The sequence below is a fragment of the Oncorhynchus mykiss genome, chromosome 7, assembly GCF_013265735.2.
Source record: "Oncorhynchus mykiss isolate Arlee chromosome 7, USDA_OmykA_1.1, whole genome shotgun sequence".
Classification (NCBI taxonomy): domain Eukaryota; kingdom Metazoa; phylum Chordata; class Actinopteri; order Salmoniformes; family Salmonidae; genus Oncorhynchus; species Oncorhynchus mykiss.
This window is the reverse complement of record NC_048571.1, coordinates 51,213,010-51,501,367: the sequence shown is the minus strand read 5'-3', so window position 1 is coordinate 51,501,367 and position 288,358 is coordinate 51,213,010. Positions and strand designations below refer to the sequence as shown.

The 288,358-nt window shown below is 42.9% G+C and overlaps 3 protein-coding genes across 14 annotated transcripts in view; 1 reads left to right on the top strand and 2 right to left on the bottom strand.

The window, feature by feature from the left end:
* The window catches only part of ptprga (protein tyrosine phosphatase receptor type Ga), a 277,448-nt gene extending 225,111 nt beyond the window's left edge, over nt 1-52,337 (top strand). The window contains exons 6-29 of the mRNA XM_036983482.1: nt 4,309-4,375; nt 10,056-10,213; nt 15,236-15,428; nt 24,322-24,506; nt 27,547-27,655; nt 28,001-28,050; nt 28,624-29,398; nt 31,816-31,954; nt 34,858-34,949; nt 39,217-39,308; nt 41,988-42,084; nt 42,300-42,382; nt 42,579-42,713; nt 42,857-42,991; nt 43,159-43,331; nt 44,831-44,966; nt 45,266-45,412; nt 46,454-46,547; nt 46,889-46,965; nt 47,294-47,422; nt 47,915-48,061; nt 48,228-48,370; nt 49,105-49,240; nt 50,314-52,337. Coding sequence (XP_036839377.1) covers nt 4,309-4,375; nt 10,056-10,213; nt 15,236-15,428; nt 24,322-24,506; nt 27,547-27,655; nt 28,001-28,050; nt 28,624-29,398; nt 31,816-31,954; nt 34,858-34,949; nt 39,217-39,308; nt 41,988-42,084; nt 42,300-42,382; nt 42,579-42,713; nt 42,857-42,991; nt 43,159-43,331; nt 44,831-44,966; nt 45,266-45,412; nt 46,454-46,547; nt 46,889-46,965; nt 47,294-47,422; nt 47,915-48,061; nt 48,228-48,370; nt 49,105-49,240; nt 50,314-50,460 — 3,639 coding nt within the window. The 3' untranslated portion in view covers nt 50,461-52,337. The remainder of the gene's footprint in view (nt 1-4,308; nt 4,376-10,055; nt 10,214-15,235; nt 15,429-24,321; nt 24,507-27,546; nt 27,656-28,000; nt 28,051-28,623; nt 29,399-31,815; nt 31,955-34,857; nt 34,950-39,216; nt 39,309-41,987; nt 42,085-42,299; nt 42,383-42,578; nt 42,714-42,856; nt 42,992-43,158; nt 43,332-44,830; nt 44,967-45,265; nt 45,413-46,453; nt 46,548-46,888; nt 46,966-47,293; nt 47,423-47,914; nt 48,062-48,227; nt 48,371-49,104; nt 49,241-50,313) is intronic.
* Nucleotides 52,338-68,302: 15,965 nt separating this feature from the next.
* On the bottom strand, nt 68,303-71,738 carry LOC110527974 (fez family zinc finger protein 2-like). Its single transcript, XM_021609631.2, has 5 exons — nt 71,561-71,738; nt 70,461-71,308; nt 69,913-70,047; nt 69,658-69,790; nt 68,303-68,975 (listed from the first exon to the last, which is right to left on the bottom strand). The coding sequence occupies exons 2-5, from the start codon at nt 71,250-71,252 to the stop codon at nt 68,713-68,715; spliced, it is 1,323 nt and encodes a 440-aa protein (XP_021465306.1). The 5' UTR covers nt 71,253-71,308; nt 71,561-71,738; the 3' UTR covers nt 68,303-68,712.
* An 11,280-nt stretch (nt 71,739-83,018) lies between these two features.
* On the bottom strand, nt 83,019-249,245 carry LOC110528964 (calcium-dependent secretion activator 1). Of its 12 annotated transcripts, XM_036983470.1 has the most exons (33): nt 248,374-249,245; nt 202,265-202,378; nt 200,154-200,486; nt 183,721-183,801; nt 183,147-183,380; nt 178,101-178,222; nt 154,857-154,968; nt 154,500-154,639; nt 152,516-152,582; nt 148,228-148,336; nt 146,388-146,600; nt 138,161-138,297; nt 137,864-138,051; nt 134,603-134,704; nt 134,179-134,242; nt 133,741-133,864; nt 129,032-129,100; nt 127,488-127,535; nt 123,328-123,434; nt 123,030-123,059; nt 122,161-122,169; nt 120,148-120,304; nt 117,740-117,881; nt 111,274-111,417; nt 109,260-109,415; nt 108,753-108,900; nt 108,103-108,117; nt 107,654-107,728; nt 107,473-107,556; nt 107,010-107,042; nt 105,828-105,935; nt 90,798-90,902; nt 83,019-83,727 (listed from the first exon to the last, which is right to left on the bottom strand). In XM_036983470.1, the coding sequence occupies exons 1-33, from the start codon at nt 248,710-248,712 to the stop codon at nt 83,554-83,556; spliced, it is 4,083 nt and encodes a 1,360-aa protein (XP_036839365.1). In that variant the 5' UTR covers nt 248,713-249,245; the 3' UTR covers nt 83,019-83,553. The 12 variants fall into 12 exon arrangements, with proteins under 12 accessions (XP_036839365.1, XP_036839366.1, XP_036839367.1 ...); XM_036983471.1 differs by lacking the exon at nt 108,103-108,117 and having other exon boundaries at nt 248,374-249,244; XM_036983472.1 differs by lacking the exons at nt 108,103-108,117; nt 123,030-123,059 and having other exon boundaries at nt 248,374-249,244.
* Nucleotides 249,246-288,358: the final 39,113 nt, after the last annotated feature.

Genomic DNA, 288,358 nt, shown 5'->3' with positions numbered 1-288,358 from the left:
CTTGGCAGAGGGCTGTCTTAGGTAGGCAGATTTGGCGCATGGCTCTGCTTAAATAAAACCCCAGTGCAGATACAGTCATTCAGAGCTCTCTGTGGTTTGCCATCTGCCAAAAACATGATTTTTTTTAAAGAAAAGAGGTGCAGTGGGAGAGAACTCAAAGGATTGTGGTAGATGTACGATGCCTCACACGGTGAGTGCGAACAGAGGAACAGAGGAAGACAGTGGGTGGTTACGACACATCAAAGTGGGAGTTAACGGAGGTGGCTGAGACCTGGGGCCTCATTTATCGAAGGTGCGTGCGTACCATAAAATACTCTAAACCTTTCGTGCACTATTTTTCCCGCAAAAGCTGGTATTTATCCATTTTGAACTTGACGGTAAAGTGTGCGTATCGTCGCGCAAAACTCAGACCATGCGTTCGTACAACTTCTAGTGGTTGATCAATTGTATTCCAAGCAAATATTGTTATTTGGAAGTGAATTATAAAAATGGTTGGTTAATAAAAACATTATAGCGTACGCCTAATGATAAGACAGATGCATTGGCCGTTGGTGAGGAGTCCATATGGCTGCATGTGTTTCTTTTACTTGTATTAGATAGGCCTAAATCATGATCACATTGCAGGACATGTCTGCTTTGTGACATGTCTGGTTTATTGGTTTATTCCCGCTACACAATCATTATTAGCCTACCATTTATCCATCGCTCATTTAATAGCCAAACATGCTCGAAAGTAAATAGACTGGTAGCCAATTTAAAATATTTGACAGTATGTGCAGGCTACAGTATTGCTGTGTGATAGAATCACAACATCATAGCCTATTTAAACGCAGAGCCAATACCAAGGCAGGAAATAAAAAACTAAATCTATTAAATAACAATTCAGATGTTCCATAGTAGTGTGCTGTAGCATTTACTTTTAAATTGTTCAAATAGACAATCAAACTTACAGAATGTGCTGCAGTGTTGACACTCGCTATAGGTGACATGTATTTTTTGTTTGAAAAAGACCACTGCAAAAGATTCAAACATTCTGCCCACACCTCTACATAAGTGTGATCAAATTTGCCGATGCGCTTTCTTTTAGAAACTGTCATGGCCTCGTTCCAACATCTCCAAATTATACAGCAAATGAGGGCGTTTTTGTTACCATAATAGGTGAATGGAGGTTGTAGGGTTCACGAGCGCCCAAATATAGTATGACTCTGATTTATCAATGAAAACATGCATATACAGTGGGGCAAAAAAGTATTTAGTTAGCCACCAATTGTGCAAGTTCTCCCACTTAAAAAGATGAGAGAGGCCTGTAATTTTTATCATAGGTACACTTCAACTATGACAGACAAAATGAGAAAAAAAATCCAGAAAATCACATTGTAGGATTTGTAATATATTCATTTGCAAATTATGGTGGAAAATAAGTATGTGGTCAATAACAAAAGTTTATCTCAATACTTTGTTATATACCCTTTGTTGGCAATGACAGAGGTCAAACGTTTTCTGTAAGTGTTCACAAGGTTTTCACACACTGTTGCTGGTATTTTGGCCCATTCCGCCATGCAGATCTCCTCTAGAGCAGTGATGTTTTGGGGCTGTTGCTGGGCAACACGGACTTTCAACTCCCTCTAAAGATTTTCTATGGGGTTGAGATCTGGAGACTGGCTAGGCCACTCCAGGACCTTGAAATGCTTCTTACGAAGCCACTCCTTCGTTGCCCGGGCGGTGTGTTTGGCATCATTGTCATGCTGAAAGACCCAGCCATGTTTCATCTTCAATGCCCTTGCTGATGGAAGGAGGTTTTCACTCAAAATCTTACGATACATGGCCCCATTCATTATTTCCTTTACACGGATCAGTTGTCCTGGTCCCTTTGCAGAAAAACAGCCCCAAAGCATGATGTTTCCACCCCCATGCTTCACAGTAGGTATGGTGTTATTTGGATGCAACTCAGCATTCTTTGTCCTCCAAACACGGTGAGTTGAGTTTTTACCAAAAAGTTATATTTTGATTTCATCTGACCATATGACATTCTCCCAATCTTCTTCTGGATCATCCAAATGCTCTCTAGTAAACTTCAGACGGGCCTGGACATGTACTGGCTTAAGCAGGGGGACACGTCGGGCACTGCAGGATTTGTGTCCCTAGCGGCGTAGTGTGTTACTGATGGTAGGCTTTGTTACTTTGGTCCCAGCTCTCTGCAGGTCATTCACTAGGTCCCCCCGTGTGGTTCTGAGATTTTTGCTCACTGTTCTTGTGATCATTTTGACCCCACGGGGTGAGATCTTGCGTGGAGCCCCAGATCGAGGGAGATTATCAGTGGTCTTGTATGTCTTCCATTTCCTAATAATTGCTCCCACAGTTGATTTCTTCAAACCAAGCTGCTTACCTATTGCAGATTCAGTCTTCCCAGCCTGGTGCAGGTCTACAATTTTGTTTCTGGTGTCCTTTGACAGCTCTTTGGTCTTGGCCATAGTGGAGTTTGGAGTGTGACTGTTTGAGGTTGTGGACAGGTGTCTTTTATACTGATAACAAGTTCAAACAGGTGCCATTAATACAGGTAATGAGTGGAGGACAGAGGAGCCTCTTAAAGAAGAAGTTACAGGTCTGTGAGAGACAGAAATCTTGCTTGTTTGTAGGTGACCAAATACTTATTTTCCACCATAATTTGCAAATAAATTCATAAAAAATCCTACAATGTGATTTTCTGGATTTTCTTTTCTCATTTTGTCTGTCATAGTTGAAGTGTACCTATGATGAATATTACAGGCCTCTCTCATCTTTTTAAGTGGGAGAACTTGCACAATTGGTGGCTGACTAAATACTTTCTTGCCCCACTGTATGTATAAATCCTAAGAATTTGTTGTGGAAGCAAATCCAAGTATGCCAGAATTTACTCCGAAATGTGCACATGGTTGAAAAATGAAGACCATGGACTTAGTGGGTCAGTGAAGAACAAAGGAGTGTCTTGGGAGGGTGAGGAAGGAAGGAAGGAAAGAAGGTAGCAGGGAAGGTTGCACCTGTAACTGTTAGGTTAGTCTCTGATGCTATTTACAATGATGTCCTGCAGGAGGGGTCTTCCTCGTCTCTCCATGTGAGGAGAAAAGGAAAGGACACCATTGAAGTGTGTTGAAGCTCAGTGTGGGGCTTTGTCCCAATACTTAAATATGGCTTCCTTTCCTTGTCTCCCCCTGCTGAGTGCCAGGAAAAAGATAGCAATCCTGTTTTTAACACTCCTTTCAACCTTTCTGTGAGATGAAATAATGACGTAGGGTAATGATGTGTATTTTTGCATCTTCCTCCATCTCTCAGTAGTGCTAATCACAGTCATTTTCTCCCTACTTTACCTGCTGCTCTGCTGCTCAAAGACATGGACTATCTGTCACCCCATTTCAGCTGTGTTTTAAAAACATATTCTGAGTGCCTGAGTGTGTGCCTGTTTGGCTAGCTGTATGACCTACATAGTTATAGAGTCCATTGACGTCATGTGTATTGCTCCTCCGGCTCAGGTCAAACAGACTTCTGATTGACTCTGATTGTTCTCACCATACGAGATTGTACTCACTCTACAAGAAATTGACTTACCCCCTCTCTCTCCCCTCTCTATCCTCCCTCTCTCCCCCCTCTCTGTCCTCTCTCTCTCCCTCTCTCTGCCCTCCCACTCTCTCTCTCTCCCACTCTCTCTCTCTCTCTCTCTCTCTCTCTCTCTCTCTCTCTCTCTCTCTCGCTCTTTCTTTCTCTTTCTCTCTCCTCTCTCTCCCCTCTCTATCCTCCCTCCCTCTCTCCCCCCTCTCTATCCTCTCTCTCTCTCCCTCTCTCTCTGCCCTCCCCCCTCTCTCTCCTCTCTCTCCCCTCTCTATCCTCCCTCTCTCCCCCCTCTCTGTCCTCTCTCTCTCCCTCTCTCTGCCCTCCCACTCTCTCTCTCTCCCACTCTCTCTCTCTCTCTCTCTCTCTCTCTCTCTCTCTCTCTCTCTCTCGCTCTTTCTTTCTCTTTCTCTCTCCTCTCTCTCCCCTCTCTATCCTCCCTCCCTCTCTCCCCCCTCTCTATCCTCTCTCTCTCTCCCTCTCTCTCTGCCCTCCCCCCCTCTCTCTCCTCTCTCTCCCCTCTCTATCCTCCCTCCCTCTCTCCCCCCTCTCTATCCTCTCTCTCTCCCTCGCTCTCTGCCCTCCCTTCTCTTTCTGTAACTACTGTTTTCTCTCTTTGTTGGGTGAAAGTATCAGAGGGTGTTGAATCAATGTTAGATTTCAATGTATTAGATATAACCCAGGTTCTAATGTGTCTCCTGCTCCTCTCTCCCCTCTTGTTGTCAGGTGGGACTGAAGGACAACCCAGCAGTGGACCCCATTATCCATGGCCTGAGGGGCGTAGTCCATCATGGTGAGTGACACTTCCATCACCCAATCATTCCAGGAGGGACTATGAATTGACCAGTCATTGACCAACATTTGTTCATTGAGGATAACAACATTATTTTTGCAAGGTTGCATGTAACACCGTAATATCTCATCTCCTTTTCATTCGTGTTTCAGTAATTGGGTAGTCCATTTTTTTTGCAACTGCCTAATTATATTGAACATACCCCGGGTTGCCCCCAGGAGTCCCGACAGACAAAATAAACTATTAGGAATATTAATGTTGGTTCTGCCCACAATTTTTTGCAGATCTGCAAGAGACAATTCAAGCCTTGTCTGGATGAGACCAGAGGGATATGGGTGTGTCCTTGGTGTAGTGATTATAGTTGGGTAATTGTTTGAACTCTGATATGAGATAAAGCTGCTAAATCTGACAGGAATTGTGTTATAAGGGTGAAGGCTTAAGGCACTCGACAGGCTAAGATAAAGACTACTCTGATCTTTGATTCACTGAGCTCTCACTGATGTAGAAGGTCTGTGTAACTTTGAAATACTAATACATTAAGAATTTGTCTTACAGACAGAGCTATATCTGTATCGTAAAACAATGCAGAACTATATTGCAAGATGGTGATGATGATGGTAATGACAGTAATGATGATGATGATACAATCTTCGTTGTCACGTTATTTTTTGTGTAACCAGTGAAAGCCATCATCATCAATATCATAATTATCCTCCCCGTCAATTTCACAATGACAGTCACCATGACAGTCACAATGATAGTCCCGTTGTCTTCGTGTCTTTGATGCCATGTGTTATTGCTGGGGGCTCTGGCGGTGTCCTGTGGTGAGAGGGTGGAGATATGATTGGACGAGAGAGGAGGAGAGAGGGAGTATGACTGGAAACGGGAAATGGGAGGGAACGTGAGGGAGGACAGGACAGAGGGAGTGTGATGATGGCAGTATAAAGGAGGAGAGGAGAAGGGGAGGTAGTGTGAATGGAGAGAACAGAAAAGAAGGGAGTGTGCTGGGGGAAGACAAAAAGGAGGGAGGGAATGTGACGGGAGAAGAGAGGGAGGAAGAGCTAAGGCTGGGAGAGAGGAGGCAGACTGTGGCGTGCCCAGGGCCAGGCAGCGTGACGGGGGGTGAGATATGCACTGTCTTTATCCGAGACAGATATGACCGTGGGGTCCCCCGCCTCCCTCATCTCCCCCTTTCCTCCCCCGCTGACAGGCCTGTCTCTTGCTGTCTCCCAGTTGTGAATGGAGAGATGTATTTTAAGCTCTGCCGCCCCCAGACGGGGAGGGGACAGGCACGGAGGGAGGGAGGGAGCGAGGGAGATTCTCAAGATTTATGGATTTGAATTAAGCATTCTCATACACACACATACTCACAAACTCACACATAAACTTCCAGCACACAAATAGCAAAACACATGCTAAATTCTACACAATTATTCCTTCCAACACAGTGTTTCCCCTATATTCATTTAGCAGCGCCACACCTCCACTGCTAATCGTTGGCGCCACTGAAAAACATAAATACTATTATTATTATTTATTTTTTATTCTGCCGAGACGTTTAATATCACAGGGACAAGTTACAACAAGTTACAACAAGTTACATATCTTCCTCAGATTCTCATCAGATCGTTTCAGTTCCAATGCAACTACACTGAACACAAATAATTATGCAACAATTTCTAAGATTTTACTGAGTTACAGTTCATTAGACCCTAATCTATGGATTTCACATGACTGGGAATACAGATTTGCATCTGTTGGTCACAGATACCTTAAAAAAAAGGTAGGGGCGTGGATCAGAAAATCGGTCAGTATCTGGTGTGACCACCATCTGCCTCATGCAGCGCGACACATCTTCTTCGCATAGAGAAATTAATATTAAATTCTCTGGCAACAGCCCTGGTGGACATTCCTGCAGTCAGCATGCCAATTGTACGCTCCCTCAAAACATGAGACATTTGTGGCATTGTGTTGGTTTCAGGAAGGATCACATAATTCCATCCAGGTCAGTAGGAAGGAACAGCCAATGTATTATACTCTTGAGCACACATTCCAAAACTGCAGGTGGCAGTAAATCCTCAAATTGGCTATAAACCAGTTTAAACAACACACTCCAGGTGGCAGTGTGGACCCTTTCAGTGTGTTTTCCCATCTCATGGAAGTAGTGGAAGAAGAACATTGACTACTTCAAAGTGGAGATGGCCTCAATAGCACTACCCATGCTCACAGACGCCATAATGGGACAGATACTTTGTTGCGTTTTCTAACCATCTCTATAAGCCAACCCTATTAATAGATGAATGTAAAGATTGTCAGCTATGAAACAGTAATGTTACTCTAGATCAATCATCTCTGGGGTTAGTACAGAATTGTCTGGTGATGTCATTGGGTTCAAGAGATAAAATGAAACAAAAGAAGAGAACATCATTTAATTTTCCTATCAGAATGCCCCAGAAGTGACCTTCTCACAGTCGTCCAACAACACCCCCCCCCCCCCCCCCCCCCCCCACCAACCTTTCTCACAATCGTTGCCACCGCTGCTGAAATAAATCCTAACACTGCAACACATCCTATCCCGTTCCCTGGGATCCATCCACACGTAGACGCACAAACAAACACTTGTTAGAAGTGTCAGAGGAAGATTTGTTGTGAGAACGTTGTGAAGCCATCCACTGTTTTCAATGGCTCTGTGTGTTTCCTGTGGCTCAAAGGAAGGCCTTTTAATTGTATTATGAATGTGGCGGCGACGGAGCTCATTCTGCTGCTATTTTAAGCACAGGGCCTGTGGAACAGGAAATCTGTCTGCTCAAGTAATCATCCATTAGGTTACTTAGTCTTAATATTTAATTATACGTCAAGGGCCGGTTCAGAATCTAGGCGCAAAGACACGTCCTCAGGACACATATCAGGAGACGCCTAGTGCTTACAGACACAGTTCTGAGTATCTGTGTGTGTGTGCTTGTGTGAGACCATGCATGTGTATGTGTCTGTGTGTAGTTTACAGCTCAGATATCTCTTGTGCAGGAGTTAGATGTTGCGAGTGGATTTAAGCTGGGGCCAGTCAACACATGCATGTACATTAAATGACGCCCAAGGCTTTGTCCGGCTTTAATCTTACCGGAACGATGAAAATCCTTTGTTCATTCATTTCATTCATTCATTTCCTATTTGAATAAACGCGATGAGTGCAGGAGACTCTGTAAGGTACACTCAGTACAGTGGGTGCCCATCTACACATGCAAATCATAGGCTACATTGGGTGTGTTCTCAGCCCTCTCTCTGCGTGGCCATGCGCGCCTCCAACTCAATCATCACGTTTGCAGACGACACTACAGTGGTAGGCTTGATTACCAACAACGACGAGACGTCCTACAGGTAGGAGGTGAGGGCCCTTGGAGTGTGGTGTCAGGACAATAACCTGTCACTCAATGTCAACAAAACAAAGGAGATGATCGTGGACTTCAGGAAACAGCAGAGGGAGCATCCCCCCATCCACATCGACAGGACATTAGTGGAGAAGGTGGAAAGTTAAGTTCCTCGGCGTACACATCACGGACAAACCGAAATGGTCCACCCACACAGACAGCCTGGTGAAGAAGGTGGTGCAACAGCTCCTCTTCAACCTCAGGAGGCTGAAGGAATTTGGCTTGTCACCTAAAGCACTCACAAACTTTTACAGATGCACAATCTAGAGCATCCTGTCGGGCTGTATCACCGCCTGGTACGGCAGCTGCTCCGCCCACAACCGCAAGCTCTCCAGAGGGTAGTGAGGTCTGCACAACGCATCACTGGGGGCAAACTACCTGCCCTCCAGGACCCCTACATGTCACAGGAAGGCCAAAACGATCATCAAGGACAACAACCACCCGAGCCACTGCCTGTTCACCCCGCTATCATACAGAAGTTTAGGTCAGAACAGGTGCAGCAAAGCTGGGACCGAGAGACTGAAAAACAATCTCCAGGCCATCAGACATCAGCCATCACCAACATAGAGTGACTGCTGCCAACATACAGACTCAATGAAGTAATGGATTTAATAAAGGTATCACTCGTCACTTTAAATAACACCATTTATTAATGTTTACATATCCTACATTACTCATCTCATCTCATGTATATACTGTATTCTATACCATCTACTGCATCTTGCCTATGCCGCATGGCCATCGCTCATCCATGTATTTATATGTACATATTCATCCCTTTACATTTGTGTGTAAAAGGTAGTTGTTGTGAATTTGTTAGATTACTTGTTAGATATTTCTGCACTGTTGGAACTAAAAGCACAAGCATTTCGTTACAGTCGCATTAACATCTGCTAACCATGTGTATGTGACCAATACAATTTGATTTGATTTGAAATATGCCGTAAGCCACAGACTTTTGTCTGTCTGAAGACGTGGGGATTTGAGCTGTGAAAAAGTACTGGGGCATAATATGAAGATTTAGGAGTGATTCAAGTATCTACTAATAAATACATCCCAGCTGTATGATACAGTGGTGTCTTAATGCTGGATATGATGGATGTAAAGGAGAGGGGGGCTGATGAGGTGACATACTGTACTCCCCTAACCCTGTACGTCATTGTATTCTCTTGCATGTACTGTATGTACAGTATATGTACATTGTCCAGTGTTAGCTCAGTGTTAGCTCAGTGAACCGTTCTTTCTCAGTGGTCTCCTGTGACAGCGCTGAAATGAACTCCCCGCTCCTCACTGGCATTACAAGTCCATTAATTCAGCGTCTCACAGTGGCTTTGAAGTCTCCACTGACTCTGCACTCTCCAACCCTGATTGGAAATGAATTTATAAAGGCTGAAATAGCTTAGTGTACAGTAGACTACAGTACAGCATGTGAACCTAGCTAGTGGTACAGCTGTGGTAGAAGCAGTAGTATAGTGCCTTCCCTGCTACTGTGCCTGCTTCTCTCTGTCCTCTATTCTCCAGCAGTGGCTTTAATCCCCCAGCTCTCCCATTCACGTCCAATCTGATGCGGCTTCGTGGTGCGTTGCTACCACGCTAAGCCCCTTTTTCACCCCTGCTCAATAGGATTCCCAGTTTAGTTATGTATTGAAAATGTGGGCCAGGAGGATTCATACAGCCATTTTGTTTTGTTTCCTCTCCACATCTTTGGAGGTTATTTACATTGTTATCTCTATTTTAGAGGGGTTTGGGGGTAGACTCCTCATTGTTGGTCATGAAAAGTTATGGCACAAGAGGTTTGCCTCTCTCTTTATCTCTATCCTAGGCAAAGTGTGGATGCCATCGTTGTCTTTGACTGGTAAGCATTGCCATCACAAAAGGATTTTGGAAGGAAATGGGCGGATTGTCCTCAGTGGGAGTGATCAGCTATAAGAGGGGTATTTTTGTGTCAATCTTGAGTCTTCCATTGGGTTCTGATGTAGCCTGGGACACTGGGGCCAGATTCAGTGGTTACACACAGCAGCTCTGACTCAGGCCTGGTTGAATAATCCTTATGGCAGCCAAACTAGACGACTTACATCAGTACTAGAGGGTTATACCTAAATCCCCATGACCCTGTTTATTCCAATCAAAAAGGATATTTTCTCATTCACAAGCATCGTAGTATAGATATATACTACATGTTTATAGTGTCTGTATGTGATGTGACTGAATGGTCAATACTGATTCCTTGTGTCACTGTGCTTGTTCTCCCACAGAGAAAGAAACCTTCCTGGAGCCCTTTGTTCTGAGGGATCTGTTGCCGTCATCGTTGGGCGGTTACTATCGCTACACAGGCTCTCTCACCACCCCACCCTGCAGCAAGGTGGTAGAGTGGATCGTCTTCAACAGACCTGTGTTCCTCTCCTACAAACAGGTGAGTCACTTCCTTCCTTCCTTTCTCTCTCTCTCTCTCTCTCTCTCTCTCTCTCTCTCTCTCACTCTCTCACACTCTCTCTCTCTCTCTCTCTCTCTCTCTCTCTCTCTCTCTCTCTCTCTCTCACTCTCTCTATTCAATTCAATTCAAGGGCTTTATTGGCATGGGAAACGTGTTAACATTGCCAAAGCAAGTGAGGTAGATAATATATAAAGTGAATATATAAAGTGAAATAAACAATAAAAATGAACAGTAAACATTACACATACAGAAGTTTCAAAACAATAAAGACATTACAAATGTCATATTATATATATACAGTGTTTTAACAATGTACAAATGGTTAAAGGACACAAGATAAAATAAATAAGCATAAATATGGGTTGTATTTACAATGGTGTTTGTTCTTCACTGGTTGCCCTTTTCTCGTGGCAACAGGTCACAAATCTTGCTGCTGTGATGGCACACTGTGGAATTTCATCCAGTAGATATGGGAGTTTATCAAAATTGGATTTGTTTTCGAATTCTTTGTGGATCTGTGTAATCTGAGGGAAATATGTCTCTCTAATATGGTCATACATTGGGCAGGAGGTTAGGAAGTGCAGCTCAGTTTCCACCTCATTTTGTGGGCAGTGAGCACATAGCCTGTCTTCTCTTGAGAGCCATGTCTGCCTACGGCGGCCTTTCTCAATAGCAAGGCTATGCTCACTGAGTCTGTACATAGTCAAAGCTTTCCTTAATTTTGGGTCAGTCACAGTGGTCAGGTATTCTGCCGCTTTGTACTCTCTGTGTAGGGCCAAATCGCTCTCTCTCTCTCTTTCTCTCTCTCTCTCTCTCTCTCTCTCTCTCTCTCTCTCTCTCTCTCTCTCTCTCTCTCTCTCTCTCTCTCTCTCTCTCTCTCTCTCTCTCACACACACACACAACACACTGACTTCTTTCCTCTGACTAATGGCCTCTTTCTTCCGGGGGCTGTAATTTTCTCACATACCTAATGTGTGATGTTTGTATTTGTGACTGGGTTGAGACAAACATGGCTAGTAATGGGATGGTGCAGTTCCTGGCCTCGCTGGGTCCTTCTCTCCTCCCCAACAGTCCAGGGAACATTTGTCAAACTTACATTCTAATGAGGCCAAATGAGTTTACTTAAGAGTGCGGCTGGAAGAAGCCAAATGTGGAAGAAGTATTGGCTTTATATAAGGGGACACAGCAGGAGAGGAAGAGGGAAAGGGAGAGAAATAGATATTGGGAGAATGAAGAGAGGAGAGAAAAAGAGAGATGGCTAGAGATGGAGAGGTAAAGAGAGAAAGAAGCAGAGGAAGAGGAGGAAAAGGACTGTGAGAGAGGGAATGTGTGGGCTGTGGTGTTGAGGGGTGGTCGAGCGTTGCCCCCTGTGAGCGTGCTCGGTGGCAGACCGTGTTTATCTGCCAAAGCTTAGTCAAGGACCAGACAGCTCAAAAGCTGTGGAGGAGAGGTGCTGGCTCTGGGCCCACGCAGAGATAGGTCACTCATACATAAAGCTTTGTACCAATTGAATATCACTAGCTCATATTCCCCTTACACACTGTCTGGCTAAATCACATACTGGCTGGCTAAATCACATACTGGCTGCCTAAATCACATACTGGCTGGCTAAATCACATACTGGCTGCTTCATAGAGCTGCGACATAGAGCTCAGCTGAAGACAAACCACCCATAAGCAACAGCATAACCTACTGCGGAATGCAAAATGGCACACTGGTACATAGGTCTATGCACCCTCAATAGCTAGCAGAAAGGTGGGCGGCCACAGCAGCTGCATGCATAGTACGGCAACAAGACTATCACATACACTTAAAACCTGTTTAAAACCAGCATGACATCCACTGTCTGTATACAGCTAAAAAGGAAACGGTTATTCACACACACAGCCAGAAGAAGATAGACACACCTTCGCTGTTATAACCTACTGTAAAATGAACACAGTTTCTAATCAGGGACATTTACAATATTATGTAGAAGGATCATTTAAAATGAGCAAATGTTATTTTACTCTTGAATACAATGATAAATGGCAGACATGTTTTACAATAGGGTGTTTATGGGAGCTCAAGGTGAATGGTGCTTCTTCACCAGAAGACAGCAGGTGTCTCGTAGCAGAGTAGAGGGGATTTGTCTGTTGTCATCCTCTGAATTAGAAGAGAGCAGAGAGGCAGAGTAGAGAAGATGAAAAGCAGCATGGAGGAACTCTGAGCCTGACCTTTCGGATTATTTGATTTTGCCTGAGATCCAGTCAACAATGAATAATGTTCTGGGATATATATGGAATATACAATGGGGGTTTTCACAGCACCTCTACAGAGCTTCCTGGTATAAGAAGTATTTTTTTAGACTCTCCTGAGAGGCGGAGACCTAGCTAGCTACCCGGATCGACACATCAGAGGTGATGAAGAATCAGGGAGATGTTTGAGTCGTGTTGATGAATAGGACAAGGACTTACAGGGGCTCTATCCATCCAGGCAGCATGTCCTTCCTTCCTGTCACTTTGATCCTTTATCATTACCGTTCCTATCCTCCATCCTCTATCCTCCGGATGTTTACCCCTGACCATTAGTCAATCTTTTTTATTTGATTCAACTCGGCTTTGAAGTCTATTGTTACCACCTTCCTTGTCCTGAGGTTTGAAGAAAACATCATTGGCCAAGATGAAAGAACATGGAAAGAAGACAGTGCCCTCCCTCTCCCCTCTGTCTATGTCTTCATCTCTCTCCCTCTCTCTCTCCCTCCATCTCAGTCTTTTGTTCTTGATCAGTGGTGGAAGTAGGTCATTGGGAGTGACAGATGTAGCTTAAGGGTGGCTTTTAAAGCAGATCGATGCTCAGCTATTCCATAGCGACAGCTCCGCCTAAAATGCTTCCACTTGTAACATCTGGACTGTGTGAGTGTGTGTGTGTGTGTGTGTGTGTGTGTGTGTGTGTGGTGTGTGTGAGTGTGTGCCACGCCAGGCCACTTAACCCTCTGCTCTCCCCATCACAGATGCCTTCCTCACTAGTCACAGAAGTGTGTGTGTGCGTGTGTGTGTGTGTGTGTGTGTGTGTGTGTGTGTGTGTGTGTGTGTGTGTGTGTGTGTGTGTGTGTGTGTGTGTGTGTGTGTGTGTGTGTGTGTGTGTGTGTGTGTGTCTGTGTGTGTGTGTGTGTGTGTGTGTGTGTGCGGCGTCACTCCTGGAAGGATTAGTCTCCAATCGCACTGTGATTTCCACACAAAGACAGAAATCCTCTGGCAGGCCTGGAAGAGATTTCAACCCGAATAAGCTGCTTTTTCAGGAGGGTGTTGCCATATTAGGGATTAGCAGATTCTAGTCTGATTAAGAGATTTGGTGGAGAGCAGCGTATTGCTTCGACACGGCCTGGCTTGAGCCTGTGCTGTCTGTGCCAGGGCTGGAGGTTACTGATGTTTAGCAGATCAGCCATGATGGCCAATGCAGCCTATAGAAGGGCTCAGTCTAAGGGACATAACATGTGGCCTGTTAAAGAATGGAAGATACATTACTATTCTGCTGGAATACATCTTCCCTATAGTGTCAAATGAGAGAAATCTGTGGTGCACACACACACACACACACACACACACACACACACACACACACACACACACACACACACACCCTCCACAGCCACTGAAGGGGGTAGTCATTGAGCTGAGTATTCCCTCGGTCTCCAGTCTCAGTCTGCTTAGTAAACACACACAGAGCCGAGCAGACAGGGAAGTGTTCCAACCCCCTCTCTGTAACCATACCGACTGCTTGTTTATCCCACAACCTCACTCCCACTCCCTGACCAAATCACACACTGAGGAAATGAGACCCTCCCTCCCTACATCTCTCTTTCTCTATCCGCTTTTTTTTTCACTCGAAATCGACTGTGTGTTTTTCACATGATCAGTCTCAGCTCATGTTGTTTCTGTAGCCGTTAGCGTGTCATCATGATGTTGACGGACAGGCTTTGCACTCATCATCTTAAGCAGCTCTTAAACCGCTCGGCAGATTATTGTGATTATTTCCTGGGTCCCTGCTCCTGGTCGGATAGTGGTTATTCTGTGGTGGTGGTTGTTCTTCTCTGGGCTGAGGAGAGGAGAGGAGGGGGACAGCATGTTTTTGTGTTTGCTTCATGAACGCTATTCCCCTGATTAGGCTGGGCTAGCTTGGCCCTTCACGCCTCTTAGACTCTCAGCTAGGAACAAGATTACAGCATTACACATGTATGGGCAAAGGAAAATAGGATCTCACTGGGCATTGGCTGCTTGAAAGATGCCATGAACAAAACAAATCAGCTCATGAATTCAATTTTCCAGTTCACATGATGTCAGAGGTTTCAATATCCTCAACATGCATTATGGTCATTTCTCTCCTCCTTAAGGTGTGTGTTTTTCTGTCTTCCTCTCTCTATCTCTCTCTTTCTCTACCTCTCTCTTTCTCTATCTCTTTCTCTACCTCTCTCTTTCTCTATCTCTCTCTTTCTCTACCGCTCTCTTTCTCTACCGCTCTCTTTCTCTATCTCTTTCTCTACCTCTCTCTTTCTCGATCTCTCTCTTTCTCTATCTCTCTCTTTCTCTACCGCTCTCTTTCTCTATCTCTTTCTCTACCTCTCTCTTTCTCGATCTCTCTCTTTCTCTATCTCTCTCTTTCTCTACCGCTCTCTTTCTCTACCTCTCTCTTTCTCTACCGCTCTCTTTCTCTACCGCTCTCTTTCTCTATCTCTTTCTCTACCTCTCTCTTTCTCGATCTCTCTCTTTCTCTACCTCTCTCTTTCTCTACTGCTCTCTTTCTCTATCTCTTTCTCTTTCTCTACCTCTCTCTTTCTCTACCGCTCTCTTTCTCTACCTCTCTCTTTCTCTACCGCTCTCTTTCTCTATCTCTTTCTCTATCTCTCTCTTTCTCTATCTCTCTCTTTCTCTACCGCTCTCTTTCTCTACCTCTCTCTTTCTCTACCGCTCTCTTTCTCTACCGCTCTCTTTCTCTACCTCTCTCTTTCTTTCTTTATTTTAGCTGGAGGCGTTCTACTCCATCTTTACCACAGAGCAGCAGGACCATGTGAAGTCTGTGGAATACCTGAGGAGCAACTTCCGGCCAATCCAAAGCCTTGACAACCGTGACGTCTTCAAGTCCGCAGTCAGAGATGCCTGGCTACCTGACCTGATGGACAGCCTGGGCAACCCGTACGGAACGGAGGCATCCAAAGGTAAGGCAAGACCACACACATGATTTGATACTGCCCATCGTGGTTACAGTCCAATCCACTTGCTTCTTATTCAAAGTAACACCAAGGTGAATAGCATAAAAGTGTTCATTTTTACACATTTAAGGAGACTTTTGAGTAAAATTGTATTCAAAGATAGGAGCACATTGTTGCTCTCCAGTGAACGCTTGCTCATACCAAAATGTGAATGCCTCAGAATCCCTGAGGTCCAATCCAACATATCCTGACTGTTGGTTTGGGACAAACAAGGAGTGTTTCTTCCCTACCATACGGTACTGGGAGGCCCACGAGTGGCCAGTCTTTTACTGGCTCATTACTGGTTCCAGTACAACATGTCTCCCTACACAGCACGGAGTGTGGTTACCACACTTTGACGTCTCCTGCGACCCTCTCACACAGTCAGCTAGCATCTGTCCGAACTGCATGACCACACCATTCTGGCTGCTTGCCGTCCCCATCGTTTAGTTTAAATGTCAATATAGAAAATGCAGACACACTCATATATTCCCCCAACACACACACAAACACTGTACATGCACCTACGCACATTACTGTAATGTACACAGACAATAAGAAGTGTGTCCTTGAAAGCTGCTGTTGTGCACATTTTCTGGGGGTGCATCCGTCAGGCTGAGGGGAGAAATGAACAGAACAGGAGAGGAGAAGAGAGGAGGGGAGCAGAGTGAAGACAGGCAGACTAACGGTGGGCCTGTAGAGGGACCTGCCATATGCCACCTATTCACTCTACTCCACAGCCCCTGCTGCATTACAGACAATGTGTTTGTGTGTGTGTGTGTGTGTGTGCGTGCGTGTGTGCGTGCGCTTCAGTGCTTCCAAAATTGTACGACACAAGGAAAGCACAATCACAATGTGCTAGCATCATGCTTCCTCAAGGAGCCCAGTAGAAAGGGAACGTTCCAATCCAGCACTCTTCCTCATAGCTCATTGTGTGTCACAACTGACAAATGACACAATTCCATCAAATGAAGACCAGACTGCAGCCTTTCTCTACCTCCAGCTCGATGTGTTGCCGGACCCGTGTGCCTCTCACCTCTGTGAAAGCGATCAGGCTGAAAATGAATTTTGCTCTATGTTTTTAAGTGCGTGTGCGTGTGTGTGTGTGTGTGTGTGTGTGTGTGTGTGTGTGTGTGTGTACATGTGTGCATGTGTGTGCATGTGTGTACATGTGTGTACATGTGTGTACATGTGTGTGTGTGTGTGTGTGTGTGTGCATCCTTTGCTCCATCCCCTCTGCCCTTGAAACACAAAGGGGAATGGTATGCAACAGTGCCTTGCAAATCAAATCAAATTGATTTATAAAGCCCTTCTTACATCAGCTGATAACTCAAAGTGCTGTACAGAAACCCAGCCTAAAACCCCAAACAGCAAGCAATGCAGGTGTAGAAGCACGGTGTCTAGGAAAAACTAGGAAGAAACCTAGAGAGGACCAAGGCTATGAGGGGTGGCCATCTTCTGGCTGTGCCGGGTGGCGATTATAACAGAGCATGGCCAAGATGTTAAAATGTTCATAGATGACCAGCAGGGTCAAATAATAATAATCACAGTGGTTGTCGAGGGTGCAACAGGTCAGGAGTAAATGTCAGTTGGCTTTTGAAAACTATTCCTTGCAAAAGTATTCATTCCCCTTGGCGTTTTTCATATTTTAGACCTGTAATTTACCTGTAACCTGTAATTTAAATGTATTTTTATTTGGATTTCAAGTAATGGACATACACCAAATAGTCCAAATTGGTGAAGTGAAATGAAAAAAATTACTTTCAAATAAAAAATACATTTAGAAAAAGGAAAAGTGCATATGTATTCACCCCCTTTGCTATGAAGCCGCTAAATAAGATCTGGTGCAACCAATTACCTTCAGTCACATAATTAGTTAAATAAAGTCTGTGTGCAATCTAAGTGTCACATGATCTGTCACATGATCTCATTATATATACACTTGAAGTTGGAAGTTTACAAACACCTCAGCCAAATACATTTAAACTCAGTTTTTCACAATTCCTGACATTTAAGTAAACATTCCCTGTCTTAGGCCAGTTAGGATCACCACTTTATTTTAAGAATGTGAAATGTCAGAATAATAGTAGAGAGAATTATTTATTTCAGCTTTTATTTCTTTCATCACATTCCCAGTGGGTCAGAAGTTTACATACACTCAATTAGTATTTGCTTTTTTTGCTTTTAAATTGACCTAACTTGCCAAAACTATAGTTTGTTAACAAGAAATTTGTGGAGTTGTTGAAAAACGAGTTTTAATGACTCCAACCTAAGTGTTTGTAAACTTCTGACTTCAACTGTACACCTGTTCTGAAAGGCCCCAGAGTCTGCAACACCACTAAGCAAGGGGCACCACCAAGCAAGCGGCACCATGAAGACCAAGGAGCTCTCCAAACAGGTCAGGGACAAAGTTGTGGAAAAGTACAGATCAGGGTTAGATTATTAAAAAATGTCAGAAACTTTGAACATCCCACGGCGCACCATTAAATCCATTATTAAAAAATGGAAAGAATATGGCACTACAAAAAACTTGCCAAGAGAGGGCCGCCCACCAAAACTCACGGACCAGGCAATGAAGGCATTAATCAGAGAGGCAACAAAGAGACCAAAGATAACCATCAAGGAAATGCAAAGCTTCACAGTGGAGATTGGAGTATCTGTCCATAGGACCACTTTAAGCCGTACATTCCACAGAGATGGACTTTATGGAAGAGGGGACAGAAAAAAGCCATTGCTTAAAGAAAAAAAATTGCAAACACGTTTGGTGTTCATGTGGGAGACTCCCCAAACATATAGAAGAAGGTACTCCGGTCAGATGAGACTACAATTGAGCTTTTTGGCCATCAATGAAAACTCTATTTCTGGCGCAAACCCAACACCTCTCATCACCCAGAGAACAGCTGTGGGGATGTCATTCATCTGCATTGACTGGGAAACTGATCAGAATTGAAGGAATGGTGGATGGTGCAAATTCTTGAGGGAAACCTGTTTCAGTCTTCCAGAGAATTGAGACTGGGATGGAGGTACACCTTCCAGCAGGACAATGACCCTAAGCATATAGCTAAAGCAACCCTTGAGTGGTTTAAGGGGAACCATTTAAATGTCTTGGAATGGCCTAGTCAAAGCCCAGACCTCAATCCAATTGAGAATCTGTGGTATGACCTAAAGATTGCTGTACACCAACCGAACCCATCCAACTTGAAGGAGCTGGAGCAGTTTTGCCTTAAAGAATGGGCTAGATGTGCCAAGCTTATAGAGACATACCCCAAGATACTGGCAGCTGTAATTGCTGCAATAGGTGGCCCTACAAAGTATTGACTTTGGGGGGGTGAATAGTTACGCACGCTCAAGTTTTCTGTTTTTTTGTCATATTTCTTGTTTGTTTCACAATAAAACATATTTTGCATCTTCAAAGTGGTAGGCATGTTGTGTAAATCAAATGATACAAACCTCCCAAAAAATCAATTTTAATTCCAAGTTGTAAGGCAACAAAATAAGAAACATGCCAAGGGTTGTTAATACTTTCGCAAGCCTCTGTGTGAACTGCTCCAGTGAAGAACTGAGTGACTACTTAGAAGTCTCTGGTCAAGGAGCTATTCTATTCTCTCACCTGGATCCAGCCTGCTGGCCTGTAGAATGGCTGCTAATGTTAAAGGGAAATCAGGAAACATTGCCAGGTCCTGGAGAGCCCAATATCTCAGTAATTATCACAATTAGAATTCATTTAGAATTAATTGATGTGCTCTTCAATAACTCACTAATCCACAGAAAAAAAGCTTAAAAGATTTTCTTTATCATCCATCAAACAATTATTTTTTTCCATTTATGGGCGTGGGAAATTGATTGGCGGCACAGCGAGCTGTGACCCGGAGAGTGATGGGATGGAGGGGTGGATGATAATTGGGATGGAGAGTGTGTGATGGCTGTCGTTCCTTCCAAGAATAGAGGCGTGGAATTGAAGCCTAAGGGGTGAAATGAGCTCCAGTGGCTTTAGCCGGGGTGAATTAACCCAGAACTGATCTGTTCCACAAACACAAGGGTTTGGAGTGGGCTTAGAAGGGGATGGAGGGTCTGGTGTTGGATCTATTCCCAACCCCCCTACAGTAGTTAGGATTTTAAGAGACAACAAGCAAAGGTATGGCAAGCCATGGTTTAATGCAGGTCAGCTGACATAACACACTGAGTTAGTTTTTGAACAGCTTCAATGTGCCTTGGCATAGATTCTACAAGTGTCTGGAGGGATGAGACACCATTCTTTCACGAGAAATTCCATCATTTGGTGTTTGTTGATGTTGGTGGAAAACACTGTCTCAGGCGCCGCTCCAGAATCTCCCATAAGTGTTCAATTTGGTTGAGATCTGGTAACTGAGACACACACACACACACACACACACACACACACACACACACACACACACACACACACACACACAACACACACATACACACATTAAAACCCCTATGCTCATTTGAGACCCCTCTTTCAAAGTAACTGAGATCTCTTCTTCTAGCCATGGTAGCTCATATAATGGGCATCTGAGCATTTTTGTTTCATGATGAGATGTTAAGGGCTTAATAAACTCAGGAACCACACCTGCGTGGAAGTGTCTGCTTTCAGTACACTCTGTATCCCTCATTTACTGACGTGTTTCCTTTATTTTGGCAGTTACCTGTAGCTATTACATAGTTCTGACCCCGCAGGAATGTTCTAATTATTTAGTTGTGTGACATACATCCTGAAGTGAGCTCTTTGAAGTTCCAGTAAGGTAGCTGGCTCTCTCACTGTCCTCTTACTCCTTCAAATTAGCCATTCATCTACCAGCATGGTCAGGTAAGCGCAGGGCCACAGATCACCTTCCGCCTTTAAACTGCTTCTCACATCTCTTAAGAGACCTCCTCTCCTCTTTGGTAGCCAGTATGAAAGAATGATGTTTCCTTTGCCATCACTACCTTTCCCCTGTGTGTGTGTGTGTGTGTGTGTGTGTGTGTGTGTGTGTGTGTGTGTGTGTGTGTGTGTGTGTGTGTGTGTGTGTGTGTGTGTGTGTGTGTGTGTGTGTGTCGGAATTCCTTTACTCTTTACTCTGCCCTTGAAACACAAAGGGGAATGGTATGCTATATCCTGCTCCAGTGAAGAACTGAGTGACTACTTAGAAGTCTCTGGTCAAGGAGCTATTCTATTCTCTCACCTGGATCCAGCCTGCTGGCCTGTAGAATGGCTGCTTATGAAAAAGGGATCAGGAAACATTACCAGGTCCTGGAGAGCCCAATATCGCAGTAATGGTCACAATTAGAATTCATTTAGAATTCATTTAGGTGCTCTGAAATAACTTAGTGTGCACTCTGCTGTACTATTGCTGCCATCTCCCATATATCAGCAGCCAGGTCACACCAGACCACTGCAGTATTATACGTTTGTCCAGGTCCCCAGGATGTCAAGAGATGCCTTCAGTACCATCCACTAGGGTCAACGTGAGCGCCTATTACCACCTAGTAGGCTTGCGGCTTGCTAGGGTGTTGAGGATGGGGATAGAGAAAGTGCTTGAACCGTGAGCTACAGCTCTGAGGATCGCAGGTTCAATCCCAGTGCTAGGTACAGTACTGTGCAAAAGTTTTAGGCAGGTGTGAAAAAATGTTGTAAAGTAAGAATGCTTTCAAAAATACATGCTAATAGAATATATTTATCAATGTACTAAATGCAAAGTGGGTGAACAGAAGAAAAATCTAATTCAAATCCATATTTGGTGTGACCACCCTTTGCCTTCAAAACAGCATCAATTCTTGTAGGTACACTTGCACAAAGTCAGGGATTTTCTAGGCATATAGTCAGGTGTATGAGTAAACCATTATATCATACAGGTGCCAATGATCATCAATTCAGTATGTAGGTTGAAACACAATCATTAACTGAAACAGAAACAGCTGTGTTGGAAGAATAAAACTGGGTGAGGAACAGCCAAACTGGGTGAGGAACAGCCAAACTGGGTGAGGAACCGCCAAACTGGGTGAGGAACAGCCAAACTGGGTGAGGAACGGCCAAACTGGGTGAGGAACAGCCAAACTCAGCTAACAAGGTGAGGTTGCTGAAGACAGTTTACTGTCAAGTCATACACCCTGACAAGACTGAGCCCAGCAACAAGACACAAGGTAGTTATACTGCATCAGCAAGGTCTCTCCCAGGCAGAAATGTCAAGGCAGACGGGCTTTATAGATGTCCAGATGTCCAAGCTCTTTTGAAGAAGAAACGGGCAACGTTGAGGACCGTAGACACAGTGGTCGGCCAAGGAAACTTACTGCAGCAGATTAAAGACACATGCTTACTTCCCTTCGCAATCAGAAGATGTCCAGCAATGCCATCAGCTCAGAATTGTCAGAAAACAGTGGGACCCTAGTACACCCATCTACTGTCCAGAGAAGTCTGATCAGAAGTGGCCTTCATGGAAGATTTGCGGCCAAAAATCCATACCTCCGACTTGGAAAAAAGGCCAAGCGACTCAACTATGCACGAAAACACAGGAACTGGGGTGCAGAAAAATGGCAGCAGCTGCTCTGGACTGATGAGTCAAAAGTTTAAATACTTGGCTGTAGCAGAAGGCAGTTTGTTCGCCGAAGGACTGGAGAGCGGTACACAAATGAGTGTCTGCAGGCAACAGTGAAGCATGGTGGAGGTTCCTTGCAAGTTTTTGGGCTGCATTTCTGCAAATGGAGTTGGGGATTTGTTCAGAATTAATGGTCTCCTCAATGCTGAGAAGTACAGGCAGAAACTTATCCATCATGCAATACCATCAGGGGAGGCATCTGATTGGCCCAAATGTATTCTGCAGCATGACAACGACCCCAAACATACAGTGAAAGTCATTAAGAACTATCTTCAGCGTAAAGAAGAACAAGGAGTCCTGGAAGTGTTTGTATGGTCCCCACAGAGCCCTGATCTCAACATCATTGAGTCTGTCGGGGATTACATGAAGAGAGAGAAGAAACTGAGGCTGCCTAAATCCACAGAAGAACTGTGGTAAGTTCTCCATGATGTTTGGGCCAACCTACCTGCCGAGTTCCTTCAAAACTGTGTGCAAGTGTACCTCGAAGAATTGATGCTGTTTTAAAGCCAAAGGGTGGTCAGACCAAATATTGATTTGATGTAGATTTTTCTTCTGTTCACTCACTTTGCATTTTGTTAATTAATAAATATAACCTATTAACATGTCTATTTTTGAAAGCATTCTTACTTTACAGCATTATTTCACACCTGCTTAACTTTTGCACAGTACTGTATATATTTTAACCCTATCCCAAACCTTAACCCTTACGTTAACCAGTCGGAATGAATCGCTAAATTTAATCGTTCAGTCTTGACATTTACCCCCCCCCACCACCCTCTGGACAAACGTTGAATACTGAAGTGAGATCGTGAGATCTTGTTGCTATCAGAGTGGAGTCATGAGGGGCTATGGGGCCTGGGAGGGATGAAGGAGAGATCCTCTTATGCCATTCATCACAGCGATGCCCCCTTACCTACTGTCCCCTATTCACCTTTCTCTCTTGTCTTTCTATTTCTCTCACTCTCTCTCACACACACACGTGCTGAGTGACAGTGCAGGCTGACCCACCACAGCTGGGTGTTATCTAGAGGACACCATGTGTGTGTGGAGGTCAAACAGGTTCCATTGGCTCAGCCAGCCAGCCAGGCGACAGTACAGGGGGAGAGACTAATCACTTTAATAATGCCAAACCACAGCCGCTATTCATCAGGATATTATTGGATGACCGCATTGCTGCTATTTATGACTAATGAATTTAGTCACACACAACTCATAACAGGCTATTCTCATGAGCCTGCTTTATCATTCCACAATAACAGTGAATGTACTCATACATATCAAGGCTGTTTGTTTAGATAGTATGTTGAATTCATCTTCGGACTATTATTAATAATAAAGCTGATGATAGAAATGTAGGCAGCATTTGGTTCTTTTGTCTAGTCTGTCTTCAATGGGTGGAATGACGTCTGTTCAGGTGAGGGACTTCTGGGAGAAATAAAGCAGCTCTCCGGAAGATTTCCCTGTGAATAAAACAGGGTTTGATTATTGAAGTGATGTTTTCAGCTTTCTGACATGACCAGTAATGAACCCCTCTGTTGTGGAGACTACAGAGCCATGGAGCTGTCTTTGACGCCGTGCAACACCTTGCAGAGCTGAGGACTCGGCACTCTGTTTACTGGTTAAACAGAGACATCTAGTGGCCACATGAGGGAACAACACTGCTTATGAACTGTGATTTATGGAGGCATACATATATATAGGGAATAGGGAGATATAAAACCTAGATGGAAGGCCTGGAGGCACGTATATATGAGCCTGTATTGTTTTAGCCCTAAGACGGATGCTGCTGTCTGGTGGAACAGCTCCATAAGTCACAGAGCTACCTCAAACTCCCCACTCTCACTCTCCTCGGTATCTCTCTCGCTCTCTGTTCATTGCATCTCTCGCTCTTTCATCGATCTCAAGTGCCTACACGTACTGTATGTGTGTGTGAGGGGTGAATATGCATACATATGTGTGTCCATGCGTGTGTGGTGGGTTCTCCTGTCCTCCAGCAGTCCTTTGTCTGACATTCCAGATCGTTGTCGGACCACAGTGTAAGACCCTCTTTCTTTTTCCCTTCTCTTTTGTCTCCCACATCCCCCTACTCCCTCCCTGTACCTGTCTTTCTCACCTCTCTCTCTCTCTCTCTCTCTCTCTCTCTTCCTCAATCTCTCTCTCTCTCTTTCGCTTTCTCTCTCCCTCCCCTCTCTCTCCCTCTCTTCCTCACTCTCTCTCTCTCTCTCTTTCGCTTTCTCTCTCCCTCCCCTCTCTCTCTCTCTCAGTGTGCAGCAGTGCTCCCATCAACATGAAGGTGCAGCATCTGAACCGCACGGCCCTGGTGGTGCGATGGACCCGGCCAGAGTTCACCTACCACCCGCCAATCATCTCCTTCCTCATTTCCTACAGCTGGACCAAACACGATGAGTCCTACGAGGAGACACACGTCACCGACAGCCAAAACAAACTGGTCCGTTTACACTCACACGCGCGCACACATGCACATGCACACAAATGTTACTGACCGTTAACACAAACTGGTCAGTTACTCTATAACACACACACACACTTTCAAGACAGTGAGTGAATGAGTGACACTACATTAACACACCCCAATTACTCTGCCACACACAGTGACAATGCAGAAACTGGTGAGGTAGACTGAAAAATGATGATAAATTGGCTGCGTATTAGACTGCGTGTGGAGACCTACTGTAGTGACACTTTTGGTAGCTTGACCTTGGAACTTGCATTATGAAACACCAATGTAAGGATCAGAGCCGCCCCCAGCCATTTAGCAGCAGCAGCACTGGCATTTTAAACACCCACAGCTCTTTTTCTCTCCTGCCATTGTGTTCCGTTTGGGGGCTGGGATTTAATGAGGAGGGATTCCTGCCTGCTGATAGAGGGAGGGAGAACAAGGGACAGCGGAGGAGAGAACAGAGGAGGGACGTGGTGGTTCTTTTCTTTGAGGGCTGCCCATCATTAACAGAATCTAATCTCCCCATGTACCACAGCCTCTCTTGTCTCAGACATTCTCGCTCCTCTCACCACTCCTTCCTGTTCTCTCACTCTTTTTTATTATTTCTCTCAATCTCCATATATTTCCCTTTTCTCTCTCTCTCTCTCTCTCTCTCTCTCTCTCTCTCTCTCTCTCTCTCTCTCTCTCTCTCTCTCTTTCTCCCTCCATCTCTCCTCCTTTTCTTTTCAGATAGTCATTTCCATGTGTATTCTCTGTCTGTTCCCTGGCCACCACCATTAGGGGGCTCCCGGTACAGCCAGGCTTTATGAAACCTGTCGCTAGAATCCATGGAGAAGCCTACTAAACCACTCCAACCCTGCTCCAGCCCCGCCTTCCTGCCTGCTGCCTGCCGTCGGTCTTTACAGCCCTCTCCACTTGTAATAACCGCCTGGGAACAGGGCAGACACATCCTTAACTGAATTAAACTGTGCGGAACATGCATAAATCAGGGAGGAGGTGGTGGTGGTGAGGGGAGAACAAACGCCATTACTTAATGTAAGATTTAGTTGTGCGGCGAGCCCTCCCTGGCGATCGGACACCAGAGAATGTGAGTTATGATAATAGCCATTCCTCATGCATTTAGCGGTGGATTGGACCTCCATCTCTCCGCCGTGGGGATAGTTCAGGCGTGTGATTTGGAACGCGTACACCATAAAGAGGAAATAGGAAAGGATACATTACGATGTGACGCGTAATTCAGCCCTGTCTCTACCGCCCATATTCAGCCAGAGTGATTTACATTGCGTCCTAATTAGAAAGGGTTTCGGTTGTTTTATGTATTTTTGCTAGTGTTGCCACAATCTTACCACTCAATACTCTGTGGTAAATCCAGTGTTTGTTGTCTACAGAAAGAAGGAAAGGAGAGAGAGAGACCGCGAGAGAGAGGAAGAGAGAGAGAGAGAGAGAGAGAGAGAGAGAGAGAGAGAGAGAGAGAGAGTATATTTTCCCACCACTCTCTAACCTTCATTTTGTGACCTATGCCTTCTGTGCTGTGTTGGGGTCTTGGGGGCAGGCTGTGTTATGTCATCCTTTTAGCCACAACAGAATTCTAGGCTAAGCTGTGTGACCTCTCCGGGAAGGTAGCCAGAAAAGTGTGTGTGTACACAGTTTACTATACTTGTGAGTACCAGAAGTCCACACAAGAATAATAAACCAACTAAAATTTAGAGTAGCGAATACATTTTGCCGGTCCTCACTTGTAAAAAGGCTATTTTAGGCTTAGGGGTTAGAATTAGGGTTAAGGTTACAGGTTAGTGGTTAGGGTTAGGTTTAGGGTAAGGGAAAATAGGATTTTGAACGGGAATCAATTGTTTGTCCCCAAAAAGTCCTCGCAAGTATAGTAAGACATAGCTGTGTGTGTGTGTGTGTGTGTGTGTGTGTGTGTGTGTGTGTGTGTGTGTGTGTGTGTGTGTGTGTGTGTGTGTGTGTGTGTGCATTACTATGTGCTCTTGCCACCCTCCCTAAGTGTAGGAGTACACACCATAGAACTAGAATCTATCTTATTTCTATGGTACATACACTCCTCCAGTATAGCAGACAGCCTTCTAGCTACATGGGTTTAGGGGAAGTGTTCTGCAGACGATTCCACCTCCTGTGTGTGTGAGCACAGATGATTACTATGTGTGTGTGAGCACAGATGATTACTATGTGTGTGTGAGCATGGATGATTACTATGTGTGTGTGAGCATGGATGATTACTATGTGTGTGTGAGCATGGATGATTACTATGTGTGTGTGAGCACAGATGATTACTATGTGTGTGTGAGCACAGATGATTACTATGTGTGTGTGAGCATGGATGATTACTATGTGTGTGTGAGCACAGATGATTACTATGTGTGTGTGAGCACAGATGATTACTATGTGTGTGTGAGCACAGATGATTACTATGTGTGTGTGAGCACAGATGATTACTATGTGTGTGTGAGCATGGATGATTACTATGTGTGTGTGAGCACAGATGATTACTATGTGTGTGTGAGCACAGATGATTACTATGTGTGTGTGAGCACAGATGATTACTATGTGTGTGTGAGCATGGATGATTACTATGTGTGTGTGAGCACGGATGATTACTATGTGTGTGTGAGCATGGATGATTACTATGTGTGTGTGAGCACAGATGATTACTATGTGTGTGTGAGCACAGATGATTACTATGTGTGTGTGAGCACAGATGATTACTATGTGTGTGTGAGCATGGATGATTACTATGTGTGTGTGAGCACAGATGATTACTATGTGTGTGTGAGCACAGATGATTACTATGTGTGTGTGAGCACAGATGATTACTATGTGTGTGTGAGCATGGATCCTCGCTGTGTCAACCACATCCTCCTTTTGTTTCTCTGGATCAAACCGTCTGTGATCCCCGACAAAAACACAGGGACACAATTGATCTTTTAATGCGCCTGTGTCAGTGTGCACATCTAGATGTTTGTGGTGCTCCTGTGTATTGCTGACGGTCCCCTGGTTCTGTGTGTTACAGGAAGCTGTCATCACTCCGGTGTCTCCTGACGTGCTGTACCTGTTCCGGGTGCAGGCTGTGTGTATGAGCGACATGCGCAGTGACTTCAGCCAGAGCATGCTCTTCAGAGGTGATTCTTCCTCATTGTCATCATCCTCCTCATCACCCTCTTTCCTTCAATTTTTCTTTTCACTTTTGTAAAAACAAACTGTATGTATTTCCGTCACTTTGCATCGCTCAGTTTCTATTGATCTCACATCTCTTTGTCTCTTGTTTTGTTCCTTTGTTGTCTTGTTTGGTGATCCAGAGTTGTTTCTGCTCTTCCCCCTCCTCATCACATATCTCTTGTCTGTCTAAATGCCTGTGTTGATTTGTTGCACAGCTAGAATCAATACAGTATTACACTGTCTATTCAGTAGAACATATGTTGTTTTATCATCGGTTAACACGTTTTAATGTTATGGTCTCCTTTCAGCTAACACCACCAGGATATTTGAAGGAACAAGGATAGTGAAAACAGGGATGGTGAGTGTTGAGTGAACACTCTGTAGTACTCCCTCTCTCCAGCAGGGAGCAGCACTGTATCATTATCAAACCTCTGTGCTGGAGAGCATGCATCCACTGTGACTCAGATACTCTCAATTAGCCTACTTGTCAGTCCACAGATGTCAATGAAATCGCAATATTGAGCAGAAAATAGCTTATAATGTTCTTGACTTATTTCTCCTTTCAAATGATGAAACAGTTCTACATTTACATGATTACTGATGGATTAATAAGGCATGTAAATATTCTTCCACCATGGTTCCCCTGCCTGCCTGGTGTGTGTGGATGGTGGGGAGAGAGAGAGAGGCTGTGGTCGCGGTTGGCTGTGCTGCAGTGCAGGGGGCTGTTGTCTCTGCTTCCCAGGGCTACCTCAATTGTGCCACTACCACTCCTGCCCAGGCTCCCGCTGCAGAGTGAAGCCATGGGGGCCGGGAAGAGGAAGTAGGAAGGGATACATAATGTGAGGTGTTGTGTAACTCAGCCATGTCTCTCTCTCTTTTCCCTCCTTCTCTTACCCTCTCATCCCTTTTCGCCTATTGTTTCTTTCTCTAGCCCACCGTCTCTCCGGCCTCTTCAGCTGACATGGCTCCCATCAGCTCCGGCTCCTCCACCTGGACCTCCTCCGGCCTCCCTTTCTCCTTCGTCTCCATGGCGACGGGCATTGGCCCGTCCTCCAGTGGTAGCCAGGCGACGGTGGCGTCCGTGGTGACCAGTACCCTCCTGGCTGGGCTGGGGTTCAGTGGTGGGGTCATCTCCTCCTTCCCTAGCTCTGTGTGGCCGACCAAAGCCCCCGCCTCCAGACAGAATCCCACCACGGCCCCCCCTCGACAGCCCACCACCGAACCTGCAGCCGGCCAGAGTGCTGACGCAGCCAAAGATAACGGAGAGGGAGCTGAGGACAGGGAGAAAGGTGCAAAAAGTGAGGGAGAGGAGGGAGAGAAGGAAGGAGAGGAGGATAAGGAGGAAGATGAGGAGGAGAAAGAAAAGGAGACGAAAGAGAAGAAAGTGACATTGGCGGACAAGGTAGAGAAGCAGACGAACAGCACGGTGGTGAAGGAGCCGCCCACGGCCGCCCCAGCCTCGACTGCTAAAGAGAAAGGAAGAGAAGCAGGGGAGAATAACACCTGCAGCACTACGCCCTCTCGTGCTGTGGAGGACCCGTTGGTGACACACACACAGAGCGCGGTGGAGACAGACACATTGGTGCCCCCTACCATGGAGCCAGGGAATGACCCGGCAGAGTTCCCCGCCCCAGACAACCCCTCCCCAACTCTCAGACCTAGCACAGGAGGGAACAAGAGTCACTGGCCTTTCTCCATACACACAGGTGAGATCACTCATTATAGTAGGTACTTTTCAATTCATCTTGAATCTGAGTAAAATAATGAAAGGGCATCAGGGTTGGATCCGAGACCAAATAGTACTCCCTGTCTCCACGTGGTCTTTTTCCTTTCATCAGTATGGGATTCTTAATAATATGACTATAAAGTGGAAAGGAATATGACAGCCTTGAATTAGACACACCATAGTTCAGTTGGGAGGCTTTTTCATACCCACACATACCCATTTACACCCACATCAACAACTACACACATAGGTTATACTGAATGACATACAGTAGGTGTGGAGTTCAGTAAAGTGAACAATCTGCCCAGGAGAGCTCTCTACATGCTGAGAGACTGTTGTAAGGGCAGTTAAAGCATTTAAACTGCCACTGCAGTTTAAAGATGTGTGTTTGATACATGTTTCTGTAGGATAGGACTCTCCCCTCTCTCTCCTTCCTTCTTTCCCATTCCCTTATCTCTCCCACTCTCTACTTCCTCATCAATCCCACTCTCTACTTCCTCATCTATCCCACTCTCTACTTCCTCATCTATCCCACTCTCTACTTCCTCATCTATCCCACTATCTACTTCCTCATCTATCCCACTCTCTACTTCCTCATCTATCCCACTCTCTACTTCCTCATCTATCCCACTCTCTACTTCCTCATCTATCCCACTCTCTACTTCCTCATCTATCCCACTCTCCACTTCCTCATCTATCCCACTCTCTACTTCCTCATCTCTCCCACTCTCTACTTCCTCATCTATCCCACTCTCTACTTCCTCATCTATCCCACTCTCTACTTCCTCATCTATCCCACTCTCTACTTCCTCATCTATCCCACTCCCAGCTTTCTCACTCTATGTCTTTACCACTCCCTCTCTTTCTCTCCTTCCTTGTATTTCCCTCTATACCTCTGTTTCTCTCTCTTTCGTTGTCTTTCTCACTCTCCCTCTCTCCATCCTTGTTGTTTCCCATTCCTCCTCTCTCTCCTTCCCCTTTTCTCTCCCTCCTCTGTGTTCTCTTTAGGCTGAGTGCTGGCCTACTTTCAGAGCCAGTGACACGAGCTCAGAGCAGAGCCGCAGCTGCAGGGGAAAAAACCCTGTGCTCCATTAACAGCTCCCTGCCTGGCACTAGAGACATGTAGACCATTGGTGTGTGTGTGTGCTTGTGTGTGTTTGTGTGGCATCAATATGCATGTGTGTGCGTGAGCGTATGTAGTGTGTGTGAGCGTTGGAGTGTCAGTGTTGTATGTGTGAGTGTGTGGGTAGAGTCACTAGAGTCATGTAGACCATTGGTGTGTGTGCGTGTGTGTGTATCCTTCAGTACATGTTTGTGACTGGCTGTGTGTGCCCGTGTGTGTCCATGTGCACTTCCGCTGGCGTGTTTTTTCCGGACGACTCGTGTTAGCGTGAGCGGCAGACAGGAGAGAGCAGAGCAGAGGAGAGCACAGCAGCACATCATGGTTCCCCTGCCTGCCTGGTGTGTGTGGATGGTGGGGAGAGAGAGAGAAGCTGTGGTAGCGGCTGGCTGTGCTGCAGTGCAGGGGGCTGTTGTCTCTGCTTCCCAGGGCCACACCTAGTGTGCCACTACCGCTACCGCCCGGGCTCCCGCTGCGGAGTGAAGCCATGGGGGCCGGGAACAGCACCGCAGGAGAACTAGCCCTGGGTAGGTAGGGTAGCAGAGCAGCGTGGAGGGGGGCGTGCTCAGTGGCTTTAGAGCCTCAGGATTGATGGGATATGGTGGAGCATCTGGGTAGTAAGACATCCTGGCTATGTAGCACCAGGCTTATCTACATAAAAAGATGGTGTGTTGATTGTTGATGTTCTAGACATAGCCCATATCAATTCATCTTTGTCATCGTGAACAGTTTTTCCTCCTGTGTGGGCCTATTGGATGTGATCCAGGGTTGTTTCTGTCAGTGTAAAGCTCCAGTCTAGATACAGTAGGTTGAGGGGCTGATGATGTTGATAGATTTTGTCAGGTAATGTGGCTAACTTTAGAATACCTGTCTTTGAAAGGACAGGAATATATCGTCACTGGTAGCATTTCGGTTTGAAGAGAGGCTACTGTTTCTTTGGTGGGCACAGCTCAAGGTTCACAGCACAAGCTTTTTTGGGTATTATGGAATAGTACCACACCAGTCTACATAGCGAGGGGGTTTCTGGGAAAACGTTTGGTCCGATCATGTTGTCAGCACTTTACCAAGGTAAATCGGCCAGCAACGAGTCTTTGGTTGATAAGATGGCAAGCTAATTTTAAGACATCAATGTTTGTGGCTTGTTTTGTACCTTTGTGAAGCTGAGTTAAATTTGTCTTTGACCTCATGCCTTACCTCTCCACTTCCGGATCAGTATTCCTGTATTGTCCAGTAAATGTTGCTGTTATTCTGACTGATTGTGTCTCCCCCTCCTTCAGAGAGGACAAGCTTGTCCAACCTGACCCGGCAGGGTGCCCCCGGGGTGGGCAGGATGGAGTGGATCATCCCCCTGATGGTGGTCTCTGCCCTCACCTTCGTCTGCCTCAGCCTGCTGCTCGCCGTGCTCGTCTACTGGAGGTGGGTACCATAACAAACACTGACACATCACACTCACATAGCTGAATAAAACCTGTCAGGAAGAATGTTTCCCCAGATCGTGTTGATATAGTTTGAAGGAGGGTGAAATGCTACAGACAGCGCTGGTCAACAGACGTTGTGAGATTTGTACACTCCAGTGCTAATTCAAACAGCCCCCAGAGCATTGTCTGTGGTCTCTCAGTGTGTGAGCTGGCTATGGTTCCTGCTCTCCCCTGCTCTCCCCTGAAGCACCAGTGCCCTATAGTAGACCCCTGCTGCCCCCTTCATGGGTTAAAGCCCAGGGGTATGACCGGCCATCTGCTCCCCTTCACAGCTCCACTCTGGAGCAGAACAGCCTCAGCCATGGGGGGGGTCAGGGGTGAGAATACACACACCAAGCAGCCACTGGGAGAAACTGACACAGAGATCTCCCGGTGGGTTTTGCATCTGCCAGGGTAGTGGGGAGCATGGACATTTGAATGTATTTAACAGCAAGCTTGTTTACATACATACACACTCTCCCATCTGCAAATACTGTCACACAAAAAGCATCATCTACATAGCATTGAGGTTATGAGCACTAGTTTTCAGCCAATATCTCCTACTGTAAGATTGATATGATTCTTATGATGCTGAATAGAGCATTGTCTGTCCTCAGGCCTTTATCATCAAAGCTCATCCATCATAGCACTTGAAATAGGCGTTTAATGCCAGCCTGGGTTCAAAGACCATCTCTCCTCTGAGTGAGGGCCGTGACCTTTCTGGTTCTCACCACCCTCGGCTCCGTTAAAGGTCCGCAGCCATGGCCAAATGATTAGCCCCTCGTTGAGACCCAGCAGAGCAGGAGGAAGCTGCCCCTAGGCACTGATCTCAGGTCAGTTTTATGCTTCCACCCTAATGGTTAAGGTTGTAGGATTTCAGGAGGCTAAGCTCATCCTTGATCTGTGCCTGGAGGGCAACATTTACCCGTGGGATTCATAGGGCTCTGGCCTGTAGGGGGCCTCTGAGGAGAACATATGGCAGAGCTCATGGCTGCAGCAGCAAGCTAAGGAGGATTAGGCTGGCTGTTGGGTTAACCTAGCATTTAGACTCAGCTTAGCCTGCCTAGCCTGGTTGAACTAAGCACAGAGTGGGCACTGAGCCTACCTTTGTGCGTCCTGCAGATCAGATGACAGTGTGTGTGTGTGTGTGTGTGTGTGTGTGTGTGTGTGTGTGTGTGTGTGTGTGTGTGTGTGTGTGTGTGTGTGTGTGTGTGTGTGTGCGTCAGAGATAAAGTTCCTGGTATTACAGAGATGTCGTCTGGATGGTGACATCCCCCCAGACACTGGAGGCCCAGGGGATCTGACACAAAAGAATATCGATTCATATACACACACATATACACAGACGAACGGTTGGGGCTTGAGCTCAAGGTCTCCTGGGCAGTCGCAGGTGTCTGAGGCATGAGAGGGGAGTGTTGGGCAATTCTAATCCTATTGTGCAGTGGAGCTCATGGCTCAACCCCCATGTTGCCATGTAACCCCTCCCCCACCAGGACCACATTGGCTGCCTGTGGACAGTAAGCTCGCCAATGAGTAATGACCTGGTAATGACTGGTCTGAGATTAGGTCAACCAACCCTGAGCCTGACTATAAACACACAAGAGAATTACTGGGGAAGGATCCAGGAACTCTTACTAGACAGAGAGAAAGAGAGGCCGCTGCTCTTCCGGCTTGTTTGTGGTCCTGTGTGACTTGGTAGCGCATGGTGCTTGCAACGCCAGGGTTGTAGGTTCGATTCCTAAGGGGGACCCGTATGAAAATGTATGCACTTACTATTACTGTAAGTTTCTCTGGATAAGAGCGTCTGCTAAATGACTCAAATATAAATGTTAGAGCAGAGGGGACAGGGAAGCCCTCCCCTTCTCTCCTCCCATTACTCCTCCTCTCTTCTCCTTCATCCGCTGGTCTGGTTCAGCAGCAGCATGCAGACGCTGCTGGCAAAGACTGTTCTGTCTCTCCTCTTCTTCACTCTCTAGGATGACCCGTTTCTGCAATCTACTCTGCATAAAATACAGGTAGGAATAGGACCATAGACACACACGGACAGTGACTTTACGCTGTATTTGTTATATAGCCTCTGGTTCAAGCTCAGACCTGTGCTCCTCTCTCCTACGAAGATTATTTCTCCCCTTTCCTGTTCTCACCTATATCCTCTTTTTAAGTGGTGTCATTGAGGAAGAAATAAGTAAGCTAGTTTTTCTTTCACTTTGGGGAGTTTAAAGAGAGGAACAGTTTCTTTTTTTGACTGTTTCCATTGTTTCCATAGTGTAGCTGTTATCTCTGTTAGAGCCCTTTGCTGAAGCGTACAGTGCAATATGTTTATGTACAGTTCACTTCCGTGAAGTTGGTACTTAGTCTAGAGCTAGATGTCTTTCCAGACACACCTCCATAAATTGCGTTTCTATGTGTACTTTGCCCTCTTGATCATCGTTTGACGTCAGACATACACTGTACAGTATGCTTAAACTGAAAACAAATGGATTCTCATAGTGTTTTTACGAGTCTTCACTCTGACTGTGTGTGAGGAAAGGGAAAGGGGGATACCTAGTCAGTTGTACAACTGATGCCTTCAACTGAAATGTGTCTTCCGCATTTAACCCAACCTCTTTGAGAGGTGCGGGAGCTGTGAGAGTGTGTGTGTGACTGTGTGTTTACGCTAATGTTCGCCTGCTCCGGAGGAGTTCAAAGTACACCTTGATCCTGTTCCGTGTTTCCATTGCCGTCTGAGTTTACTTTGGGGGGATTGTCATTGTTGATACATTATTCACAGGTCTAACGTGTCACTGATGGTGTGCGTTTCTCTCTCTCTCTCTCTCTCTCTCTCTCTCTCTCTCTCTCTCTCTCTCTCTCTCTCTCTCTCAGGAGGTGTTTCCAGACAGCTCATTTCTACGTGGAAGACAGTAGCTCTCCTAGAGTAGTGCCCAATGAGAGCATCCCTGTCATTCCAATCCCAGGTAAGCACCAATCAGAGCATCCCTTTTTATCCCCATAGTACTCCAGAAATCATGAATGGATGAATGGAATGCTTACCGGCAACAACATGGTGCCCAGCACTGAAGATGACCAAACTTTTGCTTTCTGAATGTGCTCAGTGTAATAGACACTCAGGGTAAAGGGGGAGGAGCCAAGTCCCACATAGTTCTGCTCCTCTCTGGTTTCACTGGAATACTGTAGGCACAAATCATGTACAACCTGTACAGACACCACTCACATACAGTAGAAACACCATATGAGACTGCATGTGACCCATCTCCTCACCTGAGACCACTATTTCAACATCCAGCCACCTCTATGGGCTCTGTTGAAGAGTCAGTGAATAGTTCTTCCAAATATCGTGTTGTTCTTCCAAAGGATCAGTTCGTGATGCATAGTGTGTGATCAATTTTGGACAGACTATTCCTTCAAAATGATGTGATGAGTGTGTACAGGTGTTTGTGTGCACTCACTTGACTTAGCGTTTAAACCGATTGATGAGAGTTCCCTGTCGTCATTGGTTTAGCCCAAATGCACCAAAGGAGGGTGGAAGGGGAGGAGGGTAGAGGAGTGCTGGATCTCTCACTCTCTCACTTTGTCCAGACAGTGGATCAAACCTAAGAGGCATGGAGATTGACCCTCAAAGACCCCTCTTCCATATCTAACATCTCCGCTTATATCCAAGATTTTCCCCCAGCGTCCAAATCCATTTGGACTGACTGACTGCCCTTCACAATGGGCGTTGGCACAGAGAGCTGTGTCCAATGTGCCTATTTAAGCCAATGGCAAAGCACTTCCCAGAACGTGGACAGGGCAGGCTTATAAAATAGGCACCAGAAGAGCACTCTCCTCCTCCTTAAAAGGGTCTTAACTTTGAGAACCTATTTCAGTACTCTACATTCTCCCCCGCAGATTGTAACTCCTCAAGAGCTATCAACAGGTATGTGGCTTTATTAGACTGTAACACAGTGTTTCTAGAATAGCCTAATGTTGTTTGGAGGGTTGTTTGTGGGTTATTTGTGTCTTGATCATGGGTTTTGGAGGACTGAAATAGGCATACTTTTTCTTTAAATGAAGCTAAAGATTACTGGTTAATTCTCTCAGATAAAGCTGTAAATACAGTAGACTGAATCATATTGTGTTTGCCATGACTCAGTGTGTATGGGGCTTCAACAGCCCCAGTGGGTCAACAGTGAGTGGATGGCCATATATGATCATAATGGTTAACCTGCTCCTCACGGCACTAATTGTATCAACTGAAACCCCCCACCACCTCTCTAATCCTCCCTGACATCTCTCGCTCTCTCTCTGGGGGTTTCAACCATGATAAAACGAGTAGCAGAGAAACACACCACATACCTAACTACCAGAGACATACCACACACCCCAGTATTTTACTCCATTGTATTTCCAACCTTCATTTTTCTTATTGTGTCTAATACATTATTACAGGAAGCTGTTTGACATCTTGAACCTCCTTTTATTTCCATATGTTGTGTCTACTGTAAGGATATGATTAGCGGCATCTCTGGCGTGTATGTCAATATCTAATGAGCAGGACACAGAGGGGGGTACAGCATGTCCTATGAAGTACCGTTATCATTTGGGCTAAGATCTAAAAGTATAGGGTGCCATTTCCCTTAAGTTGGCTCTATGAAACATTTGCACTGTGTGTGTGTTTGTGTGTGAGTGTGTGTGTGTGTGTGTGTGTGTGTGTGTGTGTGTGTGTGTGTGTGTGTGTGTGTGTGTGTGTGTGTGTGTGTGTGTGTGTGTGTGTGTGTGTGTGTGTGTGTGTGCGCACATGCCCGCGTATGCGCACATATTTGTGTTTGTGTGCGTGTGTGTAAGTAAGTGTGTGCGTGCATGCATACAGTAGGTGTGTGTGTTCATACACGTGTTTGGGTGTGTGGTTTCCCATTTGGTGCCTGTGGATAAAACATTCGTTCAGCCCTGCTTACCGTATGTCTCACTAAACAAGCGTTTAGAGGGGTTCCCACAGGCACAGTTAGGACAGAACATTCACTAAGATGAGCTCCATCTCCCTCATTACTCTCCACCATCACACTCCCTGGGAAATCTCCCTTTCTCTATTTTTACCCCGTTTTGTGAAGAAGTGGATAAAATAAGGACCAGATTGAGACTGTGAATCATTAATGACTCTGCTTGAGATGAAAGCTGTAAACTTAGTTCACCTATACGAAACATAAGCTGATGGACATTAATAACCCATTATTTAATTTGTCTTGGTGAAGTATTTGTGAAATATTTAACATAGCATAGTGAGTGGAAGAGTAGACGGCGCTGCAATCACTCTCAACTCTCCTTTGTTCATTTTGATGTAGCTTCCTGGTGCTTTCCTGCATGTGTTGCATCACTCTGTATTTTAAGTTTTAGATACAGTTGAAGTCGAAGTTTAACTTGAAGTCCGAAGTTTACACTTATGTTTAAGTCATTAAAACTCGTTTTTCAACCTCTCCACAATTTTTTTGTCTAACAAACTGTAGTTTTGGCACATCGGTTAGGACATCTACTTTGTGCATGACACAAGTAATTTTTCCCAAAATTGTTTACAGACAGATTATTTCACTTATAATTCAATGTATCGCAATTCTAGTGGGTCAGAAGTTTACATACACCAAGTTGACTGTGCCTTTAAACAGCTTGGAAAATGCCAGAAAATGATGTCATGGCTTTAGAAGCTTCTGATAGGCTAATTGACATCATTCGAGTCAATTGTAGGGTACCTGTGTATGTATTTCAAGGCCTACCTTCAAACTCAGTGCCTCTTTCCTTGACATCATGGGAAAATAAAAAGAAATCAGCCAAGACCTCAGAAAAAAAATTGTGGACCTCCACAAGTCTGGTTCATCCTTGGGAGCAATTTCCAGGTACCACGTTCATCTGTAAAAACAATAGTACTCAAGTATAAACACCATGGGACCACGCAGCTGCCATACCGCTCAGGAAGGAGACGTGTTCTGTCTTCTAGAGATGAACGTACTTTGGTGCGAAAAAGTGCAAATCAATCCCACAACAACAGCAAAGGACCTTGTGAAGATGCTGGAGGAGACAGGCACAAAAGTATCTATATCCACAGTAAAACGAGTCCTATATCAACATAACTTGAAAGGCCGCTCAGCAAGGAAGAAGCCATTGCTCCAAAACCACCATAAAAAAGCCAGACTACGGTTTACAACTGCACATGGGGACAAAGATCGTACTTTTTTGGAGAAATGTCCTCTGGTCTGATGAAACAAAAAATAGAACTGTTTGGCCATAATGACCATCGTTATGTTTGGAGGAAAAAGGGGGATGCTTGCAAGCCAAAGAACACCATCCCAACCGTGAAGCACGGGGGTGGCAGCATCATGGGTAGGGGTGCTTTGCTACAGGAGGGGCTGGCATGATGAGGGAGGGAAATATAGATGGCATGATAAGGGAGGGAAATTATGTAGATATATTGAATCAACATCTCAAGACATCAGTCAGGAAGTTGAAGCTTGGTTGCAAATGGGTCTTCCAAATGGACAATGACCCCAAACATAATTCCAAATTTGTGGCAAAGTGGCTAAAGGACAAAGAAGTCAAGGTATTGTAGTGGCCATCACACATCCCTCACCCCAATCCTATAGAGAATTTGTGGGCAGAACTGAAAAAGTGTGTGCAAGCAAGGAGGCCTACAAACCTGACTCAGTTACACCAGCTCTGTCAGGAGGAATTGGTCAAAATTCACTTGTGGAAGGCTACCTGAATCATTTGACCCAAGTTAAAAAGTTTAAAGGCAATGCTACCAAATACTAATTGACTGTATGTAAACTTCTGATCCACTGGGAATGTGATGAAAGAAATAAAAGCTGAAATAAATAATTCTCTCTACTATTGTTCTGACATTTCACATTCTTAAAATAAAGTGGTGATCCTAACTGACCTATGACAGGAATTTTTAATTGTGAAAAACTGAGTTTAAATGTATTTGGCTAAGGTGTATGTAAACTTCTGACTTCAACTGTAGATATGCAATACATATATTCAACAGGTATTACAGGTTACAGAGATTCTAGAGATAGTGTAGAGAGTTTTGGTATAAACATTGTAGTGTACATTAAACCTGTTGATATGTACCTCAGTTCTTCTGCTAAACTTTCCCATTTATTCCTGAGACACAAGTGTGTGCTGAACTCGAACTATATGTGTATGACTGTGTGTTTCTGACTAGTGTCTAATTGTGTGGTATTGTCTCCCTTTCAGATGACATGGAGGCCATCCCTGTCAAGCAGTTCATCAAACATATCTCAGAGCTCTACTCCAACAACCAGCATGGCTTCTCAGAGGACTTTGAGGTAAATAAATGCTCTCTCTGTTGTTTTATAAGCAGTCTGGAGTTATCCAGATGGGTAATAGTTAGTTATCCAGGTGGGTTGGAGTTAGTTAGCCAGGTGGGTTAGTTAGTTAGCCAGGTGGGTTAGAGGTAGAGTTAGCCAGGTGGGTTAGAGGTAGAGTTAGCCAGGTGGGTTAGAGGTAGAGTTAGCCATCTGGGTTAGAGTTAGCCAGGTGACTTGCTATGTTAATGTGTTGTGTTTGTTTTGCTGTGTGACTTAAGGCAGAATGTGTGTCCATAAGTTTGTAGGTGCGTGTGGGCCCGTTTAAGGTTTCCATAGTGCTGCTAATGGTCATGGAGCAGATGATTTGGGAGAGGCCTTTTAGCTCATTTATACGTGTCTCATGACTGGGCGGCTGAGTGAGTGAGTGAGTGAGAGATCAGGCTGGAAACCTCTGTCTGTCACATTACTCACTAAACCAAAAATTACCTTGTGTTATGCTTGGATCAGAGTCAGAAAGCTGAATGCAGGATCAATAATGCTCTGTGCCTGGGTGATAGCCTTTAGGACAGACACAGTCATGTTTCATTCAGAGCACTATAGCCTACCTCTAAAATCTGAGTCAATGGTCCTACAACTTGATTATTTTGAGGGAGATTTTGATCACATGCTAGCAGCTATTTGTGCTTTTAATAGTCTACCTCTCCTAGTTCTATCACTGTGGTTTTAGAAACCATCTCTGCTGCCCTCTTTCTCCCTTCTTTTTCTCTTCTTCTTCTCTTCTTCTCTTCTTCTTCTCTTCTTCTTCTCTTCTTCTCTTCTTCTTCTCTTCTTCTCTTCTTCTTCTCTTCTTCTCTTCTTCTCTTCTTCTTCTCTTCTTCTCTTCTTCTTCTCTTCTTCTTCTCTTCTTCTTCTCTTCTTCTTCTTCTTCTTCTTCTTCTTCTTCTTCTTCTTCTTATTTTTCTTCCCTTACTTTCTCAGCCCTTAGCAAACCACTCAGAATTCCTTAGTGGCCCCCTCCCCAGAAGAAGGTGTGTCTGTTCTGCACTGAGTTTTCTCATGGGGCTAGCAAAACCTCCTCCCCCCACTCCCACCACCATCCCCTTGTTGTCCAGGCCGGTGTGATGGACACTTGGAAAGCTTAAAGGTTTAAGGGGGGGGCCCTCTCCTGGGTGAATGGAGCCCTCCATGGCTCTTTATTTGTCCCCAGGAAGGAGGCAGGAGAAAGGGGGAAGGCAGCGGAGCGAAACCCCTTTGGCTGGAGGGTCTTCGGGCCCTGACAAGTGGCTTTGTCCAGCCGGGCCCCAGGGAGACGTGGATAGGATGAGTAAAGACAGGGGGAGAGACTGGGGAATGGGTTTGGCTGGGCTTGGATAGCTGGGGGGGTGGGGTGGCTGAAATGCACACTGCATACCGATAGAGGTACAGGGAGAGTATAGTAAAACAAATTCAGAAGACGTATCAGCATGTTGGTTACCTGACGTGACTTAGGATTTTGGTGAATATAAATGTGTCCATTTGCATCATGTCTCATAGGACTTGAAAATAACTCTTTGTACCCTTATGCCTTTCACATCATATAGACGGACAGGGTTCTGGGGTTATCTATAACCTTCTTGTCATTCTAATGTCTACATATGTCCAGTGTGGTTGAATTATCCCTGGCGTTGGCTAGAGATCTTCTACTTTGTAGTATCTCATTCTGTAATGCCACCACCCCCATTGGCATACACACTGTAATTGGACCAGTAGGCAGCTGTTTCTGTGTGTGTGTGTGTGTGTGTGTGTGTGTGTGTGTGTGTGTGTGTGTGTGTGTGTGTGTGTGTGTGTGTGTGTGTGTGTGTGTGTGTGTGTGTGTGTGTGTGTGTGTGTGTGTGTGCGTGTGTGTGTGTGTGTGTGTGCATGCCTGTGTGTAATGTACTGTATGTATACATGCCATCTGGTGGTCACATCAACCAGTGGCTTTCCAGTCAGTATGTACCCCGTCTCACTGTCCTCATTATATATATATTATTCTGCCTTTATGAGGGGTCGGAATTCTTCCACTGTGCCCAGAATAAATGAGTATTCATGTTTGTACCATGCAGAGAGAGATATCTATAAAGCTAAAACAAGGTTGTTGATCTGTAAATAACTGAGGAGCTAACGCCAAACTGAGGGCTTTGGTCGACCATAACCTTACGTACAGAAGGCCAGACAACTGTTGTTGGTTTGTAATAAAACATTTCCATATACTGGTTGCTATGATACTGATGGAGCATAATGCTAATGCATTCTCTGGTTTTCTGATGGGATAGAGACACAGATAATATGAGCATATTTGGCATGCTTTCTGACGTGAGTTTAAAGGACGGTTGATACATTTGCTACACGAAGCTTCTCAGTCAGTGGCTCTATGGTTTTACTGGAATTGGAACGAGAGCAGCTGAGGTTTGGGAAGATCGCGTGATGGTTAGCCGAGTGTGTGACACAACTAAAGGGCAGAGAACATGTCAACTTCTGCTTAAGGAGAGAGAGAGAGAGAGAGAGACATCTGCCCTGTGTCTGTCACTGTGTCCACCACATTCTGACAGCGTAAAATTCCGGAGACGTCACCAGAAATGCCTGCATAACTCACAGCGCCGGCATTTATGTCAAAACCTCTCTTTTCACCGCGTTCCAAAATGTCACCCTCTGTGTGTGTCTCTCTCGCTCCCACAGGAGGTGCAGCGATGCACGGTGGACATGAAGATCACGTCGGAGCACTCCAACCATCCAGACAACAAGCACAAGAACAGATACATCAACATCGTGGCCTGTGAGTAGTGCACGCCACACACCACAATACAGGACCGTGACAGCCAGTCACACCACTGCACTGATGCTTTATGTCACACAGTTACAGCTTGTCAGAGTACAGCTGTCATTGTCTAGACTACTGGTGTCTTCAGAACTGTCAGAATATGTAGTGCTAGGAATGTGACACACACACACACACACAAACTTCTAACTGTCCCTGTCTCTCTCCTCCAGACGACCACAGTCGGGTGAAGCTACGGCCTTTAGCTGGGAAGGACTCCAAACACAGCGACTACATCAATGGCAATTATGTTGATGTGAGTGTGTATCTCTTATGGGCCATCTGGTTTGGTCGTGTAAGTGTGTATTTGTGTGAGAGTTAGTTTGTCCACCGCGTATTGCATGCATGCGTGTACAGTGTGTGTAATCGATTGAAGTTCAAAGCAAGGCAGTATCTTTGAATAGTGTTTGTGTTCTGAATGGCCTCGCACCATGTTTCCCTCTGTATGGTAGGGCTATAACAAGCCCAAGGCCTACATCGCGGCTCAGGGCCCTCTCAAGTCCACCTTCGAGGACTTCTGGAGGATGGTGTGGGAACAGAACACTGGTATCATCGTCATGATCACCAACCTGGTGGAGAAAGGGAGAGTATGTGCACTACAAATCAATAGATCTCTTTCCTCTCAGTACTAAAATAGTAATGACTTTTTAGTAACCATGTAATAACATTTTGGTTTCTTTGTGATTCATTGAAACGAGTGGTCCTAACCCTGTGTGTTGTGTCCCTGCAGAGAAAATGTGACCAGTACTGGCCCACAGAGAACAGCGAGGAGTATGGAAACATTGTGGTCACACTAAAGAGCACCAAAGTGCACGCTTGCTACACGCTACGACGCTTCACTGTGCGCAATGCAAAAGTAAAAAAGGTCAGTGACTGTAGTACAGGTCTCCATACTGTTCTCAGGTGATCCTGCTCTACTAGTCTCAGTGTTCTTGAAAAGTGACTCATGTGATATCTACTTCTCATCATGTGGAAGATACTAATCAATGGGACTTCTCTCTATCACCCTCTTCCTCCCTCCCTCTCGCCCAGGGTCAGAAGGGGAATCCTAAGGGACGTCAGAGTGAGAGGACAGTGGTTCAGTACCACTACACCCAGTGGCCTGACATGGGTGTCCCTGAGTACACGCTGCCCGTGCTCACCTTTGTCAGGAGGTCCTCTGCCTCCCAAACCCCAGAGATGGGCCCTATGCTGGTCCACTGCAGGTACTGTGCTGGTCAGGGATTCTTATGGGAAAACAGTATTTAAGAGGAGAAGACTTAATAAGTGTTAGTGAGAAAAATACAAATCTTTTAAACTGCTGTCTAAAATATTAATCAAGCATGAGAGAGAGGAAGAACAAAAAAGGAAAATAAAGGTCATGAGAAATAATGAGCCCAAAAACGTAAGTGGCAATATAAGACAGTTGAATGATTTACTGAAGTTTAGTTTGTTATTTATTTTCACCTCTGAAAACATCTGTTGTGGTGCTAAAGCTCGGTACATAAGTGTTTCAGACAATAAATCCGTATGATTTGGCACGGCTGAGATTAAAAAGCCCTTCACGTGCAGTTATGTGAGTGACGTGGCATAGAGCCATGCTATAATATGTACTGCAGTCTGAAATATACACTATCATTTCCACTTCAGCTACTCTGCACTTCCTTTGTTACCTGAGAGCCAGGGATCCCATCCGTGGTTAGCTAAGTCTGTGTTTAAGGCAGTAATGTGGTGTGCAGGCAGGGAAATGGACTGTAATTGTCCAGTGAAAGTTCCCTCCTCTGAAATGAGAGTAATGGTCTCTAACGTCATACTGTCCTGCGCTGTTAGATAATGGCCCTTCACAGGCCGAGCCCACTGTGTCTACACACTCAACTGTACAGCTCTGCCAGGCACACACACACACACACACACACACACACACACACACACACAAAGGTCCTCATTACTGTGCCTGTGACCTGGGTGGACCCTGTCTCTCACTGTCAGTGCTGGCGACTGGCTTCTCTCCTGCTGAACATGGACTCTATTTATGATTAAAGCCGTCTGCTTCCTCTCCTCTCATTAACTCACACTATAGTGTATGCACAGGACCCTGACATGAAGAGAGGGAGGTCAACCTAGGAGGTAGAGATAGGCCTGTTAGGGATCAGACTGTTCAGGCCTGTCTTATAGGAGTTTGTACTGTATGACATCTCCAATAGTTTTTTTTATTTATAAAAAAAATGAAAAAAGGATTTAATTAGGCAAGTAGTTCTTATTTACAATGATGGCCTACTCTGGCCAAACCTGGACGATGCTGGGCCAATTGTGCGCCACCTTATGGGACTTCCAATCACGGCCGGATGTGATACAGCCTGAATTCGAACCAGGGACCGTAGTGACGCCTCTTGCACTGAGATGCAGTGCCTTAGACCACTGCGCCACTCGGGAGCAGCTCTACCCAGCTCCTGACCTTGACTGTCACTGTGTCTGATGGTTTATAACCATGAACCTCATTCATCAGCAACTGGTTTAGATCTGGAGAACCAGCTGACTAGACACTGGCCAGCCAATGACATGAATCGATCAATTAAGAACCAGCTAGAAGAGAACATTGCTGTAGTAGACATGGACTGGTATTGAAGACAGCTGAGTTATTAATTGGTCTGCTGCTGTCATTTACATTTTTGTCCATGTTCCTGAAGGGCTCTATTCCAATGTGTGTGTTCCTATGTGTGTGCAGTGCGGGTGTTGGCCGGACGGGGACCTACATCGTCATAGACAGCATGCTGCAGCAGATCAAGGACAAAAGCACAGTCAATGTCCTGGGCTTCCTCAAACACATCCGGACCCAGCGCAACTACCTGGTACAAACAGAGGTGGGTCCAGTGTGTGTGTGTGTGTGTGTGTGTGTGTGTGTGTGTGTTAACACCCTTCTATACTCACTATGTGACATTCTGTTCACTTCAGCATCTGTTTGAAAGCAAATTATGTCTTTCTTATCTGTCTTATGCAGCTGTGTTTTAATCTGTCCATCTCCAGGCATGCATCACATAGCCACTGTTGTCCAGGACCAAAGGACCATAGCCATTGTCATAATTTCTTTACAGAGAGATGTACTGGCACTGTCTGCATGTCTGACTTGGTGTTGCTTCTCTCCATCTTGCTTGGCCTATAGGAGCAGTATATCTTCATTCATGATGTGTTGATTGAGGCCATCATGGGGAAGGAGACAGAGGTGTTGTCCAGCCAGCTGCACAGCTATGTCAACAGTATCCTTACACCTGGGGTGGGCGGCAAGACTCGGCTGGAGAAACAGTTTAAGGTCTGATCAGCTCCTTCTCAGTCTTACTGAACCCTAGATCTCGTTCTCTCTCTGCCTATCATGCTCCTTCTCTCTCAAACAGGTTTTCTCTGAATCTATCTTTTTCTGCCTGCATATATCTCGCTCTCTGTCTCTCTTTCTCTCTCTGTACCCCTCTCTCTCTCTCCGTACCTCTCGTTTTCTATCGTACTCTCTGTCTCCCTCTATTCTCTCTCTGTACCCCCCTCTCTCTCTCCGTACCTCTCGTTTTCTATCGTACTCTCTGTCTCCCTCTATTCTCTCACTTCCCTCTCCATCATTCCCTTGTTTTCCCAGTGCAGGGATCTCAGGGTGTCATGTCTGTCTCCTTAAAGATGTCTCTCAGCATCACAAAGTCTTGATTGATCTCTGTCTGGGCCCACTGCTGGAGACGTAAATGTAATTAGAATGGAAATACATTTAGGGGAAGAGTACTTCTCTTCCCCGGGTGCCCTCTTTGACTAATGCTACTCACTGCACTTGTTGCCAGGGCAATGTGAGGGGGGGGTCCAGGTTGTCGCCTGGTTTGACGACAGGCTCAGATCGTAATTGGCTCTCATTATTCTCCTCCATGGTGTGATTTGATTGGGCCCAGGGTCAGGCGAGATTGAGCGTGCTCTTGCACAACAATGGCAGCCATTGTGATATTACTGCAATTAGCCTCAAGGCTGGATTTGAAGTTAATCATTTTTTGGAGAAAATATTTATTTGTTTTTTAGATGCCAAAAATGTCAAGTCCTATGTTAATTTCTGCTCTCCAAAGAATTAGCAGTGTTTGTAATTGCGTCATTTGGCAGGAGTGTTAAGATGAAAACACATTTTTTTCCTTCAGCTGAATTTGATCTGAGTAAATATTTACTAGAATGTTTAGCATTGAAGAAAATTTTAATTGGAATTTCAGTGTACTTGAATTGACTGGAGTTGACCCCAACCCTGACTGTATCATTGTTATCTAACCCCCCCCCCTTTCATCAATCTCTCTATCCCTCTTTCTTGCCCTCTCACCTCCTCTCTTGTTTGCAGTTGGTGACTCAGTGTAACGCCAGGTTTGTGGAGTGCTTCAGTGCTCAGAAGGAGTGTAACAAAGAGAAGAACCGCAACTCTTCGGTGGTACCCTGTAAGTCAAATACTCAACTTGTTTGACTATACGATCCATGCACCACCTGACGGCCATATTCACCTATTGCACTGGCTCCAGGCTAGACTGCTGCTTTCCAGTATCCTGTTTCTGATTACCCTAGTCTCTATTCATGGTCAGGAAGTCATTCATCTACAGTAATTAGTCACATAACTGGTTGTGTATGGTCCGTGCTCGTACTATAGTTATTTTAAGTGAGTATGCTGTGGCTGCTTTTCATAGAAATCACTCACTCGCTTTGTAAACCAATAAGAACATGATTGCTGCATAGCTCTATGATCACTGTGCCCTGATTGGTTCTCTCTGTGTCTCTATGGCAGCGGAGCGAGCGAGGGTGGGGTTGGCACCTTTGCCCGGTATGAAAGGCACAGATTACATTAACGCATCTTACATAATGGTGAGTACCACCTCCTGTTCCTCCACTGTCAATCATTCACTGTCCCTCAGGCACACTCCTGGCTGGACCAACTGAACAAGGAATATAAATATTTTTATATAAAATCCATTTGTCTCATAGACATTGATTGCTGTCAACTGAGAGGAATGGACTTGTTGTCTTTTGTTGACTTTTTTGAATACTAAATGTAGACTGCTAGCTGTAAGGTGTTTTAAGCCTTGGTAGGCTGCTGCTGTGGCAGGTTTCGCCTGAGGCACACTGGCTTGTTTTCCTCTTAACCACAACACAACCCTTGCTTGAACCCTTGACCTCTGTTGTGACACCACAGGGCTACTACAGGAGCAATGAGTTCATCATTACCCAGCATCCTCTGCCCCACACCACTAAAGACTTCTGGCGGATGATCTGGGACCACAACGCACAGATCATTGTCATGCTGCCGGACAACCAGGGGCTGGTGGGTCTCACACACACGTACGCACACGCACGCACGCACACACACACAAACACACGCACACAGACTAAAGGTAAAACAGTTCAGATATCAGCCTAATCTTTGGTCTATTAAAAAGCATTGTCTTTTCCAGCCTTGGCCCAGTGTTCACACAGTAAGTCACTCATTTTGGGATGAGAAGCATTGAGATGAGGACTGGAAGTGACAGCAGCTGTATCAGTCACTCCAGTCAGCCATATGTCTCTCTAATAAACTCTCTGTGATTTCACACACTGATTGGGGGCACCTCTGCACTCATATTCCCGCCCCTTTAACAGTTTGTTTCGTTTTGGACTTAATGCTTTGCTCAGAATAAACTCTCAGTGATTCTACTTAACTGAAATGTCTCACTCAACACATCCGTGTTTTTCTATTTTTGTCTCAACCCCACTTTCCCTCTCCTCCCTTTTCCTTTTCATACTAATCCCCCCTTTTGATTTGGCTGTGTGTCTTTAGGCGGAGGATGAGTTTGTGTACTGGCCGAGTCGAGAGGAGGCCATGAACTGTGAAGCCTTCACTGTCACACTTATCAGCAAAGACAGACTATGCCTTTCTAACGAGGAGCAGATCATCATCCACGACTTCATCCTGGAGGCCACACAGGTACGGTGTGGTGTGTGGGTGTGTGGGTGTTTATGGACCTACCTCTGTGTGTATGACTGTCTTTTCCTCCATGAGTGTGTGTGTGTGTGTGTGGGTGGGGGCGTCTTTGTATGTACACCTACATACACTAACCTATCCCTTCCTCTCTTTCTGTTGCTCTCCCCAGGATGACTATGTGTTGGAGGTGCGTCACTTCCAGTGCCCTAAGTGGCCCAACCCTGACGCTCCCATCAGCAGCACCTTTGAGCTCATCAATGTCATCAAGGAGGAGGCTATGACCAGAGACGGACCCACCATAGTACACGACGAGTGAGTGTGTCACATCCTATTCCTAATGACAGAGAGAACACTCATCTCTGCTTTTAAGCGAACTGAATACTGTATACTGTAAACTGTTTCAACAGAACATTTTGTTATTCCCACACACACCCACCCACACTTTCACATCTACAGCATACCTGGTAAGCATAGCCATTGAATGACTTCTAATGAGTCCCACCCCCAGGTACACTGATACGCCATCCAATTAGAAATAATGAACGTCGCTTAATATTGACAGACATGAGCGGCGACGAACAACACTCCCAACGACGAGACATGCAGCTTTAGTCATGTTTATTCATTAGGATAATGAAGATTGCTTGTCTCATCCCAGAGAAAAAAGGGACTAATTGAGTATTTCAGTTCTGTAACGTTACTATGGTACCCCCCCCCCCCCCTAAGAGGTTTTGGATAGACGGCTGTAGTAATTATCTGCATATTCATTAGCTGGTTAGACATGGTTGTTAGGCTGTGTATCTCCAGTGCACTTGACAAAGCTGTTAATAAAAGCAGCAACCTTTTCATTGTGAGCGTCCCTCTTTCTCTAAGGGGCTGAACTCCTCTTGCCGTCTCACATGGAATAAATTTGCTGCAGTGTTCCTTAAGTCTCCAGTCTGACGTTCAGTTCCTCTCTGGGCCCTATGCTTCTATGTGAACGTGTGTCTCTGTCCTGTTTAAAGGCGTATCAAGTTAACCCTGTGTGTTCCTCTCCTGTCCCCCAGGTTCGGAGCAGTGTCAGCGGGCATGCTTTGTGCCCTCACCACCCTGTCCCAGCAGCTGGAGAGTGAGAGTGCCGTGGGCGTCTATCAGGTGGCCAAAATGATCAACCTCATGAGGCCTGGAGTATTCACAGATATAGTAAGTAGACTAGTAGCATGGTTATGAAATGGAAGCGATTAAATGCACTAAATTACCAAAAGTATGTGGACACCTGCTTGTCGAACATCGCATTCCAAAATCAATGGCATTAATATGGAGTTGGTCTCCACTTTCCTGCTATAACAGCCTCCACTCTTCTGGGAAAGCATTGCTGCAGGGACTTGCTTCCATTCATCCACAAGAGCATTAGTGAGGTAGGGCACTGATTTTGGACGATTAGGTCTGGCTCATGAATTGGCGAACCAATTCATCCCAAAGGTATTCGATGGGGTTTAGGTCCTGACAAACTATTTCTGTATGGACCTTGCTTTGTGCACGGGGGCATTGTCATGCTGAAACAGGAAAGGGCCTTCCCCAAACTGTTACCACAAAGTTGGAAGCACAGAATCGTCTAGAATGTCATTGTATGCTGTAGCGTTAAGATTTCCCTTCACTGGAACTAAGGGACCTAGCCCGAATCATGAAAAACAGCCCCAGACCATTATTCCGCCTCCACCAAACATTTTTATTTTACCAGGCAAGTCAGTTAAGAACAAATTCGTATTTACAGTAACGGCCTACCCCAGCCAAACCCTCCCCTAACCAGGAGGACGCAGGGCAAATTGTGCACTGCCCTATGGGACTCCCGAACATGGCCAGTTGTGATACAGCCCGGGATCGAACCAGGGTCTATAGTGACACCTCTAGCACTGAGATGACACTATTGGCATTATGCATTCGGGCAGTTAGCATCCACCAAACCCAGATTCGTCCTTTGCACTGCCAGATGGTGAAGCGTGATTCCTCACTCCAAATAATGCGTTTCCACTGCTCCAGAGTCCAATGGCGGCGAGCTTTACACCACTCCAGCCGACACTTGGCATTGAGCATGGTGATCTTAGGCTTGTGTGCGGCTTCTCGGCTATGGAACCCAATTCATGAAGCTCCTGATGAACAGTTATTGTGCTGACATCCACATACTTTTGTATATATAGTGTAGATGCAAATTGGCTACATGATTGCCTTTTTGGAGTTTGCACCCTTCCTTACAGCATTTCCCTTTCCCTCCACAGGATGAGTACCAGTACCTTTATAAAGCTATGCTCAGTCTGATCAGCACCAAGGAGAATGGCTCTGGCTTATGGTCGCTGGACAGAAATGGTACCATGGCCATGTCGGATGAGTCAGACCAGGCAGAGAGCATGGAATCCCTCGTCTGAAGGACCCCACCCACCAGGCCTGAGTGGCCCCAGGCCGTCGCAGAGAGAGAGGCACTTACTTTGTAAAACTGACTATAAGACAATACTTTGAGGCCTTTTTTTGCCAGACTCTTGGTTAAATGAATAACCTGATTACTTTTTTACACTGATAAAAAGTTTTTGATATTTATTTTTTGCCATTTTACGTCTTAATGTTATCCTACTGAACGTTTGCAGCTGCATTTTTGAGTTCACAACAACGAAACACACTTCTGTCTTTCTTGTTTGCACTATAATGTCAGTGTTACTGCCTATACTAAGCTGATGGACTCTGTTCTACTACACTTAAGCTCTGATTTCAACATCCCATGGCAAAACCCTCATTGCTCCGTTTGCTCCCTACTGGCTCATATAAGGAAGAGGAGTGAGAGTGACATAACTTCCTGTTCATATCAATAACCCTTTCAACCTGGTTTCACTACAGTAGGCCTCTTCTCCTCTCCCCACCTCTCTTCTTCTCTCCTCTGCTCAACCATATGGCTCATATGTCACTCATTTGCTGCCAGACTCAACAGTCTGGTTTCAATCACACCTACAGCCAATAGGGTCATTGGTTCTGTTTGTTTGTTCTTCTTTTATTCGTATCACCTTATCTTCATTATGCATCTTATTAGCAATTCAAACCCATATTTGAATACTGAAGGTGATATTATAACAGCTACTGTGAACCTGTATTGTTTTTTTGTATGATTCATATTATGCTTTTGAATATATATATATAGATATATGTACACATATATGAATATCCTTATCATTATAACTTGTGATTTTGTAGATGTCCGATGTCATGACCTGCCTCTGAGTCCCACTTGATCCAACAGTTTACCACTCTTAGTCAATGCCAGTGTTGATTTTCTGCACACTTACGCCCCCTTCTGGCTCAGTTGTTTTTTTGCTTCTTGCTGCTAATAGTCAACGCAGAGTCATCAAAGTTAGTTAAATTAAGAAATGATGATGCCCTTGTGTGAGTGGAAACTTCTTTGAGAAAATGGATACTCGTGATACAGCCGTTTGCCATTCTCTGTGTCCTGCCTGTTGAATTGATTATTTGGGTGAAGGTATGTTTATAATCCCCCCAGTCCATCCTGAAGCAGGTATGCTCCCACGTCACACGGCCTTGTGTACATAGTTTCTAATCCTCACCGTTGCTTGACTCTGCTTGTGTGTGGTATGATTGTATGCTATGACCGTCGTATGGTTTTGCTCCAGATTCAGTCAGGTGGGAACTTAGTGGCCTAAGCAAGGACAGTTTTACTGTGGTTCAAGGACAGTTTTACTGGAGTCCTAGAGTGATTCACATGAACTCATTGACCCTGTTTTAGTTGTACTCCCAGCACCACCCCTTCATTTCCTGGCAGAATCACTTTAAAAAAGAGAATACCTCCCTTAGTTATCTGAAGGAAAGAGAGACCACCTGTGATTTGCATTTGAAAGAAAATGTGAATGAATTAAACAGCACAATGACCATGCTATTAGAATATTTTGTGTTTGATTATCACAACAAAACATAGAGGATACCTATGATTTGTAACTTTTACCAAAGACTTACTACTAATTTCCGTCAAGAGAAATAATAGAGAGAGGGAGAGCTTATTTCATTTGTGTCTGATTTCCTTTGTCAGTAATGTGTGGGCTGTTGACTGAGTGAGTGAGGATGTGTGCGTTTTCTTCTGCTTCATTTGGCATCTTTTAGTTTACATGCTGGACTTTCTGCATAAACTCGTCATAACTTGTGTTCGTTCATAAATTCCCTTTGCTACAAGGGGAGATCATTGCAATTTTATTATATCTCAGTTCTGACTCAATTAGTGGAATAATAAAGTAGAGAGATGCATTAATTCCTTCTTTTGGTGTACCCGTCATCTTTCATCTCCTTCCGAGGAGGGCTATTGAATTAAGTCATAACTCCAACATTTGGGGTAAACAGCTGACTTTTGTCCCTTTGTCACTGAAGGCATTTTGCATTGTTAAAGCACTAGCTGTTTTTCATTCATTCAGTTTTGCTTGTTCCATCACTGAGCTTAGTGTCCACTGTCTGGTGTGTTAATGTGTTGCAAAACACAAACACTAGTGGATCATGAAAACAATGTACATATTTTGTTGCTTCTATTACCAACCATTTTCTGGAAACTTTGTATCTATGGTATATAATCATAGAATTTTATATTTTCATATAAAGCTATTTTTCTTTCTCTCAGTTCAACTCCTTCATTGCATTGCTTTTGTGGTGAAACGTGGAAACCAAGTCTTCGTGCATTGAGTTAGTGGCCGTCATCACATTGCAATACAATTCCACGCCTCCCATTAACTTTTAAGGCAGTGATTGTGATATTATTGTTATTACTTTTTTTTGTTTTCATGTTCATGTTTCTGTTGTCAGAGTGTGCAATAGGATAGATCTAGTAAGTCACTGAATAATTTCATCCCATTGACCATTTTGAACAGGGGGGGGGGGGGGGGGGGGGGTGGCGTTGCTTCCTCTTTTGTAACCTGAAATAAGAAAAGAAAAAAGTGGGAAAAAAAATGTTTTTTTTTGTTGATAGCTATTACAAAGCATTCTATTCTAGTGTTATTTAATATGTACATTGTATTGCTATACTTAAAATAAAATATGGGTTTTGATGTACTTTGTTGAAATCCTTGTGTGGTCCATGTTTGCCTTTGTCTACTGGATTTAGCCATTTGCATCATATATTGGGAATCAAGCATTATCATTCCACTATCCTTGTATCACATAATTAGATACAAGGTTTCCATCTAGTGGTAAAGTAGTGAAGACTTTTCCCAGAACAGCCAAGTAGTTTTCGATAAGCCTACACATCCTGATCTCAAGAGCTTACATTCTGTTCACAAGACCTGGCTAAACAGTGAGAGTATGCGTGAGTACTGTAATTATGAAAGCATACATTATTGTAAAGCACAGTAATTATGATGATATTTGATTAGCCTTAAATGACATAATAGAACGTGTCATTGGTCATCAAAGCAATAATTACAGGGGTAGGGAGGTAACTGGATTGCTGTCAGATTTACAAAGCAGACAAACAACACTGTTAAAGATTGTTTGGATTTTGTGGTCCATGCTCCCGCATTGATCATTTTAATGAGGTAATGCCACGTTTATTTTAAATGTCATAAACAACTTTTACTAGCTAAATATCCACAACAAAAACATAGCTAGCTCTGAATTAGCTCTACGTGAATGACTAGAGAATGTTGCATTTTCAGATTGGAAGCCTCGCTAGCTAGCTATAACCACAAGGAAGTCATCCATGCCATCCGTGTCGGTCTAGGGAAAAGAGCTGTGCTGCTTCAGCAGATGGAGAGTCGATATGAGCAACTGAAAAGTACGAGGAGGCAGCAAGTGAAGCTGCACATGAGAGAAATGCCCAACCCCTCCAGGTATGGAACAGGTTAATATACCAGATGCCTCTCAGAAATGTTGCTGGTTGTCTCCACTTGAATACACGCTTGAAAGGCATACTTCTATCTCCTACCACAAGACTCTCAGAACAAGACAACTCTCATACCAGGACATCCTCACTTTGGAGGTAAGGGGATCTCTAATAAATAACAACCAATTAAAATTACATTCTCTCTCTGCAGACTCCCCTGCCCTCCCTAATTGTCAATGGGAGCCAGTAGTGGTGTGTAAAATCCCTGGGGAAGCCAAGCCAGGAAAAAAAGCCATATTGTGATAATTGCTTTGTTTGCTCTATAACCTGTTAGTTCATATGCCTTGACACCGTGATATACTGTACAGGCAGAAGGCCGAGACCATAAAATATCACAGTGGCAGAATAAATTCAACCACACCATTGTTTCATCACAAAACCGGAGAGCAACAGCTGTCCGGTGAAGTCCACAAACCATTTTGCATGTAACAAACAGTTACATGACCTACAGCATGGTCAAGCACGACGTATGTTTGCTGTTGTTGAATGCTGTTGAACAACTAAACCTGAACTAAAGACCTAATTTTAAAAGCGAACAGTGTTTTTATATACTTTTATTTTTTGTTTAGAATCCTGCGGCTCTGTTGTGGTAAATTGCTGTGAGCGCTGCTATATGTCCCAGAATCCTGCCAGATGCCGTATAGGGGGAGAGACGTGAAAGCCCAGCTAGCCTAGCTGGCTCGGCAGTCTCAAATGGAGTTGGAGGTTCCAGACTTTGAAACGTTGCAGGAAGCTTTGGGCTGGGAACCGTCACCAGAAGCTCTGGGCTGGGAACCGTCGCTGGTAGTTCTGAACTGGGGAGGCGCACTCTAGGCCTGTTGCGTGGAGTTGGCACAGGACGTACTGGGCTGTGGAGGCGCACTGGAGACCTGGTGCGTATAGCCGGCATCAATTGCATCGGAACTTTAACACACTTCGCACAGTGAGTACGAGGAGTTGGCACATTACGTACTGGGCTGAGAAGGCGTACTGGAGACTTGGTGCGTAGAGCTGACACAGATGGTGCCGGGCTGAGAAGGCATACTGGAGACTTGGTGCGTAGAGCTGACACAGATGGTGCCGGGCTGAGAAGGCATACTGGAGACTTGGTGCGTAGAGCTGACACAGATGGTGCCGGGCTGAGAAGGCATACTGGAGACTTGGTGCGTAGAGCTGGCACAGATGGTGCCGGGCTGAGAAGGCGTACTGGAGACTTGGTGCGTAGAGCTGGCACAGATGGTGCCGGGCTGAGAAGGCGTACTGGAGACTTGGTGCGTAGAGCTGACACAGATGGTGCCGGGCTGAGAAGGCGTACTGGAGACTTGGTACGTAGAGCTGACACAGATGGTGCCGGGCTGAGAAGGCGTACTGGAGACTTGGTGCATAGAGCTGACACAGATGGTGCCGGGCTGAGAAGGCGTACTGGAGACTTGGTGCATAGAGCTGACACAGATGGTGCCGGGCTGAGAAGGCGTACTGGAGACTTGGTGCATAGAGCTGACACAGATGGTGCCGGGCTGAGAAGGCGTACTGTAGACTTGGTGCGTAGAGCTGACACAGATGGTGCCGGGCTGAGAAGGCGTACTGGAGACTTGGTGCGTAGAGCTGACACAGATGGTGCCGGGCTGAGAAGGCGTACTGTAGACTTGGTGCGAAGAGCTGGCACAGATGGTGCCGGGCTGAGAAGGCGTACTGGAGACTTGGTGCGTAGAGCTGGCACAGATGGTGCCGGGCTGAGAAGGCATACTGGAGACTTGGTGCATAGAGCTGACACAGATGGTGCCGGGCTGAGAAGGCGTACTGGAGACTTGGTGCGTAGAGCTGGCACAGATGGTGCCGGGCTGAGAAGTCGTACTGGAGACTTGGTGCATAGAGCTGGCACAGATGGTGCCGGGCTGAGAAGGCGTACTGGAGACTTGGTGCGTAGAGCTGGCACAGATGGTGCCGGGCTGAGAAGGCGTACTGGAGACTTGGTGCGTAGAGCTGGCACAGATGGTGCCGGGCTGAGAAGGCGTACTGGAGACTTGGTGCGTAGAGCTGGCACAGATGGTGCCGGGCTGAGAAGGCGTACTGGAGACCTGGTGCGTAGAGCTGACAAAGATGGTGCCTGGCTGAGAAGGCGTACTGGAGACTTGGTGCGTAGAGCTGGCACAGATGGTGCCGGGCTGAGAAGGCGTACTGGAGACTTGGTGCGTAGAGCTGGCACAGATGGTGTCGGGCTGAGAAGTCGCTTTTCAACGCGCCTGCGCTGCAGCATACTCCTTTCCACAACCTCTCTCTGGTATCTCTCATTACCTTCTTCTATCGACTCCCACACAGGCTCTGGCTCACTCCCCGGTTCCGCCGACCACCCCATGGGGGCTTTCTCTGTGGCCGCGAACCCCGGCATCGTCGCTGTCCTCCCTTCTCTCCTTGCGTCTCCCGCCAAGGAAGGCGATCCTGTCCGGCTAGGATTTCCTCCCAAGTGCAGGATCCCTTCCCATCCAGAATCTCCTCCCAAGTCCATGTTACCCTCTGGGATATTCTGTCACAATCGTTGGAAGCATACTCGGACCAACGTGCAGCGTGATCTGGGTTCCACATCTTTAATTAGAAATAAGTGAACCAATAAAGACTAAACGAAACGTGAAGACAATGGAGGGCTAACGTGCAACTACACATAAAAAATATCCCACAAACACAGGTGGAAAAAAGCTACCTAAATGTGATCCCCAATTAAAGACAACGATTACCAGCTGCCTCTAATTGGGAATCATACAAATTCACCAACATAGAAAACAAAACTAGAACCCCACATAGAAATAATACACTAAACTAACCCCCCAGTCATGCCCTGACCTACTCCACCATAGAAAATAAGAACTCTCTATGGTCAGGACGTGACAACAAACAGCACAGGAATTAAATCATCAACATGTATTGATCTTTACTAATGCTGCAGATATTTGCTTTAAAGCAGTATCCAAATCCATAGGATGTAGTGATCACAATATAATAGCCATATCTAGGAAAGCCAAAGTTCCAATGGCTGGGCATAATATAGTGTATAAGAGGTCATACAACAAGTTTTGTAGTGATTCATATGTTGATGATGTAAAGACTATTTGCTGGTCTGTGGTGTGTACTGAGGAGCAACCAGACGCTGCACTTGATGCATTTATGAAACTACTTATTCCAGTAACTAATAAGCACGCACCCATTAAGAAAATGACTGTAAAAACTGTTAAATCCCCTTGGATTGATGAGGAATTGAAAAATGGTATGGTTAAGCGGGATGAGGCAAAGGGTATGGCAATTATGTTTGTTAGCCCAAGTGATTGGCAAATGTACTGCAAATTAAGAAATCTTGTGACTAAACTAAATTTTAATTTAAATTAAAATAAACTACACTATGAAACAAAGATAAATCATATAAAGAATGATAGTAAAAAGCTTTAGGGCAGCTTAAATGAAATTTTGGGAAAAAAAGCCAACTCGGCTCCTTCATTCATTGAATCACAAAGCCCACTGATATTGCCTACTACTTTAATGACTTTTTCATTGGCAAGATAAAAAAAAACTTAGGGATGACATGCCAGCAACAAACGCTGATACTGCACATCCAAGTCTATCGGACCAAATTATGAAAGACAAGTGCTGTACTTATGAATTCTGTAAAGTCAGTGTGGAAGAGGTGAATTTTTGTTTTTTTTGTCCATCAACAATGACAACTATCTAGATGGAAAATTACTGAGGATAATAGCAGATGATATTGCCACTCCTATTTGCCACATCTTCAATTTAAGCCTACTAGAGAGCGTGTGCCCTCAAGCCTGGATTGAAGCTAAAGTCATTCCGCTATCCAAGAATAGTAAAGCCCCCTTTACTGGCTCAAATAGCCGACCAATCAGCCTGTTACAAACCCTTAGTAAACTTCTGGAAAAAATTGTGTTTGACCATATACAATGCTATTTCACAGTAAACAAATTGACAACAGAATTTCAGCTTATAGGGAAGGACACTCCACAAGCACAGCACTTACACAAATGACTAATGATTGGCTGTGAGAAATTGATGATAAAATTATTGTGGGGGTTGTCTTGTTAGACTTCAGTGCAGCTTTTGACATTATCGATCATTGTCTGGTGCTGGAAAAACGTATGTGTTCTGGCTTTACACCCCCTGCTTTAATATGGATAAAGAATTACTTGTCTAACAGAACACAGAGGGTGTTCTTTAATGGAAGCCTCTCAAATATAATCCAGTTAGAATCAGGAATTCCCCAGGGCAGCTGTTTAGGCCCCTTGCTTTTTTCTATTTTTACTAACGACATGCATTGTATTTGGAACAAAACACTCACTAAACCCTAAACCTCAACTAAATCTTGTAATAAATCATGCGGAAATTGAGCAAGTTGAGATGACTTAACTGCTTGGAGCAACCCTAAATTGGAAACTGCCATGGTCAAAACATATTGATGCAGTAGTAGCTCAGATGGAGAGAAGTCTGTCTATAATAAAGTGATGGTCTGCCTTCTTAACCACACTATCAACAAGGCCCTAGTTTTGTCGCACCTTGACTATGGTTCAGTTGTGTGGTCAGGTGCCACAAAAAAGGACTTAAGAAAAATTGCAATTGGCTCAGAACAGGGCAGCACAGCTAGCCCTTGGATGTACACAGAGAGCTAATATTAATATTATGCATGTCAATCTCTCCTCGCTGAAAATGGAGGAGAGATTGACTTCATCACTACTTTTATTTATGAGAGCTGTCTGTCTAAACTACTGGCACACAGCTCGGACACCCATGCATACCCCACAAGACATGCCACAAGAGGTCTCTTCACAGTCCCCAAATTCAGAACAGACTATGGGAGGCTCACAGTACTACATAGAGCCATGACTGTATGGAACTCTATTCCACATCAAGTAACTGACGCAAGCAGTAAAATTAGATTTAAAAAACAGATAAAAAACACCTTATGGAACAGCGGGGACTGTGAAGCCACACAAACATTGGCACAGACACATGCACACACACACACACACGATAACATTTGCACTATACATACACATGGATTTAGTGCTGTAGATATGTGGTAATGGTGGAGTGGCCTGAAGGCACAAAGTGTGATGTGAAATCTGTGAATGTATGTAATGTTTTTAAAATTGTATAAACTGCCTTATTTTGCTTTGGCAGCAGCTAATGGGGATCCATAATAAATACAAATACAAACGAAGCAGGTACGGGGAGTCAAACATTAAATATAGAACGGTCATGGAACGAGACAGGAACACCGTCAGCAAACAAGAAAACAAAGACAAAAAACAATCAATACAGCAGTGGGGAACAGAGCTGGGGAACTGACAAATATAGGGGAGGAAATAAACAGGTGATGAGTGAGTCCAGGTGAGTCCAATAACGCTGATGACGAGGGAAGGTAGGTGTGCGTAATGGATGGAAGGAGTGCATGATGCAGGGCAGCCTGGCGCCCTCAAGCGGTAGAAGGGGAGCGGGAGAAGACATGACACTAAACAACCATTGATTTAGAACCACGGAGAGTTACCGCAAGTCAAAAAGAAAACCGGAGCTGTCTCCACTATTCCAGCACCATTTCAACTTCAACATTTCAATATCATCGAATCACCTCTGCTTAGTTAAGTACTGTGTCAAATAAAAGATACCAAAAATAATTTATTCCCATCAACATCAGCTAAATATGATTTGGCTGTCCATGGTACTGATAGTGTGTGTGTGTGTGTGTGTGTGTGTGTGTGTGTGTGTGTGTGTGTGTGTGTGTGTGTGTGTGTGTGTGTGTGTGTGTGTGTGTGTGTGTGTGTGTGTGTGTGTGCATGCACTGCATAAACTCTGATGTGTGTGTGTGTGGGGGGGCGATTTCTGCCTCTTGCAAATTTAAGGAAAATTATGACTTACATAGAGATGAAAGATACATTCTTTTTTTCTTTTTTTCTTGGTACGTTTTTTGGGGAAGCCTGGCTTCCTTTGGCCTCCATGAGTACGCGCCACTGATGGGAGCTATTTGGAGTTGAGTTGTGAAGCATTCCTGACCCTACTGTACCCTGATAATCAAGTACAGTCAGGTGGTCACAGATTGTTGGTGACCCAGGCCGCTGTACTGTTGTCTTGTTCCAGACTCGTTACTAGGCGTCAGTTGATGAGAACATTCCTGAATGGGAGCGCTTCCTCCTGGGTAAAGGCCTACATCCTAGCAGTGACCATAGCAGAACACCTAAACAACAGAAACGGAAAACCACACCCAGAGACCATTCCGCCACACAAGATAGGGCTCTGCCTACTCGTCCTGTACTGAAACGTGTCAAATGACCCGAAGTGGATCATGTAGAACATTGCTTTGGCTTTTATCTTCATCTTATGTGATCAACAAGGAGCAAATGAGAAACTAAAATCATTTGACAGTGACACTGTAGATTATAAGGTTATTGTGAGAGCCTGAGGTGAATGTTCTTTAAAAAAAAACTACATTTGGCCATGTAGTGTCATATGGGATGTTTTCCTATGAGAATAACCATATTCTTAGCATTGACAGTGTTGAGTAGGCATCATGTTGTTTTCCATATGTTTACACTACGGCAACTTTTTATGCTCAGCCATTTTTACGGCTCAGGGTGAAGCTCAGATTTTGGACAACATCCAGGAGTTTAATTATTTCCTATTACCTCTGTCTACATAATTACTGCTCTATATTTCAATGTTTACAAGTAATGCTCGCACGTTTAGTGTGATGATATTGTATGTAGCACTTTATGGTAATCTAATGTTATCAGCATTTTATCTGAAACAAAGAATGTGGTGTTTTTAATTCATGGCTCATATCTGTCCACTAGGGGGAAGTAGAACCACAGATTTGGATAACAAAGACAAACTCTCCTTCAGTTAGTTAACCTCGGGTCATTCATCATCTGTCACAAAATAGCTCAAATGTATTTGCATGTATTACCCATGTTATTTTCTAATGTATATAGTAATGCAGAATTAAAAATTAAATATATATTTTATTATTATTACAATACTAATATGAAGATTATGGTAAACCCCAAATCATTCATACATTAATTACTGTTCCCCTTCTTGTTTAAGTTCAAGCAATGTACATATTTGTACCCCAAAAAAACAGTTTTTATTGTTCACCTGGTTCTTCATCCATGTATGCCATTCAATGCAAAGTAAAAAATGTACTAAGAAATCATTATTTCATTTTACTCATTTTAGTTTAGTTTATTAGTCCAGTAAAAATCAGGAGCTGATGCACACCCCAAAATGTTTGTAGAGGTGCTGACTAAGAATCAACTGCACAAAAGCAAAAAATGCTCCCAATGATGTAATATGTTTATCCATTAAATTGTTGGGAGCTTATCGAGTTTAGCTTATTAGCTCCTAATCATTATTTTTAGCACTTCATCACACAGTATATGCTGTGTATTAGGGGGTTAAATATATTAGCCTGAGCCATTGAGCTAGGTTCTCTGGAATGTCTAAATCATTATATAGTAATTGAAGAGTCCTCTTTACATCTGAGCTACAATGTGATTGTGCCGTCTTTATTACACAAAGCCTCCAGAAGGACCTTCTGTGTCTGCAATAATTGCTTTTTTATTGTCCCTTTATTCAAGGCTAGTCTAGGTCAGCCAGTTACCATATGTTCATAATACTCCATAGAAATGCATGTAAAATGACCTTTTCATTTCTGCAGGGCCATTAGGCTTGCATAAACTCTGATGTGTGTGTGTGTGGGGGGGGGGGGGGGGGGGGGGCTGGCTATGTTTGCTAAGTAGTTAGTATAATTTTGATAAGAACGCTTTATTGCTAGTACAGGGGGAATATTTGTGATTTATTTTGTTATTTTACTATTATACAGTAGCCCATATTCAGTGTGACAAATGGTCCCATTTTTGGGGTTGCAAATTGGTCATAACATGTTTCAGATATTTTTCTCCCACCAACGTAATTGAGGCTTCTGTTGAGATATTTGCAGCTAAGACACGGGCCGACGTGACAGTGCTAAAGAGCTGCCGTGTGGATAATGAGAAGGTACACGGGACATAATGTGAGCTCTGATGAAGGCTGAAGTCTCGCCGTTAAACGGGACGCAAAGACGCAGTGAGCCATTCCACCTGCTTTCTCACTTTCAAAGCAGCACACACCACCCCTCTGCCCTCCCTCCTCCTTCTCCCTTCATTCAGCTTTCTCTCCCTCTTCCCCTTTCTGTGGCAGAGATGGCATCCCTGATCCAGCCTAATTGCGATGATCAAACCTACGCTGCGTTGACACAGAGTGGCGGCTTGACAAACGTAATCATCCGGGTGGCTGTGGTTGAAGTGGCCATGGTTGGCAGCTGCCCTGCCTCCTCAGCTGGGACTTGCTCCTGCCCCCGAGGTCAGGCAGGCACCAGTCGCCATGGACGGGGGCTGATGGGGGGTGGTGGTGGTGATAGTGTTCGTTGGAGGGGTGGGTGTGGGTGAATGTTTTTTTTTTGGGGGGGCAGCGAGAGTGGGGGGGAACAGGCAGAGAATTATCTAAAAGTGTTTTGAAGAGCACGATCTGGAGCCCTTCCAATTGACTAGCTTTGCATTATGTATTGTAATGGTTAAGGCCCTGAGGTGGATTAGCTACGGACACCAAAATCCTGTCACGCCCCCGGTTGGAGGACCAAGCCTCTGTTGCCAGGCCCTGCCAACCTCAGCCCTGACAACCCTCCCTGGGTCCCCCGACCCCTATTACCCCACAGACACCTGGGTTAAAGCCAGCCTCTCCTCTCAAGTTCAGCAGCAGGATTAGCAGCTGACAGAGGAGGAGGTGACCCCCTCCATCTCTTAGCATATGCATTTGAAACCGTATGATTACATGATTTGGGGCGTCTATTGAGAGCATGCTGAGAGGCTCCTGAGTAAATTAAAAGCAAAAAAGCACAATAGCTGGGTAGCTGTCGACTTCAATTGATTGGATAATGGATAATTGTATGTTGTATTTTATTGAATAATGTGCTGCAAGCATAGTGAGTGCTGCACAAAAAACTAAGATTTTGGCATCATTTTGTTTTTAAATTGTTGTTTTTTTTATCATTTTAGAACAGTTAATTCTAATGTGATTAATGTGACTATTACACTTAGTTTTTGGGAGTTTTTGAAAACAACCCAATGTTAAAATGCTGTTTCTTGACATAACAGGGGGCTCCATACTGTACAATGTACTCCAATTTTATTCCTTATCACTCCTTTGATCATGTCATGTCAACTCTGGTTAAGTGCATGCCCTGCCAGGCCTGTGCCTACTGTATCGGCTAAGAGAGGAGTTGACTGTGTTGTTCATGTTGTGGTGGATTAAAGACAAGTCTACATGTGGCCCACTAAAAGGAAGTAACACTGGCCTTAAGGGAGCCCCACAGTGTTCAGTATTGACTGGCCAAGCGTAAGTATAGTGTTTCCTCCTAAATGGACCTGAGTTATTTTTTTGTGTCAACATAATCATATACCTCCCTGTACTTTATTGGCTCTCTGTACTCCTTACAAATAAAGCTTTTGACACATACTTTTGCAATTGTAGAGCACTTAAACACAATTAGCTTTCGTTTACGGGAGCTTGCCTGGAAATGTTTTCCAAGCTTGACGCTATTATTCTGAGACACTCCTGCAGTGTATTTGTCCTTTTCAAAGTATACTTAATTTAGTAAAACATTGATTGTGCTTCATTTGTGTCCATCTCTTTTTCCACAAGCCTACAGATGTGGTAAGTGAAGTTATAACATATAGTTTTATTTGAGTGTGTACGACTGCAAGGATATGTTTATGTCAGTGTGTGAGAGTGAATTTTGTTGCCATGTTGTTTTGCCTTGTCAACATTGATACAGCAGAGGAAAGAAGGCATTCAATGTAAGTCCTGAACTACAGATCACTGTATATTGGATGGACATACAGGATATTTTTTTTATCACGTATGTATTTTTAACGGTTCTACCTATTAAAAAATGATTGCTTAGATCAATCTCCATTATGTTATGGAAGTCACAAAAGAAAGTTAATTTGTTTATCGGTGTTCAGTCCTTCCATCCTACCAACTGGTGAGAATGCTCATCTTAATGTGACACAACTTGTAGCATCTCATTATAAGGGGCCTTATTTGTGGGAACGGCTGCTGTGCATGGCTCTGGAGAAGTACATCATTAGCACTCGTGGGTAAGCACAGCAGTAGTGGACATTTCCCAGCAAGGCCAACCCAGGTCAAAGAGATTAGCACCGGACATCCCAGAATTAGTGATCCTAACCAACAATGAGAGCTCCTGATTTAATTCCACAAGAATAGAGCTCAGTCTCAGCAGGGTGCGATGGAAAACACTACTCATTTATTATTCATATATTTATGTATTTATAGCAATGTGTTAATATTCAGTTGTATGTTTGCCTATTCATTTGGTATTGTTTATCTATTTAAATGTTTTTAACAGTGGCCAACATTAGTATTCACTCATGACTCCTCATGGAAACTAATCTCATTGCTGTCAGTGCACGTCAGAGCGGTGAGAGGCTGAGGCTGGACATGTGGAGCGGATTGTTTGGGGGTCAGGGTTCTCTCATTTTCCTCCCAGAGATGGAGGTGAAGGGAGTGGGCAAGGGGACAGAGGGTCCCCTTCAGCTCCTTGGCCCTGGGCTCTGAGGGAGGGCGGGCGGGTGGGTGGACTGGTCCTGGGTGGAGGTCACTCTCTGGAGACTGACAGACAGTGATGTGATTCCAGCGGGGCAGAGCCCGCACTTGGCTCCCACGAGCCCAGCACCCACAGACCTCTAAGCTACAAAGCACCTTCTCCCACTCATGCCCTTGATGAGCCAAGACGTATCCAAGGAAGGGGTGTGTGTGTGTGTGTGTGTGTGTGTGTGTGTGTGTGTGTGTGTGTGTGTGTGTGTGTGTGTGTGTGTGTGTGTGTGTGTGTGTGCGTGTGCGTGTGTGTGTGTGTGTCGGTCATGTCCGTATTGATATCACATCATTGAGTAACATGTGTATAGAGGGATTTTAATTAGATTTTGTGGGAAAAGTGCATGTTGACTAGTTTTGGTTTAGTTTTAATTCATGTATAACATGATTGCAGTGTATGCATGTATACTCCAATTTGCTAGTGTAATAGGCTAGGCTTACAACTTTATTTATTAGATTTTTACAATAACAATTCCTATAATATTCTATTACTTTCTTGGTGTCATATGTAAGCTTCTGTTTCAAGACTATCAAGCCTGCATATTTTGTGCAGCTAGAACAACATTATTCCTGACTGTCCTTTTGAACATTATTTAGAAGTGTCCAGAACATTATGTAGTTGGCTGGCGGAGTCCATCTTTCCAATACCATTCTTCAGGAACAGGTCCAAGGACTTTGTCTGATGCTCATTAACTTCCCCCTTGGCATTTTAGAATGCGTCTTGTGGGCTCTTTGTGACAAGAGCCAATGCTTCATATAACGAGGGGCGTAACCAGCCCGCACGCTCCTTCAGCAGCGAAATAAATTGCTTTCCAAAATGATGGCAAGGGACGGTTTAATTAGAATTTCATTTGGGCTAAATGGGGAAAACTGGTGTAGTTAACATTTGGTGGACTTAATTGGTCCTTTTCTCTCCTCTTAGCCCTTAAAAAACGCTGGAGCTACTTCCGTTAATCTTCAATTTACAATCAATTGAATTGGCCAAACAAAAGTCTGGCTCTTCTTTTCTTCCTGTCTCAGGCGAGCCTTTTGTGGCTTGTAAATGCCTCAATTTTGGGTGATCCTGGTCGTGTAGATGTACTCGATTGTTGACAGTTGATTAATGCGCTCTTGTGTCGGTAATCTCTCGTGCTGCGTTACATGTGCACACGGTAATGAGCTCCGTTGTCAATTAACATGTTTCTAGAACCGAAGCTGGTTGCTCAGATGTTTGAGAGGAAAGTGCAGAGAAAAGGGCAACCCGGCTGCCTTTAGGTTGTTTACTCTCCAGCACTCTTTTCTCCGGCTTTGGACAAGACCGACACTCTTGCGCATAGCCCTGACGCTTTTCTCGACACAAACATTTCTTTTCAGAAACTCGCCCATGCATATTTTCCCAGCTATAGACTATTCCTAACAAAGATGGATGAATGGAGACTGAAATTCAATGTGGCTGAGTTGTAAAAATATACATAAAAAAATAGCCTACAAAACACAAATCAAAGATGGTTTTCTCAGTGGCTTGTAAAAACAAGTTTAATTGGCAACACTTGACATACTGGGTTAACTGTTGATTATTCGGCCTGTCAAACTGAACCCCATAAGGTTGTAGGTGTGGAGTGTGTGGACATGTTCCAGAATGTCCGTGCAGGAGGGGGATGACAACTTGATAGCGTTGCCTAATTATTGTTTAATTGGGCATAACTGACCTCGTGATATCCTAGCTGGTAAGTTTGTGTTGGAATTTGATTATTAACTTTTTCTGAAAAGGCCAAACACCTATCCGCAACTTATTGACTGTAGTCAAATAAAGTGTATTATTTGAGAGTGCTCTGGAATGTTTGTAGAAAAACGACCTAGGCATACGTACAAATAAAAAAATGAGGGAAAATAACTAAAGTTGTTAGGCCTATACTTTTGAGAAAGTTGTTATTCTTTTCATTGCACAATTAAACCCTTTTAAAAACATTTATGATGCAATAAGACGTGGCTTTCTGGAATTTACATTGAAAACTCCATAGCCTAACCTGGAATTACACACAATGTCTGGAAATTACGAAGGCCTGTTCCAATTATGATCAACGCCAACAATTAAGGGTGTGAAATATCAAACAGATATGCCAATCAATCAATTAAATGTATTAATAAAGACCTTTTTACATCAGCAGATATCACAATGTGACTATACAGAAACCCAGTCTAAAACCCCAATGAGCAAGCAATGCAGATGTAGATGCACGGTGGCTAGGGAAAACTCCCTGGAAAGGTAGGAATTTAGGAAGCAACCTATAGAGGAACCAGGCTCTGAGGGGTATCCAGTCTTCTTCTGGCTGTGCTTGGTGGACACTATAAGAGTGAGTACATGACCATTAATTAAGGCAACACCGTTCTTCAAGATTTTCAAACGTTTGTAGATGACTAGCAGGGTCAAATAATAGTACAGGTGGTTATAGAGGGTGCAACAGGTCCGCACCTCAGGAGTACAATGTCAGTTGGCTTTTCATAGCTGAACATTCAGAGTTAGAGACAGTAGAGAGAGGGGGGGCGGGAAACAGCAGGTCAGGGTTCCATAGCCGCAGACATAGCCGCTTACATATTGAACAAGAATGTGAACCTTTAGGCTATATAAAAGTCTTAGTCGATGAGATGTGACAAAACATGTGCATTTACAGTGCATTTAATTTAAAATATCGGGTTGACAATATAAAATAATGGTTTTGGAAAAAACACACTAGTTGTTATATTCTGGTCTTTGGAGCAGCTTGCGTATGAATTACCGGGAACAGAAGGGACCAGAGGTGAACAAGCCATTCAACTGGTAATATTAGCCTTCTAACTGGTCCCTGGGCATGGCGCGTAATTACTAAACGTTCTAATTGGGAGCCCGTGATTTGGGAGCACGCGCCCATCTCTCATCAGAATTTGTGTAGCGCGCAAGGGTAATATTGTTACAGGAGCCGTGTGCAGAATACCTAATCCTTTATTAATGTTGGGCAGATGAGGACAGGGGTGGGTGATGTGGCCAAGTGCTTTATTATTCATATTCTGATGAACACGTCTTGCTCCGAAGCCTCCCCTCGAGGGCGTTTAGATGATTAATGTAATTCGCTTTCAAGAGTCCATGTTATATCTAATAATTTGTGCCATTACACGGAAGTCAAGTGTAGCACCACCAGAATCTTGCCTCTTGTCTGACAAAAAAAATGTTTACACTGAACTCATTCACGTTACAGAATCAATGTATTCTTACCAGTAGGCTAAGACTAGTCTACTTAATGGTGCTAGTAAAACAGTTGCGTGCAAAGCTTTTCTGTGTAGAAAGCAAACATCTGGATATTTGATGAAATGGCCTATATCAGATGTATCACTGTCTTCGCAATTTATTGGTTGGCAATGCAGCTTGATATGGAAGACGTCTGAAATGTTGGCCTATTGAAATATAATAGAAGGCAAGGGTTATCAAATGTCAATACAATTCATATATGTTATAGCCCTTTCCAAATAATTGACTGCCCTAGGGGCCGAAGCCTAACTCATATTATGAATATCTTTCCGCAAACGTTCTCCAAAACATTTGATTTCGGGATACAATTGTATTTCCTACTAATAAATGGCAGCAGTTGAGATGGTTGAACATTCCATGTTACATTTACATTGCAATTTATAAAAATGCGCCCACGGTAAAACACTTTTAAATATTTTATTTTCCTTTTATTTACAATTCGATTTTCACACGTTATGCAATGGGGAAATAAAAACGATGTACTCCTGGGTTGAGCAAAGAGTCCTGATTTCAATCATAAATGTTTAGAACATTAATCCAATCAGGGTCAGATTTACTGCAGTGCAACAGTACAAAATTCACATCCTTATTATTATACTTTTTAAATCGAATAATAAAAAACCTCAAACACAAAATGGTCTTTAATCAGTCTAGTGTCTCAATGTTTTTTATGCTTTATAGTTTTCCGCCTTTTAACAATTTTTGATAAATGAAAACTGTAGAGAGAAAAAATAATAGAAATGTGTACTGGTGTAGTCATAATAAACTGTCAATTGAAGTGTTGAAGGAGACTTTCCAAATCCAATGAAAAACTCAGCTTTCGGGTCCCCTGGAAGAATCGGTCGCTGCAGATATAGGCCTACATGAATTATTGTCATGTAACTTCCGTATGTGTTTTTTTAGGTCAAAGTTTCTGCAGAAGCCTTTCCCGCAGGTCCCGCACGTGAAGGGCTTTTTGTCGTTGTGCGTGTGCATGTGGAAGGTTAGGTTGTAGACCTGATGGAAGGCCTTGTTACAGATGGAACACTTGTACTGTTTCTCTCCGCTGTGCGTCAGCTTGTGGTTCTTGTAATTTCCTGAAATTGAAAAATTCAATGACTAAAAATGAACATCGCGAATAAAATGAACAGCATACACGAAAGGGAAAACATTGAGTTCCTTTTTGTCTCCTCGAGGTCAATAGTTCATCATTAAGTTACTCTCCACAAAGACGCTCCATTCTGCAGCCTTCATTAATCAGCGTTTTGTAAGTCGAAGTCAAGAAGTTGTCAAACTTTGTCAAAATCAAACGCAACAACAACTGAAACCTGTCGGATTATAAACCTGGGAAAGGTCTGTCTCTTGACCCATGGCGAATGTAAGCGCATTGTAGGGAAGAGTTAGTTAGTGTAAAGTGACATGTCCTATTTAGATTGATGCTTCAAGATCATCAGAGGGCTGCATTGGGAATCCATTTTTACCAATAGGCTTCTAAATAATAATGGTGTACCTTTGCCCATTACTTTTGGACCTAATCTTATATCATTGGGTTATAACTGCGACATAAAAAATCACAAGCATCATTACGATTGTCATACAATTACTTACTGTATGCTATTTAATGAATATGTGTCTTGGATATTAATTTCATTCATAATACAGTCTGAAAATCATATGATCGGGAAATTGTTAATATTATGTTCTGGTGTTATATTAATCTCAAAACATAGCCCCCCCCCCCCCCCTATTTTGAAAAAGGTTTTAATAGTGAATAATTACCTTTCTGGTGAAATCCTTTCCCACAGAATTCGCAGACGAATGGTTTGTACCCGGCATGGATTCGTATGTGAGTGTTCAGCGTCGAACTCCTGTTGAACGCCTTCCCACACTGGTTGCATTTATGAGGCTTTTCCTGGAAAATAATTAAGAAATATCCTTATTAGGCTACTTTTTGTAAGCAATCACGATGTAGTTTATAACACAGTCATATATAATTAATGGAGTTATAAACGAGTGAAATATGATATGTCTCACCTGTGTGTGGATGATTTTGTGTCTGCACAATGTACTGGCCTGACGGAATCCTTTCCCGCAAACTTTACACACGAACGGCCTCGCGCCTGTGTGCACTGGCATGTGTCGTGTCAAATTATAATGAGCATTGAACACCTGCAGAAGAAAATAAACAATCTCGTTTTTACTTTTATTGTTTTCATTTGTGAGGTGTTTTGATTATGTGAAATTAACAATTAAGCTTCAATTTAATGTCAAAATAAATAGGGAACATCTATTCTTGCACACATCTGTGTTGTTGTCTGTTCACACTGCTTTGCTTTATCTTGGCCAGGTCGCAGTTGCAAATGAGAACTTGTTCTCAACTAGCCTACCTGGTTAAATAAAGGTGAAATAAATACATATCTAAAATAAGTTAAATAACGAGTAATTGTCTAGGCTTATATGTTCTTGTTTAGAGGAAATGTAAGTGATTTGTAAATCAAATAATAAACTAACTAAACGAAAAATAACAATTGCATCATTATTATTATTTTTTACCATTCTTTTCACTGAATGAAATAATTTACCTTTCCACACACTTCGCAGGTGAAGTTTTTGGGTTTTCCGTCCATTGAGCTGTTGTTGAGCTTGCTGTGCGCTTTCACTCCAGTTTTCTCCGAGCTCTGGTTATGGTTCTCTTTCACTATCTGGTCGAGCTGACCAGGAAGATGCTCCTTGTGTGGGTACTGAGGTGTCGGAAACTTCTCGGCGGAAGCGCTGGCGAGTTTGGCGTTCTCCAGCAATAACAGTTTCTGGTGCGCACTGAGAGAAGCCTGGGCTTGAGAGTTGGCCAGGGCCGAGGAAAACAAGTGTCCGGTTAGCAGCTCAGACTGGTGATAAGCAGAGTCCAGGTAGTTGAAATAGTAAAAAGAGCCGTTGGTGGGCATCGCCACCGCCTGATGGATGACCTGGGGTTTAATCACCCTGCTTCCCGGTAATAAAGACTGCTTCAACCCCGAGTCCGTTTTGTAACACATCCCGCAGTTGGCTTTGCACATCGCTGCAGAAGTGCATAATGTTCCTCTGAAATTAGCTTTCCAAAATTCGGAGTAGTTCATCAGCGCCTTGGCTTGTAAGTCATAGCTAAAAGGTTGCAAGGGGATCATGCACGGTATAGGTGAGCAGAGCCCGAGCATCTTCTTTCCCCCTGAAGACTCCACAGCTCGCCGCTCATCCAAATTGCCTTTCGGTTCCGAGGTCTTGGACATGATCCGGTCAATCGAGAAGGCCAGCGGCTTTGGAGCGGCAGACGCTCCACTTCTACCGCTGTCGTGTCGTGGGCAAGACATCACGGTTCCAAATGGGAGATAACTTGCCATGTTGTGTACCGAACTTGTTGTGAGGAGCAGCCGACCAGCCGCCCTGTCCTCGCCTCCTGATTTCCAGAAAAGACCGGACACACATCAGTTTAATAAGCACCTTGGTATTACAATGTCACTCATTTGCATTCAAATGGCCATCCCTGGAACAATAGCGTCCAGGGGTACCAGATTAATGCTCATTAACTAGTACACACAAAATTAACAGGACATTACAGAGCTCGTTAGGGAAAAGAAAAAGACAAAAAACAGTGCGTTCATTCCTATTCAGCACCTCTGAGAATCTGATAGTCAATGTTGAAGTTTACCTTTTAGTAAAGCAACGGCAGATGTAGCCTATTCGGAGATAGCAGCGTGACTGCTCTGTCACATTTTGGAAGCGGACTTCCTCATCAGCGCGAGATCACTGTCTTTTGCATTTGGCTGACGTCACATGAACTAGCTGGTATTAGGGTGACAAGGAAACGCCACCACCAGGCCTGTCCCTTCTCCCGCGGCCCACTTATATACTGCCATGGGGTGGTATATACATGACATTTATTACAGATTATTATTTATGTCTCCATCCTCAAATCCTCCACCAGCCATTCTCTAATCGAATAACTATGATGTATTCCTTTCTAGAAAAAAAAAGATGAGCTCCATTTGATAATAATAATTTTAATGTGTTTGTTGTTATTTGTTGGCTACACATTATTATTATTAGTGATGGTATTATTATTATTTGTTTGTAGTTCTTATTGTTGTTGTTATTGCGTAACAACACTCAATTAGGCCTACTGTTTTTAGGAAATAGGCTACTAATCCAATTTTATTCGATTTATCTCAGGCTACCATGTTTTGAATGGGAATATCTGCAACTATTAGGCTACACAGTGAATTAGACCATACAACTAATTTCCAGATTTTATGCTTCTGACTATGTTAAAATTCACAATTTAAGATAACTATTATTCAGACTCAGAGGTTGTTTAACTTGATTAACAATTTGGGTCCTCCGGTTTGACCAGTCTCAATTTTCATTGCGAGTTGCTAATCCTTGGAGATGGAATAGCTTTTTCATGCTGGTTTATAGGCTACTTACTATTTGTATAATTGAGAAGGTCCAATTTTCACCTGTTTAAGGAGCAGATTGCAAGAGCAGAACCTCCCTCCGATCCTATTAAACGTTTTTCCTCCTTCACTTATTCAGAAGAACCAATTTTCCAGAGCGATTCAGAGCTCAGCTCCGAAAAAAACAGCTCTTTCACTTTTAGCTACTAAAGCACTGCGTGGAACCTGGTTTTGTGTTTTTCTGAAATAAAGGGAAGGATTAAAGGGGGAAGAAAGGATTTAGCCTGGCCAGAGGTAGACCGAAAAATGAAAAGAGCTCTTTTTAAACCAGCACAAAAAGTTTGCTGGAATCCGGAGTTTTATGTGCTTGCTACAATGACCAGTCACCCTCGAGTCATTGTTCATAAGGACCAGCTTGAATTCATTTGTTTGCAGACGATTTCACCTGAGACTCACAACAAATTATTACAAAAAGAGATTCCAAAAGAACTTTGCAAGTTCACACACACAAGAACTGCGTTTCTTTATTATTGGTTTGTAAACGCTTTATTGATGTTGCTTATTCAACCATTTCGACCATGCCATTTTCAAGTTCTCTCTTACCCTTTGGAATGTAATAATTCGAGTGTGGATAAGTTAATGTGGATGTCCTTGAGATAATAAGACTCAAGGAGATGTTAGTCTTTCTTGGGGGAATTAATGGAAAATGTGAACTGAGATCTACTGCTTTTATGTCGACTTTATTTCACAGTTTAAATTGAGGGACAAAAACGTGTTTAAGTTAGGATACTGACCCGTTCATTTCTCTGCTCTTTTTGTTTGTGATTGTCTTAACGAAAATTCCCTAGGCTAATAAGTGGGCCTGACATTACACATGTACAATATATCGATAAAATATGCCATAGGCTAACATTTCCACTGCAGTCTGTTTTTACTGATGGCAGAAAAAGGTGTGTAGGCCTGCGTAACCAAGTCACGAAGTGACACACCTGAAACTTTAGCGCGGAAAGGTTTAAATGAGTGCCAGTAGGCCTAATTCCACTTATATGTAAATGGTGCAACTCTAATTTCAGTTTATTCAGGCACAATTACCGGCTCGTCCACACAATTAACATTGATCCTATTGCTGTAACCCCGACCCACTATTTGGGATTAACATGTTCAGCAATTAGCTCAGGCATCGATTTAAAGTAGAATCTAGCCTTCTATAAGTCAATGTATATAATGTATTTTTTATTCAATAACTGTAACGTTTATCAAGGATATACTCATATTTAAAGTAGACAGACTATTAGTTCACAATTATAAGCATAATATTGAAAAGATAAGGTAGGCCCAATTATGAATATCTTTCAAACCTATTGGCTTCTTTTATTGTGTCTGCAGTTTAAACACACACAGAACCTTACTGCCATTCTCTCCTCTTGGTATTAGCTTCAGTGACAGACAGTGGGGGGAAAGAGATGAGAACACCTTGGTCCTGCTGTCTCTGCAGGAAGAGAAGTTTCCGAGGTGACCTGTCACTGAGAGTTGGCCCTGATGCCACAAGTGTCCAGAGAGACCATGTCAGCATGGTTCAGTGTTGCTCACAGAATGTGTGATGTATGTTTGTGTGTGGGTGCGAGCATGTGTGTGTGTGAGCATGTGTGTGCATGCTCATGTGTATGTGTGTGTGTGCATGTGTGTGCATGCTCATGTGTATGTGTGCGTGTGTGCATGTGTGTGCCTGCGTGTGTGTGTGTGCAATGTAATACCAATTTAGGGTTAGAGTTGGGGTTGGATTGATATTCCAATGTCCCTACAGCTGTAATACTAACCACATATTTAAAAATAACCCTAGCCCTAACCTTAACCCTAATCTTATGGTGGACATCAGACATTATACAGACACCGAAACCCACACGCACCCACCCACCCACCCAAAATGTGGCACAAAATGTATCAAACACACCTTTCCCGAGCATTTACCTAACCCAACCCTAACCTGGACATCAGATTTAGGAAGTTTTAAGAACTCAGACTGGTCTTAAGCCAGCATCCTCGTACCATTAGGCCTATGCTAACCGATAAAATAAAAAAAAATCATACAACTATAGAAAGTGTTAATGCAACACCACAACAAATTGAGTCTGTCATTGGCTCAACATTTTAAGTCTCCCAGGTACCCACCTGCTGATCGGCAGTGGTGACCACACTCTCCATTAGGGGTGACACAGAGGATGAAAACTTCCACCACGGTCTTAGTGTAAGGAAAGGGAACCACAGGGAAGTACCCATGAGCAGAACTTGTCAGTGAGCTTGTGCACCTTGCTTCATTAGGGCTATGTTTGCCGATGTGTTACATCAGAGAGTCATATGACCAGCATGTCACCTAACAGCATGTACTGTGGTCACATTATGGTAATGACATGTTTAATCTCAAAGGACTATTTATATTTTCAGAATGAGACAGGGCCACGTAAAAGGGTCATACACTGGGATGGGCCACACATTCTTTTGAACCACTGTCCCGGCTCATGTAAAGGAAAATGTAATCAGCATACCAGCCATCACGGTCTTGAAATGTCTTAGGTTAAGAAACATAGTTGAGACACAGAGACTTGTTGAAGACATCTTAACTCATCAGGAGATATGTTTTCCCAGACTTAAGATGTCTCAAGATGTCTTCACAAATATGTCTTAAGACGTGCCAAACCATGGTGATGGCATGGTTAATATCTGCTTTGTTCTTTTATATAAAAGTGCTCAGAGGAAAACCAAGTGTCTTGGGAAAAGTTTGCAGAGGAAATGCCAACGAAGAGGAAAACATTGTCTGTCAAAGCGATGCAGCGTTCCTGTGCTACGGACTGGCTTTTTTAATGTATTCCTAAGTGAGTCTTTTTGTCAGCCAGTGTTTGTGTCCTGAAGGCCTCCTGAGTTCCTCTAGCCTGTCAGACCTCCTGCCCCTCACCTGCTCCTCAACACGACCACCATGCGGCCTGTCTGTTTGCCTCTCTTCATCTACAGAACACTCCAACACGCACGCGCGCACACACACACACACGCACACACATTCTCTATTTGTCACACACATTCAGCGTGCCCTATTCAAAATACGTAAGGCAGCCTTTTAGCCCACATTTCTCTCCCCCCACCTTCGTTACTTCTTTTGTCACATTTGTCATTGGTGCCACTTTTACTCTGTGCCTTTTAAAGTCCCCCACCTCCGTCCCCCATCCTTCTATTTTTCTGACCCCTTATCCAAGTGCAGGAGGTTCTCCATACTGTTAGTTCTGAATAGCCCATAGCTTTTCAAAGCACGGGGCAGCCTTGCCTTTGATGCTTAGAGCAGGGGAGTGAATGGCAGAGCAGGACAATGGTGAGGAGGCCTGAGAGAACAGAGCATGTATGGCCACCTGAGAGGCCTTGGTTTGCCCTGCTGGCTGCCGCCCACTCTGCACAGACCCCATGTGTCTGCCAAAATTAAAGTGATCGACAGCAGGTTGAAGGGAGCGTCCCCTCCGGGCCAGCTCTGAGTCCAGTAGAGCCATGCAAGGCCCAGGTCTACCCAAGCCTGACTCAGGCCAGCCAATGCCTACCCAGGCCCATCACCAGCACTGAAGAGGACATCGGAGCAGCGTTGCATGAGGGCTTATCTGCATTAGCATTTTTGACTGTAGGCTAGAGGACAGGTGCATTGGAATATATATATTTTTAATTTCACCTTTATTTAACCAGGTAGGCTAGTTGAGAACAAGTTCTCATTTGCAACTGAGACCTGGCCAAGATAAAGCAAAGCAGTTCGACACATACAACAACACAGAGTTACACATGGAATAAACAAACATACAATAATTAATACAGTAGGAAAATCTATATACAGCATGTGCAAAGAAGGTAGGATAAGAGACCTAAGGTAATAAATAGGCCATGGTGGCAAAGTAATTACAACATAGCAATTTAAACACTGGGATGGTAGGATGTGCAGAGGATGAATGTGCACGTTGAGATACTGGGGTGCAAAGGAGCAAGATAAATAAATAAATACAGTATGGCGATGAGGTAGATTGGATGCGCTATTCACAGATGAGCTATGTACAGGCGCTCTGAAAGCTGGTGATTAAAGCTAATGAGGGAGGTAAAAGTCTCCAGCTTCAGAGATTTTTGCAATTCGTTCCAGTCATTGGCAGCACAGAACTGGAAGGAAAGGCGGCCAAAGGAAGAATTGGCTTTGGGGGTGACCAGTGAGATATACCTGCTGGAGCGCGTACTATGGGTGGGTGTTGCTATGGTGACCAGTAAGCTGAGATAAGGCGGGGCTTTACCTAGCAGAGACTTGTAGATGACCTGGAGCCAGTGGGTTTGGCGACGAGTATGTAGTGAGGGCCAGACAACGAGAGCATAGAGAACGCAGTGGTGGGTAGTGAATGGGGCTTTGGTGACAAAACGGATGTTACTGTAATAGACTGCATCCAATTAGTTGAGTAGAGTGTTGGAGGCTATCCTTTAAATGACATCGCCGAAGTAAAGGATCGGTAGGATGGTCAGTTTTACGAGGGCATGTTTGGCAGCATGAGTGAAGGATCCTTTGTTGCGAAATAGGAAGCCAATTCTAGATTTAAGTTTGGATTGGAGATGTTTAATGTAAGTCTGGAAGGAGAGTTTACAGTCTAACCAGACACCTAGGTATTTGTAGTTGTCCACATATTCTAAGTCAGAACCGTCCAGAGTAGTGATGCTGGACAGGCGGGCAGGTGCGGGAAGCAATCGGTTGAAGAGCATGCATTTAGTTTTACTTGCATTTAAGAGCAGTTGGAGGCCATGGAAGGAGAGTTATATGGCATTGAAGCTCATCTGGAGGTTAGTTAACACAGTGTCCAACGAACGGCCAGAGGTATACAGAATGGTGTCGTCTGCGTAGAGGTGGATCAAAAAATTACCAGCAGCAAGAGCGACATCATTGATGTATACAGAGAAGAGAGTCGGCCCAAGAATTTAACCCTGTGGCACCCCCATAGACACTGCCAGAGGTCTGGACAACAGGCCCTCCGATTTGACATACTGAACTCTATCGGAGATGTAGTTGGTGAACCAAGCGAGGCAATCATTTGAGAAACCAAGGCTGTTGAGTCTCCCAATAAGAATGTTGTGATTGACAGAGTCGAAAGCCTTAGCCAGGTCGATGAATACGGCTGCACAGTAATGTCTCTTATCGATGGCGGTTATGATTTCATTTAGGATCTTGAGCGTGGCTGAGGTGCACCCATGACCAACTCTGAAACCAGATTGCATAGCGGAGAAGGTACGGTGAGATTAGAAATGGTCGGTAATCTGTTTGTTAACTTGGCTTTCAAAGACCTTAGAAAGGCAGGGTAGAATAGATATAGGTCTGTAGCAGTTTGGGTCTAGAGTGTCTCCCCCTTTGAAGAGGGGGATGACCACGCCAGCTTTCCAATCTATGGGAATCTCAGACAATATGAAAGAGAGGTTGAACAGGCTAGTAATTGGGGTTGCAACATTTTCGGCACATCATTTTAGAAAGAGAGGGTCCAAATGGTCTAGCCCGGCTGATTTGTAGGGGTCAAGATTTTGCAGGTCTTTCAGAACATCAGCAATCTGGATTTGGGTGAAGGAGAAGTGGGGAAGGTTTGGGTGCGTTGCTGTGGGGAGTGCAGGGCTGTTGACCGGGGTAGGGGTAGCCAGGTGGAAAGCATGGCCAGCTGTAGAAAAATGCTTATTGAAATTCTCAATTATTGTGGATTTATTGGCTGTGACAGTGTTTCCTAGCCTCAGTGCAGTGGGCAGCTGGGAGGAGGTGCTCTTATTCTCCATGGACTTTATAGTCTCACAGAACTTTTTTGAGTTTGTACTACAGGATGCAAATTTCTGTTTGAAAAAGCTAGCCTTAGCCTTCCTAACTGCCTGTGTATATTGGTTCCTAACTTCCCTGAAAAGCTGCATATCACGGGGGCTATTCGATGCTAATGCAGAATGCCACAGGATGTTTTTGTGAGTGAAACAAGAGCTATATCTTTTCCTGGTTCAATTTTTTTTGAATGTAGCATACTTATTTAAGATGGTGAGGAAGGCACTTTTAAAGAATAACCAGGCATCCTCTACTGACGGGATAAGGTCTTTGTCATTCCAGGATACCCCGGCCAGGTCGATTAGAAAGGCCTGTTTGCTGAAGTGTTTTAGGGAGCGTTTGACAGTGATGAGGGGTGGTCGTTTGACCACAGACCCATTACGGATGCAGGCAATGAGGCAGCATCGCAGTGCTAAATTGTGCCACTAGAGATCCTGGTTTGAGTCCAGGCTCTGTCGGAGCTGGCTGCGACTGGGAGACCCATGGGGCGGCGCACAACTGGCCCAGCGTCGTCCGCGTTAGGTATGGGTTTGGCCGGCAGGGTTGTTCTTGTCCACTAGCGACTCCTGTGGTGGGTCGGGCACACTGACACGGTTGCCAGGTGTACGGTTTTTCCTCTGACACATGAGTGCGGCTGGCTTCTGGGTTAAGTGGGCATTGTGTCAAGAAGCAGTGCGGCTTGGTTGGGTTGTGTTTCGGAGGATGCACGGCTCTCAACCTTCGCCTCTCCCCAGTCCATACGGGAGTTGCAGCGATGGGACAATACTGTAACTACCAATTGGATACCATTAAATTGGGGAGAAAAATATATAAAAATAAAATGAGCTATGAAATAAAAATGTGTCTATCAAGTGATTAAATTTTAACAACAGTGGGATTGGCAGCCCCAGTTCCTCACTGTGATCCTGTTGATCCCCATATGGGCTTACTGTATGATCAGACAGGAAGAACATCTCTTTGTAATACGCTGTGCTGATGTCTTGACTGAACATTGTGTGAGATTGCTTTAAACTGTAAGCTACTCTTTTCATGGAAAAAATATACAAAATTAATCAGTGGGGTTGTTTTCCCTTCTTAAGGCTCAGATAAGAAGGTTATGGAGAGGTAGTAAAACATAAGAGGCTTTGCTACAGCCTTTATTAAACGGATATGACATCTACCTGCTCTGTTAAATAACAGGCAATTCCAACACTTCTGACACGCAAATTAACAAAAATACCTCCCCCAAAAAACAGAAGCTGTTCTGAACAAACGTTTGAATGCAGCAGCCCATTTATTTTTGTGTGGGTATATATAACAAATTGCTTGCTTAAATTAAAGTGTGAAGACCAATGGATTTGGTAGCCCAATTGTTTATATTAAGGTCGTTAACTTTTTCCTCTTACAATGTCCTTGTTGTTGTTATTATCCTGCGATGTCATGTCTGAGGGAACATGCTGGGTCTGATATGGGGGCCTCAACTGTCAGGACACCCCATTGCTTGTGCTCCAACCTGGTCTCAGAGCATTTCATATTATTTTGAACATAAATCTGAGACACTCCATTTAGGATATGTTACACTTCGTATGGTATGTATTCATTTGTCAATGTCCATCATCCATTTCGTATGATATGTTACTAATTGCAATTCGTACAATATGTTAAGAATTTGGAAAACATACAATATGTTACAAATTCAAATGTGTTATGGCTAATATTAGCTAGGTGGCTAATGTGAACGTTAGCTAGCTGGCTAATGTTAGCTAGGCTAGGAGTCAGGGTTAGGGGATAGGATTAAACTTAAGGTTAGGAGTTAAGTTAAAGACTTAAGGTTAGGGTTAGGGGAAGGTAGTAAGTAGTTGCAAAGTTGTTAATTATCTCGAATGCTAAAGTTGTCTGTGATGAGATTCATGGTTCGGGCTAGGTCCCTTAGTTCAAGTGAAAATCTTAACGCTGCAGCATACAATGATATTGTGCACAATTCCAACTTTGTGGCAACAGTGCTCTTGTGGCTGAATTGAAGCAAGTCCCCGCAGCAATGTTCTAACATCTAGTGGAAAGCCTTCCCAGAAGAGTGGAGGCTGTTATAGCAGCAAAGGGGAACCAACTACATATTAATGTCCATGATTTTGAAATGAGATGTTCGATGAGCAGGTGTCCATGTACTTTTGGTCATGTATTGTATTTAAACGCCAGCCCTTGTAACCCCTCATCTCCCCCTCCTCCTGTCACAGTGGTGTGCTATGAAAAGAGTCTGAGATTAGTGTGTTGGATTAAAGCTTTACTCATCTTGAGAGTTTATAATACAGTCCAGAAGGAGATTGGAAGAATGGCCAAAGATGATATACACTTTGGCAGATCTCTTCCACCAGATTAAAAAAAAAGAAAAATTAGGGACAAGATGACAGATATCAGGGAGATTATATATAATAAAGTCACGAATTAAAAGAAGACCGCATATTTTTAATTATGTCATAGAAGAAGGGCAAACAACAAATCCTTCTTAGAAGAATTGAGAAAAACAAGATTTATCCCCAGTATTGTGGGAATGGGGTGATCCAAAACAACAACAAAAACAATCTTGTGTCTCATTCGAGAACAAGGCTATGATTTGGTTGAAGAGTGACAACATAGTTTGTCATTTTGGAGAACTGACAGTAGGAATTCATTGTACTGTACATTCAATACTTACATTATAACAAGTATGTATAGCTGCTATACTTTTTGCTAATCCTTATACTCTAATAGCTATGTGTAAGGTTTCAGTTCAGCCTTCCACATTCTGACATACACATTCTGAGATTGATCCAGAATGTGGATTAGAAATGATAAAGTCCTGGTGAATCAGGAATTTATGAGAAGCAGGGGTGTTTTATGGTATTTTGTATTCTCCTAGTGCAATGATTATCGTCTCTGATTACTTTTCATATCAAGTGCTAGGGGGAAATTTGAGGAATGAAGAGCTGTGCCATTGAGCAAATCAGACTTCTCATCCCTGCAGCCATTGTGGTTAAACTCAAGACACTATTTCACCAGCTCATACTTGTGGGGGGCGTAGGGCACAGTCAGACAAACGAGAGAGGCTCTAAGCGATAATGTTCTCCCTGGGACTTGATTTCTGACCTAATTGTGGGAGCGTAGGCTACGTTTCTATGGACGCCCATCTCGCCTGCTACCTGATATAGGAATAATCGACAGCAAATGCCAAAATGCTCTAGCTCAACATCCAATCTAGAATATGAGGGTCCTCTGGATATTATACATTTAATCAGCACATAAATCCAGGCGTGATACAACAATTTTGTGAGGGAGAGGACAGCGAGATGGATTAATAGGCCTGGAGATTTACGCAGGCACGATCTGTGCTGCTTTGGTTTCTAAGCTTCAATCAGGTTTTAAAATGAGAATGATAATGGTATTCAAATAAAACATTCTCAATTGACCATCACAGCAAGAACTGGCCCAAGTCTCAACACTGGAGCACGCAGCCTGGTCTCATAGACTAAACGTAACATAGTAAAGTACATTCGGGACACTCAAAAGAGTATTATATTTTACGTTTGGAATGGTTACATAAGACAGAAGGTTATTTAAGGCAAAAACGAAAGTTGGGTGGTTGATGGGGTGTGCGTATAACGCAAATGTTTATTTTATTTATTAAATTCACTCCCTGTACTTGCTTCCCGTTTATTAACTGCCAATGTTTGTCTATGGAGATTGCATGGCGGTGTGCTCAATTTATACACCTGTCAGCAACGAATGTGGCTGAAATAGCCAAATCCACTAATTTGAAGCGGTGTCCACATACCTATATAGTGTATGTATTGTGCATTCAGGTTCAATTTGAGTTTGTTTTTCTTAAAAATGTATCACAACATAACACTAACTCTTTACACTAATTTCTATGGGCAGATTACTTCTAGGAAATGTAACTAAAATGAATATGACTTCCAGGGGGATATACTCCAAAGCAGGATCAAGGAGTTGGCTAGCTAACTTTCCTAAATATTCAGAAATATATATTTTTCTTCCTGAAAGTGTGAAATGGGCATTGTCTAAATGACTCCCGAACCAAAAACACATACTGTATCTACGTTTAGCTTTCTTAATGAAGCAACATCTATAGTTATTTCTGGTTGTTTATCAAACTTAGCTGGCTAACTAATTGATCCTACTTTCTAGTATACCCATCAGGACTGTACAAGACAACAACAATAACAATTAAATGAATAAAAAAAAGCAGTATGTTTGTACAGATACTTTTATTTTCACTTTGTGGGCCCCAGTTCTATAGGCTCCCATAAGGCAGAAGCAAAATTACTCCACCAGTAACTGCACACTGAGAACAAACACACTTCTGGAGAGAAGAGGATACCTGGGACATTCAGTAACTTTACACTGAGAACAAACACACTTCTGGAGAGAAGAGGATACCTGGGACATTCAGTAACTGCACACAGGGCAATGTACAGTATGTGTATATACAAAACAACATCAGCGGCAGAGGAAATACTGGCAGACACAGTAAAGATATAAAAGTGTGGACACACATAATCAACTGGAATGGTGGAAGTATAGGGGACACAGAAGAAAGTCTCTTTTCCCTTTGTGATTGAATATCTTTGTGCTAATTGCTATTATAACTCAAATATAACATATTTAAAAAAAAATGTATGTTTTAAAAAACATAAATTATCAATAAATACATGAACAAGATATAACAATGAAACAATGAAAATATTGCATTTCTAAAACAACTCATAATTTTAAAAAAAATGTGGCTAAATGTTTTGCCAGTGAGGGAAAATGTTGTAGTATTGAGTATTGAATTGAGTCAACAAAGTAAATTCTACATTGATGTTAAGAGACGAGAGAGAATGGATAGCTACTTTTTATAATATATTGTAATCTAGATACAAACAGGTTGCCTGGCTGTCTGTAGTTTGGTTCCCTTTAGGCAGTAGACATACGCTCTGAGAGGAATGAGAACAATAGGTGATGTTACTCTCCTCCTCACAATGATGTACCATTACTGTATTCACAGTACGTTAGCAAAGCGCCTCAACAGGTTTGCATTCAACAGGTACACACCAAGCATTATCCCTAATCATGGTACTCAACATCGCATACATGGCTCTCCATATTGCTTAGGAACATTCAAGAGTGAATGCTAGGCAAATGTTCACTTTTTTTTTTGTAAAACACCTATACTTTTTTAGTTCAACACATAAATATATATATTTTATAATTATAATAACTAATATAATTATAATTTATGTATTTGGTTACTAATTTGTATTGTTGTTCCTTTGTGGGTATTTCTATCTATCTGACAGTGGAAAATAATAACCCTATAAGATTGGTCCAGTGGTTAACAAAGTTGGTACATGCATTGATTCACAGGCTCCATCCGGTGATGTTGATCTAGTCATCATCGTCGTCTTCATCACTGTCCTTCATGGATATGCCCGACATCCCTCCTTCCCTCACCGACGCCGTGGCCTCCTCCAGGGTCAGTCTGTTCCGCACCGTGTCATACATCTTACTGTTTAGTGTGGAGTCCAGGACGCCCTGCAGCCGGAAGTCGCGGTACTTTTTCTGGAACAAGAGAGTAGAGAGGGTCAAGGTTGGGACTAGCACACAGACGAAACATTCTCAGTCAGTTGCTAAGGCAAGAGAGGACATGAAGCCAGGAATGCACTGCAATGTTTGGGTGAGTCTCGACTGTTTAGAGTGGCCTCCTCTCCTTGTCTCCTTTCCTCTATCTTAATCATTAAATAATTTAATTAGTGACAACAATTTCCCAGGCATCACATTGCTTTCACCTAGCATGTGTTTTTTAGATCAGGAAACATGTAGGAGTGGACAAACGGAGAAGAGGACACTTAACGGTTCACAATATTTGACACATTTAGCAAATTATCCACGTGTAGCATGTTCCCCAAAGAGACATCCCCACAAACAGGGGTTGTCTTAAGGACATTCAGCAACGTTCCCATTAGGTCCCTTAAAGGGGTTTTGGAGAGATGTTATCCACGGGACATTCAATGACGACAAGGAGCCATTTCATGATGGTCAAGGGGAAGTCCCATGATGCTCCCAGGGGAACGTTCTCTGCGGGACCTTTGTGAATTACCCTTTAAGTTCCCAGGACTTCACTGAGAACCATGTCAGGACCTTTTTAGGCCATTCTCAGGACTTTTATTTGATGTAGATGGTCCAAAGGGAAGGTTCTTTGAGGGACCTTTGTGTAGTTCCCTGTAAGTCCCTAGGATGTCACTGAGAACCATGTCACAACATTTTAAGGACAATCTCAGGACTTTAATTTTACTTGTCCTTAGGACGTCGCATGACGTCTCTGAGGTACCTTTGTCTAGTTCCCTGGACGTCACTGAGGACCATGTCAGGACCATTTTAGGACGTTGTGTTTTTTTGTCACATGATGGTCCCAGGTCTCTGAAACCATTATAAGTAAAGTAATTAAATTATATGGGGTTTTTAAGGTAAGTGGTACGCTGTTGAGCTAAAATAGTGTAAAAATCTTTAATTAACAACAATATGATTACATTTGACATGATCACTTAGTCCTGACAAAATGACCCCACCTGGGATTTGAACTCAGAACCTCTGGATTTGGGGTATGCTGATAGTAACGTCAAATGAATATAATTATTAGACGACTGGGTCAAAACATGAGAAAATAACTAACAACCAGCCGCTTGGGTAGCAACTTCATAATGCAAAAACAAATGTACTTGTTTTTTACTTAACCTTTAATTAATTAGGCAAGTCAGTTAAGATCAATTTCTTATTTACAATGACGGCCTTCCTGGCCAAACCCTAACGACGCTGGGCCAATTGTGCACCGCCCTATGGGACTCCCAATCACGGCCGGTTGTGATACAGCCTGGAATTGAATCAGGGTCAGTAGTGATGCCTCTAACACTGAGGTGCAGTGCCTTAGACTGATGAGCCACTCGGGAGCCCCAGCAGCCATGACTCATTAAAATAATATTTAATATGCAGAAATGTCATTAATATTTTTTAGAAATATGTTGGCAAACTATTTATTCGCCTTGGGCCTCAGAACAGCCCTTGGAGGGAGTTGTCACATGATAATTCCTGGGTTATCAGGCATCATTGCTTAAATAATGCACGCTCTAGTATGCCCTTCAAGCCAATCAGAAACGAGTATTCAACAATGCCATGGTATAATTACCTATAATATACAGTGGCAAGAAAAAGTATGTGAATCCTTTGGAATTACCTGGATTTCTGCATAAATGAGTCATACAATTTGATCTGAACTTCCTCTTAGTCACACCAGTAGACAAACAGTATGCTTAAACTAATAACACACAACTTATTTTTATTTTTATTGCCTATATTGTATATTGTACATCATTTAAACATAACTTCTCCAAAAGCTAATTGGACTCAGGAGTCAGCTAACCTGGAGTCCAAATCAATGAGATGAGATTGGAGATGTTGGTTAAAGCTGCCCTGTCCTATTAAAACACTCACAAAATGTATGTTTTTTTATTCACAAGCAGTATTGCCTAATGTGAACCATGCCTCAAACAAATGAGATCTCAGATGACCTAAGATTAAGAATTGTTGACTTGCATAAAGCTGGAAAGGGTTACAACAGTATCTCTAAAAGCCGTGATGTTCATCAGTCCACAGTAAGACAAACTGTCTATAAATGGAGAAAGTTCAGCACTGTTGCTACTCTCCATAGGAGTGGCCGTCCTGCAAAGATGACTGCAAGAGCACAGTGCAGAATGCTCAATGAGGTTAATTAAGAAGAATCCTAGTGTCAGCTAACATCTCGGTCTATGATACGTAAAACACTAAACAAGAATGGTGTTCATGGAAGGACACCACAGAAGTAGCCACTGCTGTCCAAAAAAACAACATTGCTGCACGTCTGAAGTTCACAAAAGACCACCTGGATTTTCCATAGCACTTCTGGCAAAATATTCTGTGGACAGATTAAACTAAAGTTGAGTTGTTTGGAAGGAACACACAACACCATGTGTGAAAAAAAGGCACAGCACACCAACATCAAAACCTCATCCTAACTGTAAAGTATGGTGGAGGGAGCGTCATGGTTTGGGGCTGCTTTGCTGCCTCAGTCAGTGTTGCAAACTAATTTTCAGAGGAAGTTGCTAGTGGCAGGTCGATTTGTTGCTAAATGACGCTGTGATGTCATTGCGTGATGACGTAATAATGTAAAACTGCGTCATTACGAAGAATACACAATGACGTTACTCAAATTGATATAAACACAACTCATTTTATATGATCAGATATTTTACATTTTTAAACACAACACATTAAATTTCTGAACAATTACACACTACACATTATTGAACAATTCAATTGTATTTATTTTCTTTTTAACTAGTAAACCTACACATTCTGAACAATTATAGTTTTAGGCAGTGTATTGGTAGTTAACATACTACCTAACTGATCAACAATTATAGGCACAAGCTAATAACAAGGTATACAGTTGAAGTCGAAAGTTTACATACACTTAGGTTGGAGTCATTAAAACTCGTTCTTCAACCACTTCACAAAGTTCTTCTTAACAGACTATAGTTTTGGCAAGTCGGTTAGGACATCTACTTTGTACACAAGTAATTTCATCTTCACAAGTAATTTTTCCAACAGTTGTTGACAGACAGATTATTTCACTGTATCACAATTCCAGTGGGTCAGAAGTTTACATACACTAAGATGACTGTGCCTTTAAACAGCTTGGAAAATTCCAGAAAATTATGTCATGGCTTTAGAAGCTTCTGAAAAGCTAATTGACATCATTTGAGTCAATTGGAAGTGTACCCGTGGATGTATTTAAAGGCCTACCTTCAAACTCAGTGCCTCTTTGCTTGACATCATAGGAAAATCAAAAGAAATTAGCCAAAAACTCAGAAAAAAAAATGTAGACCTCCACAAGTCTGGTTCATCCGTGGGAACAATTTCCAAACGCCCGAAGGTACCACGTTCATCTGTACAAACAATAGTATGCAAGTATAAACACCATGTGACCACGCAGCCGTCATACTGCTCAGGAAGGAGACGCGTTCTGTCTCATAGAGATGAACGTACTTTGGTGCGAAAAGTGAAAATCAATCCCAGAACAACAGCAAAAGACCGTGTGAAGATGCTGGAGGAAACAGGTAGAAAAGTATCTATATCCACAGTAAAACGAGTCCTACAAAGATCATACTTTTTGGAGAAATATCCTCTGGTCTGATGAAACAAAAATAAAACTGTTTGGCCATAATGACCATTGTTACGTTTGGAGGAAAAAGGGGGAGGCTTGCAAGCTGAAGAACACCATCCCAACCGTGAAGCACAGGGTTGGCAGCATCACGTTGTGAGAGTGTTTTGCTGCAGGAGGGGCTGGTGCACTTCACAAAATAGATGGCACCATGAGGAATTCAAAATTATGTGAATATATTGAAGCAACATCTCAAGACATCAGTCAGGAAGTTAAAGCTTGGTCGGAAATGGATCTTCCAAATGGACAATGGCCCCAAGCATACTTTCAAGTTGTGGCAAAATGGCTTAAGGCCAACAAAGTCAAGGTATTGGTGTGGCCATCACAAAGCCCTGACCTCAATCCTATAGGACATTAGTGGGCAGAACTGAAAAAGTGTGTGCGAGCAAGGAGGCATACAAATCTGACTCAGTTACACCAGCTACAGTGGGGCAAAAAAGTATTTAGTCAGCCACAAATTGTGCAAGTTCTCCCACTTAAAAAGATGAGAGAGGCCTGTAATTTTCATCATAGGTACACTTCAACTATGACAGACAAAATGAGGAAAAAAAATCCAGAAAATCACATTGTAGGATTTTTAATGAATTTATTTGCAAATTATGGTGGAAAATAAGTATTTGGTCAATAACAAAAGTTTATCTCAATACTTTGTTATATACCCTTTGTTGGCAATGACAGAGGTCAAACGTTTTCTGTAAGTCTTCACAAGTTTTTCACACACTGTTGCTGGTATTTTGGCCCATTCCTCCATGCAGATCTCCTCTAGAGCAGTGATGTTTTGGGGCTGTTGCTGGGCAACACAGACTTTCAACTCCCTCCAAAGATTTTCTATGGGGTTGAGATCTTGAGACTGGCTAGGCCACTCCAGGACCATGAAATGCTTCTTACGAAGCCACTCCTTCGTTGCCCGGGCGGTGTGTTTGGGATCATTGTCATGCTGAAAGACCCAGCCATGTTTCATCTTCAATGCCCTTGATGATGGAAGGAGGTTTTCACTCAAAATCTCACGATACATGGCCCCATTCATTCTTTCCTTTACACGGATCAGTCGTCCTGGTCCGTTCGCAGAAAAACAGCCCCAAAGTATGATGTTCCCAGCCCCATGCTTCACAGAAGGTATGGTGTTCTTTGGATGCAACTCAGCATTCTTTGTCCTCCAAACACGACGAGTTGAGTTTTTACCAAAAAGTTATATTTTGGTTTCATCTGACCAAATGACATTCTCCCAATCTTCTTCTGAATCATCCAAATGCTCTCTAGCAAACTTCAGACGGGCCTGGACATGTACTGGCTTAAGCAGGGGGACACGTCTGGCACTGCAGGATTTGAGTCCCTGGCGGCGTAGTGTGTTACTGATGGTAGGCTTTGTTACTTTGGTCCCAGCTCTCTGCAGGTCATTCACTAGGTCTCCCCGTGTGGTTCTGGGATTTTTGCTCACCGTTCTTGTGATCATTTTGACCCCACGGGGTGAGATCTTGCGTGGAGCCCCAGATCTTGGGAGATTATCAGTGGTCTTGTATGTCTTCCATTTCCTAATAATTGCTCCCACAGTTGATTTCTTCAAACCAAGCTGCTTACCTATTGCAGATTCAGTCTTCCCAGCCTGGTGCAGGTCTACAATTTTGTTTCTGGTGTCCTTTGACAGCTCTTTGGTCTTGGCCATAGTGGAGTTTGGAGTGTGACTGTTTGAGGTTGTGGACAGGTGTCTTTTATACTGATAACAAGTTCAAACAGGTGCCATTAATACAGGTAACGAGTGGAGGACAGAGGAGCCTCTTAAAGAAGAAGTTACAGATCTGTGAGAGCCAGAAATCTTGCTTGTTTGTAGGTGACCAAATACTTATTTTCCACCATAATTTGCAAATAAATTCATTACAAATCCTACAATGTGATTTTCTGGATTTTTTCCCCTCATTTTATCTGTCATAGTTGAAGTGTACCTATGATGAAAATTACAGGCCTCTCTCATCTTTTTAAGTGGGAGAACTTGCACAATTGGTGGCTGACTAAATACTTTTTTGCCCCACTATATGTTAGGAGGAATAGGCCAAAATTCACCCAACTTATTGTGGGAATCTTGTGGAAGGCTACCTGAAACGTTTGACCCAAGTTAAACAATTTAAAGGCAATACTACCAAATACAATTGAGTGTATGCAAACTTCTGACCCACTGGGAATGTGATGAAAGAAATAAAAGTTGAAATAAATAATTCTCTCTACTACTATTCTGACATTTCACATTCTTAAAATAAAGTGGTGATCCTAACTGACCTAAGAATTTTTACTTGGATTAAATGTCAGGAATTGTGAAAAACTGAGCTTAAATGTATTTGGCTATGGTGTATGTAAACTTCCGACTTCAACTGTATATCCTATCCTATTGAACAAGCAACTTGAGTTAGCTATTTGAGTTTGTTTTTTTCCATATTGTTGTTTAATGTTGGTGGGGCATATTTTAATGTTACTCCGGAATCACTATAATAAATATAATCGTTTTTTTGTGTATTTTTAACAGAGCGGAGATTTACTTTGAAGTGAAAAGGAGGAGTACAGGTGAACTCAGTCATTGACATTAACTTGGTGTCGTAGCAGGAAGATCGGAATGCAATGTAATCATGTATGCCGAAGTGGATCCAATAAGTACGTTGAAAACACTATGTGAAAAGCACTTTTTGTGTGGGTGTCCCTAACATTGCCAAAAGACAAATAGCTGTGAATGGATAAGTGATTCACCAATCAGGGCCCTTGATGGGCTTAGCAACAGTAACAAGGAGTGAGGTGTAATGAAACTAGGGTCCGGTTGCCCTGGATAGAGTTACATTTTGTGTGGGTGGGACGTTCCTTTGCGCCCATCAGGAACACACCGTGTACGAGACAAAAACCTCATGGGGACCATGACACAACGTCCTGACGACTTCAGGCTACAATTTCCTGACGTTCCGGGGACATCCTATTGACCCATTTTTGTACTAAATCATCTGGCACTGAAACTATATGTCCCATGTGAGGACAGATCCCATGCATATACAGGCCTCATCAGTCTCTGAGAGAACAGAAATAAATGTGTGACATGACGTTATCCTGGTAAGACTTGTTACTGTTCACACTGCACCAACATCACGCTGAAATATTAACACGGGACAGAGAAACAATGGTTGTCAGTACTAGGCTTCCTATCAAGCCATGAGAAGGTACAGTAGGTCACAACTCATTCAATATGGGTCACAGATTAAGAGAATATAAACATTTAATTTTAAAAATGAAATGATGTAATTCTACACATTTGATTGTGAACCTTGATATATTACTTTGAATGAATGACCGATTGGTTTGGGATGCCCTGGAACTGCTGGCCTGCTGGCTGAGCTTGACTTACCTTGACTACTCTGATGAGGATCTTGAGTTGGTAGACATGGAGCTGTAGGTCCATCCGGTCAGTCAGCCACATACCCAGGAGGTTCATGGTGCTGGTGTACCATTGCTGCAACACACAAACACAACAGTCTCCAGCAAAACAGACACACAAACACACACGTACACACACACACACACACACAGACAACCAGAATACAGAACACACAGAGCAGAACCAGCATTTCATAGTAATTTACACAATTTGCCCTCTCTTTCTCCTGTCTTCATCCCCCTCTCATTCCATCTCTGTATTTCTCTCCATCTCAACAACCTTCTCTCAGTCTCTTTCACTCACTCATTACCCTCTGACTAACTGACTCCCTCTTGCTGTCGCTCTCTCTCTCAGCTGAGGGGAGAGTGAACTGGAATCACCTCTTCTATAACCGGAGTAGCTATAGCTGAGAGGCTCCAGATGTTTATCTGTGGGCTGAGTCCTGTTTGAAGTCTAATTGATTGGTAATGATCAGGGCAGGCTGATGCTAATCAGAGTGGACTAGCGCTCAACCGTCAGGCAGAGACAAGAAGAGAGGAGAACATATCTGGGATGACTCTTGAGTTTGTGTTGCTGGAACTTTCACACTGTCAATGAGAGGCCTTCTGCTGTGTCCTTTTTTACACTCATGTGCAAAAAAGACTGTCATGAGATATGAGAACAATTTTTCAGGCCACAAGGCACCTTCTCTACCAGGGAGCTAGATAAAAAGTAGCTATCAGTATACAGTACTTCATGTTTCAAGAGAACATACCCCAGTAGGTACAACAGTACATACATCATCAGTTCCTTTTCTAGATGACAGTGTATGGCAGGGATCATGAACTAGATTTAGCCGCGGGTTGATTTATTCTTGATTGGATGGTCAGGGGGCCGAAACATAATTACAAATAATTTGTAGACTACAAATACTTGACTAAAACATTAACATTTTAAACCGTGCTTACATTTGTATACGATCACATTTCTTGCTATTATGTGTGGAAATAATTCCCTGACTTGGGGAGCCAAATACAATCCCCAGTGGGCCAAAGTTGGCCTGTGGGCCGCCAGGTGGGGAACCCTGGTGTATAGCTTCTCCCTGGAGTTGTGCTGGGGTAAGTAAGGGTACAACGTAAAGGCCTTCTCTGCGGGATGAATCACTGTGGGATCCTGCTGCATGTGTACCACTGTGGCAGCTTCCTCTCTGCCGCTCTGTGCCTGTGAAGGAATCGCCATGGCAGCAGGGCTGTGATCTCGCCCCTAGCACGACCCCACGCCGAGAGGCCAGGCCTGGTGTGACTGCTCTCGCTCTCCTCTTTTCACTCTGCCCTCCTTCCATCTCTCCTTGTCAGCCTCTCTTTCTCTCACCTTCATAACCTCTAAATAGGATTATTGTTTATTTAATTGTTAAAAACTTTAATTCAAGTAAATGGCAAAAAGCACAGGCATAGCCTTTGTTAGTTTAGGATTTGGAAGAAAATAAAGCAGATCTGATCATATAAAGTGATCTATAACAGCACTTTGGTCCGCAATGATTTATGCTAGAAACAAGCTGTAAAATATCTGGGAAGAAGTGACACAGATGCATATGATGATGTCATTGTTTAGTTTCTTTTACATTCAGAGCTACAACCTTCCATAGACAAGGAGACAAAAAATACACTTTGCTTGGGAAGTAATCTAATTCTGTCACTATCAATTGATTAAACTATTCACTTTCTGTACAATATAAGATGTTTAAACCCAGGCAGCTTTTAGGGAAACACTTGTTACCTACACTTCTTAGGTTAAGCCACGGAAGAAGAGTAGCCAGCAGTTAAAGCTTACATTTTTCAGCGTCGGTAGGCCTATTCTGTCTGGGGTGGAAAGGTATGCATAACTTTTGAAAGTAACCCATCATGGCTAAGATTCCTAATGATGTCTCAGATTGTATTATTTGCAAACAGGGACAGTTTCGTTGCAAACAATCACTGATTTGGCATTGGAGAAATATGATAAGATGAACACATAGGCCTATCTCTCAGTCCATTCTTAGAATGTAATTTCAGTAATTTGTGTGGTATTAAAAAAGATTCTGCTAATATGTAAAATAACGTAGAATTACAAGACATTTTTATGAAATGCAATTTTTTTCTCGGACCTTCAAATATGATGATAGATTCATGCAATACTTTTACTACGAAGGAGATCTTTCCACCCCTATTCTTGTCCACGGTGGCCTGCGAAAACACAACTTTCTGGCCCGCAGCCTGTGCGCTATCAAAATTCCTGCGTTGCCATGTAATGCTTACAGGACAATGAACAGTTTGTAAAAACTGCATATCTAAGGCTGTGGTCTGTCCAAGAAGTGAGGGTAAATGTTATCATGTCCTCTACTATCACCTTTATATTTGAATGATTATTTTGGGTATAAGGGAGGGTCATTTGTTTTTTTCAAACGTTCAGGGAGGGTTTAGGTCAACTATATTTAGCTGAAGGGAGGGCAATCCATTTTTGATTTCAGGTCCAATTTTTATTTTTTTTGTGTGTGTGTGAGGCGTGGTGCTCAAGGGAAACTCAGAGAGTGACAGACTCTGATGCCAGGCTTGTGAAATGAACAGTGATGGCACTCTTGCTTTGTTCCACTCTGAACAGACTAACAAACCCTAACAAATCTCTCAGAACAGATGAACACACCCAGGCACTCACTCTTTTTAGGCTCGATTGGGATCAGCAGGAGGCTAGCAATAGCTGACAGCCAAAACACGTGTAATATGGCTCTGAATATATAATGTCATAAACCAACAGGGATCAAATCTGTGACACTGTGACATTCTATCAAGTTCCATCTGATATTAGGGATTGGATAATGAAGGTGGTTTTGGATGGTTGTGTGTCTTTGCGTGTGTGTGTGTGTGTGTGTGTGTGTGTGTGTGTGTGTGTGCGCCTACGGATGGGGGTTCCACTGCTTCATCACACACATACAAACATCTGCAGGTCCCGAAGAGGGGTTAAGAGCTGGGAGGCAGTGCAACCTCCTGCCCCCTGCAACACCAACCCCCCCACGCCCCTCCACCACCAAACACCACCACACACAACACCCCGCCTTGAACCTGGTGTTCACACTCATATATGACATGTTACAGGAAGCCATAACGCCTGGCAGGGGGGCAACCAACAGAATTCAGTGCAAATCTGCATACCCCTCCCCTCATATCCCAATGCATACACACATAAACACATACACCAGTCCCACTACGCCTTTGCGAGACTAGAACAGAGGACTGGTAAGGGGTCGGCTTAGGCCTTTGTCCTGGACCCCCAAAAAACACAAAAAGCAGGAATGCTGGAGCAGAGGCGGGGGCCCTTCCATGGGGGGTATAGGGGGATTACAAGCAACCTGTGACTCTGCCTCTTTCCGCCCTTGCTGGTGGTGATGTGTGTGTGCCTTTGTGTGCAAAGGTCTGTGTGTGTGCATGTGATTGTGTATGTGTCAGTGCTACAGACCAGATTGGATCTGGCCTGATGGAGCTTGGATCTTGTAGTAGGTGTGGTGTGTGTGTGTGTTAGTGCTCCACAGATTGGCCCTGGTTGGTGCAAGGCTGGGGTGTGTAGTAGGTGTCCTGCTGGGACCCAGCTGTGTCTGCAATTAGCGGGAGGCATGGAATGATGATTGTTGCCGTGACGATGCTAATGCAAAGTGACAGGCTTACATTTAAAGGAGGGGAGGCCACTGTGTATCACAGAGACATTACGCACCAATACTTTTCCTTTTTAACACTCTCCCTCTCTCACACACACACAAACACGCGCGCGTGCACGTGTGCATTCACTCAAGAACACACACACCCTCTGCTCTACAAGCTCCTTAAAATAAAAACAAAACAATCCTCAAAAATCCATTAAAGTGTGGTAGGGCCGATCAAAGACACAACCTTTCTCCAGCACTCCTGGCCAGGGTGTCTACAGGGCTTTGTTAGTGGTTAAAAAGAGCTGTCCACACTGGTCTCCTGGCCCAGAGAGAGCTGGCAGCCAGGGCAGCTAAATTAGGCCCCCCAGCGGGCGGCTGAGGGGAGGACCCGGGGGTTGCGAAGTCTTTAAATCTGACTACAAGACATTATGCACTTACGACAAAGGGGCAGAGTAATCCTACCTGCTTGCTTTTCACCGCTGCTGCTTGCCTGTTATTGTCTGCTTTATAGCTCCTGAGAGGAGGCCCATTGATGACAGAACTCAATTACCATAGTAACTCACACCGGTGACCCCCAGGTCTCCCCCACCCCCCAAAAGAGCTGATCCCATAGGTAGTCCGTCCTTTCACAGGAAGCTGACGGCCCTATGCCGTGTCCCTCCACGCTGGCTGAGCACCACTGCTGCTGTGGCCCTCAGATCCTGCCAGCACCCTGCGCTCCGCTCACACCGCTCTCCTTTCTACTTCTCTAAACATAGAGCGCAGCACTCTGAAAGGCAAAATTGAAATAAAGTTTCAGGCTCAGCAAGTTTATGGGCTTCAAACTGTTCTGATTGTGCCGCATCTACAAAGGAGAGGCCGGCCAACGATTCGCACGCTTCAGCGCAACCTTAAGTGGAACAAAAATCCTCTGTGTGTGCCCAACCACTACTAAATCACTAAGATAGTCAGCCTTTCCTTTTAAAGAAATGTGAAATAAGTAAGGCTAACAATACATGTTCTGTGCATATGTAACACAAGACTGACGTAAATGTTTATATCAAAGGAAAGCAAGCGAGAACATTTTCCTTTGCAATCCGAGTCTCTTACAAAAACACCAGTCATATTACACTAGTTAGTGTCAGTTGAACCGATTACAGTGTCAAAATAAGAGTACTTTACAAAAACATGGTTAAAAAAAGAGAGAAAGAGCATGTTCTGAGGAACTAAACGGTTGGAATTGTGGACTACACCGCGCCATTGAGTAAACACACAATAAAGGACATAAAAGCTCAGTGAATAAAACCGAGCAAAGGCCTGAGCAAAGTGAGCCATACTCCTTTCAAAAGGCTGCTTAGAGGTGGATCGAGGGGCTCAGAATGATGGGTAAAACACTTGTGGACTTCAGACTATAGGGGGAACGAAATGGAATAAGCCAGCAAGCACTTGAGGATCCCGCCGAGCACCTGAATGGGAAGGAGGGGAGGGGGGAAGAGAGGGGGTGCAGAAGGTGAATGGCCTGCCTTTTGGGACCAATTTGTTTCTTTTCACCCTTTCCCCCTGCCTCTCCGCTGACAGATGTACAAAGAGGGACCCGCGCTGAGCCTCTCATCCACATGCACCGGCAAGCAGCTGTCACTTTTGTCAGACAAGTTAATCAAACAAATGCCACCATACCTCCCTTTCGATAGAGAGCGAGAGACAGAGGAAAACAGAGAAAGAGAGAGAGAGGAGAGCGAAACAGAGAAAATGGTGTGTGTGTGTATGTGTGATCAACCAATCCTGTCACCCCCTTCCCCCAACAGGAGGACTTGTCCCACTCAACATAAAAGACAGCTCCATTTAACTTCCATTTCCCTCATCTTATGTTATTCATCCATTCCTTTCCTCATTTGGTGTTGACCACTGACATGGACCTCTGGCCCTCTGGGGTGGGTCAGGAGGGATTTATGCCAGAGTCCAAGATCACAGTGAGGGTAGATGGATGGATGGATGGGGGGGAAACAAAATGCTCCCTCAGTAATTATAAAGAGTCTAAGCTGCTTACAGACGTCATTAAAAGGAAGCGAAAGCTTTTGACATGCTTTCAACAGTTGCATTGAGTCTATATACTACCTGTTTGTTATCCTTAGTCTTATTTTATTCTGGCCATCTATCATCCAGATTCTTCATTATCCATTCCAAAGCCTCTTTTCACCATTGGTTTATATCAACATAAAGAGATTATTAACTGGCATGAAAAACAATAAGCATTGCGTTCATAATGAGATGTATCATGGCTTTACATGGGACAAATGCATCTTCCTCTTGCTATTGGAGTCATACACAATATATCTACGACTGGCATGCATTGTGTTAACATGTCCTCAACCTCCTAAAAACATTTCTTCAACCAGATTTGTGACTTCGTAGATTTTCCCAGAGTCAATGACGCTTTTGTTTAAATAGTAAACATGTTTGCTTCTCTTTTTGTAAATGTCATTTGATATGAAGTTAATCCAATTGATAAAGGAAGATCAACAACACCCCCCCCCCCCCCCCCCCCCCTCATGAATATTGTATAGTATTCAATAGGGCAAATACAGTATTTCATTCTACATTATGTATTTTTTCACAGTAAAAGTGAAAAACTAAATCCCCAAAATGAAACCCTGACTGGTAAACAACAGAAACAACAACCAACATGCATGTCTGTCCCAAGAAATTATACTATACATTCATTGCATTATAAAAAAGTTAAACAAATATATAGATTACAAAAACTAAAATACAATGTATAGCTAACATTGAAAGTTTGTATTTTTATTTATTCTGCAGCAAAATGAAGGCAGTTTATACAATTATAAAAACATTACAATACATTCACAGATTTCACTACACACTGTGTGCCTTCAGGCCCCTACTCCACCACTACCACATATCTACAGTACTAAATCCATGTGTATGTATAGTGAATATGTTATTGTGTGTGTCTGTGCCAATATTTGCGTTGCTTCACAGTCCCCGCTGTTCCATAAGATGTTTTTTCATCTGTTTTTTAAAATCTAATTTTACTGCTTGCGTCAGTTACTTGATGTGGAATAGAGTTTCATGTAGTCAATGGCTCTATGTAGTACTGTGTGCCTCCCATAGTCTGTTCTGGAATTGGGGACTGTGAAGAGACCTCTTGTGGCATGTCTTGTGGGGTATGCATGGGTGTCCGAGCTGTGTGCCAGTAGTTTAGACAGACAGCTCGGTGCATTCAACATGTCAATTCAATACCTCTCATAAATAGAAGTAGTGATGAAGTCAATCTCTCCTCCATTGTCAGCCAGGAGAGATAGACATGCATATTATTAATATTAGCTCTCTGTGTACATCCAAGGGCTAGCTGTGCTGCCCTGTTCTGAGCCAATTGCAATTTTCGCAAGTCCTTTTTGTGGCACCTGACCACACGACCTTGTAATCAAGGTGCGACAAAACTAGGGCCTGTAGGACTTGCCTTGTTGATAGTGTGGTTAAGAAGGCAGAGCAATATAGACAGACTTCTCTCCATCTTAGTTACAACTGCATCAATATGTTTTGACCATGACAGTTTACAATCTAGGGTTACTCCAAGCAGTTTAGTCATCTCAACTTGCTCAATTTCCACATGATTTATTACAATAATTAGTTGAGGTTTTGGGTTTAGTGAGTATTTTGTTCCAAATACAATGCTTTTAGTTTTAGAAGTATTTAGGGCTAACTTATTCCTTGCCACCCACTCTGAAACTAACTGTAGCTCTTTGTTGAGTGTTGCAGTCATTTCAGTCGCTGTAGCAGCTGACGTGTATAGTGTTGAGTCATCTACATACATAGACACTCTGACTTTACTCAAAGTCATTGGCATGTCGTTAGTAAAAAAAATTAAAAGCAAGGGGCCTAAACAGCTACACTGGGGAATTCCTGATTATAACTGGATTATATTTGACAGGATTCCATTAAAGAACACACCTCTGTGTTCTGTTAGACAAGTAACTCTTTATCCACATTATATCAGGGGGTGTAAAGCCACAACACATACGTTTTTCCAGTAGCAGACTATGATCAATAATGTCAAAAGCTGCACTGAAGTCTAACAAGACAGCCCTCACCATCATTTTATCAACCAATTTCTCTCAGCCAATCATCAGTCATTTGTGTAAGTGCTGTGCTTGTTGAGTGTCCTTCCCTATAAGCATGCTGAAATGATGCTGTCAATTTGTTTACTGCATTGTATCTGGTGAAACACATTTTTCCCAGATGTTTACTAAGGGTTGGTAACAGGCTGTGTGGTCGGCTATTTGAGCCAGTAAAGGGGGCTTTACTATTCTTGGGTAGCGGAATGACTTCAGCTTCCATCCAGGCTTGAGGGCACACGCTCTCTAGTAGGATTAAATTGAAGATGTGGCAAATAGGAGTGGCAATATTATCTGTTATTCTCCTCAGTAATTTTACATCCAGATTGTCAGACCCCGGTGGCTTGTCATTGTTGATAGACAACAATAATATTTTCACCTCTTCCACACTGACTTTACGGAATTCAAAAGTACAATTCTTGTTTTTCATAATTTGGTTTGATATACTTGGATGTGTAGTGTCAGCGTTTGTTGCTGGCATGTCATTCCTAAGTTTGCTTATCTTGCCAATGAAAGTAGTTTGCAATATCAGTGGGCTTTGTGATGAATGAGCCATCTGATTCATTGAATGAAGAAGCCGAGTTGGCCTTTTCACCCAAAATTTCATTTGAGGTGCCTCAAAGCTTTATACCATCTTTATGTAATTTATCATTGTTTCATAGTGTAGTTTATTTTTTATTTAGTTTAGTCACATGATTTCTTAATTTGCAGTATGTTTGCCAATCAGTTGGGCTGCCAGACTTAATTGCCATACCTTTTGCCTCATCCCTCTCAACCATACAATTTTTCAATTCCTCATTTTCTTAATGGGTGCGTGCTTATTAGTTACTGGAATAAGTAGTTTCATAAATGTGTCAAGTGCAGCATCTGGTTGCTCCTCATTACACACCACAGACCAACAAATACACTATATTAGGCCCATCCTTTGGAACTTTGGTTTTCCTAGATATGGCTAATATATTGTGATACATCGCATCCTACATCCTACCACTTTAAAGCAAATATCTGCAGCATTAGTAAAGATGTGATCAATACATGTTGATGATTTAACTCCTGTGCTCTTTGTAACTACCCTGGTATGTTGACTGTAATCTCCTCAACAAAGAAACAAAGCAGGGTCATCAATCTTGGTCTAACTAGAGCCTTCAATCCTTCATTCTCTCGTTTCTGTCCTTTAGCTTGTTTATCTGGCTCTCCTCTCTGTCTACCTGACCCACCCTGGCTCTCCTCTCCGTCTGCCTGACCCACCTTGGCTCTCCTCTCCATCTGCCTGACCCACCCTGGCTCTCCTCTCCATCTGCCTGACCCACCCTGGCTCTCCTCTCCGTCTGCCTGACCCGCCCTGGCAGTTAATTTTGCGTGCTGCACAAGAAGCTCAAATTGATTAAACTGTTCACTTGGCTCTGCGTTTGGCGACAGGATCCTGAAAAAGTGGTAAAGTGTCTAGGACAGTGAAGTGGTATTGCAGCAGGTCTGTCAGTTATCCTCCTCCTCATCATCACCACAAGCACAAACCAGCAGCAACATCAACAGTAACAGCAGCAGCGCAATCTCAATCGAACCAAACCCCTCCTGCTCTCCCCTCCATTGCCCTTGGCAGTCGTGAACCAGTTCCCTGCGTTGCGATTAAAGCGTTTTAACTTCGTCATAAAGTGCAATCTAGCAGATCTGATAACTATCAAGGTCAACGGAAATACTTCAAATCAATCAATGAGCTGGGCCTAATCCCCAGGAGGCAGATTAAGTCTATAATTGACCCGTGTAATCCGTGTATCTGTGGTTGGCCAGGGAACAACTGAACCCAGTGCCGGCCGGGCACCATGCCTCCCAAAATCTCCCAAAATGCACTGGAGGCTGGAGGCCCACACCAGGCAGCTAGCATATCAGTGCAGTGCTGGATTTGGCCTTGACTAAAGAGATGGCTGTTTTAATCACTGATCTCTGGGCCAGCCGCATTAAGTCGATGAGCGTTAAGCACAGCTGTTTTAATCCTCTTCTCTTCAGCTGTTCTTTCAAGAACTACCAGAGAGGAGGAGGGGATACGGGGTGAAGAAAACAAATTATTTGTTCCTCTCCCCCACACACTCGCTCACTCCATCCAGCTCCCACCCTTTCCCTGCCCCTGAACTTAACAAACTTAGCCATCTGACTGCGAGTTTCATCTCTTTAGCACTGTATACAATTTGGTGCCGCTTAGGCAGCTTGGAAAAAGAAAAATTGCTCCTCTGTAAAACCTATAGCACATCACAAAAGCGATCTGTACTTTGAGAACAGTCCTGTAAGATTAATCATTACTGTTAAATAATACCCGCATCACTCTCCCCAAACACAAAAACACACACATACAGACATACACACACACATACACAGACGCACAAACACACACATCCAGACATACACACACACATACACAGACGCACAAACACACACATACAGACATACACACACACATACACAGACGCACAAACACACACATACAGACATACACACACACATACACAGACGCACAAACACACACATACAGACATACACACACACATACACAGACGCACAAACACACACATCCAGTACACCTGTCCGATCCTCAATTGTCACAAGCAAAAATGTATTATTAAAGAGATCATAGAATGATTGGATTCATGGTGAGGATCGTGGCATGTAACAATGGCCTGAATCAAATAGTATTTTTCTTCTCACTGATTGCAATAACAATTCAGAAAAAAAATGTTGTTTTACCCTCTTGACATTGGCACAGAGCTATAGCTGTTTTTACTGATGTTATGGTTTACCAGCCCCCCCTGCCATCCAATCTGTCACAACATAGGCCTTATTCACTTTCTAATATGTCTCCAATCATAATTCATTTCTTGGGTGTTGTTGTTTTCCGAACATATTAACTTATGCCCATATGGTCAGTCTGATGTCAAACGGCATCCCAGGCTAAATGTATTTAAATGAAGTGAACCATATCCTTATTGTGTCTGATATGACATCTACTGACGTCTTCAAGAAATCCATGTCTCCACCCTAATTAACCCTGAGGGGACATAAGGTATGCTTCCAGATCAACTGGCTCCAAAACACACACATGCACAATTATATTTAAACCCTTGACCAAATGTCATCAGGACCCAAGGGATTAGGAGGAACGTCTTAGAGGAACGTCTTATGTCGTTCCTCCTCAGAGCAGTTGCTCAGGTGTAGGTCAAAGGGAGATCAAAAGACAGAAGAGAGAATTTTGATCTTTGGTTTTTGTCTAGATGTGTAAAATGTACATGAGGGATATTAATTTATAGAGGCATTGTGTGATTTGAAAAGTAATCGCCTCATGATCAGCAGTACAGAGAATAATAATGTTATTTTCAAGGTCAGCATCTCAATCTCTTAATTTGTTTTATATTATGATAAAATAGTACAGGATTTAAATCTTGCCTTCTGATAATCTATTATGGGATGACATCAAAACACCTGAAATGCAAATCAATTTCATATTATGTTTAAGTGGATATCATGGATGGGTAGCATTTTTGTTTTATTTCTTGAAAATAAAAATATCCCAGCAAAAAAGTATTTATCAAAGATAAATATATTTTGATTACACTTAACTTTAATATTGGCTGTTCACCTGTTTTTTTGTCTTAGAAATAACATGGTTGGAATGGTAATAACTTCATGAATACCTAATAATTATGTTATAATTTATCCCCCCCAAAAACACATGAAATCTTAAAGGTCCAGTTTAGTCAAAATTCCGTTTTCCTGTGTTTTGCATCATATTGTACAGCTGATAAAACTATTTGATTAGTGTTATTCGCTGATAGTTGCTGGTTGAATATGCAATCTACACACCACCTTCTAATCAGCAGGTTTGCACGGGAGGAAGTTTACGCTTTCCATGGTGTAAATTGGTTAATAGACCAACAACAAATATAGTTCCAAACCTCTCTGCCAATAACAGCTATTTTTCAGTTTTCCCCTCCCAGACAGTCCGGGGAAAATTCTTGCTTGAGAATTAGTTTTTTTTGCTAATTTCTTTGCCCATTTTAACATAAATCTATTAGAGTAAAATTCTTAATTGTTACCCAGAAATGATTTTATATTGATATTAAAACGGCTGTATTGGGCCTTTGGTTATGTCTGACAGGATGCATATTTTGTTTACAGACAACAGCACGTGCTACTTTATAATTAGTTATAGAATAAATTATTATCCCTGGAAATAAAAGAACAAAACAAACAATCCCCATCCTTATTTTTACAGAACAGATGCCCCCTCCCCCTCTCTGTTTAAAAGTGGTATGATCCCCATGTTCTTTAGTCCTTTCTATAAAGTGTTATCGGGGGTGTCGGTGAAGGCAGACATTTATGTCTAAGAAGCAGTAAGGCTGAAGTTATATGTTCCTAGACTATGTCGTTTGGGGGAGCATCAACATTTGGGCACAATTTTGACAGCTTAACAATGTGGAGATGTTGCAAAAACCGACTAATAGTATTTTAAGAGCTATGTAGAGTAATTCAAACGATAGTGTCTGTTTTGGCAACATCCCTGCACTCTTGACCCTGAGTGGCGCAGCGGTCAAAATTACTACATCGCAGTGCTGAGGCGTCCCTACAGACTGGGGTTCAATCCCAGGCTGTGTCACAGCCGGCTGTGATCGGCAGCCCCATATGACGGTGTACAATGGGCCCAGTGCCTTCCGGGTTAGGGGACTGTTTAGCCAGGGGGCTTTCCATGGCTCACCACACTCTAGTGACTCCTTGTGGCAGGGCCGGTCGCATGCAAGCTGACTTGGTCGTCAGTCGAATTGTGTTTCCTCTGACACATTGGTGTGGCTGACTTCCGGGTTAAGTGAGCAGTGTAATAAGAAGTAGCACGGCCAGACGGGTCATGTTTCGGAGGATGCATGACTCGACCTTTGCCTCTCTCGAGCCCAATTGGGAGTTGCAGTGATGAGCCAAGGTCATAATTTGGGGATAAAATGGGCAAATGAAAATAGGCTTGTGACCAGACCACCCTGAACATGTCTGATCTTGGTAGCTAAGCAGGGTCAGGCCTGGTAGTACTTGGACGGGAGACCGCCTGGGAATACCAGGTGCTGTAAGCTTTAAAAAAAAAAGTATTGTACGAATGCCAATGAGGTTGTTAAGGGAGGGATGCTGAGTGCATGCATGTATGTATGGGGTGAATCTCGAGGGAGATGGGCCTTGCTAGTAGATGTACACAGAAAGATTATTTGACTCTGAATCATGCCACTGGACATAATGTGTTAAAACAATCTGACATGAGAGATAAGTTCCATTTCAAAATATATAGCTAGGTGGGAAAGTGTTTGCAAAGTAAAGCTGAAAGAAATGTTGAAAGGCATTGTGGTTCAAGTGAGAAAAAGAAAGAGATGGAAGGAAAGGGAAAATACACAGAAAACCAAGGGCGTTTTTATGCTTTTTGATCCCTGAGCATGAACGCATAGAAACAGCAGCATCACGCCTTGGTCATATTGAGCAGAGAGACAAGAAAAGGACAACAGAGAGGAGTCCTACAGCGCAGCAAGACACCTTCATACGTCACAGTACTGCCAGAGGGAGAACAGATAGAGAGTGACATATATGTAGAGAGAGAGGCCTCTGCTATAATCAGAAAATAAATGCTCTTCTGAGAGAAGACGATACAAGCCAAACAGCAGGTCAAAGCAGCAAGAGAAACAAACATGGAGAAGAGACACTTTCACTCAGAGAAGACTGATAAGATAGAAGGCAGGTCATGCCAGCAGGCCTTAGGGGAAGCCACACACACACGCATATAACACCCACCCTCACACGCGCACAGGTGCAATCTGAGGCTCTCACCCCAAAAAGAGTTGTGGACAAATTGGTCAACATGCATCAGAGGATTATTTAGATAACCAGGTTTCGGGCTATTCCTTAAGACAGTGTTCTCTTTTCTCATTTCTCCTCCCCACTTTATTCACTCTCAAATACAAACTCATTATCTTTCTCTCTTTCCCTTTCTTCCGTTATTTCTTTATTTCTCCCCATCCTTTCTAAGCCCTCATTACAATAAGCCCTGGGTCAGAGGCCCTCCTTTCTGTTTGTCGTTCCTAAGAGGAAGATTTCATTGGAGGAAGCCCTCATTGTCAAAATGGGACAGTTCCAAATGTCTTGTATATAGTCCAATGTGGGGGACGGGTCAGCAGTGTGTGGGGGAACGGGTCAGCAGTGTGTGGGGAACGGGTCAGCAGTGTGTGGGGAACGGGTCAGCAGTGTGTGGGGGAACGGGTCAGCAGTGTGTGGGGAACGGGTCAGCAGTGTGTGGGGGACGGGTCAGCAGTGTGTGGGGAACGGGTCAGCAGTGTGTGGGGAACGGGTCAGCAGTGTGTGGGGAAACGGGTCAGCAGTGTGTGGGAAACGGGTCACCAGTGTGTGGGGAAACGGGTCAGCAGTGTGTGGGGAAACGGGTCAGCAGTGTGTGGGGAAACGGGTCAGCAGTGTGTGGGGGAACGGGTCAGCAGTGTGTGGGGGAACGGGTCAGCAGTGTGTGGGGAAACGGGTCAGCAGTGTGTGGGGAAACTGGTCAGCAGTGTGTGGGGAAACGGGTCAGCAGTGTGTGGGGAACGGGTCAGCAGTGTGTGGGGAAACGGGTCAGCAGTGTGTGGGGAACAGGTCAGCAGTGTGTGGGGAAACGGGTCAGCAGTGTGTGGGGAAACGGGTCAGCAGTGTGTGGGGAAACTGATCAGCATAAACTAACCCTAACCTTTTGATCTGATTATTAATGTTGCTACAGATCAATTAATGGAAGAACACAAGGTATTCTAACGGCTAAAGACAGAATTTAGACTGGGGAATTGTAAAGACGGTATTAAGTCATCCTATAGGAGGGCATTCTATTGTGTGGACTTTAATTGACAAACCCTTGTTTGCTGACTCGCAGAGAGAGAACACTGCTTAAGATAATCCTCCTCAAGATTTTGCACTTCTCAAACAAGAGATAAACAGAAGATGCAGAACACTTCAGTAGAAAAGACACAGGCTAGAGCACAGTGTATTCAGTATGGAGGGAAGAGTTAGAAGTAAAACAAGGGGTAGAAACAGAGAGAAGGAGAGAAAGAGCTACTTGTACAGCTGCAGAAGAAAAGCCAGAGAGCTGTTCAAAATGAGACTTATCCCTCTGAACCAACTGTTTTATCACATCCTGGAGAGCCTCCCCCTGTAAGGGAGGAGACGGCATTGGTTACTTACGGCAAATAACCTTTCTACATACACCTCCTCATTGACCTTATCCCGCAGCATGTCCTGAGAATGGCGCACAAAGGTCACGTAACCGTCTGCAATGTCCATCCCAGGCTTCTGCAGAACATGAGAGAGAGAGAGAGAGAGAGAGCGAGAGAGAGAGAGAGAGAGAGAGATAGAGTTGAGAACAAGAGGGAAAGAGTAATTAGCCCCCAAAAAACGAATTCATTGTCTCACCAAGGCACCGAAACCTGTTTACCTCATAATAAACATGATGGAGACCAGCAAAGTGACATAAGTTATTATCAACTGTTATGTCATGTCAAGCTCTAAGACATGCATATGAAACACTGACAGGTATTAAAATAAACATTCAACCCAAAGTGTTATCAAATTGTCATTTTCAACTCAGAAAAAAAAAGTATTCAAATGTACAGTTGACATCTCTGGAGAGGTGTTTCATTTGCAGTGCATATAGACCCCGGGCTATGGCTGTCTTTTCACTGAACTTCCTATTAGAGATATGTACTTGGCCCAGAATCATCTGTCACAGTCTGGGCACGTGCAAAGTGAACAGAAGAACCAGGAACACGTGATCAGGCTGCTGAACAGACTGTTAGGAGGGCTGCCATTTCTCATGCCATCTCAAATATTCAAACAGGACAATGCGTTTGCAAATAAGACACTCTATTTGTGTGTGTGTGTGTGTGTGTGGGTGTGTGTGTGTATTTCCCCCTCGCGCCTCTTCTCCGGTATATGAAACACATCCTTTGTGCCAGCGGACGAGGTCATATGAATTTGTATTACCCGCTGTAAACTGAACTTAGTTAACACATCCCTGAGTGGTTCCAAAGGGTGCAAATTAGTATGTTTCTCCAGTGTAATTTCATTTTGTGCTTTAAGCAAACAATTACCATGCAGAAACTAGGGCTCTGGCCCTGCGGACATAAGAGGCCCAATCACAGATCCACCGACAAAGGCATACATTTAAAAAGTGACGTGTTGAGCTTTTGTGGGTTTTTGTTACACAACACAACAGAGACACTCACAATGACATGCCTAGCTGGCTGTTTTTGCCCAGATCCATATCAGGGAAGATGGAATGACACACACACAAACAGGTACACACGCACACTTGGACTGGGACAAGAAAAACACAAGTACTGATAATAACGCTCTTCTCCCACTTACAGGTACATCCACATACTTTGATGCAGCTTTCACCTTGAAATGAGACAGAGAGTTTAGGTGAGAAGGAAAGATTTGAGATTCCAACTGTGCCAATTCTCTTCATTGCAAAAACTGTATACTGTGAGTGTAGCTTCAGTGTGTGACTGCAATATGCTTAAGTGAGTCATGCCAGGAAATGTAATAACATAGTTCACTCAAAAAAAAAATGTAGACTTCTATTACAATGTTCAGGAAACTACTAAAATACTGTTTCAAAATACCTTTTCATGCATTGGGAGTGTTATCACGAGCAAAATGAGGCAGAGAGCTGTGCATTCTCTGAACATATATTTGCTAAAGGTACAATCTTTGAACAAGACTAATCCTACCCTATGATGATTAAAATCATTTCAAGATCAGGGTCCAGTTCTGTATGCAGTGTACGATGAGAAAGAGGGGAACGAGAGAAGGAGTGCGTTCTTACTGTGAAAGAGAGGAAGGAGGAGAAGAGAGTGCCCTCGTCGTATCTGGACAGTTTGGCTAGGACACTCTCTAGAATGACCACAAACTGACAGACAGGGAGTTATGTTACTGGCAAGTCCAACACATTAAAAACAACATTTATTTAATATCACTTTCAGATGTGAGTAAGACAGCAACAGCACCTTTGCTACCAGTAAGGTGATCATCTCCTTCACAGTTTCCTCTATGAGAGCGTCGATTTGGGAATGGTACTGTCTCTGTCAGGAGAGAGACATGTTAGTCACGACGTCCAAATCCAGCGTCCCTCCCTTCCCTTCTGTTTGTTGCTACCAGGTCTCACAGTAGGCCAATATGCTAATCAGTAGTATGACAGCATTCCTTCGTCTTCACGTGAGCCATGTAAAAGACCTCAGACTCATTAATTCTGCGCTGATAATTGGTATCTGTCTCTAGATTGTGCAGCGATGAGAACTGTCAAATCTACCCCATGTATATTCAGTACCATCTACATACATGCTAATGAAATCAAAACATTTCAAGTGTTGGAAGACTGGGGAGCACTGCATTGACGGCTATTTATACATTTGGGAACTGGGAGTGAGATTTCAATTGAATTGTTAGCCACACTTACCCAATCTCTAACAAACTTTCACAAGATAGAGAAAAGAAATGAAAAGATGACCGTGAAAAAAGCAAACGACTACAGCAAAAGCACATATTCAAGCAAAAGCTAAATCAGGAGACAGCAATCACAGTAAGTGCCATTGAAACTAATGTCAGTGAAAACCTTGACAGAAATACATACAGTATACAGAAGGGACTACCTTACAACATGTATTGTATAAGCATAGCATTACATAATATAAGCAAATAGAACGAAATGGAAGCATAGAAATGCTGATACTAATTGACCTGGAGCTCCTGAATCCATGCAATTTTAAGAGAATACACATCTAACACACAGCTGGTGAGCACAAAATGATTTTCCCAAAGTGCATTGGTACTGCTCCAGGGTGGATACTGATCTGTATATCCAGTGCAACATGCTCAGTGATATAGCATATAAATCAGTGAGTGAAAGAGAAATCATTGAAATCACTTTTAGACATCAATAGAATGATTTACATTATATTACATCTAGAATATAATAGGTAGAAACTGTGTTGGTCTGAGGCTGTGCAGATGGAGGTGGACTGGTATCTGATGTCTGATCTAAGACTGGTATCTTTGACGTCTGATATAAGACTGGTTAAAGACTATAGGGATGAAGGAATCCTCTACCTCCTGTCCCAGCTCCATGGCACACAGCTTGGCTGACTGGGCCTTGGCATCCACCATCACGTTGAACATGGTGCAGATGGACTGAGGCACGCGGAGGTCTGTGGTCCGACTGCTCTTCTGGAGCTTGGCCTCAAAGGCCACCCTCGTTCTGGAGACAGGGACAGAGAAAGGAGAGAGGTTGTGGAGCACTATACACGGACCTACAATGTCTGTGTGTGTAATGTTTTAATCTATACTTGCTATTTCTAGAAAGTTTAAGGTTATAATTAGGGTTAGAATTAGGTATAGTGTTAGGGTTAGGAGCTAGGGTTAGGTTTAGGGTTAAGGTTAGGTTTTTGGGTTAAGGTTAAGGGTTAGGGTTAAGGTTTGGGTAAGGGTTAGGGAAAATAGGATTTTGAATGGGATTGAATTGTGTGTCCCCCACAAGGTTAGTGGTATATGTGTATGTGTATGTGTGTAATTGTGTGTAAGCAAGTGCAAGGGTCCAATTCAGGAGCGTTCTCTCACCGTTTGACGCAGGACTCAATCATGTCGCTGGACATGAGTTTGAGCCTGCTCTCCAGGTGTTTGCCAAACTCCTCCTCAGGCCAGTGCAGGTCTCTGATGAAGGTCTGCAGTGCATCCAGCTTCCAGAACAGATCCTCGGATGTCCCCGAGCCATTACTGGGCAGGAAGAACGGGGCACAGGTCAGGGGTCACAGCTAAGAGGTTAAACGTTAGAGCACTGTTACAGGAGAACAGGAGAACACATGGGGGGTAGAGGACTACATCAAGGATCAGAGAGGATGGGCAAATCTAGGTCTCAGGATTCCATTTGTTTGGGTTATTTTCACCATTTACCGATTGGTTCTAAAATATTTTGAATGGAAGATACTATATCTTTGATCTATTCCTGGCCAATGAGGTTCTATGAATTGTGTTCATCAAGGTCCCAATCAGTGTATGGTAAAAATAAACAGACATGAGTATGTCTTTGACCAATTAATAACCTCAGAGTTGAGCAGTTATCAAAACCAGGGAAAGAGTAGGGGTCCATGCACACTGCAGGTTGGTCAGTTAGTTAGTGCACTCTGGGAAAACACACAAGGAAGGGTGGGGTTGCTTTCTGATGCGGTGATGGAGACTGTATCCCACTCCCATTCCCTGTCCCCTGTCCCCCAAACCCTGTAGAAAGAGAGAGCAGATCTCTCCAGCCATACAGGTCTCTCCAGACACGCAGGGGCCTCCTCACAACTAGTGCCCACAGGTAAGAGCTCCAACACAGGGTAAACAGGGACTTATCCTCCCTAGCACACTGTGGCAGACTGGAGATCAGATACATGTGATGGAAAGACACAAATTAAATACTTTTAAACACTAGCTTGGGTAGGGCCTCATTTAATAATGATGTATAATTTTGCATTTCCCATTCTTGGTGTTTTCCAATCAGCTTAAAATGTAATTTGTGTCTTTCCACCCTTCAGTTCAAACACATGCAGTAGGGGGAAAATGAAAAGCCATTGATGGTTCTCCATTTTGAAACACTGCCTACTCTAACCCCACTCCCCATGCTAGGGCCTTGGCATGAACATGGCTGCAGGTAGAACAATAAGAACACTGGGACAACTTGGATCCTGGAAAAAGAACATCAGATCACAGGCAGTGTTTTACTACATATTTTAGAATAGGCTGAGCCTGTTTATTCCTAATTATCAACAATGTGGTTGTGTCAAGGCTGTGTTTGAGTTTTATTTTGTGGGTGAGATTGGCTTAGTCTTTATGGCTTATTTACAAGATACCAAACCTGCTTTTAGTTCAGGCCTATCTTTGACAGAGCAGTGCCTTTACATTTTGGGAGCAAATGTATTCATTTAATCTCTCTCTCTCCTTTCACACATTTTTAGTAGCTGGTGCTGAAAATGTTTCACTTTGGTAACGTGTCAGGTGTACCTCAAGGTGCAGAAGAAGTGCTTTTGATCAACATATCTAAACATAGCTTTGCAATTATCTGCATGCTGTGTCTCTCCTTGGTTCCCCGAGAGGGCTGCTAAGAGCCAACAGGTAGACATGGAGTTTTACAACTGGCAGAATCACTAATGAAATGGGACTTAATTTCATATTCCATCAATATAAAAGTGGGATCATTATCATGGTGTGAATGAGTGAACATAATCTGTTTTAAAGTAGGCGTATCTGAGAGGCTCAGTAAAGACAAGCACCAGGAGCCCTAGGGAGCCCTATCAAAGCTCTCCTACTTCTGCACGTTAGGCATGGTTGGTTTTACAAATGCACTACAGGCCCTACTACAGTATGAGTAAAATGTGTCAATGTTTTATTGTGGCCTATTGTTGAGTCGCTGCCATTAGCTAACTAAGTCAAATCAACAAGGCCAAAGCTGCCCCCATCTAAATTAGGATTGGTGGATATTGCCTGTACATCTCCAGAAATTGAGCCAGTACTTCAGAGGACATGTGACATGTTCATGCCAAAAACACACATGCATTTTTCATGTTTCAGGCTCCAGCAGAGACTCAATACACACTCTGAGTCACATGTAGCTGCCATCCAGTTGGGTGTAGAAAAGCTAGGCATTGTTAGAAGGCTAACTGGTGGTAGATTTGGTACTTTGGGCATTTGGAGCTTGACATTTGGTAGACTCAAATCAGGAAGATTACTTGTTAGGCTCCTGTGTAGAGGAAACAGACATCAAATCAAATATACATAAGATGTGCTATAACAGTGGTAATATGGATGTGTTTTAGAAGGGAAAGTGAAGCAATGCCAAAAAAAAAGAAAAACAATTGGTGAGGCAGAGCAAATTTACAAGACAAATAGCCGTTATTAAGTTGAAACAAGTAAGGGTATAGTTGCAATGACTAGAAGAGACAAATCTAATGTTGAAAAATGATGTGTAAAGAGTGTCTTATCAGCATTGAAGAGAACAATGACTAAATATAGTTAACAATTGATAACTCAACATATGGTGACAGCAAATAGCTTTGACGTTAATACAAGGGATACCATATGAACACTAGGGAATACCAAACAGAGGAAAAATGTTTCCGACAACATTTTCAGACATATGGTCTTAGCTGCAATAGGAAACATTTGAATTCAATAGATAGTAAATAATCTTGCTAGTACAAATTCATATATTTGGTAACGATTTACTTTGATTACATATCCACAACACATTTAGTACACATATTTAAGTATTTCTTGAACGCTTTACAACAGGTCTCAACAACATTATTAAAGGTTAATGAAATATATTCATAGCATATCTGTAGTGTATTCATGTCATGCTATGCAAGAGTACATATTTATGTTTCTTAATAGATGCATCATTACAATGACAGTTTAGTGTCATCATTATGGCTGTTCTCAAAAGTATGCTTCTGCCATACCAGTGTTAGTGAATATGCTAAAATGCCAAACCACATTTAGATAATGATGCTGATATATAGCCTGTACCAGCCCCATTCCCCACACGACTTACCTTCTTCTTCTTCTCACTGAGGTCAATGGTGCATAAAGATCCCCACGAGGTTGAATCCTCCGGGTAAATTTTACGGATAAAATGTTGTAGTTGATACTATAACTCTTCCGTAACTCATTAACAGCCCTTCTCCACATCACAATTAAGTTAGTCATACTAGTCTATTCTGCACACATGAAGGTTATGAATGCTATGCAGTCACATGAAAGGCAAATCAATTTTCCCAAAAAGCATTTATAGCTAAGCACTTCATGGTAATTTCCTGTTCAGTTTGCCACTCTGATCTATAACACCAACATTAAAGGTATATGTATGAATTTGATGCAGTTAATGTACTGTCATTTCTATTTTTTCATTCATAAAGCATTTATAAGGCATTTATAAACATGCCTCACTTATCAAAAATAATACGAACACAATACAGAATGGTATTTTATTTACATTTTCCATATGTAACTTTAGCTAGCTAGCACAGAAAACATTGCCAAAGAATCCTACTATTGACATTTTTCAGTTATTTTTTCTTGAATAGATTTAACAAAGATTCATATTCAAAGAATTCAAATTCAATTCCCCATTTCAGACTGATAGCTAGCAATAACTATTTTAGTGAGTAAAACGTAATAACACAAGGTGGTAAAGCTAGCTAGTGTTGTAACGATTGTCTTCGGGTGAAAGAGAGGACCAAGATGCAGCGTGATGATAATCCATATTTAATGGGAATACTTAAATATCGAACAAAAACAACAAACAGACAAAAAGGAAGGAAGGCGAAACAGTCCCGTAACGTGAACACTAAACACTGGAACAGGAACAATCACCCACAAAATACCCACAGAATATGGCTGCCTAAATATGGTTCCCAATCAGAGACAACGATAGACAGCTGCCTCTAATTGAGAACCAATCTAGGCAACCATAGACGTACAAAAAACACCTAGATAGGAAAACACCCCCATAAACATACAAAACACCTAGACAAGACATAAACACATATATCACCCAGGTCACACCCTGACCTAAACAAAATAACAAAGAAAACAAAGAATACAAAGGTCTGGGTGTGACAAGTGTTTCCCACTTATTCAACATTTTGTTAACAATGTTAGCTATTTCACTGTTTACATTGTACTTTTGCACATTACAGACCTTTTAAAACAGGACAAATTTAAGAGACCATAGAGATATATAAATAACTCATCTTTGTATATGTGCCATTCTAGCGTATGTGACAGCATAGGCAGTGACATGGAAAATATCTCCATTTAGAAGTAGTCAAAGTTCTTCTTCACGATTGGCTGATCCCGCCTGATGACCCGGTTGGACATGACTCCAACAAGGTCATCAGGAGGGATCAGCCAACGAAGTTGGATGTCCCACCCAGTTGACTACAATAAAATGCTGGATGCCCTCAATGGCGCTGTCCATGCTAATATGGCGCTGCCCATGCTAATACGGCCTTTTGGCAACTAGAAGCCTCTATCATTCTCTATGTTTTGACTGCAGATGAGAGGTAAGTCATGGTGGCATCGCTTCCGGGTGACAGCCTAGCATTCTTCTGGCTTTTAATAGCTTGGAAGATTCCCAAAAATGATGTCATGGCTTTAGAAGCTTCTGATAGGCTCATTGACATCATTTGAGTCAATTGGAGGTGTACCTGTGGAGGACTACCTTCAAACTCAGTTCCTCTTCACTTGACATCATGGGAAAATCAAAAGAAATCAGCCAAGACCCCAGAAAAAAAGATTGGGTCATCCAAATGGACAATGACCCCAAGCATACTTCCAAAGTTGTGGCAAAATGGCGTAAGGACAACAAAGTCAAGGTATTGGAGTGGCCATCACAAAGCCCTGACCTCATTCGTATAGCATGTGCGAGCAAGGAGGCCTACAAACCTGACACAGTTACACCAGCTCTGTCAGGAGGAATGGGCAAAAATTCACCCAACATATTGTTTGAAACTTGTGGAAGACTACCCGATACATTTGACCCAAGTTAAACAATTTAAAGGCAATGCTACCAAATACTAATTGAGTGTATGTAAACTTCTGACCCACTTGGAATGTGATGAAAGAAATAAAAGCTGAAATAAATTATTCTCTGTCACGTTCTGACCTTTATTTCCTTTGTTTTGTCTTTATTTAGTATGGTCAGGGCGTGAGTTGGGGTGGGCAGTCTATGTGTGTTTTTCTATGTTGGGGTTTTGAGTTCAGCCTAGTGTGGTTCTCAATCAGAGGCAGGTGTCGTTAGTTGTCTCTGATTGAGAATCATACTTAGGTAGCCTGGATTTCACTTTTGAGTGGTGGGTGTTTGTTTCCGTGTGAGTGTTTGTTGCCACACGGTACTTTTTCGGTTTTCGTTCATGTTCACGTTTATTGTTTTGTATTTCATATAGTGTTCAGTTTATGTCTTAAAATAAACGTTATGGACACTTACCACGCTGCGCATTGGTCCTCCGATCCTTCTCGCTACTCCTCCTCAGAAGAGGAGGAAGAATGCCGTTACATTCTCTACTATTATTCTGACATTTCACATTCTTAAAATAAAGTGGTGATCCTAACTGACCTAAGACATGGAAGTTTTACTATAAATGTCAGGAATTGTGAAAAACTGAGTTTATTTCTGGTAGGCTCACGTCACTGGACAGCTTGCGACTGAGTTTTCCTTTGTAATTCATGATAGTTTTCAAGCACTGCCACATCTGACGAGCATCAGAGCTGGTGTAATAGGATTTGATCTTGGTCTTGTATGAACGCTTTGCCTGTTTGATGGTTCGTCGGAGGGCACAGCGGGATTTCTTATAAGCGTCTGGATTAGTATCCTACTCATTGAAAGTGGCAGCTCTAGCCTTTAGCTCAATGTGGATGTTGGCTGTAATCCATGGCTTCTGGTTGGGATATGTACGTACGGCCACTGTGGGGATGACATCGTCAATGCACTTATTAATGAAGCTGTTGACTGATGTGGTAAACTCTTCAATGCCATCAAATGAATCGCGGAACATATTCAAGTCTGTGCTAGCGAAACTGCATCCACTTCATCGGACCACTTCCTAATTCAGTGCGTCACTGATACTTCCTGTTCAAGTTTTTTCTTGTAAGCAGGAATCAGGAGGTCAGATTTGCCAAATGGAGGGCGATATGATGATGATTTTTTCACCTCATAAGGTCCAAAAGTACAATGTATGTCTTAAAATAAACAGATAGCTACCATTGTTAACTAAATGTCTTATGAGTTTTATGATGAGTTTAACTTTTATTGACAAAGTTGGAAAATGTGTTGACATTGCCAGGAGCTAAGCTAGCTAGCTAGCTACATTAGTGAATTCATACTAAATACTACATACTAAAATAGTTATTGCTAGCTATGAGTCTGAAATGAGGAATTGAATATGAATACAATAAATATCAATCTTTGTTAAATCTATTTAAGAAAAGTTGAACTGAAAAATGTGAATAGTAAGATACTTCGGCAATGTCCTCAGCAATTGATTTATGTGCTACATCTAGAAAATGTCAATAAAAATGTTAATATTTCCTTTAAAATTCTGTGTTGTGTCTGTGTTCTTTTTGATAATTGAGGCACGTTTATAAATGCTTTATGAATAGGAAAATATAAATTATATTATATTGACTGCATAGAATTCATACATAGACCTTTAATGTTGGTGTTATAGATCAGTGGCAAACTGTACAGGTAATTACCATGAAGTGCATAGCTATAAATGCTTTATGAATGTGAAAACAGATTTGACTTTAATGTGACTGCATAGAATACATACATAGATCTTTCATGTGTGGGTTATAGACCAGTATGACCTACTTAATTGTGATGTGAACGAGAGTTGCTAATGAGATATGAAAGAGTTATGATATGACCCTCAACTACACAATTTGATCTGTAAAATTTACCCAGAGGATTCAAACCCGTGGAGAACTTTATGCACCATTGACCACAGCGAGAAGAAGAAGAAGGTAAGTCATGGGCCTATACCGGCCGGTGGGGGAAATGGGGCTGGTACAGGCTATATATCAGCATCATTTTCTAAATGTTGTTTGGCATTTTGGCATATTCACTAACACTGGTATGGTAGAAGCATACTTTTGAGAACAGCCATAATGATGACACTAGACTGTCATTGTAATGATGGATCTATTAAGATAGATAAATATGAGCTCTTGCATAGCATGACATGAATATGCTATAGATATGCTATGGATATATTTAGTGAACCTTTAATATTGGGGTTGAGACCTGTTATAACATGTTCATGAAATACTTATGAGTAATACATGTGTTATGGATATGTAGTCAAAGTAAATAGTTACCATATATTTTTACACAATTGCCCACAAATATATACTGAACAAAAATATTAGTTATAGTTCATAAAAGGAAATCAATCAATTGAAATAAATGAATTAGGCCCTGATCTATGGATTTCACATGACTGGACAGGGGCATAACTATGGGTGGGCCTGGGAGGGCATAGTCACACCCACTTGGGAGCCAGGCCCACCCACTGGGGAGCCAGGCCCAGCCAATCAGAATTAGGTTAAGTCAAAATAGGGCTTTATTACAGACAGAAACACTCCTCAGTTTCATTAGCTGTCTGGATGGCTGGTCTCAGATGATCCCAAAGGTGAAGAAGCAGGATGTGGAGGTCCTGGGCTGGCATGGTTACACGTGGTCTACGGTTGTGAGGCCGGTTGGAAGTACTGCCAAATTCTCTAAAACGACGTTAGAGGTGGCTTATGCTAGAGAAATGGACATTACATTCTCTGGCAACAGCTCTGGTGGACATTCCTGCAGTCAGCATGGCAATTGCTTCCTCAAAACTTGAGACATCGTTGGCATTGTGTGTGTGACAAAACTGCACATTTCAGAGTGGCTTTTTAATGTCCCCAGCACAAGGTGCAGCTGTGTAATGATCATGCTGTTTAATCAGCTTCTTGATATGCCATAACTGTCAGGTGGATGGATTATCTTGGCAAAGGAGAAATGCTCAATAACAGGGATATAAACACATTTGTACACAACATTTGAGAGAAATAAGCATTTTGTGCATGTGGAACATTTCTGGGATCTTTTATTGTTGCTCGTGATACATGGGACCTACACTTTATATGTTGTGTTTATATTTTATTCAGTATACATAATTTATGTGGATATCAACCTAGTTCATGTACGAATACATGGTACAAATGATCACCCCAAAAATATCTGAATATTTAATTTAATATGAACAGGAAAGCCTAAAATCATTGAGAGTAATTCATGTTTGAAAATATATTATCATCTACCTATATTGTATGTTGGGTAGAACCCAACATCCTTCCTTGATTAATTGGCCTACATGAAGAAAGGTATGCTTAGGCTACTGCAGTATGACTAGTCTGGGTGCCTGTCAGTTTCTGCTATAGCCAACTTGAATGCCGAAACTGTGTAGCACCCAGGATATATAATCATTACAATAGGGTGTTGATTCTAGATGTTGAGGTGCCCTTACTTGACAGGCTCCCAGGACTCCCTCTCGAAGCCCCTGTGGATGGACTGGGCGATAGATGACTCCATGAGGTCCACATATCGCACCACAAGGGGGGCGTACAGGTCCTGCAGGTGTCTATGGAACTGCCCGTTGCACAGGTTATCTGAGACAGGAAAGAGCATATATTAAGTCATTCATTAAATTGTAACACCAAAGGAACAATCATCAATTTAACAGCCAAGGGAGAATGACTTGGAAATGCTTCTCCTTCCTGTCTTCCTTGAAGTGATGGCTGTCTTTGAAAGGACTGGTTGTCACGTTCTGACCATAGTTCTGTTATTTTATCTTTGTTTTAGTATGGTCAGGGCGTGAGTTGGGTGGACAGTCTATGTTTGTTTTTCTATGTTGGTTTTTGAGTTCGGCCTAGTATGGTTCTCAATCAGAGGCAGCTGTAGTCCCAGTTGGTCAGCTGTAGTCCCTGTGCCCAGCTGTCAATTGTTGTCCCTGATTGAGAATCATACTTAGGTAGCCTGGGTTTCAGTTTTGGGTTGTGGGTGTTTGTCTTCCGTGTCAGTGTTTGTCGCCACACTGGACTGTTTCGTTCATTTCACGTTTATTGTTTTGTATTTCGCAGTGTTCAGTTTATGTTTTAAAATAAACATTATGGACACTTACCACGCTGCGTTTTGGTCCTCCGATCCTTCTCACTTCTCCTCCTCAGAAGAGGAGGACGAGGTTCGTTACACTGGTCTTATGAAAGCTATGCTGTGGACCCCTTGCTTTAAGCTTTTGAGTCCTATCAGAAGGAAGCTAATAGTAGTCTAGCTCCTCGCTATCAGCTACCGTACTAGACTATTCTCTCTGTTGTATATCTGTTGCTTATAGTTGTTTTTCAGATAAGGCATGATTCCTCTATATTCAACTGGTAAAAAGGCAACGCTAAAACAGACCACGGGTGATAGAATGGAGGCCAGTGTGTGCTAATGCGATGGCTCACGGCTCCACACAGTGGGTCTGTATTTTATCCCTTTGAGCGCTCGCTCTCCTTCTCTCTGTGTGGGTGTGCTTGTAGGCTATATGTGTGTGCTGAGTGTATAGAAGTCAAGGTCGATGATACACAGTAGGTGCAATGCTTATTTTGTTCCTTGATTGCCGCTCTCCAATTAGCCACTTGAGCGGCTGCTGTACACTTTGATGTATTTGTCCAGGAGTGAGGATGCAGGGCTCGCCCCTCTCCCAGCCACTTCTGTTTTAGATCTCATTAACTGCTTCAATGGCGTCTGACTTTTGGCGCCTGTCTGGTGCTAGGGATATTTCCTGCCATATAAGCTATCTGCTGTGGGGAGACAAAACAAATGACCTTCTGTGTAAAATGCCCCTGTGATATGGAATGGTAGTTGTGGGGATGTTGCACTGTGTGTGTAGTGTAGATTTTGACATTGTATACTGTGGAGGACCCTGAGGGAGACGGATAGATGGATGCTATTTTGGTGACCATATCACTCATCAACCGTGTGAGGTTTGCATGTTGAGTTATGCTGTCAAAGTCATGTGAATTAGAATGACTAGTATTACATGGAATTAGTCCGTGTATGCTACATCAGTTATACTGTATGTAAAGTGTGCACTATGAAATCCAACACATCATGTGTTGACATGCAGTGATCACTGGAGCCTTTGGTATTATAAAAGTCAATTGGGGAAGAATACCATTACTTTCGCCCTTCTGTTTGGCTTGTATCCAGATGGTCTAGTAACTATGATCATTGCAATGTGAATAACCAATCGGCTATTTAAAAAATAAAATGCCACTGTGAATGTGGCCAATTGTGCAGCAGTAGCAAGTGAGCATAACAAGCTGTGCCAGTCTAAGTCCATTAAACCACTGCAGGTGAACAACAGACTGCATTACATCCTTCCAGACTCCTGGCTGACAAGCTAAAAGGAGACATTCCCCAGGGATAATTAGCCAGTGTAGGTTCACTTCACAAAGGCAGTGGTAAGTGTTTCTTTTCTGGCTCACGCTTTCAGCACCCTGGACAGTGCTCCTACGGCAACTGCAGTTCATTAGGGAGATGACAGGGCCCACAGCAACCATTTCACTGTTAGTCTCTCAGCTCTTACTGCGAAGCTCCCATAGCGCCCTATTGTCCTCTCAATTACCTTCATCCCTTTCATTATACTGAAGTCAAATGCAGAAAGGATCATGCTGTGGGAAAGTAACATTAGATCTCAACTCTAGGTTTTAGTTTCTCCAGTTTGCCAAGACCAACCACAATGAATATTCAATAAAAACCCAGTCCTATGTGACATGAATGCTCCACTTCTGTTAAGTGTGTGCTGTATGGTTCTGGAGTGCTAAACGCTGTGCGTGTCTGTTCATAATGTAGCCCTGGTTCAAGGCCTGGATCAGGGTTGGAGTCACTCACAGTCGGTCCTCAGGAAGTCGTTGAGGAGCTGGAAGAGAGGGAAGCTGTCCCAGCTGTCAGGGGGCTGCACCTCCAGAGCAGCGTCCATGTCCACCGCATACAGAGACAGGAAGGTCTCTGCGTGCTCCACCATCAGGTCAGACCACCATGCAAACGCCTAGAGACGGAGAGAGACAGAGCGAGAGAGAGAGTGTGAATGATTGAGTGAGTGAGTGAGAGGGGGAGAGAGAGAGAGAGAGAGAGAGAGAGAGAGAGAGAGAGAGAGAGAGAGAGAGAGAGAGAGAGAGAGAGAGAGATGATTGAGTGAAGAATGAAAGAAAGAGGAATACATAGACAAAGAGAACGGGATAGAAGGTGGAATGAACGAAAGAGGTAGAGGGTAGAGAGAGAAGAAAAGGAATGGGAAGATAAAGGAAGTTTGAGAAAAATAAATAGAGGGTGAAAGAGGGGAAAAGGGAGGCAGGTAGAGAAACATACAAAAAGAGAGAGACAGAAACACAAATTGAGGATACGATTATGCAAATATAATACAAGCACATCTCTAACTACAAGCCTCACAGCACTGTCATTCTCTAGAGGAAAAGGGAGAGAATGCTACTCCACCGATCTACAGTATATAAGGGCTCTTTTCTTCTCTCGTTTTCACAATAAGTTGTCACCTCTGAGGCATCACACAGAGATCTCTGGGGTACACTTCACAGCTTTGAGCACAGTGTTTTAGTTCTGCGCTTGAGCACGGCTAAACGTGCGCTGTTCTGTTGGACCACAGAGAGAGACACAGAGAACTGCATAGACACGGCTCCTTGACTAAGTCATTCACACAGAGCTGCTCTGAGCCTCCCCATAGGATAGATAGAATCAGTGGAGTGACAGAGTCTGGAACAGGCTGGTCTCATGCAGGTTAACACTCAGCTTCCCATGCTCCCCTATCTCTTTCCATTGGAGGCCTTGGCCAGCAGCCATTCACATCGTCACACCTCTGTGATGTGAATGTTCCCATGCACTCTGGCATGGGACGGTTGGCATGACAGCGCCAGCAGCAACCAGCAACAGGATCTCTGGGTCAAAATGGTGAGGCTCATAACCATAAATAAAATCTTCATTATAGGCTTCGAGGATGATTAATCTTCTAATGCACCACATTGGATGCTGAATTGAGTAACAGCAAGGGTCAGTTTAATTTCTATTCAAGTCAATTAATGGTCTTTACTGGACATGGCATACACTATACACAAACATTGTATTAGATCACCAATTGAGTTAAATAAAAATGGAATTCACTCAAACTGAGGGTCCTGAGTTGGGGAGTGGAAGATGTGTCTATTGCTGCTTCTGCTGGTCTACTGACAGTGTTAGTGTAAATTTCTAATGGGGAAATTCACACAACAATGCACTTGAGAAATGCAAGAGGGGATAGAGTGGGTCACGTTGACCCTGACAAATGGCATGCTTTTTTCCATTGAGAGTACTCAAGTCTACAATGGAGGAGGATCAGCTTGTTGGGTCAAGGTGACTGGATCACCTCTCTTACCTGTCACACAGCTATCCTCAAACACACAGCACTACAGAGCAGGTCTTTCCCTGACAGGATGGGACCAGAGTTGGCTGTGGCAGTTGAGGTGGACAGAGAAAACTGCACCAGACCAGATGGTGAGGGGGGCGATGTGGTGGTGGGGGAGGCTACTATTTCAGTAGGAGGGGTCTAAGTATGATAGACAGGGACACTGCCACAGTGCTTGTTGAGTTATGCCTTATCACCAACGGCAACCCTTTGGGTTGAACAAGCACTTGCACAACTCTCTGGGATGGGCTGACAGCAACTACAAGGGAAGAAGTTGGGGTACAAGGCTATTACTAGACAAGGAAGATGGGAACAGTTAAGATCATCCCTGGGTATTGGGCATTTTCAGGACATGCACATAGTATGGGAGGTGGGTGTGGCAGGGGTTAGGGGTCATGGCAGGTGGGGGGTGGCGAGGGTTAGAGGTCATGTTATCAGGATCTATCACATACCTCTTTGCCCTGTTCGGACATTCCCCGCAAACAAAACAAACAATGAGAGAACAGGAAGGGGTTAAGTCAGGTACACTTCTGCAAAGTTGGTGTCCCCGTGTTGACTTTTTTCCTCTAATGGTTAGTGGGCAGGAAATATGCGATGATGACAGTGAAAGAAAGAAATGATCCAAAACAACAGAGAACATTTTTTGTTGTTGTTTCAAAACATACTCACGAGGTCAAGGTCTGTTAAAAAATATGCCAACATTCTATTTTGTGAATAAACATGATATACACGAGGAAAACCATGCACTTGCACTAGCCACATAATCAATAGACACATTTGGTGTTTAAAAATGGGTCACTGAGGTCTGTAAATTATCTTCACGTTTCTGGAAAGAGTACAAATACAGTCATGTGCCACTAAAAAGTGTGTGATACAACAACAGGATGATCGAGTCTGTGAATCATCATCACACCCAACCTCCACTACACTACACATTGTACTACACTGCTCTACCAGACCCATGCAACTTCTGTGGGGGACACCCTTGTTCACAGGAAAAGCAACTGTGACATCACAGAGAAAAACTTCCTAGCTAGCGCCTAGGGTAGGATATGAGGTAATATGGTTACTTAAAGCCCCGCTGGTTTTCACATCCAGGTGGGCATGTATAGCAAACAAAGTAACCCAATCAGAAGTCCCCCAGTCAAACTGCGCACTGCTCACCGTTGTCATCCAAAACTAAGCCTGGTGCACATGAAATGATGAAACCTTTTTGACCTTTGAAACCACACCTTGACCTCCTACCGTGCAGGCCAGTGCTGTCTGGCTAGCATGCACCAGTGAGATATGGAGAAAGAAAACAGAGATAGGAATACTGTACCAACTGATTTCCAGTACTTGTGACTGTAGCCTGTTAAACACAGAGTCAGACACAGAATAAATGCCCCATGGTTCTCTGTAGTTATTCATTCTCTGCTCTGGTAATAACTGACTTAGGATTTTCCCTGGTCACGTTGCACAGTGTTTGATAGGAATATATTAGACAAAATGTGTGTGTGTGTGTGTGTGTGTGTGTGTGTGTGAGAGAGAGAGAGCGAGACAGACAGACAGACAGACAGACAGACAGACAGACAGACAGACAGACAGACAGACAGACAGAATGTGTGTAATGTACTCACCTCTGCATGGTGCTCCTCATTCTGTTGGAGAACCTCGATGACCAATTCGGCCAGGCGGATGGTGTCCTCCAGCTTTTTGGCTGGGGTGACTAAGCGCCCTACATTCTCTGAAGCACAAAGGTCACAGGTCAATATGGAGGGAGACACATGGCTGTAAAACCTCCCCACAACGTCTGAGCAACGGTAATGGTAAAGGTGTGCTATTGTGTAAGCCTCAGAGGGCAACACTGTAATAACACCATCAAGAACAACGCAGGTATAATGAGACAAATGAAAACAGGGAAAACAACATATGTTCCACAGTTACCATGCAAAATGTGCAGAACGGCGTGCAGCACTCATGTTCTTTTCTTCATGTTTAACATGTGACATGCAAAGCTACTCTCACTGTCGTCTGGTACTTTCCCCAGCTGAGTAGGATAGCTGTGACAACCAGGATAAATATAACCACTAACAAGTGTAGAGTGCCAATATTTGCATTATTACAATAATTGTTTTCACATCAAATCCATCTTGAAGAACAAAAAAACACAATAAAGTCTGGTGTTCACATACTACTATTACTAATGGATACCAACTCAGTCTACAGCAATCATGTAACAAAACACAACCAACGGACGAAACCCAACCAGCTCAACTGACCAATGAGGTTGTGATGATACTACACATAAATGTCAGGTTTTTGAAGAAAATAAAATAATAAGTAATATGGTGAAGAGAAGGTACAGTGGGGTGAACAAGTATTTGATACATTGCCGATTTTCCAGGTTTTCCTACTTTCAAAGCATGTAGAGGTCTGTAGTTGTTATCATAGGTACACTTCAACTGTGAGAGACAGAATCTAAAACAAAAATCCAGAAAATCACATTGTATGATTTTAAAGTAATTAATTTGCATTTTATTGCATGACATAAGTATTTGATCACCTACCAACCAGTAAGAATTCCGGCTCTCACAGACCTGTTAGTTTTTATTTAAGAAGCCCTTCTGTTCTCCACTCATTACCTGTATTAACTGCACCTGTTTGAACTCGTTACCTGTATAAAAGACACCTGTCCACACACTCAATCAAACGGACTCCAACCTCTCCACAATGGCCAAGACCAGAGAGCTGTGTAAGGACATCAGGGATAAATTGTAGACCTGCACAAGGCTGGGATGGGCTACAGGACAATAGGCAAGCAGCTTGGTGAGAAGGCAACAACTATTGGCGCAATTATTAGAAAATGAAAGAAGTTCAAGATGACGGTCAATCACCCTCGGTCTGGGGCGCCATGCAAGATCTCACCTTGTGGGGCATCAATGATCATGAGGAAGGTGAGGGATCAGCCCAGAAATACATGGCAGGAACAGGTCAATGACCAGAAGAGAGCTGGGACCACAGTCGCAAAGAAAACCATTAGTAACACACTACGCCGTCATGGATTAAAATCCTGCAGCGCACGCAAGATCCCCCTGCTCAAGCCAGCGCATGTCCAGGCCCGTCTGAAGTTTGCCAATGACCATCTGGATGATCCAGAGGAGGAATGGGAGAAGGTCATGTGGTCTGATGAGACAAAAATAGAGCTTTTTGGCCTAAACTCCACTCGTGTTTGGAGGAAGAAGAAGGATGAGTACAACCCCAAGAACACCATCCCAACCGTGAAGCATGGAGGTGGAAACATCATTCTTTGGGGATGCTTTTCTGCAAAGGGGACAGGACGACTGCACCATATTTAGGGGAGGATGGATGGGGCCATGTATCGCGAGATCTTGGCCAACAACCTCCTTCCCTCAGTAAGAGCATTGAAGATGGGTCGTGGCTGGGTCTTCCAGCATGACAACGACCCGAAACGCACAGCCAGGGCAACTAAGGAGTGGCTCCGTAAGAAGCATCTCAAGGTCCTGGAATGGCCTAGCCAGTCTCCAGACCTGAACCCAATAGAAAATCTTTGGAGGGAGCTGAAAGTCCGTATTGCCCAGCGACAGTCCCAAAACCTGAAGGATCTGGAGAAGGTCTGTATGGAGGAGTGGGCCAAAATCCATGCTGCAGTGTGTGCAAACCTGGTCAAGAACTACAGGAAACGTATGATTTCTGTAATTGCAAACAAAGGTTTATGTACCAAATATTAGGTTCTGCTTTTCTGATGTATCAAATACTTATGTCATGCAATAAAATGCAATGAATTACTTTAAAATCATACAATGTGATTTTCTGGATTTTTGTTTTAGATTCCGTCTCTCACAGTTGAAGTGTACCTATGATAAAAATTACTGACCTCTACATGCTTTGTAAGTAGGAAAAGCTACAAAATCGGCAGTGTATCAAATACTTGTTCTCCCCACTGTATATGTGTGAGAGAGAGTCAGCAGAGGTAACTGGAGGACTGGGTAGTAGCCTATACAGTACCATACATATTTGGTTCCTCGTTCAGACTTCAGGGCATCTCAGGCAGGGTCAAAGATCTTTCGATATGGCTGACTTACCCATTTCTTAACGAATCAGTCAGACAGACTTCTCAGAACAACACCGACTTACTTGACTTATTTCCCATTTATCAGTCTGTTTACAGTCCCAGTAAAATGGAGAGATTAATGTGACAATGTGGACTTTTACACTGGCAGAAGTCCTCTCCTCACTGCTTCTGCTCTTTGTCCGGCATACACATCTGTCATTGTGCTAGTCGGTATTCTGTAGTAGCAGGGGTTTAATTGGCAGTGTACAGAGGTACAGTTCTGTGACGCACTCACACTGGCATAGCACTTTAAGCCCAGTGGTGTCCGTGGACTGAACTGTGGACAGAGGATTGCCTCTTTGACTGAGTTTTGAAATGACAGCCTAGTCACCCGTCTGGATGGAGGGATTAAAAGAATGCCCTCAAACAAAAAGGCAACTTCTTCCCTTCGTCAATGAAGGGGCAGGGGGGCTGGAGTGATACAGGTGAGGTGAGGGACAAGGGCACAAATCTAGATCTTCTATAACAGAAACTCAGTATTGCCACATTCTACAGTATACGGGATGTCTGCTGTTTTAGACCTGGGAAATCAGGTGTGAGCTCTGTCTATTCAGTGGAATTGAAACAATGTGTCACCCACCACACTCTTAGAAAAAAGGGTTCTAAAAGGGTTATTCCGCTGTCTCCATAGGAGAACAGTTTTTGGTTCCAGTTAGAACACTTTTTGGTTCCAGGTAGAACCCTCTGTGGAAAGGATTTTACATGGAACCCAAAAAGGTTCTACCAGGAACCAAAAAGGGATCTTCAAAGGGTTCTCCTATGGGGTCAGCCGAAGAACGCTTTTAGGTTCTAGATAACACCTTTTTTTCTAAGAGTGCAGCAGGATCGCAACCCTGAAACAGTCTGAAGTGACATTAACACTTATGATGACTACAGTATGTGCTATTATCATCTATGATCTCATCTTAGTTCACGTATTTATTTCCAATGTATCAACATTTCCATTGATATAAAAACATGGTCATCTATGGACAATAGCAGTCAATATCCAAACCATCTCATCACTTGTGGTCAAATTTTGCAACCATCAATACCAAACCATGACAGGTTTTGTATTCAAAACTATTGCATTTTAGTACATTGGAGATATTTATAGTTCATGCACTTTCTGCAGAGGAAGTAATACTTTAATTGTACAACAGCATACATTCCAAAGCATGTAATAACTGCTTTAACTTACATGTACTTGCAATAAAGCAGTGCTAACTCTGCAGGTTTCAATCACACAAGTGTGATACTCAATGGCAATGGTCTGAATGGTCTTAAAATTGCTCCCTCCACTTTCCCTCTTCCGCACTTCCTCACTTCTTTTTCTTCCTGGAAGTAATCTAGTGCAGTAAGGCCACATTATAGGAAAGAGGAAGAATTTTAAAACAATTCAGAGGATGTCCATTGGGGGAGCCACCACAGATGAGCGGTCTTAACAGGAGGGTTAGAGAGAGGACTTGACAGTTAAGGTTACCACAATCACCCACTGGGGAGGGCTGCATCTCCATCACTGGAATGCAGTGCAGGTACAGGGGAAACTACAGGGCAGGGGTGTGGAGACATAACGCTGTCACAACGTTCCTGTAACATTCCCAGGCCGTGCCTCAGGAAGGCTGTGAGATGTTATGTTGCTATGGCTCGAGCCGGGTTAGGATATGCTCATATATATGATGTCACCTGGATCCTGATCCTGATGATCTTTCTTATCTTTCTGAGTTTTCTCCGCTAAGTGAGAGTAGGAGCGAGGGGGAGCAGAGAATGAAAGAGAGGGAGAGACAAAGGACGGTGGGAGGGAGAGAGAGAGAGAAAGAAGAGAGGATAGTCAGTACTGAAAGCATAAGAGCAGGATAGAGTGGAAGTCTGGAAAACAGGTGGTTGAGCAACATCTTTCACCCTCTGATGTTAACCAGAACTCAGACATAGACACACACATAGCTTCATACAGTAAAACATACACATCCAACATACACATCCAAACAAAACCCAAACCTCCAAAAAGAAAACACACCCTTCAGGACATACAGGAAAACGCTGTAATAATAAAGAAAACACACCCTTCAGGACATACAGTAAAATGCTGTAATAATAAAGAAAACACACCCTTCAGGACATACAGTAAAATGCTGTAATAATATAGAAAACACACCCTTCAGGACATACAGTAAAAAACTGTAATAATATAGAAAACACACCCTTCAAGACATACAGTAAAAAACTGTAATAATATAGAAAACACACCCTTCAAGACACACAGTAAAAAACTGTAATAATGAAGAAAAGACATGACAATATATAAATGTTTCTATTGGAAAACGTGTAGAGATGTGTAGACATATTACATCCTGTCCTCCTTACGTTGCCACTTCCTGTTCCTGTTGTCTTACCCCTTTGGTGCCAAGTGTGAACTGATACAAAGGGAAACTCAATGATAATGTTCTCTATGGTACTGTGGCTGTATGGCATTCAACAGGACTGAGGGGGTTTACACAGAAGCAAAGTAAAAATGCATTCAAGTCGCAGACAGGCATGGGAACAGAAAGAGGAGCTGCCAGATACAGTAGAAAAGATATCTCATGGTCTTCACAGATAGATGGAGCCTTGGTCCTGCCCTGCTAGGAACTAACAGACAGATAGGCAGGCAGACAGACAGAGACCCTGGGTCTGGATCCCTCACAGGTAGCTTTCACAGACAGAAGCAACAGATCAAAAAGCCAAAGGACTTGAGAGAAGCAAGAGAGAGACACAGAGAGAGAGAGAGAGAGAGAGAGAGAGAGAGAGAGAGATTGGTTCAGGGGCAGCAGGGAATGGCAGTAGTGGAGGGGTGGGTGCCGTGCAAAAGAGGAGATGTTGAAAACTGAAAGACATGGTAGAGGAGAGGGGAAGTAAGGGGTGGAGGAGATGTTGAAAACTGAAAGACATGGTAGAGGAGAGGGGAGGAGAAGTAAGGGGTGGAGGAGGTGTTGAAAACTGAAAGACATGGTAGAGGAGAGGGGAGGAAAAGTAAGGGGTGGAGGAGATGTTGAAAATTGAAAGACATGGTAGAGGAGAGGGGAGGAGAAGTAAGGGGTGGAGGAGATGTTGAAAACTGAAAGACATGGTAGAGGAGAGGGGAGGAGAAGTAAGGGGGGGAGGAGATGTTGAAAATTGAAAGACATGGTAGAGGAGAGGGGATGAGAAGTAAGGGGTGGAGGAGGGTGTGGCAGGATGAGGAAGGTACTCACGAATGGTTAAATCCATCACTTGAGACGCCAAGCAGAAGACAGGATGCTCATACATTTCTCTCTTTTTCCCTACAAGAGAGGATCGGGGCATGCAAAAGGCTGGGGTCAAAGAAGGAGAGGTCAGAGTTCAGAGGGTAGCTGCATGAGGTGGTTAGGGGTCCCCACAGTGTCCTCTGTGGATGTGGTGGTGGTGGACTTTGGTGGTTGAGGAGGCTTGTGATGGGCCCGTGGAGACAGAAAGAGAGGCATCGATTTGACAGAAGTGTCGAATGTGGAGGAGAGTGGGTGTGTGGACAAAAGGAGTGGGGCCTGGGGGTCGCCTTTGTACACACTTTTATTTAACCATTCTTCATGCCAAATGGTATTAAGGAGTGAGACTTTTCTATCAAGTTGGAGATCTTCCCAGTCAAGGCAACGAACAAGCAAATGTTTATGAGGAGCAGAATTAAGGATTTTTCTGCAGTTTTTCCACTCCAAGATACTGAGGGGCATCTCCTTCGGTATCTTCGTCACCCTCAGCTTTTTTTAATAGTCACTAGGTCTGTTATGGTGACCATATTACCGGCACAATGGCAGTCAGAAGTCATGACCGCAGTCATGTCGTTTTGTCATGACCGCTGATGGTCATTAGTAGCCTACCAAACTTGCTAACTGCCTGGTACTCAGCACTCTATTGTCCCTGTAATCACTCTGACATACGAAAATCAAATAAAAAAATTAATGAGAGCCCATGAGCTCATGTTGCGCAACATTTTTGATGGCCTTCTAAAAAGAGGAGGATCCCATCAGCTTTCTATAGACTTCTATATTTATTTCTCAACTTTCTAATATTAAGCACATTGCTTCACTTTTCAACAGGAGTATAGCCTACCTGGCTGGCATGAAAATGAACCACGGGAAAAGCGTCCTCCATTCGCTATTTAAGCACATAGATGACATGTATTTTTTCCCCTGCCCCTGACAATGGTCCATTCTCAACCAAAACTAATTTCACACTTATATTATGTAGTATATGTAAAGACAAGATTAAAGACAAGATTAAATAAAAAATAGTCTGATGGGAGACAATATTAGCCTTTCACTTGTGAATTATATATTATCACTTGTGAATGATGCCCCTCGTGTGCAAAAAGGCAAGAAACAGCGCATGCCTTTTATTTTCGACTTTTTCATATCATAGTCACACACCTCATGGAGCCTAGCCCACAGGCCTATATGTTGATAAGGTTTATATCACAACTAAAGTGGCCAAATAAATTCTTAAAATGAAGCACATTAATCAGCTTTACAGCCAGTGTAGAGCCTAACTGGCATACATAAGCAGCGAGTGAGTTTCTAGTTTGGGGAATATCATTTTCACCATAAAAATACACCTCTGTAATAAAGCATTACAAGCATAATTGCCTTTGTGGTCACTTTTGATAATGGTATTTTCCCGCTAATCGATAGCATTTTGTAACATTCGCACATATAGCCTACTGCCGTGTGCACTTTGCTGCACTTATCATGTGAAGAAATAGCCTAATAGTATATCTACATCTTAAGCTAAATGTTGTATCTGTTGTATCAGCCTCATTGCTTTAAATAATATTCATTTGGGATCTATCTGTTCCAGAGTATATTTGGAATATTTATTTCTCGCACAGAAGGACAAGTTACCAATAGAATAGGTTGACTTTTGTACTACGGGGATAGTAGAATGACATAGGTTAGTGCTTTTGCTGTCCGTTAGGCCTACTCATCTTGTTAGCTGACGAAAAGTAAATCTAACATCTTCAATGTACACTTTGGAATTCGATAAGAAGGACACACTCATTTCAGTCCTAGATGTGTCTGTCTTCACTTGTAGCCTACTTCGAAGCTGAGATGCCTGTGAGAAGGACCCGATCACATGACAGGCATTAGCTAATAAGAATTTAGATATCTGAGAGAGCCATGTGAATGAGAGGTACTTCGGAGCACGGTGATTGGCAGACGGGAAAAGGAAATTAAAATTATTATAGGCATGGATTTTGGTGTCATTACAGACAAACAAGGAGGATGCTGTCAGGAAATTTGTGGCCTGGTGAGATTATTATCAGGTGCTTGTCAAATTGTGAACCAGAGAATGATGAAGTGAGTCCAGCCTGCTTAAGAAACAAAGCAGAGCGACTTTTTTCAAATCAACATTGGAGTTGCATCATGCAGCCTTTGAATGTTTTAAAAATCAAAACGTATAGTCCAACGTTTGTATCACAACTAAAGTCATATAGGAGGACCTATTTCTTTATTAACCACTCAACACAGAATAGCTAGCTGCATGTGTGGACTACTGTCACGCCCTGACCTTATCTTTGTTTTCTTTATTATTTTGGTTAGGTCAGAGTGTGACGAGGGTGGTATGTGTGTTTGTCTTGTCTAGGGTCTTTGTATATCTATGGGGTTTTGGTATGTCTAGATAAATGTAGGTCTATGATGGCCTGAATTGGTTCACAATCAGAGGCAGCCGTTTATCGTTGTCTATGATTGGGGATCCTATTTAGGTTGCCATTTTCCATTTTGGTTTTGTGGGTTATTGTCTATGTGTAGTTGCATGTCAGCACTTGTTGTTATTAGCGGCACGGTCGTTTTGTTTAGTGTTCTTAGTTTATTAAAGAAGAATGTATTCTCATCACGCTGCGCCTTGGTCTCCTCGTTATGACGACCGTGACAACTACCTCAGAAATCATTTGGATAAATGATCCTTTCTATTTTATATAGCTTTGTTCAATTGTATTCGTCATACTATAAAATAATGCCATGAAATTCTAAGTAAATCCTGTCTGCTAAATGGACTATATAGCCCACAGCCATATGGTATAGCCAGATCAGGACCTACATGTAACATAAGGACAACTCAGAGAATGCCATTTTGTTCTTCTGAAATAGACTACATTTTCTTCATCTCATGTTTCTTTAGACCTGCCTAAAATAAATCATGGATTTATTGTGATGTGTAGGCTATATTAAATGGATTTATTAGACTTTTTAAAATGCAGATGTTCCAAAAGTCTGCATCAGTGGCTTGTAGGTGTGGAAGCCATCAGATGCTAAATGTGTTTATGCTAATTAACGGTCAATTACCATGAGACCGGCAGTTGTTTGCTTGACAATCACCGGCTGACAAAATGTCATGACCGCCACAGCCCTAATAGTCACTGACTGGAATAGAGAAGAGCTTAATTTGAGAATGGAGGATTCGATTGCTGTAAAAACAGTATAGTTGAGTGTAGTCCAAGCTACACATACCTACACACAGATTTGTTTTGTAAATGTGTCCGTGGAACATGTTGCCAGTTCTGGATGCCTAGTAAAGGAAACTTGGGACATGCAACAGACAGATACTGGGTAGTCCCAGCATGCCTTGTGCATTAGCCTTCCTGACTTGTGTTCATACTACAAGGAGCTTGGAGAGAAGCAGCAAAGCCAATAAACAAGGAGGAGGAAAGCAGAGGGGGATAGGAGGCAGTGAACAGAAGATGATGATTATTTCAAAACAAAGGAGAGGATAGGAAAGGGGTAGGAGAGAAAACAAGGACAATTGTTGCTTCAGAGCATCACCCCACCTTGAAGCCACGGCGTTGTGAGAAAGGAGAGGGACAGTGGGTTGACTGGGCCAGAGAGAAGCTGAGGCACACAGGAGTCAGAATAAAGATGGAAGATTCACAGGGAGTTGAATGCATTTTTACTTACTGTACACATCTCTAACATGCACATTTATTTAGGGATCTACATCAATATAAAGGACACCTGTAAATGAAAAGAGGGTTTCAACTTTATTAGCACATCTAAAAGGAACAGCAGCCACAGGACCGGAAGCCGAGGTATTTTCACTGCAGCTGGGGACAGAACAGTTCTATTAATACCATATGAAGACAAAATCTTTGCTTTGAGTGAACTTATTTCCATTCATTGTTTGTATTTCAATGTTTGACTTTGTTTTCTTCTTAAATGCTGCTGTTATCTCCAATCCTTTCTGGGTAACAATTAAGTTCCTTACTGACATAGTTTTCCATTAAAATAGTTAAAAAGAAACACAAATAGCCTTTTCAGCAAAAAAACTATTTCTCAAGGATTATGTTGCTATCACTGTCTGTGAGTGGTCTGAGTAGGGGGGAAACTGAAAACTAGCTGTTATTGGCAGAGAGGTTTGGAACTCTGTTATTGGTACAGGATATTAATTAATTTACTGCCTGGCCGAAACTCCACCACGCAAAACCTGCTGATTAGAAGGTCCTGTGTAGATTGTATTTTCAACCAGCAACTATCAGGAAATAACACTGATCACATTTTTGTCACACTTTAACAGTGTTAGTTTCATCAGCTAACCCCACAACTGTAGTTTGTTAGCACCCATTGACCTGCAGGGGGCAATGTGGTAAAGCACCAGAGGGCATGATGTCTGTAGTATGTATATCACTGTGTAACAATAACGTGTGATAATCCCTGTAGATAACAATACTATTGTGGTAACAATGCTAGAGGGGAGACATAAATGACGACAGAACATTGTACAGTACAGTAAAGTACTGTGTGTGAAATAATACTCTATGGGTATAGCTAGTACGTTGTGTGATGCTGCATTGTGTAATTTAACTGTGTGTGTGTGTGTGTGTGTGTGTGTGTGTGTGTGTGTGTGTGTGTACGTTTGTGTGCGCATCTGTCAGTGTTTATTTGAGGTGGTCATCTACCTTCTACTTTGGCGTATTCTGAGAGGCGCTGGTAGTTGATCAAGGCTGCCTGCTCCAGACATTTACGGATGACTGTCTTCACCTCCTCCTGGGGCACAGGAGTCACAATATCCTTCATCAGCACCTGGAACGGAGCAGGAGACATTGGAGAAAAAATACTTTCCTTTTTGGGGCGTTACCACAAAAAAGAAAAGCATGGGAGTGTGCATGTTGACCCTTCACTTGTAGAGAACAGGAGACAAACATCTGTTTACCACACTCAGGTAGCCTATATTATATACAACATATAGAAACCAAATACACATCTATCCATAACACCTGGTCAATTCAAATGTGGATGAAACATTTATAATATTGTGTATATTTAGTTTAGGAAGGTGTGTGCCCATGGTTAATCGAACATAGGGTAAGGTTAGAAGAAGATGCATAATAACCTACCCTCTCAAGCAGGGACAAAGTGGCTTTCAGGGCCCCCTCCGGTCGACCAAATGGAAAACAGTACCTGTGAAAGAAATCCAGTTTAATTTCTGTAGGGTTTATTATGAAGGTTTTCCTTCATCATAAGACCATTCTTTATCCTCAAGGATTTCTACAATTTATAAATGACTACCCACTGGGCACAGACGTCTATTCAAGGTCTATTGGTTTAACGCAATTGAATAGAAATAACGTTGATTCAACCAGTTTGTGCCCAGTGGGCAGCTAGTTCTTGAGATCAGAATGTAAGTACAATTTTGCAGAGCACAGTGATCGATACATGATTGACATCTGTCACAATCTATAATCTGTGGTCTGATAAGTCCCATAGCCGTGTCTGTGCCAGGGTCAGTTATAGATTTAGATATAGTATTACAGCACACACCTGAAGTGTGTGATCTGGTTCTCCAGCAGAACACGCAGCCTCTCTTTGATATCCTCAAAGCGTTCCTTCTCCTCGACAGTGACAGTTCCTATCCCGTCAGGCCTGAGGGATATACAGTACCATAGAGTTTATATGGTTGGAGCATGGGGCAGGAAACACCAAGGTTGTGGGTTTCATTCCCACATGGTCCACATGAAGTACAATGAATATACAGTATGTGTTAACTGGAATATCCCTTAGGACATATTATATTAGTGTCATCGTAATATCCCAATTCAGAGTAGACAGTATGGCCACCACTGACACAGTGATCACAGGGGTCACACAAGGGTCAACATGGTCACTGAAGTTATAACTGCGAATTTCAGCTAACATGGTACATGTGTAGTGGCTAGCTATATGTCCACAGCAGAGCCCACAGTACGAAGAGTTTCTGTGGTGTATTCCACAGGTAAGAGCCAGCCATCTGTCTGGAACAGTGGGGCCACTGATATCTGAGGATGGTTACAGACGGGGGGTTATAACTGCACCCCCCCCAGCTGTGGCCCCCATCTTGTCTGACAAGAGTATCCCTCACCCCTCCCCTCCCCTCCTTTCTCAGTGTCCTTCACTGAGATTACATCCTGGGCCCGGTGACGCGGAGCATGTCACGTCTCCTGCTCCTCAAGCCGCTGTCACGGCGACCAGCGCCTCCTCTGTCACATGCACTCTGCTCAATTTCCCCCGTCCTCAGCCACGTCACTAACTATAAGGAGCCAGGCCCCTCAACCACACTCTCTTCCCTGTGTGTGTGTGTGTGTGTGTGTGTGTGCGCGCGCGCGTGTGTGTATGTTTCAGGCTATGATTGTCAGTGTTTGTGTTTTTATGTTCATCTGAGGCATGTCGATAAAAAGCCCTTAATAAGATGTGGTGTGTGTATAATCTCTGCATCTGACGATCCGTCAGAAATAAATCAACTATTTGATCATTTCACACTAATTATGCCTAGCCTCATTTTCTGCTCCTCCACAGCTTTCATAATGTTTTCATAACCTCACGCCCCTGTCCTGTATTATAATGGCTAGATGGAAATGGGAAGTCTTTTGTAACAGAGCGATCAGAGAAACTAATAACAGAACACCGGAAGCACGCCATATCAGAGGTCTGTGCTTCCTCTAGTTCAAGAAGCTACAGTATGTGACTGGAGTTCAATTACAGCCAATTCACAAATTGACTAGTACATCACATTTTAAAAGACAAATACCATATTTAACCTGTATTTAACATTCAAACACCACATTTCCAAATAATTACCTAAACTTACTGGAGGTGGAATGAAATCCACTCCAACCTTTAAACAGACAATTTATTCTCAATTTACTGTCAGGTTACTGTACTCTCTATAATAATCAGTTCATGCCCTGAGGCCATCAGGCTATTACGTTGTGGGTGGATGAGGGGAGTGAGGGGGGTTTTGGCCAAAGATGGGTTTCTCTCATGGGCTGCGCGGGGCTGTCATGGTCATGGGGACTGGAGGCAGGCTGGCTGTAGCTGTGGCCTGAGCTCGGACAGTGGCAGGAGAGACTCGCCCGTCACCCATGACAACCTGTCATCCTGTCATTCCTGACCTCCAGGCACACCGGCCGTCTGGAGAGCTCCCACTACAGTACACTACATCTCCCTCCCTTTATTTTCTGTCTCCATATTTCTCTCTCTCTCCCTCTATTCCTGACCCTCTCTCTTTATGTCCTCTCCGCCTCTCTCTTTTTCTCCCATTTTCCTTTTTCTCTCTCCACCCCCCACTCCTATCCTCCAGTCTTGGAGCTACTCCCGTCTTCCTGTCCAGCCTGATCATAACAGGACTCAAACAGACAGCCCACCTCAGCTTCATCACTGTCTGTCATAGGATGGGGGTAGAGGGGTGGAAATCAAATCAAGTCAAATCAAGCTTTATTTATACAGCACATTTCAGACATTTCAGTGCTTCACAGGAAAAAAATTGAATAAAAAAGCGGAACTATTTACTACACAACAAACATAAATTAAAAACGAAAGAATGCCAAAACTGAACGACTATAAAGTACCCCAAGGAAAAGCAAAGCTAAAAAGATGCAAAGGGGAGAGGTAGATGGGGTAGATGGGGTAGGAGGATTGTCAGACTGGGGCAGACAGCCGCCGTGACCTTTGCCCCTCACAATGTAGTGACATTCGCTTGTTTATATTGACTAGAGATCCAGCCATGATTACGACAGATTCGGTCTCCATACAGAAGTGTGAGCACATGTACACAAACACCCTATGTACACGTACGTATGCACATCTAGTACACACAAACACACATTTTATTATACAAAAAAAATACATGTAAATACCCAATAAGTATTTCAATATTTCAACTCCAGTATTCACTCGTTAAAATCAAAAAGTCAAGTGACTGAGGTCGGGTGGGAGGGAGAGAGCCACAGTGGATCTATCAGGGAGGAAGCACCACAGACTCTTACCTTCTGGGCCAAGAGACAGCCTGGGACTTGGAGTCCTTTTTTTTCCTAAACTCCTTGATTTTGAGTTCCCTCTTAGAGGGTGTGGGGGGCTCTGGGGTGGGGGGGTAAAGGTAACTCTGAAGCTCTGCCTCGGTTACAGGCCAGTTTAGCAACTCAGACAGTCTCTGACTACAGGTTACATGAGAAAGAGGCAGGGGTGATGTTAAGAGATCAAGCATCGGAAAAAAAGAAAGAAGAACATTAATAAAGCAAACCAAAATCATAACAGACTATGAAAATCAATGAATTGAGAACAGACAACAAAGAAAGAATAAACACAAATCCCAACTGGACATGAGAAACTTAAAAGCACAAGTGACTGAAACAAGGGATTGGAAAAATTATATTTGAGAAAGCTTTGACTGAGGCAAAAAAAACAACAACACAGTATGAGGTGGCTTGGTGAAGTATACCAGTACAGAACATTGTATGCAGATCTAGGAGACAGGGTGTAGGGTGGAATATACATTCTGTTACTGTCTTCTCCGAATGAGATTGATTTGATGAAGAAGGTTGGTGATAGAGTGGGTTCTCTGAGTGAGGAGGATTGGGTTTACTTTCATATGCTTAACATTAGTTTCTGTTAAACACACAGACAGAGATAGACAGAGAGACAGAGAGAGTGAGAGAGACAGAGACAGACAGACAGACCCAGAGAGAGACAGAGAGACACAGAGAGAGAGGGTGGGGTGGGGTGGGGGGGGTGGCGTAGAAGGGGGGGCTGTAAGTCAGTTCTCTGTACCTGTTGCCATGGACGTGTGAGGCACAGAAGGCAAAGCTGTAGTGCAGCAGGGTGGGGTCAATCATAGCCCCATTCTCTGCTCTCTCCAGCAGGTCACCCAGGTAACACAGGTGTCTGTGACACCCCCGCACACCATTACGAGCACAGTATTCATCCATGACAAACACCTGGCCTGGACTGAACCAACCCTACAAAATAGACATACAAGGGAGGTTAGAATAGATCAAAATTGATAGAATGTAGGATCACAATGTAAAAGAATGAGGTTTACCACTGGACTGGTAACCCTTTCCTCACCAAACAGGAGTAGGAGTCATTGAGTCTGTGGTCCAGGGTGAGGCGCTGCACCATCTCAAACAGAGAGGAGTGGTCAAAGCTGCAGGGGTTGGCTGAGATGAACTCATCCATGCCATGTTTTTGCGCCCGGTCCGCGTCTATGTCCGTCCAACCCGGAGAGAGAGAGAGAGCCAGCACACATGAAGGGAGAGACAGGATCCACAGGAGTTAGACACTGCAGAGGATGGGAATGGCTATCGGAGTGAGAGGGTAAGAGAGAATCACTCGCACAGTGTGAGGGCCCTATTCTATCAAAACTGCTAAGAAGGTTTACGGGATGAGACACACATATGGTATACATTTTTCTTGCACTGGAAGATTGTGGGTTGGGGCTCATCTAATGAGTAATCAATGGCGTATGGGTGAAACTATACGGACACCCTCTCACCGGGCAGAAAAAATTTTACATTTGTTCTGAGCCTGCACACCAGGTCAACGGTTTACATTGAATAGGGCTCTCGTACAGTACGCTTCATCTGGGGGTGGGTGGTTTGGTCAATGGAGAGGATCATTGTGGGGTTCATAGTCAACTAGCAGGTGGAAAGGGCTCTGGGCCAGAGGGAGGGTCAGGAGGATTGGATGTGAGTTGCAGCATAACCAATGCAGAAGGGTCATTCCTGTGGTCATGCATGACTGATTATGTTCTGTCTGTCTGTCTCATTATTACAATGTTGGTCCAGTTCTCTCTTGATACATTTCAAAGTTATTTTATGTGGGGTCTTTCTACCTACACAACAGTGTATGACTGTTGAAATCTCAGGTCCCCCCACATGTGAACAGTCGACCTGAGCATATACACCAAACAAAAATATCAACTCAACATGCAGTTGGGCCCATGTTTCATTAGCTGAAATTAGCTGAAGTTCCCTGAAATTTGTGCACAAAAATCGTATTTCTCTCAAATTTTGGGCACAAATTTGTTTACATCCCTGTTAGTGAGCATTTATACTTTGCCAAGTAATCCATCCGCCTGACAGGTGTGGCTTATGAAGAAGCTGATTAAACAGCATGCACATTACACAGGTGCACCTTGTGCACCTAGAAGCACAAGCATTTCGCTACACTCACATTAACATCTGCTAACCATGTGTATGTGATAAATACATTTGATTTGATTTGATTTGTGCTGGGGGCAAGAAAAGGCCACTCTAAAATGTGCAGTTTTGTCACACAACACAATCCCACAGATGTCTCAAGTTTTGAGGGAGTGTGCAATTGGCATGCTGACTGCAGGAATGTCCACCAGAGTTGTTGCCAGAGAATTTAATGTTAATGTATCTACCATAAGCCACCTCCAACGTCATTTTAGAGAATTTGGCAGTACTTCCAACCGGCCTCACAACCGTAGACCACATGTATGGCGTTGTGTGGGCGAGCCGTTTGCTGATGACAACGATGTGAACAGAGTGCCCCATGATTGCGGTGGGGTTATGGCATGGGCAGGCATAAGCTACGGACAATGAACAAAATTGCATTTTATCAATGGCAATTTTAATGCTCAGTGATACCATGACGAGATCCTGAGGCCCATTGACGTGCCATTCATCCACCACCATCACCACCTCATGTTACAGCATGATAATGCACAGCCCCATGTCACAGTTCTTCCATGGCCTGCATACTCACCCGACATGTCTCCCATTGAGCATGTTTGGGATGCTCTGGATTGACGTGCACAATAGCATGTTCCAGTTCCCGCCAATATCCAGCAACTTCCCACAGCCATTGAAGAGGAGTGGGACAACATTCCACAGACCACAATCAACAGCCTGATTAACTCTATGCAAAGGAGATGTGTCGCGCTGCATGAGGCAAATAGTGGTCACACTATTTAGTAACAGATGCATTTGTATTCCCAGTCATGTGAAATCCATAGATTAGGGATTAATGAATTTATTTCAATTGACGGATTTCCTTATATGAACAGGTGGCCAAAGATCTGTCCAGAGGGATCGTTGAGAAGAAGCTGGCTGCTTGTGTCAACATCGTCCCCAAAATCACATCTGTATATGAATGGCAGGGGAAGATCCAGGAGGATAGTGACGTTTTGCTGAATGTAAAGACCAGAAGTTCTAAGGTAAAAGTTCTCAGTAAAATATTTTAAATGTACATTTTTGTTCAGTATATATAGTCTAAAGTCTCTGATAGCAACCTTTCTGATAGCATCCTCACATGATCGAATGAGCTGCACCAGCTAGACCCATCTCCTTTCCCCTCCCACCCTTCCCTTTTACTTCCACTCCCTCCCCTTCACTGCTCAGCCCGTCAGCACACCCCCCCCTAGGGTCTCCCTAATTACCCTCCCCCCCTTGTCCAGCGAGAGGGCTAAATAAATTTGACAACACATTTTCACTTTCCTTCTCAGTGAGTGGGCTTAGGCATTACATCAGGGTCTGTCTGGAATGGGAAGGCTGACCGTTAATCCATGCGCTGTCCATCTCCCTCTAGTTGTATTCTAATGGACTGCTTCAGCCAGGGCTCAGGGACTGCTCTGAATGCCTCAGATCCGCAGGTCACAGCTATTCTAAGCAGCGGTCTGGATAAATAGCCTATGCAGCTGTCCCTCCCGAGACGAGGCTTTACATGTCAATATAGAGACAACACCAGCATTAACAACAGTTGAGATATCGATACAAATGAGTTTTCGCTGCAATGTGGATATACACAAACAATGTCATAGTAAAATGTGTCCAGACACACTGACATAAAAAAATGTTTTGGATGTTTTTCATAAATTCCAAATCACACAAAATCTGAAAGTGACACACAAATATAAAATCATGAACAATAAATTACTTTGACTATAGACTAAAACAAATTGAATACCAAACTACCATCAAAGCTGAGAGAATATAATAATAAAAAAAATCACTTTTATTTTCTTCCATTGACCTCGACTTCACTGTTGAGTGAAACCCAATGTGGTGGCAGGCCAGCTGTCAACCACCCAGGGAACAAAGCCTGTGCTGCTATGATGCTTATGATCCCCAACTCCCAAATCCAGAAAGGTAACTGACTATGTGTCCCTCTCCTCTGTGACTGGTGGCCTGTCATGTCTATTTGATATTCCAGCGGTGGAGTGGACATGGGAGCACTGGACAGTAACAGACAATGACACTAGTCACCCCCGTCTGTCTAGGCAGGGGAAGGACTGACATCACAATGATTGATGGATGCTACTCATTTATAGATCCCTACACTGAACATTTGGGCTATTTAGCACATTTAAAAAATAAATAATGACCACCAGCACCACCTCCCTGCTCATTCCCTCTATCCCCAGAACATCCACAGCCTAGCCCTCTCTGACGGCAGAGTGAGGGGTACATGATGATAGCTGGGTCTGATTTAGGGGTGTCATGGAGCTAAAGACATGAGCTGACACTGTGGTTCTCACTTTCTCGATTAGTCCATCCTAAACATTTGAATTTATTGAACAGCAATTGTGGAAGATCTTATTATGCTCATTTATATTTTGTTTACAGGTTCATGCTTTTAACATATTTGTAAGTTGACAATACTTTATATGCCCATGCACTGTATGATTTATAGATCACTGAGAGCATACCAATATTAGTGTGTTAAAGGAGAGGATAAATGAATTCCTGAGGCAAATCTCTATATACCCAACAATACCAGGATCTGTCTCAGTCTTTCAACAAGAGGGAACAGAAAACAGACTCAGTTTTAAGCAAAAATTGTGAGAACATCACCCTGGTAAATGTTCTTGTCAGGCATCTAAAGAAAGAAAAGGTAAACGGATATGTACATTGCAAAAGTGGTAGAAGTGTTCATTTCAGGTCCGTCTCTAAGGAGTGGAGAAGACTGCAGCAGCATATGGTAAAAGGAATGGCATGACATCATCACTTGCTACATGTTAGCATTCAGAATACTCCAGGTACATATTTGCCAGCTCTCATTCAGCAGCAAGAAGAATAAAGAGTTAAAGGCAGGGAATTGAGCAATCTTCAGTAAAACATGGATATTCCACTGGAAATAACAATTGATTCAAATATATAATAAATATATACACTGCCTTCAGAAAGTATTCATACCCCTAAATATTTTTTTACAAATTGCACCAATCCAAACACAATACCCCATAATGAAAAAGTGACAACATATTTGTAGAAATCTGGGCAATTGTTTTGAAAATGTAATATCTAATTTATATAATTATTCACACCCCTGAGTCAATACTTTGTAGAAGCACCTTTGGCAGTGATTACAGCTGTGAGTCTTTCTGGTTAAGTCTCAAAAAAGCTTTCCACACCTGGATTGGGAAACATTTGCCCATTATTCTTTACAAAATTCTTCAAGCTCTGTCAAATTTGTTGTTGATCATTGCTAGACACCTATTTTCAGGTCGTGCCATATATTTCTAAGTAGTGTTAAGTCAAAACTGTAACTCGGCCACTCAGGAACACTCACTGTCTTCTTGGTAAGCAACTTTCTTTTAGGATTTTGCCTGTGCTTTGCTACATTCCATTAATTTTTTTATCCTGAAAAACTCCCCAGTCCCCACTCTGAACCACCCATCCCGGATCCGGTATAATTGTCATCAGCAACGCTGAATAGCATAGCGCCACAGTCAAATAATATTACTAGAAAATATTCATATTCATGAAATCACAAGTGCAATATTGCAAAACACAGCTTAGCCTTTTGTTAATCCACCTGTCGTCTCAGATTTTGAAATTATGCTTTACAGCTAAAGCAATACAAGCGTTTGTGTAAGTTTATCGATCGCTCAACAAAACAATAAGTACACTTAGCATCAGGTAACTTGGTCACGAAAATCAGAAAAGCAATCAAATTAATCGTTTACCTTTGATGATCTTCAGATGTTTTCACTCATGAGATTCCCAGTTAGACAACAAATGTTCCTTTTGTTCCATAAAGATATTTTTTATATCCAAATACCTCCGTTAGTTTGGTGCGTTATGCCCAGGAATCCACCGGAAAGAGCGGTCACGACAACGCAGACAATAATTCCAAATTATATCCATAATGTCCACAGAAGAATTTCAAACGTTTTTTATAATCAATCCTCAGGGTGTTTTTCAAATATCTATTCGATAATATAACAACCGGGACAGTTGGCTTTTCACTAGGACCGGGAGTAACAATGACCGCCTTTCTCTTTTGCGCACAACTCACTCTGAGAGCCCCCACCTATCCACTTACGCAATGTTGTCGTTCACGCTCATTCTTCAAAATAAAAGCCTGAAACTATGTCTAAAGGCTGTTGACACCTTAGGGAAGCCATAGAAAAAGGAATATAGTTGATATCCCTTTAAATGGGCAATAGGGATGCATAACAACAGAGAGGTTTCAAAAACAGGGGCACTTCCTGATTGGATTTTCCTCAGGTTTTAGCCTGCAATATCAGTTCTGTTTAACTCACAGACAAACTCACAAACAAGTTTCCAAAACAAACAAGTTTCCAAAACTTTAGAGTGTTTTCTATCCTAATCTGTCAATTATATGCATATTCTAGCATCTGGTCCTGAGAAATAGGCCGTTTACTTTTGGAACGTTATTTTTCCAAACATAAAAATAGTGCCCCCTAGCTTCAAGAGGTTAATACACATAACATCATGCAGCCACCACTATGCTTGAAAATAGGGAGAGTGGTACTCAGTAATGTGTTGTATTGGATTTGCCCAAAAATAACACTTTGTATTCAGCGCAAAAAGTTTATTGCTTTGACACATTTTTTAAAGTACTACTTTAGTACCTTGTTACAAACAGGATGCATGTTTTGGATCTTTTAATTTTTACTCTGTCAATTAGGTTAGTATTGTGGAGTAAATAAAATGTAGTTAATCCATCCTCAGGTATTTCCTATCACTGCCATTAAACTCTGTAACTGTTTTAAAGTTACCATTGGCCAAAAGGTGAAATCTCTGAGAGGTTTCTTTTCTCTCCGGCAACTGAGTTAGGGAGGACACCTATATCTTTGTAGTGACTGGGTGTAGTGATACACCATCCAAAGTGTAATTAATAAAAATTGAATGTCTGCTATTTGTTTTACCCATATACCAATAGGTGCCCTTCTTTGTGAGGCATTGGACAATCATTCTGGTCTTTGTTGTTGAATCTGTGTTTGAATTTCACTGATCGACTGAGGGACCTTACAGATCATTTTATGTGTGGAACACAGAGGCAATCATAAAAAAAACATGTTAAAACCCTATTATTGCACACAGAGTGAATGCATGCACCTTTTTATGTGACTTGTTAAGCACTTTTTTTTTTACCCCTGAATTTACTTAGGCTTGCCATAACAAAGGGGTTGAACACATTGACTGATGGTATTTTCAATTTTCAATTGAATTTAATTGTAAAAAGTTTGACAACATTATAGGGCATTGTGTGTAGGTCAGTGAAAAAAAAAATCTACATTTAAACAATTTAAAATGTAGGCTCACAGAACAACATTTGGAAAAAGGGGTGTGAATATTTTCTGAAGGCACTGTATATAAATACAATTTAGCAGACATTTAGCAGACTTACATGCATGCATACATTGGATTTGGACTTTTCTGCAATTTGGAAGAAGCACATCAAACTATATAATGTGTATGAAGTGTGTAGCCAAATTACATTGGACTGGAATAAAAAGACAAGATTATTTATCCTACCTATAATATATTTTAATTATCTTATTTTAAACCCCAAAAACATACAGTAAGTGTTTTTTTTACCTTGTTTTTTTTCAGAAGAGAAGGCATTTGTAGAGTTGCAAGTGTGAACTAGCATGTCGTTATTTAGCAACATTTCACTGATTGCTTCCTGGAATAATTGTGCAGAGACCACACTGTTTAATTCATGTCATGGCACTTTTAACATGGTAGTAATCCGCTGCTGAGAGACAAAGGCCTCCAGTAGTTGTCAAAAACAACCATTTCACTGAATTAACATATGTCCTCAGTTCTACTGCAATTTATGGAACATGACAATCAACAAATCATTGTAGTTTTATGTTGTGGGTTTTAGCCCTGTCTCCGCCTTAACCCTTTATTACAATTATGGTCATTAAAACTGTTTCTGCCTTTTTTAAATCAATTATTTTTAAGATACCATATTGGTATGTTATAAGTCCTGGGGTTTAGAAAAAGGTCTGTTTTGCTAAGAAGGGATTTCATGTTCAATAAAGTTGCTGAGAGCGAGAGAAGGCAAATATGCAGTTCAACCAAAGCAAAGCAAACAAAATCAGAGTGACATGCATCTTAGTCTTGTCAGGATGGAAGTGAGTATTTAAAACCTAAAGAGAATCAAACCAAATCAAAATGAAAGTTTTCTAAAGTGGTCTAAGACAGAGATAATATAAAGATTTGAATAGAGGGAGAGAATGAACAACAGAAGAGGAAGAGAGGGAGGAGATCACATTGCTTTGGTCAGATAATCAGTGTGGATTATCTGAGCGGTGCCAGCAACAGGGAAGCACTTACCCTTAAATCCAGCTACGAGATAGATAGCGGGGTAAGAAGGAACAAACCAGAGAGACATAAAGACAGAGAGCAGACACAGAGACCTGACCTACAGCAGCTGGGCTCGACCAGGGACACACAAAAAGCATGAGAGTGAGAGTGAGAGTGAGAGAAAGTTGGGGAGATAGCTCATAACACTGTTAAACAACTGGCATAATAGGACACAGGGGAAGAGGAAGGGCTAAACTAAAGAGATGAATATTGACATAAGGTGAAATGAATAGATACAGATAGAGAGTGAGATATAATGTGATATGGAATAGGAGAGAGAGAGACAGCGTTGATGAAAAAAAACGACATATTTAGTGACGATAGTAGAGAGATTAATGAAACAAAATGAAAGGAGAGGTGAGGAGAGGCGGTTCTTTCTTCTCCAGATGGATGTAGACACTTCGCTGTAGTTGCTTGGGGTTACATAATATACACTGTTACACACACATTCCTATAGAATAAATACATAAATATATAACAGTGCGTATTGTCCATTTTAAAATACACACTTGTGTGGAGAGAAATAAATACAACAAAAGAGGTTACCTCAAAAAGGAGTCCAATAAAATCCGTATCTTGATAGATATTGAATTTGATTAGACATAACAGAATTGCACATTAGGCGGTCGTTTCCTGGGTACTGTAGCTGAAACAGTACCCAGTGTTGTGGGCCTCGTGGGCACAACATGGGTGGCACTTACAGAACTGGGAGATGGGTGCGTCTAGCTGAGGTGCGGAGCCTGCTCTGTTGTTGAGTTTCTGGACCTGGGTGGGGGGGATTGGCTTGTGGGACTGGCCCGTGGCCCGGTACATAGCCTGGACCCACAGGATGCGGTCCTGCTCGTCATCACTGGCAAAGATCACAGTGTCACCTTCCTTTACTGCATTGAAGAAGGTCCTCCCACCGTCAAGACCTAAGGAATTATTACAGTTAGCAGTGTTTGTAGGGCTAGTGCTACAGGTAGATACCAGCACATATATACAAAAGTATGTGGACACCCCGTAAAATTAATGGATCCGGCTATTTCAGCCACACCCATTGCTGACAGGTGTATAGATTAAGCACACGGCCATGCAATCTCCATAGACAAACAATGGCCTTACTGAAGAGCTCAGTGACTTTCAACGTGGCACTGTTGTCAGTTCAAGTCAGTTCGTAAAATGTTTGCCCTGCTAGAGCTGCCCCGGTCAACTGTGCTGTTATTGTGAAGTGGAAACATCTAGGAGCAACAATGGCTCAGCCATGAAGTGGTAAGCCACACAAGCCCACAGAGTGCTGTCCTCGGTTGCAACACTCACTACCGAGTTCCAAACTGCCTCTGGAAGCAACGTCAACACAAGAACTGTTCGTCGGGAACTTCATGAAATGGGATTCCATAGCCAAGTAGCCGCACACAAGCCTAAGATTACCATTCGCAATGCGAAGGTGGAAACGCATTCCCTGGAGTGATGAATTACGCTTCACCATCTGGCAGTACGATGGACGAATCTGGGTTTGGCAGATGCCAGGAGAACGCTACCTTCCCCAATACATAGTGCCAACTGTAAAGTTTGCTGGAGGAATAATGGTCTGGGGCTGTTTTTCATGCTTCGGGCTAGGCCCCTTAGTTCCAGTGAAGGGATATTTTAATGCTACAGCATTCCATGACATTCTAGAGACGATCCTGTGCTTCCAACTTTGTGGCAACAGTTTGGGGAAGGCCCTTTCCTGTTTCAGCATGACAATGCCCTCGTTCACAAAGCAAGATCCATTCAGAAATGGTTTGTTGAGATCGGTGTAGAAGAACTTTACTGGCCTGCACAGAGCCCTGATCTCCACCCCATCAAATACCTTTGGGATGAATTGGAAAGCCGACAGCGAGCTAGGCCTAATCACCCAACATCAGTGCCCGACCTCACTAATGCTTGTGGCTGAATGGAAGCAAGTAATACAAGTGGTGTATTACTGTACCTGGCTGAGGGTCGGTGTATGTGTGTGGTGTGTTACTGTACCTGGCTGAGGGTCGGTGCGTGTGTGTGGTGTATTACTCTACCTGGCTGAGGGATGGTGTGTGCGTGTGTCTGGTGTGTTACTGTACCTGGCTGAGGGTTGGTGTGTGTGTGTGGTGTATTACTGTACCTGGCTGAGGGTTGGTGTGTGTGTGTGGTGTATTACTGTACCTGGCAGAGGGTTGGTGTGCGTGTGTGGTGTGTTACTGTACCTGGTTGAGGGTCGGTGTGTGTGTGTGGTGTGTTACTCTACCTGGCTGAGGGTCGGTGTGTGTGTGTGTGTGTGTGTGTAGTGTATTACTGTACCTGGCAGAGGTTTGGTGTGCGTGTGTGGTGTGTTACTGTACCTTGCTGAGGGTCGGTGTGTGTGGTGATTTACCGTACCTGGCTGAAGGTCGGTGTGTGTGTCTGTGTGTGTGGTGTGTTTCTGTACCGGGCTGAAGGTCGGTGTGTGTGTGTGGCGTGTTACTGTACTTGGTTGAGGGTCGTTGAGTGTGTGGTGTATTACTGTACCTGGCTGAGGGTCGGTGTGTGTGTGGTGTATTACTGTACCTGGCTGAGGGTCGGTGTAGTCTACAGTGTAGCCGTCCAGTTGAAGCAGCTCCACAGGCTCTGCCTTCTTCTCTCTGTAGCTGCACATGGCAAAGGTGTACTGGCTCACCTGCATCACAGAGGAAGGAACAGAGGGCTAATTATTTACTGTACACTTTATCTCATGGTGCTATTCCAGCTGCTATTTACATGGTATTTCTCAAGGTAACGCATAGTAATACGGGTACTGGGACTTAGACGAAAATGACATAACATTGGTAAACTGCCTAGTAATTACTATGTAACTACCATTTTAGTGTACCAGGTAAAAAACAGACTGAAAGAAAGCATTACATCTTATCAGTTCTACTTACCACTGTAACCTTGACCTCAAATATAACGTCATGTTCCCTAACCCAGGCCTTGGACACCTTGTTTGTGATAACCAACCGGGAGAGACGGTCACACAAGGGTTAATGAGCCAATCACCAGGTATAGATGGTGAACAGATGCTGGTCAAGATAGGCATATGGGAAAACAATCTGTGTGTGTGTGTGTGTGTGTGTGTGTGTGTGCGCGTGTGTGTGTGTGTGTGTGTGTGTGTGTGTGCATGCAATAGTGAGAGAATGGAAATGACAGCTGTGTTGCCCACTCTTGAACCTCTAGTCAGTAATATGTGTGTGAGTGTGTGTGAGTATACTGGGATAATCACATTATAATTAGATGAATGAAGTGGCCGAACCAGGGGGGGGGGGGGGGGGGGGGGGGGGGGGGGGCTGGTAAAAGTAACTTATGTTGATGAGAGAGAGTATGTGTGTGCTTGAGTGTGAGTGTGTATCTATCCCGCACTGATACAGTGATAAGCAGGCTTATTCTGCTACTGACAAGGACAGACAAACAGAGAGAGAGAGACAGAGAGAGAGAGAGAGAGAGAGGTGGGAGAGGATCAGAGAGCGAGGGTGGGCAGTCAGGGTGCTGTTGCCGGCGCCGTTGCCAGGGCGGGGTTGTGGCCCTGACTCTGTCACTCAGCGAGGACAGACGAGTGCGGTAGTGACACCCTGTCACAAGAGATAGGAGCCCGACTGCTAGGTGCCAGTCATGCCAAGGCAACCCAAGGATCTCAGCCAATACCACGCTATTGTCACCTCTGCTGCAAGTGGCAGCTCTCACTGGCTGCAGCCTGCCTCTGTGTGACAACAGAGATTCACTGTCAGGGCTCTGATGAGGCCCCCGGTGGAACTTGCTGGGCCGCCGGTGCCACTACCCAGCTCCACGGTGCCCCCTTGCCTTCGGGACGTCCCTGGGGCACATCAGAACTCCCCATCTCCTTCCCACTCCCTCGCCTGCCTCTCTCTCAACCCACTTCAGCCTCATATCCCTCTGCCTGCTAAAGTTTGGACCTGTCAGGGCCAGGCGAGACAAACACACAGACAGAGACAGAGCAGGACTGTATGGGCCTTAAGGCTGGCTGACCTGCTGTCAAACTGATGGTTAAAGGATTCTAAATGACTTTGCTCCCTGATTACCCTACATGCTTTGCTCTTTTAAATAACCTTGTTATTGTTGAGAGCAGTGGTGTAAAGTACTAAAGTAAAAATACATTAAAGTACTACTTGAGTAGTTTTTTGGGGTATCTGTACATTACTTTACTATTTATATTTATGACAACTTACTTTTACTTCATTACATTCCTAAAGAAAATAATGTACTTTTTACTCCACACATTTTCCCTGACACCCAAAAGTACATTTTGAATGCTTAGCAGGACTGGAATATGGTTTAATTCACACCCTTATCAAGATAGCATCCCTGGTTATCCCTACTGCCTCTGATCTGGCGGTGTCACGCATGACCTTAGTATTCTTTGTTTTCTTTATTATTTTGGTTAGGTCAGGGTGTGACATGGGGGATGTATGTGTTTTTGTTCCTGTCTAGGGGTTTTGTATGTCTACGGGTGTTCAAAAAAAGAAGAATGTATTCAAATCACGCTGCGCCTTGGTCTCCTCCATTCAACGAACGTGACAGGCGGACTCACTGAACACATGCTTCGTTTGTAAATTATGTCTGGAGTGTTGGAGCGTGTCCCTGGCAATCCGTAAAAAAACAAAACATGGTTTGCTTAATAAGGAATTTTAAATCATTTATACTTTCACCTTTGCTTTTTCTACATAAGTATATTTTAGCAATTACATTTACTTTTTAGAATGATGTATATTTATAACCAAATACTTTTAGACTTTTACTCAAGTAGAATTTTACTGGGTGACGTTCACCTTTACTGATTTATTTTCTATTAATTAAGGTGTCTTTACTTTTACTCAAGTATGACAATTGCGTACTTTTTCCACCACTGGTTGAGTCTATAAATTGGATTGTGTGATCGTGTGGGGCTGGGGAACAGAGATCAACGTGGTTGTTTGCCAGTATATCACTGAGGAAACTCTTGAACATGATAGACCCCCCCAGTTGTCATATGGAAATGCTTAAGACTTCACTCCAAAGCCAGCACATATCAGCAGAGAGAGAGAGAGAGAGAGAGAGAGAGAGAGAGAGAGAGAGAGAACAAAGATAGTGAGTGAACAGAGAAGAAAATAGAAAGCAGTGAGTGAGAAAAAGAAGGATAGTGTGGTAGGGTGCAGAGTGAGAGAGTGGCTGCTTCTGGCTGTCTTCGAGGACAGCCTCCAGACTGCTGAATAATTACACTTCACTTTGCATCATAAACATGTGGTTTATGGCTCCAATCTGTTCTGTTGAGCAGTGACCTGTCAGGGCATTCAACTAGCCAGATACCACTACAGGCAGGATGAACTCTATCTGAGCGGGGTGGGGGTAGGAGGGGGCTGGCGAGAGCTTGGTTTGGGGAGCAAGCTGCTTAATTGTGATCCCTCGACTCAATTAAGACAAAACACAGTTTCACAGGTTTAGAGTGGCATTTTCGCCTCTCGTGATGGGACTCGGTTCAGCTGAGGTCGATGCCTTTGATACTGACGCTTTCCACTTTCACTGGGTATGAACGGAGAAAGGGGACTTACTTTATCACACAGGCATAGTGAGAGGGTTACATGGCATGAGCCGTCAAGATAGCCATCTCATGGGATGTTCAACCCCTGACTCGTTCTTGTTTTCTCTGACACACGTAACGTGTTTACAGGGTGTGTAATGACAGCTTTACACCTGTAGAATTCTGTTTACGTGTACCTGACGTGTTGTTGGTGTGTCGCTGCCATGGGTGGTGCCAGCGTCCATCACCTAGCACTGTAAATGATCTACTCACTCCATGTAATTAACAACTCATGAATAATTCAACAGGAAACAAATCTTCTGACACTGAAATAAACACCCCCCAGTGTAAACTGTGCTATTTATGAGTATCATGGCAAATGTCAGTCACATTAAATTCAGAAAGTGTGTGTGTGTGTGTGTGTGTGTGTGTGTGTGTGTGTGTGTGTGTGTGTGTGTGTGTGTGTGTGTGTGTGTGTCACATTCAGCATATAGCGGATGTGAGTTTGCGTTTTGTTATTTCAGAGAAGGAGGGTTGAACATCACAGAGTGCTGTTGGTGAATCACAAACATTTCTATTGAACATATCTCCTCAACCAGCTGAAGTTGCACACTGTTGTCTTTTCATAGGCTATGAATCAACATGTACAGTTTGTACTACTCCACTGCTGAATTTTGTATTTTCAGGCAACACCAAGAAACAAAGGGAACATACTATATTGATGGTAAAGCGAACTAAACGTATTTGCCCTTCACTTTGAAAATATAATAATTTTGCCAATTCTGAAGAACAATACATTTGAGTCCATCATAACACCAATAGAGTATTGAATGTCTTGAATACTTACACGTGACTTAACATAACCAAAACAGAAGAGACAAGAAAAAGTCAAAGATTTACAAATGAAATTATACACAAACATAAAAGCTATTGGTCTCTCTAAGAAACAGACTTGCACATGACTGACACACACACACACACACACACACACACACACACTGTATGTACAGCTGGGAGCTGCGAGTGCTAGGCCAGCCAGCGTATACTCTGGTTTGTCAATTGCCTGTCAACTTCTCGCTCTGAGACATATCCTCCCAAACACAGAGGAGAAAGCGTGCTTCTCCAAATGAGGCCAGACAGAAAATGGCTGCTACAGCTACAAAAGCTCCTGACAAGAACTGGCTTAGACCTTCAGCACCCCAGTCAACTAGAGGAAGACACGTACCAAAGCATGACAGATCAAAAACATAACATCTTACTTATTGGATTAGTGCTGACCATGGTTCTTTAGTGGTCTTTTGTTCTTACCTGCACCAAGACAAAGAATCTCTTCTTCCATCTCTTCCACACATTTTTACCAATAGCCCATAGGTACCTAAGTAAACAAAGCAATGGTTTAGTAATAAGTTGTGTGGTCTATGGTGGGTGGCCTTTCTGCAGAGGCTGCTTTACAATATTAAACCTTGTGTTGCATCATTATTTCATAAAGAGGTGGCATGCTGAAAAAGCATATACATCTTTCCTTTTACGTTATAATGAGCAATATATACTGAATGAATTGCAATTGGCGAACAATAGCAGAGATGCATGTGTTACAGTACAAGGTATCTGCTGACCTCTTATGGTAAAACGTTGTTACTGCTACCTTTTACTGTGAAAAGGGTTTAGAGCCAGAACGACCCATTTTCTGTTTGTGAAAGGTTAAACTGCTTTCTGATATGAACTTCATTCAGAGCAGAACATGGTTCGAGGATGGGAGTGACATCCAGAACTCCAGCTCCAGTATGAGCCAGTGGACATCCCTACATGTGGGTATGATGACTGTACTCTGGTTTGTTGAGTGCTATCATTAGATTTACATTGTAGTTATTTAGCAGACATTCTTATCCAGAGTGACGTACAGTAAGTAGTGAGTGCATACATTTTTTAAATATATTTTTTTACTTCTATCAGTCTTGAGTCTGTGGAAGTGCAGAATGAGTGTTGTGTTGCTGTGTATCTTGTGTTGTGAAGAGATCAGAGCATGAAGAAGAAATGAACATCTGAGGGTGAGGACACCAGCTCTGACTGCCTCTGGCCGCTCCTCCCCCTGGCCGGGCTAGGGGTACCCTGGCTTGCCTGCCTCTGCCTGTGTATCCCCCTGGTTAGTTTAGGGACATCAGGGCTTCTCTCTCTGAATAAACTAGTGCCAAAGGAGCAGAGGGAAAGGGGGCTGAGGCTGGTACAGGCAGAGGCAGGTACAGGCTGAGGCAGGTACAGGCAGAGGCAGGTACAGGCAGAGGCAGGTACAGGCAGAGGCAGGTACAGGCAGAGGCAGGTACAGGAAGCATAAAACCCCAACACAGGCTACTGCAGAGCCACCCCAGCATCACATCAGACCTCGCAGGCCCTGTACAGGAAGCATATGGAGGAGAGTGAACGAGAGGGACAGGCGGCGCTCCTTAAAGCCCAGACACTGGGCTTCCCCCATAGAGCAGGACACACACACAGTGTAGGAGACCGGAGGAGGGAAGAAGGAAGAAGTGTGACGTTAACGTTTCCTTATGTCTCTGAGTTGGTGCTGTCACATCACTTACATCAATAGCCATTATTTTTTTTAAATATTAAAAAAAAAAATTAAACTAGGCAAGTCAGTTAAGAACAAATTCTTATTTTCATTGACGGCCTACTGGTTAACAGTGGGTTAACATCCTTGTTCAGGAGCAGAACGACAGATTTTTACCTTGTCAGCTCGGGGGTTTGATCCAGCAACCTTACAGTTACTGGCCCCACACTCTAACCACTAGGGTACCTATCACCCCACTGACTTAATCACAATCATTATTTGCTATTTGATCTGGGGAGAGGAGAATGTCAATACCTTTTACTTGATATCCATTCATGACAGTCAGAATTCTCACTCTTATTCAACGTGCTCTTTAACATGGTCATGTCTTACATATTAGTGTGAGGCTATTTGCACAATGACACCAACAAAGCGGTGAAATACAGATGGAGAAGACTTCCTTTTGTTCTTTAGCAAACATTATGGAAGCTTGATAAATGCAGTACAACAATATTTGAGGAAATGAAAAATGTCAGATGTCACATTACATAGTAATGTTCAATGTATGTTTAAGATAATATATTTAATGTTTAAGGTTAAAGATAAAGGTTGCCTGCTTTGGTCACAGTCGATCGGCAGTCTTGAAGTGTGTGTTATGCACTAATGGTCGGCCCACTAGATGGCAGCATATCACTGCATCTGAGAAAGATATGATTTGATCTAGAGTTTCAGCGCAGCGTAGCTTACCCACAGTGCTTCATGTTTTGTGGCTTGTCCATGCGGATGGCCAGTTTGATCTTCAGGTCACTGTCAGGGCAGCCTTTGGACACGGACATCTTGTGTAGTTCGGACTGTTTGGGACTGTTAGGGGTCGGATGGAGTACCACCTGGAAGCACAAAGACACATATCTATTACAGTCAAGTCTTACATAAAACACACAGCCATGTAAGGTTGTATCAATTTATATGTATATGTATAATGTATGTAATAGATCGTAACAATGTTTACCCCCTATTCACATCAATGACAACCATTTTAAAATCTGAAAAGCAAGTTCTTTGCTAACTGTGCCTATGTCTGGCTCCAGTTCTGTAGGCTCTTACCCTGCCAAGCTCTTTGTCCTCCAGGGCCAGGACTCCTGTGCTCTCAGTGAACAACTTCACCTTGACAGCAGGCAGGGGGTGTGTGGTGGTGAAGTCCCCCTGGGTCCCCCAGCTGAAACACACAGAAGACCATAGGGTGAGACGGGTTAAAGAGTGACATGACATTGTTTCGCATCAAATGTGAACCATTTCAGGAAACTAGGCGCATGTCGAAGGTCACTACTTAACAGGAGAGCCATTTCAACGTAAACTTAACAAAAAAAATCAAAATGTGTTTTTTGTCATGAAATGCCTTCTCGAACATGTGAACTTTCATGTGCCTTAATAACACACTTGTAAGCCATCTGTAAATACTAATACAATTGCTAAATTACGAACCTAGTTGGTTTAGCCACAGAAAAAGTGAGCAACCTTCCTGTTAGCCATGATTGGTTGATATAATGAGTGGGCTGGACATGTCGAAAGATGAGTTTGGATTGGTCTGCCATATAGTACGCTTCTGTCTATTTGAGCTGGTCAGTCTGTGTAGGTAATCCTGTTTTATTCTGTCTTTTAAAAAAATTATGTATTGCGTAGTAAAACTACAAGTGTTGCTCTCCACTTTCTGGAGGACCGAGTTTTGAAATCAGTGGAATTCATGTGTGATAGCTAAGGACATGGAGAAAACACCTGTCTCTGGATTACATCTTCAAACTAAGGGCAACCATGGCATCCATGACAGGAGAGCCATCCATGATGTATACGGACAGGGTAAGATAGTCTAGCTACAGAAAGTGGTTTTATTTCAAGTTAAAGTGTACTGTTAGCTAGCTAACGTTATCTGGCTGGCTCACTAACTAACGTTACGTGTATGATCTTATTATTCGTATCTCAGAACCATTTGCATTGCTAGTTATAGTCTAATGTTAGCTAGCTAACATTGAACCTGGTTGGTTAGCTACCTGCAGATTCATGCAGGGTAGTAACATCATGAATTGGGGTTATGATTCATTGTTTAGCTAGCTAGCTACATGTCTTAACAATAGACTCCACTATGCAAGTATCAATTTCAATAGAATGTCTGTTGATAGACAACTGTTGATAGACATAATTGGTAATTCACTCTGGCTATCTACTCTGATTCCAGACCACAGGTAAGATAGTCTAGCTAGCTACATTTTCAGATATTACATGTTTCTAATTTTGACTTCAAGTTAGAGTGTACTGTTAGCTAGCTAGCTAACGTTAGCTGGCTGGCTCGCTAGCTAACGTTACGTGTATGATATTATTATTGTTATCTCAGAGCCATTTGCTTGGCTAGTTATAGCTTAATGTTAGCTAGCTAACATTGGACTCGATTGGTTAGCTACCTGCAGATTCATGCAGGGTTGTAACATCATGAGTTGGGATTATGGTCCATTGTTTAGCTAGCTAGCTAGCAAACATTCAGAGGCCATTTTCTCAAAAGTGAGGTAACAAGATGATCAACTTTCAAAGCATAATTACTTTCCCATTGTTCCTCAAATGCAGTGTATGATATGGCATTTTGTAGCTCTGTTTCTCTGCTTTTATCCAATGTAAAAAACACTATTTCAAATTTTGCTACATAAGACCGAATCAAGGCGGTCTGTCACAAATATTATTGGTTGCGTACACATATTTTGCATTTGTTATTGTGGGTGTAGCAAAATGCTTATGATGGTGTGTATAGACTAAATATGAATAGAAAAGGTGTATGTCAGTAGTTATATAGGATGAGCCTAGACTAGAATACAGTATATACATGTAAAGAAGGTAAAACAGTATGTAAACATTATTAAAGTGACCAGTGTTCAATTACTATCTACAGTACATCTCTAAGGTGCAGGGTCGAGTATCCAGGTGGTAGTCGGATAGAAACAGTGACTAAAGTTCAGGGCAGGGTACTGGGCGGAGGCCAGCTGTAGGTGATTATTTAACAGTCTGATGGCCTGGAGATAAACTGTTTTTCAGTCTCTCGGTCCCAGCTTTGATACACCTATACTGGCTCTGCCTTCTAGTGGGATGAACAGGTCGTGGCTTGGGTGGGGGAGGTCCTTGCTGATCTTCTTGGCCGTCTTGTGACACTGGGTGCTGTAGATATCCTGGAGGGCAGGCAGTATGTCCCCGTTGATGCGCTGGGCTGACTGCACCACCCTCTGGAGATTCCTGTTTTTGCGGGCGGTGCAGTTGCTGTACCAGGCCCATCAGGATGCTCTCAATTGTGCATCTGTAGAAGTTTGTGAGGGTCTTATGTGCATACTGCCCCTAGAATGAGGTGGAAACTGAGCTGCACTTCTTAACCTCCTGCCAAATGTATGACCATTTAGAGACACATATTTCCCTTAGATTACACAGACCCCAAAATAATCTATTGGGTGAAATACCACAGTGTGCAATCACAGCAGCAAGATGTGTGACCTGTTGACACAAGAAAATGGCAACCAATTAAGAACAAACACCATTGTAAATACAACCTATATTTACAATGATTTATTTTCCCTTTTGAACTTTGACTGTTTGCACGTCATTACAACACTCTATATATACACACACAATATGACATTTGAAATGTCTTTATTATTTTGGAACTTTTGTGAGTGTAATATTGGTGCGTGTGTGTGCGTGTATGACAAACCCAGTGTATTCAGAACACTTAACACCACAACAGCAATTTCATAATTCCAATATCATTCAGCATGCTTTTGGGATACACCACAACCTACTGTGGACTATCTCTGAGCTGTTAGGTGTTCCCCTGTGTGTGTCACTTCTCACTGATGTGCTGCATCACATTTCTATGTGGTCTCTTATCTGTGAAAAAAAAAAGTTTTGAACTGAAGTATTGTACACTGCTGTGGAAATAGTGCAATCAAAAGGAGAGACTTTTACATTTCTTCAAAACAATCAATCTTTATTATTTAATTACTGCAGTAATGGAGCTTGTCAACAAACTCCCCCTAGTTGATTCGTTGAGATGCTCAACGACAAAATATACCATGGCCTTTTATAGCAAAGATACAACCCCTTCAATCTTCATGACAAACAACAGATGTATGGAATGGTTAACTTCTCTAGGGTAGGAGACAGCATTTCGAATTTTGGATGAAAAGCATGCCCAAATTAAACTTCCTTCTACTCAGGCCCAGAAGATAGGATATGCATATAATTAGTAGATTTGAATAGAAAGCACTCTAAAGTTTCCAAAACTATTAGAATGTCTGTGAGTATAACAGAAATGATTTGGCAGGCAAAAACCTGAGAAAAATCCATTCAGGAAGTAGGAGTTTTTGTTGTTGTAGTTTTCTATTCAATGCCATTACAGTATCCATTGACTTAGGACTCAAATGTCAATTCCTATGCCTTCCACTAGATGTCAACAGTCTTTAGTACTTGTTTCAGGCATGTTTTCTGAAAAATGAGGGAGTAAGAGCAGTCTGAATGAGTGGACCCTGCCGTGTCACAGAGCTTTTTCATGCACGCGACCGAGAGAGTGCCTTTCTTGTTTACCTTTTATATTGCCGACATTATTGTCCGGTTGAAATATTATCGATTATTTAGGCTAAAAACAACCTGAGGATTGAATATAAACATCGTCTGACATGTTTCTATGAACTTTACGGATACATTTTGGATTTTTTGTCTGACTGTTGTGACTGCGTTTGAGCCTGTGGATTAATGTTAATCTTTAAACCTATGTAAAATAGTTGTATCTTTTCTGAATTTTTATAATGAGTATTTCTGTATTTGAATTTGGCGCTCTGCAATCTCACTGGATGTTGGCCAGGTGGGACGATAGCGTCCCACATACCCTAGAGAGGTTATAATTCACAGCAAACAGTATCTGCTGTAAAAACTGTTCTCATTGTGTAGAGACCAGGGTCTGGTCCCGGAGTCATCTCTCCCTGGTACCTTATAGAACAGAAACATTAACTCATGCTATGGAATGCGGTCTCTTTAGGTTTATCACCCAAAGACATCGTAAATCTTCTGTCAGTGTTAAATCTCCCAGAGGCCCATCCTCAGTAGAACACACACAGATGAGTGTTCTAACAACCCTTATTCTGTTGCATAAAACAACCATTTGATGCGATTACAGTATAACATAATCTTGCAATTCTGCTCTCACAACACACAGCGGCTACCATCCATGAAGCATTTCCCAGATGTGACAGTATTGAGTATTAATTTGTAAGGTTTAACTACTATACAATAATATAAGTGTGTAAGTGGTATACTGTGTACAGTAAGTGACATCTCTGGCTCACCCAACTGAAGCAGGAGATTGAGGGTGTTTAAAAGGAGATGCTACTATAGAATGCCGTGAAAACAGTTGATAATAGGACTCAAATGCATTGTGCCACAGGGTTGTTGTTGGTAGAGAGCATATATGCTAGAAACGTGGAGCACAAAATTGGATCCCATATAGATACTGTATATACTTATATGACCAAGGATAGGCAGCCTAAGACTCTGGATGGTTCACAAGCATTTAGAGTTAGTGTCCAGATAGTCATAATCCATTCCATCTTACCACACACACACACACCTGTGGTAACAGACTTGTTAGGTAATCTAGTTGGGATGTTCTCTGTAGCTCTGACAGCTCCATGCACACACTGTGAAATGCAGCTTATAAAGAATACCAAACACAGGCCTGCCAGAAACAGCCACAGAGGAGTACACAGACCAAGCCAAATCAGATCCAAGTTTCAAGCTCGTCCTATGGGAAGACTCACAATTCTCACTATTCTCACTATTCTCTTTGTTACATTCTAGAAGCATGTGAGCCAGTGGGAAGTGCGACATAAGCATGAAATAGAGAGAGGTCTTGGCTGCTTGTGGCCACTCATGAGTTAATATAGCCAGGACTGGCTTCACATTCAAAATACTAAGCATGCTCACTACAGTTCTCTCTGCCTGCGGTGGGGGAGCACTGATACGGCAGAATGAAGATTAGTCTGTCCATCTCACTCTTTCACCCCCTCCATCGCCCTCTCTCCACACTTAAACTGTACGTATTTCAATCATTTTGCATGGTATAAAATTACCTGCTCTAAATGAAACACAGTTTCCATGACAGACCCCACCAACGCCCTGAAAGCAGCTCCACATATGACCCATTAACAACAACCTATCAGGCTTGATGTCCAGCATCTGTTGAATTGCTGCTTTCCATCAACATGACCCACATCCCTCCAGCCCAGTAGCCACTGTACTGGAGCCTTGGCAGGGAACACTTTGTGACACAGTGTTACAATGCCTCTGTATCATGAGCCCTGTGAGTCATGTGTAATACATTGGGCTCTCCCACTATTGAGTAGTGTGTGGAGTAGTGTGTAAGGGCTCACCAGTTGACTCACCACAGAACGGCCTGTCACACATGCACACGTTCCAAGTCAACAACACTCTGGTGGTACTAGCCTATGTATGAGTCATGGAGAAAAGACTGCAATCTATTTCCTTGGGGTTTTTCCTCTGTTTGTCTTGTCAGAGCAGATTGCACTGGCAGAGTGCCGACTCTGCAATTTTGACACCAATTGAGAGGGAAAATATAATTTACTATAATGAATTACAGAGAAGCGTAATATTGCATGGATTTAAACATAACAAATTGAATATTCTCCAGATGGTTTTAATTGTGTAGTATTTAACAGCATACATTTACAGACAATGAAAAGTCTGTAAATATGTGTTTTAAGCAAAGTAGCTGTCCAAAGCCTGGTAATTCTGTTTTTACATACCACCTGTAGATGGCAGTCTAAGAGCTTGCAGAAATATGTAGGTACTTTCACTCAAACCATGAAAAGGAAAAACCAAGGAAGCCAACATAATTTCATCCATGCTCGAAAGAATAAGAAAATATGTTAGTGCAAAGTGATAAACAAATGCCTTCATCAGTGCTGTGCAAATTCATTAGGAGAAGACACATCTGTTGTTCGTAAGAGGCGCGACAAGTCAGGTGCAGCAACTGGTTAAATACATACCCGGGAAAAGGGAAACAAAGGTCTCTTCTCAATGATATCTGGCCATTTATTTTTATTCTTCTACATATTTCCTGTTTAAACTATATGCCCTGGGCCCAGTTTTTCAAAAGTTGTCTTATTGGATTTCGGCAATCGGATAGGATTAAATGATAGCACTGGGTTTTTCAAAACTGAAAACAGATTCTGATCCTCCGAATAGGGATAAGGATTTAGTAATCCAATCTGACCTTTAATCAGGATTGTATTGAGCTTTTTCTTGATCCCAGTGGAAGGGTAGATTTAGAAAGGCATTACAACCACAACATTTCAATGTAACTAAGGTGAGAAAGTTAAAAAAAAACTTTGTTAGATCTGAAAATCAAAGGTTAAATATGTTCAATTGACTGCAGTACGTATGTGGTAAGAAGTTATATTGAGAAGTGTCAAACAAATGTTTCTACTTATTTCTTGTAACGTCTGCTTTCAACTCACTCTCAAACACGTAGATCCCCCGAACGCAGCTCACTCTCCAGCTCACACTTTCAAACACATAGATCCCCTGAACGCAGCTCACTCTCCAGCTCACACTCTCAAACACATAGATCCCCTGAACGCAGCTCACTCTCCAGCTCACACTCTCAAACACATAGATCCCCTGAACACAGCTCACTCTCCAGATCCTAATCACCTGAATTCTGACCACCTGTTCAGACACCTGTATGTCATTATCACACACTATTTAGTTTAGTTCTTTGCACCCCATCATTGTGAGATATTGTTTGTGACACACTTCTATTCGGAGCGCTGGTTTTCCGGTAATGTAATCCTCCTGTGATATGATAGTTTTTGCCTGCCTCACTAATGATGCCTTTTGCCTATTCCCTGCATCTACCTTAGCCTATCGGTTTTCCTGTTATCAGCCTGATCTCCCGAATGACGTTACTAGCCTCTTCCCTGCCTGTACTGTTGCCTTTTTGAACACCCTGTGTATGACCTTCTGCCTGTCCCTGGACCCTGCTACCTGCCTCCTCCTGTGGTCCTTTAATAATAAACACCTGCTGCGCCCTGCGCTTGAAACCAGCTCTGTCTCCCATTGTGTTCATTACAATTCTAACTGATATGCAAGCTATATTTATTTTTTATAAAGTTACCTTTATTCAATTAGTTTACTTTATTTGTTTGCTTATGAACGTGTAGAAATAGTACCACAATCTGTCTAGTAGATGGCAAGGTGTTGGCCTGTTCAAAGCAAAAAAATATCCAGATTCTGTGATCTTGATATTGTGGTATCTGGATCAGAATGATCCTATCTGATTATTTTCTGAAAAACCATCTCAAAAACAGCCAGATTGATATGATCCTGGTTAGCAACAAAGAGGATTACAGAATCCGGATCATTCTGATCCAGATACAAATGTGAATATTTTGGCTAAACAAAATGCTAACAACTCACCAAGTACAGTAGAATATAGATATAGATACTAGGCAATATATAGGCAATATAGATACTTATCCAAACCACTGAAAATCTGGACTCAGTGATCTTGATGTTGTGGTATCTGGATCAGAATGATCTTATCTGATTATTTTTGGAAAAAACATCTAAATAACAAAAATTAGAGACTCATTCTGACCCCCCCCCCCCCCCCCTGATGATTCCCAATTCGGCAGTAACTAACTAACCCGTTCAGAACAAAAAAACGGTGTGCAATGTTCAATTAAACAGAAACAATGCTGTTTTGAATGACCTTTTCAAAAACTGGGAGTGGTTTAGTTGTGGGTTGAGGAACGCTCCAGCGTAGCCTTTGACCTTTAAAGCGCAACTGAAGGCAATAGAGTACCACAGTATGAGTCGTAATACCCAGAAAACCTAGAGGTCAAACAGGGAAAGGGTTCCAATAATTTTTCCCATAGGGGATTTTAGAAACACTTAAGGTATGTGTTTCATGTAGGCTTACCCTGGCGTAACGTTCGATAACCATGTAAATCTCTCTGGTTATGCCTGGTTATTCTTTAAAAGTGCTTTCCTCACCAACTTAAATAAGCATGCCCCATTCCAAAAATGTAGAACCAGGAACAGATAAGCCCGTGGTTCACTCCAGACCTGACTGCCCTTGAGCAGCACAAAAACATCCTGTGGCGTACTGCATTAGCATCGAATAGCCGCCGCGATATGCAACTTTTCAGGGAAGTTAGGAAAGCAAAGGCTAGCTTTTTCAAACAGAAATATGTATCCTGTAGCACAAACTCCAAAAAGTTCTGGGACACAGTAAAGCCCATGGAGAATAAGACCACCTCCTCCTAGCTGCGCACTTCACTGAAGCTAGGAAACACTGTCACCACTGATAAATTCATGATAATTGACCATTTAAATAAGCATTTCTCTACGGCTGGACATGCTTTCCACCTGACTACCCCTAATCCGGTCAACAGCCCTGCACCCCCCCAAAGCAACTTGTCCAAGCCTCCCACATTTCTCCTTCACCCAAATCCAGATAGCTGATGTTCTGAAAGAGCTTCAAAGCCGGCCTAGACAATCTGGACCCTCTCTTTCTAAAACTATCCGCCAAACTTTTTGTAACCCCTAACACTAGCCTTTTCACTTTCATATCGTCTGAGGTCCCCAAAGATTGGATAGCTGCCGCAGTCATCCCCCTCTTCAAAGGGGGAGACACTCTAGACCTAAACTGCTACAAACCTATATCTATCCTACCCTGCCTTTCTAAGGTCTTCGAAAGTCAAGTTAACAAATAGATCACCAACCATTTCGAATCCCACCATACCTTCTCCGCTATGCAATCTGGTTTCAGAGCTGGTCATGGGTGCACCTCAGGCACGCTCAAGATCCTAAATGATATCATAACCGCCATCGATAAGAGACAATACTGTGCAGCTGTATTCATCGACCTGGCCAAGACTCTGTCAATCACCACATTTTTATCGGCAGACTCAACAGCCTTGGTTTCTCAAATGACTGCCTCGCGTGGTTCAACAATTACTTCTCAGACAGAGTTCAGTGTGTCAAATCGGAGGGCCTCTTGTCCGGACCTTTGGCAGTGTCTATGGGAGTGCCACAGGGTTCAATTCTCGGGCCGACTCTCTTCTCTGTATATATCAATGATGTCGCTCTTGCTGCTGGTGATTCTCTGATCCACTTCTACGCAGACAACACCATTCTCTATACTTCTGGCCCCTCTTTATCACCAAAGCCCCATACACTACCCACCACTGTAACCTGTATGCTCTCGTTGGCTGGCTATCGCTTCAAATTCGTCGCCAAACCCACTGGCTCCAGGTCATCTATAAGTCTTAGCTAGGTAAAACCCTGCTTTATCTCAGCTCACTGGTCACCATAGCAGCACTCACCCGTATCACACGCTCCAGCAGGTATATTTCACTGGTCACCCCCAAAGCCAATTCCTCCTTTGGCCACCTTTCCTTACAGTTCTGTGCTGCCAATGACTGGAATGAATTGCAAAAATCACTAAAGCCGGAGACTCTTATCTCCCTCACTAACTTTAAGCACCAGCTGTCAGAGCAGCTCATAGATCACTGCACCTGTACATAGCCCATCTGTTACTAGCCCATTCAACTACTTCATTCCCATACTGTTATTTATTTATTTTGCTCCTTTGTACCCCAGTAGCTCTACTTGCACATTCATCTTCTGCACATCTATCACCCCAGTTTTTAATTGCAATATTGTAAATATTTTGCCACTATGGCCTATTTATTGCCTTACCTCCCTTATCATACCTCATTTGCACACACTTTATATAGACTTTCTATTGTATTATTGACTGTATGTTTGTTTATTCATTTGTGTAACCCTGTGTTGTTGTTTGTGTCGCACTGCTTTGCTTTATCTTGGCCAGGTCACAGTTGTAAATGAGAACTTGTTCTCAACTAGCCCACCTGGTTAAATAAAGGTGAAATTAAATAAAAAATTAAATACAATTACGGTCACTGTGGGGACGTCGTTGTCGATGCACTTATTGATGAAGCCGGTGATTGAGGTGCTATTCTCCTCAATGCCAATTGCATGAATAAAACTGTTGAGTTATCTTAGATTATTGTCGATTCATTATGGCTATTTTGAAGAAGTGATTACTGGCTTTGTTCCTATGGTGTCTCATGGGCGACAAACATCTAACTGCCACATCAAACCACACCAGTGGAGGCTCCTCAGAAGCGGAAGACCATCCTCCTCAGTGAATTTCATAAAAATAGAATTTGTGAAAAACATTTAAAAAAGTGATCCTTTTTTAGATATATTTAGTATAGTTTTATTGACGTCACCAAATAATTAATTAAAACACACTGTTTTGCAATGAAGATCTACAGTAGCCTCAACAGCACTCTGTAGGGTAGCAACATGGTGTAGCCGGAGGAAAGCTAGCTTATGTCCTCCTCTGGGTACATTGACTTTAATACAAAACCTAGGAGGCTCATGGTTCTCACCCCCTTCCATAGATTTACACAGTAATTATGACAACTTCCGGAGGACGTCCTCCAACCTATCAGAGCTCTTGCAGCATGAACTGACATGTTGTCCACCCAATCAAAGGATCAGAGAATTAATTTAGTACTGAACACATAAGCTACAGCTAGCTTGCACTGCTGATCATAAAATGTGGTGAGTAGTTGACTCAAAGAAAGAGAAAGACAACAGTTGAACAGTTTTCAACAAATTAATTTATTCAAAAATAAAGAAGTGTCACGTTCTGACCTTAGTTCTTTTGTTATGTCTTTGTTTTAGTAGGGTCAGGGCGTGAGTTGGGTGGGTTGTCTATGTTCCTTTTTCTATGTTGTGTTTTGCGTTTGGCCGGGTATGGTTCTCAATCAGAGGCAGGTGTCGTTAGTTGTCTCTGATTGAGAATCATACTTAGGTAGCCTTTTCCCACTTGTGTTTTGTGGGTGATTATTTTCTGTTATGTGTATGTCACCTTTCAGAACTGTTTCGTTTCGCCTTTGTTATTTTGTTTAGTGTTCTCGGTTTAATAAATATATGATGAACACTCACCACGCTGTGCTTTGGTCCTCACCTCATTCCAACGACGAGCGTGACAAGAAGAAGCAAGAGACAGAGTTTTATTTTTTCAATTTCAGTTTCACTTACTTAGCTAGAAAATGCAGCTGGCTAGTTTAGGCTACTAAAACACCCAGCTCAAACAGGGGGATGCTATGTTAGCTAGTTGGCAATGACTATCCAATACAACACTGGAACTCATCCAAGTCAAGACTAAACTGTGTAACGGCAGATTTCCTCCTCTTCGTCTGAAGAGGAGTAAGGATCGAACCAAGATGCGGCGTGGTAAGTGTCCATGTTTTTAATATGAAAAAACTGAACATGAACACTAATACAAAAACAATAAACGTGAACAAAACCGAAACAGTACCGTGTGGCGAACAAACACAGACACAGAAACAATCACCCACAAAACAGCAGTGAAACCCAGGCTACGTAAGTATGATTCTCAATCAGAGACATTTAACGACACCTGCCTCTGATTGAGAACCATACTAGGCCGAACACAGAAAAACAACCTAGAAACACAAAACATAGAATGCCCACCCAACTCACTTCCTGACCAACTAAAACAAACAAATAACACAAGAACTAGGGTCAGAACGTGACAAACTGCTTACTGACTATTCACTAACTTTACTGCATGATTGTAGCGGGTTTCTAATGTATTAGTTCTATTAGCTATTTTGACTAGCATGTTACTTTAGCTAATATGGGGACAATGATGTAGGCTGTGTAGCGGTTATGACATGGTTTAGCTTGTGCATTGAAGCCCACAAATGAAGGGAAAATGTGAGAGGAGGAGACTGCATAGAGGCGAGAAGGAATACAACGTGGTTGCTATGAAAGTGAACCATGTTTACGCGTGATCAGTGGTATATTCATTCCACCAATTCTGTTGAAAAGCGTTTAAACGGAAGCAAATGAAACAAGGATAAAAATACCTGTATTTGTCCAATAGAAACTCTCATTTGCAACTGTTGAACTAATGATTACTCCGTAGATAAACTAGATGCAGGCAAGTTTGTGCAAGGAGGTATTTAATGTGTCACTGTCTGTCACCTCATATTTTTCTCTCGACCTGTGTGCATCTACATTGTAAACTTTCATTCATAGGCTAGGTTGTAGCAACCTATTGATGAGTATAAGGAAAATTAAAGTATCAAGACTGAAATCACATTTATTAATAAGCAGAGAAACACATGCGGAATCTATGTATTCAGTCACTCACTTCACTTCACGCCAGACCCCGCCACACCCACCAAACGGAGCAAACTTTCAAGAACGGTTTGGGGAAACGTGTCATTCAATACAACCGCCACACAACATAGCAAACGTTTAATCAAACTGAACACATCCCAGGTGTGTCGCATCCTAGCAGGCGGCGTAGTGGTGTCGATGTACCCTTGAGCAAGGCACTTAACCCTAATTTGCTCCAGGGGTACTGTATTACCATGCCTAACCCTGTAAAACAACACATTTCACTGCACCTAGGGAAAGGGTATACCTAGTCAGTTGCACAACTAAAGGCATTCAACCGAAACGTGTCTTCTACCCCAACTGCCTTAATTGACGTCATTGGCCCCCGGGGAGCAGTTGTTGTTGGGGGTTAACTGCCTTGCTCTATGCCTTGCTCTATGTGACAACATAACATCTTAAGTATGTGTCTCTGAATTAATTTGTACAGCACAGATGAAGGCATATAATGTGGTAATTGCTGTTTCATTGTAGCCTGAGAGTGGACCAATTATTTATTTATACACTAGATGACTGACGAGGTGCTGTTTTGAAGCCACCGCGCCTCCATCTTGGCACTTCCCCACCATAGTAAAAAATATTTTGGAAGCTATGGAAATGCATTTATTATTGTGTACATTTGTTTTTGCATGATTATTCTATTACAGACACCTTAAAGGGATAGCTCGGGACTTTGGCCATGAGGCCCTTTATCTACTTCCCCAGAGTCAGATGAACTCGTGGATTCCATTTGCATGTCTCTGTGTCCAGTATGAAGGAAGTTAGAGGTAGTTTCATGAGCCAATGCTAACTAGCGTTAGCACAATGACTGGAAGTCTACAGATGTCCAGTCATTGCGCTAACTCTAGTAAGCAATTGCTCTAGTGTTAGTTTGGTACCGCTTGCCATGCTTACTTACAAGCCCTTAAACAACAATGCAGTTAAGAAAAAAAAGTGTTAAGAAAGTATTTACTAAAATAAACTAAAGAAATAAGTAAATTAATAAATAATTAAGGAGCAACAATAAAATAACAGTAGCGAGGCTATATACTGTCCTCATGTCAACAATAAAAAAATATACTTAAATACAGGTAATTTTGTCCTTGAAACATTTAATTGAAATACTGTAGAATTCCATTTATTCCTATGGAGTGCCAAAATGGTTGGCTTCAAAGCTTTTCATTGGTCATTACATAGCATCAACAATACAGGGTTTATATACATCATTGGCACAGACCCTCACACTGGCTTTCTAGCTCGCATCACTAAAGTCTGGATTACATTCAAGATATCATAAAATGACATTACATAATGTATGTTGCTTTCAGAAAATGACAGATATAAATTGATGTCAGGATCACAGTATGTATTCCTCATTAAAATGTGCCTGAGATGAGCACACTAACAGCAGCGTATGTGACGAGTCAAAAAATGTTAGTGCAAAAAGGATGCAGATACCACTGAACAAAAATATCAACACAACATGTAATGAGCTGAAAAAGATCCCAGAAATGTCCCATTGGTACAAAAATATTACTTCTCTAAAATGTTGTGCACACATTTGTTTACATCCCTGTAGTGAGCATTTCTCCTTTGCCAAGATAATCCATCCAACCGACAGGTGTGGCTGATTTAACATCATGATCATTACACAAATGCACCTTGTGCTGGGGACGATAACAAACTGTGCCGTTTTGTCACACAACACAATGCCACAGATGTCTCAAGTTTTGAAGGAGCGTGCAGTTGGCATGCTGACTGCAGGAATATCCACCAGAGCTGTTGCCAGAGAAATGGATGTTAAGTTCTCTACCATAAACCACCTCAAACATAATTTTAGAGAATTTGGCAGTACATCCAACCAGCCTCACAACCCCAGACCACGTGTTTGGTGTTTTGTGGGTGAGCAGTTTGCTGATGTCAACGTTGTTAACCGAGTGCCCCATGGTGGTGTTGGTGTTATGATATGGGCAGGCATAAGCTACAGACAATGAACACCATTGCATTTTATCAATGGCAATTTTAATGCACAGAGATACCGTGACAAGATCCTGAGGCCCGTTGTCGTGCCACCGCCATCACCTCATGTTTCAACATGATAATGCACGGCCCCATGTCGCAAGGATCTGTTCACAATTCCTGGAAGCTGAAAATGTCCCAGTTCTTCCATGGCCTGCATACTCACAAGACATGTCACCAATTGAGCATGTTTGGGATGCTCTGAATCGACATGTACGACAGCGTGTTCCAGTTCCCGCCAACATTCCACAGGCCACAATCAACCGCCTGAGCAACTCTATGCGAAGGAGATGTGTCGTACTGCATGAGGCAAATGGTGGTCACACCAGATACTGACTGGTTTTCTGATCCACTCCCTACCTTTCTTTCAAGGTATCTGTGACCAACAGATGCATATCTGTATTCCCAGGCATGTGAATTCCATAGATTAGGGCCTAATGTATTTATTGCAAATTATTGATTTCCTTATATGAACTGTAACTCAGTAAAATCTTTGACTTTGTTACATGTTGCGTTTTATATTTTTGTTCAGTATAGTTAAATAGTTAACCAAAAAGCTACCTGGACTTCTTATTTAGCAGTCTTATGGCTTGGGGGTACAGTAGGAGCTGTTCAGGGTCCTGTTGCTTCCAGACTTAGTGCATTGGTACTGCTTGCCATGTGGTACCAGAGAGAAAAGTCTATGACTTGGGTGGCTGGAGTCATTGAAAATGTTTAGGGCTTTCCTCTGACACCGCCTGGTATATCTAGGGATGAGTGTATGTCTAAGCCTGGCTCGTGGCTCAGATGTGAGGCCTGGTGTTGGTTTGAGCTTCAGTAGCCATGAGCACAGGCCTGGGGCATTCCTATGAGACTTAGTATTGATGTAAATCTTAGCTCAGCCACAAGTGCGGAGCAGCACAACATAGTAGAGCACAGAGCTGGAGCCACAAACATACACACGTACTAATGATGTGCGGGTTGACTCATAACCCAACGATTTTTCTTTCATTATTTTAGGCTATCTGGTATTAGTGCATAAGCCTAAGCTTTGGGGCTTAACTGTACATGCACCAAATAGACTACACAGCCAATTGACAAACAATGCTTTTGGGAATGGGCAGAAAAAGTTAACGTCAATCCACAGAGGAAAAAAGGCCATTGTCAAAGTTCAATTCAGTAAGACAAAGGCTGTGATATGAGAGTTGAAAATAAAGAGAAGGGAGAAAGAAAAGTAATGTTTGGAAAATATGCTATAAGAGGATGATAGCAGTGCCGGCTATGTTATGTGTGATGATTGTGAGGCGCTATACAAATTCGACAGTCACAAGACGGGACTTCAAATAGGCTGATGGCATGTCAAGGGAACTGTAGTTTAGATGGGTTAAACAGAAACTTAAATCTGGAAACTGACTCTAGGTCTATAACTCACATGGCCTAAATAAAAACTCCTGCAGAATTAACATTTCTTCCAGATATCTCATCAGAAACATGTTGGGTCACTTTCACAGCTTTCTTTTTCCTTACAACCGGTCAAACTCATGTAATTTGGACATTTTGCACAGAAAATCTTTCCTGTTTTTTTTGTTGTTGCTTTATAGTATTTTTTCCCCAGTCCCAAAACATCTTTGCTCAGCTAATGTTGACAATGAAAACTTTACCAATGCCAACTAGATTGATGCATTCACTCTATCAATCTATTGCATTATTCTGTTGAGAAAGGGTTTATTTAGTCTTCTAAGGCCGACTCTTTTTTCTGTATATATCAATGATGTTGCTCTTGCTGCTGGTGATTCTCTGATCCACCTCTACGCAGATGACACCCTTCTGTATACATCTGGCATTTCTTTGGACACTGTGTTAACCTCCAGACGAGCTTCAATGCCATACAACTCTCCTTCCGGGGCCTCCGACTGCTCTTAAATGCAAGTCAAACTAAATGCATGATCTTCAAGCGATTGTTGTCCGCACCCGCCCGCCTGACTTGCAACACTACTTTGGACGGTTCTGACTTAGAATATGTGGACAACTATAAATACATAGGTGTCTGGTTAGACTGTGAACTCACCTTCCAGACTCACATTAAGCATCTCCAATCCAAAATTAAACCTAGATTCGGCTCCCTATCTCGCAACAAAGCATCCTTCACTCATGCTGCCAAACATACCCTCGTAAAACCGACTATCCTACCGATCCTTGACTTCGGCGATGTCATCTACAAAATAGCCTCCAACACTCTACTCAGCAAACTGGATGTAGTCTATCACAGTGCCGTTTTGTCACCAAAACCCTATATACACTACCCACCACTGCAACCTGTATGCTCTCATTGGCTGGCCCTCACTACATAGTAGTTGCCAAACCCACTGGCTCCAGGTCATCTATAAGTCCTTGCTCGGTAAAGCCCCGCCTTATCTCAGCTCACGGGTCACCATAGCAACACCCACCCACCCGTAGCACGCGCTGGAGCAAGTATATTTCACTGGTCATCCGCAAAGCCAACACTTCCTTTGGCCACCTTTCCTTCCAGTTCTGTGCTGCCAATGACTGGAACAAATAGCAAAAATCACTGAAGCTGGAGTCTTATATCTCCCTCACTAACTTTAAGCATCAGCTGTCAGAGCAGCTACCGATTACTGTACACAGCCAATCTGTAAATAGCACACCCAACTACCTCAACCCCATATTGTTATTTATCCTCTTGCTCTTTTGCACCCCAGTATCTCTACTTGAACATCATCATCCGCACATCTATCACTCCAGTGTTAATCTTAAATTGTAATTATTTCACATCTATTGTCACGTTCTGACCATAGTTCTGTTATTTTATTATTTGTTTTAGTATGGTCAGGGCGTGAGTTGGGGTGGGCAGTCTTATGTTTGTTTTTCTATGTTGGGTTTTGTGTTCGGCCTAGTATGGTTCTCAATCAGAGGCAGGTGTCGTTAGTTGTCTCTGATTGAGAATCATACTTAGGTAGCCTGGGTTTCACTTTTGGTTTGTGGGTGTTTGTTTCCGTGTGTGTGTTTGGGCCACACGGTACTGTTTCGGTTTTGTAAATTCACGTAATCGTTTATTGTTTTGATTTAGTGTTCAGTGCTTTCTTTAATTAAAATCATTATGAACACTTACCACGCTGCGCTTTGGTCCGATCCTTACTCCTCCTCAGACGAAGAGGAGGAAATCCGTTACATCTATGGCCTATTTATTGCCTACTCTTCTACATTTACACACACTGTACATTGGTTTTTCTATTGTGTTATTGACTCTGTTTGTTTATGTGTAACTCTGTTTATGTTATTGTCACACTGCTTTGCTTTATCTTGGCCAGGTCGCAGTTGTAAATGAGAACTTGTTCTCAACTGGCCTACCTGGTTAAACAAATGTGAAATTAAAAATAAATAAAAAAAAGAGAAAGAGAAGCTACATGTATCTAATTATTGACAAGTTATTGACATGTTGGAAATTATAAGCAGAAACATATCTAAATCAGGCAAAAATAATCCTGCACCCCCTGTCAAAAATACATAATGGGACCCATGTCATCCAAAAAGTTGTCTCAAGTTTGCCAAAAAGCAACTGGATGATCATCAAGACTCTTGGAAGAATGTTCTATGGACAGATGATTCAAAAGTATAACTTTTTGGACGACATGAGTCCCAATATACAGTGCCTTGCGAAAGTATTCGGCCCCCTTGAACTTTGCGACCTTTTGCCACATTTCAGGCTTCAAACATAAAGATATAAAACTGTATTTTTTTGTGAAGAATCAACAACAAGTGGGACACAATCATGAAGTGGAACGACATTTATTGGATATTTCAAACTTTTTTAACAAATCAAAAACTGAAAAATTGGGCGTGCAAAATTATTCAGCCCCTTTACTTTCAGTGCAGCAAACTCTCTCCAGAAGTTCAGTGAGGATCTCTGAATGATCCAATGTTGATCTAAATGACTAATGATGATAAATACAATCCACCTGTGTGTAATCAAGTCTCCGTATAAATGCACCTGCACTGTGATAGTCTCAGAGGTCCGTTAAAAGCGCAGAGAGCATCATGAAGAACAAGGACCACATCAGGCAGGTCCGAGATACTGTTGTGAAGAAGTTTAAAGCCGGATTTGGATACAAAAAGATTTCCCAAGCTTTAAACATCCCAAGGAGCACTGTGCAAGCGATAATATTGAAATGGAAGGAGTATCAGACCACTGCAAATCTACCAAGACCTGGCCGTCCCGCCAAACTATCTGCTCATACAAGGAGAAGACTGATCAGAGATGCAGCCAAGAGGCCCATGATCACTCTGGATGAACTGCAGAGATCTACAGCTGAGGTGGGAGACTCTGTCCATAGGACAACAATCAGTCGTATATTTCACAAATCTGGCCTTTATGGAAGAGTGGCAAGAAGAAAGCCATTTCTTAAAGATATCCATAAAAAGTGTTGTTTAAAGTTTGCCACAAGCCACCTGGGAGACACACCAAACATGTGGAAGAAGGTGCTCTGGTCAGATGAAACCAAAATTGAACTTTTTGGCAACAATGCAAAACCTTATGTTTGGCGTAAAAGCAACACAGCTCATCACCCTGAACACACCATCCCAACTGTCAAACATGGCGGTGGCAGCATCATGCTTTTCTTCAGCAGGGACAGGGAAGATGGTTAAAATTGATGGGAAGATGGATGGAGCCAAATACAGGACCATTCTGGAAGAAAACCTGATGGAGTCTGCAAAAGACCTGAGACTGGGACGGAGATTTGTCTTCCAACAAGACAATGATCCAAAACATAAAGCAAAATCTACAATGGAATGGTTCAAAAATAAACATATCCAGGTGTTAGAATGGCCAAGTCAAAGTCCAGACCTGAATCCAATCGAGAATCTGTGGAAAGAACTGAAAACTGCTGTTCACAAATGCTCTCCATCCAACCTCACTGAGCTCGAGCTGTTTTGCAAGGAGGAATGGGAAAAAATTTCAGTCTCTCGATGTGCAAAACTGATAGAGACATACCCCAAGCGACTTACAGCTGTAATCGCAGCAAAAGGTGGCGCTACAAAGTATTAACTTAAGGGGGCTGAATAATTTTGCACGCACAATTTTTCAGTTTTTGATTTGTTAAAAAAGTTTGAAATATCCAATAAATGTCGTTCCACTTCATGATTGTGTCCCACTTGTTGTTGATTCTTCACAAACAAATACAGTTTTATATCTTTATGTTTGAAGCCTGAAATGTGGCAAAAGGTTGCAAAGTTCAAGGGGGCCGAATACTTTCGCAAGGCACTGTATATTGTTACAGGAGATAGCTCGTAGGAGAGGGAGGACAGCTAACTGTGCACAATATAGGGACTATTGCACATACCCAGATCATGGTGAAAGTAGCAGAGATAGTGTTGGCATTTCAGACACTATTGTAAACTTTCAGGAAACCTATGATTCAGAGTTTTGTTAGGATGGATATTCTTCCAACGACATTAATCTCTTCCCCATTTATAACAACCAGCAAACACTTGACAGATTCCATGCAGTGATTATTCTCACGGCAGTCGCTGTAGGGACAGTAACTGAAGGTGGCCATATACAGGTAGTAACAGCATGGAATTGGACTACGGTGTAAATTAGGTATTTGGAGGTATGCGTCATGGGCAGTGTTAGTAGTAGCAGGGGTTACTTTAGTAGCTTTGTTGGGAGAGTCTGTTGTTCTGTTGTCAGGAAATGACCCATGCGTTGCAGCGTGTATATTCCCAGGTGAAAGTGGCACATGAGGAGCAGGAGATAACCGGGAGCACGAACTGAATTCTGGAGATTGAGTGTACATAAAGAAACACTAGGCAGGGGTGTTGGGACAGCATTGGTCTGGTCCACACAGTATTCCTTGCAGCGGTAAAGATCGTCATGTCACAACATTCTGAAGGCATTGATTCGGGATACGCACTTGCCTATCAGGTGACGTGCCTATCGGGTGGCAATGGAGGAAGAAGGAGAACAAAGTGAAAATGACATGGCTTGGGAACACCTTTCGGAGCCTGTGGCCAGAAAGGGGAAGACTGGGTGAGGTTCTCTAGGGCCTTCATTTTTGTGGAATCCAGTATCCTGGAGGCATAGAGACAGGTGAAGAGAGAGTGGGAATTGTCATGCTATCAGACTTTGGGTTTTCATGCATATATAATTATGCATAGCTTACCACCTTATTAATGCTGATATGTCTTGTGTTCCGTTTGACCTTTGAACTCTTGTGCTGTCACTCTCTTAGGAACCAGAAGGAGAAAGTTGAACTGGAAGAAGTCAACAGATCCAGCAGGCACGTTATTATCAGTTTTCCATGAGAAATGGAAGTAAGAGTGTGCATGGTGTGACTATAGAACAGAGGCCATAAGTCGGAGTTTGTAAACCTCACTGTGAATGTTAATTATGTTACATTTTTTGCTCATGTTGTATTATCATTGTTTGCCCATTTATAATAAATGTCCAAGTTTATATAGTGATGAACAGTATGGGGTTAATGTTCAACAGAGGGGACTGTTGGGTTCTGAGAATATGAAATATACTTATTCATGTCAGTGAGGGAGAGAGGGTAATGTATAAAGTTTACATTATGTCAGGATATGTTGTTGTTAGCCATCAGGGATCCTATGGGAGGGATCCTCTGGGAGGAGAAGAGACACAGTCTGGTACCAGTCACCATGACAGCCGTGAGTTGGGGAGGAGTGAGCACTTTGGGGCAGAGGTCAGGTCAGGTGAAGTGAGGAAGAACAGATATCACTAAGGCTCTCTGTCAAGCAACAGAGATGCATTGGCTGTTCAGATGTGTAGGAGGAGACTCCGCATAGGATAAATAGTTAAATATCAGTGCTTGTGTGAATATGTCTTAGTCGGTTCAGCTATTCGATCCTTTGGGATGAATAAACTTGATTTAAGTTTTCATGATGTCCGTCGAGTTCTTACTGATATTTAGAACCTAACATTCCTATGCAAAGTTCAGCAGGAGACTGGCCATCTGTGCATCATGGAAGAGAAGGAATGGATCCCTTTTATAAATGTACTCAGTGTTCCGTTATCCATGGCTGTCTGACCGAGATACTGTATCTAGCACAAATAAACTCTACTCTGTTTCAGGAACAATTGAGGTTGAACTAAAGTTTCCACTGATCCACTCACAGATCCCATCTGATCTCATCACATTCCACTGTGAGGAAGCAGGGCTTAAAATAGCCCCTTCTCTTTCTCACACACACTTGTTTTACTATGCTTGTGGGGACTAAAAATGTCTTCCCATTTAAAATCCTTAACCTAGCCCTAACCTTTTCATTTGTTTTATTTTTTAATTTTACCTGCAATTTTGATCTTGTTTCATCACTGCAACTCCCCAACAGGCTTGGGACGCGAAGGCCGAGTCATGCCTCCTCCGAAGCATGACCCGCAAAACCGCGCTTCTTAACACCCGCCCGCTTCACCTGGAAGCCAGCCGCACCAATGTGTCGGAGGAAAAACCCTTCAACTGACAACTGAGGTCAGCCTGCAGGAGTCACTAGAGTGTGAAGAGCCAAGTAAAGCCCCCGGCCAAACCCTCCCCTAACTCGGACGACGCCAGGCTGCGCCACTTGGGAGGCCTCAAACCTTAATTCTAACCCTAATTGTAACCCTAACCCATAAGCTTGGACACACAGTTTGATGTCAATGATGGGCACAGCTGCATCCCTTGCCATAGTCTAGACGGTAGACAATATCTACTCTCTATCTCTGTGCACTCAGGGCATAGAGACTGATAACTCTGACAGTAACAGATGACAAAACCCACTGCCTCACATATTTAGGGTGTGTTACAGTAACAGCGTGACCCTAAAACTACAATCAACATCTGTTCACTCAGAACAAGGCCCTCTTCAAGATGAACACTTCTGAATGAGTATTGATGGCTAGGGTACAGGGTTACTGTTACAAACTGTTTTAGCTACTATAGCTCTAGCAGGGGGTCTAGAACATACCATCCTGCTGTTCAAATCAGAGGGAGGGGAAGAGAGGAAATAGACTAAAAACAGAAGGTATGTAGGAAAGATAATGGAGCTAATATATTTTTTAAATAATATAATCTTTGAGCTCTAATAATCACCAAAATAAAAGCTAGACAGTCAAGGAGAATATACAATACCAAAAACAATTCATTAATTTTGAGTATTCATTTTATTATGTTTGAGCAAAATAATACAGCATAAGCCTATGGCAAAATGTGTAGAATTGCAGGAAATTAGCAAAAATGTCTCTCAGCTCCATGGAGAAATTTGCAGAATGAAACATTTGTGCCACGCTCTCATTGCCACTCCCCCTGCCACACCCACTACCTAAGCCCCCTTTTGATCCCAAAAAACCCTGGAGAGGACGGCAGAGAGAAGATGGGAGGGGGAGCAGTACGGCAGAGAGAAGAGGGGAGGAGAAGGACGGAAGAGTGGTGATGAGTCCTGCATTATACATGAGGAAATAATTCCCTCTACTGACAATGATGAATTCATCATCTATATCAGGAAGAGATATGGATTACTTACTCATCTCTGATACTCTACATACATCTGTGAGTATCCTTTAATTAAAGCAAAGCAAATGTCTCAACACATCCTCACGTCCCACCTCAGTCACCTGCTAGAGAACTCAAGCAGTGGCGCAAGGTGCATGTTGGGTAATCAGTACGGCTCAGCGTCTACAACCTTGTTATCTGTGCCCTGATCCCACTCGCACAGGCAATATCATTACCACATCATGCTGTGCAGCTATGGCCAGAACATGAGGCCACCCAACGAGGACTCAAGACTTACTGCTCATATTAACACAATCTGTATCAGGTGCTGATAAATCTAAAAGCAGTTATGTAGTTCCTAACCTGATTAGCTAACATGACTTTGTTTAGATAAAAAAAACAATTAGAATGCACTGAACTTATTACCCAGTTACTAGGTATTTATTCCTAAATAACGCTGTAATGTCATGTATGTGCACAGCATATGTGCATGTGTTTGTGTCACACTCACGTTGGTTTGGAGGCCTCGGCCTGGTCAGTCTGGAGCTTATGCCCCCCCTCCACCTCCATGGTGCAGTAGACGATCCGATTGGGCGCCAGCGACTTTAACCCCTGAACCTCCACAATCACCACCTGAGAGAAAAATAAAAGCTGATCAAACACATATATACATTAGAGGTCGACCGATTATGATTTTTCAACGCCGATACCGATTATTGGAGGACCAAAAAAGCCGACACCGATTAATCTGTATTATTTTTTTTTACATTTATTTTTATTAATGACAATTACAACAATACTGAATGAACACTTATTTTAACTTAATATAATACATCAATAAAATCAATTTAGCCTCAAGTAAACAATGAAACATGTTCAATTTGATTTAAATAATGCAAACATTTAGTGTTTTCTGTATTAATTTGGTCAGGCCAGGGTGTGACATGGGTTTGGTGTGTGTGGTGTGTTTTGTCTTGGGGTTTTTGTTTGGTATTGGGTTTGTATTATAGTAGGGTTTTCTATGTAAGTCTATGGCTGTCTGGAGTGGTTCTCAATCAGAGGCAGGTGTTTATCGTTGTCTCTGATTGGGAACCATATTTAGGCAGCCATATTCTTTGAGTGTTTTGTGGGTGATTGTTCCTGTCTCTGTGTTTGTTGTCACCAGATAGGCTGTTTAGGTTTTCACACGTTTATTCATGTATAGTTTTCCTTCATTAAAAAAACATGAATAATAACCATACTGCATTTTGGTCCGCCTCTCCTTCACCTAAAGAAAACCGTTACAGAATCACCCATCACAACAGGACCAAGCAGTGTGGTAATGGGCAACAGCAGCGAAAAGAGGAATGGACATGGGAGGACATTTTGGACAGTAAGAGTATGGACTAAACTACTTGGGAGGAGATAGAGAGGTGGGCGGTCGACCCAGGGAGAGTGCCGGAGCCCGCCTGGGATTCGATGGAGCAGTGCGCGGAAGGTTATCGGAGAATGGAGTTGGAGAGACATGCACGGCGGCGCGGTAGGAAGCCCGAGAGTCAGCCCCCAATTTTTTTGGGGGGGGGGGCTCACAGGGAGTATGGCGAGGCCAGGTAGGAGACCTACGCCAACTTCCTGTGCTTACCGGGGGGCTAGAGAGACCGGGCAGGCACCGTGCTATGCTGTGAAGCGCACGGTGTCCCCAGTGCGGGTGCATAGCCCGGTGCGGTACATTCCAGCTCCGCGTATCGGCCGGGCTAGAGTGATCATTGAGCCAAGTGCCATGAAGCCGGCTCTACGCAGCTGGTCTCCAGTGCGTCTCCTTGGGCCGGCTTACATGGCACCAGCCTTGCGCTCGGTGTCCCCGGTTCGCCTGCATAGCCCAGTGCGGGCTATTCCACCTCGCCGCACTGGCAGGGCGACCGGGAGCATTCAACCAGGTAAGGTTGGGCAGGCTCGGTGCTCAAGAGCTCCAGTGCGCCTGCACGGTCCGGTCTACCCAGTACCACCTCCACGCACCAGCCCTCCGGTGGCAGCTCCCCGCACCAGGCTTCCTGTGCGTGTTCTCGGCCCAGTACCACCAGTGCCAGCACCACGCATCAGGCCTACAGTGCGCCTCGCCTGTCCAGCGCTGCCAGAGCCTTCCTCCTCTCCAGCGCTGTCGGAGTCTCCCGCCTATCTAGCGCTGCCAGAGCCTTCCTCCTCTACAGCACTGCCGGAGTCTCCCGCCTGTTCAGAACTGCCAGTCTGCAAGGAGCTGCCAGTCTGCAAGGAGCTGCCAGTCTGCAAGGAGCTGCCAGTCTGCAAGGAGCTGCCAGTCTGCAAGGAGCTGCCAGTCTGCAAGGAGCTGCCAGAGCTGCCAGTTTGCAGGATGCCGCCAGAGCTGCCAGTCTGCAAGGAGCCGCCAGAGCCGCCAGTCTGCAAGGAGCCGCCAGAGCCGCCAGTCTGCAAGGAGCCGCCAGTCAGCATGGAGCAGCCAGAGCCGCCAGTCAGCATGGAGCAGCAAGGCAAAGGGACTAAGACTTTGTTGGAGTGGGGTCCACGTCCCGCGCCGGAGCCACCACCATGGACAGACGCCCACCCGGACCCTCCCCTATGGGTTTCGTTGTGCGGTCAGGAGTCTGCACCTTGGGGGGGGGTTCTGTCATGCCCTGGTCTTAGTATTTTGTGTTTTCTTTATTAATTTGGTCAGGTCAGGGTGTGACATGGGTTTTGTGTGTGTGGTATGTTTTGTCTTGGGGTTTTTGTTAGGTATTGGGTTTGTATTATAGTAGGGTTTTCTAGGTAAGTCTATGGCTGTCTGGAGTGGTTCTCAATCAGAGGCAGGTGTTTATCGTTGTCTCTGATTGGGAACCATATTTAGGCAGCCATATTCTTTGAGTGTTTTGTGGGTGATTGTTCCTGTCTCTGTGTTTGTTGTCACCAGATAGGCTGTTTAGGTTTTCACACATTTATTGTTTTAGTTTATTCATGTATAGTTTTCCTTCATTAAAAAAACATGAATAACAACCACGCTGCATTTTGGTCCGCCTCTCCTTCACCTAAAGAAAACCGTTACACATGTAAGAAAGCTAACGTTTAAGTTCCTTGCTCAGAACATGAGAACATATGAAAGCTGGTGGTTCCTTTTAACATGAGTCTTCAATATTCCCAGGTAAGAAGGTTTAGCTTGTAGTTATAGGAATTGAATTATAGGACTATTTCCCTCTACCATTTGTATTTCATTAACCTTTGCCTCTTGGATGTTCTTATAGGCACTTTAGTATTGCCAGTGTAACAGTATAGCATCCGTCCCCCTCGCTTCTGCCTACCATCGCTCAGTCAGATACTTAGATACTTGTATGCTTGTATGCTCAGTCATATTATATGCAACGCAAGACACGCTAGATAATATCTAATAATATTATCCATGTGTAGTTAACTAGTGATTATGATTGTTTTTTATAAGATAAGTTTAAGGCTAGCTAGCAACTTACCTTGGCTTACTGCATTCGCGTAACAGGCAGTCTCCTTGTGGAGTGCAATGAGAGAGAGGCAGGTCGTTATTGCGTTGGACTAGTTAACTGTAAGGTTGCAAGATTGGATCCCCCAAGCTGACAAGGTGAAAATCTGTCGTTCTGCCCCTGAACGAGACAGTTAACCCACCGTGCCTAGACCGTCATTGAAAATAAGAATGTGTTCTTAACTGACTTGCCTAGTTAAATAAAAGGAATAAAAAAATAATTTAATAATAAAAATTGTTTTAATCGGCAAATTGCCGCCCCAAAATATGAAAAGTTGAAATCGGCCCTAATTAATCGGTCAACCTCTAATATACATACATATATATATATATATATATATATATACACATACACACATATCACTTATTTCCAACACACATCTGCTGCAACAAACTAGTTTCAGACAAACACAAAATTACATTTAACAATTAAACTGTTAAATACACTGATTCTGTTACGGTTTTCTTCTGGTGAAAGAGAGGAGGACCAAAATGCAGCGTGGTTATCTTTATACATCTTTAATGAAAGATGAAAAATGAACAATATACAAAAACAAGAAACGTGAAAAACCGAAACAGCCCTATCTGGTGCAACAAACACAGAGACAGAAACAATCACCCACCAAATACTCAAAGAATATGGCTGCCTAAATATGGTTCCCAATCAGAGACAACAATAAACACATGCCTCTGATTGAGAACCACTCTAGGCAACCATAGACTTACCTAGACTACTGTACTAAACACAACCCCATCAATCTACAAAACCCCTAGACAAGACAAACATATAATTCACCCATGTCACACCCTGGCCTAAACAAAATAATAAAGAGAACACAGAATACTAAGACCAGGGCGTGACAGATACTACTATAAAGAAACAGCTTCCTTGGTTTTTCACAGACATGGGCCGCCCAGATCAGCTCAGCCTCTGATCTACAGCCATGTCCCCTGAGACCAGCAGAATAGGGAGTGTAAAACATTACGACTGCTGCAACAAACATTTCTGAGGTATACGAGAGAGGGACTATGTCCCATAGGACATTACTCATCAGAGCCTACAGTGCCTTCAGAAAGTATTCATACCACTTGACTTACAGTAGTCCAAATTGTATTGTGTTACAGCTTGAATTCAAAATGGATTAAATGGATAATTTCTCACCCATTTACACACAATAACCTATAATGACAAAGTGCTTAGCTCTATTACGTTTATTTTTATCCTCAAAAACTCCCTAGTCCTTGTTGATGACAAGCATACCCAAAACATGATGCAGCTACCACCATCCTTGAATATATGAAGAGTGGTAATCAGTGATGTGTTGTGTTCAATTTGCCCCAAACATAACACTTTGTATTCAGGACATAAAGTTAATATCTTTGCCACATTCTTTGCAGTTTTACTTAAGTGCTTTATTGCAAACAGGATGCATGTTTAGGAATATTTTTGTTCTGTACAGGCTTCCTTCATTTCATGCTGTCATTTAGATTAGTATGGTAGAGTAACTGCAGTAAGATGTTGATTGATCCTCAGTTCTCCTGTTACAGCCATTAAACTCTGTAACTGTTTCAAAGTTACCATTGGCCTCATGGTGAAATCCCTGAGCGGTTTCCTTCCTCTCCGGCAACTGAGTTAGGAAGGACACCTGTATCTTTGTAGTGACTGGGTGTATTGATACACCACCTAAAGTGTAATTAATAACTTCACCATGCTCAAAGGAATATTCATTGTCTGCCCACATTTTTTTTTACCCATCTACCAATAGGTGCTCTTCTTTGCGAGGCGTTGGAAAACCTGAATGGTCTTTGTGGTCTGTGAATCTGAGTTTGAAATTCACTGCTCGATTGATGGACCTTACAGATATTTATGTGTGGGGTACAGAGATGAGGTCATTCAAAAATCCTGTTAAAACACAATTATTGTACACAGAGTCCCTGCAACTTATAATGTGACGTGTTAAAACACATTTTTACTCCTGAACTTATTTATGCTTGACATAACGGGTTGAACATTTATTGACTATAGATATTTCTGTGTCTCAGGCAGGCTGTGTGAGCTGCAGTGTTAACCAACCATACCTCCAGAGTGAAGGAGAGCACCACATCAGACTTGGACAGCGTGTTCTCGTCCTCCTGGCCCATGTCTATGATGGAGGTGTTGTGCCCTCGTTTGAGCTTCTGCAGTTTGAACTCTCCTCCCTTGGACACGGGCATGCTCTCCAGGTTAGCCATCAGCAGGTTCACTGAGGATCTCAGCTCCTCTATGAACATGGCCTCCATCTCTTTGGACACAAACTTGGGAAACTTGCCGCCCTGTTAGACAGACGCACGCAGGCATACACACAGGGACATACACACGCAGGCACACGATCACGATCAACACGATCAAGTGTACAGTATTTTTTAAAGAGGATGTTTATTCATGCGTACTCCTGCCCTGAGTCTACTTCTGCTTTTACATTATTGAGGCTGTTTTGCTCATGTGAGGGCCTACGGTTCACAACACACACACACTGTAGTACCTCTACTACTTAGTGTATAGGCCTTAGGCCTACTGCCTTCTACAGTATCTGTTACAGCTCTGGTGAGGTGATTTAAGAGAGGTGGGTTGGTGTCTAATTCTCTACTTTACTTTCAGGTAGTGGTGTCTTACCCTGGCGATCTGATCAGCCATCTGCAGTCGTCCGTCCAGTTCTCTCCTGATCTGTGCAGCCTGCTCGTCTGGGTTATCAAGCTGGAAACGAACACAATGAGAGAAGATTTCATCATGACATAAGCCTGACATACAGCGTTTACTGTCGCCTTAGAGGTGACATAGGCCTTACACACAACCTCCATTACTAGCCTTTGTGATGCCCATGACCATAGACTAATGGTGATGACATAGTATTACCTCATCATCCTTGGGAATGATTTTCAAAAGGATCATTATCTGTAGTAATGTATGAATGTATCAACATGGAGCGACTTGCATCGTACTTGTAAACCCCACTAAAGTGATGAGCTGGAATCAATATAATTTCCATTTGAATTCCATGACTTCCCCTCCGGTGGGAAAGATGATCGATATTCAACCACTGTCAAATGATTGTGTTGCTATGTTAAAGGGGGAATCAGCAGTTGAAACAATGTTTCGGTAAAAAGCTGAGGAATGGGGCTGGAGAAATACAACCACTTTCAAGTTCAAAAACAGAGCTATGGATCCAAGGACTACCATCCATGCTATCAAAACGATAGTTTAACATTTTTTGAAGCAATATCGTGTTTGTATAGTCCCGTGTGGCTGAGTTGGTAGAGCATGTCGCTTCTAACGCTAAGGTTATGTGGAACCAGTATGAAAATATATGCACTCATGACTGTAAGTCGCTCTTGTCTGCTAAATGACTCAAATGTAATGTCAAATGTTTACATTTACTTTGTTTACAAACATATATTTTGGATTCTGATGGGTTATGACAGTTGAACTAAGCTCATGATGCATTTATAAGTAATCTTCAAGAAACAATGGTTACATATCATTAATATAGTCCAAAAATGGATGTAGCAACTGCAGATTGCCCCTTTAATGATGCTTGTTTACAGCTCTGGTTCAGTTCTATGAATTCGTTCATTGACTATACACTGAGTGTACAGAACATTAGGAACAACTGCTCTTTCCATGACATGAAATAACCATGTGAATCCAGGTAAAATGGGCAAGACAAAACATTTAAGTGCCTTTGAACGGGCGGTATGGTAGTAGGTGCCAGGCGAACCGGTTTGAGTGTGTCAAGAACTGCAACGCTGCTGGGTTTTTCACGCTCAACCATTTCCCGTGTGTATCAGGAATGGTCAACCACCCAAAGGACATCAAACCAACTTGACACAACTGTGGGAAGCATTGGAGTCAACATCTATGTGGAACGCTTTCGACACCTATTTCAGTCCATGCCCTGACGAATTGAGTCTGTTCTGAGGACAAAAAGGGTTGCAACTCAATATTAGGAAGGTGTTCCTAATGTTTTGTACATTCAGTGTACATCTGAGTAGATTTCATCAGATGTATGTGGACAGTATAGACCCTTTCCCCAGATTGAAGAGCAGAGGTGTGTCTGAGGTGGTGAGAAAGGGATAGTCATTGGTGGTCAGGGAGCCTGCAGTATAATAGCAGACAAAGACATCTGTCACAACCACTCCTTCAGCGCCTGAGGATGGAGGAGCAAATTACTGCAGAGATGGTTTCTAGCATTGTGTGTACTGGCAGGACCACAAATACAGAGGTACATGTAAGAGACGGACGCTCTGTACATTATCTTGGAAATAATGGAGGACATGTCATACCAGTCACGTCAAACAGTGCTGCCAGAATAACAGTAAAGTAGCTGCATGTGTTTATTTAAGCTGTCTGCTAGTGACATTTATTTGGATACATCCATAAGAAGGAGCTGATGATCCGTGATTTCATTTGGCATGAAAAAAAGTTGCCGTCTGGTTAGGACACTGTTCATTACCGTAGAGGTGGTTGCATTGTATATCAAACACTAGGCTAGAAGCTAGCTAAATAGTTTGTTGCTAGCATGTCTGGCAATATGACAACTGAGGTCAACAATACCAGTTGCTGAAAACAGCTGGTCAAATGAGAGACATGTAGGAGGATGACAGCATAGCACCATTTGCATCATGACTGCAACGTTGACAGACCGGAGACATTCATGCTCATTACTCACCACATTCCCACTCTAGAATGCGCTTCTAGCCAATCAGAAACGAGTATGGAACAATGCCGTGGTATAACACCTATACCACAACACATACACAGACGTGTTCAAGACCACATGTGCATCACCACACACACACACAGATATGCAACAAGATCTCTATATGCTAATATAATCCCCCAGTCTGTTCAGAGGCATTGTTGGGGCTCTTCAAGTGGGATGGGCAGAACACACACACACACACACACACACACACACACACACATACACACACAATGTACAGTACTAGTAACAGTGTGTGTGTTGGCCAGTAAGCCATCTGCACAGGAGCAGGGCTGTAATGTCTCCCTTCCTGTCTCCAGCTGGTGTCTACAGAACTGTCCTACACACCAACCGTTTCTTCTACACTCCCTGTAGATAATACACGAGCGAAACACTCCAACGAACGAGCACACACAGAATAGCAGAAAGCTAATTTCAACACCCAAAAGGCCAGACACACCCAAATTCCCAGGGCTGGCATTCCCCTCTGTCAGAGTTGTATGCCCTGTGCCAAGCAGGTGCCCTGTCCACTAGAGTATCTCTGCCCACGCTACATACGCCCTCTCCACCCTCTGACAGGGCACTGAGGCATTCATCAGAGCAACACTCAGAGAGGGATGAGAAACAAGGGAGAGGGTGGATGAGAAGACTACAGTTGTCATAACACACACACACTCAGACAGAGATACTTTTCTGCATTACACCAGAACAGTAATCAGAAAGAGAAATCCCTGTCATAATAGAATCAGATCTGATGTAAGCAAGGCCAACTATAATTAGATTAATTAAATCTGCTTAATCTCCACTGGCCAAAAGCTGTGCGCCTGATTGCCACACCATATGTACTGTATCTGACAGTGTTTATCAGTGTGTGTTTGAGAGTATTGTGTTAGTATGATTGTGTCTGGAATAAATGCACACTCTCCCATGCCCATCCATCTCAACACAGTCGCCCTGTCTAGAATACAACTCTTCAACATGACTTCACCTTCTCCCCTCCCTCCTTAGCCTCCAGGAAAACCGGGAACCCATCTTAGTTTAATGATACAGATGTCAGGATGAAGATTGTGAGATTTTCCACCATGCATTGTGTGTGTGTCTGTGTGTGTAGGGGGGTATTGGTGAATCAAAAGATGTCTCTCTCCATTCACGCCATTCTCTTTCTTAATTTCTGTTTTTCATTCTCTGAATTATAGCACAAAATGTCCCTGTTCTCTCCCTCTCTCCAAAAGACTACCTATATGTTTCTCTCTCCGTGTCTTCTACCTTCCCTCTCCCTGTCTCTGTTACCCTCTCAGCCCTCTCTTGCCATTGAATTTTCTGACTGCTGCATTAACATGTTGCTGAACACCCACCACTGCTGCTACCACCAACTCAAATCAAAGTTTATTTGTCACGTGCGCCGAATACAACAGGTGTAGACCTTACAGTGAAATGCTTACTTACAGACCCCAACCAACAGTGCGATTTTTAAGTAAAAAAAATTGGTATTTAGTGAACGATAGAAGCATAAAGAATAATACAACAGTAATAAGACAGTGAAAAATAACAGTAGCAAGGCTATATACAGTAGCGAGTCTATATACGGGCACTGGTTAGTCGGGCTAATTGAGGTAGTATGTACATGTAGGTATGGTTAAAGTGGCTATGCATATATGATAAACAGAGAGTAGCAGTAGCGTAAAAGAGGGGTTGGGGGACAACGCAAATAGTCTGGGTAGCCATTGAATTACTTGTTCAGGAGTCTTAAGGCTTGGGGGTAAAACTGTTGAGAAGCCATTTGGTCCTAGACTTGGTGCTCCAGTACCGCTTGCCATGCGGTAGGAGAGAGAACATTCTATGACTGAGGTGTGTGGGGTCGTTGACAATTTTTAGTTTGGGTTGTTTTTCTGGCACCACCCGGCCAGGTCTCTGACCTCCTCCCTATAGGCTATCTCGTCGTTGTCGGTGATCAGGCCTCCCACAAGCTTACATTCCTGTTGTGTTTGAGAGAGAACACACACACGGCTTGGGAAGCCGACAGACACACAGTCAAGTATGTATGGGATGTGTGTGGAGTCAAAATGGGGCCAATCTGTCCTCTTTACATTACAGGATGAGATTCCAAAGTAATTAATCCAATCGCATCCCTAAAGTCTCAATCCCAGCCAGTGATCAAAGCCCTACCTAAAACGGTTTCAGCCCGGGATGCAAAGAGCAGACTCTACTTAGAAGTTCTTTCTACCTCAAACTTAAGTGTCCCCTACAGAGTGGCAAGACAAGTAATCTCATTTGACACACTGCCTAACAGTATATTGTGTTCCATGCCCACTTAATTTAGTAGATCCCACATCCCCACTGGGTTAGGCACTGATGATCCCTGTCTGTGTGTGCCTGCCTGTCAGTCAGTCAGTGGCTGTATGTGAAAATCGAGTCTACTTTAAATGCCCAGATGTCATACTATTTTTTGGCTTTAACAAGAGCTGGTCAATTAGATATGGGGACGCGCTACAGAAATCAACAAATGATGGGAAACAAAGCAATCTCGCATGATGCATTCTCAGTATTCGAAAATCGAGTATGGTTTAAACGCCAGAATGTTATACTCATTTCGGCTCTTCATCTAGTAGAATTGGATGCACACTGGGTTGAAAATGATAGACCCTAGTTCTCTTCAAGTAGCCAATCAACAAAACTAGGCTACTTAATTGGGAAGATACCGAATAGCGAAGCTTCTGCGGTGGTGTTCAAATGTAGGCCAAGTCATTTTTGTTCTCATTAAAATGATCACATCTTTGAAAACAGAAGTTTTTTTTTTTTTTGTTACAGCACTTTGGTTTCACTAATAAATATGTTGAAATTGAACCAAACTTGTTTCTGTCTTCAGTTATTTTTTAAATAGGATAGATGGGCTGTATGGGCTTCTGTCACGACGACGCTGGGAGACGGGAAGCAAGTGCAGGTAGTGAGTATAATAATAAACCTACCAGAGCACACCGCAAGTGTCGCGTACGGACATGGAACAACATTATTACTGACTGGGGAATAGACCTAAGGGAGTGGCAGATATAGGGGAGGTAATGAGAGAGAAAATGGAGTCCAGGTGAGCCTAATCATGAGGAGTAGACCGCGTAATATTTGATGATAGTCTGCCTATAACCATTCCTATTCTATTCAACGTTTAGAGTAATTAATCAAATTGGAACTGAGCTATTATCAGATTGGTTAATGCGATGCATTTCTGTTGAATTTGGAAAAATCCACCCGCACTCGGCCTCACCTCCCCTACTCAGCCAGTCAGGGCTATCATCAGGGCTATGTGGCATACTGCATACTTTTTACTAAACGGTACATGCTAAATAGTATGCGACGATGACTACATAGTATGCAGTTTAAGTATGTAGTACGCTAGTATGGATATTCAGACACAGCCAGCCAGTCAGCTTGTGTCTGTGATCTGTAGTATCAATCTTCATCATGTTGTTGTAACTGTAGAAGCCGTGCTGTTGTTGTGCTGAGTGGCAATCGATAGTGTATTCTGTCCACTGAGTAGCATGATGAACTATCTATCTTTTTCAATCACTCACTAGAGCGTGGAGCCTCTGAGTCTGAGGCACCGGTCACTCCATCATTAAGCACTCCAGGCGGCAGATAACTCATCCTTATATGAAAACATTCATAGGGGGTGAACAGCTATAGCGTAAACACAGGCAGAGTGAGGCAGAGCTGGGAGGGTTGAGGATAAGGGTCAGGGAGACGTTCCCTCTGAAACTCACTTGTCCACCACCACGCTCCATAAAATTAATATTTTGGCCACATATCAGGATCGTAGGGTTGATTGAGTTTAGATCCCAGTTCAGTTGCACTGGCTTGATTGAGTTTAGGGTCAAGTGTGGCACTGTCTGATACCGTTGTCAAGGGTACAGTCCTCCTAATCTGCTTGTTCCCTTCTGTTTTCCACTTTTTAAAGAAAAACACAAGCATACACACACAGGGTCTACAGTCAATCACGGACTACAGGAAGAAATCCAGCCCAGTCACGGACCAGGATGTCTTGCTCCCAGGCAGACTAAATAACTTTTTTGCCCGCTTTGAGGACAATACAGTGCCACTGACACGGCCTGCAACGAAAACATGCGGTCTCTCCTTCACTGCAGCCGAGGTGAGTAAGACATTTAAACGTGTTAACCCTCGCAAGGCTGCAGGCCCAGATGGCATCCCCAGCCGCGCCCTCAGAGCATGCGCAGACCAGCTGGCCGGTGTGTTTACGGACATATTCAATCAATCCCTATACCAGTCTGCTGTTCCCACATGCTTCAAGAGGGCCACCATTGTTCCTGTTCCCAAGAAAGCTAAGGTAACTGAGCTAAATGACTACCGCCCCGTAGCACTCACATCCGTCATCATGAAGTGCTTTGAGAGACTAGTCAAGGACCATATCACCTCCACCCTACCTGACACCCTAGACCCACTCCAATTTGCTTACCGCCCAAATAGGTCCACAGACGATGCAATCTCAACCACACTGCACATTGCCCTAACCCATCTGGACAAGAGGAATACCTATGTGAGAATGCTGTTCATCGACTACAGCTCGGCATTCAACACCATAGTACCCTCCAAGCTCGTCATCAAGCTCGAGACCCTGGGTCTCGACCCCGCCCTGTGCAACTGGGTACTGGACTTCCTGACGGGCCACCCCCAGGTGGTGAGGGTAGGCAACAACATCTCCTCCCCGCTGATCCTCAACACTGGGGCCCCACAAGGGTGCGTTCTGAGCCCTCTCCTGTACTCCCTGTTCACCCACGACTGCGTGGCCACGCACGCCTCCAACTCAATCATCAAGTTTGCGGACGACACAACAGTGGTAGGCTTGATTACCAACAACGATGAGACGGCCTACAGGGAGGAGGTGAGGGCCCTCGGAGTGTGGTGTCAGGAAAATAACCTCACACTCAACGTCAACAAAACTAAGGAGATGATTGTGGACTTCAGGAAACAGCAGAGGGAACACCCCCCTATCCACATCGATGGAACAGTAGTGGAGAGGGTAGCAAGTTTTAAGTTCCTCGGCATACACATCACAGACAAACTGAATTGGTCCACTCACACAGACAGCATCGTGAAGAAGGCGCAGCAGCGCCTCTTCAACCTCAGGAGGCTGAAGAAATTCGGCTTGTCACCAAAAGCACTCACAAACTTCTACAGATGCACAATCGAGAGCATCCTGGCGGGCTGTATCACCGCCTGGTATGGCAACTGCACCGCCCTCAACCGTAAGGCTCTCCAGAGGGTAGTGAGGTCTGCACAACGCATCACCGGGGGCAAACTACCTGCCCTCCAGGACACCTACACCACCCGATGTCACAGGAAGGCCATAAAGATCATCAAGGACATCAACCACCCGAGCCACTGCCTGTTCACCCCGCTATCATCCAGAAGGCGAGGTCAGTACAGGTGCATCAAAGCTGGGACCGAGAGACTGAAAAACAGCTTCTATCTCAAGGCCATCAGACTGTTAAACAGCCACCACTAACACTGAGTGGCTGCTGCCAACACACTGACACTGACTCAACTCCAGCCACTTTAATAATGGGAATTGATGGGAAATGATGTAAATATATCACTAGCCACTTTAAACAATGCTACCTTATATAAATGTTACTTACCCTACATTATTCATCTCATATGCATACGTATATACTGTACTCTATATCATCGACGGTATCCTTATGTAATACATGTATCACTAGCCACTTTATACTATACTATGCCACTTTGTTTACATACTCATCTCATTTGTACATACTGTACCCGATACCATCTACTGTATCTTGCCTATGCTGCTCTGTACCATCACTCATTCATATATCATTATGTACATATTCTTTATCCCCTTACACTGTGTACAAGACAGTAGTTTTGGAATTGTTAGTTAGATTACTTGTTATTACTGCATTGTCGGAACTAGAAGCACAAGCATTTCGCTACACTCGCATTAACATCTGCTAACCATGTGTATGTGACAAATAAAATTTGATTTGATTTGATTTGAACTTTGTTTTACTATCATTGTGGGGACCAAACAATTGATTCACATTCAAAATCCTATTTTCCCTAACCCTTAACCTAAACCTAACCTCAACCCTAACCTCAACCCTAACCCCAAACCCTAAACATTATTATAATGCTAACCTCTAAGCCTAAAATAGCCTTTTTTCTTGTGAGGAATTCTGGTCCCCACAAGGATAGTAAAACCAAACACACAAAAACGCAGAGTGCATAAGTGTCTGGTCAATGTTTAATCCTATGTACAGAGAACTCCGGACACACTTCCATTGTGATACTACAGTGCTTTCCTGTGTAACGTTGATCTACCTTACATGAGGCTTCAGGCTCTTTTGTAGATCAACTCTCTACAGATGAGATTAAATGTCATAACACACAGGTGTTCAGCTACTATGAATTTTGGCCAGAGGTAACGGACTAAAAGGATGGGTTTGCAGGATTTTGTGATTCACTAAATACTATCTCCTCTACCTATTCCAAACTGGCTCCTCTCGTCTCCTCTCCTTTGCTCTCCTCTCCTCAGTCTTTTAATTGTTTAAATAAATTGCAGTCCCCTCCGATTGATAGATTCAAAGCCAAACTCTGATATGTGATTAGGGCAAAACCTGTCTGGTTTAATATATACAGGATGACAACGGCTGCCAGGGGAGGAAGGGGAGAGGGGAAATAAAGGTAGCCATGTTTACTGTCACCATGGTAACACAAATGAGCAGACAAAGGGCATGGTGTGTGTGTGTGTGACTGACGGCAGAAAGGTTCCATAAACAAATAAACACACACACACAGTGAGCATAGCAACACACCATACAGACTACACCAAAACAAAAGTCCAGCATTGAGATCTACTTCAAAGCTTTCAGACAGACATCTGTTTGCAGTACAATAGCAGCAAGGTCTTTGATGAAAATTGAGGATATATTACTTCCCCATTCTGTAATAGCAGCAAATGTATGCATAGAACGGAGGGCTTTCAAATCGTTGTGTTGATGGCCTTGTTTATGATACAAAACCTATAGGAGTCTTTTCTTTGGATTTGATCTCTCTCATCCATATTCAATGAGGTGTACAGTAAGTGACTTGACAGAGTAAAAGGTTTTATACATCTAACACAGAGAACAAAAGACTCATTGATGACGGCTGTTGTTTTTCTGTTCCACCTGAACTGGAAAATAACTGATAAAAGGGACTTCTGACAGACTTCTAAAACATTCTGTGTGCTCAAGCAGGCAATTTTTTGGAGGAAAAATACAACTGTTTGCATTGACGCTTTTATGTTGTTTAATACTTAAAGACATGCTCCGGAACTTTGTCAACTAGTAAGTATTTTTGAAACCTCCCGCTTCGGGCTGGATGTGTCAATCTGTAGTTCATACATGCATAATCTATGATCAGAATTACAGCCTTATCTTAATTAGCCACGAAATCCATAGTTTGAAAGTGACTGTTTACAGGAAGCTGCGCAGCGCCCTACATTTCCCCCCCCACGTGGGTCAGCCCCCTAGCAATTCAATTTTCAGCCAATGAATGTTAGCCCCTCGCCATTTGAGTGAGAACTAGCAAGATGCAGATTGAGAGAGAGAACCCCTTTTGGCTTGTGAGCTCTACTTTCAGAACTATTAAAGAATACAAAAGTACCAGAGAATCTCTTTAACTGATTATACAGGCTTAACGGAGAGTGTTTATATAGGGCACATGTATCCTTGAAGTTAGAGAGACCAATAGCCAGAATGTTAATAGACAATGGCAAGAGGGAGATGAACTGGCAACCAGAAGGTGTGTGTTTGTGTTGTGGGAGTGTGTTCTGGGAGCAGAGATCAAGGCAAATTATCCGCCTCACTAAGAGCTGGATTCTCCAGAGCTTTTGTATTGATAGATTGCAAATTACTGTTTTATATTCTTACTGTTTTATATCATTATATCCTCTTAGTATGAATAGATTGTTTTATATAGCCTTAGAAATCAAAATTAGTGTAAGGTTCAAGCTCTTTGTATGAGAAGTGTAATTATTTAGTGGACTGCAGTGGACTGTGAGAATGAGTACTCTCAATAACTCAAGACCTCTCCTGACTGATAAGATGTCCTGTGATATGCACGGAGGAGCATGGAGACACCTTTTCCAACTGTGTGATGGAAAAGTACTGAACTACATCTTTGTGGAAGGGAGGGGGTGAGAGCTGGCGCCGACAGAGATAGTATGAAGATGGCGCCGACAGAGATGGTTGCCTCGATTCGCGTTCTTAGGAAACTATGCAGTATTTGTTTTTTTTATGTATTATTTCTTACATTGTTAACCCAGGAAATCTTAAGTCTTATTACATACAGCCGGGAAGAACTATTAGAACTATAAAACAGCGGCAGGCGGTCGGCACGACCACATCCATAACTCCAAACCCCATCTGGTGAAAAGGAAGAAGACCCACTCTGTCCACCCACACCTAGGTCAAGTCACGCATCTGCCAAACAGGGCTGAAATTCTATTTATTCCTTAACTCAAATCATCATTACAGGCTAAAACATATTCATCAGAAGACAATATGCTCTCATTTTAATTTAGTCAGTCATTGAGGTTGTAAATTCACAGAAATGTTTACATAGTCATGATTTAGTCTTCAGTTTGCAGAGGTCCACAAAGGTAAAACAACATAAAATGCACCCTATTATCCACATTATCAACTGGAAATCCATCAGCCCCCTTTGCACCATTCTTACACTGCAATCCCCAGAATTCAACAACTCATCATCTTGGGGCGGCAGGGTAGCCTAGTGGTTAGAGTGTTGGACTAGTAACCGGAAGGTTGCAAGTTCAAACCCCCGAGCTGACAAGGTACCCCTGAACAGGCAGTTAATCCACTGTTCCAAGGCCGTCATTAAAATAAGAATTTGTTCTTAACTGACTTTCCTAGTAAAATAAAAAAAAGAAGTGCAACAACAGCTTGCTACAAAATGTGATAGGCGGGAACCATCTGTATCTCAATCTCCTTCAAAAGCTTCCAACTCACAAAGGTACATGATGACAGGTACCCGAGTAGGGACACGGATTACAGCTGTTCTGTTCTTCAAACGCTCAATCTGACACTCAAATCAAATAACATCTTATTTGTCACTTGCTTCGTAAACAACAGGTGTAGACTAACAGAGGAAAAATAGAACAATTATAACACAAGGAATAAATATGCAATGAGTAATGATAACTTGGCTATTTACACGGGGTACCAGAACTGAGTCGATGTGAGGTAATTGAGGTAGATATGTACAGTGCCCTTTACCAAGGATGCCACTTATATTGTAAAAAGAAATAAATGTGAATAAAGTAAATTAAATAAATATTTTTCTCCAAAACACCCCTAGAAATTCTTATGAGTAAATCTCCGTCGATGTGGACATGCTCGACCCTTCATTTCCTGTAGTCCACAAACAGCTCCTTTGTCTTGCTAACATTGAGGGAATGGTTGTTGTCCTGGCACCACATTGCCAGGTCTCTGACCTCCTCCCTGTAGGCTGTCTCATCGTCATCGGTGATCAGGCGTACCACCATCGAGTCATCTGCAAACTTAATGATGGTAATGGAGTCGTGCGTGGCCACACAGTCATGGGTGAACAGGGAGTAAAGGAGTGGACTAAGCACACACCGCTGAGGGGCACCTGTGTTGAGGGTCAGCGCGGCAGATGTGGTGTTGCCTACCCTCACCACCTGGGTGTGGCCCGTCAGGAAGTCCAGGATCCAGTTGCAGAGGGAGGTGGTTAGTCCCGGGGTCCTTAGCTTAGTGATGAGCTAGGAGGGCACTATGGTGTTTAATGCTGAGCAATAGCCAATGAACAGCATTATCACGTAGGTGTTCCTTTTGGCCAGGTGGTAAAGGGCAGTGTGGAGTGCAATAGAGATTGCATCATCTGTGGATCTGTTGGGGCGGTATGTGAATTAGAGCGGGTTCAGGGTGTCTGGGATGCAGTGGCAGTCGGTGCCATTTCAGATGAGGGAGGATTAACATGGCCTTATTTCTATTGCAGCATATTGGATGACTGTCATTCATACTCCTTTCACCCAGTTCAATGTAACAGCAATAGGCTTAGGCTCTTACATGAAACTCAAATTTTCCCTGTACCCATCATGAGGTTGCTACAACCTAGCCTAGGAAGGAAAGTTCACAACGTAGGTTGACAGATGGAGATAATTTTGAGTAATCAAGGTGACAGTGACACATTCAATACCGTCTTGCACACTCTTGCCTGCATCTAGCTGATCTAATGTGTAATCATCAGTCCAACAAGTTTCTATCGGACAAATTCATGTATATTTATCCCCACTTCCGTTTGAGAAACGTTTTTCAACAGAATCAGTGCAATGACTACACCCCTGATCATGCCCACACAGTTCACTTTCATAACAGCGACATACAAACAGTTTGTTATATATATAATTCCTTCTCTCATCTATCTACGCGCTCTCCTCCTCTCAACTTTTCCCTTCGCTTGTGGACTTGTGCACAACATATCAGCTGTCTGTGACCAGGTGAAAAAACCTTTCCAAGCCAAACCGTCATGACCACGAACCACTACAACACAGCCTACATTGTTGTCACATCGTAGTCAACATAGCTACTAGAACTAACACGTTAGTAATCATGTAGTACAGTGTACAGTGTATAGTCAGAAGCTAGCAGAATCGCTGTTACACCGGCGGGCCCAGGTGAAAATACATTTAGAAAACCAAAACCTTACCTTGACTTCGAAGAGTTCCAGGGTTGGATAGCCATAGCTAGCTAGGTAACATAGCATCCCTTTCTGTTTGAGCCGGATGATTGAGTAAGCTAAAATAGCTAGCAGCATTCGATGCTAGCTAAGTAAGTGAAAGTTAAAAAAAAATATACTATGAAATATAGCACTCTCTCTATATCTTGCTTCTTAATTTTGAAATGAATTAATTTGTTGCCTTTCTCTCTCTTTGAGTCAATTACTCACCAGTGCTAGCTAGCTGTAGCTTATGCTTCCAGTACTAGAGTCATTCTCTGCTCCTTTGATTGGGATGACAACATGTCAGTTCATGCTACAAGAGCTCTGATAGGTTGGAGGATGTCCTCAGGAAGTTGTCACAATTACTGTATAAGTCTATGGAAAAGGGTGAGAACCATGAGCCTCCTAGGTTTTGTATTAAAGTCAATGTACCCAGAGGAGGACATAAGCTAGCTTTCCTCCGGCTACACCATGTTGCTACCCTACAGAGTGCTGCTGAGGCTACTGTAGAACTTCATTGCAAAACAGTGTGGTTTTAATCCATTTTTGGTGATTTGAATATATTTACTATAGTTTTATCTAAAAAGGATAACTTTTAATGTTTCACAATTTTATTTTTATAAAATTCACTGAGGAGGATGGTCCACCCCTTCCTCCTATGAGGAGCCTCCACTGCGGGATGATGGTGTTGATGTGAGCCATGACCAGCATTTCAAAGCTTTTTATGGCCACAGATGTGAGTGCTACAGGGCGGTAGTCATTTAGGCAGGTTACCTTGAAGTTCTTGGTGGTCTGCTTGAAACATGTAGGTATTACAGACAGTCAGGGAGAGGTTGAAAATGTCAGTGAAGACACTTGCCAGCTGGTCAGCGCATGCTCTGGCATGGACTGGCCTCATTTAATGTGTCATAACTGTGTGTGTGTGTGTGTGTGTGTGTGTGTGTGTGTGTGTGTATGTGTGTGTGTATGTGTGTGATGATATTCACAATAATTTTGTCGTCAAACCACAGCAGTGGAAAACTAAATCATATTCTTGAAAACAGAGCAAAGGCACAGACATAATTCCATGTAACACACAGCAAGTCTGTGCAGATATCGGTTTGCACATCCAACAGCTCATTCATTTTCACTCTTTCCGAGGAGATGGAAAATGTACATGAAAAGAAACATCATGTCAGTTGAAGCCACAACAATAGGCTTGACAAGTCTCATTCTGTGGTAGAGGCAGATACAGATAGAGCTGACAGGACTTCCTGTGTCCCTGCCAGAAGATGAGTCACTAGCAGTATTAATGTTCAGGGGGTGGCCCTGCCTTTTAACTGGAACCAGGAGCGTGGATGGGACACATTATTGAATTAAGAAACATCAGAAAAGTCATTTCAATCTTGGCCTGGACTACAATGATACCTAGGTCTTAAAAAGAGAATACAATGGCTAAGCCTGAAGACTACATGTTTTACTTTTACATTTGAATCATTTAGCAGACGCTCTTATCCAGGGTGATTAAGATTGAATCCTACTTCACCGGCTCTGGCGCTCGTCAGATGTGTCAGGGCTCCTCAGGGGTGCATGCTTAGTTCCCTCCTGTCATGGCTGTTCATTGACTACAGCTCAGCGTTCAACACCATAGTGCCCCACGAATCTCTCGACTAAGCTAAGGATCCTGGGACTAAACACCTCCCTTTGCAACTGGACCCTGGACTTCCTGACAGGCCGCCCCCAGGTATAAAGGGTAGGCAACAACACATCTGCCACGTTGATCCTCAACACTGCGGCACCTCAGGGGTGCGTGCTTAGTTCCCTCCTGTACTTCCTGTTTACCCACGACTGCATGGCCAAGCACGACTCCAACACCATCATTAAGTTTCCTGATGACACAACAGTGTTAGACCTGATCACCGACAACGATGAGAAAGGGAGGAGGTCAGAGACCTGGCAGTGTGGTGCCAAGACAACAACCTCTCCCTCAATGTGAACAAGACAAAGGAGTTGGAAAAGACATTTACATCTACGGGGCTGAGTGGAGCAGGTCGAGAGTTTTAAGTTCCTTGGTGTCCACATCACCAACAAACTATCATGGTCCAAACACACCAAGACAGGCGTGAAGAGGGCAAGGCAACAACTTTTCCCCTCAGGACAATGAAAGGATTTGGCATTATTTTTTAAATTTTTTTACAGCTGCACCATCAAGGGCATCCTGGTTGCATCATTGCCTGGTATGGCAACTGCTCAGCATTTGACCGTAAGGCGCTACAGAGGGTAGTGCATACGGCCCAGTGCATCAACGGGGCCAAGCTCCTGCCATCCATGACTTATATACTAGGCGGTGATAGAAAAAGGTCCAAAATGTCCAGTCACCCAAGTCATGGATTGTTCTCTCTGCTACCGCACGGCAAGCGGTACCGTAGCACCAGGTCTAGGTCCAAAAGGCCCCAAGCCATAAGACAGCTGAACAATTAATAAAATGGCCACCCGGACTATTTACATTATCTATGCATAGTCACTTTACCCCTACCTACAAATTACCTCGAACAAACCTGCACATTGACTCCGTACCTGTACCCCCTGTATAGCCTCGTTATTGTTATATTATCGTGTTACTTCTTATTTTATTTAGTAAATATTTTCTTAACTCTATTTCTTGAACTGCATTGTAGGCTTGTAAGTAAACATTTCACGGTAACGTCTACACCTGTTGTATTTGGCGAATGTGACAAATACAAATTGATTTGATTAACAGGAGCAATTAGGGTTAAGTGCATTGCTCAATGACACATCTACAAATTTGTCACCTAGTAGGCTTTGGGATTCAAACCAGCAACCTTTTGGTTAATGGCCCAACGCTCTTAACTGCAAGGCTACCTGGCCAGCGTCCTGTGTGTGTGGCAACTGAATGGTTAATCCTGGACAGACAAAAGCCTGGATGATGACTTAAGACATCCTGAAGGGCTCACTACACCTTCTTCCATTGAGTATGACTGACATGTGGACCCCCTCTTTAAAGGCCACCATCGTCCTATTATTCTGGCTGCCTACTTCTCAGCCCACCCTCTCCATTCAACAATGATCAATAGCTATCCATTCCATTCTCTATGATATAATATGATTGCCGTTAGCACAGTACCTTGGTAGTCACACTCATCTATTGTTCTGCCTCCATAGTGCCCTTCACACCACCCACACTCTCTCTCCATCTCACAATGGTCATATTTTTTTTGCAGTATTCATTCTGGTCCTCTTTCCTGCTTGGTTTAAAGGGTTTTCAATCCCACACTAAACACTGTGCTTTTCTGTGACAGGTGCCTATTCATCTAATAAACCTGGAAGGTGGATGGATTTTCATGTAAGGCTGATTTCACAGCACACTTTTACCATTTCAACCCATTGGAATTTAATGGGAAGCAAGCTTCAAATCAAAGCCTCAAAAAGGTGTTAAAAGTTGACACTGCACCTCAAGTCACCTCTCAGACATAGAGAAAGGAGTGAAACGGAGAAATCTCCATTAGTGAAAGTGTTAGTGTTAAGACAAATGTCGGGTAAAGGACATGAGATGAAGCTCTTATCTCACCTGACAGGCGTTGTAGAGGAGCTGGTGCTCAAACTTCTTGATGCCCAGGATGGACTGGAACATCTCGTAGAGCTGGTCCTTACTGAGGATGAGCTCTGAGGCTGCACTGGCTGTCATCCGCTGCTGGTGCTTCCTGGGGTCATCCTCTCCGCGGTAGATTGTGTCAAACTTGGCCATCCAGGAGCTGAGCACTGTCTCCTTACTTAGGCCGTCGATCTCCGGCAGGCTACGGACACGCTTCTCAATGTGCTTCTTGAAAACCTCCCGCGAGTCACTGGCCGAGCAGCCTCCGCTCTGGACCATCCGGGACACACGGTCACTCTTCAGGAATATCTGTGGTCACGGTTAAGAGCATAGAGGGGGGATTAAGCACGTGGTTCAAGTATTAAAAAGGCAGAAAGAACATACAGGAAGAACATACAGTTTGGTTGAGAGGTTGGGATGAATTGTATTTGAACTCAATTTCTGAATTGGAAATTGCCCATTATTTTCTGTGAGACATCCTCCCCTGCATCTGCGTAAAGAAGCCCTGGTGGCAGCCTGACACGTCTTTGCTTCTGGAGGGAAGTGAAACGTCTAAAGTACTGCTTCTCTCTTTGAGGATTTGCTGCAGCTCGGTCTTTCTGTCTACATGATGAAGGTGCAGAGGAAAATAAATGATAGTAGCTTCAATTCAATCTGGCATTGTTGTGTTTATATGTTCAATCCCAAACTGCACATTTATTTTCCCACAATTCTCACGAAGCAATTTTTCCATGCCAAAGGGTATGGGTTAGGGAAAGAGAAATGTGTCTGGCTGACTCAGATGTTGGCCCTCTCTCTACCATGCAGCATCCTTATGGTTCACGGTGACAGTCTCCCTGTTCCCAATCAGTGCCTAACGCAGGGTGAAGACTGAGGGCCATCGCCTCTGAGGCTGGATGGACCTACAGATACACAGACATGTATCATCCTCGGGCACTTGCAACTTTTCTGAAACAGCAGCAGTGCTCTCAGTGGGCCAAACAGAAGGGAACAATGCACAAATGGGAGTGTTGAAAATAGAAGTGCTGATATAGAAAATAAAATTGAAATGTTGGCTATAATTTTTTGTCTTAATTTAGCTTAATCCTAAATTCTGCCAAGGAAGAGTACCCCAGGTCTCCTCCAGGCTCTAAGGCAGGTGGGGATGTGGGGAGTGTGTAAGCATCCAGAACACAGTCAGTAAGAGCATTGGGCTTTAATTGAATTGGAAAACCAGCTTTAGCTGGGTGTTGAGTAATGAAGCATTTCAATTCACTAATTTAGGCTTATTGAAGTGTTGTATTAATTAATTCTGCAGGCAGAGTAAATCTCATTCACTTTTGTCTCATTTTCTGTAACGGTTTGGAAGCTTTGAGACAGTGTTTCAAACCTCGTTCTTCTGTGATTTCAGAGTTGTCAAGGCAGACATATTGAACGGGATGGATAGTCATACTCTCTTGTATTTATTTTTTTGGTACTTTTCACACCTTTTTCTCCCCAATTTCATGTTATCCAATTGGAAGTTACAGTTATGGCCCATCGCTGCAACTCCTGTACAGACTCGGGAGAGGCATGCGACCCCTGAAACACGACCCTGCCAAGCCGCACTGCTTCTTGACACACTGCTCGCTTAACCCGGAACCTGGGACAAGGACATCCCGGCCGGCCAAACCCTCTACCACTCGGGAGGCCCCGGATAGGCATACTCAAAGCTACTTTTCTGGAGCACAAGATGTCCATGGATTCAGCTTAGCACCTCACATTGCCTCTGTCTGAACTATTAATATTTTAGAGGCCTATTTTGGGAAGTTCAATTCATTTGAATCTGTCAGATGCAGGAGGAAAACATTAATAAGACTGCCTGAGGGAAGCAGCTGTCTGTGTGTTCCACATCATTTACCAGACCAAAGGTCTCCTCAAACATCCAGACGATTTGGTTCGTCTGCAGAGGACTATTTAAAACCCCCACCCACACACACACACACACACACACACACACACACACACACACACACACACACACACACACACACACACACACACACACACACACACACACACACACACACACACACACACACACACACAGAGAGAGAGTAGGGCCTCACATCATAGTAGCTCTGGACTGCATTGATGAAGGCCTCGTCTGCCACTATCTGGGTGTCACCACTGAGGAAAGCCTGGAAACGCTCCTTCACTGTCTGTAACTGCTGCTTACTGATCTGAGAGAGGAGACAGACAGACAGACAGACAGACAGACAGACAGACAGACAGACAGACAGACAGACAGACAGACAGACAGACAGACAGACAGAAGTCAGTCAATATAGAGGGAAACAACAGAGTAATAGGAATCATGGTAACATTAAGTTAGCTCACAGGTTTCATATTACTTCACTTCAAACATTTATTGTCAGTCCCCTCATAAAATGAATAAGTTTATATCAATGTTGAATATACAGTAAAAAAATATATATATATTTCTTCACTTAACACAACTCCTCTTTTTGGATCCTCTTTGCATGCATAGATCTTTCTTCTTCAGTGCTAAATTAAAACTGCCCTGCGCAGCCCCAGTCCCAGCACTCATAGCTCAGTCCTCCCATTACCAATTACAAATTTCCTGGTTCTATCTCATGCCGTTTTTAACATCCGGGTTGTTCCACCAATTCGGTGCTTTTTAAGATGTGTAACTTTGTAAGAAAAAAAACTTCAGATTTGACCAAATGGTTACATTCTGTCGTAAAGGGCACATAGGCAACTTAATAAAACACATATTTTCCATCACAAGAAGGTAAATAAATAAAAATCATACTATAGTAAATGCCTGTTAAGTGCCAAATAAAGTAGCAGGGTTGACGATTGCATCTTAAATCAAACAAAAATCCCCTAGTGACAGTGGAAATGGAAGCACATTTCTAGTCTGTCTAGATGTAGGTAACAGGGTTGGACGTGTTATGCTCGACCCGCTTAGGTTTCTACCACAAAACACCAGAACATGGCCAAAAAGAGTAGAACCAGCTCACCTGCTTTAACACTATGATTTGACTATTAGATGTTTATTTTCAAAAATGTTTATAAAGGAATAGTTTCACCACGTTAAAACGAGATTTCAGTTCACTTGACATTGTTGAACTTAATTAAAATAAGGGACAGGAATCACTAATAACATAAATAAGTGGTGGGAAAAGTACCCAATTGTCATACTTGGGTAAAACTAAAGATACACTAATAGAAAATGACTCAAGTAAAAGTGAAAGTCACCCAGTAAAATACTGCTTGAGTAAGAGTCTAAAATTATTATTTTTTAAATATACTTATGTATCGAAAGTAATTTGTAATTGCTAAAATATATTTAAGTATCAAAAGTAAAAGTATAAATAATTTCCTTATATTAAGCAAACCAGATGTGGCCATTTTTATTTACGGATAGCCAGGAGGACACGCAGACATCATTTACAAAACGAAGCGTGTCTTTAGTGAGTCCGTCAGATCAGAGGCAGTAGGGAAGACCAGGGATGTTCACTTGATAAGTGCATGAATTTGACCATTTTCCTGTCCTGCTAAGCATTCAAAATGTAAATAGTACTTTTGGGTGTCAGGGAAAATGTATGGCGTAAAAAGTACATCATTTTCTTTAGGAATGTAGTGAAGTAAAGTAGTGTTGTAAAAAATATAAATAGTCAAGTAAGGTACAGATACCCACCAAAAATACTTAAGTAGAACTTTAAGTATTTTTTGTTATATACTTTACACCACTGCATCAAATAAATAATAATCTTCAGAAATGTCTTTGTCAAAGCAACAAAATAACTAGGTCTTTACAATCATCGTGAAAACTTGGGAGAAATTTGGGGGTTAAAATCATCCTGTGTCATAGGATTTCAAATGCAGAATCTTGCCACATTAGCAAGTGTTTAAAAAATAGGATTTATTGAATTCTCCATGTGGTCTATATTGAAGGGCACTTAATTGAACAGGCTTTTAAAATGCAATATTGCTGCACAATTTCTACTTGAAATATCAAAAGGGATGCAAAGGTTACTCATTTCATGGAACGACCCATCCACATCTTTATTTGTAAACTTCACAGTGCTTTTAAGACAAAAGAAATGCCACATTAATTCTGGATTACAGCCCTCACCAACATTTTAAAAACTGGGGTCTCTTAACTGACAGTAACAATGAGGAGTTTTTTTGCATAAAAATGTTTTAGTGGTGCAATCGCTGTATGGAAAAAACCTATTATCACACGGCAACAGGACTGATATATGTGCTATAAATAAATGATTGTGCATTAAAGATGTTCAAACATAGATAGGAAATGAGTTTGGACTGATGTTGCCACAGTAATACTGCGCAAGTTACTTGTGCAAATGTGGACAGTTTATTAGTTACACCACCCCGTTCATCAAATCAAATTTATTTATATAGCCCTTCGTACATCAGCTGATATCTCAAAGTGCTGTACAGCAACCCAGCCTAAAACCCCAAACAGCAAGCAATGCAGGTGTAGAAGCACGGTGGCTAGGAATACTACCTAGAAAGGCCAAAATCTAGGAAGAAACCTAGAGAGGAACCAGGCTATGTGGGGTGGCCAGTCCTCTTCTGGCTGTGCCGGAGGAGATTATAACAGAACATGGCCAAGATGTTGAAATGTTCATAAATGACCAGCATGGTCGAATAATAATAAGGCAGAACAGTTGAAACTGGAGCAGCAGCACGGCCAGGTGGACTGGGGACAGCAAGGAGTCATCATGTCAGGTAGTCCTGGGGCATGTTCCTAGGGCTCAGGTCCTCCGAGAGAGAGAAAGAAAGAGAGAAAGAGAGAATTAGAGAGAGCACACTTAAATTCACACAGGACACCGAATAGGACAGGAGAAGTACTCCAGATACAACAAACTGACCCCAGCCCCCCGACACATAAACTACTGCAGCATAAATACTGGAGGCTGAGACAGGAGGGGTCAGGAGACACTGTGGCCCCATCCGAGGACACCCCCGGACAGGGACAAACAGGAAGGATATAACCCAACCCACTTTGCCAAAGCACAGCCCCCACACCACTAGAGGGATATCTTCAACCACCAACTTACCATCGATAGACAAGGCTGAGTATAGCCCACAAAGATCTCAACCACGGCACAACCCAAGGGGGGGGGGGGGGGGGGGGGGGCGCCAACCCAGACAGGATGACCACATCAGTGAATCAACCCACTCAGGTGACGCACCCCTTCCAGGGACGGTATGAGAGAGCCCCAGTAAGCCAGTGACTCAGCCCCTGTAATAGGGTTAGAGGCAGAGAATCCGAGTGGAAAGAGGGGAACCGGCCAGGCAGAGACAGCAAGGGCGGTTCGTTGCTCCAGAGCCTTTCCGTTCACCTTCCCACTCCTGGGCCAGACTACACTCAATCATATGACCCACTGAAGAGATGAGTATTCAGTAAAGACTTAAAGGTTGAGACCAAGTTTGCGTCTCTGACATGGGTAGGCAGACCGTTCCATAAAAATGGAGCTCTATAGGAGAAAGCCCTGCCTCCAGCTGTTTGCTTAGAAATTCTAGGGACAATTAGGAGGCCTGCGTCTTGTGACCGTAGCGTACGTGTAGGTATGTACAGCAGGACCAAATCAGAGAGATAGGTAGGAGCAAGCCCATGTAATACTTTGTAGGTTAGCAGTAAAACCTTGAAATCAGCCCTTGCTTTGACAGGAAGCCAGTATAGGGAGGCTAGCACTGGAGTAATATGATAACATTTGTTGGTTCTAGTCAGGATTCTAGCAGCCGTATTTAGCACTAACTGAAGTTTATTTAGTGCTTTATCCGGGTAGCCGGAAAGTAGAGCATTGCAGTAGTCTAACCTAGAGGTGACAAAAGCATGGATACATTTTTCTGCGTCATTTTTGGACAGAAAGTTTCTGATTTTTGCAATGTTACGTAGATGGAAAAAAGCTGTCCTTGAAATGGTTTTGATATGTTCTTCAAAAGAGAGATCAGGGTCCAGAGTAACGCATCATGAAAATTGTTCATTCCTACAGACAAACAGTGAGTCATGTGAACGTGGCTTGCTATATAAAGCAGGCAGACAGGCATACAGGCATACAGTTAGTGTTAGATTGAACATTAGAATGGGCAAAACGAGTGACCTAAGCGACTATGAGCGTGGCATGATCGTTGGTGCCAGGCACGCCAGTTCCAATATCTCAGAAACGGCTGGCCTCATGAGCTTATCACACACGATGTCTAGGGTTTACCGAGAAGGGTGCGACAAACAAAAAACATCCAGTCAGCAGCAGTCCTTTGGGCAAAAACCGCTCATTGATGAGAGGTCCACGGACCGTTCATGGCAAGAATCTTGCAAGCTAACAGACAGGCCACAAATAAGCAAATAACAGTGCAGTACAACAGGGAGTGCATAACGCCATTGGGGAACGCACAACTCGTCGGTCGGTGTCACGGATGGGCTATTGCAGCAGACGACCACATCGGGTTCCACTCCTATTAGCTAAAAACAAGAAGAAGTGGCTCCAGTGAGAAAGCGATCACCAACACTAAACAACTGAGGAGTAGAAAAACATCACCTGGTCTGATGAATCCCGGTTCCTGTTGCGTCATGCTGATGGTAGTCAGGATTTGGCGTAAGCAGCATGAGTCCATGGCCCCATCCTGCCTGTTGTCAACGGTACAGGCCGGTGGCGGTGGTGTAATGGTGTGGGGAGCATTTTCCTGGCACACGTTAGGTCCTTTGATACCAATTGAGCAACGTTTCCAGACCCAAAATAATTCAGGCTGTTCTGGAGTCAAAAGGGGGGTCCGAACAGGTAATAGATGGGTGTACCTAATAAACTGGCCAGTCTCTCTCCATCCCAAGCTAAACACACAGGCTGGTAGAAGCAGAGATAGACAAGAGAGCAGGTCTAACTGGGAGGATAGAGAAAGTGATGCAGCATAGACGAGGTGACACGAGGCAGTACAGCCATAATGAAACTTTTAGGTCCTATCTAGGAATGTGATGTTGATTGAGGATAATCACCCAAACAACGTCTATCATTTATCAAAGTCTTTACCACACAGTCGCAACATGTTTAGAGGAAGAGAGGCGAGGGCAGCCAACCGTTCTGTCACCATTTTGGCAAGGAACAAGATACTGTAACTCATTCAAATGTATTATCAATGCTCCCTTCATGTGGTCTCTCTCCTTTGTCCTCTACACAAGACAAACAAACAGGCAATAAGTAGAGCAGATTGGCCCCGCCCCGATCAGAAGTAATGAGGGAGCAGTGTGTCTCGGTTTCTCTTCTGTCCATGACACGAATGTCTAAAGCCACGCCCACCAACCCACCCCTGGACCTCCTCCCCCATCTGTCCCCTCCCACAGCTGTCCCAAGTTACTTTTACCGTGGTCACCATTTCACAGGCAACTCCAGGAAGCCATGTAGTGATTACCCTTGATGGGGTCAAGGTTCAGAGTTCAACATGACCTTTCCACTACTACAGTGCCTTGCGAAAGTATCCGGCCCCCTTGAACTTTGCGACCTTTTGCCACATTTCAGGCTTCAAACATAAAGATATAAAACTGTATTTTTTTGTGAAGAATCAACAACAAGTGGGACACAATCATGAAGTGGAACGACATTTATTGGATATTTCAAACTTTTTTAACAAATCAAAAACTGAAGAATTGGGCGTGCAAAATTATTCAGCCCCCTTAAGTTAATACTTTGTAGCGCCACCTTTTGCTGCGATTACAGCTGTAAGTCGCTTGGGGTATGTCTCTATCAGTTTTGCACATCGAGAGACTGACATTTTTTCCCATTCCTCCTTGCAAAACAGCTCGAGCTCAGTGAGGTTGGATGGAGAGCATTTGTGAACAGCAGTTTTCAGTTCTTTCCACAGATTCTCGATTGGATTCAGGTCTGGACTTTGACTTGGCCATTCTAACACCTGGATATGTTTATTTTTGAACCATTCCATTGTAGATTTTGCTTTATGTTTTGGATCATTGTCTTGTTGGAAGACAAATCTCCGTCCCAGTCTCAGGTCTTTTGCAGACTCCATCAGGTTTTCTTCCAGAATGGTCCTGTATTTGGCTCCATCCATCTTCCCATCAATTTTACCCATCTTCCCTGTCCCTGCTGAAGAAAAGCAGGCCCAAACCATGATGCTGCCACCACCATGTTTGACAGTGGGGATGGTGTGTTCAGCTGTGTTGCTTTTACGCCAAACATAACGTTTTGCATTGTTGCCAAAAAGTTACATTTTGGTTTCATCTGACCAGAGCACCTTCTTCCACATGTTTGGTGTGTCTCCCAGGTGTCTTGTGGCAAACTTTAAACCACACTTTTTATGGATATCTTTAAGAAATGGCTTTCTTCTTGCCACTCTTCCATAAAGGCCAGATTTGTGCAATATACGACTGATTGTTGTCCTATGGACAGAGTCTCCCACCTCAGCTGTAGATCTCTGCAGTTCATCCAGAGTGATCATAGGCCTCTTGGCTGCATCTCTGATCAGTCTTCTCCTTGTATGAGCTGAAAGTTTAGAGGGACGGCCAGGTCTTGGTAGATTTGCAGTGGTCTGATACTCCTTCCATTTCAATATTATCGCTTGCACAGTGCTCCTTGGGATGTTTAAAGCTTGGGAAATCTTTTTGTATCCAAATCCGGCTTTAAACTTCTTCACAACAGTATCTCGGACCTGCCTGGTGTGTTCCTTGTTCTTCATGATGCTCTCTGCGCTTTTAACGGACCTCTGAGACTATCACAGTGCAGGTGCATTTATACGGAGACTTGATTACACACAGGTGGATTGTATTTATCATCATTAGTCATTTAGGTCAACATTGGATCATTCAGAGATCCTCACTGAACTTCTGGAGAGAGTTTGCTGCACTGAAAGTAAAGGGGCTGAATAATTTTGCACGCCCAATTTTTCAGTTTTTGATTTGTTAAAAAAGTTTGAAATATCCAATAAATGTCGTTCCACTTCATGATTTTGTCCCACTTGTTGTTGATTCTTCACAAAAAAATACAGTTTTATATCTTTATGTTTGAAGCCTGAAATGTGGCAAAAGGTCGCAAAGTTCAAGGGGGCCGAATACTTTCGCAAGGCACTGTAGCCTCTCTGCCGAGGGCTATACTAAAACCCTGAAATGAGGGTGATGATTAAAAGTACTCTGTACAGTAGCCATCCTCATTTATCCACCATCCACCATGTAGAGAATCTCAACAGTTTTCTGAGATCTAGTGAGCTCTACTCACACACTCCAAATAAAACCTATTATCAATATGAGTTCAGATTTAGATAAGCTACCAAAGAAAGGGTTAAAGTTAGCTCATATAAATATATGTAGCCTCAGAAACAAAGTTAATGAGATGAGTAATTTGCTAATCTTAGATAATATTAATATATTAGCAATTTCTGAGACTTACTTAGACAGCACCGTTGAGACAGGAATGTCTGCAGGGGAGGTGTTACTGAATATATTCAGAGGGATATTCCTGTAAAGGTCAGAGAGGATCTCATGACAAATTAAGTGGATGTCGTCTACCATAGTGCCATTCACTTTATCACAGGTAACAGTTTTAATACTCACCACTGTATCCTCTATTAAAAGGTTGGCTGGTACTCAATAAAGTCCTGTAGATCCCTTCATTACCCTTTTATGTTTACAAAGCTCTACTACACAAGCTACCAACTTACATAATTTTTTTGCTGAAGTATTAAAGAATGTGCTACCAAACCCGCTCACAGGGTTGGTTAACTCAAGGTCCCTCTGGTCTTGACCAATTTAGGTAAATCCTCCTTTTGTCACACCCTGATCTGTCTTTGTGCTTGTCTCCACCCCCTCCAGATGTCACCCGTCTTCTTAATTTTCCCCAGTGTATTTATACCTGTGTTCTCTGTTTGTCTGTTGCCAGTTTGTTTTGTTTTGTCAAGCCTACCAGTGTTTTTCTCCGCGCTCCTTTCTGTCTCTAGTTTCTGTTTTCTAGCTTTTCCGTTTTTTGACCATTCTGCCTTGCTTGATGCTGAGCCTGTCTGTCATTCTGTACCTTGTCACACCACCCTGGATTTCTGACCTATGAGTACCTTTCGGACTCTGCTCTGGACTACTGACCTCTGCATGACCTTGACATGTTGCTTGCCTGCCCCCGTTTTTGTAATACACTTGTGTTACTTCGAAACTGTCTGGGTCTTCTCCTGAGCCTTGACACCTTTAGTTGTATTGCCCCCCATTGCTGGATTAACCTGCAGAATTCCTTGCGTCTTGATTCTCTGGTGCCACTAGGGCCATTCAGGACTCTGGTGTTAAATTCATTAATTGAGGATTGTAGTTATTTTGATTAATTGTAAATGGTTTAATTGTTGAAATTGTAATATTGTAAACCTAGTAGTTTATTTGTGTCTTTATTCTTCTTATTTTATTTGGAATGTTAATTTTCTTTGACTGTGATAATGTGGGCACTCAGGGCACCATTGCGAATGAGACCCTGGGTCTCTATTGGGCTTCCCTGAATAAAAGTTTTAAAAATAAGTGCTGTGGTTGCAGGTTCACCTGCCTCATCGGAAGCCTCTTCTTTTAGGGTAATGCTATAGACCACCAAGTGCAAACTGTCAGTATCTGGAGTATATGTGTCTGATGTTAGATACTAATAGAGAAACATTTTCTTGGTGACCTGAACATTGACTGGTTATCATCTAGTTCTCCTCTCAATAGAAAGCTTCTTACTGTGATTAATGCCTGTAGCATGACCCAGGTTATAACTCAACTAGCTACAGTGTATAACAATAGTGTTGGATCTGTGACATCCACTTGTATTGATCATATCTTCACTAATAGACATTTTATGGTTCAAAGAAATTATGCAAAAAAAGTGTCAAACAAGTCAGGCTGCTCAGCTGATTGGTTGACTTACTGTCAATTGAGACATTTTGTGACTAAACTTAATTTTAAAAAACAAATGATATTATCAAAACAAGATAATTTACATAAAAACTATGGAAAAATACTTGAACACCTTAAAATATATTATGGGCAAAAAAAAACAATGAATCTCCATCATTCATTGAAGTTGATGGGTCATTTATAACAAAATCTTTTGATATAGCCAATAAGTTCAATGAAATTACAACATTGAACAGTGAACAATCATCTTTGTGTATTGAAGATCTAAAGCTCTAATCATGAAAGAGAAGGATTGCTGTTTTAAATTTGGTCAAGTTTGTGTGGAAGAGGTGGAAAAAATGGTTATCCATCAATAAAGATAAGCCACCAGGTAAAGACAACCTTGATGGGAAACTATTGTGAATGGCAGCAGACTATATTGCCACCCCTATTTGCATTGTATTTAACCAAAGCCTAAAGGAGTCTGTGTGTCCACAGGCGTGGAAGGAAGCTAAAGTAATTCCACTACCTAAAATTAGTAAAGCACCCTTTGTTGGCTCTAACAGCTGCTGCCTGTTCTTAGTAAACTGATGGAGCAAATTGTGTTTGAACCAATACAAATCAAATCAAACTTTGACACCTGCGCCGAATACAATGCTATTTTTCAAAGAACAAGTTAACTACGGACTTTCAGCATGCATATAAGAAAGGCCACTACATTTGTACTGCACTGACTCAGATGTCTGATGATTAATAAATGGATAACAAGATGATAGTTGGAGCTGTATTGTTCGATTTCAGTGTAGCATTTGATGATACTGATCATAATTTGTATGGCTTTATATCACCTACCATCACATGGTTGGAGAGTTACTTATCCAATAGAACCCAGAGAGTGTTCTTCAATGGAAGCTTCTCTAACATCAGATATGTACAGTGTGGTATCCCTCAGGGTAGTTGCCTTGGACTGTTACTCTTCTCTATATCTACAAATTATTTGTCACTTGTCTTAAAATAAGATAATATGAATATGTATGCTGATGATTTCACACTCTACACATCAGCACCTACAACCAGTGAGCTCACTGAAACTCTTAGCAAGGAGTTACAGTCAGTGTCAGAAGGGTTAATTAACAATAAACTGGTCTTAAATACATCTAAAAACAAAAGTATTGTAATTGGTTCAGAGCATTATCTTAGGCCTAAGCCTCAACTGGAGTTGTACATGTCATGTATTTGTACATTTATGTGGACCCCAGGAAGAGTAATCCTAATAAACTAAACGAAACACCCATCATCAGCTGTGGATCCTCACCCTTCCCAACCCCATTCACCTCTCTGCCAAGTACTGATAAATAGCCCATATTTGGATGAGAAAGATGTCTCAGCAGACCAGCTGGGCCACAGGGTTTAATGAAGACTGAACGCCAGCCAACCTCTCACCTCCAGATGCCTGTCGCAATCAGACCCATATAGTTCATCAGACAGTGGAGCAGACACGGAGTAGACAGCATGTCTGGGGTGAACTACAGTATCACATACTCTCCTGGCACAATATACAGTCACAGAAGGTGTGACCTGAGCAGCACAACAGAGAACTTCACAATAACTCATCAACCCATCCATCCATCCTGGAACACTCTCGCTTCCTCTCACACCTCTAACCTGTCCTCATCCCTCTACTCTCTCCTCCACTTACACTCTGGTGTGAGTGAACGGAGGATGATCAGTAGCCATTTGTTTTATAGACCCACGGTGAGGCCACAGTAAAGACCAGATATTGGTAGTACGGCCTCAGTTGATCCTGTAGGCAGCTGTATACTGTCCTTTCGCTTCATTCTCTCTACCTATATGCACCTGACTGTGGGTTAAATTATCTGTAGCACCAGTAATCCCTAAAAAATGCTTAATCCACTCTAGCTCTGCTCTCAACACACAAAGGAGAGCTGGAGGCTAAGCTGTATACCAGAAAATAGCAACACACACACTGACAATAAAATAAGCACATTCTACATCTATACCCTGATAAAACACAGCCCCCCATGCCGATGTGTGAAACATGGTGAGAGGCAGTAAACAATATGTCCACCGTATTATTACTTCCATATTACACTGGTTTAAGAAAAAGGCAGACACACATACAAATGTAACAGGACTGCTGCTACGCAAATAATCTATAGTCCAGCTGCTAAATTCTAGGAATCATCCACTCCATTAAGAGGAATCAGGGGAAATATGTCCTGCCAGGGCTTGGGGTTGGGGTAGGAGGGGCAGATGTGCATTCGGGTTTTGGAGTTGATGTGAAATAGTTGTCCAAACACACTTTAATCAATTCAGATCCTTGACTCCTGACTCCAAACCCCACAGATATCAGAGGACTGAATTTGGCAGAATCTGAGGGCAAGTATTTTTCTCCATATCACCTTCCCCTATGTAGTGCTTTCAGATCCAGGTTTACTATGGTAATTGTGGGTGTATTTGGAACATAGGTAATTGTGACCCTCCTGGTTCAAGTGTACACTACAAAGATAACATGTCATTGTTTTCTCTTAAGAGAAATCTCATTCACTCACAACAAGAGTGGGTGAGAATAGGCGCTATAATGGTCTGTCTGTCTACAGTTTCCATACTGCACGGTCCGTCTAAAGAGTGAATTCCCGCAGGAATCGCATGTGCTTAATGAAGCATTAAATTGTATTGGTTGACATTTGAATCCATCAACCTTGGGCCTACATGTTTTTTTTTTTAAGTCAGTGACCTCTAATTAAATTAACTGCGAGGTCAGTACAAGAAATCAGGCACATGCCTTTGTGTAAATATTTGTAATATTTTTAAGATTGGCACTTTGTACAAAAATAGATGGGTGTGTCTGTGTAATATGCACTTCCTCCTAAGACAGTGAGGGAAAACCCTTGGGGTTCACTATAGATGCCTATCAGACTGAGAGGCCGGCCAGCCATGGCAGCAGTCCAGAAACTACACACACCAACACACTAATACCAGGGAATTACTAAGGAAAAGGTCAGTGTTCTGACTGGAGTTTGGCACACTGCGTCAGTTTATACACATGCCTCTTCTGCCAGCCTTTTATTCATGAACAGACACAGAGCAAACAGGCACACTCCAAACATTAGATGACCAGGAAGAGAACACTCCATATTCCAAACCCTTGGGTACAGTATATATGTGCATGAGATCATGTTGCTATTTGACATTTGACGCTGTGTTCTCACCTTTAGATGACAGTTTTTTCCAACTGCTTACATACGTTTTTCAAAACTGTCTCCTTTTTTTCAAAACTCTACACACAATTCACAAAACTGCACACACAAAATGCAAAATGCCTCACATCTCCTTCAAAATGTAACACTGCATTCAAAATGCCATAAACACATGTCAGAATGAAGCATTTGCATCAAATGGCAAACACTGCTTTCATAATAGTACATTTTTGGATATACCATGTAGACACTGTTGTTCTAAATCTAAAGCTCTTTGGTCTTTCATAGGCTTATATCTACATTTCAATACAATGTTCTACAGTGAAAGTAATCTGCTGAGAGGGGTAACAAGTACACTGTAAACACCAATGCAATGTAGAAACAGTCACCAGTGGGGCAGTCACCAGTGCTAAGCTACGCTTCATCTCTTCTCCGGCCTGAGTCTGGCCACGATACTTCGTCCACATCACAAGATAGGTTTTCTCTTGCCAAACATCAAGGGAAGAATCTCCTAGCATGGCGTATCCAACCTTGGACAGAGGCAACCTCTATGTCCCCACATAGACCATATTTATAATTGCAGTCTCTTGTACATCTGTAAACAAGCGTCCTCATCCTCCATGATGTCTTTGCCTTTCCACTCTGTACAGAATTCAAACACAGTATGTGTTCAGCATAGGAACTGTAAACAATGTACAAAAAAATGTAGAGCAGCATGATAACCAACCTTATTCATTCAATGCAGTGCAGTAAATGGATGGCTTAGAGATACAAATGTTTATGCAATACTATGACGTCATACGTATTTTACAGTACATTACTGTAATGCTAAAATAGTCATTAGATAGTTGCATACCTGTTCTCATTTCTGAAGGTTTGAATTATGGACGCCACTGTAAATCGACTCAAATTGGGCTGGACTCTCAGTCCAGCTTCTCTCATGGTCAAACCGTGGTTGATCACATGATCAACAAATTTTGCCCTAATCTCATTAGAGATGCCTCTCCTTCCTTCTCTTCTTTGCCCTCGTCCTCTTCCTCTCCCTCCTACTCCTCTTGCTCTCTGTCCATTGTTGGCATCCATTGTTCAAAACAGGTAATCTGACCTTTGACCTATTTATAGGCCTATACTACAGTAAAGCAGTGATTGGTTAGTGATCCGTTAAGCTATTAGTGTTTGCACATGTGTGGAGTGTGTGTGTGACCTGGTGAATAAGTGTAGCATTTTGATTGGTTGTGTTTGGAAAAGGAAAGCAAGTCACTTCCTGTTAGATTTTTGTATTTTAGGTTGAGAATTGTGTGTAGTATTTTGAAAACAGTGTTTTATGCAATTGACAACTGAGTCAAAGGCTGAGAAATAGCTTATGGTTTTTCACATTTGGTGTGTAGTTTTGCACTTTGAGTGAGAGGTTTCAAAAATTGTGTGACATGAAAAGATTTTGTGTGTAAGCAGTTGGAAAAAACTGTAATAGCAAAGTCATAATTCCCCAAATATTTTATATAATACAATAAAGAAATGTAGTCATCTCCCTTCCCAAAGTGTATAAGCAACTCAGAGAGTTTAGACTGTGTTCCACTTACAAATAAACACCAGTGGTTCAACAAGGTAACATAGTCTCTTCTCATTAACTAAAGTCCTCTCCCATGTTTTACTGTCCACTACAATCCATTCATGAAGCAGCACCATTGGCCCTAAGCCCCCAAGCCAGCTAACATCAGGCTGAGGGTTTATGTAATGCACCACTTTAATGGCATGAATCTAATCATCTCTGGCACAGGATGGAATATTCCCTTGAATGATTGTTTTACTGAGCCAGCTGGTCACAACCAGCACTGACTCCTGAAAAGGCTCTTTACAGGTTCACAGTGCAAATATGACATTATGTGTGTGTATAGTACTCTCATCAATGTAATGTAGGATGTATTATGGATGTTTTGTACAGACATTAACTGTATATTGTACATACTTAAATGCGGATTAAGTCATGTTTTTTCAGTGTGTGTGTGTGTGTGTTTGTTTGTGTTCATAAGAGTTTAAGCATGGTCTGTATGTCTGTGCCTGGCACGTGCCTTGTATCGCTTAAGTGAGCATGTCCTGTGTATGTATTATTGTTCATCTAACGTTACAGTACATTTCCTCCCATCATTAGCACCCCGAGCGTGGCCAGAAGACAATGCTCACAGACCCAGAAGCCCACTGGGCCTGCATGTGCGTGGGTTGTGACTGACGGACCCCCACTGAAACAGAGTCCCCATTAGTTGTGTGTGCGTATGTGTGTGTGTGCGCATGCATATGAGCATATTGTGTGTGTGTGTGTGTGTGTGTGTGTATATATGTGTGTGTGTGTGTGTGTGTGTGTGTCTGAGGTACAATCCTCTTTTCATGTCTCCGGGAGCCGGGCTGTGTTTACTCCCACACAGAGGGCTCTGTATGGGGGTGGACACATGACAAAGAGTCCTGGTCCTCTAGGAAACTGGACCAATGCTGATAATTCCCTAGGCTGTCATTTAAGAAGTTAGTCTCTATTTCTCTCCCTATCACAGCTTTTCAGAGTTATTTTACCCTGGGCCCGGTTTCCCAAAAGTCTCTTAAGGTTAAGTAAATCGTTAGAATAAGATTCTATGGTTCTAAGATTAATTTAGCCTTAAGATGCCTTTTGGGAAACAGGGCCCTGGTCTCTCTGATGATCATTGCCACATCTTAATGTCTCTGTTGCCTACAGAACTACATTTGGTACCCAAACAGGCTCCAGCTTACAATATTTTAAATGCATGCATTTTCACATTACCTCACAAACAAGAATATACACTACAGGGTGCAATTCCTTATAATACAGCTGAAGTCGGAAGTTTACATAAGCTTAGGTTGGAGTCATTAAAACTCGTTTTTCAACCACTCCACAAATTGATTGTAAACAAACTATAGTTTTGGCAAGTCGGTTAGAACATCTACTTTGTTCATGACACAAGTAATTTGTCCAACAATTGTTAACAGACAGATTATTTCACTTATAATTCACGGTATCACAAATCCGGTGGGTCAGAAGTTTACATACACTAAGTTGACTGTGCCTTTAAACAGCTTGGAAAATTCCAGAAAATGAGGTCATGGCTTTAGAAGCTTCTGGTAGGCTAATTGACATAATTTGAGTCAATTGGAGGTGTACCTGTGGATGTATTTCAAGGCCTACCTTCAAACTCAGTGCCTCTTTGCTTGACATTATGGGAAAATCAAAAGAAATCAGCCAAGACCTTAGAAAAAAAATCTGGTTCATCCTTGGGAGCAATTTCCAACGCCTGAAGGTACCACGTTCATCTGTACAAACAATAGTACGCAAGTATAAACACCATGGGACCAAGCAGCCGTCATACCGCTCAGGAAGGAGACGCGTTCTGTCTCCTAGAGATGGACGTAAAAGTGGAAATCAATCCCAGAACAACAGCAAAGGACCTTGTGAAGATGCTGGAGAAAACAAAAGTATATATATCCACAGTAAAAAGTCCTATATCAACATAATCTGAAAGGCCCCTCAGTAGGGAAGAAGAAACTGTTCCAAAACCGCCATTAAAAAGCCAGACTACGGTTTGCAACTGCACATGGAGACAAAGATCGTACTTGTTGGAGAAATGTCCTCTGGTCTGATGAAACAAAAATATAACTATTTGGCCATAATGACCATCGTTATGTTTTGGAGGAAAAAGGGGGAAGGCTGCAAGCCGAAGAACACCATTACAACCGTGAAGCACGGGGGTGGCAGCATCTGGTTGTGGGGGTTCTTTGCTGCAGGAGGGACTGTAGCACATCACACAATAGATGGCTTCATGAGGAAATAAGAATTTGTTCTTAACTGACTTGCCTAGTTAAATAAAGGTAAAATAAATAAATACATGTGGCTGTATTGAAGCCACATCTCAAGACATCAGTCGGGAAGTTAAAGCTTGGTTGCAAATGGGTCTTCCAAATGGGCAATGACCCCAAGCATACTTCCAAAGTTGTGGAAAAATGGCTTAAGGACAACAACGTCAATGTATTGGAGTGGCCATCACAAAGCCCTGACCTCAATCCTATAGAACATAGGAAGATTGTGAAAGAGGAAGAGAGCCAGTGGCATGTATTCATGGACGCCAAGGGAAACCAGACTTCCCCAAAAACTTGACCAAGAAAAAAATACATAAATTCTATCAAATTATTTGTCTTTCGTCTCTGTGTTTCATAATTTTCCTTCAATTCGTAAGAGGTTGAATGTATCTCATCGGAGAAAGCATCTCTGCGAATAAAACAGCATCCCTCTGTCTCTGTATGTGTAGGCCTTCTATCTGATGCTGTCTGATCATAAAGAGTATGACATTGTTGCAGCCTTGAAGGCAAGGGAAGCCAGCGAGCATTTGGCCTCCCTTGATAAAAAAATATAAAAAATAATAGCCAATCAGTGTTGAGCTTAACTGAGTGAGCTTAACTGTGAATGGTCCTGGTGCACCAAAAAAAAGTGCCTAGGGAAGCAAGTTTGGATTTGGCTTCACTCCAATCACATCACATTGAGAGCATACGTCATTGACAAAAACAACTTGAATTGCTGCATCTCGATGTGTTGTTGTCCTCCAGTGGCTGGCTAACTAGCTAGCTAAAATTAGAAAATGTGGAAGGCTAATGTTAACTAGCTAACATTGCCCATGAACGGAAGTTAGGCTAGTGAGCAAGCACTTAATCCAGGTAGCCTAGGACAACAAAAAATAAAAGTGTGTACTGTATGACAGTACATGCAATATTACATTACATGCAATATGCTTTGTGGTCTTCACCAGACAGAGGTTGCTCTACGGTTTTGTGATGAAACAAAGGTGTGGTTGAATATATTCTGCCTCTGTGATATCTTATTGTCTCTGCCTTAGGCCTATATATCACTGTGTCAAGGCATATGAACTAACAGATTATAGAGCAAACAAAGCAATTATCACAAAACTTTGGTTGTAACATGTGATTTTACCCACACACCACTACTGGAGAGAGGAGAAAGCAGTGGACATGTCAACTTAGGGTCTGGTGTTAGTGGAGGCCATCTCTATGCCTGCCATCTGTGAGCTACAAAAACATTACTCAGTCATGAGTGTTCACGCTGCAACATACTTCACCTATCATATATGACGCTGTTTTTGCAGCCACTATGGCTACCCACTGGGAAAACTGGGACATGGAAAGGAGGGAGATGATGGATGATGGATGATGTAGCCCAGGGCTGCCCAACCCTCGTCCTGTGGGTTTTCGGTCCAACCCTAATTTAGAGTATCTGATTCAGCTAGTTAAGGTCTTGTTGAGCAGCTAATTAGTAGAATCAGGTGTGTTAAATTAGGGTTGGACTGAAAACCCACAGGACGGTAGATCTCCAAGAAGAGGGTTGGGCAGCCCTGATGTAGCCTCTATGTTTTTATTTATTTATTTTATTTCACCTTTATTTAACCAGGTAGGCTAGTTGAGAACAAGTTCTAATTTGCAACTGCGACCTGGCCAGATAAAGCCAAGCTTTTTTTTTCAAGCTCTCTCTCTCTCTCTCTCTCTCTCTCTCTCTCTCTCTCTCTCTCTCTCTCTCTCTCTCTCTCTCTCTCTCTCTCTCTCTCTCTCTCTCTCTCTCTCTCTCTCTCTCTCTCTCTCTCTCTCTCTCTCTCTCTCTCTCTCTCTCTCTCTCTCTCTCTCTCTCTCTCTCTCTCTCTCTCTCTCTCTCTCTCTCTCTCTCTCTCTCTCTCTCTCTCTCTCTCTCTCTCTCTCTCTCTCTCTCTCTCTCTCTCTCTCTCTCTCTCTGGGCAACGTTAATTAGTGTTTTTCGGCAGTTGGTGAGGTCTGAAATAGCTCTGAATCATTCAAAGGGGGTCGGCCATTGCAAATCAAGGAACATATCTCCCTAATCACCATCAGGGAAAAAGCCATCACCATTCCAGCTTCCAATGGAGTGTATTTAATGTGTGACTACTGAGCATATTGGTCAGGAAAACAGTCTCAGAGAAGAGAGAGGGCACCAGGAGGGCAACCATATCTCTCTCTCTTTCGTCGTCCACACATCACTCTCTCTCCTCTCCTCTTACATAGAGGGCAGGGCAAAAAGACAGGCTCTCCCAGGCAGTTGCATAATGTCCGTAAGACATCAAATGGATGTGTAATCCCAGATTACTGACAGCCATCAAAGGAGCGCAAGTGCTCATCTGTGCACGTGCACACCCACCCACACACACACAGGCCTGCACATAAAAGCGGAGGTACGTGAATGCTCAGCAGCAACATCATGTGGCTTTATTAAGGGACATGCACTAACACAAGCACAAAAGAAGGGAAGAAACAAACACAGACATGTCTAATCCCCTATTCTCTCTCCTATTTTCTCTTACTCTTGCCTTTTTGAAAGGAAGCTGCCATTTTAAAATGAATATTTGCCCCAAATAAAATAAATAATTCATAAAAATAGTTTTCTATTGTAGAGGTTATAAGTTCGGAGCTTTCAGTCATGTGGCAGTGCCGCTCCTCTAGAGTAATCCCACTGGATACACCGCATAATATCAACCTGGATAATTGGGTAATATTTGGTTGAGACGTTGATCAACGATCACCAACTCCTAAATACCGCCAAAAGTTAGTTGAGTTTCCAATGTGCTATCACTATGCTTTCAACCATTGAAAACCACAGCAAAGTTCAAATGGGAATACAATGTCAGATATATTTTATTTATACAACCGTTTCATGTGTTATCACTGTGCTTCATCTAATAGCGGAAGCAAATGACCTGGATTGCAGTTGAGATAATATTTAAAGTACATGGTGCAAGTGATCAATGCTGTTTGAGATGCCGTGCATATTATTACAGCAATAGTGAAGATCTCCACAGACCTGCAACAATCTATGCATGCTATCTTGAACATGCTTTATATGATTAAATAAAAAGGAATGTACAGGCCTAGTTACAGTAACCTCAAAATATGGCCATGGATGTGTTACTCATTTTAAGGTTGAATGTTACAATAGCTTGTAAGATAGCCTTAACTTTAGGTAATTTACTATATTGCAAAAGTTGACAACGCAACCAAATATCAACGTTTAAAGGAGATGCATCTTCAGCTTGGATAGTTCCATCTGAGCCACTGGCATTAATCCCATTCTCTACTTTTATTTTTGTTTACGTTGGAGACGTCAATCCAACATACTGTTTCATTTGTAAACCTGTCAACAAGTTAATAGGCTATTTATTGTATTTCAAAAGTGATATTGAATTGTGTTTGGTTGTCAACTCAACCAAATATCAAAATTGTAAAGGCTGTCATTGCAAATAAGAATTTGTTCTTGCCTAGTTAAATAAAGAATACATTAAAAAAAAAAAAAAAAAACATTTGAAGGAGATTTATCTTCTGTCTTAACAGTTCCATCTGTGCCATTTACTTCGTCTGGCTTTTGTTAAAGTTTGATGACAAATTCATTATTTATCTCTGTCTACTACTGTACAGGACAGCAACAGCCAGCACTAACTACAGTCGCTAAGAGTAGACAAACTTCCAGAATTTGTAGGAAAACTATTTTTATTTGATTATGTTCTCTTTGCACGACGTCTTCTGCATTCTTTAGGACTCAGGCGATTCCAGTCTATTGGATCATACATTGATCAGACTTATAGTGGATCCACATCTCCATCTAAACCAACATTTTATCTCAACCAAAGTTAAAGAATAGGACTAAATCAATTTACACTTTAAATACACTTTAAATAACAATACTTTAAACAAAAAAATAACACTTTAAACAACCAAGATTTTTGGTTGAGATGGAGATGTGAATCCAACATATAAATAATGCATTTGTAGTCAAACTGGATTTAAAGCCAGACTAAGTCAGACTAAGCCAGACTAAGTGGCACAACTATCCAAGCATAGGATACATCTCTTTCAAATGTTGATATTGGGTTGTGTTGATCAACCAAACACAATTCAACATCATTAAATACCATTCAATTTGAAATTATCCAGAGCTTGAAACCCTAGACCTATTGAACTGGGAATCAGTGAATCTATTCAGTTTTTAAGTGGAGATCTCTCAACAATCATTCCCACGATAGCACATTGGTAATAGTCACCAACAAATATCATACTGTGGCTAAGTAGAGCTTGGTTAAAACCCTGGATGGGAGACGAAAGGGAAGATGTAGATAGATAAACTCTCCAGTAAGAGGTGCTGCCCAGCCTATAGTTTTTTTTCTGATAGTGGAGATAATGTTGAAGGTCTGACGTTGTTTTAAAGATACAAATTAGACATATTTTATACAATGTTTGTCTATGTTGAAATTTGGTCAACATGGTGACATGGTGCTGTGGTTGAAATTTAACCCACCTGACAAAGTTTACATTGTTGACTTTTTTCAAATCCTATGTATTTTCCACATAGATTCCATGTCACAATAAGTTGATTACATTGAAACAACGTTGAAATTACATTGAAACAATGGTGATTCAACCAGTTCGTGCCCAGTCGGATGGTTCCACCCCCCAAAAAAAATCAGAGCAGACTTGGTTGCGGCTGTCACGTTCTGACCATAGTTCTTGTGTGTTTTCCTTGTTTTAGTGTTGGTCAGGACGTGAGCTGGGTGGGCATTCTATGTTGTGTGTCTAGTTTGTCTGTTTCTGTGTTTGGGCCTGATATGGTTCTCAATCAGAGGCAGGTGTTAGTCATTGTCTCTGATTGGGAACCATATTTAGGTAGCCTGTTTTTGTGTTGGGATTTTGTGGGTGATTATTTCCGTGTCTGTGTTTGTTTCACCACACAGGACTGTTTTCGGTTTTCACATTTATTGTTTTGTATATTTGTAGTGTTTTCTCGGTATTCGTCTTTATTAAAGATGTTTAACCCTAACCACGCTGCGTTTTGGTCCGCCTCTCCTTCCCAGGAAGAAAGCCGTTACAGCGGCGAGAAACATTAGATTGGTTTATTGTAGCTTAGCCCTCTAGAGGGGGCACTTGTAAAAAACATTATTGTTCTTCCCTTTTTTTTTTAAATCTATTTTTTGCCCCTTTTTCGTGGTATCCAGTTGTTAGTTACAGTCTTGTCTCATCACTGCAACTCCAGTACGGACTCAGGAGAGGCAAGGGTCGAGAGCCATGCGTCCCTCGAAACACATCCCAAACAAGCAGCACTGCTTCTTGACACAATGCCCACTTAACCAGGAAGCCAGCCGCACCAATGTGTCGGAGGAAACACTGTGCACCTGGCAACCGTGTCAGAGTGCACTGCACCCGGCCAGTCACAGGAGTCATTAGTGTGCGATGGGACAAGGACATCCCTGCAGGTCAAACCCTCCCCTAACTCGGACGACGCTGGGCCAATTGTGCGCCGCCCCATGGGTCTCCCGGTCATAGCCGGCTGCGACAGAGCCTGGACTCGAATCCAGAATCTCTAGTGGCACGGCTAGCACTGCGATGCTGTGTCTTAGACCCCTGCACCACTCAGGAGGATGCTCTTCCCTTTCTTGAAGTGATCACTGATCTAATGAGATAAGAAAATCAAGGATTCCACATCTTAGTTTTAGCCAATCCAGTCTGATTAATGATTACTTTGAGGTAGAGACTGGGAGGCAGGAAGGATAAATCATGAAAGTAGTATTGGAACGGTGCTCCAGCACCCACAGCGGCACTCTCATCACAGGAATCCATCTATGGTTCATTACCAGTGTGCCACTGGCTCACTCCCAGGTCCAACCCAGCTCTACCTTTGCCATGTGTAACTACTATCGACAGGTTCTGTGAATGGAGGCTTTTACCTCTCAGCTAAAATGTGGATAATGTCCCAAAAATGAGATTGCCCACATAAAACAGCTCTGGCCACTTCCACAATTGTAATCCACTTATAAAGCGAGACATTGAAGTGTGGAAACATAAGAAACTCCTTCACAGATAGATTAAGCACCACCTACAGAAAACATACCCTTTTAAAATGGTATTCAAGAATACCAACAACATAGAGAATGGAATAGTATGGCACATACATTAATAGTAGTTCAATAGTGTTTAAGAATACTAAAACACAGCTTGATGTCTGGTACCGCTGAGCTTGTGGCGGGGGGTTAGGCTGATAGCATGTTCATTTAGTCTTTGTACTAATTGACATGCTCATTCTGTGGGTGTCTCAGGCAGCACACCATTACAGCTGTAATTGATCAGGCTTTGTGGTTGTGTTCACAGTGACTCAATGCACTGATTCGTCTTATTAATATATGTTTGTGTACAGTACCAGTCAAAAGTTTGGATAAACCTCCAGGTGACTACCTCGTGAAGCTGGTTGAGAGAATGTCAAAAGTGTGCAAAGCTGTCATCAAGGCAAAGGGTGGCTACCTTGAAGAATCTCAAACATAAAATATATTTTGATTTGTTGAAAACTATTTGGGTTACTACATGATTCCATATGTGTTATTTCATAGTTTTGATGTCTTCACTATTAATCTACAATGTAAAAAATACTGTATGTGTCAGAGACAGGATGTGTGAGCATGTGTAGTATGTGTGGGTGTACTGCACATGTGTGTTGTGTTCCTGTGTGTGTGTGTGTGTGTGTGTGTGTGTGTGTGTGTGTGTGTGTGTGTGTGTGTGTGTGTGTGTGTGTGTGTGTGTGTGTGTGTGTGTGTCCATGCGTTAAGTGTGAGTGTGTGTACAGACCCTGGCGAGGATACAATACTCACGGACTGGCTGCACAGCAGAAAACTTGACATGGCAACATTAGGTGCATACACCTTGTTCTCATGAATAGGGAACTATTGACCAGTTTCACAACAAAAACTTTAAGCAAGGAGAGCATGAGCAAGCTGACACTACCATCACACACAAAACCTTACGCTGGATTTCCATATCACACAATCGCTCTATTCACAAACAAATAGTAAACTGTGTGTTTACTCACTAAAACATGCAAGATCTGCCTTTGATTACATAATTTACAAAGTTTTCTGTTCCATTATTGGTTGTTGCATTGTTAAATGCATCGCGCATAAAAAAAAGTGATTCCCAGGCTAAATCTACACTATAGTTGTGTCACGTTCTGACCTTTATTTCCTTTGTTTTGTCTTTATTTAGTATGGTCAGGGCGTGAGTTGGGGTGGGCAGTCTGTTTGTTTTTCTATGTTTGGTTTCTGTTTCGGCCTAGTATTGTTCTCAATCAGAGGCAGGTGTCGTTAGTTGTCTCTGTTTGAGAATCATACTTAGGTAGCCTGGGTTTCACTGTTGGTTTGTGGGTGTTTGTTTCCGTGTCAGTGTTTGTCACCACACGGTACTGTTTCAGTTTCGTTTCTTCACGTTTCTTTTGTTATTTTTGTATTCAGTGTTCAATGCTTTCTTTGATTAAAGTTATGGACACTTAACACGCTGCATCTTGGTCCGATCCTTAGGAGATCTACCGTTACAAGTTGTTTACCAAGAAGACAGTGGCCGAAAGAATGTTGACTTAAATCTGCTTGAAAATCTATGGCAAGAACTGAAAATGCTTTTCCAGTAACATTTAACAACCAATTTGACAGAGCTTGAAGATTTTTGAAAATAATAATGGGCAAATGTTGCACAATCCAATTGTGGAAAAATCTTAGACAAAGGTGCTTCGACAAAGTATTGACTCAGTGGTGTGAATACCTATGTAAAAAATATTTCTGTATTGCATTTTCAATACATTTGCAAACATTTTTTAAAACATGTTTTCACTTTGTCATTATTGGGTATTGTGTGCAGATGGGTGAAAAAATACATATATTTAATCCATTCAGAATTCAGGCTGTAACCCAACAAAATGTGGAAAAGTCAAGGGGTAGGAATACTTTCTGAAGACAATGTACACGATTAAATTAGTCTGTTTTCAACAAATCAACTGTTTTAGACTATTGTATTTTAACCAAGAAAGAGAAATAAACAAACAAAATTGTTTTTTAACAAAGGCTTCAATAAATCAGTGTTTTGAGAACAGGGTTTGTAGTGTAATGGCTGGAGGTGGGTTCACCTCCCAGATGATTATTTAGTTTATAGTTTTGACAGACCCCTACCGACACACACACACACATGCACACACACACTTATTTTAATGTATTAGGTGGCTCTTAAGAGCCTTTGGGTTCATGAAGTGGCAGGCAAGTGGCAGTGAGTGTGGTGGTGTGTACTCCTGCGTGGGTCGTTGCACTCATCTGTGAGATGTACGCCAACCCTAAGGTACTACCTGGGAACAGTGCTTTATGGCAGAGTGGTGGATTCTGGGAATGCACCTCTCACAGAGAAATGCAAGCTGGCCCATGTGGAACTGACAAACAACTTATTCCAATTAAAATGCATGCGGTAAACATGGTACTTGTCACGGCTTTCTTCTGTTGAAGGAGAGGCGGACCAAAACGCAGAGTGGTTATTGTGATACATCTTTAATGAAGATGATAAATGAACAATATACAAAACAAGAAATGTGAAAAACCGAAAACAGACGTATCTGGTGTAACAATCACAAAGACAGGAACAATCACCCACAAAACCCAACACCAAACAGGCTACCTAAATATGGCTCCCAATCAGAGACAATGACTACCACCTGCCTCTGATTGAGAACCATATCAGGCCCAAACACAGAAACAGACAAACTAGACACACAACATAGAATGCCCACTCAGATCACACCCTGACCAAACAAAACATAGAACATACAAAGCAAAATATGGTCAGGGTGTGACAGTACTTCGCACACTATCGATACTTAAAATGTATGTTCTGATCCAAATCTGTGAGTTCTCTCACCGGTTTTAATATTTATACTACCATTTATAAATGAGGACATGTGTGCTATTTTACTGGAGTTGGACAGTGGTGTACTTAAGATATTTGTAGCTGAAGTTTAGTATTCAAGGGTTTAGAGCACCGATCCAATTTCAGATTTGTAATTATGTCTATCATTTCTCTTAAGGGTTTTGTACTTGTCTAATGACTTTGTATTTTGCAGGTGTTTCTCAACAGTTTTTCATTCGTTACAGTGTTATGTCTAGAAGCAACAACGGCTCAGCTGCAACGGCTCAGCCACAAGGTCACAGAACAGGACAGCCAAGTGTTGAAGAGCGTAGTGTAGCGAGTAAAAATCATCTGTCCTCGGTTGCAACACTCACTACTGAGTTCCAAACTGCCTCTGGAAGCAACGTCAGCACAAGAACTGTTCGTCGGGAGCTTCATGAAATGGGTTTCCATGGCCCAGGATCACCATGCGCAATGCCAAGCATTGGCTGGGGCGGTGTCAAGCTCAAAACCATTGGACTCTGGAGCAGTGGAAACGTGTTCTCTGGAGTGATGAATCACCCTTTACTATCTAGCAGTCCAACAGACGAATCTGGGTTTAGCGGATGCCAGGAGAACGCTATCTGCCCCAATACCTAGTGCTACCTGTAATGTTTGGTCGAGGAGGGATAATGGTCTGAGGCTGTTTTTCATGGTTTGGGCTAGGCCCCTTAGTTCCAGTGAAGGGAAATCTTCACTGGAACAATGCATACAATGACATTCTAGAAGAGTATGTTCTTCCAACTTTGTAGCAAAAGTTTGGGGAAGGCTTTTTCCTGTTTCAGCATGACAATGTCCCCGGCAAAAGCATACAATGACATTCTAGAAGAGTATGTTCTTCCAACTTTGTAGCAAAAGTTTGGGGAAGGCTTTTTCCTGTTTCAGCATGACAATGTCCCCGTGCACAACGCGAGGATCATACATTAATGGGTTGTCGAGATTGGTGTGGAAGAACTTGACTGGCCTGCACAGAGCCCTGAACTCAACTCCATAGAATATCTTTGAGATGAATTTGAATGGCAACTGCGAGCTAGACCCAATCGCCCAACATCAGTGCCCGACCTCACTAATGCTCGTGGCTGACTGGAAGCAAGTCCTACAGCAAGTCCTGCAGCAATGTTCCAACATTAAATGTAGCGGAATGCCATCCCAGAAGAGTGGAGGATGTTATAGCAGCAAAGGGGAGACCAACTCCATGTTAATGTCCATGATTTTGGAATGATGTAACGGAGACGCTGAGAGTCGAGAAGCAGGTGTAGGTGAAATGTTTAATAAAACAACAAACATGGAACAAGACAACAGTATAGTCTACGCATAAACACAGGAACAATACTGACTGGGGAAAGAACCTAAGGGAGTGCCAGATATAGGGGAGGTAATAAGTGAGGTAATGGAGCTCAGGTGTGCCTCATGACGATGTGCAGGTGCGCGTAATGATTGATGCCAGGTGTGCGTAATGATGGATCCCAGGACCGATGGTTAGCATACTGCCGATGTCGAACACTGGAGGGGAGGGGCGGGAGTAGACGTGACAAATGTGATGTTCAACGAGCAGTTGACCACATACTTTGTCCATGTAGTGTATATATATAAATAATGGGGCTGTAAACATATTGTATCATTGTTGTGTCACCATCCTTTACCTCAAAAATAATTTGAAGTACATACATAACTTTAAGTGACATATGTTGTCAGCATGACTGAACTGTCCATTGATCAGCAAAGCAATTGATAAAACAGGACCATGTTTGAAACACAAGTGGTTCTGAGCTTATGTCAATATTACCTAGGTAAGCTAACAGTTACAGAAATCAGGAATGTAGACAGGCTCTATCTAGCTGTATCTGAGCTACTGTGTCCAACAAACCACCACCTGTTGTTATGTTGGGCACCTACTGACCAATGATAAAAAAATAAAAATGACCAATGCTAAAAAAAACAATTGTACATATATCGCTAAAATAAAGAAATACATTCATACACCACATTACTACAAGACAAAACAACTCAATCAAGCCTGATGGTCTTGTAAGTATAATAGTGAAGCTTGCTTTCATTTAATAAAATAAGCATGAAAAGGTAGTGTAATGGAATAATACTGTGGTGTGTGAAGAATCTAATACTTTATCTTGTATGCAGTACACCTCACATTATTGTGGAAGCACCTCCTCTAAGAGCATGAATTAGTCTATTTGAGAAGGTTTTCATCGTAAGCAACCTGCATACACATATTTTGAAGTACAATACCAAAATAGCTACTGTAGTAGGTCAAAGTTGTGTGCTGGAAACCTTGGTAGAGCCTGGGTAGAATAGGCATTGTGATGCTCATGTGAATTTCCTTTATTTTTTGGCTTCAGATTATGCCTATTCTCACTTAAAACATATTATTTTAAGACATTTAAATTCCAGAAACTCTCATTTATTATACATCACTCACTCGTGATGTCTAAGAAAGGCATAAAACTTGTAACCAATGGACAAAAAAAAGATACATACTGTATCTCATTGCCAATTTTGAAGTAGGACTACTGAATCTCTTTCTCTCCATCAGTACAGGGAGCAGCCGAGCATATTTGCATGACACAGCTGGCTGTGCTAATGCTAAATGAAAAAGACACATTTGCAGCACTTGTCTCTGGGGTTTTATTGGTCTAGCTTTGGACGGCAGAGAGATAATAGAAAGCATACTGCTGTTCAACATCATTCTTTGTTTCTCGTGCACCACGTTCCTCTGAGACAAATACAGCTGAGCAGAGAAGTGGACTTTCTCTCCACCAAGGCAGTATCCCACGGTAATTAACGCGAGAGGAGGGATGGTCGTAACTCTGTCCCGTTACCTGTCTCATACGTCCCAGAGTAGGCTGAGCGGAGACGAAGCAAGGCTGGACCAAAACTCTTAGAGGCCTTCCATCCTTTCCTCCCCTTCATCCGTTGCTTTATATCCTTTCCTTACGTTTACCTCTGATATGCTGAAATTACTGTACTGGTTAAACTCCTAAGAGTAAGGCCCTAAACATGTTGCTTGTTAAAGCAGGGAGGGTAAGTAGCCATGGACAAAGGTGTCGGCTGAACAAAGAGATGAAAATATCAAAAGGGAGCGCCCTTGTTGGCTGGAGCCCTGTGTATCTGCTGATCTGACAGCTTTGTACTCACTGGAGGCTCCTGAAGAGAGATGGAGAAAAGAGATGGAAGAGGAAAGTGGATGAGAGAAGCAGGGGAGATGAGCAGGGAAGATAAGCAGAGGAGAGGGTGAGGGAGATATGCAGGAGACAAGGAGCAGGATAGAGGAGGGCAGAGAGAAGCAGAGGAGAAAAGCAAGGATACAAGTAGGGGAATGGTAGAGGAAAGGCGGTGAGGACTGGAGAAGAACAGGAAAAGGAGCAAGGGAATGGTCAAGGAGAGGAGGAGAGGTGCAGAGGAGAGGAGAGGAGGAAAGAAAAGCGGGGGTGAGGTGTGACGGTGTTGGACTGGTTTCATCCAGGCCTATTGTGGTGAAAATGAGAACAGATGGCCTGATTGTGTTACTGTACTGCATCAGCCTCACCTGTGTGTACTAATCCCCCAGGCCTGATTAGAAGGCTTGGGAAAGAATGGGGAATAAATAAAAGACAAAAGGGAGCGGGAGGTTGTTACCATACTGCAGTGCCTTCTGCATTTAACTATCGCTCCATGTTTTCAGTAATTGGCATGGCATGCAATATTTTTGATAAGTGGTTGAAACAACAGAGCTAGTTAGCATATTTCATTTTAGATCAAGGGCCTTGCATGGTTTATGCCTAATTAGAAAACATGTTTTGAGGAAACAAGTTTCAAATAATCTGTCACAGCAAAAATTCACTTTAGCTTGATGCCTAAAAAGACAAAGACTTTTGTTTTGCCCAAGCAATATGGCCCTATTAACACAACAGATGCTAATTTTCTCTTTTTAATAAGTCCACATTTTTACTGTGGCATTTGAGGGATAGCGAGCAAGTGAGAAAGCATCCAGCCGAAACATTGACTAAATGACTTGATGACTATTACAATCACTTTCATATAGAGGCCTTCGAGGTATATCGACTGCTGGGAGCAAATGAGCACCAATTCCAGGCTGAAAGCTCGCTGAAAGACAGAGCGAGAGAGTGATCTTGAGTGAGAGAAAGCGATAGAAAGAGAGAGGCAGTGAGAGACGGAAGAAGACGGGAGAGGGAGGGAGGGGAGGGAGGGAGGGAGGGAGGGAGGGAGGGAGGGATGAGAAAGAGACTGAGAACAAGAGGGTGGAAGACAGTCAGAGAGAAAGAAGAGAAGATCATATGAAAGCGGAGATAGAGACCTACATCAATGTGAGATTTGAAGACATTGTAATGATAAAGATACACTTTTCTCAGTCAGCTATCCACTGGGGTTCAAGTGAGAGTAAAGGCTCAGTCCGAACAGGGAGGGATTCGACTCTACAGGTGCAATACCATCCACTTATCATCCTGCTAGTGAGTGTGTGTGACCTTAACAGAGGGACAAATCGAACTCACACATACTGTTTAAGACTGAGAACCACAGCAAGAGTCACATTCACAGACTACCTCAAGCTAGGTGCCCTGTGAACCCTAAAGAGAGAAGGCAATCAACTGCCTTGTTTATAAAGCAGATTCCATTCAATCTGCTCAGGGCTGAACTTGAGAGCAGACACTTGCAATCACACATACTGATATGTGACATAACTGGAAGTGTACACAATAACAGTACAAGATGATCATCAAACAGGCAAAATGTCAATACAGGACTAAGATTGAATCCTACTACACCGGCTCTGACTCGTCGGATATGGCAGGGCTGGCAAAGCATACAAAGGGGTACCCAGCCGCGAGCTGCCCAGTGACGCGAGCATACCAGACGAGCATACCAGATGCTCGCTTCGACGCAAGCCACACTGAAGCATGCATGAGAGAACCAGCTGTTCCGGACGACCCTGTGATCATGCTCTCAGTAGCCGATGTGGGCAAGACCTTTAAACAGGTCAACATTGACAAGGCCGCGGGGTCAGACGGATACCAGGGGGTGTACTCAGATCATGCGCGGACCAACTGGCAAGTGTCTTCACTGACATTTTCAATGTCACCCTGACCGAGTCTGTAATACCTACATGTTTCAAGCAGACAACCATAGTCCCTGTGCCCAAGAATGCGAAGGTAACCTGCCTAAATTACTTCCGCCCCGTAGTACTCACATCAGTAGCCATAAAGTGCTTTGAAAAGGCTGGTCATTGCTAACATCAACACCATCATGCCAGAAACCCTAGACCCACTCCAATTTGCATACTGCTCCAAAAGATCCACAGATGACGCAATCTCAATCGCACTCCACACTGCCCTTTCCCACCTGGACAAAAGGAACACCTATGTGAGAATGCTGTTCATTGACTACAGCTCACCATTCAAAATCATAGTGCCCACAAAGCTCATTACTAAGCAAAGGACCCTGGGACTAAACACCTCCCTATGCAACTGGATTATGGCCGCTCCCAGGATCCAGTTGTGTAGGCAACAACACATCTGCCACGCTGATCCTCAATACCGGGGCCCCTCAGGGGTGCGTACTTAGTCCCCTCCTGTACTCCCTGTTCACCCATTAGGTTTGCTGATGACACAACAGTGGCCTGATCACCGACAACGTTGAGACAGCCTATAGGGAGGAGGTCAGAGACCTGGCAGTGTGGTGCCAGGACAACAACCTCTCCTTCAATGTGAGCAAGACAAAGGAGATGATCGTGGACTACAGGAAAAGGAGGGCCGAACAGGCCCCCATTAACATTGATGGGGCTGTAGTGGAGCTGGTCAATAGTTTCAAGTTCCTTGGTGTCCACATCACCAACAAACTATCATGGTCCAAACACACCAAGACAGTTGTAAAGAGGGCACAAAAACACCCTTTACTCCTCAGGAGAATGAAAAGATTTAGCATGAGTCCCATGAGTCCCTCTCCTCAAAACGTTCTACAGCTGCACCATCAAGAGCATCCTGACCGGTTGCATCACCGCCTGGTATGGCAACTGCTTGGCATCTGAAAGCAAGGTGCTACAGAGGGTAGTGTGCACGGCCCAATACATCACTGGGGCCAAGGTTCATGCCATCCAGGACCTATGTACTAGGCGGTGTCAGAGGAAGGCCCAAAAATGTGTCAAAGACTCCAGTCACCCAAGTCATAGACTGTTCTCTCTGCTACCGCACGGCAAGCGGTTCCGGAGCACCAAGTCTAGGTCCAAAAGGCTCCTTAAAAGCTTCTACCCCTAAGCCATAAGACTGCTAATAAATTGGCCACCCGGAGAATTTACATTGACACCCCCACTTTGTTTTTACAGTGCTGCTACTCGCTGTTTATTATCTATGCATAGTCACTTAACCCCTACCTACATGTACAAATGACCTCGACTAACCTGTATCCCCACATATTGACTCGCTACCGGTACCCCCTGTATATAGCCTCGTTATTGTTATGTAATTTTGTATGTTACTTTTTACTTTAGTTTATTTAGTAAATATTTTCTTTAGTTTATTTAGTAAATCTTTTCTTAACTATTTCTTGAACTGCATTGTTGGTTAAGGGCTTATAAGTAAGCATTTCACGGTAAGGTCAACACCTGTTCTATTTGGCGCATGTGACAAATAAAATTGGATTTTATTTGAGATGAGGTAATGTCCCAAAGGTAATGGTGAGAGACAGCTGAGCCTCCAGCCCTGCATATTGGTCTAATGGAGAAATCCACAATGACTGCATGAGAAGAAAAAAAGAGTTAAAGAGATCAAATTTGTTCCTGGGAGAAATTACATGTTTTCCTGAAACTGAACCAACAGAGTTTAGTGATCGGGAACACAAGATAGGATATTTTGAGATTGATGTTAAGAGATCAGATCAGAGTGAATTTATTGAGTTGGGTCAGGTCAGACCAGGGTCACATCCGTTACTGTGGCTTCATTGGTTCGGGTAAGGTCAGACCAGGGTCACAACCCAGGTTACTGTACAGTCGCCAGCTCATTCAAGGATCAACAGCAGTAATTAACTGACCTTTATCTTAGGGTGGACCATTGTTTGACATGGACCACCATGTGTCCATATACTCATTACAGTAATGTGATGAAGATACTTTAAGTCTCCAAATAGACTAATAAGTATGACAACGTATTCCAGGAGAGCTATCCCTCACCACTCATCTCCAGAAAATGTCAAAATGTGCAAAGAAGAGGCTATAAAAATAAATAAATAGAGTCGCACACTATATACAAGCTCCCAGTAATTTATTGGGTAAACCACCGGCGCTTCGGCATCACTTTGCCTTCTTCAGGGTAATGTCATGAATGTTTGAACGAACCACCCATCAGACTGCAAGGTGTACTTTATGAGAGTCACTAGTCTAGAGAATGCCAAATTGTCTGGTGTATTTCATCATACAAGAAAAGGATCATAACATGTTATCACCAGGAGAAATCAGCACCTGCAAAGCCTTGCTTGGGGAATTCCCATTGGAGGTTCTCTTTCAAATACTAGTTGCAATGTATCAAATATGGGGATTCACTGGAGGCGGATCACTATGAAGATCCAGTGACACAACGTCTGTCGGAGACAGACAAGTCAAGTGGCGAATGTGGTGAGTAATTCTCGCCTTTCTTCCTTGTGGAAGAATCGCTACGGCTCCTGAAGCTCTCCGGAGCATGACTAGAATCCTGTCTTCCTACTTAACTGTTCTCATGCGAACCGCGAGGTTAACGCTGCCGAACAAAGGACCTTACCTCCTGTCGATACTGTTGAGTACTGACTGAAAGGAAAGTTTTTGTTTAAGTAGAATTAATTTTCTACTTCTCAGTCTTCAGTGTTAGCTAGCATTACACGGCTAGCTATCGAGATTTGATTAGCACACGCTGCAATGCTTAAGCTAACTTGGCTAGCTTGCTGGAAAGCAAGTAAACCACATTCCTACTTGCACATATGTTAGTATTAGCTCCCTTTTCTCGTCTAGTCTAATCTACGTTCATTTGTTTGTGTTAACTAGACCTACCTGAAGCACTGTGCTGGCTACAGCACACCTTAGCCACAAGGTAGCTGCCAGCTAGCCAACCCACACAAGCATCCCTACCTGCACACATCGTAGCATTGCTAGCTCTCTTTTCTTGTCTAGTTAACCTACGTTCACTCGTTGTGTTAGTTAGATCGACTGGTTTAGCCTCACGGCTTCTCCTTTGAGGTACTTTACCAACCCGAAGTCGAGTCCCCTTCGGGTAGCACTGTGCTAGCTACAGCACACCTTAGCCACAAGGTAGCTGCTAGCTAGTTAATGCCTTACAAGCCTCGTGGCTATAGCGTTCACTTTGTGCTCACGCTAGCTAGTTATTAGCCTTGTGGCTTTTTTCCTAACTAGCTTACGCCTATTTAGAGCCTTCCACTTGTGGCTCCATGATTGCGAGGAAGGATTTTCACCTACATCAACTGCTCGACAACCCTGAGTCCTACGAGGGAAAATAGTGTTCCCCAGAGTCCCTTCTACACACCTAGTGAATAGTAACAGGTGGTGCGTTTTTGAGAAGTAGTGTTACCAAGTACAGATCATTCCTTACCTATCTATCAAAGGTTTTATGCTTTCTGCAGGTCCTTTTTGAACAGGGGGAAGGTTTTTTTTTCCACTGTTTAGCCTCTATCTCGGCCTGCTATAGGTTTCGACAATAACACAGCAGGAACTTCTTCTGTTATGTCGTTTCATGAAGGGAGCATATTGTTTCTGCTCAGTATCCAAGCCCTTAGCCCCATCTTCGGACCGGCCAATTGTGCTTGAGGATATTTCACTGCAGCCTTTTTTGATATGAAAAGCATGGAGATAATATCTTTCCTGAGAGGCACAGCGGTCTAAGGCACTACACCTCAGTGCTAGATGTGTCACTACAGATCCTGGTTTGATCCCGGGCTGTATCACTACCGGCTGTGATCGGGCAGCGCACAATTGGCCCAGTGCAGTCTGGGTTAGGGGAGGGTTTGGCCGGGGTAGGCTGTCATTGTAAATAAGAATTTGTTCTTAACTAATTTGTCTAGTTATAGAAAAGGATTGGAAAAAAAATCTCTCCTTCTTACTGTCTTACTAATGGCCCTTACGTCTGCAAAGCGAGGGAATGAGCTGCACGTAGTGTTCACCATTCATTCCTACAACAGCCCCAGGGTTATCCAAGGTGACCTTGTTACGCAACACTGCCTTCATGCCTAAGGTCAATAAATATTTAATGTCTCACCTTAGAGATTGTGGCTTTCTACCCGCCATCCTTTACCTCTACGGAAGAAGAGCGTCTCCATCGAAGGCCCCTCTCTCGTCAACGGATAGCGGAAAACTATTATATATACTTACAATAGCAAAGGTTTACAGCTCCCGGAGAGCCTGAGAGCTCATTCCATCATAGGTATGGCTACCTCTTGGGCACCGTTTACAGGCATCTCTTTATATGAGATTTGCGATGCGACATGTCGGGCCGCTCCTCATTCATTTATGAGGTTTCACCGACTGGAAGTCACTGCACCTCTGTTGGCGCATACTGTCCTCAGTGTCGGAGCCTCTGAGGGGTAATGCTGTTGGTACTATCATGGCTTCGGAGAGCATGTCGGAGACACGGGAGTTGGCCATATTCCCATAAGTATTTGAAAGAGAACTTAATGTTACTTTCATAACCCTGGTTCTCTGATAATATGAGTGAGATGTATCATTGCATGCCCCTGCTCACAAGAGCACAAGGAATAGAGGCATGATTAGTGATCTGTCCCTAGCGAATCCCCATATGTGATACATTTCACTTATATTATCAAAGATCCGGGGTTACGAAAGTAACCTTGAGTTTCCTCCTCCTGAGACCCAGCAATTCATTTTTGTCCACTCTAATGGAAATTAGAGGCCAAACATGCCAGTGTGTTAAGTCATGTTGTACCATTAAGAGGCCATTCTGGGCTTTTCAATAATATCACGTGTGGGGGTGTGACCTGGATAACTTTGTTGTTTATATATTTAAATATATGGTGTGGAAATACATTTTGTCAGAATCCTGTGGTAGCTAGTAAAATATATTACAAATGTATTTCATAAATATGGTCACATCTGAAACACAAAATATAATGTAATTACCTCTGTGAAAATAATGAATTGAAAATCAAATTGATACATACAATGCAGAATCCTTCACCTCCGATGTCAATTTTAAGACTCACAAGTTGATAGTTACCTTAGTTAGGTTCTAAATAAACGGAGTAAAAACTCACAGGTAACTAGTGAAGCTCAAACCAAGTTTATTCACCCACTGGGTCAAACAGCTGCATAAGACAAAGACATATTCACACAAGCACTGGTATTTAAACCTTCCTCCTATGCTGAGTCTCCTCCTTACACATCTGAACAGCCAATACATCTCTGTTGCTAGACAGGACTTTAGTGATGTCTGTTCTTTCTCACTTCACCTGACCTGACCTCTGCCCAAATTCCTCACTTCTCCCAACTCACGGCTGTCCTGTTGACTTGTACCAGACTGTTGCCCTTCTCCGTTCCATAGGATACTGGATGTCTAACAATAACATGTTCTGACTGAATGTAAACGAGTCAATGAAAACATTCCTTGCAAGAAGATGAATTAGAGTTTAATGTTTATGAACATACTTAAAATTGATACTTACAAAGCAGATTCCTTCACACTCAGTGTCAATTTTCAGACTTACAAGTTGACACTCCCTGTAGATAATGCAGAGACAGAGAGTCAGTGAAATTATTCACACAAGATGAAGAATAAATAAATAAGGGGTTAATGTTCATGAATAGATTTTAACTTAATTGGGAACCAGCTAGCTAAATTATACAAGGCAGCTGAGGCTCAAGACCAGAAGGATCCACTGCAGGAGGGGAAAATAGGAATATATTTTCCTAAAAATAATCTAGCTAGCTAGCTAGCCAGTTCTAACAGACAATCAACCCTTACTAAAGCTAGCTAAGTTAGCTAGCTAGCTAGCTAGCTTGCAACACATTGCTTGGCTAACCAAGACCATTTAACAATTATTATGTATTTTGTTACATTAAAATAATTCTACTGAACTCTACTTAACTTTCATTTTCAAAAACAAATCTTACCTTGGTCAGCTAGCTGTATTAGCAATCTCAATGAAAACCCTTGCTTGCAGTTGATGAAATGATCTTCTTCCTCTGTCACTCACCGGGTTAAAAACATATTTTAAATCAATGTTTTGAATATATAATCAAATACATCCCTGTTTACATCCCTATTAGTAAGGAATTATCCTTACCCAATATAACCCATCCACATAACAGTTTTTTTTATTTATTTTACCTTTATTTAACCAGGCAAGTCAGTTAAGAACAAATTCTTATTTTCAATGACGGCCTGGGAACAGTGGGTTAACTGCCTGTTCAGGGGCAGAACGACAGATTTGTACCTTGTCAGCTCGGGGGTTTGAACTCGCAACCTTCCGGTTACTAGTCCAACGCTCTAACCACTAGGCTACCCTGCCGCCCCATAAAGAAGCTGATTAATCAGCATGATTATTACACAGCATAAAATACCACAAAAATGTGCAGCTTTGTCACACAACACACTGCCACAGATGTCTCAAGTTTTGAGGAAGTGTGTAATTGGAATGCTGACTGCGTGTCCAGCTCTGGTGACTGAATGTCCACCAGAGCTGTTGCCATAGAATTTAATGTTCATTTCTCTACCATAAGCCACCTCCAACATTGTTTTTGAGAATTTGGCAATACATCAAACCGGCCTCACAACCGCAGACTACATGTAACCACGCCAGCCCAGGACCTCCACATCCGGCTTCTTCACCTGCAGGATTGTCTGAGGAGGGGGAGGGAGGTGTTGAGGATTATTTCTGTCTGTATTTCTGTCTTTTTCCACATTTGTGGGGGAAAACTCATTCTGATTGGCTGGGCCAGGCTTCCCAGTGGGTGAACCTGGCTCCCAACTGGGTGGGCCTATGCCATCCCAGGCCCACCCCTGCCCAGTCATGTGAAATACATAGATTAGGGCCTAATGAATTTGTTTCAATTGATTGATTTTTTTCTATGAAGTGTAACTCAGTAAAATCTTTGAAACTGTATATTTTTGTTCTGTATATATTTTTGTTGGACATGTTTGCTCACCACCAACAGAGAACAACTTCCATTACACAATATTATCGATTTAAATGTGTCGCTACTTAAATACATCGCCTTCTCCAACATTCTCTGGCAAAAGCTCTGGTGGACATTCCTGCAGTCAGCATGCCAATTGCACTCTCCCTCAAAACTTGAGACATCTGTGGCATTGTGTTGTGTGACAAAACTGCACATGTTCAAATGGGCTTTTATTGCCCCCAGCACAAGGTGCACAAGTGTAATGATCATGTTGTTTAATCAGCTTCTTGATATGCCACACGTGTCAGGTGGATGGATTATCTTGGCAAATGAGAAACGCACACTAACAGGGTTATAAACAAAATTCTGCACAAAATTTGAGAGAAATAAGGTAATGGTAAATTTATGGGATTTTTAAATCAGCTAATGGAACCAAACTTTACATGTTGCATTTATACTTATATTCCCTATATATATATATACAGTACCAGTACCATACATACAGTACCAGTACCAGTGGAAACACCTACTCATTCACAGGTTTTTCTTTATTTTTACTGTTTTCTACATTGTATAATAATAGTGAAGACGTCAAAACTATGACATAACACATATGGAGTCATGTACTATTCAAAAAGTGTTAAACAAATCAAAATATATTTTATATTTGAGATTCTTCAAATTAGCCACCCTTTGCCTTTGACAGCGTTGCACACTCTTGGCATTCTCTCAACCAGCTTTCCATGGAATGCTTTTCCAACCGTCTTGAAGGAGTTCCCACAAATGCTAAGCACTTGTAGGCTGCTTTTCCTTCACTCTGCAGTCCAACTCATTCCAAACCATCTCAATTGGATTGAGGTTGGGTGATTGTGGAGGCCAGGCCATCTGATGCAGCACTCCATCCCTCTCCTTCTTGGTCAAATAGGCCTTCCACAGCCTGGAGGTGTGTTGTGTCATTGTCCTGTTGAAAAACAAATGATAGTCCCACTAAGAGCAAACCAGATTTCGCCATCACATCTGGTTTGCACCAATAAAAAATAAAAATTAAGATGGGCAAAAGAACACAGACACTGGACAGAGGAACTCTGCCTAGAAGGCCAGCATCCCAGAGTCGCCTCTTCACTGTTGATGTTGAGACTGATGTTTTGCGGGTACTATTTAATGAAACTGCCAGTTGAGGACTTGTGAGGCGTCTGTTTCTCAAACAAAACACTCTAATGTACTTGTCCTCTTGCTCAGTTGTGCACCGGGGCCTCCCACTCCTATTTCTATTCTGGTTAGAGCCAGTTTGCATTGTTCTGTGAAGGGAGTAGTACACAGCGGTGTACAAGATCTTCAGTTTCTTGACAATTTCTCACATGGAATAGCCTTTATTTCTAAGAACAATAATAGACCGACAATTTTTAGAGGAAAGTCCTTTGTTTCTGGCCATTTTGAGCCTGTAATCGAACCCACAAATTCTGATGCTCCAGATACTCAACTAGCCTAAAGAAGGCCAGTTTTATTGCTTCTTTAATCAGAACAACAGTTTTCAGCTGTGCTAACATAATTGCAAAAGGCTTTTCTAATGATCAATTAGCCTTTTAAAATTATAAACTTGGATTAGCTAACACAACGTGCCATTGGAACACAGGAGTGTGTTCGAGTGCCGCCCGATCGTAGTGGGTGAAGTATGGTTTCAACATGTTGACATGACACAGCTGGGTTTTTATCCTACTCTCCGGTGTGGCGATGATGTAATCATCAGGAGGCAGCTACTCAGGCTTTGTAGATGAACACATACAAATGTAGCTTTCTGCGCATATAAAGTGAGGTCCAACCTACCATTTGGTACAAGGTGCAATGGTGGGTGAGTGACTTGGCATTTGTAATAAAGCACAAGGATGAATGATAAACAGAGTCCAGTCTGTAAGACGGAAGAGGCTGCATGCATATACAACAAGTCACCATATTCAATTACAGAGGGAAAAGTAACATGAACAAGCTTCTTTCTAGCCATAAGCGGGAAGCAATCATTTTACGAAAATAAAAACCCAATTTCAATTTAAGCTTCCTCACAAGATTCCAACCATATACCTAGGTATTTGTAGAATTATACTTTTTCAATGGATTAGCCACCAGATGTGACAATGCTAACCTTCTCTGGCTGAGTGCAAGCTCAGGTAAAGGTCATGAATTTAGTTTTTTGTACATACAAGACTAGTTTGAGACCATAAAGGGAGCCCTGCAGTGACTGAAAAGCAATTTACTGCCCCTTCACTGAGACCAATGTTACTGAGTCTAGCTAGCAACAATTCATGGTCAACTGAATCAAACGCCTTTGATAAATCAACAAACAGAGCAGCACAATGTTGCTTTTATCAAGTGCATTTATGATGTCATTGACCACTGCCATAGCTGCAGTTGTGGTGCTGTGCCTCGATCTAAAGCCAGACTGAACCCCGCTCAGTATGTTCTTTTAAATTAAGAAGGTTTTTAACTGTGAGTTCATTAGGGATTCATAGACTTTGGCCAGGACAGGGAGTTTGGAGATAGGATGATAGTTATTAGCATCTGAGGGATCTCCACCCTTTAGCAGTGGGAGTTCATAAGCTGATTTCCAAATGCTGGGTATGGAATTGTTCAACAGACTCAAGTTGTAAATGTGATCCACAGGTTCAGTAATAATAGCAGCTGCTACCTTTAAGAGGTAGGGATCCAGGTTGTCTGGACCTGCAGACATTTTAGTGTCTATTGCCTTTAGTGCTTTAAAGACCTCAGCATAAGAAACAGGCTCAAAGTTAAAATGGTTCACGAGGGCCTATTTCATAAACTCAGCAACAACAAAAAAAAGTCCCTTTTTCAGGACCCTGTCTTTCAAAGATAATTAGTAAAAATCCAAATAACTTCACAGATCTTCATTGTAAAGGGTTAAAACACTGTTTCCCTGCTCATCTGAATTGGGTGAACGTGCTTTAGGCATGCTGCAAGGAGGCATGAGGACTGCAGATGTGGCCAGGGCAATAAATTGCAATATCAATACTGTGAGACGCCTAAAACAGCGCTACAAGGAGACAGGACGGCAAAAGGTGCTCTTCACTGACGAGTCGCGGTTTTGTCTCACCAGGGGTGATGGTCAGATTCACGTTTATCGTCAAAGGAATGAGTGTTACACCGAGGCCTGTACTCTGGAGCGGGATTGATTTGGATGTGGAGGGTCCGTCATGGTCTGGGGCGGTGTGTCACAGCATCATCGGACTGAGCTTGTTGTCATTGCAGGCAATCTCAACGATGTGTGTTACAGGGAAAACATCCTCCTCCCTCATGTGGTACCCTTCCTGCAGGCTCATCCTGACATGACCCTCCAGCATGACAATGCCACCAGCCATACTGCTTGTTCTGTGTGTGATTTCCTGCAAGACAGGAATGTCAGTGTTCTGCCATGGCCAGCGAAGAGCCCGGATCTCAATCCCATTGAGCACGTCTGGGACCTATTGGATCGGAGGGTGAGGGCTAGGGCCATTCCCCCCAGAAATGTCCGGGAACTTGCAGGTGCCTTGGTGCAAGAGTGGGGTAACATCTCACAGCAAGAACTGGCAAATCTGATGCAGTCCATGAGGAGGAGATGCACTGCAGTACTTAATGCAGCTGGTGGCCACACCAGATACTGACTGTTACTTTTGATTTTGACCCCCCCCCCCTTTGTTCAGGGACACATTATTCAATTTCTGTTAGTCACATGTCTGTGGAACTTGTTCAGTTTATGTCTCAGTTGTTGAATCTTGTTATGTTCATTCAAATATTTACACATGTTAAGTTTTCTAAAAATATACGCAGTTGACAGTGAGAGGATGTTTCTTTTTCAGCTGAGTTTAGTTTACTGTAACAGAGCTGACATTAGAGGCCTGGGCACCACCATTATCAAACACTGAACCAGCGTGAAGTGTTTGTTAAAAACCGCTACAATATCGGCTTCATCCTTTACATTTAAGAGGTTTTATAGACATTCCTAGGAAGACTCATAGCTGTAATCGATGCCAAAGGTGTTTCTAACATGTATTGACTCAGAGAGATGAGTACGCATGCAAAGACTATATTTTAGTTATTACATTTTTATAAATATTTTTAGTTAAATTGAATTTTTCTTCCACATTGGCATTACAGAGTATTTTGTGTAGACTTGACAAACAATGACAATTAAATCAACTTTATAACCTCTTAAATGTGAAGTCCCCATATTTTTTAAAATTAAATTCAGTCTGGTATGAGAATGGTAGCCCCTATCTGCAAAAACAGGGTGTCTGTGGAAAGCTGACTATCTTGGCTATTGATCGGTGCCTTCAAATCTTTGGAAATGACTTACTACCATATATGGGCATACGAATATATCAGGGCAGGCCGATAACCTCATTTCAAGATGACTGCTACCAACATTCCTTAGCGTTGTGAAGCATAAACGAAATAAACACGGAATATGTTGGTACACACTGAAAGCCGGGACTCCACAGATCTTGAGGATGTCTTATATGTCTGCCTGTGACCAACTGTTATTGATCACCAGCCCCGAGAGTCAACATTTTTATTTTACACAACATTTTCATCAAACAGCAAACATCTTACAAGGTAAGCTTCGATTTGGTCTGTGTTTGAGCTATAGGTATCAAATGAAACCCTAGGTTGTTAGGAACAAATCTAGCCTATTGACTAATGACTAAAATATGTTGCCAGCTTACGCGCTGTAGGCATCCCTATCCCCTGTATGTCCCCCGACACCACCACAATATTTGAGAGAGGTTGGTGATGTAGAAATGTTGTTTTTATAGTGAACAATAACTTTTAGGCACATCCAGTGTGTAAAAACAATGCAATTACCACATTTGGAAACTTTGGAGAGGTTAAAAGTACACTTGAATGTACTCTGGATACCCCATAACACCACCACAATGTTTGAGTGAGGTTGATATGGTAGAAATGTTGTTTTAATACTGAACAAATAGCATTTAGGGATTGCAAATATGTAATAGCACTGGAATTATCAAATTTACAGACATATACCACTTTGGAGAGGTATAGCGACACTTGGAAACTAGCACTTGCGAAAAGAGAAACTCTGTGATCACCATCTTGCTAGCTACTATTTTGTACTTTATTCAAGCGGTTAAAGTAGTAACGTAGGCAGTGACGTAGTTCCTCTATGCCAAAAGAGTCCATCATTGAAACCAGACCCTAGTCACTGATTTTGCAAAGTGTCGGATTTACGAGACTACAGCGATGACCTTTTAACTCCTTTCTCCTTTCTGTTGACGCCAAAATGGCGGCTGTCTTTGGCTAATTTGGGTTCTGAGCGCCGTTCTATTATTGTTTTTCCGTAAAGTTTTTTTGAAATCTGACACAGCGGTTGCATAGAGGATACGTTTATCTTTAATTCTGTGAATAACACGTGCATCTTTTATCAATGTTTATTGTGTGTATTTCTGCAAAATCACCGGATGTTTTGGAATCAAAACATTACTGCACGTAACGCGCCAATGTAAACTGAGATTTTTTATATATACAGTGGTGCAAAAAAGTATTTAGTCAGCCACCGATTGTGCAAGTACTCCCACTTAAAAAGATGAGAGAGGCCTGTAATTTTCATCATAGGTTCACTTCAATTATGACAGACAAAATGCGAAAAAAAATCCAGAAAATCACATTGTAGGAATTTTTATGAATTTATTTGCAAATTATGGTGGAAAATAAGTATTTGGTCACCTACAAACAAGCAAGATTTCTGGCTCTCACAGACTTCTTCTTTAAGAGGCTCCTCTGTCCTCCACTCGTTACCTGTATTAATGGCACCTGTTTGAACTTGTTATCAGTATAAAAGACACCTGTCCACAACCTCAAACAGTCACACTCCACACTCCACTATGGCCAAGACCAAAGAGCTGTCAAAGGACACCAGAAACAAAATTGTAGACCTGCACCAGGCTGGGAAGACTGAATCTGCAATAGGTAAGCAGCTTGGTTTGAAGAAATCAACTGTGGGAGCAATTATTAGGAAATGGAAGACATTTCTCCCTCGATCTAGGGCTCCACGCAAGATCACACCCAGTGGGGTCAAAATGATCACAAGAACGGTGAGCAAAAATCCCAGAACCACACGGGGGAACCTAGTGAATGACCTGCAGAGAGCTGGGACCAAAGTAACAAACCCTACCATCAGTAACACACTACGCAGCCAGGGTCTCAAATCCTGCAGTGCCAGATGTGTCCCCCTGCTTAAGCCAGTACATGTCCAGGCCCGTCTGAAGTTTGCTAGAGAGCATTTGGATGATCCAGAAGAAGATTGGGAGAATGTCATATGGTCAGATGAAACCAAAATATAACTTTTTGGTAAAAACTCAACTCGTCGTGTTTGGAGGACAAAGAATGCTGAGTTGCACCATACCTACTGTGAAGCATGGGGGTGGAAACATCATGCTTTGGGGCTGTTTTTCTGTAAAGGGACCAGGATGACTGATCCGTGTAAAGGAAAGAATGAATGGGGCCATGTATCGTGAAAATTTGAGTGAAAATCTCCTTCCATCAGCATTTTTTTAACCTTTATTTAACAAGGCAAGTCAGTTAAGAACAAATTCTTATTTTCAATGACGGCCTAGGAACAGTGGGTTAACTGCCTGTTCAGGGGCAGGACAACAGATTTGTACCTTGTCAGCTCGGGGGTTTGAACCGCCAACCTTCCAGTTACTAGTCCAACAATCAAGAACAAGATAAAACTAGCTGAAACGAGTCACCTACCATTCCCCACATGGCAGCTTCTTGTCATTGTTGATTGCTATCTGGCCATCCAGAATCACAACACACGGACTTCTGCCCCATTGAAGCGCGCGCATCGTTTTCATGATGTTGTCAGCTAACTAGTCTATAGCACACAATATTTTACATACAGCAGGTTTTTAAAGGACCAAAGAGTTTGGTCTGCTTTGTGTTTTAATTTTTGCCATGGAAAATCGAGTATCACAATATCCCGATACTGGCATTGTCACAAACCTGTCCAGTACACTGTAAATTATTATGGTGTTTTTTTGTATTATAATCAGTACAAAACTTTTTACTGCAGCATAATGTAAATTATGGGGCATTGTGAGAAAAGGTTGTAGGCAGGGAAATAATTGTTGTATTTTGAATGATACTGTAATTCCATCCAACAGAATATTTTTTATTTTACCAGGCAAGTCAGTTAAGAACAAATTGTGATTTTCAATATTGGCCTAGGAACAGTGGGTTAACTGCCTTGTTCAGGGGCAGAATTACAGATTTTTACCTTGTCAGCTTGGGGATTTGATCTGGCAACCTTTCAGTTACTAGTCCAACGCTCTAATCACTAGGCTACCTGCCGGCCCAGAATACAGTACTGTACTGTATTTTTGGAGCGAAAAAAATATTTTGACTACTAGTGAGGGCATGGTATTGTTGTTTCTGTCTCATTAACATACTTTGAGGAGTGCCTTGTAAGAGGCTATATTTGTTGCACCCGTGAGTGAGAATGCTGTACCAATTTAACTCCTATGTGGTTATAATGCCCCACCAATTAAACATGTTTAGGGGAAAGATTGGAGTAGCAGCAAGTCCTGAAACTTAAATGGTTGAGCATTTTTCTATGTACTTTTGGTCTGTTATGTTGTGTAGTCGCTGCCAGTTTGGAAGCCTTTCAGGCCTTTAGAAGTGCAAGTGATATAAATCACACAAAATCTTAATTAATATGCTCTAATGTTTCTAAACACTTTACTTACCAGCCAACCTGCTTGCACCAATCCCTTGTAGTTACAGTAAAATACTGTGAAATACAATCCCCTCACCTCAACAAATGTAAATAATTCATCCATTCATTCATTCAATAATTAATTCATTCCGATTACGGTGGAATTTACATTTTTACAGTATAATACAGTATGTTTTATGGCTTTGTACTGTCATTACACAGTACTTACTTTAATATGCTATTTATATTGGGCTCCCGAGTGTGCTCCCATCTGGTGCAGCGGTCTAAGGCACTGCATCTCAGTCAAAGAGGCATCACTACAGTCCCTGGTTCGAATCCAGGCGATATCACATCTGGCCGTGATTGGGAGTCCCATAGGGCAGTGCACAATTGGCCCAGCTTCGTCTGGGTTTGGCTGGGGTAGGCCGTCATTGTAAATAAGAATTTGTTCTTAACTGACTTGCCTGGTTAAAAAATATATTAAAGTTGGTGTGCTGTAATATGATATACGGAACTTTACTTGCTACTGTAAAAGTCACGATAACCGCTTTACAGTGTACGTACATAAGTCTTGTTAATGGTGTGACTGTAATGTCTCTTGGAGCTGGGCACAGAAACAACAACAAAGCAGCCACCTTGCCACTCATTTCGTAAACAGCTAAGGGATGGGGCTGGAGAAATGTAACCCCTCTCAAATTCAAAAACAGAACTATGGATGAAAGGACTGACCAACCATTAGATCAAATGTATAGTTTTAACCATGTTTTGAGGATATATCGTGTTTGTTTACATTTACAGTGTTTACAAAGATAGGCGTAAAACAAGATTATATTTTGGATTCTGATGGGGTTAGACAGCTAAAGTAATTTATAAGTTATACTCTTCAAGAATCAATGGGAATGCCTATATATCATTAATTTAATAGTATGGAGCAATTACAGATTTTCCCTTTGAGGAAACTATGTGACAGTGCAACTGGTCACTGACTAGTTTTGCTGTATTGAAATATGCCTTTCCTGGATCTACTGTCTTTCCAACACCAGCCGCATCAGATGAGCGTTCGAATTGTGCATGTGTGTGGTTGGCTCGGTTCTAATAATGACTTATGTACCATTCCAAAGCCTGAGGACAGGCAACTAGTTTCATGAAATACTATATATATATATATATATATATCTATATATATCTAAATATATATATGTATATATATATATATATATGTATATATATAGAAGGCAAAGTATATATATATATATATATATATATATATATATATATATATATGTGTGTGTGTGTGTGTGTGTGTGTGTGTGTGTGTATATTATCTCATGAAACTAGTTGCCTGTCCTCGGGCTTTGGAATGGTACATATATATATATATATATATATATATATATATATATATATATATATATATATATATATATATATATATGTTGTGAGTTTATTATCTACAGTGGTCTTACCTTCTGTTGTCGTCTTGCCATGTCGGTGGGTTGCTTGGCATTAAAAGGATAGGCAATGCAGCGCATCACAAAGACATAGAGCTGGAGCCTCTTCTTTCGCTCTTCCTCCTCCCTCTGCATCTTTTCCAGATCATCTTTCTCCTTCTCGCTGGCCGCCGAGGGGCTGGGGTTGGACGGACAAGCGCTGCTTCCCCGGCTCGAGGGCTGGAGCCCACCAGAACTGTCGGTGGTCCGGCTGGGTGACACCCGTGCTCCCCCGGTTTTTGGTGCCATCACCTCTTTGCCTTCTTCTTCCACTATCTCATCCGCTTCCTCTTCACTGGAAGATGGGTCCAACATGTTGTTGGTCTTGGGTGGAGACTATCTAGACAGGGGACAAAGCGTAGACCAATGTGTCTCAGTGCCACAGGAGGTTTTTTCGAAGAACGACTGCGTTCAGAGACAGGCTATCTGTGTTGCGTTGGCAACGCCAGTGGGGGAAAAAAGTAGAAAAAAATCCAGATAAACTATATTTAAAACAGGAAATGTCAGTTGAGGAGAGGAATTACGAAAGCGCGCGACTGATGTTGAACGAGAGTAGCTCAAACTGTTCGCACAAAAAGTGACTGAATTCGAACGAAATAAAATTGTAGTTGCTTAGGCTACGCGTTTTCAGCGTTTTAACTCTCCAGTCACCGTCGGGGATTTGCTAGGATGCTATCTATGAGAACGGGAAGGTGTCGGATGAAAGATAGAAAGAACAGACAACCATCGACTTCCACTTATTTTCCTGATGCCTGATTTGTCAATAGAAACTATCGATGGCCGCTTCCTGCTAAGCAACGCGCGGATTGGGAAGATACCACTGGAAGGTACCGGGAATTTACCGTCGTTCTGAATCAGAAAGCAAATTATAGCGGGGGGTGGGGGTGCAGTTGACGCTGTTGCTGCAGCAACCGATTCACTCCATCCACCTGATGATCAGAGACTCGGAGGGAGATGCATCTCCAACGGAGATTTCACCAAATAAGCCTATTTCAACATCATTATTTCTTTATTCAGATTTAAATCCGCCAAATCATTTATCCACGTTATCCATTTATCCCTAACACGTGCAATAGTCAGGCTAGAAGTGCATGATTTCATTGACTATTAGTTAAATGTTTTTTGTTTATGATAGTGCCAATGCTGTATGGTAGCCTAGGCCTTATATAGCCTAGAATTGTCCCTTCTTATTAATAATTAGTTATGTAGCCTAGGTAATAGGTTATGTATCATAATAATAATTATTATTTATGCATCAGAATTAATGCATCAATCATCAATACTGACAGCATAATATCTGTCCTGGAGCCTCTTTCCATGGCTGGTCCTGGGATAATTCCAATCTAACACAGGATAGCTATAATTTCTGTTTAGAGAGGGTGTGGGTCTATAGCCTACTTAATAAAAAATACAAAAATAAAGTGCAGCCTTATGGCCGCGTCCCATCCCTCCAAAGACAGTGCCAACAATTTACCCTTATGGCCAAGGCTTCTGTGGCTTTTTACCATAAATCACAGACAGTGTCACCAGCAACGCACCCCCACACCATCACACCTCCTCCTCTATGCTTCACAGTGGGAACCACACATGCTGAGATCATCCGTTCACCTACTCTGTATCTCACAAAGACACAGTGTTTGGAACCAAAAATCTCAAATTTGGACTCATCAGACCAAAGGACAGATTTCCACAGGTCTAATGTCCATTGCTTGTGTTTCTTTGGCCCAAGCAAGTCTCTTCTTCTCATTGGTGTCCTTTAGTAATGGTTTCTTTGCAGCAATTCGACCATGAAGGCCTGATTCACGTAGTCTCCTCTGAACAGTTGATGTTGAGATGTGTCTGGTACTTGAACTCTGTGAAGCATTTATTTGGGCTGCAATTTCTGAGGCTGGTAACTCTAACACGGAACCCAAAACGTCTGTGCGCGTGCGCCATCGTGCATACATTTATTTTGTCCCCCCACACCAAACGTGATCACGACACGCAGGTTAAAATATCAAAACAAACTCTGAACCAATTACATTAATTTGGGGACAGGTCGAAAAGCATTAAACATGTATGGCAATTTAGCTAGCTGGCTTGCACATGCTAGCTAATTTGTCCTATTTAGCTAGCTTGCACATGCTAGCTAATTTGTCCTGGGATATAAACATTGAGTTGTTATTTTACTTGAAATGCACAAGGTCCTCTACTCCGATAATTAATCCACACATAAAACGGTCAACCGAATCGTTTTTAGTCATCTCTCCTCCTTCCCGATTTTTTCATCTTTGAACTTATATAGTGATTGGCATCTAAACTTTCATAGTATTACCACGACGACCGTCAAAACAGTTAGACTTTCAATCACCCACGTGGGTATAACCAATGAGGAGATGGCACGTGGGTACCTGCTTCTATAAATCAATGAGGAGATGGGAGAGGCAGGACTTGCAGCACGATCTGAGTCAGAAATAGGAATGACTTCTATTTTAGCCCTTGGCAACGCAGACGCTCGTTGGCGCACGCGAGCAGTGTGGGTGCAATAATTGAATAACATGGATTTCTAAATTTATTTTGCAACCCTCTGGTCTGGTCAGCATGTTATGAACATATCCTCTATGGCGATCCTCATGAGTGTCACGACTCCTACCGAAGGTGGCTCCCCTTCCCGTTCGGGTGGCGCTCGGCGGTCGTCGTCACCGGCCTACTAGCTGCCACTGATTCTTTCCTCCCCCTCCTTGTCTGTTTATTGGTTACACCTGTTGTTTATTTGGTGATTAATTGGCCTTTATTAGCCAGCCGGCCCACCTGCTCTTTGTGTGGGATTGTTTGTGTGACTAGTGTGCACGTTAGAGGTTAATGTGTTTTCCTGTTCGTGTTTTTTTTTGCTGGACTGTTTTAGTCCCCGTGTTTGGGGCATTTGTTTTTGTGTGCACCCTGTGTTTTCGTGGGGTGGCTTATGTTTGCCGTTTGTGCATTAAATAGCACTGCCCTGAACTCTCTGCTTCCTGCGCCTGACTTCGCACCCACTACACCCAGATCGTTACAAAGAGAGCCAGTTTCATCATAGCGCTTGATGGTTTTTGCGACTGCACTTGAAGAAACTTTCAAAGTTCTAGAAATGTTCCGGTTTTGACTGACCTTCATGTCTTAAAGTAATGATGGACTGTTGTTTCTCTTTGCTTATTTGAGCTGTTCTTGCCACAATATGGACTTGGGCTATCTTGCCATAATATGGGCTATCTTCTGTATACAACCCTTACCTTGTCACAACACAACTGATTGACTCAAATGCATGAAGAAGGAATGAACTTTTAACAAGGCACACCTTGTCTACCCCATGAAGCTGGTTAAGAGAATGCCAAGATTGTGCAAAGCTGTAGTCAAGGCAAATGGTGGGTACTTTGAAGAATCTCAAAGATATAATATTTTACATTATTATGCACATTTTTGGTTACTACATGATTCCATATGTGTTATTTCATAGTTTTGAACTTCAGTTGAAGTTTACATACACTAAATTAATATTTGGTAGCATTGCCTTTAAATTGTTTAACTTGGGTCAAACATTTCGGGTAGCCTTCCACAAAATTCCCACAATTAGTTGGGTGAATTTTGGCCAATTCCTCCTGACAAAGCTGGTGTAACTGAGTCAGGTTTGTACAGTAGGCCTCCTTGCTCGCAAATGCTTTTTCAGTTCTGCCCACACATTTTTGTGAGGACTGAGGTCAGGGCTTTGTGATGGCTACTCCAATACCTTGACTTTGTTGTCCTTAAGCCATTTTGCCACAACTTTGGAAGTATGCTTGGGGACATTGTCCATTTGGAAGACCTATTTGCGACCAAGCTTTAACTTCCTGACTGATGTCTTGAGATGTTGATTCAATATATCCACATAATTGTCAATTCCTCATGATGCCATCTACTTTGTGAAGTGCACCAGTCCCTCCTGCAGCAAAGCACCCCCACAACATGATGCTGCCTCCCCCGTGCTTCACGGTTGGGATGGTGTTCTTTGGCTTGCAAGCCTCCCCCGTTTTCCTCCAAACATAACGATGGTAATTATGGCCAAACAGTTCTATTTCTGTTTCATCAGACCAGAGGACATTTCTCCAACAAGTACGATCTTTGTCCCCATGTGCAGTTGCAAACCATAGTCTGGCTTTTTTTATGGCAGTTTTGGAGCAGTGGCTTCTTCATTGCTGAGCGGCCTTTCAGGTTATGTCGATATAGGACTCGTTTTACTGTGGATATAGATACTTTTCTACCTGTTTCCTCCAGCCTCTTCACAGGGTCCTTTGCTGTTGTTCTGGGATTGATTTCCACTTTTTGCACCAAAGTACGTTCATCTCTAGCAGACAGAACGTATCTCCTTCCTGAGCAGTATGATGGCTGCGTGGTCCAATGGTGTTTATACTTGCATACTATTGTTTGTACAGATGAATGTGGTACCTTCAGGCGTTTGGAAATTGCTCCCAAGGATGAACCAGACTTGTGGAGGTAAAGAAAATCTGATGTCTTGGCTGATTTCTTTTGATTTCCCCATGATGTCAAGCAAAGAGGCACTGTGTTTGAAGGTAGGCTTTGAAATACATCCACAGGTACACCTAATAATCTGTCTGTAAACAATTGTTGGAAAAATTACTTGTGTCATGCACAAAGTAGATGTCCTAACGGACTTGCCAAAACTATAGTTGGTTAATAAGAAATGTGTGTAGTGGTTGAAAAATGAGTTTTAATGACTCCAACCTAAGTGTGTGTAAACTTCCGACTTCAACTCTATGCGTAAATTTATTTTGCAACATGTTTATGAGGTTTATGAACATTTTTAATCCCACCTGTGCTAGAGTGGTGATCAGGAACTTTTGACTGGGTTAGCCATTAGGCCTACAATCCAAAACGTACAGCAGCACCATCATTTCCCTTCAGTCAATGCTTTCTAAGAAAGTGAAACTTTTCACCAATTATTAATCAGTACAGTGCTGAAATGAAACTTGTACAACTGAGCATAAGAGGGTGGTGCTGCCTTAATTAGGGAGACTTGCTTGTGGTAATGGCTCGAACAGAGTTAGTGGAATGGCATCAAATACATCAAACACATGGTTTCCATGTGGTTGATGCCATTCCATTTGCTCCGTTCCGGTCATTATAAGCCGTCCTCACCTTTGCAGCCTCCTGTGTAACTGAGTGACTACGCCTTTTCAGTGGCAGCGAATCAAGCAGATCACTTTTGCAATATGGTTTTGCAAAAACGTCCGAGGTGGTATAGAAAAGTTTATTTCGAGATTTATACAGAATAACGTTTATAAACAATAGCAGCTATGACACATTGCCATACTGATCTGAACCTTGCTGTTGGAAAACCACTACAGTGTCCGACTTTCGGCTATAGCAGATGCACCTCCCCCGACTTTGGTTGCGTAACCCCCTCGAACACACCCATTCACTACATGCTTTCTGACATGCATGTTTTCAAACTCGCCCTCTTTGAACATCTCTGAAACCTCTGAAACAAAGATGGTGGGTAAATGAAGATAGTTCACTCAGGCCGTTTACCATTGAAAAAAAAATGTGTCAATTCCAGTCTACTTAACGGGTGGTTTTCCCATAGACACCAATGCAATAGCAGCTGGCTCTGGTCCACATAATTCAAGTCATGTATATAAACTTGGGATTGCTGATGCTATGTATTGGCCATTGAGAGGCTTTGAATCCACCGGTCCCCCATATAGTTGCAATCCCCAGTAGGAGCAGTTCTCCATAAGAATGAATGGAATTCTACAGTATTTCAATTAAATGTTTCTAGGACAAAATTACATGTATTGAAGTATTTTTTCAAGTAGCAGGGTCAGTATCATTAGTAATCTCTAAAATGTATACTGTAAGGAAAATTATTTTATATATTTTAAAATGTTTAATCATAATGTTTATTGCACATAATATAATTAAGAAGTATGCATAAATTCGTCAAAAACGAATGTAAAATAGTTTAAAATATATGTTTTACACCGTTGGGGGAGTGCCAAGATGGAAGCACGGTGGCTTCAACACATCACCCCCTATTTGTCATCTAGTGTTTATAAAGTTCATTGCTTTGTTCATTGACTTTCATTGAACCAGAAAAAAAACAGGGAGTGGCCAGAAGAAAAAAAACAGGAGTGGGTTGTCTCGCTTCCTCTTCCATCTCTGCTCTGAAATCTCCATCTCTGTGTGGTCACATTCTGTGGCAGTGTAAAGCTGCGTTCATAAACAAGTGGGAAGCTGGTATTTATCACATATGACTGGAAAAATTCCACTTGAATGCCCCTCCAACTTGTAATTACTAGTGTCTATCATTTTAAAATTTAAAATTTAAAATTTTAGTAATTTAGCAGACGGTCTTATCCAGAATGATTTACAATTAGTGCGTTCATCTTAGATAGCTGGGTGAGACAACCACATACAGTATCATCCTTGCCTAATGAATCAGACTTTTCTACCAATGCTTGACATCGTTTGTAACTTACTGTATATCTTTAAAATCGTAGAAGTTTTCCTTACAAGCCCGAACGTTTAATACAATTACATTTGAAGAACTTATTCTTCTGGTTGTCTGTGCAGTTGACCCTTCGGCTGCTTGAAATGTTATACAAAATATCCACAGGAAAGTATTGTTTACCCTCCTTTTTAGAGAACCAGTGAGTATATGGTTCTCTCAGCTTGTATGTTCAACCTCTTGCATTCGCACGTGATGCACACTACCCTAATGTTACCAGGAAAATACACCCTGGAAATACAAACCTACAGATCATTATATTGACCAGCGTTCTGGAAGTCGGTTTAATCACAATATCCTGTGGATATTTTGTCTCATATTTCAACCAAATCAGCGGACAGCAGATAGAGTAAGGTCAAATTAAATGTATTCAGAATTCTATGAATAATTTTTTGAACACTATAAATCGTTTACAAGCATGATAGCTGCACTTTTAGCTTGTAGTTGACACAGCTTGTTGGCCATTAGCCAATCAGCAATCTCAACGAGTTCAAAGCACGAGAATGCGACCAACTGGTATGTACGACTTCAACTGGTAATTACCACCATCCCACTTGATTATGAACACAGCATTACATTACTAGAAATACGGTGTAGCTGCTATCTCCGCCCTAGGTGTCGCAAGGCAGTACAGAGGCCAGGTAGTCCTGATGCATGGTCCCAGGGCTCAGGTCCTTCGGGAGGGAGGGAGAGAGTGTACTTATGAGCCCAGATATTCCTATATTCAAATCTGTGTGAAAAGAGTTTTGATGGTTGCCACTAAAGAGAGGAGGATCTATTTGCTATTCGGGTGAATATGGATGCCGTGTCTTTTTTCAAAACATCACAATGGTATAAATGTCATACCAAATGAAAGAAGGAAGTCTTGGGCACATATTTTGTATTCATTACATCTTCATATCTTATTTCAGTACGGAATTGTAGACTGTTAAATAGAGAGTGTGCACTTGTGACAATTTGCCCCATCAGCGGGTAAATTGTCAAAGTATGTTGGGTAAGTTGTCATATTGGATTATCAACAAATAAGAACACAACTAATTCATTGTGAATACTGATTTTAATTTCAAATTCAAAACCAAATTCAACTTCATTAAAGAACTCAAAATAAAAACAATCATGCCTAGAGAATCAAGCAAATCATGCCTTTCAATCAAAACAATAATTCTGGCAGAGCACACATTAATTAAGTGGCATGACCAATTTACTTTGAACTGAAAATCTAACGTTCTCTGGCGTGTACATAGATCCACAGTAATGGTTAGAATCGGAATGGAATGTAATGCTGCAGATAACTTGCTTAAATGTTTAAAGCCTTAACAAAACAGACGTGGTGTTTAAACACGTTAATGTACTAACACACAGTTTTGTAACAGCCTATACGACATACATCCGTATCTGACTAATCAGACTCATCTTCAGAGTCACAGTTCTGGCACACATACATTTCCTGGCCTGAGGTACAAGCATCATGGGCCCATTTGTTGCATCTCACACACTTCACCCAAGTCTCATTTGGAAGGCAGTTTGAAAATGGATCCACACAGACGAGGCAGAAGCACTCCTCTTCATCTGTTGATGACTTTTCAATTATTATTATTTTTTTTTAGATGCCTTCTTGTTCTTTGCAGATCCAGATTTTGACTCCCCTCCTTGCTTCAATTTGTGCCTTTTTCTTTTCCATTTCTAGTGCCTGCTTCACTGGTGTGTCAGTTAGAATTACTGTCTGGTGCTGGCAGTGAGCGGGAGGGCTATGGGGTGGTGCACAATTGTCCAGGTTTGGGCGGCAGGGATATATATCCTTGTCTAATTGCGCCGGCTATGACAGAGCCTGGGATTGAACCCAGAATTTCTGGTGGCACAGCTAGCACCGGGTGCAGTGCGCGCTGACCAAGTTGCCAGGTGTATGTTGTTTCCTCTGACACATTGTTGTGGCTGGCTTCCGGGTTGTGGGGGTTGTGTTTTGGAAGACATGGCTCTTGACCTTTGCCTCTCCTGAGTCCGTACGGGAGTTGCAGCGATGAGACAAGACTGTAACTACTACCAATTGGATACCATGAAATTGGGGTAGAAAATATATATATATTTTTTTTAAGAATTGCTGTCTTGCGCCGTTGTCTTCCTTTACAAGCTGGTTTTCGGGGGCCAGCTTATGGATATGGCCAGATGTCCTCTGGAGTTGGTAGTCAGCAATGGCATTGCTGGGGGGTGAGCTGGTGCTAGCATAATAACTGGGCAGGTCTGTGTCAGCTCATGCTAGGCAGGGCTGGAATGGTGCTGGGGCCTGGCAGGTTGGTGCTGGGGCCTGGCAGGGCTGAAATGGTGCTGGGGCCTGGCAGGTTGGTGCTGGGGCCTGGCAGGGCTGGAATGGTGCTGGGGCCTGGCAGGGCTGGAATGTTGCTGGGGCCTAGCAGGGCAAGGTTGGTGCTGGGACCTGGTAGGTTGGTGCTGGGACCTGGTAGGGTTGGAATGTTGCTGGGGCCTGGTAGGGTTGGAATATTGCTGGGGCCTGGCAGGTTGGTGCTGGGGACTGGCAGGTTGGTGCTGGGGCCTGGTAGGTTGGTGCTGGGGCTTGGTAGGTTGGTGCTGGGGCCTGGCAGGTTGGTGCTGGGGCCTGATAGGTTGGTGCTGGGGCCTGGCAGGTTGGTGCTGGGGCCTGGTTGGTTGGTGCTGGGACCTGGTAGGGTTGGAATGTTGCTGGGGCTTGGTAGGGTTGGAATGTTGCTGGGGCCTGGCAGGTTGGTTCTGGGGCCTGGTAGGTTGGTGCTGGGGCCTGGTAAGTTGGTGCTGGGGCCTGGTAGGGTTGGAATGGTGCTGGGGCCTGGCAGGTTGGTGCTGGGGCCTGGCAGGGCTGGAATGTTGCTGGGGCCTGGCAGGGCAAGGTTGGTGCTGGGACCTGGTAGGTTGGTGCTGGGGCCTGGTAGGGTTGGAATGTTGCTGGGGCCTGGTAGGGTTGGAATATTGCTGGGGCCTGGCAGGTTGGTGCTGGGGACTGGCAGGTTGGTGCTGGGGCCTGGTAGGTTGGTGCTGGGGCTTGGTAGGTTGGTGCTGGGGCCTGGCAGGTTGGTGCTGGGGCCTGGTAGGTTGGTGCTGGGGCCTGGCAGGTTGGTGCTGGGGCCTGGCAGGTTGGTGCTGGGACCTGGTAGGGTTGGAATGTTGCTGGGGCTTGGTAGGGTTGGAATGTTGCTGGGGCCTTGCAGGTTGGTGCTGGTGCCTGGTAGGTTGGTGCTGGGGCCTGGTAAGTTGGTGCTGGGGCCTGGTAAGTTGGTGCTGGGGCCTAGCAGGGCCTGGCAGGTTGGTGCTGGGGCCTGGCAGGTTGGTGCTGGGGCCTGGTAGGTTGTTGCTGGGGCCTGGTAGGGTTGGAATGGTGCTGGGGCCTGGCAGGGCAGGGTTGGTGCTGGGGCCTGGTAGGGTTGGAATGTTGCTGGGGCCTGGCAGGACAAGGTTGGTGCTGGGGCATGGTAGGGTTGGGTTCTGAATGGGGTGATCTGTGACGTAGGATGGCACAAACTCGGTTTCCAAAAATACATTGCTGTTGTAAGGTTGTACCCCAGCAACCCTAAAGCCAGCCTGAATGTTCAAGGGGGGTTGTAGCCAGAGGACAGGTGATTGCCACAATCCCAGGAATGTCATAAATTGTTATTGTCTTCCTGGGATTGTTCCTCATCCAGGCATCACACGCGGTGTTGATGTGCATCTTTAGTAGCCAGTAGGTAGACCTGTCTAAGGGTTGAAGCCGATGAGAGCAAAGGGGTGGAAATGGCAGCATAATTATGCCATTGTCTTTGGCATAATTGAGTCCATCAATTGACAGATGAGACTCGTGGTTTTGTCCAAAAGGAGTAAACAGAGCTTCTCCTTTGAGCACTTTGTATGCTCGACAAAGTGTTTCAGGAAGTCAACAAAGTGCACATCTTTCATCCACCCAGAGGGATTTGCCCCTCCTTTGCTGCCAGGTGGCTCGTTGATCAGAAAATGATTGCGGAAGTTGACACGGGGGAATATAAAATATGGAGGTAAACTATTCCCTGTGGCTGAGACAGCACAGGCCTGTGTGACAAGGGTTCCCCTTTCAGTGGAGGTCAGTGACCCTACTTGTTTGAATCCACGCCAGGTTTGTCAGGTTTATGTACAGTGGTCACACCAGTTTCATCAACATTCCATATGTCTCCTGGTCCAAATTGTTATCGCTGTAGCACTTCTGCTACGTTGTCGATGAAAGCATTAACATTTTCTCTGTTGAAGCTACTTGCCCTGGCAAGGCTAGTTGCCTCTGGCTTTCTCAGTGACTGTGTTGGGTGACACTTTAAGAAGCCTGTGAACCACTCCGAGCTGCCCTTTTCTTTTTCTGCCCACATTGGTGCGAACTTCAGCTGGTGTGACATAGCAAACTGGTAGGCAAGTCTTCTGATCTCACTTGGCGACAGACCAAAATAAATGACAGCTGCCCTAGTAATATACTGAACAAGCTGCAGCTCCAAATCAGGTGAAAAAACCTGCCGTGGCTTTGTATAGCCAACCACTGTTGTTGGCATGGCTGTCTGACTTCTTCCCTGGCAACCTTTTGACAATACCGAGTCAGAGTATGGTAATTTGTCAAAATCCTTTGCTGTACTCCTGATTGATTTGTTCTGCAACTTCACCTGCCTCACTGCCTTTGACATTATGCCAGGTGGTGGGCTGCCATTCTGTCTTTCTTTTATCATTTCTAACCATCTTTATTTCCCTTCCCTCTTTCTTTCCATCCTTCCTTTCTTCTTTCCTTCAAAAACACATTTCCTCATTGCAATTACATATTCATTACAGGCTTATTACGCCCACCTCCCTGTCTACTATCCTTGTTGCCACAATGCAATTCATAACACCACACTAAATTCATGACACTGTATAAAGTAGTGTATGTGTGTGTATATGCTTTCTCATACAGTAGGCATGTAGTGTGTTAGTAGAGACACACACACACACACACATGCACACCAGAGCCTGTCTTGTGTAGTCCAGGGATATGTCTGCTGCTCTAAACTATACGTATATATAATAATCTATTTACTGTAACATTTAATACTATTATCAGAGCTGTTTTCTGAGCATGTTCTATATGTCTATGTATACTGGGGCAAGTTGTCACATGTGAAGACTTGCCCCAAAGTCATTGAGATAATTTTCCCCAAGGTCATTGAGACAATTTGCCCCAAACTGACATGTGTGCTAATGTTGGCTAAATCTCAAGGTTAGCTCAACATATCACTGCAGTTAAAGTATCAAAATACATTATTGTCTCCTCTACTAAAATTCTGATTTTGAACATTCATAACTCACAAAGTTTTATTGCATAAAATCTAAAGTGCCAATTTTTTACTTTTGAAGGGGAAAAATAAGAAACTTGTGCTCACCTCAGATTAAAGTGACCTTGACCACATGTGAACAGGAAGTTGACCATAGATCATGTAGTCACACAAAGTAGCTATTTGATTTTTGAGATAGCGCCTCTAGTGTTGGAGGTACAAACAGTTTGACAACTTACCCGTGTGACAACTTACCTTGCTCTCCCCTACTATTGCCGCTTTTTGTTTTTCAAGCTAAGGTCTTTTAACCTTTTTGGGATAGGGGGCAGCATTTTCACTTTTGGATGAATAGCGTGACCAGAGGGAACTGCCTCCTACTCTGGCCCAGATGCTAATATATGCGTATTATTATTGGTATTGGATAGAAAACACTCTGAAGTTTCTAAAACTGTTTGAAGGATTTCTGTGAGTATAACAGAACTCATATGGCAGATGAAAACCTGAGAATAATCCAACCAGGAAGTGGGACATCTGAGGTTTGTAGTTTTTCAAAGCTTGCCCTACCAAATACACAGTGTCTATGGAGTCAAGTTGCACTTCCTACCGCTTCCACTACATGTCAAACGTCTTTAGAAACTTGAATGATGATTCTACTATAAAGGAGGGGCTCATGAAACCTCTTTGAGTCAGTGGTCTGGCAGAGTGCGCTCCCGACAGAGTTACCTCTCGTTCCAGTGCTTTTCTTCAGACATAGGAATTCTCCGGTTGGAACATTATTGATGTTTTGTGTAAAAAAAATCCAAACGATTGATTTCATACATCGTTTGACATGTTTCTATAGGACTGTAACGGAACTTTTCCAGTTTTTGTCTGGACAAAGTGCTTGCGCCTCATGAAGATGATTTAGTGGGCTGAACACACTAACAATAAGTAGCTATTTGGACATAAATGATGGACTTTATGGAACAAATCAGTCATTTATTGTCGAACTGGGATTCCTGGGAGTGCCTTCTGATGAAGATCATCAAAGGTAAGTGAATATTTATGGTGTTATTTCTAACTTCTGTTGACTCCAAAATGGCACATATTTCTCTGGCTGTTTTGGGCTCTGAGCGCCGTTCTCAGATTATGCTTTTTCCGTTAATTAAAAAAAAAATCTGACACAGCGGTTGCAGTAAGGAGAAGTCTATCTTTAATTCTGTGAATAACCCTTGTATCTTTTATCAATGTATTTCTGCAAAATCACTGGATGTTTTGGAATCAAAACATTACTGCACGTAACGCGCCAATGTAAACTGAGATTTTTGGATATAAATATGCACATTATCGAACAAAACATACATGTATTGTGTAGCATGATGTCCTATCAGTGTCATCTGATGAAGATCATCAAAGGTTAGTGATTAATTTTATCTATATTTCTGCTTTTTGTGACTCCTATCTTTGGCTGGAAAAATGGCTGTGTGTTTTTTTGACTTGGCTATGACCTAAGATAATCATATGTTGTGCTTTCGCTGTAAAGCATTTTTGAAATTGGGCACGATGGGTAGATTAACAAGATGTTTATCTTTCATTTGCTGTATAGGACTTGTTAATGTGTGAAAGTTACATATTTCAAAAAAATATTTTTGAATTTCGCACGCTGCCTTTTCAGCAGAATGTTGTTGAGGGGTTCCGCTAGCGGAACGTTGTCTTCACAGTGTAAAACACAGACCCAGATTTCTTCTGGCTCACCAACTATATTGAGGTAATTTTCTTAATTTCCCCTTTTAGTGTCCTTCATTGTCATTTTGTTGTGCTTTCACAACAAAATGTTTTATCAAGAAGTATTCAAGTACATTGTACCGACTGTGTTTCTCAGCTTTGATATCCATGCCCCTACCATTTCTGCTTCCCTGCCAGCAGCATTGGCACAGACACACCCTATTGAAAAGGTCTTAGAAGTCGTCTCTGAACAAAATCAACCTCTCCAATCAAATTATGTTTTGAAAATCTGTCTGTTTCTCCCTCACAGACCATTCTGGTCCAGATGTGGTATCCCATCACTGTGGCGACCATTTATATTCCCCCGTGTCAACCATTAATGTACTGTAATGGTTGAATTAAGATTATTTGTCAGTAATCCGCTAGACTACTGCTCTTATCTATGAAACATGCTCTGTTGCCTTGCACCATAGTTTTGAGGACATGGTATGTCTAGGTTACATTTTTCAGAATCAAACACTTTATTTTATGTTTTGTCAAGGGATTTAAGGACCTTTCTAGAAATGTAAACAGAATATGTTGTGCAATCCCGAAACTCCTTTTCATAGTTTTCCCGATTGGGTAGTTTGAATAACTTTCTGTTTCATTTCTCTCTCTTTCGTTTTGTCTAGTAACCATCTCATAGTTTTCTTGAGTGATTGATATGTTACAAATGACCTGGACTAACCTGTACCGCCGCACATTGACTTGGTACCGGTGCCCCCTGTATATAGCCTCATTATTGTTTTTTTGTTTTTTACTTTAGCTTATTTAGTAAATATTTTCTTAACTGCATTGTTGGTCAAGGGCTTGTAAGTAAGAATTTCACGGTAAGGTCTAAACCTGTTGTACTCGGCGCATGTGACAAATAAAATGTGATTTTATTACTTTAGCACAGGGTAGCTAAGTAGATGATTAATTACAATGCAAGTCATAGGTCAAAAATAGTAGCGTTCATTGCTTGCCAACTGTCACATTCTGACCTTAGTTCCTTTTTTATGTCTTTGTGTTAGGTTGGTCAGGGCGTGAGTTGGGGTGGGTAGTCTATGTTCTTTTTTCTATGGTATATTTCTATGTGTTTGGCCTAGTATGGTTCTCAATCAGAGGCAGGTGTCGATCGTTGTCTCTGATTGAGAATCATAATTAGGTAGCCTGTTTTCCCCATTTTGGTTGTGGGTGTTTAATTTCTGTTTAGTGTCTGGTTCACCTGGCAGAACTGTTTCGTTTTCGCTTCGTTGTTATTTTGTGTAGTGTTCAGGTTTTCAATTAAAATATGACCAACACTTACCACGCTGCATTTTGGTCCTCTCCTTCCACCAACGAGAATCGTTACACCAACCTTGTATTGTTTACTGTTTCAAGTTGTATTAGTCGTATGTACAGGATACACATTGTATGCACTGTCCAACAATACTTACTTTCAGATTCCTTCTCGACATTGTAACGACAATAATAAATAATAAAATGTAAGAATACGAACTTAAATTAAGAATAATGCAAGGAAGACAGAAGCCCCTTTGACATCCTATGGGATCAGAAAGACATTATTTGGCGACAGGCCACCTTAATAGAAAATCCATTTAATCAAAGAAATGCATTTAATCAAAAAGAGATCAGCTATGACCTTCTGCTATGCAAGGTATTGAGCAAAGTCCGTCTATGCGATGGTTTTGAAATATCGTGATGAAGGGGAAGCATCACTTCTCCCTGTTATGCTAGCTGCAAAATCATTCCCATTTACTGGGCCATTGGTTCTTATTCCTTCCGCTGCCTCCTGCTAGCCTGACTTCCATTACATTACATTGCTTTACTGTAGCCTACATTTGAGTCATTTAGCAAACGCTGTCTTGTCCAGAGTGACTTACATTAAGTGCATTCCAATAAAGAGCCGCTAAACCTGCCACAGTAATGGTCAATAATAATCACAGTGGGGGAATAACACTAAGCACTAGCCTAGAATCACAGTGGTAGAAGGATCCAGGCCGGTTTTGGGTATTTTGGCTGGGCTGTGCAAAGGTTGAGACTGCAACCTCTGATCAGTGTGGGAGGGTTCAGGTGTGGAGCCTCTGTCGATCTCCCTCCTTTAGCCTAGTGTCCCTGACCAGGTTATGACAAAGGTTATGCCATGTTATATTCACGTGCTCAAGATTTTGAAAATGGACGGATTCATGGAAACAACGCTGTTGCTAACTAGAAAAGCTTTGTTTAGAATTCTTCATTTTTGCAAAAAGTTATTAGAATCCTCTTGTCCTAACCTAGGTGTCTATAACCTAGACCAGAAAGTGCTCTGTCCCTGAACTGAGGCAACCACAAGGTCTTGACTAGGTGCCACAGTCTCACTGATATGACCTTCATAGGGGCACACTGGGATCTAGAAGTGTGTGTGTGTGTGTGTGTGTGTTATTGCTTTACATGACAAGATTATATTATTTGATTGCTTAGTATGCATAGCCCTGACACAGCTAAATAAAATATGCCTTTGTGCCCATTGGTAACCGCTCAATAAAGTGTATTTAATTGAAATTTAGATTGCATCTTGTTTGCTGGAGCCATTTATGTTTGTATGTGAAGGTGACCACACTCCTGGACTAAAAGCACGGTTGTTCGTGTGCATGTGCGCTTTGGTTTTCTATGCACAGATGGGATGTTTAAGTTATAGCTTTACTGGGGCATGGATTAATGACCCTTTTGGTAGGCAGATACATGACTGAGCAGAGCTTTAATTCTCCAACTCTTCATTTAGCCGTCAATGTTTCTCTACCTCAGTTTCCCTGCCACTACTTGCCTCGGGTCCTCTGCTGCCAGTGTCTCACTCAGCTGGAGACTGCAGTTAAGAAGTAGCCTAAAACTGTATATATATATATATACACTGCTCAAAAAAATAAAGGGAACACTAAAATAACACATCCTAGATCTGAATGAATGAAATATTCTTATTAAATAATTTTTTCTTTACATAGTTGAATGTGCTGACAACAAAATCACACAAAAATTATCAATGGAAATCAAATTTATCAACCCATGGAGGTCTGGATTTGGAGTCATACTCAAAATTAAAGTGGAAAACCACACTACAGGCTGTTTCAACTTTGATGTAATGTCCTTTAAAACAAGTCAAAATGAGGCTCAGTAGTGTGTGTGGCCTCCACGTGCCTGTATGACCTCCCTACAACGCCTGGGCATGCTCCTGATGAGGTCTCCTGAGGGATCTCCTCCCAGACCTGGACTAAAGCATCCGCCAACTCCTGGACAGTCTGTGGTGCAATGTGGCGTTGGTGGATGGAGCGAGACATGATGTCCCAGATGTGCTCAATTGGATTCAGGTCTGGGGAACGGGCGAGCCAGTCCATAGCATCAATGCCTTCCTCTTGCAGGAACGGCTGACACACTCCAGCCACATGAGGTCTAGCATTGTCTTGCATTAGGAGGAACCCGGGCCAACCACACCAGCATATGGTCTCACAAGGGGTCTGAGGATCCCATCTCGGTACCTAATGGCATTCAGGCTACCTCTGGCGAGCACATGGAGGGCTGTGCGTCCCCCCCAAAAAAGGCCACCCCACATCATGACTGACCCACCGCCAAACTGGTCATGCTGGAGGATGTTGCAGGCAGCAAAATGTTCTCCACGGCGTCTCCAGAATGTCACACCTGTCACATGTGCTCAGTGTGAACCTGCTTTCATCTGTGAAGAGCACAGGGCGCAATTGGCGAATTTGCCAATCTTGGTGTTCTCTGGCAAATGCCAAACGTCCTGCACGGTGTTGGGCTGTAAGCACAACCCCCACCTGTGGATGTCGGGCCCTCATACCACCCTCATGGAGTCTGTTTCTGACCGTTTGAGCAGACACATGCACATTTGTGGCCTGCTGGAGGTCATTTTGCAGGGCTCTGGCAGTGCTCCTCTTGCTCCTCCTTGCCTATAATGCCTATAATTGGCGAATTTGCCAATCTTGGTGTTCTCTGGCAAATGCCAAACGTCCTGCACGGTGTTGGGCTGTAAGCACAACCCCCACCTGTGGATGTCGGGCCCTCATACCACCCTCATGGAGTCTGTTTCTGACCGTTTGAGCAGACACATGCACATTTGTGGCCTGCTGGAGGTCATTTTGCAGGGCTCTGGCAGTGCTCCTCTTGCTCCTCCTTGCCTATAATGCCTATAATTTCCACCTTTTGTCTATTCCATTTGCACAACAGCATGTGACATTTATTGTCAATCAGCGTTGCTTCCTAAGTGGACAGTTTGATTTCACAGAAGTGTGATTGACTTGGAGTTACATTGTGTTGTTTAAGTGTTCCCTTTATATTGTCATGTATTGTGTCTTGTTTCTGTCCTTTCCCTTCACCCTGTCTCCCTCTGCTGGTCGTTATTAGGTTACCTTTTCTCCCCCTCTTTCCCCCAGCTGTTCCTTGTCTCCTCCTAACTACCTCGTCACCCCTTTTCCCACCTGTTCCCTTTTTCCCTCTGATTAGTCCTCTATATCTCTCTCTGTTTTTGTTCCTGTCTTTGTCGGATTCTTGTTTGTATTTTTCATGCCTGAACCAGACTATCGTCATGTTTAATGCAACCTTGTCCTGTCCTGTCGGAATCTGCCGGTCCATCTGAGCCTACCTATGTTTTGTTATTAAAGAAGTTCTGTTTACGTTAATTCGCTTTTGGGTCCTCATTCACGCACCGTAACAGAAGAATCCGACCAAGGAGGTCCGCTAAGGTCCAAGCTGTCATTGATTGGCCCGTCCCTAAGTCACGCGTCGAGCTGCAGCGCTTTCTCGGCTTCGCGAACTTCTATCGTCGTTTCATCCGTAATTTCGGTCAGGTGGCAGCTCCTCTCACAGCCCTTACTTCTGTCAAGACGTGCTTTAAGTGGTCCGTTTCCGCCCAGGGAGCTTTTGATCTCCTCAAGAATCGTTTTACATCCGCTCCTATCCTTGTTACACCTGACGTCTCTAGACAGTTCGTTGTCGAGGTTGACGCGTCAGAGGTGGGCGTGGGAGCCATTCTTTCTCAGCGCTCCCTCTCTGACGACAAGGTCCACCCATGCGCGTATTTTTCTCATCGCCTGTCGCCGTCGGAACGTAACTATGATGTGGGAAACCGCGAACTGCTCGCCATCCGCTTAGCCCTAGGCGAATGGCGACAGTGGTTGGAGGGGGCGACCGTTCCTTTTGTCGTTTGGACTGACCATAGGAACCTTGAGTACATCCGTTCTGCCAAACGACTTAATGCGCGTCAGGCGCGTTGGGCGCTGTTTTTCGCTCGTTTCGAGTTCGTGATTTCTTATCGTCCGGGCTCTAAGAACACCAAGCCTGATGCTTTATCTCGTCTCTTCAGTTCTTCAGTAGCCTCCACTGACCCCGAGGGGATTCTCCCTGAGGGGCGTGTTGTCGGGTTGACTGTCTGGGGAATTGAGAGGCAGGTAAAGCAAGCACTCACTCACACTCCGTCGCCGCGCGCTTGTCCTAGGAACCTTCTTTTTGTTCCCGTTCCTACTCGTCTGGCCGTTCTTCAGTGGGCTCACTCTGCCAAGTTAGCCGGCCACCCTGGCGTTCGGGGTACGCTTGCTTCCATTCGCCAGCGTTTTTGGTGGCCCACCCGGGAGCATGACACACGTCGTTTCGTGGCTGCTTGTTCGGTCTGCGCGCAGACTAAGTCCGGTAACTCTCCTCCTGCCGGCCGTCTCAGGCCGCTTCCCATTCCCTCTCGACCGTGGTCTCACATCGCCTTAGATTTTGTCACCGGACTGCCTTCGTCAGCGGGGAAGACTGTTATTCTTACGGTTGTCGACAGGTTCTCTAAGGCGGCTCATTTTATTCCCCTTGCTAAGCTTCCTTCTGCTAAAGAGACGGCACAAATCATCATCGAGAATGTTTTCAGAATTCATGGCCTTCCGTCAGACGTCGTTTCGGACAGAGGTCCGCAATTCACGTCTCAATTTTGGAGGGAGTTTTGCCGTTTGATTGGGGCTTCCGTCAGTCTCTCTTCCGGCTTTCACCCCCAGTCTAACGGTCAAGCAGAACGGGCCAATCAGACTATTGGTCGCATCTTACGCAGTCTTTCTTTTCGCAACCCTGCGTCTTGGTCAGAACAGCTCCCCTGGGCAGAATACGCCCACAACTCGCTTCCTTCGTCTGCGACCGGGCTATCTCCTTTTCAGAGTAGCCTCGGGTACCAGCCTCCGCTGTTCTCATCTCAGTTCGCCGAGTCCAGCGTCCCCTCCGCTCAGGCTTTTGTCCAACGTTGCGAGCGCACCTGGAAGAGGGTCAGGTCTGCACTTTGCCGTTATAGGGCGCAGACTGTGAGAGCTGCTAATAAGCGTAGAACTAAGAGTCCTAGATATTGTCGCGGTCAGAGAGTTTGGCTCTCCACTCAGAACCTTACCCTTAAGACCGCTTCTCGCAAGTTGACCCCGCGGTTCATTGGTCCGTTCCGTATTTCTCGGATCATTAATCCTGTCGCAGTGCGACTTCTTCTTCCGTGATATCTTCGTCGCGTCCACCCGGTCTTCCATGTCTCCTGTGTCAAGCCCGTTCTTCGCGCCCCCGCTCGTCTTCCCCCCCCCCCATCCTTGTCGAGGGCGCACCCATCTACAGGGTCCGTAGGATTTTGGACATGCGTCCTCGGGGCCGTGGTCATCAGTACCTAGTAGATTGGGAGGGGTACGGTCCTGAGGAGAGGAGTTGGGTTCCCTCTCGGGACGTGCTGGACCGTGCGCTGATCTATGATTTCCTCCGTTGCCGCCAGGTTTCCTCCTCGAGTGCGCCAGGAGGCGCTCGGTGAGTGGGGGGGTACTGTCATGTATTGTCATGTTGTGTCTTGTTTCTGTCCTTTCCCTTCACCCTGTCTCCCTCTGCTGGTCGTTATTAGGTTACCTTTTCTCCCCCTCTTTCCCCCAGCTGTTCCTTGTCTCCTCCTAACTACCTCGTCACCCCTTTTCCCACCTGTTCCCTTTTTCCCTCTGATTAGTCCTCTATATCTCTCTCTGTTTTTGTTCCTGTCTTTGTCGGATTCTTGTTTGTGTTTTTCATGCCTGAACCAGACTATCGTCATGTTTGCTGCAACCTTGTCCTGTCCTGTCGGAATCTGCCGGTCCATCTGAGCCTACCTATGTTTTGTTATTAAAGAAGTTCTGTTTACGTTAATTCGCTTTTGGGTCCTCATTCACGCACCGTAACATTATATATATATATATATATAGAGGGAGAAAGAGAGATCTTGCCTGTTAGTGTCTGCAGAAATTCACCAGGTGGGCCACCCCACCTAACACCGCAGACTGAAAGGGAGAAAGACAGAGGGAAATAATGATCAGTTTAAATAGACACCCAGACATAAATCCAATTTGGAACAAAATGTCCCCTCCCAACCCCCAACCCCTTTTCAGTTACCTACCCATAATCCCTTAGAACTGCTTGTTGATCAGCAGGGTTGGGTAGGTGACTTTCTAAATGTAATCCGTTAGTTACTGTCCAAAATGTTATTCAATAAACTAACTTTTGGATTAATCCAAACTTTGTAACGTAATCCGATTACTTTAATTGGAAAGGAAGAACCAGAGTTATCTAAACTGCAGAGGATAAATTCATTAGAGTTAACTGAACCTCAGATTGCAGCCCAAATAAATGCTTCACAGAGTTCAAGTAACAGACACATCTCAATATCAACTGTTCAGAGGAGACTGCGTGAATCAGGCCTTCGTGGTGGAATTGCTCCAAAGAAACCACTGCTAAAGGACACCAATGAGAAGAAGAGATTTACTTGGGCCAAGAAACACGAGCAATGGACATTAGACAGGTGGAAATCTGTCCTTTGGTCTGATGAGTCCAAATTTGAGATTTTTGGTTCAAGCACGGCTACCACAGCATTCTGCAGCGATACACCATCTGGTTTGCGCTTAGCCCCACTATCATTTGTTTTTCAACAGGACAGTGACCCAAAACACACCTCTAGGCTGTGTAAGGACTATTTGACCAAGGAGAATGACGGAGTGCTGCATCAGATGACCTGGCCTCCACAATCACCCGATCTCAACCCAATTGAGATGGTTTGGGATGAGTCGGAACGCAGAGTGAAGGAAAAGCAACCAACACGTGTTCAGCATATGTGGGAACTCCTTCAAGACTGTTGGAAAAGCATGAAGTCTCATGAAGCTGGTTGAGAGAATGCCAAGAGTGTGTAAAGCTGTCATCAAGGCAAAGGATGGCTACTTTGAAGAATCTGAAATATAAAATATTGTACATAAACCCTGAATTATTACATGTACTGTCCTGATTGTATCTTGGCATGTTTCTGTTCTTGACAAACTTTGAAGTTATTTGCTAATTTCATGCCTGAGATTAATTGTCACGCCCTGACCTTAGTTATCTTTGTTTTCTTTGTTATTTTGGTTAGGTCAGGGTGTGACGAGGGTGGTTTGTTTAGTTTTTTCATTGTCTAGGGTTTTTTGTATGTCTAGGGGTTTATATGTCTAGGGGTTTATATGTCTATGGTTGCCTAGATTGGTTCTCAATCAGAGGCAGCTGTTTATTTGTTTGTCTCTGATTGGGGACCATATTTAGGTAGCCATATTCCCTGGGTATTTTGTGGGTTGTTATTCTATGTTTAGTTGCCTGTTTGCACTAGTCATATAGAGTCACGGTTCGTTTTGTATAGTTTTGTTCAGTGTTCGTTCTTTCATTAAAAGAGTTTACGTACGCTCACCACGCTGCGCCTTGGTCTCCTCCAAATATTCTGTAGTTATTTTGTAGTCATTGCACCAATTTAAAGTATGTCCTCACTTCCGTTTAGCCATCTCAATAATGTCCCAATGCATCATAGTACCAGGCCCTCCAGTCTAGACTTGTGATTGATTCTAGGGTGGTTACTGGTATTTAAGATAATGATGAGGAAGGTAACTGACCATTTTTGGCATTTCTTTTGCAGAAGTATTTTCCCCAGGAGCTTTTTGAAATGTCCTAAGGTCATCTGAGTGAGACTCATTTCTAAGTGTTAGTTGAAGTTCAGTAGCTCCGGCACCCAACTCAGAAGCTAGCGTCTAGCTGCTTCTCAGGGCTAGGCCCCTTTTTTCTCAATTTCCGCCTGACTGATGTGCCCAAAGTAAACTGCCTGTTGCTCAGGCCCTGAAGCCAGGATATGCATATCAGTGGTACCATTGGAAAGAAAACAATTTGAAGTATGTAGAAATGTTAAAATAATGTAGGAGACTAACACAATAGATATCGTAGGGGAAAATCCAAAGAAAAACCAACCAGATATTTTTTTCTTTTGAGAGCTCTTACAATGAAAGTATAGGGGCATTCTTTCCATAAGAAATATTATAGTTTGATTACATTGTAGGATATCTGAGGAGTAAATAGAAACGTATTTTAACTTGTTGAAACAAAGTTTAATGGTAGATTTTCGGATTCCTTTCTCTGAATGTTGAACGAGTGGATTACTCAAATCGATGGAGCCAACTAAACATACTTTTTGGGATATAAAGAAGGATTTTATCTAACAAAACGACATTACATGTTAAAGCTGGGACCCTTTGGATGACAAATCAGAGGAAGATTTTCAAAATAAGGGAATATTTAACCGCTATTTGTGAATTTATGAAACCTGTGCCGGTGGGAAAATATTTTGTGGGGCGCCGTCCTCAAACAATCGCATGGCATGCTTTCGCTGTAATGGCTACTGTAAATTGGACAGTGCAGTTAGATTAACAAGAATTTAAGCTTTCAACCGAGGGAGAACATAACAAGCATGCAGATGCAATAAGTGAAAACACATTATCTAACTGGGGATAGCTAATATAATGTCACAAAACATGATTCGCTAGCCCGTTATTTCAATCTGAAATAACTTCATATTTCCGAGTTAGTCAGATATTACTTTAGAAATAAATTGACATGGGCTAACTAACTAGCTAGCTAGCTACCAGCTAGCTATAGCTGGCTAGCTGCTTATTAAAGGTAGATATAAATGGTTAATTTTACAACAACAACAAAAATGTATAACAGAATCTGGCTAAATCATTTTATCATGCTTTGTGACACCCCGGTTTTATGCTATTTTAGTCCACAAAACATGTCAGACTGTAACCTACAGTAGAACCTGATGAGTACTGTGGGGGAAAACAAAAAAATTGGCCAGCCACTTTTTTTGTCCTACCAGGCCCTCGATGAGGTTCTAGCTAGTGTATCCCTCTGTCCTTCGACTCTTGTTGGATGTATATGTCAGGTTCATCAGGTCCCAGGTTCCTGTGACTGTTATGATTATTTATTACAAGTTAGTTACAATTTGTTTTTTGATTTAGCTCCATCTATACCTGATAGAGCAGATCTAGTCTCACATGCGAAAGTAAGCCGTCTGGCAGACGTCTGAGAGACTCATGCCAGACTAGAGCAGACCCAGAAGTTCTGACTGTGTATAGATTGAAAATATATATATATATATTTAATCAATTTTAGAAGGCTACCTGCCCCAATTGAGGTAGCCAACTGTAAATGTTGGTGGAGGAGGAATAACGGTCTGGGGCTGTTTTGCATGGCTTGGGATAGGCCCCTTATTTACAGTGAAGGGAAATCTTAACGCTCTAGAATATAATGACATTCTAGACTATTCTGTTTCTGTGTCCAACTTTGTGGCAACAGTTTGGGAAGTCCATTTCCTGTTTCATCATGACAATGCCCCCGTGCACAAAACAACGTCCATACAGAAATTATTTATTGAGATTGGTGAAGAAGAACTTGACTGGCCTGCACAGAGCCATGATGTCAAACCCATCAAACACCTTTGGGATGAATTGGAATGCTAGACCCAGGCCTAGTCTCTAAAAATCAGTGCCGACCACACTAATGCTCTTTGTGGCTGAATGGAAGTTTCCGCAGCGATGTTCCAACATCTAGTAGAAAGCCTTTTTAAATGTTGTATTTATTTAACCTTTATTTAACTAGGCAAGTCAGTTAAGAACAAATTCTTATTTACAATTACGGCCTACCCAGGCCAAACCCTAACAACACTGGATCAATTGTGCGCCACCCTATGGGACTCTCAATCACACGCCGCCCAATGGGACTCCCAATCCCATAGGGATACAGCCTGGAATTGATCCAGGGTCTGTAGTGACGCCTCTAGCACTGAGATAATGTGCCTTAGACCGATGTGAAAATCGGAAGCCAGAAGAGCGGATGCTGTTATAGCAGCAAAGGGGGTACCAACTCAATATTAATGCCCATGATTTTGTAATGAGATGTTAGAAGAGCAGGTGTCCACATAGTTTTGGTTATGTAGTGTACATATGTATATATTGAACAAAAATATATTGAACAAAAATATAAATGCAACATTCAACAATTTAAAAGATTTTTCGGAGTTCCAGTTCATATAAGGAAATCAGTCAATTGAAATAAATAAATTAGGCCATAATCTAAGGATTTCAAATGACTGGGAATACAGATATGCATCTGTTGGTCACAGATACCTTTAAAAATAAGGTAGGGGTGTGGATTAGAAAACCAGTCAGTATATGTTGTGACCACCATTTGCCTCATGCAGCCCGACACATCTCCTTCGCATAGAGTTGATCAGGCTGTTGATTGTTGCCTTTGGAATGTTGTCCCCCTCCTCTTCAATGGCTGTGCAACGTTGCTGGATATTGGTGGGAACTGGAACACGCTGACTTACACGTTGATCCAGAGCATCTCAAACTTGCTCAATGAGTGAAATGTCTGGTGAGTATGCAGGCCAAGGAAGAACTGGGACATTTTCAACTTTCAGAAATTGTGTACAGATCCTTAAGACTTGGGGGCATGCATTATCATGCTGAAACATGAGGTGATGGCGGTGGATGAATGGCACAACAATGGGTCTCATGATCTCGACATGGTATCTCTATGCATTCAAATTGCCATTGATAAAATGCTTATGCCTGCCCATACCATAACCCCACCAGCACCATGGGGCACTTTGTTCACAACGTTGACATCAGCAAACCGCTCGCATCTATCACGTGGATGGATTATCTTGGCAAAAAAAATGCTCACTAACAGGGATGTAAACAAATTTGTGCATAGAATTTGAGAGAAATAAGGTTTTTGTATGTTTGGAACATTTCTGGGATCTATTATTTCAGATCATCAAACATGGGAACAACACTTTACATGTTGCTTATATATTTTTGTTCAGTGTATATATAGTGAGTATTATTATTTGTAGTTTATTTTTTATTTTAATGGGACCAATCAAAAGCAGGGCACCACCCCTAATGCCCTAGTGGACGAGCCGCCACTGGAGAGACCTAGATTTATTTCACCTGCTGTTACTGTTATAAAGAGAACAGAAGAAACTGTACAACCTGCAGATATCAATCCATTACACACATGACTGGGAATGGGTGAGGTAATAAATATATGTCTTACTTTCAGTGGACACCAACATGCACTTAGTCTGTGTGTGTGTGTGTGTGTGTGTGTGTGTGTGTGTGTGTGTGTGTGTGTGTGTGTGTGTGTGTGTGTGTGTGTGTGTGTGTGTGTGTGTGTGTGTGTGTGTGTGTGTGTGTGTGTGTGTGTGTGTGTGTGTGTGTGTACTGTGTGAATGAGCTCGCTGGAGTAGAAAAGGTCATGAGGCGTTCCATTAGTGGTTTTGTAAGGATTAAAGCGAGTCGGAGTCCTTCAGGGAGAGAAGCCCGGAGCCCCTGAGCCTGTTTCCAGCACACTGCTATTACTGTAAATATGAGTTAAATCATACCCACACAGGGGGAGACCCACAGAGCAAGACTCATCGCTGTGGACCTGTGTGCTCTGTAGAGGCGAGAGAACCTGGTTTGTGCCACCAGCGCAGATAGGCCTAAAATAGTAATCAAATCTCCATCATTGCCAATGATAGGCCTCCAGTCAGCATTGTCAATTCCTGTTACAGTAAGATGCCAGCTCAGGACAGTGAGTCACCATCTCTATATCATTGTGTGCTATACCAGCTTTGGGAAGCTACTCTGAAATTATAGTTTAACAAGCTACCAAGCTACTTCACACCAGAAGAAGTTAAGATACTCTAAAGCTACCCTTAATAAATATATTGTTTACTAAACTGAAGTTAATTTGAAAAAGTAGTTAATTACATCCAAACTACTTCCTGCCGGCCGCGACCGGGAGACACGGGTTAGGGAAGGGTTTGGCCGGCCGGGATGTCCTTGTCCCATCGCGCTCTAGTGACTCCTTGTGGCTGGCCGGGCGCATGCACGCTGACTTTGGTCACCAGTTGTACGGTGTTTCCTCCGACACATTGGTGTGGCTGGCTTCTGGGTTAAGCGGGTAGTGTATCAAGAAGCAGTGTGGCTTGGCAGGGTTGTGTTTTGGAGGTCGCATGGCTCTCGATTATCGACTCTCCCGAGTCTGTACGGGAATTGCAGCGATGGGACAAGACTGTAACTAGTAATTTTATATCACAAAATTGAGTAGAAATAGGGGTAAAAATTTGAGCATTTTAACTAGGAAAATAAATATGTATTTCTTACTATAAAAACTAGGTTTCAAGTCAAAATTAGACAGGTCTGATGCCAGAAAAGAAAGGAAATCTTGCCTACTGTACCCATATCTTCTGTTCACAAAAAAAGTAGTGTGTAGTTCCAGTAGTGAATTACTTTTCGGACATGTAGTGGTATAGCTTACTGAAAACACTACCAAGATTTGAATTTAGTTAAACTACCAAGCTACAGCAGAATGTGATTAAATTACTGGTTGAACTACATGTACATTGAACAAAAATATAAATGCAACATGTAAAGTGTTGGTCCCATATTTCATGAGCTGAAATAAAAAATCCCAGAAATGTTCCATATGCACAAAAAGCTTATTTCTGTCAAATTGTGTGCACAAATTTGTTTATATCCCTGTTAGAGAGCATTTCTCCTTTGCCAAGATCATCCATCCACCTGACAGGTGTAGCATATCAAGATGCTGATTAATCAGCATGATTATTACACATGTGCACCTTGTGCTTGGGACAATTAAAGGCCACTCTAAAATGTGCAGTTTTGTCCCACAACACAATGCCACAGATGTCTCAAGTTTTGAGGGGAGTGTACAATTGGCATTCTGACTGTAGGAATGTCCAACAGAGGTGTTACCAGATCATTTAATGTTAATTTATCTACCATAAGCCGCCTCCAAAGTTGTTTTAGGGAATTTGGCAGTACACCCAACCGGCCTCACAACTGCAGACCACGTGTATTGTGTTGTGTGTGCGAGCGGCATGCTGATGTCAACATTGTGAACAGATTGCCCCATGGCAGTGGTGTAAAATACTTAAGTAAAAATATTTTAAAGTACTACTTAAGTAGTTTTGGGGGGTATCTGTACCTTACTTTACTATTTATATTTTTACCAACTTTTACTTCACTATATTCCTAAAGAAAATAATGTACTTTTTACATTTTCCCTGACACCCAAAAGTACTTGTTACATGTTGACAGGAAAATGGTCCAATTCACACTCTTATCAAGAGAACATCCCTTGGTCATGCCTACTACCCCTGATCTGGCGGACTCACTAAACACAAATGCTTTGTTTGCAAATTATGTCTAAGTGTTGACGTGTGCCACTGGCTATCCATCAATAAAACAAGAAAATCAGATTGTGCCATCTGAGTACATTAATATAAAGAATTCTAAATGGTTTATACTTTTACTTTTGATACGTAAGTACATTTTAGCAATTGCATTTACTTTTGATTCTTAAATATATTTAAAAACAAATGTATATAATATTTGTAGGTAATATATCATCTAATATTTTACACGAGTTACTTTCACTTTTACTTGAGTCATTTGAAGTTATCCTTACTTTTACTTTTATGACAATTGAGTACTTTTTCCACCACTGCCCCGTGGTGGGGTTTTGGTATGGACAGGCATAAGCTATGGACAACGAACACAATTGCATTGTATCGATGGACATTTGAATGCACAGAGATAGTGTGATGAGATCTTGAGACCCATCGTCGTCACCCCCCCATCACCCCATGTTGTAGCATGGTAATGCACGGCCCCGTGTCGCAAACTGTAATTGTTGCATGTTGCATTCTTTTTTTGTTCAGTATAGTTCACTACTCCCCATCACTGTGATCAAGCCTATCACCTGGGGTAGGACAGGCACAGATTTGAGTAGTCTTTCAAAGAGACTCTTTGAGGCCTTATTTTCTGCTGTTGGGTAGTAGCCTGCCTACACTACACAGTACACTGCTCTGTAGAAGCTGGCTAGGTAATGAGAGAGAGCCCCCTACTGGTCTATTATTTCAAATCAAAATTACACTATTCCTCATGCTGATTTTCTGTCAGAAATGTACACATTTAATGATGAAATATTCTTCTTATTTATATGTATATATGTCGTGTTAAATGTACTCAAGTAAACCTCTCCGCCATTGTGAAATGAAATGCTCAGTTTAATAGGTAAATGCCAATATTGCCACAGTAAGAGAGTGTGTGACATTGTGCTACTTCTCTAGCTACCGTCTTTGTGTTTGAGGAAAGAATTGAGGATACCATAGCTCACAATACCACCCAAATCTCTCTCTGCGATTCTCCTCAGTCAGTTAATTAACAGTGCCTGTCTTCCCAGACTGAATAAGCAGTGTGGTGATGTTGGCATATTGTGCAGCCAGCCAGCAGAACAGGCTGTGTGAGGAGATAGGGAGCACAGCTGATGAGAAAAATCACCCATTCATTTGACTGGATGTGTTTGGCAGCCTGTCCCCAGGTTATCAGTGCTCTAGCGTCACAGGGAAGGCTCTATCTGGCCTCCTCGTCTCCTGATAGCTGCAGATTAGACAAAGGCGCTGGTCATTGCATGTTTCCCATCAGTAATTTCCGATGGAGATTGGCAGCAGCAGATAACCACATTTTTAAAATTCGATTGGAGCTAGGAAGGATGTGCCTCTCTGGCATCTGCAGTTGTTCAATGGAAAACATCTAGATTTATTTCTGAAGATATAGGGATATGTTTTACCCCCATGATGTGGTTGAACAATGTATTGATAGATACAGAAAACTATGTGATAGTTAGCTGAGATGCAGATGTACACTGGCAGTAGGTTTCACCCAGTTGGTTTCATAACCCCTTTGATACTGAGCCTACAAATGCATCATGTCATGTGCAAACAAATCAATTTCCTTCAGAGTGCAGACACATGGCTGGATGACAACTATGCAGTCAGTCAGTCCAGTCCAGACATACCGGTAAACCATGTCCATTTCGAAAATAAGAATATGACATCAAACTAATTCAACCACAGTGGGCACCAGAGAGTTTCCATGAAAATGTTTAACTGCGGCTTCAGAAGATTCTGCTCCTCGTTTTGATGTCACCCGAACAAATCTAAACAAGTGTCATTCCCACTATAGAGCTTACTTCTCTCTGACCCTGATGTACTGTAGGTCTATTAAGGTATTTTATTAGAAGTGGCCATAGTAATTTTGCCACATTAATTCCCTGTGTTATAGAATACAAATAGTGTAGGCCTCGACCGGCACTCCCACCCTCTATGGCTGGGTGCATACTTGTTTATAATGCAGAAAGTCCAAAAGCCATTTTCTGTTTATCAATAAATGAAAGCACATAATCAAATATTCTGTGACATGAAAAAGTGCACATTATCAGTTACAAAATAGTGTTCTGAAAAATGCATTTAGTGGAATGGTTAACCTCTGCAAAGAGATAAGCATCCGATAATTGGCCATCATTGACCCACTCTGTGACCACCGGATTAGTTGCCTAGCAATGAATGGGCGAAGTCTGTTGTCATGGAGTCGACTTCTCCTGGTGCCCTCTGAAGCGGTCTACTGACCAATGACAGACGTGGTAAGAGCTCCGTCTATCAGAGGCTCCTGGGTGAGTGACTCAGATGTTTGACTGTATTTGCTGCATTTCAATCTGTGGCAAGAGCTCAAATTAGTTCTACTCAGAGCGGTATGTACAGTACCTTAAGAAAGTATTCATAGCCCTTGAGTTTTTCCACATTTTGATTAGTTACAGCCTGAATTTAAAATGGTTTCAATTGAGATGTTGTGTCACTGACCTACACACAGTACCCCATAATGTCAAAGTGGAATTATGTTTTTAGACATTTTTACAAATAAAATAAAAAATGAAAAGCTGAAATGTCTTGAGTCAATCAATAAGTGTTCAACCCCTGTGTTATGGCAAGCCTAAATAAGTTCAAGGGTAAAAATGTTCTTAACAAGTCACATAAGTTTTATAGACTCACTCTGTGTGCAGTAATAGTGTTTAATATGATTTTTGAATGACTACCTCATTTCTGTACCCAACCGGTCCCTCAGTCGAGCAGTGAATTTCAAACACAGATTCAACCACAAAGACCAGGGAGGTTTTCCAATGCCTCGCAAAGTAGAGCACCTATTGATAGATGGTTAAATATAAAGCAGGCATTGAATATCAATTTGAGCATGGTGAAGTTATGAATTACACTTTGGATGGTGTATCAATACACCCAGTCACTACAAAGAAACAAGAGTCCTTCCAAACTCAGTAGCCGGAGAGAAAGGAAACCGCTCAGGGATTTCACCATGAGGCTAATGGTGACTAAAACAGTTACAGAGTTTAATGCCTGTGATAAGAGAAAACTGAGGATGGATCAACATTGTAGTTACTCCAAAATACTAACCTAAATGACAGAGTGAAAAGAAGGAAGCTTGTACAGAATAAAAAATATTCCAAAACATGCATCCTGTTTGCAATAAAGCACTAAAGTAAAACTGTCAAAGAAATTAACGTTATCTCCAAGAATACAAAGTGTTTTGTTTGGGACAAATCCAGTACCACTCCTCATATTTTCAAGCATGGTGGTGGCTGCATCATGTAATGGGTATGGTTGTCATCGACAAGGACAATGGAATTTTTTAAGGATAAAAAGAAACGGAATACAGCTAAGCACTAGCAAAATCTTAGAGGAAAACCTTGTTCAGTCTGCTTTCCAACAAACACTGGGAGACAAATTCACCTTTCAACAATAACCTAAAACACAAGGCCAATTATACACTGGAGTTGCTTAACAAGATAACGTTGACTGTTCCTGAGTGGCCTAGCTACACAGTTTGACTTAAATCGGCTTTAAAATCTATAGCAAGACTTGAAAATCGCTTTCAACCAACGTGGCAGATCTTAAAAAAATGTTTAAAGAATAATGTGCAAATATTGTACAATCCAGGTGTGCAAAGCTCTTAGAGACTTACCCAGAAAGACTCAGACTCATCACTGCTAAAGGTGATTCTAACGTGTATTGACTCAGGGAGTTTAATAATTATTTAATCAAGATACTGTACATTAGTGTTTTATTTTTCATATTTTTTTTTTACAAATTTTTTCTTTCACTTTGACATTACAGATTATTTTATGTAGTTCGTTGACAAAAACATTAAAATTAAATAAATGTTCATCCTACCTTGTAATACAACTAAACGTGGAAAAAGTCAAGAGGTGTGAATACTTTCTGAAGGCACTATAAATGGCTCTGGGTCTACTGTAATAAAGTGCCTATGTTCTCTTCTTGCATGTGCTGAACCTGACGGTACACAGAGACAGGCTTATACTGATTGGACAGTTATGCGATATGGTTTAATTATGCGTTTACCAAGGCTGCACTTGAAAGCTGTGCACGCATGTGTATAAGATAAAGACAGAGATGTGTGTATGTTTGTGCCTGAATGCACATGTTAGTTTATAAGGATGTACGCAGTTGCGTCCCCGATGAGTCTGTCTTGACTTGTAGCCTGTGAGAAGTACCTGATCACGTGATGGGCATTGGCTAATAAGAATTGAGATATCTGAAAGAGTTAGAGGTGCTTCGGAGCACACAGCCAGGAGAAGAAAATTACAATTATTATATCCAGCCTAAGGGCACAACAGCCACTAGCCACAATAAGGCATGGATTTTTTTAGGGGGCATCACAGCCACACAAAGGGGATGCCGCCAGGGAATTCCAGGCAATATCAAATGCTTATCAAATTGGAAATGAGACTGATGAAGTGTGTGCAGCTTGCGCAAAAAAAATAAGCAGAGCTCAGGCCTTTCATGCAACTTTTTTCAAATCATCATTAGAGTCGCATCATGCAGCCTTAGAATGTATTGAAAATATAAACATGTAGCCCAATGTTTGTAGCACAACTAAAGTTGCATAAATAACTCTAAATTAAGCAATACAGAATAGACGCATGTGCATACTCCCTCAACTAATTTGGAGAATATATCCTTTCTGTGTAATTCAGATATGTTCAATTGTATTCTTCATACTATCAAATAATATAAAATAATGTCACAGAATTCTAAGCCAATCTTGTCTGCTAAATGAACTAGTTTGAAGCTGGTGTACAAAACCAAAGGAAAAGACGTAAAAACAAAACAGAAGATTGGGAAGCATAGAAATAACACACAGATCTGTAACTCACATTTCTAAAGTTAGATATTGCAGTTTTAACTGTCTTCTCCATGTTTAGCTGGAATTTAGCCGGAAAGGATTTGACAAAAGTGGTTGTTTAATGATATGACAAACTGACCTACAGATTATCAGATCTCAACTATGACTGGAGTGTTTAACATCACCAGTACCAAATCCTTACGATATATACCTTCTCATAAGTGCAACGTGGAATGTCTGACTGCCGGTCTCACGGTAATTGGACAAATCAACCTTTTATTGTAAATGAGTGGTGTTTTAATTTGCTGATAAAATGCAGGACATGATTGTTTGGTTTTTGGACAAAGGGACAAAATGCCAGACTATCCCATACAATCTGGGACATGTGGTCTCCTTGCCCCAAAGTGCTATTCTCCCTTAGGCTCTCCCCTCGGCACCTTTTCAGGTTCCTAGCCAGGGGTCGAAGTCAGTGTATGCCCACTCCCCCTCAGGTCGGTTGTGACAAACGGAGCAGGATGACTGATTGACATTTGCCGTCTTTCATGGCCCTCTTCCCATGCACTTTGACTCAATATGTCTATTGCGCACAAGCGAACACCATAGAACAGACTCATAAGTGCACCCCCTTGGTTCTCCACCAGGGGTTGCCATCACTCTAGGTGAGCGGGGCAGGGAATGAAACCTAGGCACAGGCTTTTTCTGTCTCACTACAAGACTCCCTTAGGCCAGTATTTAATTATGCATACCTTTTGGTTCAAGAAAGAGGAGGGGGAAACTGCGGCCTTTTCAGGGCCAAGAGCCCTATACACCTATTTGAAACTCGCAAGTCTACAACGTTTCAGCATCTTCCTCCACCTGTGCTTGTTTCACGCAGCCCGGCCACTGACCACTACCTCCCCAAGCGTTTGGGGAAATATTCTGCTCTTTATAACCTCCTCAGAGTTGGGGCAAGACAGACCAGACGCATAGCTGCTCTACTGTTTAGGATTAGGAAATCTAGGTAACCAGTATGTTTATTTCTTCCTCTTCGCTATACTGTCCGTTAGCTGCTCTCTGGCAGACTGTATGAGTTATGATATATATATATATACACTGCTCAAAAAAATAATGGGAATACTAAAATAACACATTCTAGATCTGAATTAATGAAATATTCTTATTAAATACTTTTTTCTTTACATAGTTGAATGTGCTGACAACAAAATCACACAAAAATTATCAATGGAAATCAAATTTATCAACCCATGGAGGTCTGGATTTGGAGTCACACTCAAAATGAAAGTGGAAAACCACACTACAGGCTGATTCAACTTTGATGTAATGTCCTTAAAACAAGTCAAAATGAGGCTCAGTAGTGTGTGTGGCCTCCACGTGCCTGTATGACCTCCCTACAACGCCTGGGCATGCTCCTGATGAGGTGGAGGATGGTCTCCTGAGGGATCTCCTCCCAGACCTGGACTAAAGCATCCGCCAACTCCTGGACAGTCTGTTGGTGGATGGAGCGAGACACGATGTCCCGGATGTGCTCAATTGGATTCAGGTCTGGGGAATGGGCGGGCCAGTCCATAGCATCAATACCTTCCTCTTGCAGGAACTGCTGACACACTCCAGCCACATGAGGTCTAGCATTTTCTTGGATTAGGAGAAACTCAGGGCCAACCGCACCAGCATATGGTCTCACAAGGGGTCTGAGGATCTCATCTCGGTACCTAATGGCAGTCAGGCTACCTCTGGCGAGCACATGGAGAAATGCCCCCAAAGAAATGCCACCCCACACCATGACTGACCCACCGCCAAACCGGTCATGCTGGAGGATGTTGCAGGCAGCAGAACGTTCTCCACGGTGTCTCCAGACTGTCACGTCTGTCACATATGCTCAGTGTGAACCTGCTTTCATCTGTGAAGAGCACAGGGCGCCAGTGGTGAATTTGCCAATCTTGGTGTTCTCTGGCAAATGAAAAACGTCCTGCACGGTGTTGGGCTGTAAGCACAACCCCCACCTGTCGGGCCCTCATGGCGTCTGTTTCTGACCGTTTGAGCAGACACATACACAGTTGTGGCCTGCTGGAGGTCATTTTGCAGGGCTCTGGCAGTGCTCCTCCTGCTCCTCCTTGCACAAAGGCGGAGGTCGCGGTCCTGCTGCTGGGTTGTTGCCCTCCTACGGCCTCCTCCACGTCTCCTGATGTACTGGCCTGTCTCCTGGTAGCGCCTCCATGCTCTGGACACTACGCTGACAGACACAGCAAACCTTCTTGCCACAGCTCGCATTGATGTGCCATACTGGATGAGCTGCACTACCTGAGCCACTTGTGTGTGTTATAGACTCCGTCTCATGCTACCACTAGAGTGAAAGCACTGCCAGCATTCAAAAGTGACCAAAACACCAGCCAGGAAGCATAGGAACTGAGAAGTGGTCTGTGGTCCCCACCTGCAGAACCACTCCTTTATTGAGGGTGCCTTGCTAATAGCCTATAATTTCCACATGTTGTCTATTCCATTTGCACAACAACATGTGAAATGTATTGTCAATCAGTGTTGCTTCCTAAGTGGACAGTTTGATTTCACAGAAGTGTGATTGACTTGGAGTTACATTGTGTTGTTCCCTTTATTTTTTTGAGCAGTGTATATTTTACATTTTATATTTATTTAAAAGAAGATTGCCTTGTTCAGGGGTAGAACAACAGATTTCTACTTTGTCTGCTCGGCGATTTGATCTTGCAACCTTTCCGTTACTAGTCCAATGCTCTAACCCCTAGGCTACCTGACGCCACTCATTAAAGGCACAGTCCAAGAGGTTCAATCCTGTCTTTACAAGAACTATGCACATTCGCCTTGGACACATTACAAGGTACCCCAGTTGTTGGGACGCAATCTTGCCTCTTTGCATCTTATATATATATATTTGCACACATCTCAGTGAACTAATCCATTGCGGAGGCCTAGACTAAAAAACAATTTATGCTTGATCCGAAAATGTTGTCAATGGCGCCATATGACGTGTGACGCAATTGCGAGCCTCCAGAGGCATGCAGAGGCCAAATTGAGATCTATACCCCATCGCCACATGGCTCCCAAATGTTGTAACAATGTCGAGGGCTCTGTATAACTCCGCATTGACATGATTGGTTGACAGTAGGTGGGGGCGGAATATCCTGTATAAACACAAACTCACTTCCTCGGCAACAGCTCTGCACTACCGCGCGATTAGTAAAAAGTATGAATGCCCTGATTTCTGCAGAGGCCGTATCACCATAAGCGCTGCATGGCCAATGTAGACATCAGAGCCCAGATGCATAATGCACTTCTCTCGCTAGAATGCGCTCTCTCCCGACAATTTGTGCACATTCATTGTTTCATAACTTCATTGTGTGAATTGTTTGCTAGTAGTACATTTACCGTTAATTCCTATAATTTCTAATCTACAGTGTATGGTCATTTCTGTTAATGCATTCAATATATTATTGTTCCTTGTACCCTTCTCATTGTCGGAGTGGACACATTGTTTGCAGAGCGCACAACCGATGCAACACTTGTGAGAAACAACTTTTGGTTTATTTCATCAAATTTTGTCAATTCAATTCAATTTAGTCATTGTCTTTTGTTTGGAGCGCTCTGGTCAATGTTGAGTAAGGATGTGCACCTGAGTATGCTTAGAAATAGGCCTGTAGGCTATTTTTTACTGTGCACAAATTATAGCATTTCGGATTGGCTTAATGCACCACCACTAATGAGCTGTGGAGCTTCTCAAAGTAATGTTTTCTTCACCTCAAACGGCAAACAACGTCTGTTTTTACATCCATTGAGAATGATAATAGTTCCTCAATGTATTTGAAAAATCTTTCCAGCTGTCTCCCTTTCTGGTAACCACTCAGCGTGAAAGGGAAAAATGTCATTCTCTGATCCAGTTGAAACGTCATAAAAATAGGCCTACCTGATTACTTCTTATCAGTGCTTGACTTGGACTAAAATAGGTTTGGGTGCTGTCACTGTTTATATTTAGGTGCAGGAGCTCCACAATACTTTTGAGATAAGCAGTAGAACATTTGAGGTGTCAGTGGGGAGACCAGGGATGGTTGTAACGCAGGATTGTACACTCTCAATATCTCCAGGCGGGAACAAGTTAGAATCATGTGCACATGGTCAGATTAGTCCTCAACCCTCATGTGAAGAAGCAAGACATTGCCTGCAGTCAAAACACTTAAAAGACACACCCTCGTACACTTACCCTCGCCTTATGCCCTTGGGGGAATGCCCGTTGCCATCTTGGAGGGCGGTCCAAATGATTAGCCAAGCAAGGGAAGTTTGCAACTTAAGCCCCTCAGCCCTAATTTTTAGTCGGCTTTGCGAGTGTACTTCACTTCGGGGCCTGAAACTCCCCATAATTCAATTCGCGACGATTGTACATCCACTAAGAAAAGTCAGCGAAAACTTAAAAACAACATCAATGGAGAAGTCAACATACAAGTGTAGGTAAAAACGAATGTAAATAAGTTAGACATTGTGCTACTAATGCACATGGCATGCCTCGTAAAAGGTAAATATGTTTTGTTTGGTTATCATTTGGAAGTTGTAGAAATAAAACATTTTCCGTCGTCAGAAGTTCCAGCTAGGCAGGCTAACGTTAGTTAGCTAATTAATTTGCTAGCTATCATACAGTAGGCGTATATTAGTAATTACAGTGCCTTGCGAAAGTATTCGGCCCCCTTGAACTTTGCGACCTTTTGCCACATTTCAGGCTTCAAACATAAAGATATAAAACTGTATTTTTTTGTGAAGAATCAACAACAAGTGGGACACAATCATGAAGTGGAACGACATTTATTGGATATCTCAAACTTTTTTAACAAATCAAAAACTGAAAAATTGGGCGTGCAAAATTATTCAGCCCCTTTACTTTCAGTGCAGCAAACTCTCTCCAGAAGTTCAGTGAGGATCTCTGAATGATCCAATGTTGACCTAAATGACTAATGATTATAAATACAATCCACCTGTGTGTAATCAAGTCTCCGTATAAATGCACCTGCACTGTGATAGTCTCAGAGGTCCGTTAAAAGCGCAGAGAGCATCATGAAGAACAAGGAACACACCAGGCAGGTCCGAGATACTGTTGAGAAGAAGTTTAAAGCCGGATTTGGATACAAAAATATTTCCCAAGCTTTAAACATCCCAAGGAGCACTGTGCAAGCGATAATATTGAAATGGAAGGAGTATCAGACCACTGCAAATCTACCAAGACCTGGCCGTCCCTCTAAACTTTCAGCTCATACAAGGAGAAGACTGATCAGAGATGCAGCCAAGAGGCCCATGATCACTCTGGATGAACTGCAGAGATCTACAGCTGAGGTGGGAGACTCTGTCCATAGGACAACAATCAGTCGTATATTGCACAAATCTGGCCTTTATGGAAGAGTGGCAAGAAGAAAGCCATTTCTTAAAGATATCCATAAAAAGTGTTGTTTAAAGTTTGCCACAAGCCACCTGGGAGACACACCAAACATGTGGAAGAAGGTGCTCTGGTCAGATGAAACCAAAATTGAACTTTTTGGCAATAATGCAAAACGTTATGTTTGGCGTAAAAGCAACACAGCTGAACACACCATCCCCACTGTCAAACATGGTGGTGGCAGCATCATGGTTTGGGCCTGCTTTTCTTCAGCAGGGACAGGGAAGATGGTTAAAATTGATGGGAAGATGGATGGAGCCAAATACAGGACCATTCTGGAAGAAAACCTGATGGAGTCTGCAAAAGACCTGAGACTGGGACGGAGATTTGTCTTCCAACAAGACAATGATCCAAAACATAAAGCAAAATCTACAATGGAATGGTTCAAAAATAAACATATCCAGGTGTTAGAATGGCCAAGTCAAAGTCCAGACCTGAATCCAATCGAGAATCTGTGGAAAGAACTGAAAACTGCTGTTCACAAATGCTCTCCATCCAACCTCACTGAGCTCGAGCTGTTTTGCAAGGAGGAATGGGAAAAAAATTCAGTCTCTCGATGTGCAAAACTGATAGAGACATACCCCAAGCGACTTACAGCTGTAATCGCAGCAAAAGGTGGTGCTACAAAATATTAACTTAAGGGGGCTGAATAATTTTGCACGCCCAATTTTTCAGTTTTTGATTTGTTAAAAAAGTTTGAAATATCCAATAAATGTCGTTCCACTTCATGATTGTGTCCCACTTGTTGTTGATTCTTCACAAAGAAATACAGTTTTATATCTTTATGTTTGAAGCCTGAAATGTGGCAAAAGGTCGCAAAGTTCAAGGGGGCCGAATACTTTCGCAAGGCACTGTATATATTTAATATAAGTAGACCTGCACTCATAATTGACTGTAGCGCATGTAAAGCACCCACAAGCTATGAGCCATGGCCCTTCTAGCCATCTCTATTTAGAACAACAAAAAGTAATCAAAAATGCCCACAGTCATCAAGTGTAAAGGCTGGTTTCTTCCTCTTCCTCTGAAGAGGTGTAGCAAGGATCGGACCAAGATGCAGCGTGGTAAGTGTCCATGGTTGTTTATTTAAAAACATAAACTGAACACTGAATACAAAAACAATAACCGTGAACAAACTGAAACAGTACCGTGTGGCGACAGACACGGAAACAAACACCCACAAATAAACAGTGAATCCCAGGCTACCTAAGTATGATTCTCAATCAGAGACAAATAACGACACCTGCCTCTGATTGAGAACCATACTAGGCCGAAACATAGAAATCCCAAAATCATAGAAAAACAAACATAGACTGCCCACCCCAACTCACGCACTGACCATACTAAATAACGACAAAACCAAGGAAATAAAGGTCAGAACGTGACATCAAGCTAGGTGAGAGATTATTAAATATGTTTCAGTGATTGATAAGACTGAACTAGATCCATCATAGCACCTTTAACCAATAGCCTAACAAATGAACAACTCTTACAAATAAAGTACACGACAACTTTTTATTTTCTTTAAGTCATCCTCTATATCAAATTTCAGCCAGACCACCCAGCCAAGCCG

What these genes read in the sequence shown, in the direction of transcription:
- LOC110527974 (XM_021609631.2), bottom strand. Translation starts at nt 71,252, where the DNA reads ATGGCAAGTTATCTCCCATTTGGAACCGTGATGTCTTGCCCACGACAC. An exon ending in CCTGCGAAGTGTGTGGAAAG is followed by an intron (nt 70,048 to 70,460) that starts GTAAATTATTTC and finishes TTTCTTCTGCAG; the next exon opens with GTGTTCAATGCTCATTATAA. An exon ending in ACAAAATCATCCACACACAG is followed by an intron (nt 69,791 to 69,912) that starts GTGAGACATATC and finishes ATTATTTTCCAG; the next exon opens with GAAAAGCCTCATAAATGCAA.
- LOC110528964 (XM_036983470.1), bottom strand. Translation starts at nt 248,712, where the DNA reads ATGTTGGACCCATCTTCCAGTGAAGAGGAAGCGGATGAGATAGTGGAA. An exon ending in TGCTCTCCTTCACTCTGGAG is followed by an intron (nt 178,223 to 183,146) that starts GTATGGTTGGTT and finishes TTTTTCTCTCAG; the next exon opens with GTGGTGATTGTGGAGGTTCA. An exon ending in AGGACAAAGAGCTTGGCAGG is followed by an intron (nt 154,640 to 154,856) that starts GTAAGAGCCTAC and finishes TTGTGCTTCCAG; the next exon opens with GTGGTACTCCATCCGACCCC.